Source organism: Aotus nancymaae, unplaced genomic scaffold (assembly GCF_030222135.1).
Source record: "Aotus nancymaae isolate 86718 unplaced genomic scaffold, 86718_ANA_hifiasm-v0.15.2.pri h1tg000124l, whole genome shotgun sequence".
Lineage (NCBI taxonomy): Eukaryota > Metazoa > Chordata > Mammalia > Primates > Aotidae > Aotus > Aotus nancymaae.
In genome coordinates this window covers 1-283,377 of record NW_026988539.1, presented here as the reverse complement: position 1 = coordinate 283,377, position 283,377 = coordinate 1, and the positions used below count along the sequence as shown (strand labels likewise).

Sequence of the window (283,377 nt, the reverse complement as noted above, 5' to 3'; positions counted from 1 at the left end):
CACACACGCCCTCCAGCCGGCATTCCCTTTGCGTTGACATCTTTAGCCACAGATCAAAGAGCAAAGCTAAGGCCTTAATACCTACACCAGTATTTCTGTTCTGCATTCCCATCCGGGATTCCACATTGCGTTTAGGAGCTGTGTTAATTTGAAATGATAAAACCCGTAAGTGACTGGGAGGTTATTTTTTTAATCTCTGCCTTTTTCTCTCTTTTCCTTGGTATCACTCACGTCGGTCCGCCTCTTCCCTCCCACACATGACTGACTCCTTTCTCTCCTCTGTGCACATTATAAAGCTAAAAGAACAGGACATCACTGCTGCAAATAGTTTTCTCACAAACACCTCTTCCCATGAAAACCTAACAAAAAGACCATAGATAAGATGAAAAAAAGAGAGAGACCAAGCTTATTAAATTTCCTGTAGGCTTGCTGAGTGATTTATTTCATGATGTTGGGGCGATGGAGGAGGGGAGGTTTTTCCAGCTAGATTCGGGCCTGAGGACGGGGAACGGGAAGAAATAGGAGAGGCCGCGGCGCAGACAACAGCTGCCTGTTCCATAAACGGGCTTTGGCTGCCGTGGGACCAAAGATGGGGAGTCTAATGGGATGGAGGTGTCTGAAAACTGTGCTCAGCTTGGATTAGGTGAAAAAACAAAAAAACTACACAGGCAGGTGGGCAAGACAGCCAAAGAGTGGAGACCAGGCTGGGGGTGTGATGGTGCAGGCTTGTCGTCCCAGCTAATTGGGAGGCTGAGGCAGGAGGATCACTTGAGCACAGGAGGTTGAGGCCAGCTGGGCAAGAGAGCAAGACCCCATCTGTACAAAAACTAAAAAGTTAGCCAGGCATGGTGGTGTGCAACTGTAGCCTCAGCTGCTCAGGAGACTGAGGTGGGAGGATCGCTTCGGCCCAGGAGTGGGAGGCTGCAGTGAGCTTTGGTCACACCATTGCACTCCAGCCTGGGTGAGGAGCGAAACCCTATATCAAAAAACAAACAGAAAAGTAGATAAATAAAAAAGAACACCAGACAGATAAGTCCTGGGACCTGCAGTCCTGTGTATTAGTTATTAATTACTGCATAACAAATCTCTCCCACATTTAGCCAATTAAAACAACAAAGGTTTATCACATGATAGTTTCTGTGGGCCACGGATTTGGGAGTGATTTATCGGGGTGGTCCTGGCCCAGGAGGTTGCAATTGCACTTAAGGTTACAGTGAAGACATTGGCCAGGGCTGCCTCATCTGAAAGCTCAACTGGGACTGGAGGAGCCACTCCCCCAAGCTGGTGCCCTCATGTGGCTGTTGATGGGAGGCCTCAGTTCCTCACCATGTGGGAATCTCCACGGTGCTGCTTGAGCATCCAGACAATATGGCTGCTTGCCCCTCCGGGGCTGGTGATTCAAGGGAGAGAAAGAACAAAGCCACTGCACTTCTACGACCTAACCTCAGAAGCCTTGCTCCATTGCTTCTGGTACATTCTATTCATTACAAGCGAGTCAGTAAGTCCAATGCACACTCAAAGGAAGGCAAATTAGGCTCTGCTAGGTGAGGAGAGCAAATAATTTTTGGACATACTTAAAAGCCACCACATCTGTAACCTTGGGCAGGCCACCTAACTTCTCTGTGCCTCCAATTCATCTTTGGTCAGCATAGAACCAGTCTCCCAGGAGAATTGGGGCAATAAATGAGATGTTGAGCATAAATACTGTTTAACGCGATGCTTGTCACACCGAAAATGCTTGTCTACTTTTTTTTTTTTTTTCCGAGATGGAGTCTTGCACTGTTGCCCAGGCTGGAGTGCAATGGCACAATCTCGGCTCACTGCAACCTCTCTCTCAGGTTCAAGCGATTTTCCTGCCTCAGCCTCCCACATAGCTGGGATTACAGGCATGCGCCACCACACCTGACTAATTTTCGTATTTTCAGTAGAGACGAGGTTTCACCATGTTGACCAGGCTGGTCTGGAACTCCTGACCTCAAGTGATCCACCTGCCTCGGCGTCCGAAAGTGCTGGGATGACAGGCGTGAGCCACCGCGCCCGGCCTTATCCACTGGTTTTTATTAAAGGCGTGTTTTCCAGTGTTACAGCTCTTGAGGAATGCTGTGGCAGCTACAGTTACCAAATTGTGACTCGGTTTGTAGGGCCGGAGGTGCAGGGGAAACAGCTTGCTCTGAGAGAAACATGGGGCTGTTTTTGCCTGGCTCCCCTTTTCCAGTGCTCGAGGGAAGATGAGTGGGAATCACACAGCTCCAGGCCGTGCGTGGTGGCAGAAGCTTCCTACCATCTACTCCCATGGCTGCAGCTTGCAAAATTCGACAGACGAAAAATAAAGCAGAGAATGTGAAGGGTACTGTAGGATGACTGGCAGGAGGATAGAGCTGAGGACGTCGGGCAGGAGACACAGCCCGTGCAAAGGCCCTGAGGCTGCACCGTGCTGTGTGCTTTTGGGGATCAGTGAGGAGGCCCCTGCAGCTGGGGCTGAGGGAGGGAGGGGTTGGAGGTGAGGACAGTTAGACTGCGTCACTGCGAGGGAGGTTTGCGCAGAGGCGGGATGCCATCTGATGCGGGTCTCAGCTGTCTCCCTGAGGCTCCCTGTTGAGAACAGACCCAGGGAGGGGAGGATGGAAGTGGCATTTCGTGAGCCTAGGTGATATGCTGCTTAGACCAGGCTAGACATGGTGTAGGGGCCCAATTCTAGGTCTGTCCTGCAGATGGTCTGACAGTGTTTTTGGATGGACTGGGTGGGGGAGTGCCAGGGCATCAAGGATAAACCTGGGTGTTTTTTGTTTTCTGGTTTTTTTTTTCTTGATACAGAGTCTTGATCTGTTGCCCAGGCTGGAGTGCAGTGGCGCGATCTCAGCTCGCTGCAACCTCCACCTCATAGGTTCAAGCTATTCTCCTGCCTCAGCCTCCCAAGTAGCTGGGATTACAGTCGCCCGCCGCCACGCCCTGCTGATTTTTGTAGTTTTAGTGGAGGCGGGGTTTCTCCGTGTTGGCCAGGCTGGTCTCGACCTCCTAACTTCAGGTGATCCACCCGCCTCGGCCTCCCAAAGTTCTGGAATTACAGGCGTGAGCCAACTTGCCCGGCCCAATCCAGGTTTCTAAAAAAAAAAGTTTTTTCATCTAAGTGACTATGAAAGTGGGTCTGCCGTCTGCGCTGGGGAAGACTGTGGGAGAAGCAGGCATTTCTGTGAAGAGCGAGAAGATTGAGGAGGGATATCAGAGCTCAATTTGGTCAGTGTCAAATTTAAGCCTGTTAATCATTGTATTCTTTTCTTTTTCTTTCTTTCTTTTTTCTTTGAGACGGAGTTTCGCTCTTCTTACCCAGGCTGGAGTGCAATGGCGCGATCTCGGCTCACTGCAACCTCCGCCTCCTGGGTTCAGGCAATTCTCCTGCCTCAGCCTCCTGAGTAGCTGGGATTACAGGCACACGCCACCGTGCCCTGCTAATTTTTTGTATTTTTAGTAGAGACGGGGTTTCACCATGTTAACCAGGATGGGCTCGATCTCTTGACCTTGTGATCCACCCGCCTCGGCCTCCCAAAGTGCTGGGATTACAGGCTTGAGCCACTGCGCCCGGCCTTCTCTTTCTCTTTCTTTCTTTCTCTCATAAAAAAAAAAAAGAGTTTGAGACCAGCCTGGCCAACATGGTAAAATCGCGTCTCTACTTAAAATATAAAAATTAGCTGGGCGTGGTGGTGCACACCTGTAATCCCAGCTACTTGGGAAACTGAGGCAGAAGAATCACACGAACCCAGGAGGCAGAGATTGCAGTGAGCCAAGATCGTGCCACTGCACTCTAGCTTGGGTGACAGAGAGACTTTGTCTCAAAAAATACATATATTGCCCAGACTGGAAACCAGCAAGACCCCATTTCTACAAAAATTAAAAAAAAAAAATTAACCTGGCGTGGTGGGATGCACTTGTAGTCCCACCTATTCACGAGGCTGAGCCCAGGAGTTGAAGGCTGTAGTGAGCTGAGATCGCACCACTGCACTCCAGCCTGGGTGATGGAGCCTTATTCTATCTCTTAAAGAAAAAAAATGTGTGACGATATTAGGATATTATGTATCTTGATGACTGAGGTTTTTGGAGCTTGCTTTAATTTTTCTCCCAAGGCCAATACCTCCCTCCCGTCACCCTGCTCCCTGGCCCCGGATGTCCTCTGCGAAGGCTCTGAGCCCATAGCGCACTCCTGTTTGAAAACAGACACTGGCAGTTCTCAGAGTGGCATTAAGGACACGCTGGCCCTGAGCCAAGACTCTCCCCGGCTGGCCTCATCTGGAGGCTGGAAACAGACGTTGCTCCTGCCTCATTCACAGTAGTCATGCCTCTGTTCGCCCAGTCCTTGCCTCGTCCTCCAGGGTGGCCCCACACGGCCCCAGATGGTTCCTGACAGATGAAGATGGAAGCGGGTAGGTTGGCTGGATGTCCCAGATTCCTGGTTAAAACTCGAATAGCTGCTGGGCGTGGTGGCTCACGCCTGCAATCCCAGCACTTTGGGAGGCCGAGGCGGGTGGATCACGAGGTCAGGAGTTCGAGACCAGCGTGGCCAACATAGTGAAACCCCGTCTCTACTAAAAATACAAAAATCAGCCAGGTGTGGCGGCGCGTGCCTGTAATCCCAGCTACTTGGGAGGCTGAGGCAGGAGAATCGCTCAAACCAGGGAGGTGGAGGTTGCAGTGAGCTGAGACCACCGCCGTTGCACTCCAGCCTGGGTGACAGAGTGAGACTCTGTCTTGAAAAAAAATTTTTTTTTAGCTGGATGTGGTGGCAGGTGAACCCGGGAGGCGGAGGTTGCAGAGAGCCCAGATTATGCCACTGCACTCCAGCCCGGGCCATGGAGCGAGACTCTGTCCTACAAACAATTTCAACAACAACGAAACACAGCTAGAATAGCCCTGAGCAAACCAGGACAACTGGTCACCCCAAAGTGAAAGCAGTCACTTGGTGACAGTCCCTGTCACCCCCTCACCACCATGTTGGGATGAGAGTCGGACCTCTTGCCTCCCGCCTGGGCCAGAGGATTCCTGGAAAGTGGTGTCTGTTGGGCTGGAGGCTGGTAGAGCCACAGGCTCAGTTTGGAGACATCAGTGCTGATGGTTCATGACTGTGGTGTGATCTCGGCTCACTGCAACCTCCACCTCCTGGGTTCAAGCGATTCTCCTGCCTCAGCCTCCCAAGTAGCTGGGATTACAGGCATGTGTCACAACGCCTGGCTAATTTTTGTATTTTTAGTAGAGAGAGGATTTCACCATGTTGGGCAGGCTGGTTTCAAACTCCTGACCTCAAGCGATCTGCCTACCTTGGCCTCCCAAAGTCCTGGGATTACAGGCATGAGCCACCATGCCCGGTCCCTTCTTTTTTCTTCCCTGTCTCTTGGTGCACAGTTCAGGCCTGAGATCACACGTCCATCCTTCTCAAAGCTTTTTCCTGTAACACGGGCGGGCGAGTCTCCTCCTACTGATCTCTCTGTTTTATTTATTTATTTATTTTTGAGACAGTCTCACGCTGTTGCCTAGGCTGGAGTATAATGGCGCGATCTCGGCTCACTGCAACCTTTGCTCCCGGATTCAAGCGATTCTCCTGCCTCAGCCTCCCGAGTAGCTGGGATTATAGGCACCCTCCACCATGCCGGGCTAATTTTTATATTTTTAGTAGAGACAGGGTTTCACCATGCGGGCCAGGCTGGTCTCGAACTCCTGACCTTGTGATCCGCCTGCCTCAGCCTCCCAAAGTGCTGAAATTACAGACGTGAGCCACCGCGCCGGGGGCGTCTCTTTGGCTTTATAGCTACGAATTTCTCTCTTTGGTTTGCCTGGGGCATTCTCACGTAGCTCTCAAACCCGGCAGGTAACTTACCCTCCTCCTACGTTGCTTTAAAAAATAAATAAATAAATGCTGCCTCCTCTTGTCCAGGGCTTTCTCCCGCCTCAGGGTCACCTGTGAACCCACTCTCGTTTCTCGGAATCAGCTATCTTCCCTCCTTCTACTTGTGTGTTTCATTCTCTCTCACCCCCAGTCTTTGCAAAGACAAAAAAAAAGATAATAAAACAAACTCTAGAAGATAATTTGTACTCTGAGATTAGCGGTGTGAAGGACCTTCCAGAACCTTCTGTCTGTGCCTGTCTCTGAATTAAAACGTCCGCTTGTCTGAGACCGACTGTCTCCATGGCATCTGAGTGATAAGAGGAAGATTCATCAAAACAGGCAGGTTTGATCGTTGGTCTGCCCAGTGCTGAATGATTTTGTTTTGGCTAACTTTTTATTTTAACCCCGAAATGGACTTTGCAGCTTGGTAAGAATTTATTTCAGTGTAGAAATATGGGTGTTCTAAACTTTTTTTTTTTAATTAAAAAAATTTGGCCAGACCAGCCTGGCCATCATGATGAAACCCCATCTTAATTAAAAAAAAAAAAAAATTATTTTTTCTTGAGGCACGGTCTTGCTCTGTCACGCAGGCTGGAGTGCAGTGGGTCAGTCACAGCTCAGTGCGGCTTTGACCTCCTGGGCGCAAATGATCCTCCTGCCTCAGCCTCCAAAGTAACTGGAACCACGGGTGTGCACCACCACGCCTGGCTAATTATTTTAATTTTTTGTGTAGATGGAGTCTTGCTGTGTTGCTCAGGCTGGTGTCAACTCCTGGCCTCAAGTGATCCTCCTGCCTTGGCCTCCCAAGCTGCTGGGATTACAGGTGTCAGCCACATGCCCAGCCAGAAACTTGGGTTTTAAATGGACCTTGCATTGTAATGAGATGGGTAAATCACCCAGGACGAATCCAGCCTCCAGCTTTTGCTTTTTTTCTTTTTTTTAATTCTTATGTATTTATTGATTTCTGAGACATAGCCTCTCTCTGTCACCAGGCTGGAGTGCAGTGAAGCAATCTCGGCTCACTGCAGCCTCCGCCTTCAGGTTCAAGTGATTCTCATGCCTCAGCCTCCCAAGTAGCTGGGATTATAGGTGCACCACCAGACCTGGCTAAATTTTTTTTTTTTTTTTTTTTTTTTTAGTAGAGATGGGGTTTTGCTATGTTGGCCAAGCTGGTCTCAAACGCTTGGCCTCAAGTGATCCGCCCACTTTGGCCTTCCAAAGTGCTAGGATTACAGGCGTGTGCCACCATGCCCAGCTAATTTTTGTATTTTTAGTTGAGATGGGGTTTCTCCATGTTTGCCAGGGTGGTCTCGAACTCCTGGCCTCAGGGGATCCACCCGCCTCAGCCACCCAAGGTGCTGGAAGCTAATACACACCGGGCTGATTTTTTTTTTTTTTTAGATGGAGTCTTGCTCTGTCACCAGGCTGGAGTGCAGTGGCGCAATCTTGCCGTGAGTGGCTCACGGCAACCTCCATCTCCTGGGTTAAAGTGAATCTTCCGCCTCAGCCTCCTGATTAGCTGGGACCACAGGCACGAGCCACCACGCCTGGCTAATTTTTTTGTATTTTTAGTAGAGACGGGGTTTCACCGTGTTGTCCAGGATGGTCTCGATCTCCTGACCTCGTGATCCGCCCGCCTCAGCCTCCCAAAGTGCTGGGATTACAGGTGTGAGCCACCGCGCCCGGCCTTTTGTTTTGTTTTGTTTTAACTATTAATAAGAAAGGCAGGGTAGGCCTGGCGCAGTGGCTTACACCTGTAATTCCAGCACTTTGGGAGGCCGAGGCGGGTGGATCACCTGAGGTCAGGAGTTCAAGACCAGCCTGACCAATCTGGTGAAATCTTTTCTCTATTAAAAATTCAAAAATTAGGGGCCGGTCGTGGTGGCTCACGCCTGTAATCTCAGTACTTTGGGAGGCTGAGGCGGACGGATCACCTGAGGTCAGGAGTTCAAGACCAGCCTGGCCAACATGGTGAAACCCTGTCTTTAAAAAAAAAAAAAAAAAAAAAAATTCAAAAATGAGCCAAGTGTGGTGGTGGGCTCCTGTAGTCCCAGCTACTTGGGAGGCTGAGGTGAGAGGATCGCTTGAACCCAGAAGGCAGAGGTTGCAGTGAGCCAAGATCGTACCACTGCACTCTAGCCTAGGCGACAGAGCGAGACTCTGTCTCAGAAAAAGAAAACAAAAAACCCTCAAAGACCCTGTTTGAGGCTGCTGGGTTGATCTGGTTGTCTCCGGGGAGCCCCTACCCAGGCTTGGAAGAAGTTCTTGGGGGAAGATTCCTCCTCTGGCCTCCGGCTGGTGCTTACCCCTTACCTGTGAGTCTCTAACAGCCTTAGTGGACTGGACCCCGAGTGCATACGGTGGATAAGCCTGATGGTGTGTTAACTCTATCATGTTCTCCTCTAGACAGCAACGGAAGAGGGGAAGAGCAGCATTTCCTTTAGTTTTTGTGGGTTTTTTTTTTTTTGACATGGAGTCTCGCTCTGTCACCCAGGCTGGAGTGCAGTGGCGTGATCTCGGCTTACAGCAACCTCCACCTCCTGGGTTCAAGCAATTCTCCTCCCTCAGCCTCCCGAGTAGCTGGGATTCTAGGTGTGCACCACCATGCCTGGCTAATTTTTTTTTTTTTTTTTTTGTATTTTTAGTAGAGATGGGGTTTCACCATGTTGGTCAGGCTGGTCTCGAACTCCTGACCTTGTAATCCACCCGCTTCAGCCTCCCAAAGTGCTGGGATTACAGGTGTCAGCCGCCGTGCCCAGCCCGAGCGTTTCCTTTAGCGACCTTCCTTGTAGAAGTTACTGCTCTCTGCTTTGCTTTGTTCACAAGCTACGTGTCCTGAAACCAGCTGGCACAGACCTTGGCTCCATGGCTAAACAGGTCCGGTGGAGGAACTGGTGCTGAGTGGGGCTGCACCTGACTCACTCTGGTGTCCTGAGGTCCTTCTCTGGTGGAGACTTCTGCCCTCCACCCTGTCCCTTTCTGATCTCTTCCTCCAAGGCTCTGACTTCATCCTTTCCTTCTGTTGCTCACCAAGATGGCGGCCAGTGCTCCTACACTTACATGTGGCAGTTTACGAGCCCCATCTTGGTGACCATGCCACACGTACGTCTCTACCAGAGAAGGACCTCCGCGAACACCAGAGTGAGTCAGGTGCAGCCCCACCCAGGGAGCCCCCCTGCCCAGAGGGGCTCGTAACTCTGCTTCTGTTAGTTGAACCATAGGAAACTAATCTTGTTCTATAGATCTTGGTCTTTTAAAAGTGGCAGTTTTGGCCGGGCACAGTGGCTCACGCCTGTAATCTCAGCACTTTGGGAGGCCGAGGTGGGTGGATCACGAGGTCAAGAGATCGAGACCATCCTGGCCAATATGGTGCAACCTCGTCTCTACTAAAAAAAATAGAAAAATTAGCTGGGCGTGGTGGCGCGTGCCTGTAGTCCCAGCTACTCGGGAGGCTGAGGCAGGAGAATTGCCTGAACCCAGGAGGCAGAAGTTGCAGGGAGCCGAGATCACACCATTGCACTCCAGCCTGGCGACAGAGCGAGACTCTGTCTCAAAAAAAAAAAAAAAAAGTGGCAGTTTTATAAAGTTGAAACTCAAGGATCTGTAAGAACTTGGTGGCCTGCTTGGGTCTTACGCACCCTCTTGGGTCCATCACTGATGGGAATGGAGGGGTGGGAACTGTGATTGGCAGGTCAGGGTCCAGTGTGGACCAATCACTGATGGGGATGAGGGGTGGGAACTGTGATTGGCAGGTTGTGGTCCAGTGTGGACCAATCACTGATGGGGATGGAGGGGTGGGAACTGTGATTGGCAGGTCAGGGTCCAGTGTGGACCAATCACTGATGGGGATGGAGGGGTGGGAACTGTGATTGGCAGGTCAGGGTCCAGTGTGGACCAATCACTGATGGGGATAAGGGGTGGGAACTGTGACTGGCAGGTCAGGATTCAGTGTGGACCAATCACTGGTGGAGATGGAGGGGGAGAGAGGGAGTAAACACTGTGATTGGCAGACTTGGTGGCCAGGTGGGTGGCACCGTGATGGAACCCCCCCCCCCAGGACATCAGGGATGAGGTGGACCTTCATGGAGGATGCTGGACAGACAGAAATGACATTGTCACCACAGACACCCTAGAGAATTAGAACTGAAGGGACAGAGCGGATCAACGACCTGGGGAAGCCTGGCCTGGGGAATGTCGTTGCCTGGCTGGGAGTCCTGGAAGTCTCAGGGTGAAGCGAGGATCTGGATATTATGGGTTGGGCAGCTCCGGTTTGCAGGGCGCGCCTCCTGTAAAGAGCCTGATGCCCAGCAAACCAGTCAGCTCTCTCCAAAGTCAGCACGGAGTAGCGCTGCCCAGGGAGCCTGTGCTAGCTTCCTGGTGCTGCTGGAACAAGGCGGGCCTCCCTGGGCTAACGTCAAAGTATGGTAGGGCTGGTCCCCCCTGGGGACTCCAGGTGAGACTCTGTTCCGCCCTTCCCAGCGTCGAGAGGCGCCCATATCCCTCACTCGGGTCCTGTCCTCTCCCTTCACAGCCACAGTGCAGCCTCTTCCAGAGTCTCTCTGACCTTCACTCTCCCACGTCCTCTTGTGAGGACACTGAGTGGGGGGCATCAGGCGCCCCCAGGTCATCAGGATTATCTCCCGTCTCCATTCCTTCACTCAGTCCCACCTGCAGAGACCCTTTGGCCATGGAAGGCACATGTTTACAGGTTCTGGGGATTAGGACATGGATGTTGGACCCACTCAAGGTGTCACATCTTTTTTTTTTTTTTTTTTAAGACAGGGTTTCACCATGTTGGTCAGGCTGATCTTGAACTCCTGACCTCAGGTGACCCTCCCACCTTGGCCTCCAAAGTGCTTGGATTACAGGTGTGAGCCACCACGCCCAGCCTCTTTTTTTCTTTTCGAGACAGGGTCTTGTTCTGTTGTCCAGGCTGGAGTGCAGTGGCGCGACCTTGGCTCACTGCAACCTCTATATCCCGGGTTCAAGTGGCTCTCCTCCTTCAGCCTCTCGAGTGGCTGGGATTACAGGAATACGCCACCACGTCTGGCTGATTTTTGTATTTTTAGGGGAGATGGGGTTTTGCAATGTTGGCCGGGCTGGTCCTGAACTGACCTCAAGTGATCCGCCCTCCTTGGCCTCTCAAAGTGCTGGGATTACAGGCGTGAGTCACTGTGCCCGGCCCCAAGATGCATTTCTAGGAACATACCCAGAGACACTGTCAGATTCCCTGGACCGAGGGGTCACGGCGCTTTCTGAGCTTTGCTTGGTTCAAGGGAAGATTCCGCCGCCTGATTGCTGCCCGCTCTCTGCCAGGCCTGCCAGCTGCCAGGATGCAATTTCTCTGGCATCCGAGGACGGCCAGGTGGGGTCACGCCGGGGCAGCGGTGCGCCAGTGCGTGTCTGGATGGGTGTGCCCAGAACCCGAGAAGCCGGAGTGGGCGCGGGTGGGCAGCCGCCTCACGCTGGCTTCTCCTGAGTTCCCTTTGCTTCACAGATTCCCCACTCCTGGCTGTCGGCATGCTGGTCATTTCTGCCTGGAGACGGTCCAGGTGTGTCCCACAGTGAAAGGCTGTCGTCCCGGGGGCTCTTGGCTCTGTCGTCACTGGCCAGCGGCTCTCATGGCTCACCTTCCAGTCTCCCGCATGTCAGTTCCTCACGCACGCTTTATTTTGTGTGTGTGTGTTTATTTATTTATTTGAGATGGGGTCTCACTATGTTGCCCAGGCTGGTCTCAACCTCCTAGGCTCAAGCAGTCCTGCCTCAGCCTCCCAAAGTGCTGCTATCACAGGGATGAGCCACCACACCTGGTCTTCCTTTTTTCCCTTCTTTCCTTCTTTCCCTCCCTCCTTCCCTCCTTCCCTCCCTCCCTCCCTGCCTTCCTTCTCTTCCTTCTCTTCCTTCCTTTCTTCTCTCTCTCCCCTCTCTTCCTTTCCTCTCTCTCTCTCTCTCTGGCTCAGGCCTGGAGTGCAGTAATATGATCATAGCTCACTGCAGCCTCGACCTCCCAGGCTCAAGCAATTCTCCTGCCTCAGCCTCCCGAGTAGCTGGGACTACAGACATGTGCCACCATGCCTGGCTAATTAAAAAAATTTTTTTTTGCAGAAAGGGGAGTGTCACTCTGCCACCGGGGCTGGCACAATCATAGCTCATTGCAGCCTCGATCTCCCAGGCTCGAGTGATTGATCCTCCCTCCTCAGCCTCCTGAGTAGCTGAGACTACCGGCATGCACCACCATGCAAGGCCAATTTTTAACTTTTACATTTTGTAGAGATGGGGGTCTCATTATGTTGCCCAGGCTGGCCTCAAACTCCTGGCCTCAAGCGAGCCTCTTGCCTCGGCCTCCCAAAGTGTTGGAATGACAGGTGTGAGCTGCCATGCCAGACCCACCTTTTCCTTCTAAATTACCCAGAGTCAGGTATTTCTTTGCACCAGGACAAAAGTGGACTCAGACGACCGTGTTTAGGTGTGATTTAGAGGGTGACAGCTGTGTGGTTTGATAGGAATTGAGTGGTTTGCTGAGACACGAGGCTTTCGGTGCTGAACAGGGACAGTCCTGGGCAAACCGGGAGAATTTGTCCCTGTAAGTGTTGGTGGGATACTGTGTCAGTTCATTCTCATGCCGCTAATAAAAACCCACCCGAGGCCGGGCGTGGAGGCTCACGCCTGTAATCCCAGCACTTTGGAAGGCCGAGGTGGGTGGATCGTGAGGTCAGGAGTTTGACCGCAGCCTGGCCAATCGGGTGAAACCCCGTCTCTACTGAAAATACAAAAATTAGCCAGGTGTGGTGGTGCATGCCTGTAGTTCCAGCTACTCGGGAGGCTGAGGCAGGAGAATCGATGGAACCCGGGAGGTGGAGGTTGCGGTGAGCCGAGATCGTGCCACTGCGCTCCAGCCTGGGCGGCAGACAGAGCGAGACTCCATTCCAAACAACGGTAACGACAGCAAAAGTCATACCTGTCATGGGTGATTTATAAAGGAAAGAGGCTTAATTGACTCACCGTTCAGCATGGCCGGGAGGTCTCAGGAAACTTGTAACCGTGGCGGACGGGGAAGCAACACGTCCTTCTCCACATGGCGGCGGGAGAGAGAAGGATGGGCGGCCAGCACAGGGGAAGCCCCTTAGGAAACCATCAGCTCTCGTGAGAACTCGCTCACTGTCCTGAGAACAGGATGGGGGACCCACCCCCATGATTCAGTGATCTGCACCTGGTCCCTCCCATGACATGTGGGGATCATGGGAGCTACAATTCAAGATGGGATTTGGGTGGGGATGTGGCCAAACCCGACCGGATGCCTGGAGGGAGAAGTCAGTGTCGATGGCAGAGCTTTCTAAATTTGCTGGATGTGGAACAGCCTCACCTCTCACAGGGCCCCACACCCTGCCCCACACTGGGCCCTGTCATTCCCTAAACACACTCTATTTCTCCCCCTCCCATCCCCTCCCCCCCTTCCCTCCCCCTCCCCTTCTCCTCCTTCCCTCTCCTTCCCCCTCCCCTCCTTCCCTCCTCCTTCTCTCCTCCTCCCCCTTCTCCCCTCCCCCTCTCTTTCCTTTCCTCCCATTCCCCTCCCCTCCCCTCCCCTCCCCTCCCCTCCCCTCCCCTCCCCTCCCCTCCCCTCCCCTCCCCTCCCCTCCCCTCCCCTCCCCTCCCCTCCCCTCCCTTTCCTTTCCTTTCCTTTCCTTTCCTTTCCTTTCCCTTCCCTTTCTGTTTTTGATTGGGTTTTGCTCTTGCCCATCTCAAGTGCAGTGGCACAATCACGGCTCACAGCAGCCTTGACCTCTTTGGTTCACCGATCCTCAGCTTCCTGAGTAGCTGGGACTACAGGTTCATGCTACCATGCCCAGCTAATTCTTCTCTTTTTTTGTAGAGTGGGATCTTACTATGTTGCCCAGACTGGTCTCGAACTCCCATAGTTCTCAGCCTCCCATAGTGCCGGGATTACAGGCATGAGCCACTGAACCTGGCCCATTGTAATTAACTTTAGTTTTAATAGCCACAGGAGTCCAGTGGCTACCATTTTGGACCTTGCTGGTATAGTTGTATGGCCATTTATGTTCCCAGCTCCCACTCAGTGGTCATGTAGGCTGTTCTCCATGGCTGAGCTTGATGTTCTCCATGGCTGAGCTCATGGTGGTCTCTGTGGCTGGCTGGACTTGTGATGCTCTCCGTAGCTGAGCTCGTGGTGTTTGTTCTCTGTGGCTGAGCTCATGATGTTCTTTGTGGCTGACCTTGTGAAGTTCTCCATGACTGAGCTTGTGGTCTTCTCTATGGCTGAGCTCGTGGTGTTCTCTGTGGCTGAGCTTGTGATCATCTCTGTGGCTGAGCTGTGCTCATGGCATTCTCCATGGCTGAGCTCGTGGCCTTCTCTGTGGCTGAGCTCATGGTCTTCTCCATGGCTGAGCTTGTGGCATTCTCTGTGGCTGAGCTTGTGGTATTCTCCGTGACTGAGCTTGTGGCCTTCACTGTGGCTAAGCTCATGGTATTTTCCATGGCTGAGTTTGTGGCATTCTCCATGGCTGAGCTTGTGGCCTTTGCCGTGGCTGAGCTCATGGTCTTCTCCATGGCTGAGTTTATGGCATTCTCTGTGGCTGAGCTCGTGGCATTCTCTGTGGCTGAGTTCATGGCATTCTCTGTGGCTGAGCTCGTGGCATTCTCTGTGGCTGAGCTTGTGATCTTCTCTGTGGCTGAGTTTGTGGCATTCTCCGTGGCTGAGCTCGTGGTATTCTCCGTGACTGAGCTTGTGGCCTTCGCTGTGGCTGAGCTCATGGTCTTCTCCATGGCTGAGCTTGTGGCATTCTCTGTGGCTGAGCTTGTGGTCTTCTCCATGACTGAGCTTGTGGCCTTTGCTGTGGCTGAGCTCATGGTCTTCTCCATGGCTGAGTTTATGGCATTCTCTGTGGCTGAGCTCGTGGTCTTCTCCATGGCTGAGTTTATGGCATTCTCTGTGGCTGAGCTCGTGGCATTCTCTGTGGCTGAGCTTGTGATCTTCTCTGTGGCTGAGCTCATGGTGTTCTCTGTAGCTGAGCCTGTGAACATATGTCCTGTGTTTCGCTGAGATGGTAAAGACTCTGCTTGTTCAGGCACCTGTTTATCTCACTCCCATCTCAGGCCACTCTGCCTCTTGATTTCTGTGGGAGACAGAACTCTAAGACCAAGGACTTCTGTGGACACCCACTCGTATAATCATCTCCTCCCCTGGAGTTGGGCAGAACCACTGAACTTGATGCCATAGCCCTTCCTTTGGTCAAGTCACATCCTGTGAGCAAGCTGACAAGTTGTGACTCTCACGATCACCTCATGTTCTGTGAGACTCTCCCTGAGTTCTGATGGATGCCCCCAGAGTCCACTGCTCTTCCTCTTCCCCTAAGTGGCCTGTGAGCTGTAAAAATGGTTTGCTAGTCACGTGACCCAGAAAATCCTGTCAGAATCCTGACCCGAGGAAATGAGGAGGTAATGAGTGCATGTTGTTTTAAGCTGCCACGTTTCTGCTGATAACATTACACAGCAGTAGCTGACTAATACACTCTGTCTACATTAGTCTTGACTTCCTCGCTCCTGCTGCAGGAATTCTAGATACTTTATTCCTGCCATGTAGAATCTGTTCCTTCCACGGGACACTTAACTCAGTTCCCATGCAAATCAAGGGGTTCAAATCTTTGTGTTAACTTTAAGAATACCTACGAAACTGCCCAGGCCACTGAAGATATGCCTGTAGGAAAAGCCACTGAGCATCTGAAAGCTGTCACTTGACGGAAACCATCTGAGCCATTCCCACATTACAAGGGTGGGGCCGGTGGACCTGCCCAGGCTAGACAGTGGGGATGGACACAGGGTTGGTGACCCAAAAGGGGTGCTGTGTTTTTGCTGCACATGCTTAAAAATGCAGAGTCATGAGGCTGAGGCAGGAGAGTCGTTTGAGCCCAAGAATGCACTCCAGCCTGGGTCACAGAGTGAAACCCTGTCTCAAAACAGGGCCAGGTGTGGTGGCTCATGCCTGTAATCCCAGGACTTTGGGAGGCCAAAGTGGGCGGATCATTTGAGGTCTGGATTTCAAGACCAGTCTGCCAACATGGCAAAACCCCGTCTCTACTAAAAATTAAAAATATTAGCCAGACGTGACGGTGGGTGCCTGTAATACCAGCTACTGGGGAGGCTGAGGCAGCAGAATGAGTTGAACCTGAGAGGTGGGGTTGCAGTGAGCCAAGATCGTGCCACTGCACTCCAGCCTGGGCAAGAGAGCAAGACTCCACCTCAAAAACCAACAAAAAAAAAGACAGTGGATTCTTTCCCAGTCCATCCTCAGATGGGAATGCAGCCCAGCTGACACCTTGGTTACAGAGCTAATGAGAGCATTTTTTTTTTTTTGAGGCGGAGTTTCGCTCTTGTTACCCAGGCTGGAGTGCAATGGCGCGATCTCGGCTCACCACAACCTCCTCCTCCTGGGTTCAAGCAATTCTCCTGCCTCAACCTCCTGAGTAGCTGGGATTACAGGCATGCGCCACCGTGCCCAGCTAATTTTTTGTATTTTTAGTAGAGACGGGGTTTCACCATGTTGACCAGGATGGTCTCGATCTCTTGACATCGTGATCCACCCGCCTCGGCCTCCCAAAGTGCTGGGGTTATAGGCGTGAGCCACCGTGCCCGGCCGAGCATTTTTTTTTTTAAGACAGAGTTTTGCTCTTGTTGCCCAGGCTGGAGTGCAATGGTGTGATCTCGGCTCACTGCAACCTCCACCTCCTGGATTCAAGCAATTCTCCTGCCTCAGCCTCCCAAGTAGCTGGGATTGCAGGCATGCATCACCATGCCCGGCTAATTTTTCTATTTTTAGTAGAGATGGGGTTTCACCATGTTGATCAGGCTGGATGGTCTTGAGTTCCTGACCTCGGGTGATCCACTTGCCTCGGCCTCCCAAAGTGCTGGGATTACAGGCATGAGCCACCGCACCCAGCCGAGTGCATGCTGTTTTAAGCTGCTAAGTTTGTGCTGATTTGTTACACAGTGATAGCTGACTAATACACTTTCTCTGCATTAGCGTTGACTTCCTCGCTCCTGCCACAGGGATTCTGAATACTGTATCCCTGCCATGTACAATCTGTTCCTTCCACTGGACGCTTCCTCAATTCCCGTTTATCCTTCTAAACTCAGATAACTCATCACTCCCTCAGAAAACCCTCCGCCGACCCCATGTCTAAATCAGAGACCCCCGTACACAGATTCAAAGTTCCTGGTTGGGCTTCTAGTTTTGAACTATCTTTGTAGCATCCCGTGAATGGATTTGGGCCTCTCCCACTCAGATTTAATCTCTCTGGGCTCAGAGAATCGTTTCTGTCTCATTCAGGGTGCAACGCAGCCAGGCCCGGCCCGTCGTAAAGGTTGGCTGGCTGGAGAGTGGAATCAATGGTGCTTCTATATTTGATGCTAAATAGCCGTGGAGTCCTTTCTGTGAACTAATGACGGTGATGAGAAGACAATTTAGAGAACACAGGAATCCTTAGAAAACCCGTGGGGTGGGGTCAGCAGAGGCAGCTGGGTTTGAATGACCACAGTGTGTGTGTGTCTTGGGGAGTATCCGTGAGCTCATGCTGCGATGTGCCTTTCCAGCTCTAATCACAGACGTCAATCTTATCTTGGTGTCTTTTGTTTCTAAACTATCCATCAAGTGATTCTTGGAGATTCTCTGGCTCCTCTAAAAGCAGTTGAGCTCAAGTGTAAGAGCAAAGGTAACTGTGGTACCCGCCGCCCTGGCTCCCTCCCTGCCGCGACCCCCAACCCCGCTCCCTCCCCGCCCCCCCCACCTCCCCGCCGCCCCCCGCCCCCGCTGCCTCCCTGCCACCCCCCGCCGCCTCCCTGCCGCCCCCGGCTCCCTCCCCACCACCCCAGACCCTCTCTCCTTTCTCATTGGCTCTAGATGGTGGCAGCTAGGCATGGAGTGGCCGTTCCTGGAGGGACACGCTCCCCCGAGGAGGGGCATTGTGGCTGGGTCCCAGCATGGGGTTGGCAGACTGGACAATAAAACATTCAGCATACTCGGAGACATCAGAACTTCAGATATTGATTTATTTATTTTGAGACTGAGTCTCGCTCTGTTGCCCAGGCTGGAGTGCGGTGGTGCGATCTCGGTTCACTGCAACCTCTACCTTCCGGGTTCAAGTGATTCTCCCGCCTCAGCCTCCCGAATAGCTGGGACTACAGCTGTGCACTATCATGCCCGGCTAGTTTTGTATTTTAGTAGAGACGGGTTTAACTGTGTTGGTCAGGCTGGTCTCGAACTCCTGACCTTGGGTGACCCACCCCCCTCGGCCTCCCAAAGTGCTGGGATTATAGGCGTGAGCCACCACTCCCGGCCCAAGTGTTGGGACTACAGGTGTGAGCCACAGCGCCTGACCAGAATTTCAGATAAACAACCAAAACTTTTTTTTTTTAAACGGGGTCTCACTCTGTGATGCCCAGGCTGGCGAGTTCACTGCAGCCTCCACCTTTGGGGTTCAAGTGATTTTCCTGCCTCAGCCCCTCAAGAAGCTGGAATGACAGGCCTGTGCCACCACACCTGGCTAATTTTTCTATTTTTGGTATAGACAGGTTTTACCATGTTGGCCAGGCTGGTCTCAAACTCCTGATGTCAGGGGATCCGCCCACTTCAGCCTCCCAAATTGTTGGGATTACAGGCGTGAGCGACCGCGTCCAGACAAAACATTCTTTTAGTATGAGAATGTCCCAAATATTGCACAAGAGAGACATACTCAAATACAGATTAGAGACAGAATACTCCAGAGAGACAGGACCAATTGAGTGGATGCACAGACACATACACACAGACCCACACATGCACACACAGGTGCACACATGCACATACAGGTGCACACATGCACACACACAGACATGTGCACACAGACCCACATATGCACACACAGACCCACACATGCACACACAGACGCACACATGCACACAGACCCACACATGCCCACACAGGTGCACAAATGCACACATTCACACAGGTGCACACATTCACACAGGTGCACACATTCACACACGCACACATTCACACACACAGACATGTGCAATGTACAGATACACACATGCACACACACAAATGCACACATGCCCACACATGCACACACAGAGGCACACATTCACACACAGGTGCACACATGCACACACAGATGCACACATGCACACACAGGTGCACACATGCACACACACATGCACACACAGATGCACACATGCACACACAGATGCACACATGCACACACAGAGGCACATATTCACACACAGGTGCACACATGCACACACAGATGCACACATGCACACACAGGTGCACACATGCACACACACATGCACACAGACCCACACATGCACACAGACCCACATACGCACACAGATGCACACATTCACACACACGCACACATTCACACACACAGACGTGCAATGTACAGATGCACACATGCACACATACAAACGCACACATGCCCACACATGCACACACAGAGGCACACATTCACACACAGGTGCACACATGCACACAGATGCACACATTCACACAGGTGCACACAGGCACACAGACGCACACATGCACACACAGACCCACACATCTACACACAGAAGCACATATTCACACACAGGTGCACACATGCACACACAGATGCACACATGCACACACAGGTGCACACATGCACACACATGCACACATTCACACAGACACATACATGCACACAGACCCACACATGCACACAGACCCACATATGCGCACAGATGCACACATTCACACACACACATTCACACACACAGACATGTGCAATGTACAGATGCACACATGCACACACACAAACACACACATGCCCACACATGCACACAGAGAGGCACACATTCACACACAGGTGCACACATGCACACAGATGCACACATTCACACAGGTGCACACAGGCACACAGACGCACACATGCACACACAGACCCACACATACACACACACAGACCCACACATGCACACACACAGCACACATTCACACAGTGCACACATGCACACACAGATGCACACATGCACACGCAGGTGCACACATGCACACACATGCACACATTCACACAGACACATACATGCACACAGACCCACACATGCACACAGACCCACATATGCGCACAGATGCACACATTCACACACACGCACACATTCACACACAGACGTGCAATGTACAGATGCACACAAACGCACACATGCCCACACATGCACACACAGAGGCACACATTCACACACAGGTGCACACATGCACACACAGATGCACACATTCACACAGGTGCACACAGGCACACAGACGCACACATGCACACACAGACCCACACATCTACACACAGAAGCACACATTCACACACAGGTGCACACATGCACACACAGATGCACACATGCACACACAGGTGCACACATGCACACACACATGCACACATTCACACAGACACATACATGCACACAGACCCACACATGCACACAGACCCACATATGCGCACAGATGCACACATTCACACACATGCACACATTCACACAGACATGTGCAATGTACAGATGCACACATGCACACAAACGCACACATGCCCACACATGCACACAGAGAGGTACACATTCACACACAGGTGCACACATGCACACAGATGCACACATTCACACAGGTGCACACAGGCACACAGACGCACACATGCACACACAGACCCACACATCTACACACAGAAGCACATATTCACACACAGGTGCACACATGCACACACAGATGCACACATGCACACACACATGCACATATTCACACAGACGCATACATGCACACAGACCCACACATGCACACAGACCCATATATGCGCACAGATGCACACATTCACACACACGCACACATTCACACACACACATGTGCAATGTACAGATGCACACATGCACACACACAAACGCACACATGCACACACAGAGGCACACATTCACACAGGTGCACACATGCACACACAGACATGCACACATGCACACAGACGCACACATGCACACACAGACCCACACGCACACACAGACCCACACATGCACACACACAGACCCACACATGCACACACACAGAACCACACATTCACACACAGGTGCACACATGCACACACATGCACACATTCACACAGATGCACACATGCACACAGACCCACACATGCACACAGATGCACAGATGCACACATTCACACACAGGTGCACACATGCACACACAGACATGCACACACGTGCACACAATGTACAGTTGCACACATGCACACACAAATACACATGCCCACACATACACACATGCACAGACTCATACACACACAGACGTGCACACATGTACAGATGCACAGATGCACACACAGACCCACACATGTGCACACACAAATGTACACACGCACACATATGCACACATGCCGACACACATGAACAGACCCACACATGCACACACACAAATGCACACATGCACACATAGATGCACACACATGCACACATAGATGCACACATGCACACAGACCCCCACACACAGACACACACATGCACACAGGTGCACACATGCACACAGACATGCACAGACACATGCACACAGATACAGATGCACACGTGCACACAGACCCACACATGAACACACACACATACATGTGCACACAGACGCCCCCACACAAATTCACACATGCACACACACAGACATACACACATAGATGCAAACACACACACAGACACAGATGCACACACAAACACGCATACACGGACATGCACACACAGAGATTTATTTAAGGACTTAGCTCACACCATTGTGGGGCTGAGGTCTGAAATCTGCCGGGCAGGCCAGAGGCCCAGGGAAGAGTCAGTGTAGCGGTCTGGAGCCCAAAGGCCGTCTAGAGGCGGCTCTCCCTCCTCCTGCGGGATCCTCAGCCTTTTAAGGCCTTCAGCTGATTGGGTGAGGCCCACCATGTCATAGAGCATCATCTGCTTTATTCGGTATCTACTGATTTAAGTGTTAAATGTGATCCCAGCACTTTGGGAGGCCGAGGCGGGCAGACCACCTGAGGTCAGGAGTTCGAGATCAGGCTGGCCAACATGGTGAAACCCCATCTCTACTGAAAGTACAAAAACTAGCTGGGCGTGGTGGCCCACACCTGTAATCCTAGCACTTTGGGAGGCTGAGACAGGCCTCGGATCACCTGAGGTCACCATGGCTACCTTGTCCCATCCACTGTTGGGAAGGGGTCAGAGCGGCCGTGTTGTCCCGTCCACTGTTGGGAAGGGGTCAGGGCGGCCGTGTTGTCCCGTCCACTGTCGGGAAGGGGTCAGGGCGGCCGTGTTGTCCCGTCCACTGTCGGGAAGGGGTCAGGGCGGCCGTGTTGTCCCGTCCGCTGTCGGGAAGGGGTGAGAGCGGCCGTGTTGTCCCATCCACTGTTGGGAAGGGGTCAGGGCGGCCGTGTTGTCCCGTCCGCTGTCGGGAAGGGGTCAGGGCGGCCGTGTTGTCCCGTCCACTGTTGGGACGGGGGTGAGAGCGGCCGTGTTGTCCTGTCCACTGTTGGGAAGGGGTCAGGGCGGCCGTGTTGTCCCGTCCACTGTTGGGACGGGGTGAGAGCGGCCGTGTTGTCCCATCCACTGTTGGGAAGGGGTCAGGGCGGCCGTGTTGTCCCGTCCACTGTTGGGACGGGGTGAGAGCGGCCGTGTTGTCCCATCCACTGTTGGGAAGGGGTCAGGGCGGCCGTGTTGTCCCGTCCGCTGTCGGGAAGGGGTCAGGGCGGCCGTGTTGTCCCGTCCACTGTTGGGAAGGGGTCAGGGCGGCCGTGTTGTCCCGTCCGCTGTCGGGAAGGGGTCAGGGCGGCCGTGTTGTCCCAGCCACTGTTGGGAAGGGGTCAGAGCGGCCGTGTTGTCCCATCCACTGTTGGGAAGGGGTCAGAGCGGCCGTGTTGTTCCGTCCACTGTCGGGAAGGGGTCAGGGCGGCCGTGTTGTCCCGTCCACTGTTGGGAAGGGGTCAGAGCGGCCGTGTTGTTCCGTCCACTGTTGGGAAGGGGTCAGGGCGGCCGTGTTGTCCCGTCCGCTGTCGGGAAGGGGTCAGGGCGGCCGTGTTGTCCCGTCCGCTGTCGGGAAGGGGTCAGGGCGGCCGTGTTGTCCCGTCCACTGTTGGGAAGGGGTCAGGGCGGCCGTGTTGTTCCGTCCACTGTCGGGAAGGGGTCAGGGCGGCCGTGTTGTTCCGTCCACTGTCGGGAAGGGGTCAGGGCGGCCGTGTTGTTCCGTCCACTGTCGGGAAGGGGTCAGGGCGGCCGTGTTGTCCCATCCACTGTTGGGAAGGGGTCAGAGCGGCCGTGTTGTTCCGTCCACTGTTGGGAAGGGGTCAGGGTGGCCGTGTTGTCCCATCCATTGTTGGGAAGGGGTCAGAGCTGCAGCTCACAGAGGGTGTGAATCGCGGGTGGTGGGATCCTGATGCTCCCAGTGGAATCTTCCTGCCCCCAGCGTCCAGTCACATCCCTCAGGGGCTGGCAGCTGCCCCGTTGTGCTTGGGGACCCACGTGACACAGAGGCAGTTTCTCGCGGGGACCCTGGGTGAATCTGATTCCCTACCCCAGCGAGACTGCGCAGGGGCATGGGTGAAGGCTGCAATGTCACCACGGCACACGGCTGCCACCTGGGCGTGTTGAGGACTCGTGTTTGTAAATCGTCTTCCATTTCTAAGCCTTAGTGATGACTCGGTGGGAGATCGCTGGGTTTGATCATAAACGGCCAGAGAGGTGGCCAGGTGCAGGCTCACGACTGGAGGCCGAGGCAGGAGGATCGCTTGAGGCCAGGAGTTCAAGGCCAGACTGGACAACATAATGAGAACCGCATCTCTAAAAAACATTTTAAAAAGGACCCAGGTGTGGTGGCGTGCCTGTGGTCCTAGCTACTCTGGAATCTAAGGCAGGAGGATCGCTTGAGCCTGGGAGGTCGAGGCCGCAGTGAGCTATGATCGCACTGCCGCACTCCAGCCTGGGTGACAGGGCAAGCTCTTGTCTCTGAAAAATAAAAGTGATGACATATCTATTCCAGAGGTCAGGAAACACAGCCTGTGGGCCAGAGCCACGTCAGGTCCATTCCCTGTTTTTATACAGCCGGAAATCCAAGAATGACTTTTGCATGCTGTTATTCTTACTAGCGACTGGGTCTCCCTGTCACCCAGGCTGGAGTGCACTGGTGCAATCACAGATCCCTGCAGCCTCAGCCTCCTGGGCTCAAGCAGTCCTCCCCACTCAGCCTCCTGAGTAACTGGGATCACAGATACGCACCCCACCATGCCTGGCTAATTTAATTTTGTTTTCTGTACACATGGGGTCTTGCTATGTTGCCCAGGCTGGTCTCAAATTCCTGCACTCAGCAGATTGTCCTGCCTTGGCCTCCCAAAGAGATGGCATTATAGGCGTTAGCCAGTGCACCCAGCCAGGATTTGTGTCCATAAATAAAGTGTCATGGAAACTCAGTTGTGTCTAATTCTTTTTTTTTTTTTTGAGATGGAGTCTCACTCTGTCACCCAGGCTGGAGTGCAATGTGTCGACCTCAGCTCACTGCAACCTCCGCCTCCTGGATTCAAGTGATTCTCCTACCTCAGACTCCCAAGTAGCTGGGACTACGGGCGCACGCCACCACTCCTGGCTAATTTTTATATTTTTGGTAGAGACGGGGTTTCACCATGCTAGCCAGGCTGGTCTTGAACTCCTGACCTCAGGTGATCCATCTGCCTCGGCCTCTCAGAGTGCTGGGATTACAGGCGTGAGCCACTGCGCCCAGCCAGATTGTGTCTAATTCTTTACCCGTGGTCCCATCCATTGGGTTAGTGTGAACGCAGTGTGTGTGTGAGTGTGATAATGGCACCGTTCAGGGCCACAGTACTGACTGGCTTGTGAACGTGAAAATATTTACTACCAGCGGGTGTGGTGGCTCATGCCTGTAACCCCAGCATTGTGGGAGGCCAAGGCAGGTGGGGCACTTGAGGCCAGGAGTTTGAGACCAGCCTGGCCAATATGGTGAAACCCCGTCTCTACTAAAAATACAAAAATTAGCTGAGTGTGATGGTACGCGCCTGTGGTCCCAGCTTCTTGGGAGACTGAGGCATGAGAATTACTTGAGAGGCAGAGGTTGCAGTGAGCTGAGATCGCACCACCACGTAACATGCCTGTGGTCCCAGCACTTTGGGAAGCCTAGGCTGGAAGATTGCCTGAAGCTGGGAGTTCAAAGCCAGCCTGGGCAATATAGCAAGATCCCGTCTCTACAAAAAATAGAAAACTGAACCTGGCGTGGTGATGCATGCCTGTGGTCCTAGGTATGGCAGGCTGAGGTGGGAGCATCGATTGAGCCTGGAAATTTGAAGTTGTAGTGAGCTGAGATCGCACCACTGCACTCCAGCCTGGACAACAGGGGGACACTCTCTCTCTGTTAAAAAAAAAAAAAAAAAAAAATCAGCCCAGGTGCAGTGGCTCACTCCTGTAATCCCAACACTTTGGGAGGCCGAGGCAAGCAGATCACCTGAGATCAGGAGTTCAAGACCAGCCTGGCCAACATGATGAAACCCCGGCTCTACTAAAAATACAAAGATTAGCCAGGTATGGTGGTGTGCTCCTGTAATCCCAGCTACTCAGGAGGCTGAGGCAGGAGAATCACTTGAACCCGGGAGGCGGAGTTTGCAGTGAGCCGAGGTCGTGCCACTGCACTCTAGCCTGGGGGACAGAGCGAGATACCATCTCAAAAATAAATAATAATAATCAGGGATCGGGTGTGAAGGTCAGGAGGAGAACTTTGTGTTTTAGAAGAACTGCTGGAGGTATTTTTGTGTGTGTGTCGCCAGGGATGACGTAATCTGATGAACATTTCAAAGGGACCCCCTAATTGCTATGAATGGCTCACAGAGGGGCCAGGGAGGGAGGAAAGAGACCAGTCCCTCTAGAGGGGATGCTGGTGGCCTGTCCAGAGCTGTAGCGGCACGCATGTGAAGAATGCCTGGTTTAGGAATCTGTTTTGAACACTGAGCCAGCAGGAATTGATGAGTGTGACAGAAAAACATTCTGTGGTCACAAATTCTTTCATGCACCTCCCTTCAAAAGATGTCACTCAGGCCTGGCGTGGTGGCTCATGCCTGTAATCTCAGCAGTTTGGGTGGTCGAGGTAGGAGGATTGCTTGAGGTCAGGAGTTCGAGACCAGCTTGGGCAACATAGCAAGACTCCCTCTGTACAAAAATAAAATAAAATAAAATAAATTAGCCGGGTGTGGTGGCGCATGCATGTGGTCCCAGCTACTCAGGAGGCTGAGATGGGAGGATTGCTGGAGCCCAGGAGGTGGAGGCTGCAGTGAGTTGTCATCAGACCACCGCACTCCAGCCTGGGCAACAAAGACCCTGTCTCCAAAAAAAGAAAAAAAACCAGAATCCTGAAATACCACAGGGGAAAAAAGAAAAAAAAGGAGGTGGGGGGTTGGGAGTCAGAGAGAGACTGGAGGAGGCTGCCTGCGGCTGTGAAGAGGAAGGGCCCCAAGCCTCCAGGTGGAAAGCGGGAAAACGGATTCTCCCCTGGAGCCCCCATGAGGGCCCCGTCCTGCGCACGGGTTGATGGGGAGCCCTGTAAGATGGATCTCAGACTTCCGACTTCCAGAACTGTGAGGCACTGAGTCAGTATTCCATTTCTTAATTTTTAGAGACAGGGTCTGGATCTGTCACCGAGGCTGCAGTGCGGTGGCACAATCACCGCTCACCACAGCCTCCACCTCCTGGGCTCGAGCGATCCTCCTGCCTCAGCCTCCTGACCTGCTAGGATTACAGGCATGAGCCGCCACACCCGGCTAGTTTTTGTGTATTTTTTGTGGAGATGGAGTCTCACTGTGTTGCCCAGGCTGGTCTCTAACTCCTGGGCTCAAATGATCCTCCCACTTCAGCCTCCCCAAATGCTGTGATTACAGGTGAGAGCCACCATGCCCAGCCAGTTACTCAGTGTTCCTCTAAGCCCACAAGTGTGGGGTCCTTTGTTACAGCAGCTGTGGGAACCTCAGACTTACTCTTTCTAGTGAGGGACCCCAGTAACCCACGGGAGACCTCACCCTCATGCAGCAGTCCAGCCAGCAGTCAGATTTTATCTTTTTTTTTTTTTTTTTTTGAGACGGAGTTTCGCTCGTTACCCAGGATGGAGTGCAATGGCGCAACATCTTTTTTTTTTTTTTGAGACGAAATCTCGCCCTGCTGCCCAGGCTGGAGTGCAGTGGCGCAGTCTCAGCTCACTGCAGCCTCCTGGGTTCAAGCGATTCTCCTGCCTCAGCTCCCTGAGTAGCTGGGATTACAGGTGCCCACCACCACGCCCGGCTAATTTTTTGTATTTTTAGTAGAGATGGGGTTTCACCATCTTGGCCAGGCTGGTTTTGAACTCCTGACCTCGTGATCCACCAGCCTTAGCCTCCCAAAGTGCTGGGATTACAGGTGTGAGCCACTGCGCTTGGCTTTTTTTTTTTTTTTTTTTTTTCTGAGGCAGAGTCTCACTGTGTCACCCAGGTTGGAGTGCAGTGGCGTGATCTCGGCTCACTACAACCTCCGCCTCCTGGGTTTAAGCGATTCTCCTGCCTCAGCCTCCTGAGTAGCTGGGACTACAGGTGCCTACCACCATGCCCAGATAATTTTTATATTTTTAGTAAAGACAGGGTTTCATCATGGTGGCCAGGCTGGTCTTGAACTCCTGACCTTGTGATCTGCCCGCCTCGGCCTCTCAAAGGGCTGGGATTACAGGTGTGAGCCACCGAACCGGGCCTTTTTTTTTTGAGACAGTCTGCCTCCGCTGCCCAGGCTGGAGTGCAGTGGCACAATCTCAGCTCGCCGAGTCCCCTACGTCGCAGTTTCAAGCGATTCTCCTGCCTCAGCCTCCCGAGTAGCTGGGATTACAGGTGCACATCAACAAAATTAGCTTGGCTAATTTTGTATTTTTAGTAGAGATGGGGTTTCACCATGTTGCCCAGGCTGGTCTGGAACTCCTGATCTCAAATGATCCGCCCACCTTGGCCTCTCAAAGTGCTGAGATTACAGGCGTGAGCCTCTGTGCCCACGGCCTTTTTTTTTTTTTTTTTTTGATGCAGAGTCTTGCTCTGTCACCCAGGCTGGAGTGCAATAGCGCGATCTCGGCTCACCGCAACCTTCGCCTCCTGGGTTCAGGCAATTCTCCTGCCTCAGCCTCCCTAGCAGCTGGGATTACAGGTCCCTGCCACCATGCCCAGCTAATTTTGTATTTTTGGTAGAGACGGGGTTTCGCCATGTTGGCCAGGATGGTCTCGATCTCTTGAGCTCGTGATCCACCCGCCTCGGCCTCCCAAAGTGCTGGGATTACAGGCGTGAGCCACTGTGCCCAGCCAGCCCAGCCAGCCCAGCCATTTTTTTTTTTTTTTGAGATGGAGTCTTGCTCTGTGGCCCAGGCTGGAGTGCAGTGGCGTGATCTCAGCTCACTGTAGCCTCCGCCTCCTGGGTTCAGGCAATTCTCCTGCCTCAGCCTCCTGAGTAGCTGGGATTACAGGCACAAGCCACCATACCCAGCTAATTTTTTGTATTTTTAGTAGAGATGGGGTTTCACCATGTTGATCAGGATGGTCTCGATCTCTTGACCTCGTGATCCACCCGCCTCGGCCTCCCAAAGTGCTGGGATTACAGGCGTGAGCCACCGCGCCCGGCCTAGCCTGACCATTTTTAAGGGCATAGTTGCAGCCCTTGCTTATGGGAAGAGAAGCGCCTGCAGCCTCTGACCCCGTGTTTCTGTCTCCTTGGGTGGCATCCAGATTGCTGTCTGCATGTGTCTGAGCCATGGAGTCCCCTGTGGCTGACGTACACCTCATGCCCAGGGCAACCAAGGAAGTCCCCGCTCCGGACGCCGCGTGCTGTCGAGTGGCCACCGTTGGCGTGGTGGCCACCAGCCTGGTCGTCCTCACCCTGGGAGTCGTTTTGGGTAAGTAGCTATGGGATTGGCTGGGTTTGCAAAACCGGGGCACGTGCACAAAGACACCAGGAAGCAACTTGATGGCGTCTCCGTGGTCATGAGTCGGAGGGCAGTGTCTGTGCGTGGAACAAAGGCTGCTCCGGGTCAGGCGTGTGGATGGGGCGCAGAGCGGGTGAGTTCCTGCCTGCGTCACTTTCCCAACTAAAGAAGCTCCCGAAGGAAGTTTTCACAGCTTGGGTGACAGAGAGAGAAACAGGGACAGGGAAATGACCTTGGTTTAAATTTTGGCAAATCAGAAAAGTACCCAAAAATATTTTTAAAAAACTGAGCAATTGCCAGGCGTAGTGGCTCCTGCCTGTAATCCCAGCACTTTGGGAGGCTGAAGCAGGCGGATCACCTGAGGTCGGGAGTTTCAAACCAGCCTGGCCAACATTGGAGAAACCCCGTCTCTACTAAAAATGCAAAATTAGGGCTGGGCACAGTGGCTCACCCTTGTAATCCTAGCACTTTGGGAGGCCGAGGCGGGCGGATCACGAGGTCAAGAGATCGAGACCATCCTGGTCAACATGGTGAAACCCCGTCTCTACTAAAAATACAAAAAAACTTAGCCGGGTGTGGTGGCACACGCCTGTAGTCCCAGCTACTCGGGAGGCTGAGGCGGAAGAATCGCTTGAACCCGGGAGGCGGAGGTTGCAGTGAGCCAAGATTGAGCCACTGCACTCCAGCCTGGAAACAGAGCAAGACTCCGTCTCAAAAAAAAAAAAAAAAAAAAAAGAAAAATCAGTGGCTCTTGTAGTTCCGTCTACTCAGGAGGCTGAGGCAGGAGAATTGCTTGAACTTAGGAGGTGGAGGTTGCAGTGAGCCGAGATTGTACCATACACTCCAGCCTGGTGAAAAAGCAAGACTTCGTCTCAAAAAAAAAAAATTAAAAAAAAAAAAAGCAAAAAATGAAAATTAGCCAGGCGTGGTAGCCCATGCCTGTAATCACAGGAGGCTGAGGTGGGAGAATCGCTGGAACCCGGGAGGTGGAGGTTACAGTGAGCCGAGATCCTGACTCTGCACCCCAGCCTGGACAACAGAGAAGACCGTGTCTCAGTGAATAAAGAAAATTCAATTCCTGAACCCCACCGGCCACATTCCAACTGCCCTGTGGCCACGTGTGACCCGTGGTTGCTGTAGTGAGCGGTGCAGATCTGGAAGATTCTATCATCGCAGAAAGATCTGTTGGGCAGTGGAGGTGTGAGACGAGCTCACGGTGCGGTCACTGGCTTCCCGCAGCATGTTAAAATCCCCTTTTTACATTTAAATGATGATGATGTTGACTTTATGGTGATAAATGTTAATTTTGGCCGGGCGCGGTGGCTCATGCCTGTAATCCCAACACTTTGGGAGGCCGAGGTGGGTGGATCACCTGAGGTCAGGAGTTCGAGACCAGTCTGGCCAACATGGTAAAACCCTGTCTCTACTAAAAATAGAAAAATTAGCCGGGTGTGGTGGTACCTGCCTGTAATCCCAGCTACTTGGGAGGCTGAGGCAGGAGAATTGCTTGAACCCAGGAGACGGAGGTTGTAGTGAGCTGAGATCGTGCCACTGCACTCCAGCCTGGGAGACAGAGTGAGACTCGTCTCAAAAAAAATGTTGATGTTAACATTTAAATGATGATAATTACCAGCAATTTAGGGGGTGAATGCTCTCGGGTGGCGGAACGGTAAGCTGGTGATCCTAAGAGAATCCTCTTGATTTTTTTTTTTGAGGTAGAGTCTTGCTCTGTTGCCCAGGCTGGAGTGCAATGGTGCGATCTCGGCTCACTGCAACCTCCGCATCCTGGGTTCAGGCAATTCTCCTGCCTCAGCCTCCTGAGTAGCTGCAATTACAGGCACGCGCCACCACGCCCAGCTAATTTTTTGTATTTTTAGTAGAGATGGGGTTTCACCATGTTGGCCAGGCTGAACTTCTGACCTTGTGATTCTCCTGCCTCAGTCTCCCAAAGTGCTGGGATTGCAGGCATGAACCACCGCAACCGGCTTTTTAAAAATTTTTATTATTTGTGAAACTTCTGGAAACTCCCAGTCAGACACGTTTGACTGAGGTCCTCTAGTGGCCATGGGTACTAAGTACAGGTACAATTTGGGTTCCTCGTGTATTTGTGTATGGTGCACACATGTTCATTTGTATGTGTTTGTGTGTGCATGTCTGCATGTGTGTGTGTGTGTTCGTCCTCACACTAGTGAGGCAGAGGTTCTCATCTGTATTCTAACAAATTCATTTTGGGAACAACAGATAAATACAATTCCCACCAGGACCCCCTGAAACCACAGAAAGTCTTTTAAGAAGCCCTTAAGACTGGGCGTGGTGGCCGGGCACGTTGGCTCACGCCTGTAATCCCAGCACTTTTGGAGGCCGAGGTGGGTGGATCACGAGGTCAAGAGATCGAGACCATCCTGGTCAACATGGTGAAACCCCGTCTCTACTAAAAATACAAAAATTAGCTGGGCATGGTGGCGCGTGCCTGTAATCCCAGCTACTCGGGAGGCTGAGGCAGGAGAATTGCTTGAACCCAGGAGGCGGAGGTTGCGGTGAGCTGAGATCGCGCCATTGCACTCCAGCCTGGGTAACAAGAGCGAAACTCCTTCTTCAAAAAAAAAAAAAAAAAAGACTGGACGTGGTAGCTCACGCCTGTAATCCCAGCACTCTGGAAGGCCGAGGCAGGAGGCTTGCTTGAACCCAGGAGTTCAAGACCGGCCTAGGCAACATAGTGAGACCCTGTCTCTACAAAAAATCAAATAATAAAAACAAGAAGCACTTAAACAATTTTAAATGTCTTAAATCAAAATGAGCGGTTGTGCGTGCCTCTAGTGCCCGCTACTGGGGAGTCTGAGGTGGAAGGATCACTGGAGCCCAGGAGTTTGAGCCTGCAGGGAGCCATGATCGCACCACCGCACTCCAGGCTGGGAGACAGAGTGACATCCTAATTTAAAAAAAAAAAAAAAAAAAGACACCAGGCACGGTGGCTCCCGCCTGTAATTCCAGCACTTTGGGAGGCCGAGGCAGGCGAAGCACAAGGTCAGGAGTTCGAGACCAGCCTGGCCAATATGGTGAAACCCAGTCTCTACTAAAAATACAAAAATTAGCTGAGTGTGGTAGCACATGCCTGTAATCCCAGCTACTCAGGAGGCTCAGGCAGGAGAATTGTTTGAACCCAGGAGGTGGAGGTTGCAGTGAGTCAAGATTGTGCCATTGCACTCCAGCCTGGGCAACAGAGTGAGACTCTGTCTCAAAAAAAAAAAAAAAAAAAGAGAAGATGCCGGGCGCAGTGGCTCACACCTGTAATATCGGCACTCTGGGAAGCTGAGACACGAGGATTGCTTGAGTCCAGGAGTTCTAGCTCACCCTGGGCAACATGGTGAAACCCTGTCTCTACAAAGAATTAGCCATAGTCGGGCGCAGTGGCTCACGCCTGTAATCCCAGCACTTTGGGAGACCGAGGTAGGTGGATCATGAGGTCAGGAGTTCGAGACCAGCCTGACGAATATGGTAAAAACCCATCTCTACCAAAAAAAAAAAAAAAAAAAAAAAAAAAATTCAGAAATTAGCTGGGCATGTTGGTGCACACCTGCAATTCCAGCTACTTGGGAGGCTGAGGCTGGAGAATTGCTTGAACCTGGGAAGTGGAAGTTGCAGTGAGCCAAGATCACACCACTGTACCGCAGCCTGGGTGACAAAGTGAAACTCTGTCTCCAAAAAAAAAAAAAAAAAAAAACAACATGGTGGCTCATGGCTATAATCCCAGCACTTGGGAGTCTGAGGTGGACAGATCAGGAGGTCAGGAGATCGAGACCATACTGGCCAAAGGGGTGAAACCCCATCTCTGCTAAAATACAAAAAAAATTAGGCGGGTGTGGTGGCACGCACCTGTAATCCCAGCTACTCAGGAGGCTGAGGCAGGAGAATCTGTTGAACATGGGAGGTAGAGGTTGCAGTGAGCCAAGATTGCTCCACTGCATTCCAGCCTGGGCGACAGAGTGAGACTCTGTCTCAAAACAAGAAAACATACAAGAAAAATACCTCATGTGGATGGTATTTTTGTAGACGTACAGGGGGATGGATGCGGCAAACCACCATGGCACGTGCACACCTATGTAGCAAACCTGCACGTTCTGCACATGTACCCCAGAACTTAAAGTGTAATACATAAAAAAAAAAGTAATAACAAAAATTTTTAAAAAGAGGAAAAAAGAAAGAAAAGCAGCCATGCGTGATGGCGGGTGCCTGTGGTCCCAGCTACTTGGGAGGCTAAGGAAAGAGGATCACCTGAGCCCAGGAGGTCGAGGCTGCAGTGAGCCGTGACCGCGCCACTGCTTTGAAGCCCAAACAATAGAGTCTGTCTCAAAAAAAATAAAAAATAAATAAAAATGAGAACTCAGCCCTTCCTGAACAGCTCACCATTTTAGCTGGAGATGCCAGGAGAGATTGGGTGGAGGGCGGGAGACGTTCTCAGCTATTTCTGCAACTTCCTGAATCTGCAGTTGTTTCAGAGTAAAAAGTTACGGAGTGAGGTTGGGATTCGGGCGGGCAATCCAGGCCACCACCAGCATGCTCGTTTTTCTTTATTTTTAGTTTCTTGAACGAGAAAAACATACTGTTTTTAGAATTGGTTTAGAATATTCTGTCTGCTGAATGTATCTATCCATTTAGAATCAACGGAATTGGGACCCAGCTTTTACGGTTTACGCGGCTGCTATTTTCATCGTTTAAATGTTGTTAACGATGACCATTTTCTGCTGGTGTGCACTTCTGGGAGTTTTAACGTATTCTTGACCAAAACTCGTGCTTCCATGATTTCTGTGGTTGCTCTTGTAGTTTTTATTTAGAATATTTTTCTTCTGCTGCTTGAATCAGCATAGGAATTTTTTATGACTATTATTTTTGCTGTACTTTGTAGTTTGGGAAAAACGTACCCAACAGCTAAAAACAAGGCTTTCTGCTTGGGGCAGTGGCTCACACCTGCAATCCCAGCACTTTGGGAGGCCGAGGTGGGCGGATCACTTGAGGTCAGGAGTTCGAGACCAGCCTGGCCAACATGGTGAAACTCCATCTCTACTAAAAATACAAAAAACTAGCCAGGTGTGGTGGTGTGTGCCTGTAATCCCAGCTCCTGGGGAGGCTGAGTCAGGAGAACCAGGAGGCAGAGGTTGCAGTGAGCTGAGATCATGCCACTGCACTCCAGCCTGGATGATAGAGCAAGACACTGTTTCAAAAACAAAACAACAAAAAATTAAGGCCAGGTGCAGTGGCTCCCGCCTGTAATCCCAGCACTTTCAGAAGCCAAGGAAGGCGGATCACCTGTGGTCGGGAGTTCGAGACCAGCCTGGCCAACATGGTGAAACACCGTCTCTACTAAAAATACAAAAAGCTAGCTAGATGTGGTGGTGCATGCCTGTAACCTCAGCTACTCGGGAGGCTGAGGAAGGAGGATCGCTTGATCCTGGGAGGCGGAGGTTGCAGTGAGCCAAGATTGCGCCACGGCACTCCAGCCTGGGCGACAGAGTGAGACCCCGTCTCAAAACCAACCAATCAACCAGTGCATTTTGAAGATGTCCTCATGGGACTGTGGCCGGAGAGCCCTGCTGGACTCTGGCTGTGCTCTCGTCCCTGCAGTAGGAGGTGGGGACAGTCATTTCACCGTCCCCCAATGTCATTGCAGCTGTTACTCCCTGTAGTCAGCTCAGGTCCTGGGCCAGACACCGCATGGGAGACAGGCATGAGCAGGACCTCTTCCTGCCTTGGAGGGAAACCCAGGGGCGTCTGGGGCTCACTGGGCGCCTCACATCCGCTTTGTGCTGTTATCTGGGGACCTCTGAGTGGGTGGCCATAGAATTCAGCTCCAAACCAGGATGCTTTTGGGAATGGAGGGAGAGCCCTGTGAGCAGCTATTCGGGACAACTAGAGGGGCGTCGGCCACCCCACTGTGTGTCAGGAGTGACCACCGGGCTGTGTGGGGGCAGGCAGGGCGGGGCCCGGGCGGCCGGCTCAGTGGAGCCCTGAGCCCCCAAAGCTGGGCTCTCTCATGGGCCCTGGTCTCGTCCCCAGCCTTCCTCTCTATGCAGGGCGTCCACGTGAACCACACGGCCGAGCTGCGGGGCATCCGATGGGCCAGCAGTTTGCGGCAGGACGCCTCAGACTATCACCGCACGCTGACGCCCACCCTGGAGGCGCTGGTGAGGGTGGTCTGCGTTTGGGGGCCAGGGAGGAAAAGCGAGTGGCGGGGGGCTCTGATCTAGAGCTGCTCTCCATGGGGGAGGGAGGTGCGATGGAGGCAGGGAGGCTGGGGTGGAGGCTGTGAGATTGGGAAGCCGGGTCATGGGACGGGGAGGGTGAGGCCGGGTGGCCGAGGCTGATGCCTGCAGGGCAGAGCAGTATCCACTGAGGACTGAGTCATGCGGGACTTCGGGCCACATTTACAGTTTTAAGTTTTGTTCTCGATGGGAATCAGAGCCGTCACGCACAGCTGGGGGAATGTATTTTATTTGTTTTGAGACAGGGTCTCACTCTCGTCCATGCTGGAGCACAATGGGGCGATCTCGGCTCACTGCAACACCTCCTGGGTTCAAGCGATTCTCCTGCCTCAGCCTCCCGAGTAGCTGGGATTACAGGTACCTGCCACCACGCCCGGCTAATTTTTGTATTTTTAGTAGAGATGGGGTTTCACCATGTTGGCCAGGCTGGTCTTGAACTCCTGACCTCAAGTGATCCACCCTCCTCAGCATCCCAAAGTGCTGGGATTACAGGCGTGAGCCACCGTGCCCAGCCTAGGGGAATGTAAAATTAGGCATTCCAGGAAAGCAGGAAAAGATAAAATAGAATACAGTGGTGCAGGCCGGGTGTGGTGGCTCACGCCTGTAATCCCTTGGGCACTGTGGGAGCCCAAGGCGGGTGGATCACCTGAGGTTGGGAGTTCGAGACCAGCCTGACCAACATGGCGACGCTCTGTCTCTAATAAAAATACTAAATTAGCTGGGTGTGATGGCACGTGCCTGTAATCCCAACTACTCAGGAGGCTGAGGTGGGAGGATTGCTTGAGCCCAGGAGGCAGAAGTTGCAGTGAGCTGAGATCATGCCATTGCACTCCAGCCTGGGTGACAGAGCAAGACACTATCTCAAAAAATAATAATAATTTTAAAATATACACTGGGCGTGGTGGCTCACGCCTGTAATCCCAGCACTGTGGGAGGCCAAGGTGGGCATATCACAAGATCAGGAGTTTAAGACCAGCCTGGTCAATATGGTGAACGCCCATCTCTACTAAAAAATACAAAAAGTAGCTGGGCCTGGTGGCGGGTGCCTGTAATCCCAGCTACTTGGGAGGCTCAGGCTGGAGAATCGATAGAACCCAGGAGGCGGAGGTTGCAGTGAGCCGAGATCGTGCCACTGTACTCCAGCCTGGGCAACAGAGGGAAACTGTTTCAATAAATAAATAATAAAAATAAAACATAAATAAAAGGAAATGCTTTCCCATGGAACCAACCCGCTCTCTAGCTCCCTCCAACACCTACCAGGCCTCGGCAGTGGCGGGGTGCCCATGCTGTGGGTCTCAACATTGACTGGTCTTGTTTCCGTTGCAGTTTGTAAGTAGTTTTCAGAAGACAGAGTTAGAGGCAAGCTGTGTGGGCTGCACGGTGCTGAATTACAGGTGAGTTGGAGCTTCCATTGGAAGCTCCACCAAGGAGACTTGGTGGACATCTGGGAGTTTCTGGAGGATTCCAGAAAAGTTTGGAAGATTCTAGATTCCAACAGGGAGGAACCCTCCTTCTCCAAGGGCCTCTCCTCCATACCTGTAGGGACGGGAACTCCAGCGTCCTGGTGCATTTCCAGCTGCACTTTCTGCTGCGACCCCTCCAGACGCTGAGCCTGGGCCTGGAGGAGGAGCTACTGCAGGAAGGGATCCGGGCAAGGCTGCGGGGGCGCGGCATCTCCCTGGCTGCCTACGGCACCATTGTGTCGGCTGAGCTCACAGGTGAGTGGGCAGTTGAGACTGAATCCACATCACGAGGAGGCTGGAGGCGGGCAGCTGTTGCCAGATACATTTTGATAATCACCCCTTCCCATAAAAAGAAAATGAAACGGTCAGCGCGGTGGCTCACGCCTGTGATCCCAGCACTTTGGGAGGCCGAGGTGGGTGGATCACCCGAGGTCAGGAGTTTGAGACCAGCCTGGTCAACATGGTGAAACCCCGTCTGTACTGAAAATACAAAAAATGAGCCATGCGTGGTGGCAGGTGCCTGCATCCCAGCTGCTCGGGAGGCTGAGGCGGGAGAACCGCTTGAACTCGGGAGGTGGAGGTTGCAGTGAGCCGAGATCGGGCCACCGCACTCCAGCCTGGGCAAAAAGAGTGAAGCTTCTTCTCAAAAACAAACGAAAAAACTGACATTGCCTTTGCCTTAATGGTGTAGACCAGAGTCGGCCACCTTTTTCTGTAAAGAGCCAGAGTGTAAATATTTTCTTTCGGTTTTTTGAGATGGAGTCTCTCTCTGTTGCCCAGGCCGGAGTGTAGTGGCGCGATCTCGGCTCACTGCAACCTCCACCTCCTGGGTTTAAGCAATTCTCCTGCCTCAGCCTCCCGAGTAGCTGGGACTACAACTGTGGGCCACCATGCCCGGCTAATTTTTGTATTTTTAGTAGAGACAGGGTTTCACCATGTGGGCCAGGCTGGTCCTTGAACTCCTGACCTCAAGTGACTTGCCTGCCTCGGCCTCCCAAAGTGCTGGGATTACACGTGTGAGCCACTGCGCCCAGCCAATATTTTCATCTTTGGGGACCGTTGCGTTTCTGTGACAACCACTCAACTCTGCTGTTTGTACAACAGAGGCAGCCACAGACCGTACATCAGTGAATGGGTGTGGCTGTGTACCAATAAAACTTTATTAACAATAGCAAGCAGTGGGCTGGATTTGGCCCATGGCTGCAGCTGGCCAACCTTGACTGTAGAATTAACAGTAAATGCTACAGTTTTAGTAAGATTGTGTGTGAGGCCAGGCACAGTGACTCACATTGTAATCCCAGCACTTTGGGAGGCCAAGGTGGGTGGATCATTTCAGGTCAGGAGTTCAAGACCAGCCTGGCCAACATGGCGAAACCCCATCTCTACTAAAAATACAAAAATGAGCTGGTGTGCTGGCACATGCCCGTAGTTCCAGCTACTCAGGAGGCTGAGGCAGAACTGCTGAAACCTGGGAGGCGGAGGTTGCAGTGAGCCGAGATCATACCACTGCACTCCGGCCTGGGCGACAGAATCACCCTCCGTCTCAAAATAATAACAATTTAAAAATAAAAAATAAAATTGTCCGGTGCGGCAGGTGAGATGCAAGCTCAGAGCGTTGTTAAAGATTTGTTGCCGGGAGCGCTGGCCCACACCTGTAATGTCAGCACTTTGGGAGGCCAAGGCGGGTGGATCATGAGGTCAGGAGTTCAAGACAATCTTGGCCAAGATGGTAAAACCCCGTCTCTACTAAAAATACAAAAATTGGCCGGGCGCGGTGGCTCACGCCTGTAATCCCAACACTTTGGGAGGCCGAGGCGGGTGGATCACGAGGTCAAGAGAGCGAGACCATCCTGGTCAACACGGTGAAACCCCGTCTCTACTGGTGGTGCGTGCCTGCAATCCCAGCTACTCAGGAGGCTGAGGCAGGAGAATTGCCTGAACCCAGGAGGCGGAGGTTGCGGTGAGCCGAGATCGTGCCATTGCACTTCCAGCCTGGGTAACAAGAGTGAAACTCCATCTCAAAAAAAAAAAAAAAAAAAAGAAAATACAAAAATTAGCCAGGCGCAGTGGCAAACACATGTAATCCCAGCTACTCGGGAAGCTGAGGCAGAAGAATCTCTTGAACCGGGGAGGCGGAGGTTGCAGTGAGCTGAGATTGCACCACTGCACTCCAGCCTGGGCGACAGAGTGACTCTGTCTCAAAAAAAAAAAAAACGACGAAATTTAGGCTGGTCACAGTGGCTCACTCTTGTAATCCAAGCACTTTGGGAGGCCAAGGCAGGTGGATCACCTGAGGTCGGGAGTTCAAGACTAGCCTGGCCAACACAGTGAAACCCTGTCTCTATTTAAAAAAAAAAAAAAAAAAAAAAAAAAAAAAAATTTCTCAGCTTGATCTTGATGAGCAGGACATTGGTGGTCCCCTCCCCACCAACCATGACATGCTGGTCCAGGTTAACAGAACTTTCCCAGGAGAGGGAGCGTCTCCAGGCCTGTGGGTGTGGTGGCTGCCTGAGCCCTGTGGCTAGTGAATGCTCTCCGTGCGGTGAGTGAGACTTCACAGCAGTGTGGACTGCGTTTCATCTTCACTGACGCATGTAAGTGACGCCCCAGGATGGACAGGACAGCTGCTCACCTCACTCCACCACCTGTCTGCAATAGGCAAGATGGGGTTTCACCATGATGGCCAGGCTGGTCTCGAACTCCTGACCTCAGGTGATCCACCCAACCTCGGCCTCCCAAAGTGTTAGGATTACAGGCATGAGCCACCACGCCCGGCCCCTTTTTTTTTTTTTTTTTTTTTTTTTTTTAAATTTGAGACAGAGTGTCGCTGTCGTTGCCCAGGCTGGAGTTCAGTGGCGCGATCTTGGCTCACAGCAACCTCCTCCTCCCGGGTTCAAGCGATTCTCCTGCTTCAGCCTCCCAGAGTGCTGGGATTACAGGCATGAGCCACCGTGCTCAGCCAATAGGATGTTTTCAAAGAGTTTTACTGCTTATTCGATGAGCTGTTTTGCTGTTTTGTTGCAGGAAGACATAAGGGACCCTTGGCAGAAAGAGACTTCAAATCAGGTACGTGTTTCTCCGACTGCAGTTACTACACGGGTTTCCTGAAGCTCCTCCTTCCAACTGAGTGAAAGAATTCCCGGAACAAGGCCGGGTGTGGTGGCTCACGCCTGTAATCCCAGCACTTTGGGAGGCCGAGATGGGCAGATCACCTGAGTTCAGGAGTTTGAGACCAGCTTGGCCAACATGGCGAAACCCCATCTCTACTAAAAATACAAAAGTTAGTTGGATGTGGTGGTGCATGCCTGTAATCCCAGCTACTTGGGAGGCTGAGGCAGGAGAATCACTTGAACCCCGGAGGTGGAGGTCGTGGTGAGCCGGGATTGCGCCACTGCACTCCAGCCTAGGTGACAGAGCAATACTCCATCTCAGAAAAGATAAAAAATAAAAATAAAATAAATATCCTAGCTTGGTGGTGGACACCTGTGGTCCCAGCTACTCGGGAGGCTGAGGCAGGAGGATCGCTTGAACCTGGAGTTAGAGGCTGCAGTGAGCTGTGATCGCACCACTGCACTGCAGCTTGGGAGACAGAACTAGTCTCAAAAAAAAAAAAAAGGAAGAAAAAGGCTGGGTGCGGTGGCTCATGCCTGTAATCCCAGCACTTTGGGAGGCTGAGGCGGGTGGATCACGAGGTCAAGAGATTGAGACCGTCCCGGTCAACACAGCGAAACCCTGTCTATACAAAAAATTAGCCAGGCGTGGTGGCGCGTGCCTGTAGTCCCAGCTACTCGGGAGGCTGAGGCAGGAGAATTGCCTGAACCCAGGGGGCGGAGGTTGCGGTGAGCCGAGATCGCGCCATTGCACTCCAGCCTGGGTAACAAGAGCGAAACTCCGTCTCAAAAAAAAAAGAAAAGGAAAAAGGAGAGACTTCCTGTGTGTCCATACGCTGGGGAAACCCTACTCCGTGCAGAGTGGTGCCTTCCTGCAACCAGGAGATGTAGCGTGAGGTCAGAAACTCCGTTCTTTTCTGTCCTCAGGCGGATGTCCAGGGAACTCCTTTTCCTGCCAGAACGGCCAGTGTGTGACCAAGCTGAACCCGGAGTGCGACGACCAGCAGGACTGCTCCGATGCATCCGACGAGGCGCTCTGCGGTCAGTCTGCCCGTCTGGCCTGGCCTCCGGGCCCCACCCCTTTTCCGGGGTCAGCTGTGGGCTCTGCTCTCTGTCACCGTGTTTATCTCACTCGGGCACACAGGCCTGGCGTTTATGGGGGCTGGGCAGAGAAAAGAAGGGGCCTCCATGGTATGGGGACCAACATGAGGAAGCAGAAAGGGGAAAAGCTCGGGTGTGTGACGGGGAGAGACCTCGGGAGAACGGGGAGAAGATGCCAGGCTGGAAACAGAAGCTTGGCCAAAGCCTGGAAAGCCTTCGGTGCCAGGAGCTGCAGCTCTGGCCTGTAAATCCAGGCGCGTGGCCACAGGGATTTGAGCAATGGAGAGACAAAGTGCTGGAAGAGATGAGCTGGGCATGGTGGCTCACGCCTGTAATCCCAGCACTTTGGGAGGCCAAGGTGGGTGGATCATGAGGTCAAGAGATCGAGACCATCCTGGCCAACGTGGTGAAACCCTGTCACTGTTTTTAATTAAAAAAAAAAAAAAAAAAAATCCTAGCACTTTGGGAGGCCAAGGCAGGAGGATCAGTTGAGGCCAGGAGTTTGAGACCAGCCTGGCCAACATAGTGAGTCCCCATCTCTACTAAAAATAAAAATAAAAAAATTTAGCCGGCATGGTGGTGTGTGGCTGTGGCCCCAGCTACTCAGGAGGCTGAGGTGGGAGGCTTGCTTGAGTCCAGGAGATTGAGGCTGCAGTGAGCTACGATTATACCACTGCACTGCCCAGGCTGGGTAATAGAGTGAGACCCTGTCTCAAAAAGAAAGTACAATGAAATAAATCGCTGGAAGAGTAGTTAACACTTTTCTAGCAATGTTAGCCCGTGCGATAAGGCAGGGATGCGGTTTACACATTGGAAAGGGAGGGGAAAGACCCTAATTCATGTGAAGTCACTGTCTATCTAAAATCAACCTTAGACGAGGAGAGAAGCGGAAAGAATGAAATGAATGAATGAAGAAACTGACTAAAAAGCTATTTAAAGTAAAGGCCAGGTGTGGTGGCTGATGCTGTAATCCCAGCACTTTGGGAGGTCGAGGTGGTCGGATCACCTGAGGTCAGGAGTTTGAGACCAGTCTGGCCAGCCTGGAAAAACCCTGTCTGTAAAAACACAAAAATTAGCCAGGCATGGTGGCAGGTGCCTGTAATCCAGCTGCTCAGGAGGCTGAGGTGGGAGAATCGCTTGAACCTTGAAAGTGGGGGTTGCAGTGAGCTGAGATCACGCCACTGCACTCCAGCCTGGGCTACAGAGCAAAACTCCATCTCAAAAAAAGAAAATTTTAAAAAGCTGTCATTGCCAGGTGCAGTGGCTCACGCCCATATTCCCAGCACTTTGGGAGGCTGAGGCAGGCGGATCACCTGAGGTCAGGAGTTCAACACCAGCCTGGCCAACACGGTGAAACCCTGTCTCTACTACAAATACAAGAAAAAATTAGCCGGGCATGGCGGTACATGCCTGTAATCCCAGATACTTGGGAGGCTGAGACAGGGGAATCGCTTGAACCCAGGAGGTGGAGGTTGCAGTGAGCCCAGATTACACCACTGCACTCCAGCCTGGGTGACAGAGTGAGGCCCTGTCTCAAAAAAAAAAAAAAAAAAAAAAAGCTATCATTTTGCTTTATACAATAATAATATGTTAGAAGACAGAAAGGAAAAAATCCCTTTCATGATCAATAGCTAGAAAACATGAAATATCAAAGACTAAGCTTAAAAACCTGTGTCATCCCTGTAATTACTGTAGAATTATAAAACCGCCGAAGGACATGGAAGTAGACTAATAGCACAGTATCCTACACACACCTGTACGTGCGGTCGTCGCCCTGACCCGCAGCTCTGTCCTGCAGAGAGAGACCTTTCTGTCACTCACTGGTGCACGTGAGCTTGGATGCTTGACCTACATGCCAGGATGCAGCAGCCAGAGGAGCTGAAGAGGGAGGGAGGGGACACCCCGGTGGAGTCAGGGACGCCAAGCAGGGGCCCCCGAGCATCTCTCTGAATCTGGAGGCTGTAGATGACAGAATCTGAGATGTTACGTTTTGGGAGTTCAGGGTGAGGTCCTGCCTTTGTGGGGTCCTGGCTGGTGACCTGCTGTCTTGCAGAGTGTGGCTTGCAGCCTGCCTGGAGGACGGCCGGCAGGATCGTGGGTGGCGTGGAAGCGTCCCCGGGGGAGTTTCCATGGCAAGCCAGCCTTCGAGAGAGAAAGGAGCACTTCTGTGGGGCCACCATCATCGGCACCAGGTGGCTGGTGTCTGCCGCGCACTGCTTCAATGAGTAAGCCCCCATCCCGAAGCACCAAACCCAAACCCTCTGTCTCTCTCCTGCCTTCCCTCACGCACTGAGGACACTTCTGGTTTCCTCGGAGCCCTTGGAAGGAATTTTTTCTATTCCTTCCTCGCTTTTGCTGTGGTTGAATCTGAGTGCATTATTTTTAGAGGCAGAGTCTCACTCTGTCACCCAGGCTGGAGTGCAGTGGTGCGATCTTGGCTCACCACGACCTCCGCGTCCTGGGTTCAAGCAATTCTCCTGCCTCAGCCTCCTGAGTAGCTGGGATTACAGACGCCCACTGCCACACCCGGCTAGTTTTTGTATTTTTTTCTTTTTTTTATTCTATGACTCGAGCCAAAGGAGTTTTTGTATTTTTAGCAGAGACGAGGTTTCACCATCTTGGTCAGGCTGGTCTCGAACTTCTGACCTCAGGCAATCCGCCCACCTCGGCCTCCCAAAGTGTTGAGATCACAGGTGTGAGGCACTGCATCTTGCCTTTTTTCTTTTAATTTTTATATTTTTGTGACAGTCTTGCTCTTTCACCCTGGCCGGAGTGCAGTGGTGTGATCTCAGCTCTCTGTAACTTCCACCTCCCAGGATCAAGCGATTCTCCTGCCCCAGCCTCCCAAGCAGCTGGGACTACAGGTGCGTACCACCACGCCCCGCTAATTTTTTTTTATTTTTGGTAGAGACAGAGTTTCGCCATGTTGGCCAGGCTGGTCTCGAACTCCTGACCTCAAGTGATCCACTTGCCTTGGCCTTCCATACTGCTGGGATGACAGGCGTGCTCAGCCTGGCTCTACCATTTCCCATCCCCAGCAGCAGCAGCGCACAAGGGTTGCAGTTTCTCCACATCCTCCAGTTTCTGTTCTTCCGGGAGTAGCCATCCCAGTGGGTGTGAAGGGGCATCTCCCTCTGGCTTTGACTTCTATTCCTCTGGTGACTAATGACATTTTCTTGATGTTTTGCTTATTGTGGACATTTTTTGCATTCGATTTTTTAAAAATACCATCTTGTGATATTATTTATCTTTTTGTGTGTATGAGATGGAGCCACACTCTGTCGCCCAGGCTGGAATTCAGTGGTGCGATCTCAGCTCACTGCAACCTCCGCCTCCCAGGATCAAGCGATTCTCCTGCCTCAGACTCCTGAGTAGCTGGGACCACAGGTGCCTGCACCACCTGGCTAATGTTTGTATTTTTGGTAGAGACGCGGTTTTGCCATGTTGGCCAGGCTGGCATTGAACTCCTGGCCTCAAGTGATCCGCCTGTCTGTACCTCCCAAAGTGCTGGGATTACAGGTGTGAGCCACTGCACCTGGCTCAGTATCATTTATCTTGATGGCTGAGGTGTTTGGCACCTCTTGAAATTTTGTGCCGGAGGCTCATGGCTGGCTCCCCTCACCCTAATACCAGCTCTGTCAGATCCTGTCTTTGTTTAAAATGTTGATACTTGGCTGGGCGTGGTGGCTCATGCCTGTAATCCCAACACTAGGAGGCTGAGGTGGGTGGATCACGAGGTCAGGAGTTCGAGACCAGCCTGGCCAATGTGGTGAAACCCCGTCTCTACTAAAAACACACAAAACATTTAGTAGTCAGAGGGGGAGCACACCTGTCATCCCAGTTACTTGGGAGGTTGAGGCACGAGAATCACTTGAACCTGGGAAGCAGAGGTTGCTGTGGGTTGAGATTGCGCCACTGCACTCCAGGCTCCAGCCTGGGCGACAGAGTGAGACTCCATCTTAAAAAAAAAAAATGTTGATACTTAATGCATCATGCATTCTTCTGCACCTGTGACTTTTTTTCTTTTTTTTTTAGACAGGTCTCACTCTGTTGCCCAGGCTGGAGTGCAGTGGCGCAATCTCAACTCACTGCAGCCTCAGCCTCCCAGGCTCCAGCGATCCTCCTACCTCAGCCTCCCGAGTAGCTGGGACTCCGGTGCACACCACGACACCCAGCTAATACTTCTATGTTTCTTTTCCTTTTAAACACTGAGCTTTGCTATGTTGCCCAGGCTGGTCTCAAACTCCTGGGCTCAAATGAACCTCCTGCCTCAGCCTCCAAAAGTGTGGGATTCAAGGCAGGACCCAGCATGCCCGGCCTGATATTTATAAATACTTTTTATTTTTTTTTATAAATAGAGAAGGGGTTTCACCATGTTGACCAGGATGGTCTTGATCTCTTGACCTCGTGATCCACCCACCTCGGCCTCCCACGGTGCTGGGATCACAGGCATGAGCCACCGCGCCCGGCCTGTATATACTATTAGTAAAATATTAATTTAGGTGGGACACCCCTTAAGTTTTGTATCCAAGGCGAGTGTCCCGTCTGCCTCCGCCGACGGCTCTGACCCCCGGTGGCCTCTGAGCTGGGGCGTTCTCTCTTGCAGATTCCAAGACCCGACGGAGTGGGTGGCCTACGTGGGTACGACCTACCTCAGCGGCTCGGAGGCCAGCACCGTGCGGGCCCGGGTGGCCCAGATCGTCAAGCATCCCCTGTACAACGCAGACACGGCCGACTTCGACGTGGCGGTGCTGGAGCTGACCAGCCCTCTGGCTTTCGGCCGACACATCCAGCCCGTGTGCCTCCCGGCCGCCACGCACATCTTCCCACCCGGCAAGAAGTGCCTGATCTCGGGCTGGGGCTACCTGAAGGAGGACTTCCGTAAGCATCGTCCTCGGCCTCAAGGGAGCTCGGGCGGGAGGGCGGGCAGGTAGCAGAGGAGAACACGTGGGGCGCGTCACTCTCCGATGCTGTATTCGTGAATTCCACTGCCTGCTAAAATGTATCTATCACCCCATCCTCGATTTTTTTTTTTTAGATGGAGTTTCACTCTCGTTAACCAGGCTGGCGTGCAATAGTGGGATCTCAGCTCACTGCAACCTACACCTCCTGGGTTCAAGCAATTCTGCTTCAGCCTCCCAAGTAGCTGGGATTACAGGCACCCTCCACCACGCCCAGCTAATTTTGTATTTTTAGTAGAGACGGGGTTTCATCATGTTGGTCAGGCTGGTCTCGAAGGCCTGACCTCAAGTGATCCACCTGCCTCAGCCTCCCAAAGTGCTGGGATTACAGGTGTGAGCCACCGCACCTGGCTTTTTTCTTTTTTTTTTTTTGAGATGGAGTTTCACTCTTGTTACCCAGGCTGGAGTACAATGGCGCGATCTCGGCTCACCGCACCCTCTGCTTCCTGGGTTCAAGCAATTCTCCTGCCTCAGCCTCCCGAGTAGCTGCGATTACAGGCATGTGCCACCACGACCAGCTAATTTTGTATTTTTAGTAAAGATGGGGTTTCATCATGTCGGCCAGGCTGGTCTCAAAATCCTGACCTCAAGTGATCCACCTGCCTCAGCCTCCCTAAGTATTGGGATTACAGGTGTGAGCCACCATGCCCAGCTTTTTTTTTTTTTTTTTTTTTTTTTTTAGACAGGCTCTCACTCTGTCACCCAGGAGGAGTGCAGTGGTGAGATCATAGCTCCCTGCAGTTGTGAACTACTGGGTTCAAGCAGTCCTCCCACTTCAGTCTCCAGAGTAGCTGGGATTACAGACATGAGCCACCATACCTGCCTAATTAAAAAAAAAAAAAAATTGTAGAGACGAGTCTCACTGTGTTGCCCAGGCTGGTCTTGAACTCCTGGACTAACGGGATCCTCCAGCTTTGGCCTCCCAGAGTGCTGGGATGATAGGCACGACCCATGGCCCCCGCCACTTGTGGGAATTTTAAGATCGTCTGCAAACAGGCACAGAATGATGAGAACGTTTGCCTCATGGGCTTGTCCGTAGCTGGGGCTGAACAGGACCACACTCTCCCGCCGTTTTTTTTTTTTTGAGATTGAGCCTTGCTCTGTCATCCAGGCTGGAGTGCAGTAGTGTGATATTGGCTCACTGCAAACTCCGCCTCCTGGGTTCAACTGATTCTCCCGCCTCAGCCTCCTGAGTAGCTGAGATTCCAGGCACCTGCCACTATGCCCGGCTACTTTTTGTATTTTTAGTAGAGACAGGGTTTCGCCATGTTGGTCAGGCTGGTTTCAAACTCCTGACTTCATGATCCGCCCACCTCGGCCTCGCAAAGTGCTGGGATTACAGGTGTGAGTCACCACAACTGGCCAAAAAAATTGATCTTAATGCACTTAAATGCACATCTGGCTGGGCGCAGTGGCTCACGCCTGTAATCCCCACACTTTGGGAGGCCTAGGCGGGCAGATCACGAGGTCAGGAGTTTGAAACCAGCCTGGCCAACGTGGCGAAACCCTGTTTCTACTAAAAATACAAAAAATTAGCTGGGCATGGTGGCACATGCCTGTAATCCCAGCTACTCTGAAGGCTGAGGCAGGAGAATCACTTAAACCGGGGAGGCGGAGGTTGTAGTGAGCGGAGATTGTGCCACTGCACTCTAGCCTGGGCGACAGAGCGAGACTTTGTCTCAAAAAAATAGTGCATCTAAATAGCTGCACGTGGCCAGTGGCTACTGTACTGCACGGTGTAGCTGCAGGGGCTGGTGTTCAGTCACCCACAAGATGTCTGACAGGAGGTGAATCCAGTGGAGAAAAATAAGGCGGGGGTGGGGGCAGCAGTTTTAAATAGGAGTTCAGGAGATGCCTTCTGGAGACAGGGGATGAAGGAGGAAGTCAGGCAGATTCTGCAGGAACAAGCATTTCAGGCAGCAGGAACAGCATATGCAAAGACCCTGGGGTGGGAAGGCTGGAGCTGATGAGACTTGATTTAATGTTTAGCAAGGGTGGCGGTGGCTGCTGGGATGGGAATGGATTTCGGTGGGGTGGGACCAGAGTAAAAGTGAGTAAGGACAGCTGTCAGGACCCAGGCAAGGATGGGCACGAGACAGGGTGATTCTGGGTGTATTTGGGGGCTGGCAATTTGAGGCCTGCGGGCCTGGAAGGAGGGACCTGAGATCCCTTAGATGTGGAATGCTGAGGGCGGACTGGGCTCGCGGCGGGGAGAGGAGGACCCTGGGCTGTGGGTGTTAAGTCTGACGCCTCTTCCCTGTCCAGGCGGAGAGTGTCACCAGGTGGGGTATTGACCTTCTGCAGTTTCAGAGCCAGGTGTTGTAGGCAGCCACACTTGCAGCTGGGAAGAGTGAGGGAGGCTGAGAGGAGATGTCCTTCAGCCTCCCAGCGCAAAGTGGCTGCCGGGGCTCCGGCACTCTCACCCTGCTTTTCTCTCCGCGTCGGGGCAGTGGTCAAGCCAGAGGTGCTACAGAAAGCCACTGTGGAGCTGCTGGACCAGGCACTGTGTGCCAGCCTGTACGGCAACTCGCTCACTGACAGGATGGTGTGCGCCGGCTACCTGGACGGGAAGGTAGACTCTTGCCAGGTGAGCCCCCAACACCCCAGACCCCAGAAAAACACAGAAATAGAACGAGCGTGTTCAAGTGCTGCGGGATTCAGATATCTGGATGCCCGTTCTTGAGGAATTTTAAAGCAATTGGGACTGAGGCAGATGCCGCTTAGAGGCTCTTCCAGAAGCTCTAACCTGACTACACGCCCTCCTCTACCCTCCATGGCTTCCTGCTCCCTCCCAAGGGGCCCCAGAGGCTGCCTGTGATGGGGTCCCTGTGTAAATCCCCCCAGCTGCCCTATAAGCTGGGACTTCTGTGGGGATACAGACGCTGTCCCTAGCACCTGCCCTGATACAACATGCCCCCCAAGAAACATCTCTCGTATGAATGATGCCAGCACATGCCCTGGGCATCAGTTTCTGTCCATCTGTATGGGAAAAGCTGGTCTGTGGGAAACCCGTGGACTCTTGCCCCTGGGTGGTCAGCTGGCCATTAGGGAGCTTCAGGCTCAACTCAAGCTTCCAGGACCAGGTACGGCAGCTCACGCCTGTCATCCCAGCACTTTGGAGGCCGAGACAGGTGGACCACGTGAGGTCAGGAGTTTGAGACCACCCTCAGCAACATGTTGAAACCCCATTTCTAGTAGAAACAGAAAAATTAGCCGGGCATGGTTTACGTGCGCCTGTAATCCCAGCTACTCGGGAGGCTGAGGCAGGAGAATCGCTTGAACCTCGGAGGCAGAGGTTGCAGTGAGCCGAGATCGCACCACTGCGCTCCAGCCTGGGCGACAGAGCGAGACTGTGTCTCAAAAAGAAAAGAAAAGAAAATTAGAGGTCATTCAAAGCTGCCTCTGCTGGATACCTGGAATCTGTTTTCTTTGTTTTTTGAGATGAAGTCTTGCTTTGTTGCCCAGGTAGGAGTGCAGTGGCATGATCTTGACTCACTGCAACCTCCACGTCCCAGGTTCAAGCGAGTCTCCTGCCTCATCCTCCGGAGTGGCTGGGATTACAAGCGCACGAAACCATGCCGAGCTAATTTCCTTATTTGAGACAGATTCTCACTCTGTCACCAGGCTGGAGTGCAGTGATGCGATCTCGGCTCACTGCAACCTCTGCCTTCCAGTTTCAAGTGATTCTCCTGCCTCGGCCTCCTGAGTAGCTGGGATTACAGGCACGTGCTACCACACCTGGCTAATTTTTTGTATATTTAGTAAAGATGAGGTTTCTCTATATTGGTCAGGCTGGTCTCAAACTCCCGACCTCAGGGGATCCGCCTGCCTCGGCCTCCCAAAGTGCTGGGATTACAGGCGTGATCCACTGCGCCTGGCCCAAAAACATGAAATTAACACTTTTTAAATGTTGCTCAATTCTAGATGTGAGCTCGTCTTTGCTGTTCATTTTCTCCGGGTCGGGACACGAGCAGCTTCTGTTCTTGCATTCTGTGTCCCCTTTGTGGTTGCCCAAACCCCCTCCCTTTTTTTTTCTGAGACAGAGTCTCACTCTGTCGCCAGGCGCCAGGCTGGAGTGCAGTGCTGCAATCTCGGCTCACTGCAACCTCTGTCTCCCGGGTTCAGGCAATTCTCCTGCCTCAGCCTCCTGCCCCAAGTAGCTGGGATTACAGGCGCGTGCCACCAGGCCCAGCTAATTTTTGTATTTTTAGTAGAGACAGGATTTCACCATGTTGGCCACGATGGTCTTGATCTCTTGACCTCGTGATCCGCCCGCCTCGGCCTCCCAAAGTGCTGGGATGACAGGCGTGAGCCACCGTGCATGGCCCCAAATCCCTTTTCTACCCCAGCCAAGCCAGGTCCTCTTGGGAAAGCTTTCCCCTCTCAAGCTTCTGCACACATGCCCTTCCCTCCGTCAGCCTCTCGTGATTTTCCGTGGTTTCTGGCCCGCCATCCAGACCTCCCTAATTTTTTAGCATGGCTGTGGATTCCTTTCCTTTCTTTCTTTTTTTGGGATGGAGTCTTAGTAGCCCAGGCTGGATGGAGTGCAGTGGCGTGATCTCGGCTCACTGCAACCTCCACCTCCCAGGTTCAAGCGATTCTCCTGCCTCATCTCCCACGTAGCTGGGACTACAGGCACACCACCACGCCTGGCTAATTTTTCATTTTAGTAGAGACGGGGTTTCACCATGTTGGCTGGGATGGTCTTGATCTCCTGACCTCATGATCCGCCCACCTCGGCCTCCCAACGTGCTGGGATTACAGGCGTGAGCCACCGCGCCCAGCCGGATTCCTTTGTGTTTTGTGTGTGCCTTTGCTCTTGTTTCTGAGGCCTGGTGAGGGTGGGGGACAGGTAGGGAGACTGCTATGTGTGCTGATTGCCATACCGAAACCAGAACCTGGAGAAAATGCTGGCAACTCTTAATAGAGCCGGCTCGTGTTTAAGAACGTAAGCGTTGGAGGCTGGGCGTGGTGGCTTATGCCTGTAATCCCAGCACTTTGGGAGGCTGAGTCGGGTGGATCACCTGAGGTCAGGAGTTCGAGACCGGCCTGGCTGACATGGTGAAACCCTGTCTCTACTAAAGACACAAAAAATTAGCTGGGCATGGTGGTGGGTGCCTGTAATCCCAGCTACTAGGGAGGCTGAGGCAGGAAAATCACTTGAACCTGGGAGGCAGAGGCTGCAGTGAGCCAAGATCATGCCATTGCACTCCAGCCTGGGCAACAGAGCAAAACTCTGTCTCCAAAAAAAAAAAAAAAAAAAAATCTAAGAGTCAGAGTGAGCTGGATATGGGAAGGTCAACACTGGTGAGGCCGGATGAGTGAGAGCAGATGAAGCACTTTGGGAGCAATGCTACAGCTACCAGTGAGATATCTGCAGGCGCCAGCATGGTAGCCATACTGTCAGCCTAGGCAAGTGGTGAGATTATCAAAGATCTACTGGGTTAAGAAGAGGAGGGGATGTTATTTATTTGGGTCATGTTTTAGCCTGTCCATGGTAGGACTGAAAGACATCTTAGACATCCTGTAGTCCAGCTGTCTCGGATGTTTTTCTTCCTCCACAGAAGAGGAAACTGAGGTTCTGAGACATGATCAGCCCACCAGTGCTCTGGGAGCGCGTGTGGAGAGAGGTCTTGGCGGTGCCAGCTCAGAGCTGCTGCTTGGACCTCACAGTGCTGGCTTTTGGACTGGCTGCTGCCGACCCACCCTGGGGTGTGTTGCTTTCCTAGGGCGACTCAGGAGGACCCCTGGTGTGTGAGGAACCCTCCGGCAGGTTCTTTCTGGCCGGCATTGTGAGCTGGGGAATCGGCTGTGCAGAAGCGCGGCGTCCCGGGGTCTACGCGCGAGTCACCAGGCTGCGTGACTGGATCCTGGAGGCCACCGCCACAACCAGCGTGACTCCAGCCCTCACGGCGGCTCCTGCCCCCGCTGCCCCCAGCACGGCCTGGCCCACCAGTCCCCAGAGCTCCGTGGTCAGCGGCCCCACCAAATCCACGCCGGCCCCCAGCACCGTGGCTCTCGACTGGGTCACCGTTCCGAAGCTACAAGGTATTCTCTGGGCGGAAAGGCGGGAGGTGACGTGGGCTCCTGTCTCGATTCAGGGAGCTCATGCCTTCATGGTATCTTCCTCATTTTGAGTCTTGCTGTTCAAGGAAAGTCCCGTTTATCCATTTTTCCCCATCTTACGTGGTATGGCCCCCTCATGGTATCTTTCAGTCCAGAGGTCTTGCCCGTGTCTTGTTAACTACGGCGATTTTTATCAATGGAATACTTTCACGTGCTTTTTTTTTTTTTTTTTTTGAGACGGAGTCTCACTCTGTTGCCCAGGTTGGAGTGCAGTGGTGCGATCTTGGCTCACTGCAACCTCCGCCTCCCAAGTTCAAGCGATTCTCCTGCCTCAGCCTCCCGAATAGCTGGGATTACAGGCACGCGCCACCACGCCCGGCTAATTTTGTATTTTTAGTAGAGATGGGGTTTCTCCATGTTGGTCAGGCTGCTCTCGAACTCCCGACCTCAGGTGATCCGCCTGCTTCAGCCTCCCAAAGTGCTGGGATTACAGGCATGAGCCACCACGCCCGGCCTATTGCATTTTCAAATAGTTTGCACCCAGACAACTTGTAGGATTGGCCGGGTGTGGTGGCTCACACCTATAATCTCAGCACTCTGGGAGGCAGAGGCAGGCAGATCACTTGAGGTCAGGAGTTCGAGACCAGTCTGGCCAACATGGCGAAACCCTGTTTCTGCAAAAAATTAGCTTGGCGTGGTGGTGGGCACCTGTAATCCCAGCTACTCAGGAGGCTCAGGAAGGAGAATCACTTGGACCTGGGAGGCGGAGGTTGCAGTGAGCCAACATCGTGCCATTGCACTCCAGCCTGGGTGACAAGGGCAAAACTCAGTCTCAAAAAGAAAGAAACCTCGTGGGATATCTCCTTGCTTCCCTATCTTTAAGCCTTTTCGTTCACTGGGCTTGTGTCCCGTGACACCTGCAGTCTGGTCAAAGTAGCAACACTGGAACTTTCTTCTCGTTCCAGACGTCAGGGTGGGGGCGTTGCTAGTGTTTCACTGTTATCAACAATGCTGGGATTTTTTGTTTTGTTTTTTGAAGAGGAGTTTCACTCTTGTTGCCCAGGCTGGAGTGCAATGGCATGACCCTGGCTCACTGCAATCTCCGCCTCCCGGGTTCAAGCGATTCTCCCACCTCAGCCTCCTGAATAGCTGGGATTACAGGCATCCGCCACCATGCCTGGCTAATTTTGTATTTTTAGTAGAGACAGGGTTTCTCCATGTTGGTCAGGCTGGTCTCGAACTGCCGACCACAGGTAATCTGCCGGCCTCGGCCTCCCAAAGTGCTGGGATTACAGGCGTGGGCTGTGGCACCCGGCCCTTTTTTTTTTTCTGAGATGGCGTTTCACTCGTCACCCACCTGGAGTACAGTGGTGGGATCTAAACTTACTGCAGACTCTGCCTCCTGGATTCAAGCAATTCTCCTGCCACAGCCTCCCAAGTAGCTGGGATTACAGGTGCCCACCATGCCTGGCTAATTTTTTTATTTTTAGTAGAGATGGAGCTTCGCCAGGTTGGCCAGGTTGGTCTCGAACTCCTGACCTCAGGTGATCCGCCCACCTCAGCCTCCCAAAGTACTGGGATTACAGGCGCGAGCCACCGCGCCCGGCCATGCTTCATTTCAGTTCACCTACGCCCCACACTCTCTTCCTAAACCCCGTAACGATCCTGCCCTTCCTTTTCTGAGCCACACCTTGGGTCTCCTGGAATGCCCGTGAAGCTGACTCTGTGGGCTGTGGGTCTGCTGCGGGAGTCCTGAGGCTGACTGGGCCACTGTGTGTTACCTTAACTTCTGTCCCCTGAGCTGGGCCATGTACCTCCCTCGAGACCCTGGGCAAGCTACAGATGCCCGGAAGCCTCCACGGCTTCATCTGTGGAGCGGGAGTGATTACCAGCACAGGCCTGGCTGCAGTCGGTGTCCTGGGACCCCCCACTCCCATGCTCCCGTCCGAGCAGGCCAGGATCCCCAGCCCTGGTCTTCTGTCCCCTTCCAGAATGCGGGGCCAGGCCTGCGATGGAGAAGCCCCCCCGGATCGTGGGCGGGTTCGCAGCGGCCTCCGGGGAGGTGCCCTGGCAGGTCAGCCTGAAGGAAGGGGCCCGGCACTTCTGCGGAGCAACCGTGGTGGGCGACCGCTGGCTGCTGTCTGCTGCCCACTGCTTCAACCAGTAAGGCCCGCCTCCTCCAGGAAGGCTGCCTGGCTTCCCCTCCCTGTCAGAAACCATCCTGCTGGGGCTGCCGCATGGACCAGGGCAGCTGGGAGACAGGAGAGAGCCGGTGCCAAGGCTTCAGAGGAGAAACGGGGCCCGCTCAGGGGAGGGAGGAGGGCACCTTCCCTACTGCTTGCTACCCAGGCCACATTTATCTTGGAGGTTTCCAGGCGTGGTGGCCAGCACCTGTGGTCCCAGCTACTAAGGTGGCTGAGGCAGGAGAACTGCTTGAGCACAGGGGGTGGAGGCTGCAGGGAGCCTGATCGTGTCACTGCACTCCAGCCAGGGTGACCGAGCGAGACCCTGGCTCAACCAAAAAGAGACAGACTCCTAAGCCGCAGGGACTGGGGGGCGGGGGGGCTTCGGCGCAGGGGCAGAAAATGAAGCCTGAGGCTCCCCTGACCTGCCCAAGGTCCCCACTCGGGATCCCTTTCAGGAGGAGCCTGGCAGCCCCTCTTCCCCTGGTCCTCCTCCTGGAGCCGAGCGCTGGAGGAATGGTCCTGGGGCCCAGGCAGCCCTGGTGTGGCTTCCCGGGGTTGGGGGCCCATCAGCCTCGGCCCTCCCCAGGAAGGCGGGTGTGATCTGGAGGGCGGGCACGCCTGAGCGCCCTGTCTCCACAGCACGAAGGTGGAGCAGGTCCGGGCCCACCTGGGCACTGCGTCCCTCCTGGGCCTAGGCGGGAGCCCGGCGAAGGTGGGGCTGCGGCGGGTGGTGCTGCACCCCCTCTACAACCCCGGCAGCCTGGACTTCGACCTGGCCGTCCTGGAGCTGGCCAGCCCCCTGGCCTTCAACAAGTACATCCAGCCTGTCTGCCTGCCCCTGGCCATCCAGAAGTTCCCGGTGGGCCGGAAGTGCATGATCTCCGGATGGGGAAACACGCAGGAGGGAAACGGTGAGCCTGTCCCGCTGAGGGGAGTGGCAGGTTCATTCTCTAGGACCCTAAACTCACTGCTCCGCACAGGGACCTCTGTGCCTCGTCCCTTTGTCTCTGGTCCCACTGCCCACACACCACTCACCTCTCCATTCCGTCTCGGGGGGAAAATCTGGCCGTTGCCTCTTTGTATAAAGTTTTATTGGAAAAAGGGCCACGTTCACATACCAACAGATTGTCTATGGCTGCTTCCCTGCAACAGCGCAGAGTGAAATAACCGAAACATTTAATTCTCTGGCCCTCTATAGAAAATGTTATTGGAGGCCAAGGCGGGCGGATTCCCTGAGCTTGGGAGTTGGAGACCAGCCTGGGCAACATGGTGAAACCCCGTCTCTACTAAACTACAAAAAATTGGCCAGACATGGCGGTGTGTGCCTGTAATTCTGGCTACCAAGCAGGCTGGGGCAGAAGAATCACTTGAACCCAGGAGGTGAAGGCTGTAGTGAGCTGAGATCGTGCCATTGCACTCCAGGCTGGGGACAGAGTGAGACTTCATCCCAGAAAAAAAAAAAAAATAGCGAGGCATGGTGGTGGGCGCCTGTAATCCCAGCTACTTGGGAGGCTGAGGCAGGAGAATCATTTGAACCCAGGAGGAGGAGGATGCAGTGAGCCGAGATTGCACTGCTGCACTCCAGCCTGGGCGACAGCAAGACTCTGTCTCAAAAACAAAAAAAGTAAATGTCTGCAGGCCAGGTGCGGTGGCTCACGCCTGTCACGCGCGCACTTTTTGGGAAGCTGGGGCAGGAGAATCACTTGAGCTCAGGAGTTGAAGACCAGGCTGCGCAATGTAGTGAGACCCAGTCTACTAAAAGCTTTTTTAAAAAAAAGGCTGGGCACGGTGGCTCACACCTGTAATCCCAGCACTTTGGCGGCTAAGGTGGGTGGGATCACTTGAGGCCAGGAGTTCGAGACCAGCCTGCCCAACATGGTGAAACCCCGACTGCACTAAAAGTACAAAAACCAGCCAGGTGGGGCGGCACACGCCTGTAGTCCCAGCTACTCAGGAGGCTGAGGCAGGAGAATCGCTTGAACCTGGGAGGCGGAGGTTGCAGTGAGCTAAGACTGTGCCACTGCACTCCAGTCTGGGCGACATAGCGAGACCCCATCTCAAAAGAAAAGAAAAATTAACAATTAGCTGGGTGTGGTGGCCCATGCCTGTAGTCCCAGCTACTCAGGAGGCTAAGGCAGGAGAATCGCTCAAGCCCGAGAGCTAGAGGCTGCAGCGAGCCATGATCGTGCCACCGCACTCCAGCCTGGGCAACGGCAAGACCCCATCTCAAGAAAAGAGAAAATGTTCACTGCCGATGTGCTGGTGTATCCCGAGACCCCTCCCGCCCCAAGTTACTGCTCCCCTCGACCTCAGATGGCCTCCTACACGTTACCCAGGTGCTAAGGCAGCAGACCTGTGGGGACCGTGGGCTCCGAGTGAGGCATCTGAGGTCCACCTCCTTCTTAATCTATGGCTTTGTGCAATTCCTGGAACTCTGTGAGCCTCCGTCTCTGTGGGGCGGGCATGCCGCATCTCGGGGCTGTTAGCAGAGCTGAACTGGAGCTGCTGTGGCGAGCACTCTGCATGTGGCCTTTCCGGGCTCTTTCCCTGGTAGCCACCAAGCCCGAGCTCCTGCAGAAGGCGTCGGTGGGGATTATAGACCAGAAGACCTGCAGCGTGCTCTACAACCTCTCCCTCACGGACCGCATGCTCTGCGCGGGCTTCCTGGAAGGCAGAGTCGACTCCTGCCAGGTAACCGTTCACAGGGGAAAGCCGGGTGGTATTTGTTAGTTTTGTTTCGTTTTGTTTTTGAGATGGAGTCTCGCTCTATCGCCAGGCTGGAGTGCAGTGGCGTGATCTCGGCTCACTGCAACTTCTGCCTCCCGGGTTCAAGGGATTCTCCTGCCTCAGCCTCCAGAGTAGCTGGGACTACAGGCACCCACCACCATGTCCAGCCGATTTTTTTTTTTTAGTAGAGACGGGGTTTCATTATATTGGCCAGGCTGGTCTTGAACTCCTGACCTCAGGTGAGCCGCCCACCTCAGCTTCCCAAAGTGCTGGGATTACAGGCGTGAGCCACTGCACCCTGCCTTTTTTTTTTTTTTGAGAAGGAGTCTTGCTCTGTCACCAGGCTGGAGTGCAGTGGCGTGATCTCAGCTCACTGCAACCTCTGCTTCTTGGGTTCAAGCAAGGCCCCTGCCTCAGCTTCCCGAGTAGCTGGGACTGCAGGCGCACGCCACCACGTAGGCCAGAATGGTCTTGATCTCCTGACCTCATGATCCACCTGCCTTGGACTCCCAAAGTGCTGGGATTACAGGTGTGAGCTACCCCACCCAGCCACGGGGCGGTATTCAGATGAAATACCCACACCCTTTCACTTGGCGGTTCTGTGTGTGAAGATCTAGATTTCTTTTTTTTTTTTCTTTTTGAGATGGAGTCTCGCTCTGTTGCCCAAGCTGGAGTGCAGTGGCGCAATCTCAGCTCACTGCAGCCTCCGCCTCCCAGGCTCAAGTGATTCTCCTGTCTCAGCCTCCCGAGTAGCTGGGACTACAGGCACGGGCCACCACTCCCAGCTAATTTTTGTATTTTTACTAGACACGGGTTTCACCATGTTGGTAAGCCTGGTCTTGAACTCCTGACCTCATGTGATCCACCCACCTTGGCCTCCCAAACTGCTGGGATTGCAGGCCTGAGCCACCATGCCTGGCCACAGCCACCATGCCAGGCCCATAATTCTCAAGGGCTCAACCGTGCATGCAGAGACAGAGGTTAATTTTCAGGCTGAGTGCGGTGACTCACGCCTGTAATCCCCGTGCTTCGGGAGGCTGAGGTGGGAGGATCAGCTGAGACCAGGACTGCAAGACCAGTGCGGGCAACATAGTGAGATCCCAACTCTACCAAAAAAAGAAAAAAAAACTTGCCAGGTGAGTGGCAGGCACCTGCAGTCCCGGCTCTTGGGCAGCTGAAGTGGGAGGATCTCTTTGAGTGCAGGAGTTCTAGGCTGCAGTAAATCGTGATCACACCACTGCACTCCATCCTGGGCAACAGAGCAAGACCCTGTCTCAAAAAAACAAGGGCTGGGCGCAGTGGCTCACACCTGTAATCCCAGCACTTTGGGAGACTGAGGTGGGCGGATCATCTGAAGTCAGGAGTTCGAGACCAGCCTGGTCAGCATGATGAAACCCTGTCTCTATTGAAAAAAAAAAAAAAAATCAGCTGGGCGTGGTGGCAGGCACCTGTAGTCCCAGCTACTCGGGAGGCGGAGGTTGTAGTGAGCTGAGATAATGTCACTGTACTCCAGCCTGGGCGACAGAGTCAGACTCTGTCTCAAAAAAAAAAAAAGGAACAAGCCTGGCAGCTAATGATCAGGGGCTACTTCTAGGTGGTGGAACTATTCGTGGCTTTTACTATTTAAGAGTTTTTTTCTGCCTTTTTTTATCGCCCCAAAACAAAAGCAAGGATGATGGAAACTCAGAAGTGACTCACTCCAGGTCACACAGCCAGGCGTGGGGCTGCAGCCAGGTCTCCAGACCAATGCTGTGCCCTCCGGTCCCCCGATGAGTCCCACCGACTGTAGGAACACAGGAGGATCTGGCAGTGCCAGGAAGAGAGGGTCCTTGGAGGATCAACCAGCGCTCTTTCCCTCCTTTCCAGGGTGACTCTGGGGGCCCCCTGGCCTGCGAGGAGACCCCCGGCGTGTTTTATCTGGCAGGGATCGTGAGCTGGGGGATTGGCTGCGCTCAAGTTAAGAAGCCCGGCGTGTACACGCGCATCACAAGGCTGAAGGGCTGGATTCTGGAGACTATGGCCTCCCAGCCCGTTCCCGTGTCTCCACCCTCGACCACAAGGACGCTGGCCACCACCAGCCATCCCCCCAGGATGACGGCTGGCCTCACAGTCCTGGGGGCCACCCTCAGCCAACCCACCCCCGCGGCCACCAGCAGGGTGACAGGCCAACCTGCCAACTCAACCTTATCTGCCATGAGCACCACCTCTGGGGGACAGACGTCACTTCCAGACACCTCAGAGGCCACCACCCACTCCCAGCTACCAGGTACTGTGAGAGACGGAGGGACCTCGGGAGTGGAGGGTACCATGATGATCAGCTCGGGCTACCTAACAAGACATAACGTCCCCTGGGCGCGGTGGCTCACGCCTGTCATCCCAGCACTTTGGGAGGCCGAGGCCGGTGGATCACCTGAGGTCAGGAGTTTGAGACCAGCCTGGCCAACATGGTGAAACCCCGTGTCTACAAAAAACACAAAAATTAGCTGGGCGTGGTGGGGTGCACCTGTGGTCCCAGCTACTTGAGAGGCTGGGGCAGGAGAATTGCTTGAACGCAGGAGGCAGAGGTTGCAGTGAGCCGAGATGGTGCCACTGCACTCCAGCCTGGGCCACAAGACACTATGTTGGGGAAAAAAAAGGCAAGCAGGGGCTTCGGTGGCTCACAGTCGCGCCATGTCCCTGGGCGGGTGCTTCCCGGGTCTGTCCCTGCAGCCTGGGGCTCTCGCTGTCTCAGTCTGAGCTGCTTTTCACTTTTCAGTAGCCATGGCCTGGGAGCTCTTAACTTTGGGTGCAAAAGAGGTAGAGAAGGCCCCCTTGAAATGGAGGCGGGCTCTGTGTGGAGACAGCTGGCGTGCCCAAGGACAGGGGCTGCGGCCACCCTGGTCTTGGGTCAGGGCCGGACGGTGCCAGGGCTGGCGGGGAAGTGGAACTTCTCTTCCATGCTGGCCTTCGCGTCTGCTTCGGATGAGACTGTGGGAAGCACCCAGGGAAGCCAGCTGGGCGGTGACAGGGTGGGGAGGGGGCTAGCCCCTGAGGAGGAAAACGGCCCTCTGGAGACATCAGGTGGGTACGGGCCCCCTCCATGGGTGGTAACGGGGTCCCTGGAAACCACCCACGCATTCTTCCACAGCTGAGTTCTGAGGGAGGCCTCTGCTCGGCACGGCCTGGGAGAGCTCAGCCTGCAGGGAATGTCAAGGAAGGGGATGGGGCAATCAGGGACCCAGGCAGAGCGCGCCAAGGCAGGGCGGGGGCTCGGGGGGAGGGCCCTGGTGTCTGCCAAGGCCTGGGGGTGGGATGGAAGTCCTGGAGGCCTGAGGTGTGGCAGGCTCCCACCTGGCCCCCAGCAGGGGCGGTGTGGCCTGAAGCTGAGTCATAGGGAACACACGCATTCCCACTGTTATCTGGGAAAAGCCCAAACACCACGCATCAGACCCAGCGTCCTTTCCTGCCGAGTTTTCCGGGGCAGGTTCTCCCTCGCACACCCCTCCCCAGGGCTCCCACGGGATTCACGGAGGGGTGCGCCCGAGGGGCTGAGCGGGGGAGGCGCCCTAGACCCACCTACCCATGCACCTGGCTGCCCTGCAGACTGTGGCCTGGCGCCGGCGGCGCTCACCAGAATTGTGGGGGGCAGCGCGGCAGGCCGCGGAGAGTGGCCGTGGCAGGTGAGCCTGTGGCTGCGGCGCCGGGAGCACCGCTGTGGGGCCGTGCTGGTGGCAGAGAGGTGGCTGCTGTCCGCGGCGCACTGCTTCGACGTGTGAGTCTGAAACACCCCTGCATGTGTCTGTAGCTCACCCGGAACCGAACTGTTCCGACCCGGCTCCCACTGCTCCCCCCACCGCCCACTCCCATCCCAGCTCCCTGGGCCCTCCCCAGCCCACCCCCTACCCCTAGCCTGACCACCCAGGCTGGGGCTGCGAAGGCGGAGTCTTACCCCGCGGTCCCCCCTAACCCGGGGGCTGCGGCCTCTCCCAGCTCGGGCCAAGCCGACGGGGACACTGAGGTCACATCTCTCCCTAGCCCTCACCCCTCGGACTTGTCTCCAACCTCCCAAAGCCCACCCGGTAGTAAGCTCCCCTCCCCTGGCAGGCGCGGGGTCACCCAGCTCCGGCCCCGCGGGGCTCGAGGTCAGATGGGGAGGGTGGGCCCCTCACGGCTACCAGACCCCCTTTCAGAGGCTACCATTAGGCGGGGATGGCTGCATTTCTTGGTGCCGCCTTGGTGCCTGGTAGCTGGGCTTAGTGGGAGCCACTAAGCCCTTTCCCAGACCAGCAGCCAGAGGCCAAGAACCCCACCCAGGGTCCCAGCCGGCGGCTGGGGGCACCAAAAGGGCGGGGGCCGCAGGGACTCGGGCCCACGCTTGTCCTCGTGCACCCTGCAGCTATGGGGACCCCAAGCAGTGGGCGGCCTTCCTGGGCACGCCGTTCCTGAGCCGCGCGGAGGGGCAGCTGGAGCGCGTGGCGCGCATCTATAAGCACCCGTTCTACAACCTCTACACCCTCGACTACGACGTGGCGCTGCTGGAGCTGGCGGGCCCGGTGCGCCGCAGCCGCCTGGTGCGCCCCATCTGCCTGCCCGAGCCCGCTCCAAGACCCCCGGACGGCGCGCGCTGTGTCATCACCGGCTGGGGCTCGGTGCGCGAGGGAGGTAGGCGCGTCCTGGGCCTCGGGAGTGCGGGGCGCGGGGGGCCTGACGGGGTCCACACCTGCCCCGTCTTGCCCGCCCGCAGGCTCCATGGCGCGGCAGCTGCAGAAGGCGGCCGTGCGCCTCCTCAGCGAGCAGACCTGCCGCCGCTTCTACCCGGTGCAGATCAGCAGCCGCATGCTGTGCGCCGGCTTCCCGCAGGGAGGCGTGGACAGCTGCTCGGTGAGCCCCAGGTCCTGCCCGGCCGCCGGGGAGCCCACCAGCTCGGCGCTGCCCTCTGGTGCGGACCTCTCCAGCGGATCAAGCAGGGGCCTTTCGGGCTCTGGGGGAACGTCCACTTCACAACCGTTTATTGGGCACCCACCACATCCCACCCCTGGGCTTCGGCAGCAGCAGGTGGCCCCATTCCACTTCGGGACCACGTGGCGGGTGTCCACAAATGTCAGCCACCTTTGCACTGAGCCCATTTTCCAGACAGTGAAAGTGAGGGTTCCAGGGGAAGTCACTCACCCAGGGGCCAGTGACCCAGGGGCTGCTGTAAGGGAGGTACCAGCCTCTTAACCCCCTTTCTTCTCTCCCCAACAGGGCGACGCTGGGGGACCCCTGGCCTGCAGGGAGCCCTCCGGACGGTGGGTGCTAACTGGGGTCACCAGCTGGGGCTATGGCTGTGGCCGGCCCCACTTCCCAGGTGTCTACACCCGGGTGGCAGCTGTGAGAGGCTGGATAGGACAGCACATCCAGGAGTGAGCGCCACGTGGCCGCCTAGGCCAGGACTCTAGGTGAAAGCAGCAGGGCGAGCAGGCACCCCACACCCCACCCCACCTCATTGTACCCTACCCAAGGACAGGCGTGGGGGGTCGAGCTGTGGGTCACCGGGAGGCACTTGGGTTGCACATTTTGTTACAATGAACACAGCCCCTGCACCCTGGCTCACCGGCTGAGCACCTCAGTGTCGCAGCGAGGACCACTGACCTGCCTCGTGCTCCACCAGGACCTCGGATGGAAGGAAGTGGGGTCTGCAAGGTTCTCTGAACTGGCCACACAGGCGACCCGTGACGCACACGTACGCCTCCAGAGGAACTCCCAGAGCCAGAAAAGTCTAGTCCAACCTTGTGACACCACCCACCTGCAAAAAAGTCACCCTGAACTGTAACCTTCCACTGCCTACCCCAAACCTGTAAGACCAACTCCTACCAGGTCACCCTCCACTGACTCTTCCGAGTCAGCCCACCAGCACCAGAGTGAATAAACAAACAAAAACAGCCTCGTGGCTCACACAAAGCCTGTTGAGGTGGTCTCTTCATACACGGCGCGATTAACATTTGGTGCTGAAACCTGGGTACCCCGTGTGACTTCTCCCCCAATCAACAACTACAACCACTCTGCCCCACACAATTGCACGTCTCCTATTATTTCCAATTAGCTCTACAAAACTCACTCAACCCATTCTTTGCTAAACCAATCCAACCCAACCCTAACAAAAGGTTGCTGGCCTGGGATCTCTCTATTGGCTACAACTTAGACTGCCACTTCTGTCCCCGCAAAGACTTGGGTTCTTACACGCCTAAGTTGTTACCCTCAGTAAGAAGGAAAAAGGCCCTTTCAGCTCTTAAATATGCCGTCACCCATCCGTAACAAGATCGGACATACCCTGACAGGATGTGCGCTACAGCTTCTGCACTCCTGCATTTCCAGCCTCGCTCCGTATACTGGTAATAACAAACCCATACCAGCTTCTGTAACCACAAATACTGTTTTTTTTTTTTTTTTTTTTTTTTTTTTTGAGACAGAGTCTTGCTCTGTCACCCAGGCTATACTGCAGTGGCACGATCTCGGCTCACTGCAATCTCTGCCTCCTGGGTTCAAGCGATTCCCCTGGCCCAGCTTCCCTAGTAGCTGGGATTACAGGCATGCGCCATCGCGCCTGGCCCACAAATACTGTTTTAACTCTTCAGGCCCCTTTACGCTTCCAACACAATCTATCGTCAGGCCTGCCTCTTAGCCACCTCCTACCCTATCAATGCCACTTTACAACTCCAAGCCCCAACGGACTATCATCAAAACTTTCTAGGCACCCAAACCGCTTCATGTAGCCGAGGTGTCTGCTTTACAGGACCCCAGAAGTCAGCACCACCTCTCTGCTTAACAATCAGGGTTTTGTAACGCTTTCAGACATCACGAAAACAAGACCTCTCCTTCCACACAATTACTCTATCAAACCGCACTACAACCTTTAAAAGTCGCAGCCCGTGCTGGTTCCGTTGGTATCTGGGGACAAGACCCCAGCCCCCCAGAATGCTGTCTCACCTTTTCAGTCGACGCTTCCAGTTCTGCCTGAGCCAAGGATGTTTGTTTCTTCCTCTGTGGCTCTTCCACCTACCTCTGCCTTCTTACCAACTAGACAGGCACCTGTACCTTAATTTTCCTTACTCCCAAAATCCAGTTTGCCAACAAAAATGACCATTTCCCTGTCCCCCTTGTAACTCCCACATGACAAGTCATTCCATTAATCCCCTTCCTCGTAGGACTGGGGTATCCACTGCTGCAACTGGAACAGGTGTAGCAGGCCTTACTACTTCCATCACCACATTCCGGGGTCTCGCAAATAATGTTTCCGCCAGTATTTCAGACATACTCAAACACTATTCTCCAAGCCCAGGTTAATTCTCTGGCTGCAGGTGTCCTGCAAGACCGCCAAGTCCTCAATCTACTAACTGCTAAAATTAAAAAAAAAAAAAAAAAAAAAAAGGACCCTGTCTATTCCCAAATAAAGAACGCTGCTTTTATATAAACCAATCTGGACCTGTATATAACGCCATCAAAAGGCTTAAAGACAGGGCCCAGAAGCTTGCTCATCAGGCAAATAATTATTCTGGACCTAGCTGGCCTCTCTCCAACTGGGCATCATGGCTCCTTCCATTAGCTGGCCCTCATACCTATCTTTCTCCTCCTCTTATGCGGACTAGTCTCTCAATCCGTACAAAACCGTATCCAGGGTATAACCAGTCAGTCAATACAGCAAATGCCTCCTAACGACCGCAGATCATCGACCTTTGCTTCAAAACCTCTCGGCAGTCTGAATTCCCTCCCATTTTTAGGTTTTCACGCCGCTCCCGCTCCCACTCCCACTCGAAGAAGAAACATCGTCCATAGTCCCCGTGTACCACCCTCAAAATATTCACTGCCCCCTTTTTCTAGCTGTTACTTTTATGTTGTTAACATACAAAAGGCAGGAATGCAACGTTCTTTGAACTGGCTGTACCATGGTGACACCTGAGACCCACAGGTACACCTCCAGATGCACTCCCGGAGCCAAAAAGTCTAACCCAACCTTGTGACACTGGACCTTGCGACAGCTCCCACCCCCACCCCCGGCTCGCAAAAACCACCCTGACTGTGACTTGGGTTAACTTTCCACTGCCCACCCCAAACCCGTAAGACCAACTCCTCTTCCACCGCCCTCTGCGGACTCGGGCGCGCCGGGGTGAATAAGCAGCCTTGGTACTCACACAAAGCCTGTTTAGGGGATTCTGTCATTCAGAGCGCACTTTTAACAGCGTGAAAGCAAGCCCTGCCCTGGGGAGAGCCGTCCCCCTTAGCCTTTGGGACGGGGTGGCGCCAGCAACACATTCCTCGTGACTCAGCAGCCCAGGGGCACTAAGGGAAAAGATGGGGCTGGGTGCGGTGGCTCACACCTGTAATCCCAGCACTTTGGGAGGCCAAGGTGGGCGGATCACGAGGTCAGGAGATAGAGACTATCCACGCTAACATGGTGAAACTCTGTCTCTACTAAAAATACAAAAAAATTAGCCGGGTGTGGTGGCGCACACCTGAAGTCTCAGCTACTCGAGAGGCTGAGGCAGGAGAATCTCTTGAACCCGGGAAGCGAAGGTTGCAGTGAGCCAAGATTGCACCACTGCACTCCAGCCTGGGCAACAGAGCCAGACTCCATCTCAAACAAACAAACAATACAAAAAGATGGACTTTCCCCAACCCAGAGGAGGCTGAGATCCTCCGAGCCGGGGTTCCAGGGGCAAGCCTCATCTTCTCCCAGAGACCCCCTCAGGATGGAAATAAACAGGTTTCTCTCCGCCCTCCCCCAACAATTTATTTGCCCATCCGCAGGAGGTGACAGCTCAGGTGGGGTCTGACCCCTGCCAACTCCAAACTCCAAACAACAGTTCTCCACCCAGAATATGAGGCTGACCTGGGCTCACCAGGGGAATACCCCAAAGCCTGAAAGAGGTGCCTCTGGGCTGGCAGCACTTTGGGAAGGCACAGGGCCGCTCACCCCGAGATGCAGGCTGCACTGGCTGGCAGAGGGCAGGGCGGGGGAGTGGTGAGAACACAGTCCCATCTGTCCCAGCACCAGTGCCACCCCCTAAGCCCCTGGCAGGCAGTACGCACATGAGGGCCCCACCTCTCAAAGCACGTTTATGGAAATAAACAGGGTGGGGTGGCCACGGGCCCGCCGGTCACATGTTGGCTCGTTCCCGCTGCAGCCGCGAGTTGTAGGCGCGAGACACGGTGTTCCAGGCGTCCATGTAGCGGTCCATGCACATGGCGATGCACTTCTGCGGGAGGGGAGGGGCGCACGGCTCAGCCCCGGCGCTCGCGTCCCCGGAGGTCCGCCCGCACTCTGGCTCCAGGCCGCCCGGGCTGCAGGCTGCGCACGTGCAGTGGCCGCTCCGCCGCGCTGCCCCGTTAGTCCGCGCACGCGCAGACGCCTCCCCGCCCAAATGCAGACCCTGGTGACCCTCGCCTCGAACCTCCGCGGGTCTCACCTGCTCGGAGTTGTCCAGGGAGCCCCCAGGTTTCCCGATACACTTCCGGAAACACTTGTCCGTCATCCTCTGTGGAGACAGGCCAGGCTTCAGCCGCGACGCCCGTCCTCAGGGGAGACCCTGTCGCCCCCAGCCCCCGCCCCCGGCCAGCCCCGCACCTGCAGCAACTCCTGCGCGTTGGCCACGGCAATCTGCACCTTCACCTGCTCCATGATAAGCCCTGGGTCTAGCTTCCCGCTGCCGGAGCCCCCGAAATCCGAGCCGAAGCCGCCCTCCATGGCTCCGCAAAGTCAACTGGACCGACGCCGCGTGCGCCGACGCGTAGCCGCGCCGGAAACGGGCCGCCCAGGGCACCACGGGAATCAAAGCCCGCGCGGGCGAGGACTGAGGACTACAACTCCCACAAGGCCGCGCGCACCCGGGTTGCGCAGGGGCTCTCCTCGCATGCGCAGGCCTGGACTGACCGTTACCGACGGGAGCTGCCCGTGCTTGCGATTCCGCAGGGAGATAGGCCTTGACTAGGCCCGGGGAGGGCGGGCGCCCACTGCATGAGGCCGAGGCCGATTACTTGGTACTCAAACTCCGCCTCCGGCTTGTCCCGCGGTCTGTTGCGCATGCGCACCAGGCACCCAGAGCGTCTAATCACGTGCTGCCGCCGGGGCGGAGCCCGGAGGAACTCAGTCGCATCAGGTGACGAAGAGTCCGTACAACAGCGTCGGAGACTCACTAGGAAAAAAAACGGACTGGGGCCTGTCTACACTCGCCAGCGACCTTTTTCTTTCGGGGTGGAGGGGACTTAGACATCCGCTTCATTAGGGACAAAGGCCCCGGCTCGAGCTTCCCTGCGCTAGAATACACTCAGAGGCAGAACTTAAAATCAAAATGTTTATTGGAGTGTTGTACAAAAAAGTTTCCAGTCATAAAATGTATATTACAAATCATTGGAAAAGAAAACCCCACACATTTGGCATGCATCTTCTTAAAAACCGAATCTCTAAAATGAAAGCCCACACCAGCCCGAGGCTTGCAACCCAGCTCCGTTTGCAAGTTGTGCTGTGACGCTCGCTCGATGCAGGGCTAGGAAGAGGCGGCAGGCGGCGGCGCCCCAGGACTGAGACCCTCAGCTCTTTAACAGAAAGAACTGCCACGTGCTGGCCTCAGGCCAATCCCAGCCAAAGCCGCTGGCATGAGGATAGGTGCATGATCGAATTCTGGGTCAGCCCGCAGGCCCCGGCTCCTGGGCTCAACGGGGCAGGCTTTAGCGTTAACCTGGGGCTGTGCACCCCAGAACCCGGTTGGTCCAGCAGCCGTGGGCCTCTCCCCCAGGGCTGGGCGGCGTCTGATGCTTCGCAGGGAGGGTGCTAGGCTTAGAGTCACACGGCATGAGCTTACATAGAGGGACGGTTTCGCATCTTCTAAGCAGCACACAGCTAAGCGTATTTGGGGACAAATGCAAATTGTTTCCCAGGCCATAAGTAACTTTTAAAGTTTTGATTTTCTTAGTGTTTCCAAAGACTCATTTATCAATGAACCTCCAATCACCCACAGGCCACCCAGTCCACGTCTCTCGCCACCCCCTTCAGCTAAGGGCACCCACAGTGCTACAGCCGCCAACAGCTCCACTCAAGGCAAATGCAGGGTGAGGGGTCCTGGACAGGGCTGGGCAGCCTCTGGACATCAGGACCTGCGAGTTTTGGGGGAACTTCTTTGTCCGTGAGCCCAGCCTGCAAGGCTGTCAGCAAATCACAGACCAACTCCAGGATACAGCTTTGCTCCCCCAGGCCCAAAATACATAGGATGTGGCTGAGACCACCGCAGACTCCCACAAGCCAAAACCACCAAGACCCACCCCAGAACCCTCACGGCATGAAGCCTGGCCGGTGTGGTCCGGGTGATTCCTGCCGTGAGGGTGGGGAAGAGGACACAGCCTGGCGTCCCCATTCCCACTTCCAGAGGCCGGCAGAAGGTGTCCTGAGGCAGGCAAAGCTCCCCACTAGCCGACCTTCCAGGAGGAAATGCTTTGGTAAGACACGCCCCCTCTACATGGGCGGGGACTTCTGAGAGCGCGGACAGTGATGGGGACACATCGGGCAGCGGGTGTTTCTGCTCTGTTGGCCGCTGGCTCCTTCCTGGCCTGGGGCTCTGGCCTCCCATACCCTCCTCCCACCAGCAAGTCCCCAAGGAAGTGGACACTCAGTCCAGGGGAGCGGCGCTACTCCCACCCTGCGGTGAACGCCACAGCCCAGAGACGGCGCGTGCCCATGGCTCAGTATTGGCGTCTTTGACTCGAGCTGCACTTTCTGAAAGAGGCTTTGCCGTCGGAGAGCCCGCCAGCCCCATGCCACCCGAGGAGGGTCAGCCTGTCCTCAAGGCCCCGGCGTGAACCCCTGATCTGCGTACTGACCAATGTAAAAAAATAAATATCCATTAAAAAAATAACTTCTGTGTATCTATGAAGGAGGGTGTAAACGGTGAGCTATTGCCAAAGTGGGGTGCCAGGCATCGGGAAGCTGGACTGGGGCTTGGGAGCGTCGAGACAGGAGTCAGGTGGCCTCGGCCTGAGAAACATGGTTTCAGCGAGAAAGTCACAGATAAAGCTACGGCATGGAAATGCACGTGTATATACAGGCGCAGGGCAGACGGAGCCGCGACAGGGAGGGGTCCGCATTGCTCTCCTCCAGAGGGTCAGGCATGGTGGCGTTTCCTGCAGACGGCTGCTCTGAAATTCACAGCCTCTGTGTCTGAGGCAACCAGATGTCCCCTCCACACTATGGTCATGACAGGTCTTACAACAGGACGGTCCTCATTCTTCCTTCTCTGGGTCCTCCCCTTCCCTGCCCTGTCAGCCCTGCAGTCAGGAACTGAACTTCGAAAAAACTCCAGCAAATAAAGTTGACGGTCAGAAAAACCTGGGAATCTGGAAGCCCAGGCAGCAGAGTGAAAACCCACCTGGGGACCCTACGCTGGTCCACGCCCGCTGTGTGGCTGAGGGGTTCCCACTGTCCGAAGCTGAGCAGCCAGAATCTGCAGGCCTGGCCTCCAGCCACACCAGGTTGAAGCCTGAACTCTGAATTCGGTTTTGTAGAAAGCCTTCAAAAACAAAACCCGGCTGGGCGTGGTGGCTCAAGCCTGTAATCCCAACACTTTGGGAGGCCGAGGTAGGTGGATCACGAGGTCAGGAGTTCAATGCCAGCCTGGCCAATTTGGTGAAACCCCGTCTCTACTAAAAATACAAAAATTAGCTGGATGTGGTGGCTCACACCTGTAATCTCAGCTGCTCAGTAGGCTGAGGCAGGAGAATCACGAACTCAGGAGGCGGAGGCTGCAGTGAGACAAGATCGCACCACTGCACTCCAGCCTGGGCGACAGAGCAAGACTCTGTCTCAAAGAAAAAAAAAAGCAAAACCCACCACCACTGAATTCCTCCATGGTCTCTGCGCTCGGGCCGCATGAAGACCGCCTCCTGTCCCCTCCCTAGCCTGCCGGCCCTCCTCCCTGCAAGCCCGAGCATCTTCTAAACCTCGGGGTCCTGGCCCTGGGCTTCCAACTGGACCAAATGGTGAGATGGGGAGTGGGGTGGATTGGAAAGAGTCTCCGGACCATGGTGAAGTGGCGATGAAGCGGAGCTGGAGGAAACCCACCGAGAGGGAGGGCTGGGGAGACCCACCCACATGTCATGGCAGTTTGCTTAGAAATTCTCTAAAAATGTATCAAGAACTAAATAAAGCCAATGATATAAAAATAGTTTTCAGTGGCTCTGGGTAAAGAAAGGTGTGTGGATGAGGAGTGTGGGTTCACATCACGCAGCAGCCTCGTGAGGTGGTCCTCGGGTCCCCCTGCAGGAAGGAAGGAAGGAAGGACGGCCACGGTCAGGAAGCAGGCCACCTGGAGGCGGCCGGCCGGCAGGTAGCCAGCTTGCTGTCCCCACCTTCCCCACCAGGGAGAGGCTGGACAGGCCAGGGTGGAGCAACAGCGTCTATTTCTAGAGCCTTCCATTCCATTTCCCCACGAGCCCGACTGTGAGCTACACGTTCTGTTTTTGGGTTCCAGAAAGAACCACAGGAATCTTGTGATGTGCATTTGATGTGGCTTCTGCACTCACCTCCCCAAAAGCCAGCACTGAAGGGGCCCGTGTCTTGGACGGAGGAAGCCTGGTTGACCAGAAAGCATCTGGGGAGCTGTTCAACACCCACCTCCCAGGGGACCCCCAGGCCAGCTACCCTGAGGGCTGTGATGTCACACAACCACAAGACGGGCACGACCCAGGAGGCAAGAGCAGGTCTCTGCCATGCCTGTGACAGCCAAGGCTGGCTTCACCCCGAGCCACGGGAGCTCCCAGCGGGGATGCGGCAAGCACGTGTGTATGTGTGTGTGTGCGTGCGCGCGTGCGCATGCGTGTACAGGGACATGTGTGTACGTGCATGAGCTCACACTGCCCCAGAGGCTGCTCCTCAGCCACAAGTGGCCACAGGTGCCCTACCTGTTGGTGGAAAAGATCCTCCTCGCCGAACTCGGCTTCCTCCTCCTCTTCCTCCCCATTCTCATTCTCCCGCACCACTGAGGACTGCTTCACGGTCCTCATGGCCACCTCCTGTGTGGGACGGGACACAGCAGCATGTCCGGGATCAGGCCCAGAGCTGCTGTGTCGGCCCCAAGGTCCCAAGACCCCACCCAGAACTCCAGCCGAGTACCCGTCGTCAGGCACCCACCTCGCCATCTGCGTTGACCAGGACGGTGCGGAAGCTCTCGCCCGTGCCCCAGCTGCTCTGGCCCTTCCACACCAGCGTTGAGGGGGGGCTGTGGGCCACCCCCGCCCCAGCTGCCCACACCTGGGGACCCAAGAACAAGGACCCCCGTCAGAGTCACCTCTGGTTCCTGGGACGTGGGCCAGCCACTGGCCCCTACTAGGCAGCCCCCTTCAATGCCCTGGGCATTCAGTCCTTCCAGCCCGACGCAGGCTTGTCCAAGGTGATGGTCCCCAGGATACAGAAGGGAAAACAGTGGCCAAAGGCTCCTGGCTCTCGCCCCCAGGCTCCACAGTCCATGCCCCTGACTGCTACATCTCACGGGATGCCTGCCAGCCCCGACGGCCTGGACTCAGACCCTGGGCACGCTCCTCAGGCTCAGGGAGGCCCAGTGGGGCCACACGGGTGCATGGAGTTTCCAGGACTGCGGCAGTTCCTCTGAGACGGCGCCTGCTGCCACTGCCATCCCCACCCCCTGCCGAGTCCCGCACCTCCAGCCCTGCAGGCCCCACCTCACACCCTGTCTGTGGCCACTCTTGCCCTCCTGCCCCACCACCTACCGTGACCATCTGGCCGGCCCGCAGGACATATTTGGGCGTGAACTTGTAGGCGATCTCCTCCCCCTCCAAGATCTGCCTCTTGATTCTCCAGTTCCCCAGAGACTGATCCTGGAAGACACGGCACAAGCACGACCCTCAGTCGCCAGGACTGAGACGCCTCCCCCTCGCCCTCGCCCGCGGCCCCGTCAGCCTGACCCTGGCCACCCCCCATCCGCTGGGTCACGCCCATTACCCCTGTGCCCCAGTCATTCCAGTCACCCCTGTGCCCCGGTCATTCCAGTCACCCCCATCCGCTGGGTCACTCATGTTACCCCTGTGCCCCGGTCCTTCCAGTCAACCCCTCCGCTGGGTCACGCCCATTACCCCTGTGCCCCAGTCATTCCAGTCACCCCCATCTGCTGGGTCACCCCCGTTCCCCTGTGCCCCAGTCATTCCAGTCACCCCTGTGCCCCGGTCATTCCAGTCACCCCCATCTGCTGGGTCACCCCCGTTCCCCTGGTCATTCCTGTCACCCCCATCCACTGGGTCACCCCCATTCCCTTGTGCCCCGGTTATTCCTGTCACCTTGTCCGAGTTGTTCTTCAGCTGCACGAACTTCCCCTCCAGGTCGATCTCCTCTATGCTAACGCTGCCCGAGGCCGAGGCCTGCTGGGCCAGGTGGAAGCTGCCGCCACCACCCGTGCCCATGCCCGTGCCCAGGACGCTGGGGCCGCTGCCCAAGGGTTCCTCCACCTCCAGCCGCTTCCGCTTACTGCGGCCCAGGCGCCCGGTGGCCGGCGTGCTGCTGCCGCTGCCGCTGCCGCTCAAGGTAGCTCGAGAGACGGTGATGCGCGAGGATGGGCTAGGGGACAGCTTCAGCCTGTGGGGAAGGCAAGGAGGGCGGGACTGGCGGTGGGAGCCCCAGACAGCCCAGGGCACATGGAGCGGTTGCTGCAGCCCTGCCCCGCCTCTGCCCCTGCCCAGCACTCCCAGCAGCCCCACCCCCTCGCCCAGCGCCTCTTCGCCGCCCCACCTCTCCTCCTCGCCCTCCAGCAGCTTGCGGTAGGCGCTGATCTCCATGTCCAGGGCCAGCTTGACGTCCAGCAGCTCCTGGTACTCGGCCAGCTGCTGCTGCATCATGTCCCGCATCTCCGTCATCTCCTGCTCCTTGGCGTCCAGCATCTTCCGGAACTTGTCTCGCTCCCCGGCCATGGCCTCCTCCAGCTCCCGGATGCGATCCTCAGCCGCGCTGGCCTGGGGAGGGGGCAGGCAGCCGAGGTCAGGGCAGCCGTGGGTGACAAAGGCCCGGGTGATCCTGGGACTGCGGGAGATGGGTGTGACCACCGCGGACCGGGCAGAGACCGGCCCCGGGCGTGGGGTGCACAGGAGGGGAGGGAAGGGGCATTGCCGGGCGCCCCAGGGCTGCGTCCACTGCAGAAAGGCTGGACCCCGACCCTCGCACATCCGGGAAAGGGCCCAGAGCTCCGGCCAGGGGGACGGCGGTGGTGGCGCTGTGCCTGTCACCTGCTTCTGGAGGCCAGAGAGCTGGAAGCTGAGGGACTCCAGGCGCATGCGGGCCTCCTTCAGCTCCTCGCGGGCCGCGCTGGCCGCCTTGTCGTTCTGGTCGGAGCTCAGCTTGGCGCTGTCCAGCTGCGGGGACACGGGCGGGTGAGGGCGCGCGCGAGGCGGGGGTCCCCCCGGCCGCCCCGCCCGCTGGCCACACCTTGGCCTGGTAGGTCTGCTCCAGCTCCAGCTTGTAGAGCCGCACTTGCTCGTCGTGCTGGCTCCGCAGCTCCTCCAGCGCCTGCGCCATCTTGAAGTCGTACTCCTGCTGCCGGCTGCTGTCCACCTCCACCAGGCGCCGCTCGTGCCGCCGCCGCGTCTCACGAACCTCCTGCGGACCAGCCTCCGTGACCCTCTGACCCGCCGGGCCCCAAGCCCCAGGCCCGAGGGAGGGCTCCAAAATGTGCCAAGAGGCACCTCCAGGCAATTCCTGGTTCCTTGTGCACGAGTTACGAACCGATGCACGTGCAGGGGAGGGGCGACCCAGGGGCCATCCACGCACCAGAACGTGACTCAGCCACGAAAAGGAACAGGGCTCTGACGCTGGCCTCAGCGTGGATGCACCTTGAGGACGTCACGCTCAGTGAGAAATGCCAGGCACAAAAGGCTGCAGAAGGCGTGACCCCATTCCCACGGAAATGTCCAGGACGGGCCCAGCCACAGAGGCGGGACGGGGACGCGTGGGTGCCGGGGTTGGGGGGATGATGGAGATGGGGTTGTTTTTGGGTAATGCAATGTTCTAGAATTAGAGGTGGTGGTTGCACAACCCTGTGGAGGTCCTACCAGTGCTGAACTGTACACTTCAGAAAGGTGGACTTAAAATAGCTGGGCATGGGGCGCGGGTATGGTGGCTCACGCCTGTAATCCCAGCACTTTGGGAGGCCGAGGCGGGTGGATCACCTGAAGTCAGTTCGAGACTAGCCTGACCAATATGGTGAAACTCCATTTAAAAAAAAGCTGGCGTGGTGGTGGGCGCCAGTAGTCCCAGCTACTCAGGAGGCTGAGACAAGAGAATCGCTTGAAGCTGGGAGGTTGCAGTGAGCCAAGATCACACCACTGCACTCCAACCTGGACAAAAGAGTGAGACTCCAAAAAGAAAAAACCAAAAAAGGTGAACTCTTTCATAAAAGCTATTATTTAAGAAAGCGGGCCGGGCGCAGTGGCTCATGCTGTAATCCCAGCACTTTGGGAGGCCGAGGCAGCCTGATCACCTGAGGTCAGGAGTTTAAAACCAGCCTGGCCAACGTCGCAAAACCCAGTTTCTACTAAAAATACACAAATTAGCTGGGTGTGGTGGCGTACGCCTACAATCCCAGCCACTCTGGAGGCTGAGGCAGGAGAACTGCTGGAACCCGGGAGGTGGAGGTTGCAGGGAGCCGAGATCACGCCGCTGCCCTCCAGCCAGGGCAACAGAGCAAGACTCCATCTCAAAAAACAAAAACAAAAAAACCAGCGGAAACGCTTCTGAAGGAAGCAGGCCACCTTTGCGGTGAGTGAGGCAGGTGGCCCAGTGGAGCTCTGTGAGCCACGCCCCCACCTTCACGGCCGCCCTCTCCGGGGTTCCACATCCTGTGGGCTACACGGGCCTGAGCCAGGCTCCCCACGGCAGCTCCCTCTGAGGGCCCCTCAGTGGTGTCTTCCCGGGGCCCCACACAACCTTCGTGGGTCTCTTCACAGGGGCCCTCGTGGGTTCCACCAGGGGTGTGTTCCTGGACCCCCACACAGCCCTGCTGAGTCTCTTCATGGGCTCTCTCACAGGGTCCCCCACAGGCCCCCTCACAACGGCCCCGGCGGCCTCCTCTCCGGCTTCCGTGGGGGCCCGCGCGCTCTCTGGGCCTGGCCGGAGCAGGGCGTGAGTCCCGGGCTGCCCCAACATCCCTCTGCCAGCAGCTCTCCCTGGGGAGTGAGCATGGGCCTGGCCAGCCCCGGCATTCCACCTTGCACTGTGACATCACAGCAGGTCCTGCGGGACAGGGGTGATGGCCCCTCCGAGCCCTTGTGAGGCTCCAGGTGAGGGGCTCTGCAGGTCGGGGAAGGAGGCTGGGTGGGGAGTGCAGGCCTCACCCCTGCTGTGGACAGGGAGGCCTGTGGGAGGCTGCACAGTGGCCCCCAGAAGATGCACCTGACCCCTGCCTCAGGGTCTAGCGGTTAGGACCCAGGCGGCCACAGCTCAGCTCCCAGGGTGCGAATGCCAAGCTTTAAGAAAGGCAAGAAATCAATGTAGACCTTCCTTGACACACAAGAGATGTGTTGTGACCGGGCAGTGGCTCACGCCTGTAATCCCAGCACTTTGGGAGGCTGAGGCGTGTGGATCACGTGAGGTCAGAAGTTAAGAGAGCAGCCTGGCCAACACGGTGAAACCCCGTCTCTACTGAAAATACAAAAATTCCCTGGGCATGGTGGTGCGTGCCTGAATCCCAGCTACTTGGGAGGCTGAGGCAGGAGAATCGCTTGAACCTGAGAGGCGGAGGTTGCAGTGAGCCGAGATTGCACCTTTGCGCTCCAACATGGGCAACAGAGTGAGACTCTGTCTCAAAAAACAGAAAAAAGATGTGCCCATGTCCCGATGCCCAGCAGCTGCGAATGCCCCTTATTTGCAAACGGGGTCTCTGCAGCGTCGTTAAGTCACTCTGGATGGTCCAGGAGGACCCTGAATCCAATGACACATGTCCTTGTCAGATACACAGAGCATGGGCGCAGAGAGGAGGGAGCTGAGGGAAGATGGAGGCAGACACGAAGCCAAGGCCGCCCTGGGTGCAGGAGGAGTCTCCCTGCAGCCGCAGGAGGGGCCCGGCGTGGCCCGGCCTATCGGTGCCCTCGGACTTCTGCCCTCCACAGCCGTGAGGGTGGATTCTGTTTTCGCCATGCCAGGCTGGAGGCCGGGCCGCTGCTCACCTCCTCGAACACGCTCTTCCTGAAGTCCAGCTCCTCCTGCAGGCTCTGGCAGCGGTTCTCCAGGTCCACGCGCATCAGCGTCTCCTTCTCCAGCTGCTTTTTGGCCACTGAATGACCGTCCTCGGCCTGGGAGGCACAGGACAGCGTGCCAGCGTGACAGTCTGCTGCACGCGCCCTGTGGGGGCGTCCCACGGCCCCTACCACCTACCTTGGCCAGCTGGGCCCGCAGCTCAGCCACGTCACTCTCCAGGCCACGCTTGTCGCTGAGGGCGGCTGCTAGCTCCGCCTCGCTCCGGTGGAACAGGGACTCCAGGTCCTTCACTCGGCCCTGGGCCACCGTGAGCTCGCCCTCCCTCTTCTTGGCGCTGAAAGTCAAGAGGGCAAGTGAGCGGGGAGGGGCAAGGCCCACCGGGCCACAGGGAGCACCCCAGGGGGCGTCGCACAAGCCCAAGGACAAGGTCACCAGGGCCTCCGAGCCCTGGACCTTCCCGTGCCACAGACGACACAGCCCCAGGCGCCCAGGCAAAGCCACCTGTGCCCTCCTGACTGATCCATCCTGCACTGTCAGAAGTCCAGCAAGTGACAAGACACCAGCGCTTGGGACCACCCGGAGCCTTGGGCTTTCCCAGCCTCTCCTGCCCCTTCTGGACCCCGCAGGACGGGCTGAGAAGAAATTAATGCATCCTCTATGAATGTTACAAAGGAAGACCCTGGCCTTTCAAGAGTCAGCCTTGTTTGTAAACTTAAGCTGTCTGAAGCAGGCTCACCTGCCAACATGAGCTAATTAAGACAGCAAATACTCAGACTTTTTAAACACACAAATACTGTCAGTGTGGATTTTAGACACTTAAGCATTTTTTTTTGAGACAGGGGTTCACTTGTTTGCCGAGGCTGGTCCAAGCAATCCTCCTGTGTTAGCCTCCCAAAGTGCTGGGATTACAGATGTGAGCCATCAAGCCAGGTGACTCTTAAACGTTTTTAAGCATAATTCTAAATCTTTTTTTGTTTTGAGACAGAGATTCGCTCTGTAGCCAGGCTGGAGTACAGTGGCGCAATCTTACCTCACTGCAACCTTGCCTCCTGGGTTCAAGTGATTCTCCTGCCTCAGCCTCCTGAGTAGCTGGGACTTACAGGCGCGTGCCACCAAGCCCAGCTAATTTTTGTGTTTTCAGTAGAGACAGGGTTTCACCATGTTGGCCAGGATGGTCTTGATCTCTTGATCTCGTGATCCACCTGCCTCAGCCTCCCAAAGTGCTGGGATTACAGGTGTGAGCCACCGTGCCCAGCCCACATAATTCTAAATCTTGGAGCTGAATTTTGCCCCCTCCCACCAGGGAACTAACTATATCCCCCCAAGCAACAGTGGGGACACCCAGTGTCTCAGCGTCACAACTGCTGACATTCGGGGCCGTCCTGGCACTGCAGGTGCTGAGCACTGTCACTGGCCTCCACTCACTGCAGACCAGGAGCCCCCTGCTGCCCAGTTCTGACAACCATAAATGTCCCCAGGAATCATCCAGTGTCCCCTGGGGACAGAACTGCCCCAGGATGAGGACAACTGGGTGTATCAGGAACAACACAGCAAAGGTTGCTGCCCGGGCATTAAAAGAACCCCACATCCAGGCGGCTCGAGCCCAAGCAGAGGTAAGAAGTGACGGAGATGTCTCTTGCCTAGCGGAATGCTCTTCCCCCCTTGCTCAGCGCCTTTCAAAACACCACCCAGGCATTTGTCCACAAACTGAAAGTGACCCACTGTTCCCCTGTCTGTTCCCCTCTGTCTGTCTGTCTAACCATATCTCTATCGACAACTGTATCTATCTACATAATCTATGTCCACATGTACCAACCTACAGACAGCTATATCCACTGCCCTATCACTGTCTATCCATCTATCTATAATCCATCCACCCATCCATTCATCCATCTACCAATCATCCATCCATCCATCATCCATCCATCATCTATCCATCATCCATCCATCTATTCATCATCCATCATCCATCCATCATCCATCCGTCATCCATCATCTATCCATCCCTCATCCATCTATCATCTATGCATCATCCATCATCCATCCATCATCCACCATCTATCTATCCATCATCCATCCATCATCCATCCATCATCTATCATCCATCCATCATCTATCCATCATCCATCCATCATCCATCCATCATCCACCATCTATCTATCCATCATCCATCAATCATCTATCCATCCATCATCCATCCATCATCTATCATCCATCCATCATCTATCCATCATCCATCCATCATCTATCCATCCGTCATCTATCCGTCATCCATCCGTCATCCATCATCCATCCATCATCTATCCATCCATCATCCATCCATCATCTATCCATCCATCATCCATCCATCATCTATCCATCCATCATCCATCCATCATCTATCCATCCATCATCCATCTATCATCTATCCATCATCCATCCATCATCCATCCATCCATCTATCCATCATCCATCCATCATCCATCCATCCATCATCCATTCGTCATCCATCATCCACCCATCCATCATCCATCCATCATCCATCCATCCGTCATCCATCCGTCATCCATCATCCATCCATCCATCATCCATCCATCATCCATCCATCCGTCATCTATCCGTCATCCATCCGTCATCCATCTTCCATCCATCCATCATCCATCCATCATCTATCCATCCATCCATCATCTATCCATCCATCATCCATCCATCATCCATCCATCCGTCATCTATCCGTCATCCATCTGTCATCCATCATCCATCCATCATCCATCCATCATCTATCCATCATCCATCCATCATCTATCCATCATCCATCCATCCATCATCCATCATCCATCCATCCATCATCCATCCATCATCCATCCGTCATCTATCCGTCATCCATCCGTCATCCATCATCCATCCATCCATCATCCATCCATCCATCATCCATCCATCATCTATCCATCCATCCATCATCCATCCATCATCTATCCATCCATCCATCATCCATCCATCATCTATCCATCCATCATGCATCCATCCACCATCCATCTATCCATCATCCATCCACCATCCATCATCCATCCATCCATCCATCATGCATCCATCCACCATCCATCCATCATCCATCCATCATCCATCCATCCATCCATCATGCATCCATCCACCATCCATCCATCCATCCATCATGCATCCATCCACCATCCATCCATCCACCATCCACCCACCCACCCATCATCTATGCATCATCTACCCATCTCTCTCTCCTGCTAGCTGCCAAGCTGTCACTCTCTGTGGGACTCTTCCTTCCTTTCTTGTGTGGCCCAGAAAGGGAGGACTGCCCTCGTAGCTCATGGTGCCCTCCCTGCCTGGGATCTGTAATAAATCTTCAAACTGGTTTCCTATCACTGTGCTGAATTTGCCTCTTCTGTCAGAAGAACCAGGAGCTGCCTCAGGCAGGGCTCCCAGTGCCAGAGTGATGGTCAGGCAGGCATACGCCAGACATGGGTCAGATACGAGCCCCAGGGCAGCTGCTGCGTAAACACATCTCTCATGTGAGGGGTCCCTGGTGAGAGGTCAGACAATCAAGTATAAGGCATCTGCCAGGCACTGGACCTGGTGTAGCTGGGGCTCTCCATACACTGGAGGTGTGGCATCTGCTTGCTCTTGAGAGGTGTGAAGACCAGAAACTTCAGCCACAAAGTTGACGTGCCCCCGTCAGCAGCCCTGAGAGACACTAAACTCCACTTCTAGGCATGGAGTGGATCTCCAGCAGGGTCTGGGGTGCAGACCCCACATCTCTGAACTCATGCCACACAGGCCTGATCCTTCCGCTCAGAGGGCTGCGAGCCCCGCGGCCCTGCAGGGGATTTTTCCAGGGGTTTGGGGGAAGCTGGAATCTGTGGGGCAGATCCTGGCTGAGTGCCCGCTGCGTGGAAGGCACCGTTCTCACATCAGAGGCGCGTCTAGAACCCTGGCCTCGCCATGCAGGATGTCCTTGCAGGTGAGGCTGCCCACTAGACGGGAGGCTGCCTGCGGGCAGGGCCGGAGGGGGCTGGGAGGCAACGCTGGGGCCAGAGACCTGAAGGTGCAGCGCTGGAGAAGGAGCCAGGCCCACCACAGCTGAAAGGGCCTTCCAGGCAGGCGAACAGCAGTGCAAAGGCCCAGGAATGAGGAGAAATAGGCAGGCTGCAGGCCAGCTCAGAGGACTGGAGCGGAGATCAGGGAAGCTGGGCAGCTCCTCAGCAACTCAGTCTGAACCACAGGGCTCCGGAGGACTGCAGGGCAGGCCCGGAAGGCAGGGTGCTGGCTCGCAGGGCTCACAGCCATTTTCTAAGAGCCTCGGCGCTGAGTTCGATTCCCTAGCTGTGCACCCAGGGGTTCGTGGCAGGCTCTGGCTTTTGAGGTCCTGCACGCTGCTCCCATGTTTCTCTCATCATGCGGTCTTGGAGATAAATTTGTTAAAAAAAGAAAAACATTAGGCTGGGCGCAGTGGCTCACACCTGTAATCCCAGCACTTCAGGAGGCCGAGGCGGGTGGATCACTTAAGCCAAGGAGTTTGAGACCCACCTGGCCAACATGGCAAAAAAATTAGCTGGGCGTGGTGGCATGGGCCTATAATCCCAGCAACTCAGGAGGCTGATGCAGGAGAATTGCTTGATTCAGGAGGTGGAGGTTGCAGAGAACCGAGATCACACCACTGCACTCCAGCCTAGGTGACAGAACAAGACTGTCTCAAAAATAAATAAATAAAAAGTTAAAACATTAGCTGGGTGTATAGTGCGTGTCTGTGGTCCCAGCTACTCGGGGCGGGGCTGAAGCAGGAGGATCACCTGAGCCTGGGAGGTCGAGGCTTCCGTGAGCTATGACTGTGCCACTGAACTCCAGCCCGGGCAACACAGGAGACCGTTTCTCAAAGAAAAGGGAAAGACAGGCTTCTGTAGATGTCACGCACTGCTGAGGAGGTCCTGAACTGGGAATTCCTCAACACCTAGGGCAGGCGCTACCGAGCGTTTTCTTTTTTTAACGTTTTAATTCGACGTGAAATTCACATCATGTAAATTTCAACGTTGTAAAGGGAACGGTCCAGAGGCGCCTGGTACGGGGCCCACAGCAGCTCTGTCCCCTCTGCACAGTGCAGTTCTGACTTCACAGAAGCTCCGAACACCCCGTCCATGCTCTAATCCTGCCAGGGCCTGCTCGGCTCCACAGAGGATCCTGCTTATTAAGCACGGTGGGCCCTGGAGGCAGACAGCCCAGAGCCACGGCCTGCACAGGTCCCGCCGTGCACCTGTGCTGTGTGGGATGTGCTGAGAGGGCAGCCTGTCCCCGCTCCTGCCTGGCCCCAGGGTCCCCAGCTCATGGCCACCATCAGGGCACAAATGGTCCCTCGTGGAGCCCTGGGCCCCAGGGAGGTGGGCAGTGGTCCCTGGGCTGGCCTGGAGGGCCTCCTGTTGAAGGGAAGCCAGCTCTCTCCACGGGTACAGTGCCAGCCTAGGCAGGAGGGCATCAGAGGGAAAGCTCCCCAGCCACCACGCATGCTGGCCCCGACACTGCTGGACACGGGGTCCCTGTGGCCACACTCCAACTCAGGGACAACATGGATTCTCAAGCCACTGGCTGCTGTCACCCCCGTACCGAGGTGCCACCCCTCCTACCAGCGGGTCCCTCCAGGCTGAGCCAGGCCTGGGGTGCAGGCGTGCATGGCTCTGGAAGAACAAGCAGTGTGGGAAGACCCTGGCCCACCCCCGGCCTGAGGGAATCCAAGGCACCTGCAGATGCCTGAACACTGGCGGCCGGAGACCTAGTGCCAGCTTGAGCCTCAAATCAAGAAAGGCCTTGAGCTCGGTGTTTCGCTGGCCTCCCGGCGCCTCTGAATAAATCCTCCTTTTACTATCATCACTGTTTAAACTGCTGCCCACAACACCACGCCAAAAATCAGGCAAGACTCGCTGCAAGGCGGACGGGGCTGATCGTTTCTGCCGATGGGGGCAGTTGTCACCCAGATGGTGACACCCGATAGACAGCTGTCACCCAGAGGCACTCTGCAGCCAACGACGGTGCAGCCCAACAACCCATGACCACGCTGGTCACACACCACACGCCGGAGCGTCCCGGAAGCTGGAACAAAACCCCGGCGCGAGGAAGAGCCGACCACAGGGAAACGCCCACAATGGGCCCGGAGGTGGGAAGCGTCTCATGCCTGTGCATGGGAGTGGCCCGTGGTCTAGTTGCGCGGGAGCAGGCGCGGGTGCAGGTGAGGGAGGCGGGCCAGGCTGTCCGGGCAACCCTCTTTGGGAGGCTGGCAGGAGATTTTGCTTTTCAGCCTAAGCTGCCCTGCATCTCCCGCTGTCCCACGTGAGCATCTGTGACTTTCCTCAGCACAGAAAAGTGATGTGGCAGCCACTGGTGGGGACAGAGGACAGGAGCTGTGAGCTCCAGGCTGTGCCCGTATCGGGGTGCCCCGCATGAGCCCCAGCGCCCACCCTCCCCTGTCCGTGGTGCGAGGATCAGGGTGACATCATGCCCAGCCACAGACGCTCACCTCTTGTTGACCTCGTCCAGCTCTGCCCTCAGCTTCCCTATCTCTATCTGCAGCCGGGCGCGTTCTCGCGCTGTCTCATCCAGGACTCTCCGGGCATCAGCCAGCTCCGACTCGTACAGCGCCTTGATGCCACTCACCTGGGAAGACACGGCCAGGGTGAGGTGAGGACAGAAGCTTCCCCTTGGACTGAGGCAGCCTGGGGGCCTGGCCACTGGCCCCGCTCAGATTCCTGAGGACTGGCACGCAGAGCAAGAGGATGACAGCTGGGGACACCGGGACAGCCTGTGCTGCCCGCCTCACAGACACAGCAGAGGGAGTCCCTGTCGGAGAGGGGCAGGTCCGAGCCATCCCAGGAGCCCCCTCCTCTGCCGCGGCCCCTCTGGAACGATCGTCTCCCACAAGCTCCAGCTTCTGGCACAGCAGCACCCAGTGCCGGAGACCAAGGGCCGTGGGTTCAGCCAGAACCTGGAGCAGCACAGCAGCTGGATGGAGCCTGTCCCCTTCCCCGGAGGATCCGCCACACCCGGACACGCAGGCCCTTAGCCGCTGTCATAGCGGCACGATGCCTGGCAATTAGGTACATCGTTCATACTCCCAGTTTTGGAACCAGAAAACTGGTGGAGATGTTTCATTGAGGATCTCTCCCGCAGGGCAGCGTGGACATCGGGTGATCATCCTCGGACAATTGGTGATGACAGCAAACCGGGGACCCCCTCCTAGACCCCACTGGGCTCCTGAGACTACCCCAGTGCCTCTGTAACTCGGGGTCCCCTTCCCAGATCCCACAGGGCCTGAGATCCACCTCCACCAGCCTCTGCAACCTGGGGCCCCCTCCCAGGCCCTGCTGGGCCCAAGATCCCCCACTTCTGCAAACTGGGGCCAGCCTGTGCCCCTCTGTGCCCAGATCCCACACACAGGCCCATGGCCCACAAGCAGGCTGGGCTGCGCCCCGGGATGGAGGGAGGGGCGGCTGGCCTCCCCTGCCGTGTCCCCCCGACAGGCCAGCTGCCAATGTGGCAGCTCAGAGGTTCCAGGACAGAAGCTCCCACCCCTCGCTCACAGGGGCCTGAGGTTGGAGTCCCCAGTTTCCCACCCCACCCATCAGCTGCCGCCACCTTTCCCCAGGGAGACCCAGCCCAGCCAGCAAGGATGTGGGGAGAGGCTAGAGAGCCAGGGGTCGCCAGGGTGGGCAGAAGCGACCAGAACACCCTCTGGGCTGCCTGGCTGAAGAAAGCCCCTCCCTGACCCTCACACAAAGCCCGGCTGGTATGGAGAGCCAGGCCCCTAAACCCACCCTCTTGAGGGCCTCTGGGCCAACTGGAGGCACACGCAGTGCCTGGGAAGGCGACCTCTCTGGTTCCTACTAATCCTGCTGCAACCGCAGCCGCCACCTGCCCGGCCTCTGCACGCGCCAGCTGGGGGCACAGCTCAGGCTTCGTGTGGCCTTCCTGCCTCCCCTCTTCCCACGGGGCCACGCACTTGACTTTAAAAATATGTTGGAGCAAACCGCAGCGAGATGCCGCTTCATACCCACTAGGGCGTCCATCAGGAAGACAGGCAGCCGCAGGTGCGGGCGAGGACGCAGAGAAATCGGAAGCTCACAGGCAGCGGCGGGAAGCTGAGCAGAGGCAGCCCTGCAGAAAACAGCCCAGGAGCTCCCCCAAGAGCCACAGAGCCGGCCCAGGACCCAGTAAGTCCACTCTCAGGTGTGGACCCAGGAGAAATGAAACTCACGTTCGTACCTGTTTGAAAACTACACACAGATGTCCATGGCACCATCATCCCTAACAGCCGACGAGTGCCAACACCCAAGCGCCCATCAAAGAGCGAACAGATAAAAGCAGTGCAGGGCCGGGCGCAGGGGCTCACACTTGTCATCCGAGCCCTTTGGGAGGCAGAGGCAGGCGGATCACATGAGGTCAGGAGTTCGAGACTGGCCTGGCCACCATGGAGAAACCCCGCCTCTACTAAAAATACAAAAATTAGCCGGGTGTGGTGGCGCATGCCTATAAGTCCCAGCTACTCAGGAGGCTGAGGCATGAGAATCGCTTGAACCTGGGAGGCGGAGGTTGCAATGAGCTGATATCAGGCCACTGCACTCCAGCTTGGCAACAGAGTGAGACTGTCTCCAAAAAGGAAGGAAAAAAAGAAAAAAAAAAAAAAAAACAGCCGGGCGCGGTGGCTCACGCCTGTAATCCCAGCACTTTGGGAGGCCGAGGCGGGTGGATCACGAGGTCAAGAGATCGAGACCAGCCTGGCCAACATAGTGAAACCCCGTCTCTATTAAAAATACAAAAAATTAGCTGGGCATGGTGGCGCGTGCCTGTAGTCCCAGCTACTCAGGAGGCTGAGGCAGGAGAATTGCCTGAACCCACGAGGCGGAGGTTGCGGTGATCCGAGATCGCGCCATTGCACTCCAGCCTGGGTAACAACAGCGAAACTCCGTCTCAAAAAAAAAAACCAAAAAACAGAAAAGGCACCACACATACACCACATTTTAGAAATGAAAAGTGAACATAACTACAAGTATAGCAGAAATTTAAAATATGGAATATTGGGTGCGTGCAGTGGCTCATGCCTCTAATCCCAGCACTTTGGGGGGCCATGGTGGACGGATCGGTTGAGGTCAGGAGCTCAAGACCAGCCTGGCCAACGTGACAAAACGCCACCTCTACTAAAAACACAAAAATTAGCTGAGCGTGGTTGTGCGCCCCTGTAATTCCAGTTATTTGGAAAGCCGAGGCATGAGAATCACTTGAACCCAGAGGGCAGAGGTTGCAGTGAACCAAGATCACTCCATTGCACTCCAGCCTGGGCGACAGAGTGAGGTACTCTCTCAAAAATAATAACAATAATAAAGTAAAATATGAAATATTGTAGAGCCTTAAATGAAATGCAAAATATATTTGGAAACTTAGGTTAAATGCACAGCTTCTTTTTTTGCTTACCAAAAAGCAGAAAGAAACCAAGATTTTCATCAGTGCATGCGATGGCTCACGCCTGTAATCTATCTCAGCACTTTGGGAGGCTGAGGCGGGCAGATCACCTGAGGTCAGGAGTTCGAGACCAGCCTGGCCAACATGGTAAAAGCTGATCTCTACCAAAAATATAAAAATTGCACCATTGCTCTCCAGCCTGAATGAGCACAGTGTGAGACTGTCTCAAAAAAAAAAAAAAAAAGTATGTTTTGCTTAAAAAAATTTTTCTGAGACAGGATTTCACTGTTGCCCAGGCTGAATTCCAACTACTGAGCCTGATAAATCCTCCCACGTGGGCCAGGCACAGGGGCTCGAGCTGTAACCCCAACCCTTTGGGAGGCCAAGATGGGAGGATCACTTGAGCCCAGGAGTTCAAAAACAGCCTGGGCAACAAAATGAGACCCTGTTTCTACAAGGAAAAAAAAAATGAGCCAGGCATAGTGGAGTGTACTTGCAGTCCCAGCTACTCCCGAGGCTGAGATGGGAGGATCACTTGAGCCCAGGAGAGTGGGCTCAAGGCTGCAGTGAGCTGTGATTACGCCACTGCACTCCAGCCTGGGTGAGAGTGAGACGCTGTCTCCGAAAAAAAAAGATGGATGTATGTTGGTGAATAATATTGCTTGGTTTTAATAAAGCAGTAATCCATAGCCAGGTCTGCAAACTCCGGCCCCGGGCGAGGTCCACCTAGCAGACTACAAGCCTGTCCAGACTGAAAGCCCACAGTTTTTATATTTTAAATGGCTAGGGGTGGCCAGGCGAGGTGGCTCACACCCGGCTCACGCCCGTAATCTCAGCACTTTAAGAGGCCGAGGCTGGTGGATCACCTGAGGTCAGGAGTTTGAGACCAGCCTCACCAACATGGTAAAATCCCATCTATGCTAAAAACACAAAACTTAGCTGGCTGTGGTGGTCCAAATCTGTGATCCCAGCTACTTGCGAGGCTGAGGCACGAGAACGTCTTGAGCACGGGAGGCGGAGGTTGCAGTGAGCTGAGATGGGACCACTGCACTCCAGCCTGGGTGACAGAGTGAGACTCCATCTCAAAAACACAAACAAAAAAAGTCGAGGAGAAAAACATGAAGATAATCCGTGACACGGGCAGATTCCATGCACCCCACAGTTCCATGTGGCGTAATAAACAAAGTTTTATTGGCACACACCCGTGCCCATTTCTTTCCCTGTGGTCTAAGGCAGCTTTCATGCTATGGCAGAGCTGAGTGGTTCAGACGGACACAGTCCGGCCTGTTTCAGAAAGAGGCTGCCGAGCGCGCCTGGTCTGCGGCACTCTCATAACGAGGCGAGTTCTTGTACTGAGGCGGGGGCGCCTCACAAAGACCCTTTCAGCCTGCGGAACAGGTGTGCCATGGCGGAACCGCCCGGTGCTTAGAGGCGCTGCGGGGGCTGGGGACGGGCTGGGGACGGGCTGGGCCTCCTGTTTCATCTTTTGTGGCATCCAGCAAGTGCCGGGCGTGAGGGATCCCAACAAATGTGTCGGCAGGCGAGGGCCTGGCAGCGGTTTGGGTGACCCGAGATGGCCTTTGCCTGGGGTCCCCTGGACACAGAGAGTGGCACACTCAGCTGGGAGAGGTCACGGGGGGACAAAACTGCCCAGCTGAGAACTACGGTTCCGAGGGGCAAATGCAAACACTGGCTTGGGGTCGCTTCCAAAGCAGATTCCAGCCTCCAAGCTCGCCCGGCCCCGCGCCTGCTGGAGCTTCCTGGGCCACCTCCGAGGCCCCCCCACCCCCTGCAGCACCGAGCAGCCAGGGGACACTGGTGCGGGGGAAGGCAGAAGACCCGAAGCCAAGTCTCCTCCCTCTGGAACACGACGCCTGGCAGGGAGTACCTGGAGTACCTGCCTCTCCCACACCTGGACACAGGCCACGGGGCCACCTCCCTGCACCCACCCCCGCCAGCAGCACGCACTGATCCTTATCCTTCTTCAACAAACACCCATCTGGCCGGCCCCCACCCCACCCTGCCCCAAGCCCTCCAGCGACAAGTACGTGGCAATTCATCCATGCCGCCAAAAGACACCTCGCTGCGTCACACGGGAATGTGGAGCCCATGCTCGGCCCTGGCTGTGTACAAGTGTGAAAGGGAACGCCTGTGCCAGCAGGACAGAAGTGAGCAAGACGTGTGTGGGGACCTCGGGGGCCGCCACGCACCTGGATGCTTTGCGTTGTGTTATGAGCCTGAAAAATCTGAAGCCAGTCCCTCCTGCCGCCCAGCAGGCTGCTTGGCCTGGCCACAGATGCCATGGAGGCAAGTCATCCTCCTGGGGGCCGGGTCATCCTCCTGGGGGCCGGGTCATCTTCCTGGGGGCTGGGTCATCCTCATGGGGGCGGGTCATCCTCCTGGGGGTGGGTCATCCTCCTGGGGGCCGGGTCGTCCTCCTGGGGGCCAGGTCATCCTCCTGGGGGCCGGGTCGTCCTCCTGGGGGCTGGGTCGTCCTCCTGGGGGCCGGGTCATCCTCCTGGGGGCTGGGTCATTCTCATAGGGGTAGGGTAGTCCTCATGAGGGCCAGGGACCAGGTCATTCTCTTTTCGGGGCGCTGAGCAGCACTCCAGCCTCCACCCACTCTACACCAATGATGTGTCTCTCCCAGTGTGACAACCAGAGGCATCTCCAGCCTTGGCCAAGCACCCCCCAGGGCAGAACCTGGCCAGGTAAGAGAGCCCCCCTGTCCAGGTGACCTGAACACTCTGAGGCATGACAGTCAATGTCTCTTCTCATCAGAGCTCCCTCCCCCGCCCCCATCCTGCCAGCCTGAGCCTGAGCCTGCTCTCTGAACCCCACCTGGCCCACCTGTGTTCAGAAAGCCCCCAGCTATTCCAGCTCACCCCCTCCGTGAGGGCCCACATAATGCCCCCCTACCAGCGGCCCCTCGCCCAGCAGGTTTCCCGTTCAGTTCCCCACTAGCCGGGTTCCTGGACCACTAGTCCCAGGTGGAGCTCCCAGCTGTCCCCTGCCCCGTGCCCTGCAGACACGGCTCATGGGGCGGGGAGGGGGCAATGTGTCACCTGCTGAGTGGCTGTCTTCACCAGAGTCAGACCTGCATTTCACCCAGCCTGAGTGAACTGGGCTGGAAAGGACGCTGCCGGGGCCCCGATGTGGCTGGGCCGGGCTCCCTCTAGGGCACCGGCCGTCCAACAGGGTGTCCCTCCCCAGCACTCACCAGGCCCTGCACCCCCGAAGCTCCCAGCAGCTGTCCGTCCCATTAGCAGGTGGGACAACAGAGACCCGAAGACAAGAAACCAGCTCTAAGCCTGCACACCGCGGTCCGCAGGCGGCCTCTGAGTTGGGACAATTCTATCCCCACTTGACAGATGACAAGATGGAGGCTCCAAGAGACACAGGGGCCTGCCCAAAGCCACACTGATTGAAAAGCAGGAAACCAGCCAGGTGCTGCAGCTTACGCTTGTAATCACTGCACTTTGGGAGGCTGAGACAGGCGGACCACCTGAGGCCAGGAGTTTGACACCAGCCTGGCCAACATGGCGAAACTTGTCTCTACTAAAAATATAAAAATTAGCTGGGTGTGGTGATGAATGCCTGTAATCCCAGCTACTCAGGAGGCTGAGGCAGGAGACTTGCTTGAACCCGGGAGGCGGGGATTACAGTGAGCCGAGACTGCACCACTGCACTACAGCCTGGATGACAGAGAGAGATTCCATCTCAAAAACCAGAAAACCACAGCAGGGGACCCCACCAAGCACTGATATTCCCTCTACCTCCCTGAAGGCACCGGCTACATTCTTTCAGGTTTCCTGTCCCCAGGGCACTGTGACAACAGAACCCACAGGGAGCCACTAGACCAAAGTTTAGCCTCTGTGGCCCCACACACAAGCAACAGGCGGGTATTACAATCACGCCCATTCCAAAGTCAGGGGCACTGAGACCCACAGAGGGTAAGTGACTAACCCAAGGTCACACAGATGGTAAGTGGCTCCCAGAAAGGACCCGACCTCCTCAACAAGCAGCTCTTCTCCCAGAAGCCACCACGTCCTCTGATCTCCAGACAGGCAGCTGGGGGCTGAGAGCCGCATGTCCCAACTTCAGCACCTGGCTCTCCCAACAGGACGCTGGGACCTGGGGACCTCAAGACCCCAACCCATGGGAGGAACCAAGCGGGTGCTCCTGGCTGCCCCCCATCTAGAGTCCTGGCATTGGATTGGGCATGGCCAGTGGGAGGGACAAAGAGCCTCCCCAGGGTTAGGCACGTGGCCAGGACAGACTGCACCCAGACCCCACGGCACCCGCCCTCATGTCCCCTTGGCGGGCCGGACTTGCCAGCCCCTTCAGTCCGTACCGAAGCCTCCAGGCCCATGCAGAACCTGCACACTTTCCACTGCACCCAAGACCTCCAGTCTCTCCTTCCTTTATATTCCCTTGAGGGCAGAACCTGCCAGGCCGCCGGTGACCCCAGGGCACAATTAAGGGCCTCCCAAATTTCCCGTGGGACCCCAAGGCCCCAGAACCTCTCCCTCGGCCCCCTACCCACCCCTGGCCCTGGTGAGAGATGAGGAGCCTGACTCCAACCCCAGTCACCAACCTCTCCTGGATTCATCAGCCAACTCCCCACAGTTCCAGGGAGAACTGAGACCACATGACTTGCCCCAGAGACTCCAGAAATACCCCCCACCTATTCCCACCGCATCGTGGGGCTTCTCAGAGGGCCTGGGCCCCCAGTCTCCCTGGAGCCCAGAGACCACCCCCATTCCCCCAGATTTACCCCAGAGACTTCCACTCACACCCCCTCAAGTTAGGGGGGGTCCACCAACTCTCCTTGGAATCCTCTGACGGTTGAGGCACATGGAGGCTGCTACCCAATACCCAGGGAGCCCTCAAATCCCTGGGACCTCTCTTTGGTGGGGAACCCTAGTCGGCACCCCTCATGGCCCCAGTAAGCACCTCCCACGGAAGGGTCCCCAGAGCTAGCTGGAGACCCCTCTGCAGCCCTCACTCAGGAGACCCCCTCCATAGGTGGGCCATTCCTGGTCTACACTCCTCACTCAGAGCCCTAGAAACCCTCTGGGAGCCCCTGAGAGAATGGGCCATTCCCGTCCGTAACCCCTAAGGGGCCCCCCAAGATCTCGGAAACTGTGGCGGGCAGAGCCTGCCTAGCCGGCACTTCTCACACAGGCTCCCCCACCCCGCCCCATCTCCATGGACCCGTAACCATCCCTGCTCAGAGTATCCCGCGATCGCGCACCCCGCGGTGGGCAGGACCAACCCGGCCTACAGCCCTCATTCAGGGCCCCCTCTCAAATCCCTGGAGACCCCGAGCCGGGAATCGTCCAGGGTCCCCCGCGATCGCGCACCCCGCGGTGGGCGGAGCCTGGCCGAGTTGCATCCTTCACTCAGGGACTCTCCGAATCCCAGCGGAGAACCCCGAGGCCGGACCCTCTCCGTCTGCTCAGGATTCCCCACGACTGCGAGCCCCGCGGTGGGCTAGGCCTAGCCCAGCTGCACCCGTCACTCAGGGGCCCCCAAACCTCCGGAAGACTCCTGAGCCGTGGCCCGTCCCCGTCTGCACCTCCGCCCAGGGTCCCTGCGATCGCGCACCCGCGGTGGGCGGGGCCTGGCTGAACTGAACCGCTCACTCAGGGGCCCTCGAAACCCCCTGGAGACTCTGGAGACCCGGGCCCGTCCCTGTCTGCACCCAGGGTGCCCGCGATCGCGAACTCCGCGATGGGCGGGGCCGGACCGAGCTGCACCCCTCACTCAGGGGCCCCCCAAGAACCCCGCGAAGACCCCCGAGGCCGGGGCCCGTCCCCGTCTGCACCCCCGCCCAGGGTCCCCGCGATCTCGCGCCCCGCGGTGGGCGGGGCCTGCCGGTTGCACCCCCGCCCGGCCCCTAAGCCCTGGCGCCCACCTCGCGCGTGGTCACCTCCTCCTTCTCTGAGATCTTGAGCAGGAGCCGATCGTTCTCCAGCTCTAGCGCGCGGACGCGGTCGATGTAGTGCGCCAGGCGGTCGTTCAGCTCGCGCAGCTCCTCCTTCTCCTGCAGCCGCGACAAGCGCGTGGGCGACAGCGGCGTGGCGGGCCCGCCCGCGCGACCGGTCAGCGGCGTGGCCATGGTGGCGGCGGCTCGCGGCCTGCGCTGCTCCCGACGGCGGCCGGGGCTCGGCGGGCTCATTCAATCCGCGCCGCCGGCTGCAAGATGGCGCCGCGCCGCGCCGCGCCCGCCGCCCGCCACCGCGGGGCGGCCTGGGACTTGTAGTCCGGCCGCTGGGCGCGCGCGGGGCACGCCGGAAGTTGAAGTCTCCGGCCGGCTCCCGCTTCCTAGAGCCTCGTACTCCAGAAACAGACCGCCTGGCTGCAAACTCCCAGCTCCGCAACGAGGCAACAGCATTGGGTTGCTGTCTAGTGCCTCAGTTTCCCCACTCATGGAACCTAAAAACGTGCTCAAAGAGCCAGACACAAAAGGCATATAGGGCCGGGCGTGATGGCTCACTCCTGTAATCCCAGCACTTTGGGAGGCCAAGGCCAGGGAATCACTTGAGGTCAGAAGTTCGAGACCAGTCTTGGCCACATAGGGAGTTCTCACCATCTCTACTAAAAATAGAAAAATTAGCCGGGCACGGAGGCACGCGCCGGTAATCCCAGCTACTGGGAGGCTGCAGCAGGAGAGTCGCTTGAACCTCAGAGGCAGAGGTTGCGGTGAGCCAAGATGGTGGCACTGCACTCCAGCCTGGGCGACAATGGGAAACTGTCTCAAAAAAAAAAAAAAAAAAAAGCCATATACTGTACAATGCCACTGATATAAACTGTGCAGAAGAAGCTGTCAGGGAATATAATTTCAACAAATTGAGTTTAATGAGATCATTGGTTCTTATTAGCAATTCATGAATCGGACAGCATTCAATCTATGAAACAGACACTGTAACGAGCAGAGCAGAAAGGAGGGGCATTCTGCCTTATAGGCAGAAAAGGCTGAAGAAAGGAGAAATAAGAAATAAAATAAAAGCCAGGCCAGGTACAGTAGTTTGCTTACACCCACAATGGCAGCACTTTGGGAGGCCAAGGCGGGAGGATTGCTTGAGCCCAGGAGTTTGAGACCAGCCTGGGCAACACAGCAAGGCCTCATTTGTTAAAAAAAAAAAAAAAAGAAAAGAAAGAAAGAAAGAAAAAAAAAAAAAAAAAAGAAAAATTAGCCAGGTGCCTATAGTCCTAGGTATTTGTGAGGCTAAGGTGGGAGGATCGCTTGAGCGAGTTGCAAGTCATGATCATATCACTGCATTCCAGCCTGGGTGACAGAACCACTTTCTCTCAAAAAAAGTAAAAATAAGGCCGGGTGCAGTGGATCACCCGCACTCTGGGAGGCTGAGGCAGGTGGATCACAAGAGGTTGGGAGTTTGAGACCAGCCTGACCAACATGGAGAAACCCCATCTCTACTAAAAATATAAAAATTAGCCGGACGTGGTGGCACACACCTGTAATCCCAGCTACTTGGGAGGCTGTGGCAGGCAGGAGAACCTCTTGAACCCAGGTGGTGGAGGTTGCACTGAGCTGAGATTGCGCCACTGCATTCCAGCCTGGGCAACACAGTGGAACTCCGTCTCAAAAAAAAGAAAGAAAGAGGCCGGGCGCGGTGGCTCAAGCCTGTAATCCCAGCACTTTGGGAGGCCGAGGCGGGTGGATCACGAGGTCAAGAGATCGAGACCATCCTGGTCAACATGGTGAAACCCCGTCTCTACTAATACAAAAAAAATTAGCTGGGCACGGTGGCGCGTGCCTGTAATCCCAGCTACTCAGGAGGCTGAGGCAGGAGAATTGCCTGAACCCAGGAGGCGGAGATTGCGGTGAGCCGAGATCGCGCCATTGCGCTCCAGCCTGGGTATCAAGAGCGAAACTCCGTCTCAAAAAAAAAAAAAAAAAAAAAAAAAGAAAGAAAGAAAGAAAAAGAAAAGAAAACCTACATTCTTTAAAGTTCAGTTTGATGCCAGGTACGGCAGCTCTTACCTGTAATCTCACTACTGTGGGAGGCCGAGATGAGGGATTGCTTTCGCCCAGGAGTTTGAGAACATCCTAAGGAACATAGTGAGACTCCGTCTCCACAAAAAAATTTTACTAATTAGCCACGTGTGCTGGCATGCACCTGTAGTCCCAGCTACTCGGGAGGCTGAGGCAAGAGGATCGCTTGCATCCAGGAGTTCTAGTCTGCAGTCAGCCATGATTGCACCAATGCACTCCAGTCCGGGCGATAGAGTGAGACCCTGTCTCAAAAAATAGTAATAAAAAAAAAAGTTCGGTTTGATTACTTTACCTAGCACTAGTGACTCCATTCCAATTTTATCTGGTCTGCTGGGGAATAAGATCCTAGTCTAAAACAATGGCCTGCCATACATTTTTTTAACAAGGCCGGGTGCAGTGGCTCACACCTGTAATCTCAGCCTTTGGAAAGCCGAGGCGGGCAGACCACCTGAGGCCAGGAGTTCGAGACCAGTCTTGCCAACGTGGCAAAACCCTGTCTCTACAAAAAATACAAAAATTAGCCAGGTGTGGTGTGGTGCGCCTGTAATCCCAGCTACTTGAGAGGCCGAGGCACGAGAATCACTTGAACCCAGGAGGCAGAGGTTGCAGTGAGCCGACATCGTACCACTGCATTTCAGCCTGGACAACAGGGCCAGACTCTGTCTCCAAAAGAACAAACAGAAAAAAATGTAATGTAACAAGACAACCTATGCGGCACCGTTTCTCCAAGTCTGCACTAGATACCTGGGGCCAGATCAGTCTCTGTTGCAGGCGGCTAGAGTCGGGGGTGCTGTCCATTACAGGGTGTTGAGCAGCATCCCTGGTCTCCACCCACTCCACGCCACAAGCATCCCAGACCGCTAATTTATTTTATATTCATTTGAGGCAGAGTCTCGTTCTGTCACCCAGGCTGGAGTGCAATGGCACAATCTCAGCTCACCACAACCTCCACCTCCCAGGTTCTAGCGATTCTCCTGCCTCAGCCTCCCGAGGAACTGGGACTACAGGGGCACACCACCATGCTCGGCTTTTTTTTTTTTTTTTTTTTGAAATGGAGTCTCGCTCTGTCACCATGCTGGAGTGCTGTGGTGCAATCTCTGCTCACTGCAAACTCAACCTCCTGGGTTCAAGCAATTCTCCTGCCTCAGCCTCTCCAATAGCTGGGATTACAGGTGCCCGCCACCATGCCCAGCTAATTTTTGCATTTTTATTTATTTATTTATTTATTTTTTGAGAAGGAGTTTCGCTCTTGTTACCCAGGCTGGAGTGCAATGGCGCGATCTCGGCTCACCGCAACCTCCGCCTCCTGGGTTCAGGCAATTCTCCTGCCTCAGCCTCCCGAGTAGCTGGGATTACAGGCACATGCCACCATGCCCAGCTAATTTTTTGTATTTTTAGTAGAGACAGGGTTTCACCATGTTGACCAGGATGGTCTCGATCTCTTAACCTCGTGATCCACCCGCCTCGGCCTCCCAAAGTGCTGGGATTACAGGTGTGAGCCACCGCGCCCGGCCAGTTTTCGTATTTTTAGTAGATACAGGGTTTTGTCACATTGGTCAGGCTGGTCTCAAACTCCTGACCTCAGGTGAACTCCCTGCCTTGGCTTCCCAAAGTGCTGGCATTACAGGTGTGAGCCACAGTGCCCAGCCCTAGCCCCCAACTTGTGACAATCAAATATGTCGCTAGACATTGCCACATGTCATCCGAGGGGCAAAATTGCCCCAATTGCAGAACAACTTCCTCTTGGCCTAGAACTGGCCGGGTGTTCCTTCTGCCTGGGGAACTCCTCACATATCTCACCTTGGGGGGCTTGGCTCAGCCTCCACCAGGGACCCCAGTAAGTCACACACTGAAAATCTAATGCCCTTTCCAGCCTACTGAGGGCACCGGGGGAAAGTGCCAGCTTGTCTCCAATGCCAGTATTCTCTTGCTAACGTTCCCCTCTCACCAGACAGACCCCAGCCTTAGAGCCCAGGCAGGAAGCCTGGCACTGTGGCTCACACCTGCAATCCCAGCATTCTGGGAGGCTGAGACAGGAAAGGCTTGAGCCCATGAGTTCAAGACCAGCCTGGGCAACATAGCGAGACCTGTCTCTAAAATAGGTTTTTTGTTTTTTTTTTTTTGAGACAGAATCTCTCTGTCCCCCAGGCTGGAGTTCAGTGGCCCAATCTCGGTTCACTACAACTTCCATCTCCTGAGTTCAAGAGATTCTCCTGCCTCAGCCACCCGACTAGCTAGGATGACAGGCGTGCGCCACCATGCCTGGCTAATTTTTGGGTTTTTGTAGAGTCATAGTTTCATCATGTTGGCCAAGCTGGTCTTGAACTCGTGATATCAAGTGATCTGCTCGCCTCGGTTTCAAAAAGGGCTGGGATTACAGGAGGGAGCCACCATGCCTGGCCCCTACAAAAACTTCAAAAAAATTAGTTGGTGGTGGCGGCGTGCACCTGTATTCCCAGCTACTTGTGATGCCGAGTCAAGAAGACTGCTTGAGTCCAGGAGGTGGAGGCTGCAGTGAGCTATAATTGCACCTTTTCATTCCAGCCTGGGTGACTCTTTCTCTCTTTTTCTTTTTCTTTTTTTTTTTTTTGAGACAGGGTCTCACGCTGTCACCCAGGCTGAAATGCAGTGGTGAGATCTCGGCTCACTGCAACTTCCACCTCCCAGGATCAAGCGATTCTCCTGCCTCAGACTCCCAAGTAGCTGGGATTACAGGCTTCCACCACTATTGCCCGGCTAATTTTTGTATTTTCAGTAGAGATGGGGTTTCATCATGTTAGCCAGGTTGGTCTCGAACTCCACCTCTGCCCCACAAAGTGCTGGGATTACAGGTGTGAGCCACCGCACCCGGCTACAAGACTATCTCAAAACACACAATAAATAACCCAGCCAGGCAGGAAGGGCTAGGCTGCGACTGTGTATTTAGGGACCTGATACTGTTTTTGTTTCTCATAAAGGCAGGAATATAAAATATAAAGACAGATGGGAAAGCACAATGGGAGGCGGGGCCAGAGGAGAGAAGGATGACTGAGCTTTGGGCGGGACATGGGGTCACTTTTTTTTTTTTGAGACAGTCTCACTCTGTCTCTCAGGCTACAGTGCAGTGGTGCGATCTCAGCTCACTGCCACCTCCCTCTCCCAGGTTCGAGTGGTTCTCCTGCCTCAGCCTCATGAATAGCTGGGATTACAAGCATGTGCCACCTCCTCGCCCAGATAATTTTTTGTATTTTTAGTAGAGAAGAGGTTTCACCATGTTGGTCAGGCTGGTCTCACTCCTGACCTCAGGTGATTCGCCTGCCTCGGCCTCCTAAACTGCTGAGATTACAGGCGTGAGCCACTGCGCCCGGTCTAATTTTTGTATTTTTAGTAGAGACAGGGTTTCACCATGTTGGCCAGGCTGGTCTCAAACTCTTGATCTCAGGTGACCCTTCTGCCTCCTCTCAAAGTGCTGGGATTACAGGTGTCAGCCACCGAGCCTGGCCGGGTCAGTTTTCCTACCCTCCACCCCCAGACTGATCTGCAACCTCCTCCCCATGAAGTTGTCACTCACCACCGGCCTTAGCCACTGGCCGACCTGATCCCCCACTAGCCCATCACTGGAGGCCCTGCGGGGTCCCGCCCCTGCCCCATCGCGCTGCCCCTCTGGGCACTTCCATCCCATCGCCCTCCATCCACCTCCCAGCCTTTGCCTGTGCTGTTCCAGCCGCCAGGAGCGCCGCTTCCTGCCTGACTGCGCGGGCCTCGGCCTCAGTCTCGCACTCTGCAAACCCGGGTCTCGAGCCTACCCGCCGCCTTCCTCTTTGGGCGCCGGGGAGGGGCTCAGGGTGCCCGGAGCCATCCACGCGGGACCCCCAGGGACTGGACTGCAAGTCCCAGAATGCCCCGCGCTTCCCGTGGGTGGGGCCCAGGGCTTTCCCCCACCCAGCGCGCAGTTTGGGAGGCGCTGGGCAATTTTCAAATTTTGGCGCTGACCGGGAGGGGCGGTGACAGCTGCGACTGTGGTTCCCCGCCCCCCGCCCCCACCCACAGGCTGCTGCTGGCGGCCGCACCCGGAGCCCGAGGTCGGGGCACCCCGCAAAGCTGCCCCGTACACTCCATGGGGCCTCCCCAGGCGGCACGACTCGCAGTGGGGGGCTCCGGGCCCATTTCCACGATGGGAAATTGAGGCACAGGGAGGTTAGGGACCGGTCGGGGGATTCGCACCAAGGGCGTGGCAGAGGCGGGATTCGAACCAGAGACCCAGAGAGGGCGCTAGAAAGTTAGTGACCAATTGGCCGGGCGCGGTGGTTCACGCTTGTAATCCCAGCACTTTGGGAGGCGGAGGCTGGCGGATCATCGGAGGTCAGGAGTTCGAGACCAGCCTAGTCAACCTGGTGAAACCCTGTCTCTACTAAAAAATACAAAATAAGCGGGCGTGGTGGCGGGCGCCTGTAACCCCCGCTTCTCAGGAGGCTGAGGCAGGAGAACCGCTTGAACCCGGAAGGAGGAGGTTGCAGGGAGCCGAGATCGCGCCACAGCACTCCAGCCTGGGTGACAAGAGTTGGCCTCTGTTTCAAAAAAAAAAAAAAAGGAAAGTTAGTGACCAATTGCTCTCTGCTTTGGGGTAGGGGCTGCGGGGCCGCTAGCGAGAAATACCGGACCCTGGGACCATGCAGCCCGGGAGGCCCCAGCCCCCACCTGTCCCCTCCACTGACCCCCACCGGGCGCTGCCACTCCCACCCGAGGAGTGGATTTTGGCGCCAGATTTTAAAAATCTCAGCTCAACGCCTGTGGTTGGCTCCTGGCCCGGAATATGAGCCTGGAGCCAGGATTTCCGGAGCCTGGATCTGAGGGACCCCGGATTCCGGAACATGGATCTAGATGAGCCCGGATTCCGGAGCACGGATCTGGCTGAGCCCGGATTCCGGAGCCTGGATCTCGGGGACCTCGGATTCCGGAGTCTGGATCTGGCTGAGCCCGGATTCCGGAGCCTGGATCTGAGGGACCTCGGATTCCGGAGTCTGGATCTGGATGAGCCCGGATTCCGGAGCCTGGATCTGAGGGATCCCCGGATTCTGGAGCCTGAATCTGGATGAGCCGGGATTCCGGAGCCTGGATATGGATAAGCCCGGATTCCGGAGCCTGGATCTGAGGGAACCCGGATTCCGGAGCCTGGATCTGGATGAGCCCGGATTCCGGAACGTGGATCTCAGGGACCCTGGATTCCGGAGTCTGGAGCCTGGATTCTGGGGTCTGGGTGTTGGAAGCCGGATTATGAAGCGGGTTCCAGAACCTGGAGGCCAAACCTGGTATCTAAGATCAGAATTCAGAACCCTGGAGTTGGAACCCTGTGATCCCAACAGAAATCTGACTGCGACTGTGGATTTTGAGCTCTGGGGCTGCGGCTGGCAGCTGCCTGTTAAATGAGTGAATGTTGCAGTGAAATCGACACATATTGGGGGGCCTCTACTTTGTGGCAGGCACTGGGGGGACGGAAGGGAAGCAAGTACACAGTATAAATAAGTGAATAAGGCGGGGTGCAGTGGCTCACACCTGCAATCCCAGCATTGAGAGAGGCTGAGGCAGAATTGCTTGAGGCCAGGAGTTCCAGACCAGCCTGGGCAATACAGGGAAACCCCACCTCTACAAAATATACAAAAATTAGCCAGGTGTGGTGGCTCATACCTGCAGTCCCAGCTATTTGGGAGGTTCAGGTGGGAGGATCATTTGATCCCAGAAGGTGGAGGCTGCAGTGAACTGAGATTGCACCACTACACTCCAATCTGGGTGACAAGAATAGGACCCTGTCTCAAAAATAAATAAATAAGGCTGGGTGTGGTGGCTAATGCCTATAATCCCAGCACTTTGGGAGGCCGAAGCAGGCAGATCACCTGAGGTCAGGAGCTCGAGACTAGCCTGGTCAACACGACGAAAACCCATGTCTACTGAAAATACAACAGTTAGCCAGGTGTAGTGGCTCACAACTGTAATCCCAGCAATTTGGGAGGCTGAGAAGGGTGGATCACCTGAGGTCAGGAGTTTGAGACCAGCCCAGCCAGCGTGATGAAACCCCGTCTCTATTAAAAATACAATAATTAGCTGGGCATGAGGGAGAGGGTTTGTAATTTGCAGTTCCAGCTACTCAGGAGGCTGAGGCGTGAGAATCTGTTGAACCCAGGAGGCTGAGGTTGCAGTGAGCCAAGATTGTGCCACTGTAGTCCAGCCTGGGCGACAGAGTGAGAATGCATCTCAAAAATAAATAAGTGAATTGCATGGCATGCTATAAGATGGTGAGCATGGGGAAAGAAGGAATTGGGGTAAACGCTGGTGCAGGTGTGGAGTAGGGGTAGAGACAGGCCTCTTAGGAAAGGGTGGAAAAGAGGCTGAGCGTGGAGGCTCACACCTGCAATCTCAGCACTTTGGGAGGCCGAGGTGGGCAAATCACAAGGTCAGGAGTTCGAGACCAGCCTGGCCAACATAGTGAAACCCTATCTCTACTAAAAATACAAAAATTACCCAGGTGTGGTGGCAGGCACCTGTAGTCCCAGCTACTTGGGAGGCTGAGGCAGGAGAATCTCTTGAACCTGGGAGGCAGAGCTTGCAGTGAGCTAAGACCATGCCACTGCACTCCAGACTGGGTGACAGAGTGAGACTCCGTCTCAAAAAAAAAAAAAAAAAAAGGGTGGAAAAGCATTCAAGGAACAGGGAACAGCCAGTGCAAAGTCTGTGTCCTGGGCACAGTAGATACAGCAATGAATGAGAACTCCCAGAGGGTAGAGGCAGATATAAAAGAAAGAAAGACAGTCATGTAACATGAGTGTATCAGTTAGCTACTGCTGTGTTACAAATAGCCCCAAGATATAGCAGGAGTAGATTCACTTTTCACTCTTTCATTCTCTTTCTCCCTCCCTCCGTCCTTCTCTCCTTCTCTCTCTTTCCTTCCTCCCTCCCTCTCTCTTTCCTTCCTTCTTTCTTTCTCTCTTTTTCTTTCTCCCGCCTCTCTCTCTCTTTCTTTCTTCTTTCCGTCTTTCTTTCTTTTTTTCTTGCTTACAGGTTCTCACTCTGCTGCACAGGCTAGAATGCAGTGACGCAGTCATGGCTCACTGCAGCCTTGACCTCACAGGCTCAAAGGACCCTCCCACCTCAGCCTCCAGAGTAGCTGGGACTACAGGGTCGTGCCACCACACCTGGCTAAGTTTTGTATTTTTTGTAGAGACAGGGTCTCGCTATGTTGCCCAGGCTGGTCTCAAACTGCTTGGCTCAAGTCATCTGCCTGCCTTGGCCTCCCAGAGTGCTGGAATGGCCGGCATGAGCCACGGGGCCCGGCCGATAGTGACCTTCCTTATCTCACAGTTTCTGTGGGTCAGGAACCCAGATGTGGCTTACCTTTGGCATCCAGTGGCTCAGGGCTCTGAGAGGCGGCAAGCAACGTGTCACTGGGGCAGGGTCCACTTCCAGACTCACTCACACACGTGGCCGGAAGGATTCTGCTCCTTGCAGACTGCGGGACCAAGAGCCTCAAGTCTGGCCGACTGCTTTCCAGGACCTGCCTCCGCTCATCAGGAATGGCTGGGGATGAATGAGTCAGGGTTCTTCAGAGAAACAGAACCAGCAGAAGGGAGAGAGAAAAAGAGATTTATTACTAGCCATTGACACACAGGCTTATAGGAGCTGCCAAGTCACAACATCTGAAGTCTGCAAGCCGGAGACCCAAGAGAGCTGATGTCCCTTACGGAACCGATGTTCCCTTTTTTTTTTTTTTTTTTTGAGATGGAGTCTCGCTCTGTTGCCCAGGCTGGAGTGCAGTGGCGTGATCTCAGTTCACTGCAACCTCTGCCTCCTGGGCCCAAGTTATCCTCCCACCTCGGCCTCCCAAGTAGCTGGGATTACAGGCACACGCCACTATGCCCAGCTAATTTTTGTATTTTTAGTAGAGACTGGGTTTCACCATGTTGGCCAGGCTGGTCTTAAACTCCTGACCTCAAGTGATCTGCCTGCCTCCGTCTCCCAAAGTGCTGGGATTTATAGGCATCAGATACCATGCCCGCCCGAGAGCTGACGTTTCTGTTCAAATCTGGAGACAGGAAAAAGCCGAAGTTCCAGTCTGAAGGCCTTCAGGTGGGAGGAATTCTCTCCTACCCACAGCTGTGGCAGCTTCTGTGTTCCGTTCAGGCCTTCAATGAATTGGGCAAGGCCCACCCGTGTTAGAGAGGGCAGGAGGGCAGTGAGCTGAGTGATTCTGAGTCTACTGATGCAAGGGTTCAAAGGCTCATCTCATCCGATAATCCCCTTACCGGCATGCGCAGAGTAATGTTTCACCAAATATGGCTGGGCTCAGCCATGCTGGCATACAAAATTAACCATCGGGCTGGGCTCAGTGGCTCATGCCTATAATCCCAGCACTTTGGGAGGCCGAGGCAGGTGGATCACTTGAGGCCAGGAGTTCGAGACCAGCTTTCAACTCCATCTCTAGCAAAAATACAAAAATTAGCCAGGCATGGTGGCGCATGCCTGTAGTCCCAAATACTTGGGAGGCTGAGGCATGAGAATCGCTTGTACCCGGGAGGCGGAGGTTGCAGTGAACAGAGATTGTGCCACTGCACTCCAGCCTGGGTAACAGAACGAGACGCCACCCAAAAAAAAAAAAAAAAAACGTGGGTTCCCCCAATTACTGCTGCAAATAACATCATTCTTGTAGATTGGCCTTTTGAGAATGCGCTCTAGTTTTTCTCGTCTGACACCCGTGGCTCCATCTGGACTGACAAGCCTGCTCCTGAGGTTCCACCCACAAGTGATGTGGCCAGTGGGAGGGCAGCTGCAACCCTGTGATGCCATCTCTGCCCCCAGCCAATCAGCAGCAAGCACCTGTTTACCTGGCCACTCCCACCCCTTCCCCAAAAACCGCCTTGGAAAAACTCCTAACCTAGGCCAGGCACGGTGGCTCCTGCCCGGAATCTCAGCACTTTGGGAGGCCGAGGCGAACGGATCACCTGAGGTTAAGAGTTCGAGACCAGCCCGGCCAATATGGTGAAACTCGTCTCTACCAAAAAATACAAAATAAAAAAAATTAGCCGGACGTGGTGGCACGAGCTTGCAATCCCAGCTACTCAGGAGGGTGAGGCAGGAGAATTGCCTGAATCCAGCAGGCAGAGTTTACAAATCGCTTGAACCCAGGAGGCAGAGGTTGCAGTAAGCCAAGATGGTGCCACTGCACTCCAGCCTGGGTGACAGAGTGAAACTCCTTGCAATAAAGAAAAACCTCTAACCTATGAGGTTTCTTTTATTTTTATTTATTTTTATTGTTTTCAAGATGGGGTTTCACCATGATGGCCAGGCTGGTCTTGAACTCCTGACCTCCGGTGATCCACCCACCTTGGCCTCCCAAGGTGCTAGGATTACAGGCGTGAGCTGCCGCACCTGGCCAACCTATGAGGTTTCAACGAGTTGATTTGAGTAATGAATTTCATCTCCCAGGTGGGGCAGCCAGCTTCGTGTCTATTAAAGTCTTTCTCTGCTCAATGCCATAGACTCTTTCTCTTCTGTTCTTTCCTTTCTTTCTCTGTCTCTATATTTTTAATTAAAATACTGTTTTAGATGGGGGTCTTCCTAGGTTGCCCAGGCTGGTCTCAAACTCCTGGAATCGAGGGATCCTCCCACCTTGGCCTCCCAAAGTTCTAGGATTATAGGCATGAGCCACCACGCCCAGTCACGTGGTCTTTCTTTACGCAGTAGGCAGGAAGAAGTCCTGCTTAGCTGGGGTGGCGGCCCCTGCCTGTAATCCCAGCTATTTGGGAGGCTGAGGTGGGAGGATTGCTTAAACCAGGAGTTCAAGGCTGCAGTGAGCTGTGATGGCATCACTGCATTCCAGCCTGGGCAACAGAGTGAAACCCATTTCTTTTTTTTTTTTTTTTTTTTTTGAGACGGAGTTTCGCTCGTTACCCAGGCTGGAGTGCAATGGCGCGATCTCGGCTCACCGCAACCTCCGCCTCCTGGGTTCAGGCAATTCTCCTGCCTCAGCCTCCTGAGTAGCTGGGATTACAGGCACACGCCACCATGCCCAGCTAATTTTTTGTATTAGTAGAGACGGGGTTTCACCATGTTGACCAGGATGGTCTCGATCTCTTGACCTCGTGATCCACCCGCCTCGGCCTCCCAAAGTGCTGGGATTACAGGCTCGAGCCACCGCGCCCAGCCGTGAAACCCATTTCTGAAAAAAAAAAAAAAACTTAACCACCCTGGGGGATGACTGGCACAGGGGGAAGCTGCCTGGCATGCCAGTGGTGTCTGCAGTGTCAGACGCTGGGGTTCCAGCCGTTCCATTGTCTGTGAGCTTTTTTTTTTTTTTTTGAGACAGAGTTTCGCTGTTGTTACCCAGACTAGAGTGCAATGGCGCAATCTCGGCTCACCGCAACCTCCGCCTCCTGGGTTCAAGCAATTCTCCTGCCTCGGCCTCCCGAGCAGCTGGGATTACAGGTGCGCACCACCATGCCCAGCTAATTTTTGTATTTTTAGTAGAGACGGGGTTTCACCTTGTTGACCAGGATGGTCTTGATCTCTTGATCTCGTGATCCACCCACCTCGGCCTCCCAAAGTGCTGGGATTACAGGCGTGAGCCACCGCGCCCAGCCCACTTTTTTTTTTTTTGAGACAGAGTTTCGCTCTTGTTGCCCAGGCTGGAGTGAAATGGCACGATCTTGGCTCACCACTACCTCCGCTTCCCGGGTTCAAGCGATTCTCCAGCCTCTGCCTTCTGAGTAGCTGGGATTACAGGTGCACACCACCACACCTGGCCTCCGGGATATACCTTTCTTTGCCTGGAGACTTTGACCTCTGCACAGGCCAGTCTAACAACAGGTTGTCTGACTGGGGCTTGGAGCCATGCAGGCGGTATGTGACCCAACCCCACTAGAAATGCTACACACCAAAAGCTCAGGTAAGTGTCCCTGCTTGGACACGGACTGTGCACATGGTCACACGTAGCACCTGGGACTCCCGACTGGAACCTTGGCCTCTGAGCCCGTCCTGAACTTTTTTTTTTTTTTTTTTTAAAGATGGGGTTTTCACCATGATGGCCAGGCTGGTCTTGAACTCCTGACCTCAGGTGATCCACCCACCTCGGCCTCCCAAAGTGCTTTTTTGTTTTGAGATAGAGTTTTGCTCTTTCGCTCAGGCTGGATGGAGTGCAATGGCGCAATCTGAGCTCAAGGCTCACTTCAAACTCCACCTGCCTGCCGGGTTCAAGCGATTCTCCTGCCCTCAGCCTCTCAAGCAGCTGGAATCACAGGCCCCCACCACCACACCTGGTTAATTTTGTATTTTTAGTAGATATGGAATTTCACCATGTTGGCCAGGCTGGTCTCGAACTCCTGACCTCATGTGATCCACCCGTCTCGGCCTCCCAAAGTGCTGTGATGCCAGTGTATGAGCTGCCGTGCCCAGCCTCTAGTGGCTTTCAAGGTCACTATAGGGGAGGCGTACGGAGCACACTGTTTTGCTAAACCTTTCCACAACCTGACTTTCCCATGAAAAGAGGGCCAGGTGCTGTCATCCCAGCACTTTGGGAGGCGGAGGCGGGTGGATCACAAGGTCAGGAGTTCAAGACCAGCCTGGTCAAGATGATGAAACCCCGTCTCTAGTAAAAATACACAAATTAGCTGCGCGTGGTGGTGGTGCATGCCTGTAATCCCAGCTACTCGGGAGGCTGAGGCAGGAGAATCGCTTGAACTGGGACCGAGACTCTATCAGAAAAAAAAAAAAAAAAAAAAGGAGGGGAGGCTAAGTCACCAACCCAAGGACACACGGCTGATGACGGCTGCAGGTGGGATTTGAACCAGGCAAATGTGACCTCAGACAGAGCTTCTCCTCCTACCTCCCTCTGTGAGGCACAGTCCCAGACCGGCCAGCCTCTGGCTGTGCCCCGTTCCGCCCCCTCCCCTGCCGCTGTCCTGAGTTTCCCCAGTGCGCCTCAGCCTTCCCGCACGACTTCGCTGTAGCCTCCGCGGCCACCTGGCGCGGGGATCCCACCTCCTCCCAGCCAGGGCTGTCTTACAAACGTCTCTAAGTTCAAACGATGACTCAGCTCCATCCTGAAACCTCTCCTTGGGGACAGGAGTCATGCCTTGTTCGTCTTGGTCATCTCTGCAGAAAAACATGATGTCAGAGCCCAGCCACTGCCAACTGCCAATCACTTCCTGGCCACATCCGGAGTGAAGCGCAGACCCCTCCCCGCAGCCCCCAAGCCCGTCTCCGAGTGCCTCTTCCCAGCTCTCACCGTCTCAGGACCTTCTCACGAGCTGCGCCTGCTGCTGGGGACCTCTGCCCACAGAGCCCTTCAAGCCTGGCTTTTTACTTTTTTTCCTTTCTGAGACAGAGTCTCACTCTGCTGCCCAGGTGGAGTGCAGCGGCGTGAACCTCTGCCTCCCGGGTTGTTTTTTTTTTTTTTTTTTTTTGAGACGAAGTCACACTGTTGTCCAGGCTGGATTGCACTGGCGCAATCTCAGCTCACTGCAACCTCTGGCTACAGGGTTCAAGCAGTTCTCCTGCCTCAGCCTCCCAAGTACCTGGGATTACAAGCGTGATGAGCCACCATGCCCAGCCGCTTCCCAGGTTGAAGCTATTTTCCTGACTCAGCCTCCTGAGTAGCTGGGATTACAGGCATGCGCCACCATGCCTGGCCAACTTTTGTATTTTTTTTTTTTTTTGAGATAGGGTGTCACTCTGTCACCCAAGCTGGAGTGCAATGGCATGATCTTGGCTCACTGCAACCTCCCCCTCCTGGATTCAAGCGATTCTCCTGCCTCAGACTTCCAAGTAGCTGGGATTACAGGCCCCCGCCGCCACGGCCAGATTTATCTTTTTTTTTTTTTTTTTGTATCTTTAGTAGAGATGAGGTTTCACCATGTTGGTCAGGCTGGTCTCGAACTCCTGACCTCATGATCCGCCTGCCTCAGCCTTCCAAAGTGCTGGATTACAGGTGTGAGCCACCGCACCTGGCACTTTTCATATTTTTAGTAGAGATGGGGTTTGGCCATGATGGTCAGGCTGGTCTCGAACTCCTGATCTCAGGTGATCCACCTGCCTTGGCCTCCTATGGTGCTGGGATTACAGGTGTGATCCAGTGTGACTAGGCTTTTTTATTTTTATTTTTATTTTTTGTGAGATAGGGCCTTGTTCTGTTGCCCAGGCTGGAGTGCAGTGGTACAATCATAGCTCACTGAATCCTCAAACTCCTGGGCTCAAGTGATCCTCCTGCCTCAGCCTCCCAAAGAGCTGGGACTATAGGTGTGCCCATCATACCTGGCTAATTTTTTTTTAAGATGGGGTTTCACCATGTTGCTCAGGCTGGCCTCAAACTCCTGACCTTGTGATCTGCCTGCCTCTGCCTCCCAAAGTGCTGAAATTACAGGCGTGAGTCATTGCATCCAGCCGCCTGGCTAATTTTTTAAAAAATTATTTGTATAGATGGGAGTCTTACCAGGTTGCCCAGGGTGGCCTCGAACTCCTGGGCTCAAGTGATCCTCCCGCCTTGGCCTCCCAAAGTGCTGAGATTACAAGTGTGAGTCTTAAAGGCAGAGGCTGCAGTGAGTCACGATCACACCACTGCACTCACCCTGGGTGGTATAGGGAGACCCTGTCTCAAAAAAGGAGAAAGAAACTGATCTCATTAGAGGACCCCACCTTCATGAGCTCCTCTAACCCCAACATCTGCAAGGTTAAGCCCCCTCCAAATCCCATCCCACTGGGGGTTAGGGCTTCCACATACGAATTCTGGAGGACACACATTTAGTCCACAGCACCTCCGATAGTGTCAGAGAGCCTCCTGCTCTGCCCCCACCTCTTCCAAACATCCCTCCCCACCCCCAGGACTCCTAATTCTGCAGTGTTCCAGCCACCACACCAGGAGGGAACCCTGGCTCCAGCCCCTCGAGGCAGATCAAGCCCTGTTTCCGTATGTCCACGTGCGCTGTGGTGGGCGAGGAGGGAGGGTGTTAGGGGCAGGGGCTGGCCAGGCGCGGTGGCTCACGCCTGTAATCCCAGCACTTTGGGAGGCCGAGGCGGGTGGATCATGAGGTCAAGAGATCAAGACCATCCTGGCCAACATGGTGAAAACCTGTCTCTACTAAAAATACAAAATAAATTAGCCGGGCGTGGTGGGGCGTGCCAGTAATCCCAGCTACTTGGGAGGCTGAGGCAGGAGAATTGCTTGAAACCAGAAAACGGAAGTGGAAGTGAGCCGGGATCGCGCCACTGCACTCCAGCCTGTCCACAGAGCAAGACTCCATCTCAAAAAAGAAGGCAGGGGCTGAGAGTCACGGAGGTAAAATGCCCAAATGTGAAGGTGGCCCCACAAAACACACATGATGATAAATAACATATGCATTATGTATTATGTATTAATATTATATTATATAATTATATTTTATACATATATATTTTTGAGACAGAGTCTGGCTCTTACTGCAATGGCATGATCTCCACTTACTGCAGCCTCTGCCTTCCAGGTTCAAGAGATTCTCCTGCCTCAGCCTCCCGAGTAGCTGGGATTACAAGTGCACACCACCATGCCTGGCTAATTGTTGTATTTTTAGTAGAGATGGGTTTTCACCATGTTGGCCAGGTTGGTCTCGAACTCCTGACCTCAGGTGATCCGCCCGCTCACTTCAGCATTGCCAAAATGTGCAATACATTTTTTACAAAAAGCTAAATGAATGCAAAAATGCCTATGTTATATAGATTTTTAAATTTTTATTTTGTTTAAGGCCATGTGTGGTGGCTCATGCCTGTAATCCCAGCCCTTTGGGAGGCCAAGGCGGGCAGATCACTTGGGTTCAGCAATTTGAGACCAGCCTGGCCAATATGGCGAAACCCCGGCTCTAGTAAAAATGCAAAAATTGGCCGGGCTCAGTGGCTCACGCCTGTAATCCTAGCACTTTGGGAGGCCGAGGTGGGTGGATCACCTGAGGTCAGGAGTTCAAGACCAGTCTGGCCATCATGGTGAAACCCCATCTTTAAAAAAAAAAAAAAATGCAAAAATTAGTTGGATGTGGTGGCGGGTGCCTGTAATCCCAGCTACTGAGGAAGCTGAGGCAGGAGAATCGCTTGAACCTGGGAGGCGGAGGTTGCAGTGAGCAGAGATCTCGCCACTGCACTCCAGCCTGGGTGCAGAACGTGACTCCATCTCAAAAAAAAAGAAGGAAAAAAACAGGACAGGATTACTCACACCGATTATTCCTTTCACCTCAGGCTCCAAGGTGGCCTGGCTGACACTGTTATTGATCCTATCTTTTACTTTGTTTTATTTTATTTATATTTATTTATTTATTTTTGAGACAGAGTCTTGCTCTGTCGCCCAGGCTGGAGTGCAGTGGTGGGATCTCGGCTCACTGCAACCTCAGCTTCCGAGGCTCAAGCAATTCTCCTGCCTCAGCATCTGGAGTAGCTGGGACTACAGGCATGCCCCACCATGCCCGGCTAATTTTTGTGTTTTAGTAGAGATGGGGTTTCACCATGTTGGCCAGGATGGTCTTGACCTCTTGACCTCGTGATCCACCTGCCTCAGCCTCCCAAAGCGCTGGGATGACAGGTGTGAGCCACCATTCCTGGCCACTTTAGTTTTAGACACAGGGTTTCTCTCTGTTGCCCAGGCTGGAGTGCAGTTGACACGATCATAGCTCACTGCAGTCTTAAACTCCAGGGCTCAATGATCCCCCTCTCAGCCTCTCATTAGTTGGGACTACAGGTGCACACCACCATGGTCTGATAATTTTTTTTTTTTTTTTTGAGATGGAGTCTCGCCCTGTCACCCAAGCTGGACTGCAGTGGGTCACTGCAACCTCCAACTCCCGGGTTCTAGTGATTTTCCTGCCCCAGCCTCCTGAGTAGATGAGAATACAGGCACCCACCATCACGCCCAGCCAATTTTTGTATTTTTAGTACAGATGGGGTTTCACCATGTTGGCCAGGCTGGTCTTGAACTCCTGACCTCAGGTGATCCACCTGCCTCAGCCTCCCAAGGCGCTGGGATTACAGGCTTGAGCTACCGTGCCTGGCCAGTCTGCTAATTTTTAAAATTTTTGTAGAGACGAGGTCTCCCTATGTTGCCCTGCCTGGTCTCAAACTCCTGGGCTCAAGCAATCCTCCTGCCTCGGCCTCCCAAAGTGCTGGGATTCCGGAAATGAGCTCCAGCGCCTGCCCAAAGATAAGGGCACGAATTTCCTGAGCGCTTACTTGGTGCTGGCCACTTCCTCCTTCGGTGCCTCCAACGAAGCCCTGTCATGACGGCTTCCATCTTACAGATAAAGAAACTGAGGCTTGAGCTCATTTTCTGAGCTCAAAGGCACAGAGCTCAGAGTCTCCTGAGGATATTCCAAGATACTCCACATATTCCAAGATGCCAGGAGCCAGGGCTGGGAAAAGGAGGCACAGGAGGGCCTGGAGTCTGGAAAGAGAAGGCTGGAGGGTGGGGGGCCGTGGCGGTCCAGGCAGTGGGTCTGGGAGAAGACAAGGCCAAGTCAGTGTCGACGGAGGAGTAGGGTTTTCCTGGTGAAGATCAGAGGGAACCACATCCCAGGCAGAGGAAACACCTGGACCGGGCCGGGTCTCTCAGAGAGGAGGTTGTTATGGCTGGCATGGTGGACGCACGGAGGAAGGACCTGGACCGGGCCGGGCCTCTCAGAGAGGAGGTTGTTATGGCTGGCATGGTGGACGCACAGAGGAAGGACCTGGACCGGGCCGGGCCTCTCAGAGAGGAGGTTGTTATGGCTGGCATGGTGGACGCACGGAGGAAGGACCTGGACCATAGTCTCCGACGCCCTGCTTTGCTCGCTTTACTTTAATTTATTTGAGACGGGCTCTCCCTCTGTCTCCAAGGGTGGAGTGCAATGGCACAATCCTGGCTCACTGCAGCCTGGAACTCCTGGGCTCAAGTGATCCTCCTGCCTCAGCCTCCGGAGTAGCTGCGATTTCAAGTGCACACACCACACCCCATTCTTTTTTTCTTTTTTTTTTTTTTTAACGGAATCTTGCTCTGTCTCCCAGGCTGGAGTGCAATGGCCCAATCTCGGCTTACTGCAACCTCTGCCTCCCGGGTTCAAGCGATTCTCCTGCCTCAGCCTCCCAAGTAGCTGGGATTACAGGTGCCTGCCACCATGCCCAGCTAATTTTTGTATTTTTAGTAGAGACAGGGTTTCGCCATGTTGACCAGGCTAGTCTCAAACTCCTGACCTCAGGTGATCCACCTGCCTCAGCCTCCCAAAGTGCTGGGACGACAGGCATGAGCCACCACGCCCAGTCTTTTTTTTTTTTTTTTAAGTCGGAGTCTCACTCTGTCACCCAGGCTGAAGTGCAGTGGCATGATCTCTGCTCACTGCAACCTCTGCCTCCTGGGTTCAAGAGATTCTCCCGCTTTGGCCTCCCAAAGTGCTGGGATGACAAATAGAAGCCCCGTTACCCAGCTAATGCAATACTTTTTAAAAATCAAAATCAGCCGGGCAGGGTGGCTCATACCTGTAATCCCAGCTGTAACTTGCAGTGAGCCAAGATCGCGCCATTGCACTCCAGCCTGGGCAACAAGAGGGAAACTCCATGTCAAAAAAATAAAAATAAAAATAAAAATCAATGCCCCAGTATCCATGAGGAACAAAATATCAAAATTGTAAATAAAGACAGAATCTGATTTTGCACTTATCCCAGTCACCTCCCTGACATTCCCTATCTCCACCTCATGTTGGCCATGTTGGTCAGGCTGGTCTCGAACTCCTGACCTCAGGTGATCCACCTGCCTCGGCCTCCCAAAGTGCTGGCATTACAGGCGTGAGCCACCGCGCCCTGCCGATTTCATTTTTAAATTGAAATTCTAAGATATAAAGATACACGTTGCCAGCGTAAAACATTGTATGTATAAAATTATACAAAACGTTGTAACTGCCACCCTCCCCTTAGCCCCTCCAGCCCAGTGCCCCGCCCGTCCCTCCCTCTCTTCCGGCGCTAAGGACGCAGGGACCACGCGCGGCCACCAGATGGCGCCGCCGCGCCTCTCAGCCCCGCGACGTTTCGCGCCCCACCGGTGGGCGGCGAGGAGGAGGCGCGATGCGTCATCCGGACCCGCGGGCCCGGGGGCCAGGGAGCCGGGGAAACCGAGCCGCGGGACTGAGGCCAGACCCCAGGCTGGCGGGGGAGGGGACGCAGATGTGAGTCACCCTGGAGCCCCCGGTCGACCGTGGGAGACGTTGTCACGCGGGGCCTGCCCGCCTCGCTCTCGAACAGTCTTCCCGGGGCGGCGGAGTCCTGCAGGCGGCCGTGCCTGGCGCACACGCGTGGCTCCAACACGAACTCGCTGGTGGCCTCGCCAAGCCTCTGTTTCTCCTTTTGCATAATGCACAGAAGCACCACCCCTGCTTCCCAGGTCTTGAATTGAATCATCCATGAACAGGGAGGGGTGGGGTGGGGGTGCCAGGTCCGCGCCACGCGCTCCACGCAGGTCAGCGCCCACCCGGGAGTGAGAAATAAAAGTGGCCGCCACCCTTGCACGTGGGCCCGAAGCGGCGGCGTGCAGCCGGAGCCTGCACCATTCTCTCTCCCACCCCGGCTTTCTCCCGGGCCCGGAGGCCTCCGCACCGGCAAAGGCTGGAACGCTAGGCCGCCGGCGGGGGCGGGGCCGCGCCACCTGCACCTCCCACGCGCGCCCCACCCTGAAACTCGCAGGGGGCGACGAGGGGGCGCCCGGTTTCTTCCCCAGAGCACCCCGGGCTTTGCAACCCCTCCACTTTTGGGGACCTCGAGGAAGCCCCCCGCGACCCCCAGGTGACAGCTGATGTTTATTGGGCGCTGACTGTCAGCCTTATTTGAGGTGACGCTCTGCAAACCAGAGAGGCCGGCGCTGCAGCCCCATTACTCAGACCGGAACGTAGAGGCCGGGAGAAGCCAGATCACCCGGGGGCTGGGGTCGCAGCAGCCAGGAGAGACTCCGGCCATCACCACCACCTGCGCGAGATCAGGCTGCAACCCGGGCTCCTTCCCCGTGCAGCCCCTCTAGCCCCAGCAGAACTTGGGAAAGGCGCGGGTCTGGGACTCTCCGAGGACCGGGAGGGGATTCCAGGCCCCCCTCCCCCGAAAGTCCGGGCCGCCTCGCGCTCTGGAAATCCCGCGCGCGCCCCGAACCGCGGCTCGGCTGCCGGGAAATCAGGAGAAAAAAAAAACTTCTGCTTTTTTTTTTTTTGTTTCTGGCATTCGCGGTCACCTACCCGTCCCCCGCACACCCCCCTCCTGGCGCTCGCCCCCACGTGGGGCGCCCCCACACGGCGCTCCGCCCCCTCCCCGCCGTCGGCCAACCGCAGAGCTCAGAGCGCTCGCCCTTGTTTCTCTGCCAATAGGAGGGGGCGAATGATCACCGAGGCCACGCCCCTTTCCCACCCCCCCACCCCCTACCCCCGCCCGAGTCCATAAAAGTCGGTGCCGGAGGCTCCCGGCTCAGATCGCCGAAGCGTCGGACTGACTCCGGTTCATTTTTGCAACTTCCTGGATTATTCTCGCCGAGGACTTTGCAATTTTTTTTTTCCGCCTTTTCTGGAAGGATTTCGCTGCTTCCCGAAGGTCTTGGACTGGCGCTCCGGCTCCGTGGGAAGGTTTGGGGCTCTCTGGCTCGGATTTTGCAGTTTCTCCCTGGGGACTGCCGGGGAGCCGCGTCCACTGTGGATTATAATTGCAACATGACCCTGGAAGAGCTCGTGGCGTGCGACAACGCGGCGCAGAAGTAAGTAGCCGCTGCCGTCGCAGCCTGAGGTCGGCCGGGACGGGATGGGTCGGGTCAGGCCGGGCCGGGAGCGGAACGCAGCACCCGGTGGTCCCCCGTCACTGACTCCCCTCCCTTGACCCCAGAATGCAGACGGTGACCGCCGCGGTGGAGGAGCTGCTAGTGGCCGCCCAGCGCCAGGACCGCCTCACAGTGGGGGTGTACGAGTCGGCCAAGTTGATGAATGTGTGAGTCAGACCCCCTCCCCGGGCTGGGCGCGGGTGGGACGGGGGACCCCCTCCCCTCCGCTCTGGACGCTTTCCACAATTCTGTGTCGCACGGGGCTGGGACTTTCCCAGTGCCCCCCGCTGTGGATGCGGGGCTCCTCTGCTGGTTTGTGGATTGGGGGCTGCAGGAGCCTGATGCATCTGTCTGCCGGCGCCCCTCCCGCTGTGGGCCTGTCTCCCCCCGACCCTGTGCTTTGAACCCTGTGCCCTCCCCTCCCCCCACCATCCTCAGCTAGCAGAGGCCGTCACCCCCTGCACCCCTGCAGTTTCTCTTTTGCTCCTGCACGCTCCTTGTTTTGCAAACTCCTCCCTGCACGGCGGCCTCTCCCCGGTCCCCGGCTGACCCACCCCTTCCTTTTGGCCCCCCTCAGAGACCCGGACAGCGTGGTCCTGTGCCTCTTGGCCATTGACGAGGAGGAGGAGGGTGACATCGCCCTGCAAATCCACTTCACGCTCATCCAGTCCTTCTGCTGCGACAACGACATCAACATCGTGCGGGTGTCAGGCATGCAGCGCCTGGCACAGCTCCTGGGCGAGCCGGCCGAGACCCAGGGCACTACCGAGGCCCGGGACCTGCACTGCCTCCTGGTCACGGTGAGTCGGGCCTCTGCCCTACCCCGCCCTGCCGGGGCACCTGGGCCGGTGTTTGTCAACAAAGCCGGGCTGGCGGGTCCTGCACAGCTCAGCACTCAGCCACGCTTGGCATGTCCCGTGGGCAGCCGGGCTGGGCCTCCTCACCCAGGGAGCTATTTTGAGCCTGCCTGTTTTCCACAAACAGGGGCCCCGGGAGAGGGAGGCTCCCGCTGAACCCTTTCTGTCCCCCTCCTGCAGAACCCTCACACGGACGCCTGGAAGAGCCACGGCTTGGTGGAGGTGGCCAGCTACTGCGAAGAGAGCCGGGGCAACAACCAGTGGGTCCCCTACATCTCGCTCCAGGAACGCTGAGGCCCTTCCCAGCAACAGCACCTGTGGAGTCGCTGCCAAAAACACAAAATAAAATAAATATTTGAACTCCCTCCCCCCCAGCACAACCCCCCCAAAACAACCCAACCCACGAGACCATCGGGGGCAGAGTCGTTGGAGACTGAAGAGGAGGAGAAGGGGAGTGAGCGGCCGCCCCCAGGGCGGAGACCCGGAAGCTGTGCCAGGGGCCGCGGCGGAGGAGAAGGGGGGACCCAGGCCAGCAGGAGATGGGACCCCGGAGCTCAGGCCTTGGGACGGAGCAGAGGCCGGAGTGGCAGGGCGCGCTGCCGCCTTCCCCGTCGCGGAGGGTCCAGACTCCACTCGGGGGTGGGGTGAGACTGGCTGCACCCTCCTTGGGACTGGAGCTGGCGTCCGAGGACGAGAGAGTTGGCTGAACGAGGGTGCGCACCCTCGGCAGGACCACACTTTGGGACTTGGGAGCTGGGGCTGCAGTGGCTCCGTACCCACGCACTCCCAGTTTGCAGATGACAGAGACAATCTATTTTGTTACTTGCACTTGTTACGGAACCACTGCGAGCGAGACGGGAAGCACAGATATCTATATTTTTATTTCTACTATGATGGCCTTGTAATAAATGTCTAAAGCCTCTGCGTGCTTGTATGCTTTCGGCTTCCGAGAACAACTCGGACTCCCGCCCCCCTCCCCGGGAGTGCCCCGGGGACGCCCTTCACCCCCTCCCCCGCCAGCCCCCGCCAGCCCACCAGGAAGTGTTACTTAAGCCCCTGGTAGCAGCTCCGGGCTCCCGTGCAACAACAGAACCTCCTCTCTGCAGCAGGCGCCGACTCCAACAAATCTATGCCCCTTTTTTTTTCTTCTCCTCCTACCCTTGTAGCAATTAACAGACCGGTTTATTACGAAACCTGGTGCCGTGCCACCGCTGTTACTGGCTGTGCAGGAGCCAACCTCAAGCTCCGGGCACAGATGGACGCATTTCGGCGGGAGGGGTGCTGGCTGCAGCCCCTGCCTGCCCCGGCCGCCACCCGCAGCGGTCAAGGGGGCACCTGGGACCACACAGCGCGGTGAGCTCAGGCCTTGCAGGAAGAGCGCCCTCCGAGGACTCCCCGCACCCACTACGCGCCTTCTCCGTCTCGGGATAGGCCTCTCTTTTGCACTAAAGACAAAAACCTATTTTTTTTTTTTTCCTGCAAACTAAAATCAACAAGCAGAAAAATACCCCAGGAAGTCGGCCTCCGGGCCAGCTGGGCTTGGCACAGTGCTGCGTTCTGCCTCTAAACCGAAACTGCGGGCCCTGGCCAGCCACCTCCTACTTCTCTCGAAGTTGCAGGCGAGGTGGTGACTCCCCCTGCCCCGGGCTGGGAGCGTGGCCCAGCCCTTCCCTGCCCGGCCTCAGTCTTCCCGCCGCGGGTCTGCAGGGTGGGCGCGCCCCGGCCCGGCGCCTGGACGACCATGGCTCCCTGCAGCCCTGCAGCCCCAGGCCTGGGAACTAGGGGGAGACGGGGTGGGGTGGTCCTGCCCGCGGGCCGCGACCTTTCCACGGAGCCTCACGTGGGCGCCGGAGGAAAACCCCAGCTGCTCCCTGGGAGTCACGGGGATGGGGGAGCCCCAGCGGGGGAGGGAGGGGGAGAAGGAGGGGGAAGTCCCAGAGGGAGAAGGGGGGAGGGGTGGGGATCCCACCTGGGGCTGGGAGAACTGAAGTGGGGAGAGGGGGTCCCAAGAAGGCAAGGGGGAGTCCCCCACAGCCCTGAATGAGCAGGGAAACCCCGGAGGTGGGGGAGAGGTGAGGGGGGGCAGGCCGAAGGAGTCCTGAAGGCATTGGGGGAGGGGAGAATAGAGGTGAAGAGGCCAGAATCCTGGGCGCCAGGGGGCCTGGAGGGTGAGTTCTGGGGGATATGAGTTGTTGGGAGGAGGTGGGAGGGGAACCCTCAGGATTTAGTGCACATAGAGGGGAGGGGCGACGGGCGAGGGGGCCCCCCCTCCGTAGGGGTTGGGGGAGGGGAGAATGGAGGTGAAGAGGTGGGGGAGAGTAGGGAGTGATGGGGTGGGGATCCTTGACATGCAGCCCAAGAGGGGAGGACACCTGGGGAGGGGGCAGAGGGTGAGGGGCTCTCGAGGGACTGGGATGCTGGAGAACATGGGGGGCAAAACAAGGGGGCTCCAGGTGGGGAAGGACCAGATGGGGCAAGGGTCGGCCTAGGCCCTTGAAGGCGCTCCGACTTTTCTTTTTTTCTTTTTTTCGAGACAGTCTCACTCCATTGCCCAGGCTGCAGTGCAGTGACCGGATCTCGGCTCTCTGCAGCCTCTGCCTCCCAGGTTCAAGAGATTCTCCTGAGTAGCTGGGACTACAAGCACCCACCACCACGGCCAGCTAATTTTTTAAAAATTTTTATTAGAGTTGGCGTTTCGGTGTGTTGGCCAAGGTGGTCTGGAACTCCTGACCTCAGGACTCCTGACCACCTGTGGGGCCGCCCCGCCTCCCTACCTTAGGAGCTTCACCAACATGCAGTGGCTCACGCCTGCACTTTGCAGGCCCAGCTGGGCAGATCACCTGAGGTCAGGAGTTCGAGACCAGCCTGACCAACATGGAGAAACCTCGTCTCTACTAAAAATACAAAAAATTAGCCGGGTGGGGTGGCACGCACCTGTAATCCCAGCTACTCGGGAGGCTGAGACAGGAGAATCTCTTGAACCCGGGAGGCAGAGGTTGCAGTGAGCCGAGATCACACCACTGCACTCCAGGCTGGGCGACAGCGCAAGACTGTCTCAAAAAATTAAAAAATTATATTTAGGGGGTACATGTGCAGGTGTGTTATGGGATGTATGTGTCAGAGTGACATTTGGGCTTCAATTATAGCCATCGCCTGAATAACAAACAGTATACCCACTAGGTAATTTTGTCAACCCTCCAACATCATCTTTAATCCCCTCCTGCCTGAGCAGGGGCCAGCGAACCACGCCTTCTGTGCAAAATGAAACGCTCAGCTACTTGAGAGGCTGAGGCAGGAGAATCGCCTGAGTCTGGAAGGTAGAAGCTGCAGTGAGCCAAGATCACACCACTGCACGCCAGCCTGGGCAACAGTGAGACCCTTTCTCAAAAAAAAAATAGAAAGAAAGAAAGAGAGGAAAACTTGGAGACACGAAGAATATTTTCAAGCACTATTTAAAAAACTCCAATAAGCCAGGCGCGGTGGCTCACGCCTGTAATCCCAGCACTTTGGGAGGCCGAGGCGGGCGGATCATGAGGTCAAGAGATCAAGACCATCCTGGCCAACATAGTGAAACCCTGTCTCTACTAAAATATAAAAAAACTAGCCGGGCGTGGTGGCGGGCGCCTGTAGTCCCAGCTACTCCGGAGGCTGAGGCAGGAGAATTGCTTGAACCTGGGAGGTGGAGGTTGCAGTGAGCAGAGATCGCGCCACTGCACTCCAGCCTGGCGCCTGGCGACAGAACGAGACTCTGTCTCAAGTTAAAAAAAAAATTAAAAAAGAAAAAGAAAAGAAAAGCAGCAGGGTCCTGCTCTGTTGCCCAGGCTGGAGTACGGTGGCGTGACCAGGACTCACTGCAACCTCGACATCCGGGGCTCAAGCCATCCTCCAGCCTCAGCCTCCTGAGCAGCTGGGACTAAAGCTGCACGCCACCATGCCTGGCTAATTGTTACATTTTTTGGAGAAATGGGGTCTCGCTATGTTGCCCAAGCTGGTCTCAAATTCCTGGCCTTAAGTGATCCTCCAGCCTTGGCCTCCCAAAGTGTTGGGATTACAGGCGTGAGCCACCATACCCGGCCTTCTATTTTTATTACTACTGCAGTTCTCATTGTTGTGTCATTTATGAAAGCGTTCCATGGTATCCCTGACCAAACCCTAGGATGTACAGGAACTGGCTTCAAAGGCTGCTGTTTCATAGAATTAATAACAGCAGCTAGGGCTGGGCGTGGCGGCTCATACCTGCAATCCCAGCACTTTGGGAGGCCGAGGCGGGCAGATCATGAGGTCAGGAGTTCGAGACCAGCCTGGCCAACATGGTGAAACCCCATCTCTACTATAAAATACAAAAATTAGCCAGGTGTGGTGGCGCATGCCTGTAATCTCAGCTACTGGGGAGGCTGAGGCAGGAGAATCTTCTTGAACCCAGGAGGCAGAGGTTGCAGTGAGCCGAGACAGTGCCACTGCACTCCAGCCTGGGTGACAGAGTGAGACTCTGTCTCAAAAAAAAAAAAAGAAAAGAAAACAAGAAAGAAAGAAAAGAAAAGAAATGCACCCCTGCCCCTGCCCCAAGTCTCATCAGTTCATGGTGTTCTGATTCTCTGACTCCTCCCTCTCTGGGGAAGGAGCAGGGCCTTGGGAATGTCATGAGGCCCACAATGGATCTCTGCCCTGGAGGGACAGGCTTAGGGCCGGGAAGTGACACAGCAAAGAGGAATCATACGGCAGGTGCCAGCTCCTCACCTCTGTCATTTCTTCCAATCCTGGTCACAACTGTGTTTTTTTTTATTATTATTATTATTATTACTATTTTGAGATGGAGTCTCGCTCTGTAGCCCAGGCTGGAGTGCAGTGGCGTGATCTCGGCTCACAGCAACCTCCACCTCCCGGGTCCCGGTTCAAGCAATTGTCCTGCCTCAGCCTCCCGAGTAGCTGGGATTACAGGCAAGAGCCACCATGCCCAGCTTATTTTTGTATTTTTTAGTAGAGACGGGGTTTCACCATATTGGCCACTCTAGTCTTGAACTCTTAACCTCGTGATCGGCCCACCTCGGCCTCCCAAAGTGCTGGGATTACAGGCGTGAGCCACCGCACCTGACCTTGTTTTTAATTTTTTTCTCTAAGACAAAGTCTCACTCCATCCTGCAGGCTGGAGTCCAGTGGTGCAATCTCAGCTCACTGCAACCTCTGCCTCCCTAGCTCAAGCAATCCTCTCACCTCAGCCTCCGGAGTAGCTAGGATTACAGATGTGTGCCACCGTGCCCAGCCACTGCTGTTTTTTGAGACAGGGTCTCTCTCTGTCATCCAGGCTGAAGTGTAGTGATGTGATCATAGCAAGCTTGCTGCAGCCTCAACCTCCTGGGCTCAAGTGATCCTCCTGCCTTGGCCTCCCGAAATGCTGGGATTACAGGTGTAAGCCACTGTGCCCAGCCACTATCTGCTTTTTATAGAAAGAGAATGTGGAGTTGAGACAGCTGCAGTGACTTTGCCCAAAGTCACAAGGGACAAGGCAGAGTCAGGAAACAAACCAAGGCCAGTGTGGCTCAAAGTACTGTTTTTCCATACAGACACACACACACACACACACACACACACAGATACACACACAGATACACAGACACAAACACAGACACAGATACACAGACACACACACAGATACACAAAGACACACACACACACACAGATACACAGACACAAACACAGACACACACACACACAGATACACAGACACACACACAGATGACACACACACAGACACATAGACACACACAGATGACACACACGACACACAGACATACACACAGATACAGACACACACAGATAACACAGATACACACAGATGACACACAGAGACACACAGACACAATGACACACACACAGACAGATACACAGACACACAGATGACACACAGACACAATGACACAGACACACACAGACACAGATACACAGACACACACAGATAGACACACACAGACACAGATACACAGACACACAGACACACACATATGACACACAGACACACACACAGACACACACATGACACACAACACACAGACATACAGATACACAGACACACAGATACACACATACACAGACATAGACACACAGACACAGATACACACACAGACACACACAGATGACATACAGACACACACAGATGACACACACAGACACAAAGACACACACAATGACACACATGCAGACACAGATACACAGACACACACACACAGACACAGATGACACACACGATACACACAGACACACACAGATACAGACACACACATACACACATACACACACAGACACAGACACACACACAGACACAGATACACACATAGATACACAGAGACACACACACAGATGACACAGACATACACACACACAGATATACAGACACACAGACACACAGACATACACGCAGACAGACACACAGACGACACACACACGACACACACAGATACACAAACACACAGACACACACAGATACACAAAGACACACAGACACACAGACACACAAACACACAGACACACACACACACAGATACACACACACACAGCATATATACTGTATATATATACACATATAGTATATACACACCCACAGTATATATATAAAAACAGTGATATGTATTATTGAGATATAGTTCATATATTGTAACATTCACCCCTTTAAAGTGTTTAACTCAGGGGTTTTTAGTATATTCGCAAAGTTGTGCAACCATCACCACTACTGAATTCCAGAACAGCCGGGCGCGGTGGCTCACGCCTGTAATCCCAGCACTTTGAGAGGCCAAGATGGGTGGATCACGAGGTCAAGACACCAAGACCAGCCTGGCCAACATGGTGAAACCCCACCTCTACTAAAAATATAAAAATTAGCTGGGTGTGGTGGCAGGCTCCTGTAATCCCAGCACTTTGGGAGGCCAAGGCGGGTGGTTCACCTGAGGTCAGGAGTTTGAGATCAACCTAAGATGGGGATATCCCATCTCTAAAAAAAAAAAAGAAGAAAAAAAATAAGAAAATTAAGGCAGGTGTGGCGGCGTGTACCTGTCATCTCAGCTACTGGGGAGGCTCACTGGGGAGGGTTGCTTAAGCCAGGGAGGATGGCTTACGCTGCAGTGAGCCATGACTGCACCACTGCACTCCAGCCTGGGCAACAGAGTGAGACCCTGTCTCAAAACACAAAAGATGAGAACTTGTGCGGGCTGCCCTGTGCCTCTGCCCCCAGAGCGTGTGCCTGGGAACCCCAGCATACGAGCACCCTCACGTGTGGACGGCCAGCCCTGAGACGGCACCCAGAGTCATGCACACAATTCATATTTGGTGACCAGCCACGATGTGCGGGCCTTGCACACGCAAATCCCAACCCACATGTTGTGTACACACCTGGCTCTCTAACGTCCAGCCAGGGCCGCTGCTGATGTGCCCGGCGGGAACACCCTTCCCTCACCTCTCCCTAGTTAATACCTACTCACCTTTTGCTCATATCTCAGAGAGCTGTCCAGACAAGACCGGGAATAATCTGGAATAATCTCCGGACCGTCTCTGCCTACCCGTCCTTCTTGGTACTTGCGCTATATACATCTATTTTTTGATGGAGTCTCACTCCAGGCTGGAGTGCAATGGCACAATCTCAGCTCACTGCGGCCTCCGCCTCCCGGGTTCAAGCGATTCTCCTGCCTCAGCCTCCCGAGTAGCTGGGATTACAGGCACCCACCATCATGCCATACATTTTTGTATTTTTAGCAGAGATGGGGTTTCACCATGTTGGCCAGGCTGGTCTTGAACTCCCGATCTCAGGTGATCCACCCGCCTCAGCCGCCCAAAGTGCTGGGCTGACAGGAACGAGTCACCGCGCCCGGCCCCTGCACCCATGTGTAATGACATATTTAGAATCCTGTTATTTGCTTCTTGTCTACCTTCCATGTGACACTGCGGACGCCCAGAAGGCTGAGAAGGTCTGTTTTTCTTACCCCCAGATCCCACCCCCAGTGGCTCTTCTAACGTGTGAGCTGCGTGTGGGGCTGTGAGGACCGGTGCTGCTACACGGGAACACAGCAATACACGCACACGTGTGGGTGCTGCAAGAATTCCTGGCATCCTTGGAGTGAGCCCCGGACACCCAGAACTCCTGATCAGCTGGGGACCCGTGATTGCACCTCCCTCCTCACCCCAGAGCCTGGGACACAGGTGGTACTTCATAAATGCCTCTGGCATAAAGACTCCATCAAAAGCTGGGCGCGATGGCTCACGCCTGTAATCCCAGCACTTTGGGAGGCCAAGGTGGGTGGATCACGAGGTCAAGAGATCGAGACCATCCTGGTCAACATGGTGAAACCCCGTCTCTACTAAAAATACAAAAATCATTCTATCATACACTGAGCATTTCTCAATTAAAAAAAAAAGAAAAAAAAATACAAAAATCATCCAGGTATGGTGACTAGTGTCTGAAATCCCAGCTACTCTGGAGGCTGAGGCAGAATAGCTTGAACCCAGGAGGCGGCGGTTGCGGTGAGCCGAGATAGTGCCACTGCACTCCAGCCTGGGCAACACAGCAAGACTCCGTCTCCTTTTTTTTTTAAATAACAGATGGGGTTTCACTATCTTGGCCAGGCTGGTCTTGAACTCCTGACCTTGTGATCCACCTGCCTCGGCCTCCCGAAGTGCTAGGATTACAGGCATGGGCCACTGCGCCCGGCTAAGACTCTGTCTCAAAAAAAAAAAAAAAAAAAAGACTCCATCAAGTCTGTATGACCCAAGGTTGAACTACTGATGACCTTCTGTGTCCACGCTCCAGGACAGATTGTTTTGTCCCCAAGGGACACACGTTGGCCTGCCAAGTGCTGGGTCTCGGCCAGGTACAGTGACACCACTCAGCTCAGGAAGGCAGGAACCTGGCTCTGTGGAGGCAGCCAGCCATGTGGCTGTGGCCTGGGGCAAGTTGCTTCATCTCTTTGCTCTCCGTTTTCTTTTCTTTTTCTTTCTTTTTTTTTTTGAGACGGAGTTTCGCTCTTGTTACCCAGGCTGGAGTGCAATGGAGCGACCTCGGCTCACCGCAACCTCCGCCTCCTGGGTTTGGGCAATTCTCCTGCCTCAGCCTCCTGAGTAGCTGGGATTACAGGCACGCACCACCATGCCCAGCTAATTTTTTGTATTTTTAGTAGAGACGGGGTTTTACCATGTTGACCAGGATAGTCTCGATCTCTTGACCTCATGATCCACCCGCCTTGGCCTCCCAAAGTGCTGGGATTGCAGGCATGAGCCACCGTGCCCGGCCTTCTTTTTTCTTTTTTTAGTAGAGATGGGGTTTCACTGTGTTGGCCAGGCTGGTCTCGAACCCCCAACCTCTGGTAATCTGACCGCCTCAGTCTCCCAATATGCTGGGCTTACAGGCATGAGCCACTGTGCCCGACTTATTTATTATTACTATTCTTATTCTTTGTATTATGCTCAGTTTTCTTTTTTTGAGACAAAGTTTGACTCTTGTTGTCCAGGCTGGAGTGCAGTGGCACAATCTCGGCTCACCGCAACCTCCACCTCCCGGATTCAAGAGATTCTTCTGCCTCAGCCTCCTGAGTAGCTGGGATGACAGGCATGCGCCACCACGCCTGGTTGATTTTGTATTTTTAGTAGAGATGGGGTTTCTCCATGTTGGTCAGGCTGGTCTTGAACTCCCGACCTCAGGTGACCCACCTGACTCGGCCTCCCAAAGTGATGGGGTTGCAGGCATGAGCCACCACACCCGGCTCATTTTTTTTCTTAGTTTTTCTAAGAGATGGGGTCTCCCTCTGTCACCCAGGCTGGAGTGCAGTGTTGCTGTCACAGCTCACTGCAGCCTCGACCTCCCAGACTCAGCAATCCTCCCACCTCAGCCTCCCTAGCCCCCAAGTAGCGGGAACTATCAGCATGTCCCACCATGACTGGCTAATTTTTAATTTGTTTTTGTAGAGACAGGGTTTCACTATGTTGCCCAGGCTGGTCTTGAACTCCTGGCCTCAAGTGATGCCCCCACTTCAGCCTCCCGAAGTGCTGGGTTTACAGGCCTGAGCTACCGCACCCTGACTGAATTTCAATATTTATTGACCCCCTACTGTGTGCAAGGGCCTGTGTTAGTCTTAGAAAAACAAGAGAGAACAAGATAAAGAGAGGTCCCTGTGTGTATGGGCATGTGCCTGAGTGTGAATTCTCATTCAAGTGTCTGCACGAATGGCCGGAAATTCACGGCTGGGTGTTTTTGTGTGAGGATGTTACGGTTTGAATTGTGTCCGCCGCAAAAGATACTGGGCATGTAGCTCACGCTTGTAATCTCAACACTTTGGGAGGCCAAGGCAGGAGGATCTCTTGAGGCCAGAAGTCGGAGACCAGCCTGCAACAGAGAGAGAGAGAGACCTCAACTCTACAAAAAATTAAAAAAGGTATTAGCCTGGTATGGTGGCAAGTCTCAAAAAGCACTGAATGAATTCAAGCGCGCACCGGGGCCACCTGGTCTCAGACACACAGATGTGCGTATTTGCATAGAGACACCGCTACCCATGGGTGACCGTGTACCTTCAGCGAAGCAGTCCAGAGGGCAGACAGGAAAGAGACAGTACCTCCGTGAAGAGGCCCCCGCTGTGAGGATCTAGGGCTGAGTCCCAGGGCAATGGTGAGAGATGATGTCACAACGGGGCAAGAGAGCGAGTGGGGGCCGGGTGCGGAGGCTCAGGCCTGTAATCCCAGCACTTCGGGAGGCTGAGGCAGGTGGCTCACTTGAGGTCAGGAGTTCGAGACCAGCCTGGCCAACATGGTGGAAACTTGTCTCAGCCAGGCACGGTGGCTCACGCCTGCAATCCAGCACTTTGGGAGGCTGAGGTGGGCAGATCATGAGGTCAGGAGTTCAAGACCAGCCTGGCCAAGATGGTGAAACGCTGTCTCTACTGAAAATGCAAAAAAAAAAAAAAAAAAAAAATTAGGTAGGCGGGGTGGTGTAGGCCTGTAATCCCAGCTATTTGGGAGGCTGAGGCAGGATAATGGCTTGAACCTGGGTGGCAGAGGTTGCAGTGACCCGAGATCACACCATTGCGTTCCAGCCTGGGCGACAGAATGAGACTCCATCTCAATAACAACAACAGGCCGGGCGCGGTGGCTCACGCCTGTAATCCCAGCACTTTGGGAGGCCGAGGTGGGTGGATCACGAGGTCGAGAGATCGAGACCATCCTCGTCAACATGGTGAAACCTCGTCTCTACTAAAAATACAAAAAATTAGCTGGGCATGGTGGCGCGTGCCTGTAATCCCAGCTACTCAGGAGGCTGAGGCAGGAGAATTGCCTGAACCCAGGAGGTGGAGGTTGCGGTGAGCCGAGATCGCGCCATTGCACTCCAGCCTGGGTAACAAGAGCGAAACTCCGTCTCAAAATAAATAAATAAATAACAACAACAACAACAAAAAAACCTTGTCTCTACTAAAAATACAAAAGATTAGCCAGGCGTGGTAGCACGTGCCTGTAGTCCCAACTACTGAGGAGGCTGAGGCAGGAGGATCACTTGAACCAGGGAGGTGGAAGCTGCAGTGAGCTGAGATCGCACCACTGCACTCTAGCCTGGGAGACAGAATGAGAACGTGTCTCAAAAAAAAAAAAAAAAAGGCCGGGCACGGTGGCTCAAGCCTGTAATCCCAGCACTTTGGGAGGCCGAGGCGGGTGGATCACAAGGTCAAGAGATCGAGACCATCCTGGTCAACATGGTGAAACCCCGTCTCTACTAATACAAAAAATTAGCTGGGCATGGTGGCGTGTGCCTGTAATCCCAGCTACTCAGGAGGCTGAGGCAGGAGAATTGCCTGAACCCAGGAGGCGGAGGTTGCGGTGAGCCGAGATCGCGCCATTGCACTCCAGCCTGGGTAACAAGAGCGAAACTCCGCCTCAAAAAAAAAAAAAAAAAAAAAAGCTAGTGGGGGCATCTACTCATTAGCCAACTCCATCCCCCGTTTGAGGGGTGCTCTGTGTGTTGACTCCCTGGTGCTTTCTGCCTACCCAGAGGGGGCTCTCGGTGGGTGTGTGCATGCAGGTGGGTGCCTGTTCACAGTAGGTGCTGCGTGTCTCTGCATGTCTGCACACAGTAGGCATGGCACACAGGTGGGCTCTGCACACAGTAGGGCTTGCCTGCAGTAAAGACACTGCACACAGCAGGTGTTTGCACCCGTTAGAGGAGACCCCAGGCAAAGAGACACGGGAGGCTGATGGGGTGTCGGGAACTGTCAGCAGCCAGCCCCCAGGTGGCCAAGGGGACGGGGCGCGTCTGCCCCACCCTCTGTGCACTTTGAACAGTGGTTCTCAGACTTCAGGGTGCATTGGCAACCCCTGGGTATTCTTATTTGTTGTTGTTGAGGTGGAATTTTATTCTTGTTGCCCAGGCTGGAGTGTAATGGTGCGATCTTGGCTCACCATAACCTCCGCTTCCTGGGTTCAAGTGAGTCTCCTGCCTCAGCTTCCTGAGTTAACTGGGATTACAGGCGTGAGCCACCATGCCTGGCTACTTTTGTATTTTTAGTAGAGACGGGGTTTATCCTTGTTGGTCAGGTTGGTCTCGAACTTCCAACCTCCGGTGATCCACCCACCTCGGCCTCCCAATGTGCTGGGATTACAGGCGTGAGGCACCATGCCTCACTTTTTTTTTTTTTTTTTTTTAAAGTAGAGACAGGGTCTCCCTATATTCCCCAGGCTGCGCTCAAGGGATCCTCCTGCCTCGACCTCCTAAAATGCTAAGATTACAGGCGTGAGCCACCATGCCCAGCCCCTGGGTTGACTTCAGTGTGGTGGGTTGGAGGTCGTGGCAGGGGACCCTACACCAGGTCTCTCGTTTTCTAGGACACAGCGGAAGGAACGCAGAGGCTTCCTTTTTCCCCAGGGGCCCCTCCTCTCTGCAGACCACGATCAAGAGTCCGGCCCTCAGAGCCTCAGAACTCCCTGCGGCTTCCCAGCTTAGGACTTGGCCCCTGTGATCTCCACCTGATGGCCGGGGCAGTGCCCAGCCAGGGCTCTGGGGAGGCCAGGGAGGAACCAGGGTGAGTCTCCTTGGAGGAAGCAGAGAGTCACGGAGCCCTGCACGTCACCCTCTCCAGCCCCCACCCCAGAGCCAGATTCATGTTCCCCCCGGACATGTAGGCCACGCGACCCACAGCTTTACAGATTCCCCAGGACCCAGGATGGACCCCAGAGACCCAGGGCGCCCCATAGCCACACAGTCCGAAGGCCGAGGACCTCCTCCCCAGCGCGGGACCGCCTCTGATTCTGGAGAGCTGCATCTGGAGAAGGGGTGGGGGGTTTCCTCTCTCGGCTCCTCCCTATTTTTTCCCTACATTGTTCCGTTCCGGGCTCCCAGTTCCCACCCCACCCCCTCCACCCGGACGCCGCGGTTCCCAGGCCCTGGGGTGGGGGTGGAGTGGGGTGGGGTGGGGTGGGGTAGACTGTGGGGCCTGGTGAAGAGCGCGGTGGGCAAAGACCCTCCTGCTCGTGTGGCGAGAGCTCCGGCCTGCGCTCGCACACGTGCGCGCGTGGGGAAGCGTTTGTGCCACCGTGTACACAGCAGGCGCGCCATAAGTGCCTCTTGGGTGGCTTCATGCCAGGGAAAGGAGGGAGGGCGGAGTTCAGGCCCTACAGGGAGGGGAGGGGCGGAGGCCTGGCTTTCGGTTTGAATCTCCGTGGCTCACTAGTTCCAGCAGCTCAGCAAGATCCTGACTCAGTTTCCCCCGTCCATAAAAGGGAAAGCCGAATTGTGCTCCCACGTGTGGAGGTGAAACTAGACGGCGCTTAGCAAAACGCGCTGCCTTGAGAACCCTTATTACGCCTTCCTTCCACCCCACCCTCTCGCCAGACACTCTGGGGGTGGAGAGGGGCGCTGACCCAGGCCCCAGACGCCCCTCCCGTCCGCCCTCCCCAGCAGGCAGGAGTCCCGGCTTTCCCGTTCCTTAAATTGGATAATTGCAGACAGAGGCGGGTGCTCGAGACGGAGAAATCCCCAGGTGGGCGAGAGGCAGGGGCCTGTCCTCCCCGTTTCCGCGCGCTGGGGGCCCCCCGACCCTCGCCAGCGCTCCCTCCGGTGCGCCCTGGGCGCGTGGCCTGTGCGCTCCGGAGCCCCCAGCGCCGGCCGCCGACCCCCTCCAGAGCCCGGCGGTGCCAGCCTCCCTCTGCTGCCCGCCAGGCGCGGTGTCTGCGGCCGCCCGGGCAGGAGGGGTGGGGGGGTCCGCGCCGGCGGCAGCTCCGGCGGCGTCTCCCTCCCCCAAGGCCCTGGCGGCGGCCGGCCGGGCCGAGGGCGGGGCGTCTGCACAGACCCTCCTTTTGTCAGCGGCGCCTTCCCCGGGCGGCCTGGCGCGCAGGGCTCGGGCACTGCGCCAGCGCCCGGAATAGCCTCCCTGACCGCCCGCCCCACGCCCCGACTGAGCCGCCTGACCTGCCTGGACGGGCGCGGAGGAGCCTGAGGCCGCGGTGGCGCAGGAACCGGGTGCGTGCTCAGCCGCACGGGGCTGCGGCTGCTACTCTCTGCTGGGCACGCCCCGGCCGCGTGCAGCTGCGTGGGCCTACTGTGCGCAGCCCCTCCCCTGGGTGCAAACGCCCGCTGCGTGCAGATCATCGTCTTGGTGCAGGCCCTCCTGTGCGCCTTGCCTCTCTTCCATGCAAAGCCTACTGTGTGTAGAGCCGCACCTGCCTGCAATGCCTACTGTGTGCAGCCCCTCTCCTGCGTGCAGGCGCCTACTGTGTGCAGATCCCTGTCTTTGTGCTGGGCTTACTGTATGAGCACCTCTCTTCCATGCAAAGCCCACTGTGCGCAGAGCCCCACCTGACTGCAATGCCTACTGCGTGCAGACACCCAGATACGTACAAAACCGACTGTGTGCAGGCATCCACTTACATGCAAACACCTGCATCCGCACTCGTGCAGACATCTGCTGTGCACAGGCACACACTGACACACGTTCTGTGAGGAACTCCCACGCAGCCTTGTCTGTCTTTTGAGATGGAATCTCATTCTGTCTCCCAGGCTGGAGCGCAGTGTCGAGATCTCAACTCACTGCATCCTCCCGCTCCCAGGTTCAAGCAATTCTCCTGCCTCAGCCTCTTGAGTAGCTGGGATTACAGGTGTGCACCACCACCACCACCTGTTTTGTATTTTTAGTAGAGATGGGGTTTCACTATGTTGGCCAGGCTGGTCTTCAACCCCTGACCTCAAGTGATCCACCTGCCTCGGCCTCCCAAAGTACTGAGATTACAGGCATGAGCCACTGTGTCCTGCCTAGTTTTTGTTTTTTTAGTAGAGACGGGGTTTCGCCGTGTTGGCTAGGCTGGTCTTGAACTCCTGACCTCAGGTGATCTGCCCAACTCGGCCTTCCAAAGTGCTGGGATTACAGGCGTGTAAGCCACAGTGCCTGGCACAAACAGCCTTGTCCGTGCACGCACAAGCACCCACCCGTGTGTAAGGCCCTGGCGTGCACACCTGCACTCTGACCTGCACTGCGTGTAGCCACCAGGGAAATGCAAATACTTCTAAGCTCCACTGCTCCCTCTACACAGCCCTGACGCCTGCGAACCCCCGCGGTATGCAGAGATCCGTGAGGTGCCAGCCCTCAAGCTGTGGAAGCCGGCACGTGCTGATTTGGGGTGGGAGAAGAGTGTGCAGCCCCTTTCTAAGGGCCCTTTGTGTGTGCCTCAATTTATCCCACCTGGGTAAGAGATTCTACCCTGCTGGAGTGTCTTCCGGTTCTGACTTTGAAGGGTTCCAAGGTGTTGGGGGGAAGAGGGCTGCATTCCCTCTCTGCTGCGTGCCTCTGGGTGGTGGATTCAGGCTAGCACGGTTGGGGGCTGGGCCTCCAGGGCCTTCCAGGAAGCCCGGGAGGCAGGTGCAAGGGCAGGCAGTCTCCGTGGGCAGGGTGCCAGACTGTGGCTTCCCTGAAACTGGGCACAGCAGCTGGGAGAGGTTTCCGGGCCCGCCTGGCCCCACCTGGCCCCGGGCACTTTCGGAGGATGGGCGGGGCAGGGAGGCCATGCCAAGGACGGGCCAGGCCCAGCCTGCACATGCCTGCACAGGAGTAGCCGGTGAACCTGTGCACGCACACGTGTGTGCATGTATGTGTGTGCACACTCGCATGGGCCGTGCTGCTGTGAGATCTGTAACCCGCTCAGGCTCACCTTTGCACGTGAACCATGCAGCACAGGCAGTGGCCCGGGGGGAATTCACCCATAGGGACGGCAGGATGGAGATGCTCGTCTGCTGCGCTCACTGTGCGTCTCCAGCGCCCCACAGCTGGTTGGCACTTGGCAAATATTTGCTGAGTGGACAAATGAGGCAGTAAATGAACACATCACTTTGCAAATATGTCCTGAATGTTTCTACTCTGCATACCAGGCATTTGCACATCTTCAAACAACAAGAAGATTCTGGGAACCGACATTCTAGACACATCCACGGGGCTGGGAATAAGCCCACACCTGTGCGCACCTGCGGGTACACACATGCGTCCAGGAGACACCTGAGTCCGCTTTGATGTGTTCACCTCCAGGAGCCACAGCCCAGCGCTCACACAGCCCCTCATGCAGAGACACGCATTTTGTTTCTTTTGTTTCTTTTTTTTTTTTTTGAGACAGAGTCTCGCTCTGTCACCCAGGCTGGAGTGCAATGGCATGATCTCGGCTCACTGCAACCTCCGCCTCCTGGGTTCAAGCGATTCTCCTGCCTCAGCCTCCCGAGTAGCTGGGATTATAGGCATGCACCACCATATCCAGCTAATTTTTGTATTTTTAGTAGATACGGGGTTTCACCATGTTGGCCAGGCTGGTCTTGAACTCCTGACCTCAAGTGATCTGCCTGGCTCAGCCTCCCAAAGTACTGGGATAACAGGCGTCAGCCACGGCGCCTGGCCAGCATTTTGGACACACAAATTTCTCCTCTCTACCCCTGCAAGCCCACCTGTGCTGCCCACCCCAGCCACTCCCTTCCGAGGTGTCCGTCCTTCCAGCCTGGAGGGGTTCACGGGAGTGTGGGGAGTCCTCACCCCACCCCTCCTAGGGCTTAGGCCATGGGCTGCAGGAAGCTCCAGAAACAGCCTGGGTTGGTGGGATCAGAACTGCACAGGATTGGGGGGCCTGGGGAGGTGATGCCCGTGTACCCTAAGAAACCATCCTTCCATTTCACAGCTGGAGAAACCAAGGCCCGGGGACAGGAGGGTCTTCCTGCTGAGCTAAGGGGAGAGATGATAAGAAACAGATGCCCCGGCTGGGCCCCCTCCACCATCTCCTCCTCTTGCAGCCAGAAACAGTAGTTTCCCACGGCCAGCCAGGGTGGGGACAGGAAGGTGGGGGACCCGGCTGGGAGGAGGAGGTGGGAGGGAGGCCCTGGGGGGAGGAGCAGCTGGTGTTCTGGAGACAGACAGAGAGGTGGGCGGTCCAGAGACACCCACCTCAGACAGGCACGGGCTCCGGCAGCTGGTGACAGAGACACAATCTGGGTCACATGGGCACCGCCTGCCCCTCCTGCCACAAATCCTCCTCCTCGGCCTCCGACGGGGATGCTGGGGACTGCGGGGGCCCTGCATGTGTTTTGGCATGAGTGTGCATGCCTGGGTGTGTGTGCTGGGTGCACACGCATTTTATTTTATTTTATTTATTGTTATTTTTTAAAGACGGGGTTTCACCATATCGGCCAGGCTCCTCTCAAACTCCTGACCTCAAGTGATCTGCCTGCCTCAGCCTCCCAAAGTGCTGAGATTACAGGCGTGAGCCACTGCGCCCGGCCATATTTTGTTTTATTTTACTTTATTTTTTGAGACCAAGTCTTGTTCTGTCTCCCACGCTGGAGTGCAGTGGCACGATCTTGGCTCACTGCAACCCTCACCTCCTGGGTTCAAGGATTCTCCTGCCTCAGCGCCCCGAGTAGCTGGGATTACAGGTGTCCGTCAGCATGGCCAGCTGATTTTTGTGTTTTTAGAAGAGACAGAGTTTCACTGTGTTGGCCAGGCTGGTCTCGAACCCCTGACCTCAGGTGATCTGCCTACCTCGGCCCCCTAAGTGTTGGGATTACAGGCGTGAGCCACCACACAGGGCCTTGCTAAGTTTGAAAAACCTACACATTATACTGTGGTGTAACCTTCACACAGCCAAGACTAAGAAAGGTATTGCCACCCTCCCCAGAGCCCCCCCTCGCCCCTCTGGCGGTGAGTGTCAGCCCCCAGCAGGCAGCCGCTGACGTGTTCTCTGCCCCTACAGTGCTGCCTTCTCCAGCAAGTTCTGCAGATAAAGTCACAAGGCAGGAGCCTTTGGAGTCTGTTTCTTCCACGCACACAATGCATTTCAAACTCCACTGTGTTGTATCCGTAGTTAATTTTATTGATTGATTGATTTTCTTGTTGAGGCAGAGTCTGGCTCTGTTGCCGAGGCTGGAGTGCAGTGGTGCGATCTTGGCTCACTGCAACCTCTGCCTCCCGGGTTCAAGTGATTCTCCAGCCTCAGCCTCCCGATCTTGTGATCCGCCCGACTCCGGCTTCCACAGTGCCAGGACGACGGGTGTGAGCCGCCGAGCCCGGCCTCACTGAGCATGTTTTGAAGGCGAGTGCGTTCCTCTTGACTGCCGAACTTTCATTCTATGAACGGGTCTCAGTTTACCTGTTTACCTATGAGTGGATGGATATTTGAGTTGTTCCCAGTTTTGGGCGATGAGGTGTAAAGCCGCTGTGTATATTTACCTTCTGGGCTCTGTGTGGTTCTAAGTGTTCATTTCTTTTAGGTAATAGCAAGAGAAGTGAAGTTGCTGGGTTCCCATAACCTTAGAGAGTAACTAGTATCATTACATCCACGTTATTAATCGGGAGAACAGACGCTGCCAGGACTCCTGTCTCTCCCTTTCACACAAAGGCACACAGGCAGACACGGACCTCCACCACTCAGCCACCACTCACCCATCACTCACCGCACACCCGCCAGGACCCACGCAGAAACCCAGGGCTCCCCCACGGCACACGCAGCACCCAGGCTGCCCGCCCTCCACCCAGGGCCGCTTCACGCCCCACACCCCCGGAACAGACGCGGATGAGGCCTGCAGCTCCAGACCGGCTGCAGACACACAGCAATGTGTTCATCTTTCCAGCCACTCCGTCTGGTCCTGACAGTAATTAGCTCCCAGACTGCTGGGGAGACGGTGAACAGGCTGAGAGTCATCGCTGAGGCTCCACGCCCACAGGCCACCGGCACCGGGAGAGAGAAAGAGGAGAGACAGAGAGAGAGAGAGTGTGTGTGTGTGAGAGAGAGAGAGAGGATGTGTGTGTGTGTCCAGAATCTGGACTCTCCAGCTAGGGCTTACCATCCTCCTGCAGAGGGCCAGTGCGTACCCAGCGCTATGCACGGGTGCCCACCGCGCCTTCCACGTGGGATCGTGCACACGCACGACCACCGTGCATTTTACGCGGGATCGTGCACACCCATGCCCACCGCGCACTCCACGGGGGATCGTGCACACTCATGCCCACCGTGCATTCCAAGCGGGATCGTGCACACCGATGCCCACCGTGCATTCCACGCGGGATCGTGCACACCGATGCCCACCGTGCATTCCACGCGGGATCGTGCACACTCATGCCCACCGTGCATTCCACGCGGGATCGTGCACACTAATGCCCACCGTGCACTCCACGCGGGATCGTGCACACTCATGCCCATTATGCACTCCACGCGGGATCGTGCACACTCATGCCCATTATGCACTCCACGAGGGATCGTGCACACTCATGCCCATTATGCATTTCACGCGGGATCGTGCACGCGCATGTCCACGAACTCGTGCGCACCTACACCCACCAGGCCTGCCCGTGCGTCCTTGCAGACCCAGTGTGGACGCCTGCTTCTCAGCGCCCTGCGCATCCTGTGTCGGTGGAGTGTGCACGCGTGGGTGCGGGGCAAGCGCATGCGCACTGGGCTCGCGGAGGGTGGCGAGAGGCCATGCGCGCTCCCGGGGCCGGCGCGGGGGTGGGAGCAGCCGCGCGGGAGAACGCCCCGCCCCGCCCCGCCCCGCCCCGCCCCGCCCCGCCGCCTGCCCGGAAGACCTGCTGCTGCGGACGCTGGCGTCACGGGTTTCCACTGGGGCCGGCGCGGGGGCCGGGATTCCCTGGCGCAGAAACGCCCGTGACGGCGGCGCCTGCCTGCGTTGGCCGCCCTGGGAGGCTGGACCCGGTTTGGGGATGACATCAGCCCTTGCGTTTCTGGCGCTGGCCGGGGCGGGAGGGGGGGCCTTGGAGAAAGAACCGTGACTCCCACTTTCACTAAGAAAGGAAATTAAATAATAGCGATAATAGTAAAAACAAAACCTTGTAATTTTGTAGATGCGCTATAATAAAACAAATGTTGCTGTGTTGTGTGCTGTTTCGTATAAAACCTAACCCCCAGCTCTGCTTAAAATTAACTAACTCTTGCAGGGCGCAGTGGCTCACGCCTGTAATCCCAGCACTTTGGGAGGCCGAGATGGGTAGATCACGAGGTCAGGAGTTCAAGACCAGCCTGGCCAAGATGGTGAAACTCCCATCTCTAAAAATCAAAAAAAAAAAAAAAAAAAAAATTAACTAACTCCCTATAAAACCTACCTTATCTGTTCGCCCCACTTTTGCAGCAAAGTCCCCAGGCATCTTTTTTATTTTTTATTTTTTTATTTTTATTTTAAAGACGGAGTTTCACCATGTTGCTCAGGCTGGTTTTGAACTCCCAACCTCAAATGATCCGCCCGCCTTGGCCTCCAAAGTGCTTGGATTACAGGCGTGAGCCACCACGCCCCGCCGTCCCCAGGCATCTTAAAACTCCTTTTTTGGCCGGGCGCGGTGGCTCACGCCTGTCATCCCAGCACTTTGGGAGGCTGAGGCAGGCGGATCACGAGGTCAAGAGATCGAGGCCATCCCGGTCAACATGGTGAAACCCCGTCTCTACTAAATAATACAAAAAATTAGCTGGGCACGGTGGCGCGTGCCTGTAATCCCAGCTACTCAGGAGGCTGAGGCAGGAGAATCGCCTGAACCCAGGAGGCGGAGGTTGCAGTGAGCCGAGATCGCGCCATCGCACTCCAGCTTGGGCAACAAGAGCGAAACTCCGTCTCAAAAAAAAAAAAAAAAAAAAACTTTTTTTTTTTTTTCCTAACCAGCTGCAAGGTCACAGGGCAAAATAACACCCCAAAAAGGTACATCACAAACCAGGTAGCAAATTAATTAATTGTTCTTTGTTCTAACTTCTGCAAACCTGTTAGCTGCTATGTTCCCCTAAACGCCTAAAAGTATCCCCTTATCTGTCTCCGAGGCTCAAACTTAAAATGCTAATCCGACTGGCCTGTGGCCACCTCAATAAAATCCTCCTGTTTCACCCATTCGTCTCTCTGGTCTCCTAGATATTCTGTAACAGCAGCCCGTGCAGAGCTCTTAGTACGTGTCCCACCGGGGGCTGAACGCTGTGATGCAGGTGCTGTAATGCCCCCATTGCACAGATGGGGAAACTGAGGCCGGCACACTGCCCTGCCCCGCCAGGCCCCCAGATTGAGGGCTCGGGACTGGGAGCAGCCTTTTTCCAGCGCCCTCGGCAGTGTAGACCCCTACCCTGCACAAGCCGGCTCAGAGAGGGGCTGCAGGAGTCCTGGCGCCACCCAGCAAGTTGGGCGCTGCAGCCAGCTCTGTCACGCACTTGGTCTCTGCCCAGCTCTGGTCTCTGCGGTAACCAGGGCGGTGCCCGAGCCAGGGCGCCCGGGCTGCCCGGCGGGGTGTGCCCAGCCGCTGCCTTCCTGCTGACGCCGGGCAAGGATCTAAATTTAGCTCGGGAGGAGGCAAGGGCTATTTTTAGCGCAAGTAGCTCTTGGGCCCTCCCGGTTCTCGGTCAGGAGCCCTTTGGTCGAGGATTTTAGGGAGGGGTGAGGGCGAGAGGGCTCCCCTTTTTCCAGGACCCCACACCGTCTGGGCCTGACCCTATGCCCACAGCTGGCCCTGGGGGACTCTAGGGTGGGAAGGGCTGTACAGGGAGAGCCGGCGTGGGGGCTGCTGTCTGGAAGATGGGGGGGGTGGCCCCAGGTCACCTTTCCTAAACCCCACCCCCTCTTAGCTGCCGACCCGCCCTGGCCTTTTGTTGGGCTGAGAGACGGCTTTCTATTTTGGGAAGGTGTTGGAATAATTTCCCGGGCTATTTTCAGCTGGTCCGGGGATTCCTCCACCCAGGCTGGCCGCCCTGCCTCTCCTCCTGCTCCTCCTCCTCCTTCTCCTCCTGGTCCCCTTTGTCCTCCCCGCTGACCCAAGGCTGGCCTCCTTCATCGAGGGCAGTCAGGGACACGCAGCCCCTGGGCCTGACCCAGAATGGGGAGACCCCTATGTTTCCTGGGTGGGGGAGGGAAGGGAGCTCCCAAGGGCATTCCCACGTTCCAGGTGAGCAGGACATTCAGACCTCCAGGAATCCATGACACCACATACCTGAATTCTCTCTCCAGGGCAGGGTGGGGCGACCCAGCCTCCGACCTTTCACCTCCTTTCACGGCTGTCATGAGAGCCTGTCCTGCTGAGAATGAGCTTGACTCCACATCTCTACACTGGGGACTTCCATGTTCCCAAAAGGAAGATCAGCGTGCTGAGGGTAAACTGAGGCACACAGGACAATGGGATGGGACACATCTTGGGCTCATTCCCTGATGGTTTCATTTCCTTCCACATTCCACCCCCGTTTTTATTTATTTATTTGTTGTTATGTTTGAGACGGAGTCTCGCACTGTCGCCCAGGCTGGAGTGCGGTGGCGCGATCTCAGCTCACTGCAACCTCCACCTCCCGGGTTCAAGAAATTCTCCTGCCTCAGCCTCCCTAGTAGCTGGGATTACAGCCAACCACTACGCCCAGCTAATTTTTGTATTTTTAGTACAGATGGGGGTTTCAGTATGTTGGCCAGGCTGGTCTTGAACTCCGGACCTCAGGTGATCCGCCTACCTTGCCTTCCAGAGTGCCGGGATTACAGGCGTGAGCCACCGCGACCCGCCCTCGTTCTGCCCTTTTACAGCTGAGCTACCTTGGGGCAATTACTTCGCCTCTCTGTGCCTCTTTCAGGAAAGGGGGTGACTTTCCCGAAAGCACAGAGAGGGGAGGTAATTGCCCCAGGTCACATGGACTCATGGTGAGTAGGTGAGTGACTATATGAAACATCTCAGAACAAGCTCCTGGCAGGACGGAGCGGAGGGTCTTGGAAGGGACACTGGGATATTCCTGGCTGCAGCAGAGAGGAGCGTCCTGGGTGCTGGCAGGCTCCACACTTGGAGAGGCCCCACCCCCTTACTCCTCCCGGTCCGTGACGCTGGCGAGAGTGACCCCCGTATTCCAGATCAGGAAACGGAGGACCTGGGATAATGTCCCAGGCCCAGGGTCTCATGACAGGTGACACACAGGAGGCCAGCACAGTCCCCTGGCTCCTGCGCCATATTCCACAGCTGCTCAGGATTCTTTCACCCTGGCCCTCACTCACGCGGCAAGCATTTGCGGCACCGTGTGAGTTTACTCCTGCTGCCCTAACAGATCGCTGCAAACCTAGAGGCTGAAAACAACGCAGAGGCTTTTTTTTTTTTTTTTTTTTTTTCAGATGCAGTTTCGCTCTTGTTGCCCAGGCTGGAGTGCCATGGCGCGATCTCGGCTCACCACAGCCTCCACCTCCTGGGTTCAAGTGATTCCCCTGCCTCAGACTCCTCAGTAGCTGGGACTACAGGCGTGCACCACCACGCCCAGTTAATTTTTGCATTTTTAGTAGAGACGGGGTTTCACCATATTGGTCAGGCTGGTTTTGAACTCCTGACCTCGTGATCTGCCCGCCTTGGCCTCCCAAAGTGCTGGGATTACAGGCGTGAGCCACCGCGCCCAGCCGTTTTTTTTTTTTTGTTTTGTTTTTTTTTGAGACGGAGTTTCGCTCTTGTTACCCAGGCTGGAGTGCAATGGCGCGATCTCGGCTCACCGCAACCTCCGCCTCCTGGGTTCAGGCAATTCTCCTGCCTCAGCCTCCTGAGTAGCTGGGATTACAGGCACGCACCACCACGCCCAGCTAATTTTTGTATTTTTTAGTAGAGACGGGGTTTCACCATGTTGGCCAGGATGGTCTCGATCTCTTGACCTCGTGATCCGCCTGCCTCGGCCTCCCAAAGTGCTGGGATGACAGGCGTGAGCCACCGCGCCCGGCCCCCAACACATCTTTTACTTTTAGCCATTCAAGTGGATGTCGGGTAAGGCTTTTGTTTTTGCTTTTATGGTAAAATACGCAAGTGTGAAATTAACCCTTGAAATACCCATCAGTGAACAAGTGGATAAAAAAACTGTGGTATATACGCGCCATGGAATACTACTCAGCCATAAAAAGGAATGAAATAATGGCATTCAGCCAGGCGCTGTGGCTCATGCCTGTAATCCCAGCTCTTAGGGAGGCAGAGGCGGGAGGATAGCTTGAGCCCAGGAGTTCGAGAACTGCCTGGGCAATACAGCGAGACCCTGTTCTCCACAAAAAGGAAAAAAAAAAAAAGAAAAAGAAAAAAAAAGAAATAATAGCATTCACAGCAACCTGGACTGGATTAGAGACTATTATTATTATTTCGAGACAGAGTCTCGCTCTGTCACCCAGGCTGGAGTGCAGTGGTATGATCTCGGCTCACCGCAACCTCCACCTCCAAGGTTCAGGCAATTCTCCTGCCTCAGCCTCCTAAGTAGCTGAGATTACAGGCGAGCGCCACCACGCCCAGCTAATTTTTTTGTATTTTTAGTAGAGACAGTGTTTCACATCTTGGCCAGGCTGGTCTTGAACTCCTGACCTTGTCACCCACCTGCTTCGGCCTCCTAAAGTGCTGGGATGACAGACGTGAGCCACTGAGCCCGGCCTATTATTATTATTATTTCTGAGATGGAGTCTCACTCTGTTGCCCAGGCTGGAGTGCAGTGGCACAATCTTGGCTCATGGCAACCTCAGCTTCCCAGGTTCAAACAGATTCTCCTGCCTCAGCCTCCTGAGTAGCTGAGATCACAGGTGCTCACGACCATGCCGCCTGGCTAATTTTTGTATTTTTAGTAGAGACAGGCTTTCACCATGTTAGCCCGCCTAGTCTCAGAGTCCTGACCTCAGGTGATCCGCCCCTTCGGCCTCCCGAAGTGCTGAGATTACAGGCGTGAGCCACTGTGGCCGGCCTTGGAGAATAGTATCCTAAGTGAAGTAACTCAGGAGCGGAGAAGCAAACATTGTATTTTCTCACTCCTAAGTCGGAGCTGAGCTATGAGGACGAAAAGCCATAAGAATGACAATGGGAACTCCGGGGAAAGGGCGGGGTGGGGGGGCGAGGGGTAAAGGACTCCACATTGGGTGCAGGGTACACTGCTCGGGTGACGGGGGCACCAGAAACTCAGAAATCACCACTGAAGAACTTGTTCATGTAACTAAACGCTGCCTGCCCCCAAGAACCTATTAAAATAAAAAATTAGGCTGGGCTCGGTGGCTCACGCCTGTAATCCTGGCACTTTGGGAGGCTGAGGTGGGCAGATCCCCCGAGATCAGGAGTTCAAGACCAGCCTGACCAACATGGAGAAACCTCATCTCTACTAAAAATACAAAAATTAGCTGGGCATGGTGGCGCGCACCTGTAATCCCAGCTACTCAGGAGGCTGAGGCAGGAGAATCGCTTGAACCCAGGAGGCGGAGGTTGCAGTGAGCCGAGATGGTGCCATTGCAGTGAGCTGAGATGTGTCATTGCGCGCTAGCCTGGGTGACAAAACAAAACTCAGTCTCAAAAAAACAATTAATTACCATTTTTTTTTTTTAAGATGGGGTTTCACCATGATGGCCAGGCTGGTCTTGAACTCCTGACCTCAGGTGATCCACCCACCTCAGCCTCCCAAAGTGCTAGGATTACAGGCGTGAGCCACTGCGCCGGGCTTAGTTACCAATTTTTAAGTGCACAGCTCAGCGGCATTAAGCATATTCACATGGTTGTGTAACCATCACCACCGTCCTCTCCAGAACTTTCTCCTCTTCCCAGACTGAAACTCCCTCCCGTGAAATCCTCACTCCCTGTCCCTCCCCAGCCCCTGGCAGTCACCCTTCTCCTTTCTGTCTCTGTGAATCTGAAGACTCTAGGGGCCTCATAGAAGGGTACGTTTTTACGATTTTTAATTGTTATTATTTATTTTCTTTCTTTCTTTTTTTTTTTTTTGAGAAGGAGTTTCACTCTTGTTGCCCAGGCTGGAGTGCAATGGCGTGATCTGTGCTCACTGCAGCCTCCACCTCCCGGGTTCAGGCAATTCTCCTGCCTCAGCCTCTCGAGTAGCTGGGATTACAGGCATGTGCCACCACGCCTGGCTAATTTTGTATTTGTAGTAGAGATGGAGTTTCTCCATGTTGGCCAGGCTGGTCTCGAACTCCTGACCTCAGGTGATCCACCTGCTTTGGCCTCCCAGAGCGCTGGGATTGCATGTCACCCTTAGGCAGGGGCAATGCCAATCTCTGCATCCCTCCACCTTTTTGTATATGTGCTGCCAAAGTGAACGTGTTATAAGGGTAAGGTTTTATTTATTTACTATTATTATTTTTTGAGACACAGTTTTCCTCTTGTTGCCCAGGCTGGAGTGCAATGGCACATCTCAGCTCACAGCAACCTCCACCTCCCAGGTTCAAGGAATTCTCCTGCCTCAGTCTCCTGAATAGCTGGGTTTATTAAAAAAAGGAGCCACCAAGCCTGGCTAATCTTGCATTTTTAGTAGAGACGAGTTTCTCCACATTGGTCAGGCTGGTCTCAAACTCCTGACTTCATGATCTACCTGCCTCAGCCTCCCAAAGTGCTGGGATTACAGGCATGAGCCACCAAGCCCACCTAATTTTGTATTTTTAGTAGGGATGGAGTTTCTGCACATTTGTTAGGCTGGTCTCGAACTCCTGACCTCCTGATCTGCCCCCCCCTTGACCTCCCAAAGTACTAGGATTACAGGTATGAGCCACTGTGCCTGGCCTTTTTTTTTTTTTTTTGAGATGGAGTTTTACTGTCGTTGCCCAGGCTGGAGTGCAATGGCGTGATCTCGCCTCACCGCAACCTCCACCTCCCGGGTTCAAGCGATTCTCCTGCCTCAGCCTCCCGAGTAGCTGGGATCGCAGGCATGTGCCACCATGCCCTGCTAATTTTGTATTTCTAGTAGAGACAGGGTTTTGCCATGTTGGCCTGGCTGGTCTTGAACTCCTGACCTCAGGTGATCTGCCAACCTCTGCCTTCCGAAGTGCTGGGATTTGAGGTGTGAGCCACCGCTCCCAGTGGGGTAAGTTTTGAATGTTTAATGATTTCAATCAGTTTTGACTATTTTTCTTTCCTAAGAGCTTAAGCAAACCCTTTTAGAATATGTGAAAAATATTTTGGTGGGTGTGTGAGACGGGGCCAACTTCATGGGTGTGTGGCTTGTGAGTCACCCGGGGCCCCGTGATTGGAGGGACCCTGTGGTCGAAGGACCCCACACTTGGTTTAATATTGGCTCATTGCCTTGAAATCCTTAAACATTTTTGAAAAAGGGCTCGGTGTTTTAATTGTGTTATTATTATTTTTATTTTCTGAGGCGGAGTCTCACTCTGTTGCCCAGGCTGGAGTATAGTGATGCGATCTCGGCTCGCTGCAACCTCCGCCTCCTGGATTCAAGCCATTCTCCTGCCTCAGCCTCCCGAGTAGCTGGGACTACAGGCGCTGGCCACCACGCCTGACTAATTTTTGCATTTTTAGTAGAGACGGGGTTTTTCCATGTTGGCCAGGCTGGTCTCGAACTTCTGACCTATGGTGATCCAGCTTCTTCGGCCTCCCAAAGTGATGACATTACAGTGTGAGCCACTGCGGCTGGCCCGTGTTTTCATTTTCAACCAAGCCCTGAAAATTATGTGGTGGGTCCTGGTATGAGACCCTCTCATGGCCCCTGCAGAGCCTCTCGACCTCACCCAATTGAGGGCTAGCTCCGTCGGGTGTGGCCGGATGTCGCACAGGTGTGGACGGATGTCGCACAGGTCTGAGCTGTGCACCTGGGCTCCCCTCCCCGACCCCGCACACGGGCAGCCACAACCCGGCAGTGCAGACGTGAGCCTGTGGCCAGTGAGGAGCCAGTGGGTCAGCCTCCTCCTGCCTACTGGGCCCTGAGACACCGCCTCCGTGAGCGTGCAGGGACAGGGACACCTATATGAAGCCCAGGCTGAGGCAGACGGGGACACATCCTCTTATGGGCCTGCAATCACTCCCTGCCTCACTGATCTTTTTTTTTTTGAGATGGAGTCTCTGCAGGAATTGGGTAAAAGAGAATTATTACAAAGAAAAAAGAGATGGAGTCACACTCTTGCCAGGCTGGAGTGCAGTGGTGTGATCTCGGCTCACTGCAACCTCCGACTCCCAGGTTCAAGCAATTCTCATCTCAGCCTCCCGAGTAGCTGGGATTACAGGCGACCACCATCATGCCCAGCTAATTTTTAATTTACTTTTTATTTTTATTTTTTTATTATTTATTTATTTTTGAGGCGGAGTTTCGCTCTTGTTACCCAGGCTGGAGTGCAATGGCGCAATCTCGGCTCACCGCAACCTCCACCTCCTGGGTTTAGGCAATTCTCCTGCCTCAGCCTCCTGAGTAGCTGGGATTACAGGCACGCGCCACCATGCCCAGCTAATTTTTGTATTTTTAGTAGAGACGGTGTTTCACCATGTTGACCAGGATGGTCTCGATCTCTTGACCTCGTGATCTGCCCGCCTCGGCCTCCCAAAGTGCTGGGATTACAGGCGTGAGCCACCGTGCCCGGCCTATTTTTTTTTTTTATTTTTAGTAGAGACAGGGTTTCCCCATGTTGGCCAGGCTGGTCTTGAACTCCTGACCTCAGGTGATCCTCCTGCCTCTGCCACCCAAAGTGCTGGGATTGTAGGTGTGAGCCACCGTGCCCTAGTAACTATATAAATTAAATTACTCAGCCAGGTGCAGTGGCTCACACCTGTAATCCCAGCACTTTTGGAGGCCGAGGCGGGTGGATCACCTGAGGTCGGGAGTTCAAGACCAGCTTGACCAACAGGGAGAAACCCCATCTCTATTAAAATTACAAAATTATCCAGGCGTTTTTGCACATGCCTGTAATCCCAGCTACTTGGCAGGGTGAGGTAGGAGAATCACTTGAACCTGGTAGGCAGAGGTTGCGGTGAGCCGAGATCGTGCCACTGCACTCCAGCCTGGGCAACAAGAGCAAAACTCCATCTCAAAAAAACCCAAAATTATTCTGGAGTTGTTAAAATGCACTGATTTTTTAAAAAACATTATTTTTATATCTTGTTTTCCTTCATAAAAACACATTGACTTAGCAAGCTGTGGGTCACAGGAACTTAAGTGAAAAAAAAAAAAAGCGAAGCCAGAATCAGAGCAATCTGTGTCGAGCGGGTCCAGTTTTGGAAAAGAAATTGCAGGTGGGGGTAGGAAGTAGCGCCGATCTCCAGGAGAGAAGACGGTCTGGGGCACGTGTGCCGGAGCCCTGCGGCGTGGCTGAAAATTCTGGCCAGTCCTGGCCGCACCACTTTCTAGCTGTGGACCCGAGGGAGTCGTTTACCCTCTCTGAACCCGCGATTGTCCGTCTGCACAATCAGTGCGTATGACCATAGCACTTACCTCACAGCGTTTCCGGGATGCTCAGATGACACAAACCAAGGAAATGAACCATTAATGTTACTGTCACTGCTTTCTTCCGATGCCAGCATTTGCATGTGCCTAGACGTTTGGAGGATTGCCTCAGCTGCGAATGAATGCTGGCTACGAGAATGGGCCTGAGGAAGGAGCAGGGAGGGACCTTTTCTTTTCTCTTTCCCTCCCCTCCCCTCCCCTCCCCTCCCCTCCCCTCCCCTCCCCTCCCCACCCCTCCCCACCCCTCCCCTCCCCTCCCCTCCACACCCCTCCACACCCCTCCCCTCCCCTCCCCTCCCCTCCCCTCCGCACCCCTCCCCTCCTCGTCCCTCCCCGCCTTTCTCTTTTTCTTTTTCTTTTCTTTTTGAGATGGAGTTTCGCTCTTGTCACCCAGGCAGGAGTGCAAGGGTGTGATCTCAGCTCTCTGCAACCTCCATTTCCTGAGTTCAAGCAATTCTCCTGCCTCAGTCTCTGGAGTAGCTGGGATTACAGGTGCACACCACCACGCCCAGCTAATTTTATTTTTTTGGAGACAGTCTTGCTCTGTCGCAGGCTGGAGTGCAATGACACGATCTCGGCTCACTGCAACCTCCGCGTCCCAGGTTGAAGCAATTCTCCTGCCTCCGCCTCCCGAGTAGCTGGGATTACAGGCAAACGCCACCAGTCCCGGCTAATTTTTGTATTTTTAGTAGAGACGGGGTTTCACCATGTTGGCCAGGATGGTCTCGATCTCTTGACCTTGTGATCTGCCCACCTCAGCCTCCCAAAGTGCTGGGATTACAGGCGTGAGCCACCATGCTCGGCCCCTAATTTTTGTATTTTTATAGACAGAAGCTTTCTCCATGTTGGCCAGGCTGGTCTTGAACTCCTGACCTCAAGTGATCCACCTGCCTTGGCCTTCCAAAGTGCTGGGATGGCAGGCATGACCCACCATGCATGGTTAGAGATGCTCATTTTTTTTTAATTGCAAAGAAAAAAGAGGTGAAAATGAAAACAAGGATTACTTTTTTTTTTGAGATGAAGTTTTGCTCTTGTTACCCAGGCTGGAGTGCAGTGGCGAGATCTCAGCTCACCACAACCTCCGCTTCCCAGGTTCAAGTGATTCTCCTGCCTCAGCCTTCTGAGTACTTAGGATCACAGGTGCCTGCCATCATGTCCTGCTAATTGTTCTATTTTTAGTGGAAATGGGGTTTCACTGTGTTGGCCAGACTGGTCTCAAACTCCTGACCTCAGGTGATCCGCCCACCGTGGCCTGCCAAAGTGCTGGGATAACAGGCGTGAGCCCCGGGCCTGGCCCGGATGACTTTTGAATACTGTATTGTTTCATGTAACTTCTCTAGTTTTCATATTTTGTTTTGGGAACCAGGAAAGTGGTAAACCTTTTTGGCTTATTTCCCATGTCTTTTTTCTGTGCATTAAAAAAACACAAAAAAACAAAAAATGGGCCAGGCACGGTGGCTCACGCCTGTAATCCCAGCTCTTAGGGAGGCAGAGGCGGGAGGATAGCTTGAGCCCAGGAGTTCGAGACCTGCCTGGGCAATAGAGTGAGACCCCGTTCTCCACAAAAAGGAAAAAAAATTTATCATAAAAAATGTGTAGGTTGGGTGCAGTGGCTCACACCTGTAATCGCAGCACTTTAGGAGCTGAGGCGGGTGGATCACAAGGTCAGGAGTTCGAGGCCAGCCTGGCCAATATGGTGAAAACCCGTCTCTAGTAAAATACAAAAACAATTAGCCAGGCGTGTGGTGGTGCATGCCTGTAATCTCAGCTACTCTGGAGGCTGAGGCAGGAGAACTGCTTGAACCTAGGAGGCAGAGGTTGCAGTGAGCCGAGATCATGCCACTGCACTCCAGCCTGTTGAAGACACAGTGAGACTCTGTCTCAAAAAAAAAAAAAAAACCTGTTAAAAAAAAACCCAAAAAACCAGGTGCTAGTAATGGGTATGATTTTGCTCGTAGGTTTTTCAATGACTATATTATTAGGTTGGTGCAAAAGTGATTTCGGTTTTGCTATTAAAAAGGTGAAAACTCAAGCCTGTAATCCCAGCACTTTGGGAGGCCGAGGCGGGTGGATCACGAGGTCAAGAGATCGAGACCATCCTGGACAACATGGTGAAACCCCGTCTCTACTAAAAATACAAAAAATTAGCTGGGCATGGTGGCGTGTGCCTGTTATCCCAGCTACTCAGGAGGCTGAGGCAGGAGAATTGCCTGAACCCAGGAGGCAGAGGTTGCGGTGAGCCGAGATCGCGCCATTGCGCTCCAGCCTGGGTAACGAGAGCGAAACTCCGTCTCAAAAAATAAATAAATAAATAAATAAATAAATAAAAAGGTGAAAACTGGGCCGGGCGTGGTGGCTCACACCTGCAATCCCAGCGCTTTTGGAGCCTGAGGCGGGCGGATCAGGAGTTCAAGATCAGCCTGGCCAACATGGTGAAATCCCGTCTCTACTAAAAATACAAAAAATTAGCCGGGTGTGGTGGCGGGCGTCTGTAGTCCCAGCTACTCGGGAGGCTGAGGCAGGAGAATCACTTGAACCTGGGAGGTGGAGATTGCAGCGAGCGGAGATTGCAGCACTGCACTCCAGCCTGGGCAACAAGAGTGAAACTCCTTCTCAAAAAAAGAAAAAAAAGGTGAAAACCGCAATTACTTTTGCACCAACCTCATATTTAAGCATCTTCCATGTCTTCAAAAACCAGTCATGATGGGTAACTACAAGGTGGTCTGTCTGGGAAAAGGACTATTGCTTGGCCATGAAAAGGAATGAGGCTCTGACCGGCCACAACCTGGATGAACCCTGAGGACCTCACGGCCAGGGAGAGACGCCAGACATAAAAGGCCACACGGTGCATGCTCCCATTTCTGTGAACCGCGAGGGACAGGCTAATCCACAGACAGGAAAGGGATTCGTGGTGGCCTGTGGCTGGGGAGGGGCGGGGAGTGACTCCTGATGGGGATGGGACTTCTTTGGGGTGATGACTGTTCTGGAACTACCTAGAGGGGATGGTTGCACAACTCCTAAATTTTACATGTTATTTTATTTTATTCTGAGATGGAGTCTTGCTCTGTCGCCCAGGCTGGAGTGCAGTGGCGCAATCTCGGCTCACTGCAAACTCCGCCTTCCAGGTTCAAGTGATTCTCCGGCTCAGCCTCCTGAGTACCTGGGACTACAGGTGTGTGCCACCATGCCCGGCTAATTTTTATATTTTTGAGATCAAGTTTCACCATGTTGGCCAGGCTGGTCTTGAATTCCTGACCTCAGGTGATCTGCCTGCCTCGGCCTCCCAAAGTGCTGGGATTACAAGCATGAGCCACCCCATCTGACCTAAATTTTACTATTTATTTATTTAGAGACGGAGTCTCGCTCTGTGGCCCAGGCTGGAGTGCATGGCTCAATCTCGGCTCACTGCAACCTCCGCCTCCCAGGTTCAAGCAACTCTCCTGCCTCAGCCTCCCAAATAGCTGGGACTACAGGCATGCGCCACCACGCCCGGCTAATTTTTGTATTTTTAGTAGAGACGGGGTTTCACCATGTTGGCCAGGTTGGTCTTGAACTCCTGACCTTGTGATCTGCCCGCCTCAGCCTCCCACAGTGCTGGGACTTCAGGCGTGAGCCACTGTGCCCAGCCTAAATTTTACATTCTACAGGGCAACTTTTATGGTATGTGAATTACACCTCACCTTTAAAAATCATAAATATTGTGAAGGCTACAAATATGTAAGTGTGTGACTGTATCGTAACAAGGAATTAAGCCACTGTGGTTAGATATAACCTGTAGATTATCCGAAACGAATACACCCTTGGGAGACATTGCCAAAGCATTTCTTTTTTTTTCTTTTCTTTTTCTGTTTTTATTTTTATTTTTTTGAGATGGAGTCTCACTCTGTCACCCAGGCTGGAGTGCAGTAGCGCAATTTTGGCTCACTGCAACCTCCGCCTCCTGGGTTCAAGCAATTCTCCTGCCTCAGCCTCCCGAGTAGCTGGGATTACAGGCACGCGCCACTACGCCCGGCTAATTTTTTGTGTTTTTAGTAGAGATGGGGTTTCACCATACTGGCCAGGCTGGTCTCAAACTCCTGACCTTGTGATCCGCCTGCCTTGGACTCTCAGAGTGCTGGGATTACAGGCGTGAGCCACCGCGTCCGGCCTTTCTTTCTTTTTTATTAGAGACAGGGTCTTGCTCTGCTGGCCACACTGGAGTGCAGTGGTGCGATCACGGCTCACCGCAGCCTGGACCCCTGGGCTCAAGCAATCATCCCGCCTCAGTCTCTCTAGTAGCTGGGACTACAGGTGCTCACCGCCACGCCCGGCTAATTTGAAAAGTTTTGTAGATACAGGGTCTCGCTGCGTTGCCACTTATCTCAAACTCCTGGGTCCAAGCAATCCTCTTGTCTTGACCTTCCAAAGTGCTGGGATAGCTGGCACGAGCCACCATGCCCAGCTGCCAACGCACCTTCTAGGAAGGTTGTGCCCGCTTAGAGGTCCTCTGGCAGTGTGTAACAGCTTGGATCCTCTGTGTTCCTGCCAGCAGAGAGCCCAAAAGCATTTCTAAATTTTTTGTTTGTTGAGACAGAGTTTCTCTCTTGTCACCCAGGCTGGAGTGCAGTGGCGTGATCTCGGCTCACTGCAACCTCCGCCTCCCGGGTTCAAGCGATTCTCCTGCCGCAGCCTCCCAAGCAGCTGGAAGGCCACAAGCACACCCGGCTAATTTTTGTATTTTTAATAGAGACAGGGTTTTGCGATGTTGGTCAGGCTGCTCTCGAGCTGTTGACCTCAGGTGATCCACCAGCCTTGGTCTCCCAAAGTGCTGGGACTACAGGCGGGAGCCACCTCGCCTAACCAGCTTTTCTTAATCTTGATGAATCTGAGGCAAATGGAGAAATGTGGTCATCGGGATGAATCATCAGTAAACACCTTTTCCTGTATTCCCTGTGCATACCCCGGGTCCGTTTGTTTATTGGGGTGTGAGTGTTTTCCATTTATTTATTTTTATTTATTTATTTGAGGCGGAGTCTTGATCTGTTGCCCAGGCTGGGGTGCAGTGGTGTGATCTTGACTCACTGCAGCCTCTGCCTCCTGAGTTCAAGCGATTCTCCTGCCTTAGCCTCCTGAGTGCTGGGACTACAGGCGCGTGCCGCTACGCCTGGCTAATTTTTGTATTTTTAGTAGAGATGGGGTTTCTCCATGTTGGCCAGGATGGTCTCAATCTCTTGACCTCATGATCTGCCCGCCTCGGCCTCCCCAAGTGCTGGGATGACAGGCCTGAGCCACCTTGCCCGGCCCCTCCTAGATTTTCTAACTAAAAACCTGAAAGTCCGTGGGGCCTGAGCAGTCCTGGTCGGTGGTGCGGCCCCCGGGGGTTCCCTCCTGTTCCCTCTTCCCGGGACTGCTGGAGGGAGGGTGGACGGGATGGTGTGGGGCCGCGGTGGGTCATCATGACTGGAGCTGAGCCCGGGGCATCTGCTCGCAAGCTGGGAGCTCCCACCCGGCAAGCCCCCGGCCACGGGGAGAAGGAGCAGTCCAGAGCCAGGAGCAAAGGGCAAGGGAGGCTTTTTATTGTGTATGAATTCACGTTGTATCAACAGCTCCACACGATATTCAAACACTGTGAGAAAGTGGGTGCGGCACGCCTGGAGTTTTAAAAAAGTTCAGAAATAAAAACAACCAGACATCCCAGTGCAGACGGCATAGAACCTGCTGGAACCACAGGCGGCGGGGAAACAGACGGGTCTTTACAAAGGTCAGATCGGCCGGCGTATGGCTTCTGTGCGGAGGGCCGGCCTCAGGTCGCGCGTGGACGTTTTAATAAGTGGCCCCCGGAGGAAGGGCGTGGTGGCTCCGCCTCGGCCGGGAAGCCTCTTCCCAGGTCACTCACGCACAGGCAGGGCTGTGATGGCCCTCTCCTGCCTGTCCCAGAGCTGGGGCAGGACAGGGGCTGTTAACTTGGAGATGGTTGCGTGGCTGGAGGCCCCGCATTGCGGCCCCGGACACGGTGGCTGGCCCGTGGAAGGGACCACGGAGAAAGGCGGAAAGAGGAGCACCTTCCACCCTGACCCAGCCACGCCGTTTATGCGCCAGAGGCCCGAGGTCACAGCTGAGCCATCTGTGCTTGGCCTGGGGTTACTCCTGGGGACAGTGGTCTGGCTCCTTCCTGGAGAGAGGAGGGCAGGGGAGGCTGAGCTGGTCCAGGAAGGACGGGCTGAGCTTAGCATCCCTGGAAGGCCAGGTGGGTCACGATCGAGTGGGGGCCCGGCCAGGTGTGGCCCTTTACCTGGCACCTGGTGTCTCGCTCAGGGCAGGGGAAGGCTGGTGGGAGACCCAGGCTGCAGAAGAAGGAGAAACGTCCTCCTGTCTCCCACCGACCCTGCCTTGCGTGCATGTGCGTGCGTGTGTGTGTGAGCGCACGCGTGCAGGTGGGGGTGAGTGCCTTAACTCTCTTCTCTCCCGGCGTGGCTGAGGGCCGCTGGTCTCCCCAAGGCTAGAGCGGCTGCTGCCACCCCCGCCCACCAGCCCCCCGTCTGGAGGGGCATCCACACTCCTGGAAATGCCTGTAAAACACACGTTCACCCCAGGCGTTCCCGGCGGAAAAGCCCACGCAACGGTTGGTGTGTGCACTTGGGTGTCGCGCCTGCAAAGGTATTTTCCACAGTATGGTCACTGAGATTTACTCAAAAATAAAATAAGAAAAAAGTGGAGAATTTTTTTTCCCCCAAGCTAGAAAGAAACCCACAGGCTTCTGGCCATGGCGGCCTCCCTGGGGTCCGGGAGACGGTGTGCCTGGACAGCTCAGGGAAGCCAAGGCCCCGTGGACAGTGAAGGAGAGGCCAGCCTGTCCTTCCCCTCCCTGAGCCTCAGTTTACCTGGAATGCTCGGACCCCAGGCTCTCTGACTTCTGTGCAGGGGCCTGTCTGTGGGGTGGGAGGACGTGGCTTTAGGGCTTTTGGAGCTGAGCTCCCCGGAAGCTGGGGTTTAACCCCACCGCCTCCAGCAGCCTAGGAGGTTGTATCTCTGCAGCAGCCTCTATCCCCTGCTGGCATTTCTGGGGTCACATCGTGAGGATACGCAAGTGGGGCCGGGCTTGGCACAGCTGTGCCCCCTCCTCCCTCTGCCCTGTCGGGGAGCGGGGCTCAGGGATTAAGGCCTCTTTTAAGGAAAAACGGGGTGGGGTGCATTTCTTCCCAGGTAGCAAGATGGCTTGTTGGAAAGGGTGGAGGCGGCTGAGGTCTCCCTCCCTGCCTGGGGTCCTTCCCAGGGTTTCTGGAATAGGCTTTTGTCTCTTCCTGCCATTCCTGCTAGGGTGGTGGGGACACCCACACCCCGAGCCCCACCGGCTCCCAGCCCGACCCCAGGAGGCCGCAGTCTCCCAGGAGCCTCTGCAGCTCTCCTGGGCCAACTCGCAGGTTTGCCCAGGGAGGGATCCCCGAAGCCCCAGCCCTCCCGGACCGGCCGTAGAGAGCTGGGTGCCGGGCAGGGGAAGCCCGGCCGTGGCCTGTGGGGGCCGCCTGAGGTTGGGGAGTGGAGGTCACTCTCCCCACACCTGCACACACATGGAGCCCTCGAGCCTTGGCGAGGTGGGCACCCTGGCGGTGAGCAGGGAACCCCTGCCCCACGGGCCTGCACAGAGGACCCGGGCGGCCGTCCAGGAACCCTCTGGGCACGGAGGGACAGAAGCAGACTAGTTTTCTCTACCACCTGCCTCTGGGCCAGCCCCGTGGAGGGGGTCGGGGTGGCTGGGGCTCCTGCGATCAGGGCTGCTTGGGTTCTGGCCGCTCAGGATCCAGCTCAGATGTGGCTGCCCCTGCTCCCGTCTGTCCGTGCCGCTGAAGAGGACACAGTCACCTTTCAGAAGCCCCCCGCCCCCTGCCCTCACCCCATGACATCTTCCATTTCCACTGGCCGCTGGGAGGGGCCACCGGTCCCGCACCTGACGCGTCTCCCGGCCTCGGACAGCTGTTCCGGGTTGCAGGGGTGGAAAAGCAGAAAGACTGGGTTCCAGCGACAGGGGAACGTTTTGAGCCGATGTTTCCATCTCCGGGACGAAAGTCTCACCTCCCAGAGTCCTTCAAAGTCACTTCAAGGTCATGTCACAACTCTGTACACACAGCAGCACAGGGTAGCTCCCCATTCCGACCCGCTGCGGCTCCCCGGGCTGCATTTCTGTTTGAAAAATGTCCACAGTGGATGCCAGAAGGTGGGACAAACCAGGAGAGCCAAGGACAGTGGAAGCCTCTCCTGGCCACACGGGTGCCTCATGCTTAAAACAAGCCCGGCGCGGGAGGCTCACGCCGGTCATCCCAGCACTTTGGGAGGCCGAGGCGGGTGGATCACGAGGTCAGCGGTTCGAGACCATCCTGGCCCACGTGGTGAAACCCCGTCTCTACTAAAAATAGAAAAAGTAGCCAGATGAGGTGGTGGACACCTGTAATCCCAGCTGCTCGGGAGGCTGAGGCAGGAGAATCACTTGAACCCGGGAGGCGGAGGTTGCAGAGAGCCGAGATCGCACCACTGCACTCCAGCCTGGGTGACAGAGCAAGAATCCATCTCAAAAAAGGAAAAAAAACCAAAAAACAAAAAACAGACAGGCCAGGCCGGTGACCACTCTCCTGGGGCAAGTCCCGAAAACCCATTTCTGGCACAGAGGGGACCCTGCAGAAAGGACCCATGGCGAACGCCACGCGGGGGAGTGACGCTTGGCAACTTTTCATGGACAAAGCCCCTCCCGACCGCGTTCGTGCATTCATTACATGACGGTATCATGGTTAAGTGACAGGTTCCACCATCACCATCCCAGTTTAGCCGTATGGGTAACGATGTTTTAAACGGAGAGGTGTTTCCAAAACAGTTCACGATGTCACGTTCCCCCCAACCTCAATGTCACCTCTACTTAAAAACAATAAAAGGCATGCCAGGGACCCGGTGAAGTCCTTTTACAAATGGCCAATTGCCTCGGAGTGATTGCCGCCTGGCGAACTCACCCCCCTTCTCCCCTCGGCGTCTCCTCCACAATCAAAACGGCCATTGAGAGTTTTACGGGAAGTGGCCGTAAAGCCTCCATCCCCTTGTGGCCGGGCCCAAACTGAGAGGGCCACGGGGTTGGAGCTGAAAATCCATCTACACCTAGAAGGTACATCCTACCCCATCCCGGCAGCGGGAATGCCTTTTTTTTTTTTTTTTTTGTGGTGGGCGAATTTGTTATGGAATTAAACGTTTTGGGGACTCTAGATGTTTCGTTTCAGCTAAGTATTGAATAATGCCCTGCCTGAGAGAATGAGCGAGAGAGAGAGAGAGAGAGAGAGAGAGAGGGAGAGAGAGAGAGAGAGCACGTATGAGAACACAGCTATAAAATAATACAAGGTTTCTTGTCCTTAAAGGGGTTCTCAGAGGCAGGGACTCCGACCAGCAAGGGGTCGTTCCGGGCGTGTTGCTCACAGTAGCTCATGAGGTCAGATGCTGCTTTAGAGACCTGTGATCGGGCACAAGGAAGAAAGAGAGAGATAAGAAGAGGCCGCACACCTGGGTTCACAGCAGCGCCATCCCGGACAGCCACAGGCAGAAACAGCCGAGGAGCCCACGGACGGGGGTGTGGGCAAAACGTGTGGCCCGGCCACACCCTGGAATATTACTCAGCCATGAAAAGGGGCGAGGCTCTGACACAGGCCACAGTGTGGATGCATCTTAAGGACCCCATGCTCAGTGAGAGACGCCAGACACAGAAGGCCATGAAGTGTGTGATCCATCCATCCATCCATCCATCCATCCTTTTTTCCTTCCTTCCCTCCCTCCTTCCTTCCTTCCCTCCTTCCTTCCTTCTTCCTTTCTTCCCTCCTTCCTTCCTTCTTTCTTTCTTTCAGATGGAGTTTTGCTTTTGTTGCCCAGGCAGAAGTGCAATAGTGCAATCTCGGCTCACCGCAAACTCCACTTCCCAGGTTCAAGCGATTCTCCTACCTCAGCACCCCAAGTAGCTGAGATTACACTCATGCGCCACCACGCCCAGCTAATTTTTTGTATTTCCAGTAGAGACGGGGTTTCACCATGTTGGTCAGGCTGGTCTCGAACTCCCAACCTCAGGCGATCCGCCCGCCTCGGCCTCCCACAGTGCTGGGATTACAGGCGTGACCCACCACGCCCGGCCCATCTATTTGTTTTTGAGACAGGCTCTCGCTCTGTCCCCTGGCTGGAGTGCCGTGGTGTGATCATAGTTGCCTGCAGCCTCCACCTCCTGGGTTCAAGTGATTCTCCCTCCTTAGCCTCCCAAGTAGCTGGGACTACAGGAGTGAGCCACTACATCTGGCTGTAATTTTTATTTTTTATTTAGTTTTTTGAGATGCAGTCTTGCTCTGTCCCCCAGGTTGGAGTGCAATGGCATGATCTTGACTCACTGCAACTTCTGCCCCTCGGATTCAAGTGATTCTCCCGCCTCAGCCTCCCAAGTAGCTGGGTTTATAGGTGCATGCTGCCACCACGCCCAGCTAATTTTGTATTTTTAGTAGAGACGGGGTTTCTGTTACCACCATGCCAGGGTAATTGCTGTATTTTCAGTAGAGATGGGGTTTCACCATGTTGGCCAGGCTGGTCTCGAACCCCTGACCTCAGGTGACCCGCCGGCCGGGGCCTCCCAAAGTGCTGGGATTACAGGCGTGACCCATGGCACTCGGCCTGGTCAGAATTTTTAGATAATTTTCTTGTACAGAGGAGGGTCTCACTATGTTGCCCAGGCTGGTCTCAGACTCCTGGGCTCAGGCGATCCTTCCTCGAAGGACTCCGAATGTGCTGAGGTTACAGGCGTGAGCCGCCTCGCCCGGCCGGTACCTCTGCATCCCACATCCTCCATCCTCCTTTGGACCCCAAGGATGCCTGGGCCCTGGGCCCCTCAAACGGCCAGGAACCTGTGGGACAGCTTCGGGGTCTTGCCCAGCTGGGCAGCCGGGGGAAACGCATATCCATGAAGCGAGCCCGCCGGCTGCGGCCTGTGATGACTCGGGTCTGGCCGGCTTTCTAGACTTCTGTTTGGGAAGCGGCCCTCCTGGATGACAGAAATAGCCTCCAGACCGTGAAAATAGCCGGCATGGTGGCTCCAGCACTCGGCCCCCTCGGCTCCGCGCCCCGTGCCCGCCGCGGTGGGCTGCTGAGCCCCGAGATCCTGGCTGCTGAGGCTCTGTGGCTCTGGTTGCTGAGCTGGAGCTGGGGATGTAAAACCTCAGGCGGGATTGGGAGTGGGGAAGGGTCAAATCCTGGCTCTCCTGAGGCCCAACTTTCAAAGGGGTGGTGGGGGCCCCTCCTCGACATCAAATGGGGTGGGCTGAATCACCGCCCTCCTCGGGGCTGGGGGTTGGCACCGACTCATAAAAGGGAAACCACTTCAACCAGGGCTTTCTCTTTCTTCAGCCCGAAAGAATGCTTTGAATGCTCAGGTCTGTCCTCAGCAGTCAGCTTTCTGGAACGTTCAGACACCTCGTGGGGGGCAGACCCCTCCCCTCCTGGCTGGATCTCGGAGCTGCGCTGGAGGGAGGCTCACCGGCCGATCAGAACCATTTCGCCTCCCGCACCACCTGGGCAGCAGGGACGAGTCTGTCTGCCCCAGGGGCCGGGCACCCCTTCCCGTGGCCAGTGATGACAAGCTGGTGACGGGTGCTGGAGAACTGCGGTGTGAATGGACATGTGGGTGATGGCTGAGTTTATGGTGCACTAGGGCGGACCATGGTGCCCCAGTGTTTGGTTAAATGTTTTTCTAGATGTTGCTGTGAAGGTTGTTTTTTCTTTCCTGGTATTATTATTATTTTTTTTTGAGATAGATTCTCACTTTGTCCCCAGGCTGGAGTGCAGTGGCGCGATCTCGGCTCACGGCAACCTCCATCTCCCAGGTTCAAGTGATTCTCCTGCCTCAGCCTCCCAAAGTGCTGGGATTATAGGTGTGAGCCGCTGTGCCTGGCATGCAAAAAAATTTGTTTTTTAGATGTGATTAACATAATCCATAGACTTCAAGCATAGCAGGTGACCCTCTGTAATGCAGGGGGGCCTCATCTAATCACTAGAAGGCCTTAAGAGAAGAAGGCTGGGGTCCTTCCAGGAGGAGGGAACTCTGCCTCCAGGTGGCCTTGGGGTTTAAGCCTCAGCACCAGCTCTTCCTTGGGTCTCCAGCCTGCTGGTCTGCCGGGCAGATTTAAGAACTTGCCTTAAAATAAATCTCTCTGGGTCAGGCGTGGTGGCTCACACCTGTAATCCCAGCACCTTGAGAGGCAGGCAGATGACTTGAAGTCAGGAGACCAGACTGGGCACCATGGTGAAACACCGTCTCAACTAAAAATACAAAAAATGACCCGGGCATGGGGAGTGATCCCCGCTACTGGGGAGGCTGAGGCAGGAGAATCGCTTGAACCGGGGAGGTGGAGGTTGCAATTAGCCCAGATCGCGCAACTGCACTCCCGCCTCAAAGAAAAAAAAGCAACTCTCCACACAGAGACACACACACACACACACACACACACACACACACACACACAGTCTCTCTCTCTCTCTCTTTTGGGTCTGTTTTCCTAACTAACACACATGTCGCTGGAGCAAAGCCAATCCAGAAGCTTAGTAAAACCACCCGGGTCTTCCACGATGAGACGCCCAGGTCCGTGTGTGGTGACCTGCCAGCTGTGTTCCGGGCAGGAAACAGCCCCTCGGGGGAGCCCTGAGGTCCCTGCAAAGTGGACCCAGGCCTGGGGAGCAGGCGCCTTTGAAAACTGCCAGTTATTGTTCTCCTGTACAAGGCCTCGGGGGCCTATCCTTCCAGAGTCGCCACCTGAGAGGGGGACACCCGGGAGCCCTGGGTGTCACGAGCGTGGACTTAAAATGGACCAGCATAAACACAGCGCGGAGGCACCCTGAGGATGTCACCCTGCCTGAGGGAAGCCAGACACAGGAGGCCACACGGGGTGTCATCCCATTTCTTTTTTTTTTTTTGAGGCGGAGTCTCACTCTGTCACCCAGGCTGGAGTGCAGTGGTGCGATCTCGGCTCACGGCAACCTCCGCCTCCCAGGTTCAAGTGATTCTCCCGCCTCAGCCTCCTGAGTAGCTGGGATTACAGGCGCACGCCACCACGCCCAGCTAATTTTTGTGTTTTTAGTAGAGACGGGGTTTCACCATGGCCTCGAACTCCTGACCTCAGGTGATGCACCTACCTCGGCCCCCCAAAGTGCTGGGATTACAGGCGTGCGCCACCGCGCCCGGCCTCAAGTGTGATCTTTGTCAAAAACTCCAAACGACCCAGAAGGGAAACAAGCAGAGAGCACCGTGTCCCCTCCCGCCTGGGACTGTGTCTCTGTTTCATCCTCGTCCGTCATAGCCGAGGATCTGGACAGAGCGACGCTGACGAGGGCGACAAAGCGCTCCTCTCCACGGGGCGCAGCGCGTTTACAAAGCACGTTACATTGCTGCACGAACCCACGGGATTGGCCGCCTCTTTCTGCACAGGAAACGGAGGCTCAGAGAGGTCGAGGGACGGCCCCAAGGTCACACAGCAAGAGGCACAGCCGTGGTGCAAACCTGTGCCCTCCCGCCGAGCCTCCTGCCCACCATTTGCTGGGCACCCACGGCTGCTCCCCGCCTCCTCCTGGCGCGCGCCGGGCTCACCTTGATGCGCTCGATCCCGGCTTCGATACGCAGCTGTTCCACCAGCTTCCGGGCCTGGGCTATGTTGTTAGTGGCTGACATTGTCTGCCATCAGCTCCGGGCCCCCGGCGTCCAGAGAGCTGTGGGGGGGAAGCAGAGGAGTGTGGGTCAAAGCCCCGCTCCGGCCTCTTTTTTGTTTTTGGTACATAAAGAAGTGTAACTGGCCGGGTGCGGTGGCTCACGCCTGCAATCCCAGCACTGTGGGAGGCCGAGGTAGGTGGATCACGAGGTCCAGAGATCGAGACCACCCCGGTCAACATGGTGAAACCCCGTCTCTACTAAAAATACAAAAATTAGCCGGGCGTTTGGCACGCGCCTGTGGTCTCAGCTACTTGGGAGGCTGAGGCGGAAGAATCGCTTGAACACAGGAGGGGGAGGTTGCAGTGAGCCGAGATCGCGCCACTGTGCTCCAGCCTGAGCGACAGAGCAAGACTCCATCTCAAAAAAAAAAAAAAGTATTACCTTCCATGTTGCAAAAATTTTAAAACCTATTTCAGTATAAAACTTATAAGCAACCACTGTTGAGAAAATTAGTAAAATATAGAAAAGGCAAAAAGCGTCTCTCATAATTTCTCTACTTAATATAACCACTGTTGACATGATGGCTATTTCTACCAGAATATATTTTTTTTTCTTTTTCTTTTCTTTCTTCTTTCTTTTTTTTTTTTATTTTAAATATGGGGTTTCACCATGATGGCCAGGCTGGTCTTGAACTCCTGACCTCAGATGATCCACCCACCTCGGCCTCCCAAAGTGCTAGGATCACAGGCCTGGGCCACAGCGCCCGGCCTTTTTTTTTTTTTTTAGATGGAGTCTCACTCTGTCGCCAGGTCCAAGTGCAGTGGTGTAATCTTGGCTCACTGCAACCTCTGCCTCCTGGGTTCAAGCGATTCTCCTGCCTCAGCCTCCCGGGTAGCTGGGATTACAGGCACCCGCCACCACGCCTGGCTCTTTTTTTGTATTTTTAGTAGAGATGGGGTTTCACTGTGTTGGTCAGGCTGGTCTCAAACTCCCGACTTCAGGTGATCCGCCCGCCTTGGCCTCCCAAAGTACTGGGATTAGAGGCGTGAGCCCCCGTGCCGGCCTATCCTCTACGTCCTCCAGACTCAGCCCGTCAGGAGCCTATGCTGTGGTTCTTGAATTCTCCTGGAACAACCCAGGACCTCAACAGGGCAGGTGATGACGGGACACAGAGTCTCTTGGGGGGTCTGTGGAATCCCCTAAGACCTCATGTAGGGGTGACTCTGCCCCCCATGGAGCACTGGGTGGTGTCTGGGACATTTGTGGCTGTCATGACTCGGGGGTGTCCCTGGCATGGGATGGGTGGAGGCCAGGAATGCCGCTCAGCACGCTGCAGTGCCCGGGACAGCCCCACCCCAGGGAACAATCCCACCCCACGTGTCGGCAGTGTCCGGGTTAGAGAAACCTGCTCAGTAGGACCCAGCGAGGGGGTCGGTGCTGATGGGGGGCAGGGGCAGGGGCCAGGTTCAAGAGTCCTGGGCAGCCGCAGTCCCAGCCGGGCCACTGTGAGTAGTCAATGAAGCCGCGCCCTGTGTCACGGCGCCGCCGTCTGTTCTGCAGAGCCAGGCAGCCGCAGAAAAGCCACGGCAGATTCCAGAGTTTTCAAAAAATGCCTCCTCAGTGATAAGAAGGAAGGGACTGTCCACGCATTCCACGCCGCAGGGGAATAACTCTCCAGGGCCTGGGATGTGTGGCGCAGTTCTGCTTCTGTGACATGTTTAAGAGGACTTTAAAAAAAAAAAAAAATTTTTATTTATTGTTGCTCAGGCTGGAGTGCAATGGCGCGGTCTCAGATCACTGCAACCTCCGCCTTGAGGGTTCAAGCGACTCTCCTACTTCAGCTTCCAGAGTAGCTGGGACTACAGCCATGCGCCACCACGCACAGCTAATTTTTTGCATTTTTGGTAGAGATGGGGTTTCACTGTATTGGCCAGGCTGGTCTTGAACTCCTGACCTCGTGATCAGCCCACCTCGGCCTCCCAAAGTGCTGGGATTACAGGCATAAGCCACCATGCCCAGCCAACATCAACATTTTCTTTTTTTTGAGACAGGGTCTCGCTCTGTCACCCAGGCTGGAGTGCAGTGATCTCAGCTCCCTGCAACGGTGCTTCTGCGGCTTGAGTGATACGCCCACTTTGTCCTCCCGAGTAGCTGGGATTACAGGTGCACACGCCACCACGCCCAGCTAATCTCTGTATTTTTGGTAGAGACGGGGTTTCACCATGTTGGCTGGGCTGGTCTCGAACTCCTGGTCTCAAGTGATCTGCCTGCCTCGGCCTCTCAAGGTGCTGGGATTACAGGCATCAGCCACTGCGTGTGGCGAGGTGGCTGTTGCCTGTAATCCTAGCACTTTGGGAGGCTGGACATGAGTCCAGGAGTTTGAGACCAGCCTGGGCAACACAGCAAGACCCCTCTCTCTATAAAAAGTTTGAAAATTAGCTGGGTGTGGGTGGCGTGCTCCTGTGGTCCCAGCTACTTGGGAGGCTGAGGTGGGAAGTTGAGGCCAGACTGGGCGACTCAGTGAGACCCCATCTCTGAATAAATAAGTAAATAAAAGAGCAACCGAGCTCTGTTAATGCCTCAGCGACGGTGATGAAGCCACAGGCCTACACGGTGATAAACTCACAGACAGCCTCACACACTCACACACCAGTGAGTAGAACACTGAACACTGCGGATCCTGAGTGAAGCCCGGAACGTGTGACTGTCTGGCGTGATCCTGCCCACAGCTTTACCAAATGTGACCACCAGGGACGGCCGGGGAATGACACAGAACTCCTCTACACGCTTTGTTAGCACTGGATGGGACTCCACCGCAATCTCAATAAAAGGGTCAATTAAAAAAAATCCCTTTGACACCGCCCAGCCGCCTTGGTTTCCAGCAGACGTCCCGCCCCCACTTTTTGGGGGCAGAGAAGGCCCAATCTGTCTGCTCCAGAGGCAGAGCCCACGTGTGGCCGCCCAGAGGGCTCCCATTCCCGAAAGTTTCAAAACAGCCACAAAACGTCCAGCTCAGGGAAAACCGCCCTTGGTTCAGCTTAAAAATACCTAAATTACTCAGTGCTAAAAACATGAGCACACAGAGAACAGACGGGTTGGCCCCACCTCCTGTTTTCCTTGGAAGGCCAGGGGGTCCTATTTCACATCCACAGTCAGGAACGTCCACACACACCCCGTGCACCCACTGCCCCGGGCCGCCCCCCCGCCCCCCGACATTTCCACGTGAGCATCAGGGCCTGAGTCTTGCTGGCTTTTCTGTTTTGGACAAAATTCCCTGAGAGAGGCTCCCTTTGGACTGGGGAATAACTCCGGCCTGCCAGAAAGGCGACAGAGGACTGCGCTGTGTGTGTGTGTGCGTGTGTGTGTGTGAACATGTGTTCCTATGTTTTTGTATTTTCGTGTACGTCAGTGTGCACATGACTGTACATGTATGCGTGGCTGTGTATGTACACGTGGTGTGCATGGCACTGTGTCCATATGTATCTGTATGTGCATGCACAAGTGTTTGTATGTGTACCTTGTGGGTTCATGTGTGCATACACATGCTAGCACACACAAGTGTGCATATATGTGTACACACATACCTGTGCATGTGTGCACATGTACACGTGTATGCATGTCAGCATGCATATGAGTCTGTGTGCATCTGTGTACAGGAACATATGTGCACACGTCTGTGTCTATGTGTACGTGTCTGCATATGAATGTGTGCATAGATGCGTATGTGGGCATGCACATCAGTGTGCCCATGTATGTGCACAGGTGTGGGAACATGTCACTGCATGTGTGTGCATGCACCTGCATGGGTATGTCACTATACATATGTGTGTGTGCATGTGTCACTATGGGTGTGTGCACGTGTGGGGGCACATGTACATGTCACTGTGTGTGCATATGTGCGTGCATGGGTGTGTACATGTGTCTGCGTGTGTACGTGCATGTATGTGTGCATGGCATGTTACCGTGCACATGTGTGCATGCACGTGTGTGGGCACGTATGTTGCTATGGGTGTGTGCGTGCGCACGTGTGTGGGCATGTGTAAGTCACTGGGGTGAGTACATATGTGCAGGTGTGGGCGTGTACATGTGTGTCTGCATGTGTGCACGTGTGAGCATGTCACTGGGTGTATACATATATGCGTGCATGGGTGTGTGCATGTCTGCATGTGTCTGCACATGTGTACGTGTGTGTACCTTGCATGTGCATGTGTGCATATGTGCATGCTAGCATCCAAGAGTGTGCATATGAGTCTGTGTGCATCTGTGTACAGGAACATATGTGCACACGTCTGTGTCTATGTGTACGTGTTTGCATATGAATGTGTGCATAGATGCATATGTGGGCATGCACATCAGTGTGCCCATGTATGTGCACAGGTGTGGGAGCATGTCACTGCATGTGTGTGTGCATGTGTCACTATGGGTGTGTGCACGTGTGTGTGCATGTGTGAGCACATGTACATGTCACTGTGGGTGTGTGCATATGTGTGTGCATGGGTGTGTACATGTGTGTCTGCAAATGTGTGTGTGCAGGCGCACGTGCATGTGTATGCCTGCACTGAGAAGCCGAGACTCAGACACAGATTGCATCACCCATGCAGCCGCCTCCCCAAGTCCTCGTCTCGGTGGGTGTCACCAGCCCACAGTGACTCAGGAGCAGCCATGCCCCAGCTGAGGACTCAGCCAACACCAGCAGAGCTGGCCACGCGCTGAGTCAGCCAGGAACGCCCCTGCCAGCGGCCTCCCTACAGAGGCACGGTGTGCCGGGCACCCCCACCTGAGCGCACTTGCCTGGGGGCCCGGGCAGCTGTGGGAGGTGGTCAGAGCTGCACACAGTCCTTGCAGCCCCGTCCTGAGGGTCAGCCCTGCCTCGGTGCACAGGCCCTTCAGGGAGGCAAGGCTCGAGGCATGACTCCAGGCGAGGTTCTCCAAAAATAAAACTGAGGAGGGTTGCTGCTGGGCCATGAGCTGGCCTCCCAGCAAAAGGCTCACAGCCACACCCGAGTCTAAGCCCGCCTCGTGCAGAAAAATCCCACTCGTGCCTGAGCGTCAAGAAGGATGACGGTGCCCCACTCCAGGGCACAGTGGGAATCTGTGGTTGCTCAAGGGAGGGGGAGCAGACCTGGGCTTCTGAGACCCAAGGCTCCAGTGCATGTAGGGTGAGCGAAACCACGGGAGAGGAGCTGGCAGCAGGGCAGGGAGGGCGGTGGGGACACAGGAGTCACCGCGGAGCCGCGGCCCTTAACCCCTACAGCCGGCAGGTATCCCCAGGGAAAAAAAACGAAAAGAAATAAAAAGCTACATATAGAAAGGTGTTTATAACTGTGTTATGTGTAAGAGTTAAAAGTTAGAATAAAACCGAATGCTCTGATTTTTTTACTCTGTCACCCAGGCTGGAGTGCACTGGCGTGATCTCGGCTCACCGCAACCTCCGCCTCCCGGGTTCAAGCAGTTCTCCTGCCTCAGCCTCCTGAGTAGCTGGGACTACGGGTGCCGACCATCACGCCCATTTAATTTTTATATTTTTAGTAGAGACAGGGTTTTGCCATGTTGCCTAGGCTGGTCTCGAACTCCTGACCTCAGGTGATCCACCTGCCTCGACCTCCCAAAGTGCTGGCATTACAGGCACGAGCCACTGTGCCCGGCCTACTATTAGTTTATAATATAAACTTATGCTACATTATATTAAAATATGATAAATGTATTACATATTTGTATATATTGTCATTATATATTTATGTGTTTACTCATATACTCACATTTATACTCATATATTTCTATTTGTCATTCATCATGCATTTATTACATTACTTGAAGATTCATTCAGTATATATTCAGTCATGTATTATCAATCATATAGTTTCATTAGTATTTATAGCCTTTATATTACACACTGCATATTTGTGTATTTATTCACCATTTATATAATTTATGCAGCATTAATTAGTTTGATTTCTATTTTGACATTTATATTGTTTGCCATTAATTTTATATTTGTATTTATATTTAGTTGCTATTTTATATCTGTGTACATGCATTCGTTATACAGGTATATAATCTGTTATAAGTTCATTGATTATCATTTATCTTAACCTTTTTTTTTGAGACAGTGTCACACTCTGTCGCCTAGGCTGGAGTGCAGTGGCCCGATCTCGGCTCACTGCAACCTCTGCCTCCCGGGTTTAAGCAATTCTCCTGCCTCAGCCTCCTGAGTAGCTGGGATTACAGGCATGCACCACCATGCCCAGCGAATTTTGTATTTTTAGTAGAAATGGGGTTTCTCCATGTTGGTCAGGCTGGTCTCGAACTCCGACCTCAGGTGATCCACCCACCTCGGCCTCTCAAAGTGCTGGGATGACAGGCATGAGCTACCGCACCCAGCCAGGGGCTTAATTTTATTAGCATCCCAGAATGCTTTGTGACTAGGAGAGGCCTCACAGGGCTGGAGCCTTCCCCCAAGACTCAAGCCCCATCACATTTGAAGGGAGTGAGACCACAGCTCCCACAGAGGAGGGAACCCTGAAAGATGGTCGACCAGAAATCTGCCCTGGCTCTACCAAGCTGTGTGGCCTTGGGAAAGTTGCCTTCCCTCTCTGAGCCCCAGTGACCTCTGTTGGAATGCACAGAGGGACACTCTCATCCCTGCACCAGGCCTGGCCCCCGGGTTCCTGTGCCAGCAAACGGGGGTCCCAGAGTCTGGTAGCCAAGGAGAGGGCCCTCTTCTAGGGACCTGTGGCAAATGCCAAGTATAAACACAGCTGCTGGGAAGACAAGGTGGTGGGGACATCCTGCACCCAGCGAATGTGGAAGGGCTGGTTTGCCGGGAGCCCTTGAGAAATCTCAGCCCCCGTGGACTTGCACCCTGCTGCCACTCCCCTGCCCTGCCCTGAGGCTGGGGTGCAGCTGGGAACTGCAACAGACCCGCTGGCCATGTTCGTGTCTTGATCTCAGCTCACCGAAACCTCCGCCTCCTGGGTTCAAGTGATTCTCCTGCCTCAGACTCCCAAGTAGCTGAGATCACAGGCATGTGTCCCCATGCCGGCTCATTTTTGTATGTTTAGTAGAGATGGGTTTTTCCATGTTGGTGAGGCTGGTCTTGAACTCCCGACCCCAAGTGAGCCGCCGGCCACAGCCTCCCAAAGTGCTGGGATCACAGGCGAGAGCCACTGTGCCCAGGTCATTTTTGTATGTGTTGCTGAACCGAAAGCAGCAGCTTGGGCAAAGCCCTTCTTCTTTTGAGACTTAAAGGCCAGAAGAGAGTCTTGTAAACTCCGTGATTACTTCCAAAAGTCTCAGGTGGCCAGTCATGCTTAGATCACTTCCGTGTCATTTATGGACTTGAGGGACGAAAGGGCCTCTGGGGACTGTGAATTGCATCAGCCTCTTGCTGAATTGACAGAACTTTCAGGTTTCAGGGAGAGGTGACGTCATTTCCAGGGATCTCATTCAAGGGATACAGGCGGACAGCTGTCCCTGAAGAAGGAACACAGAGCACGTGCCTGGAAATGGAAAGCCTGGGACTCGAATCCCGCCTCTGCTGCTGGTTTGGGGCTTGGCTTCCTCAAGCGGAAAATCAGAGGGCTCCTCTCAGAGCTGAGGATGGGTCCTCATTTGTCACCCTGCAGCTCTGACATCAAGATGACCTAGAATATCCATGACCTGCTTCTAAACGACGTGGACTTTGGGTTAAAATCTCTCTTGGTAGATTTCGGCTTGCACAATAGTGGGTTAGCTACTAAAGACAAACGCAGTCTCCTGCTGAGGTCAACTAGAAAAGCTGGCTAGGGCCAGGGGCAGTGGCTCACGCCTGTAATCCCAGCACTTTGGGAGGCTGAGGTGGGAGGATCACTTGAGGTCAGGAGTTTGAGATCAGCTTGGCCAATATGGTGAAAACCCAACTCTACTAAAAATACAAAAATTGGCTGGGCGTGGTGGCGCCTGCCTGTAATCCCAGCTACTCAGGAGTCTGAGGCAGAAGAATCCTTTAAACCCGGGAGGCAGAGGTTGTATGTAGTGAACTGAGATTGTGCCACTGCACTCCAGCCTGGGTGACAGAGCAAGATCCTGTCTCACAAAAGAAAGAAAATCTGGGCTGGGCGCGGTGGCTCACGCCTGTAATCCCAGCACTTTGGGAGGCCGAGGTGGGCGGATCATGAGGTCAAGAGATCGAGACCATCTTGGCCAACATGGTGAAACCCCATCTCTACTAAAAATACAAAAATTAGCTGGGCATGGTGGCATGCGCCTGTAGTCCCAGCTACTCAGGAGACTGAGGCAGGAGAATTGCTTGAACCCAGGAGGCGGAGGTTGCAGTGAGCTGAGATTGTGCCACTGCAGTCCAGCCTGGCGCCTGGCGACAGAATGAGACTCTGTCTCAAAAAAAAAAAAAAAAAATTAAGAAAGAAAATCTGGACAGAATGTCAAAGCATCTGCTCAAGTGTCTGCAGAGTTATTAAGAGAGTGGAGAATTTCCAGCCAGGATTTAGGGGAGGATGGAAGCCCAGAAGGAGAGCCTGGGTTTGGAGTTACTTTTTCCTGGGATGGGAGGGGGGTTTGCTGAGAGGTTGAGTGATATTTGTTATCAGCTTCACAAGGCCAAGGGTGCAGAGATTGAGGTCCAGGGCTTGCTGAGGGGAGAAGGCTCGGTAAACTCCCCCTCGGTGTGAGTTGGGACAATTTAACATTGCACTATTAGAGTAATGATCACGGCTGGGCACGGTGGCTCAGGCTTGTAATCTCAGCACTTTGGGAGGCAGAGACGGGTGGATCACGAGGTCGGGAGTTTGAGAACAGCTTGGCAAACATGGCAAAACTACTAAAATACAAATAAAATATACAAAAATACTAAAAAATACAACATTACAAAATATCACTAAAAACATAAAAATTAGGTGGCTGCTGTGGGGCACGCCTGTAATCCCAGCTACTTGGGATTCTGAGACGGGAGAATTGCTTGAACCCGGGACACAGTGGTTGCAGTGAGCTGAGATTGCGCCACTGCACTCCAGCCTGGGTGGCTGAGCAAGACTTTGTCCCCTCACCACCAAAAAAGTAACAATCAGGCGGGGCGCGGTGGCTCACGCCTGTAATCCTAGCACTTTGGGAGGCCAAGGTGGGTGGATCACCTGAGGTCAGGAGTTCAAGACCAGCCTGGCCATCATGGTGACACCCCATCTTTAAAATTAAAAAAAAAAAAAAAGAAACAATCAAGAGGAAGCAGGGAAGCCCTTAGAGCAACAGCAGCTGAATTTTGAATCATCTCAATCCCTGGTACTGGATTAAGGTGATCCTCTATTGCTGGTGGCCCCAGGTGCCTGGAAGAAGTGCCATAAATCCTCTCTGGAGGAAGACAATATCATCCCAGGCCTCAAATTATTTCTACACACAAATCCACAAATACAATGTCGCAAGTAAAAATAACCACACATACAAGGAGCCAGGGCCACATAAACACAAATCAGCAGAAATAACCAGCACTACAAACAGACCCACAGAGTTTCCATATACTGGAATTGACGGAAGCTTTAAAATAACTGTGTTAATTATGTTCGAGGAGATAAAAAGATAAGATTGGAATTTTAGCAGCAAATTGGAACAATAGGGAAAAAAAAAAGGAACCAGTGGATATGGAGAAAATGACAATATCTGAAAAATAAGAAGTCAGTGGGAGAAATAACAATTAGTGAACTGGAAGACAGAACAGAGAAAAATCACCAGAAAGAAGCAAGAAGATAGAAAGGGAAAGAAACTACAGAAGAAAGGGCAAAAGATGCAGAAGATGCAGTGAAGTATAACGTACATGTCCTTGGAACACCAGAAGGAGAAGAGAATAATGCAGGAAAAATCTTTGAAGAGATAATGACCGATAGCTTTCTAAAACTGATAAAAAACACCTCAAGCCATAGCTGTAAGAATCTGTGGGCCGGGCGCGGCGGCTCATGCCTGTAATCCCAGCACTTTGGGAGGCCAAGGTGGGTGGATCACCTGAGGTCAAGAGTTCAAGACCAGTCTGGCCATCATGGTGAAACCCCATCTTAAAAAAAAAAAAAAAAAAAAAAAGAATCTGTGAACCCCAGGCAAAATAAACGCCCTAAACAGTGGCAGAGAAATGGCCAATAAGCACATGAAATGGTGTCTAATGATTAGTCATCAGGGAAATAGGAATTCGAGCCATCATGAGAGACTGCCTCTCATCCACTAGAGTGGCAAAAATTAAAAAGACTGACAACACTAAATATTTGGGAGGATGCAGAACTGGATGCATCACACATCACTGATGGGAACGTGAAACCGTACAACCACCACGGAAAACGGCTTAGCAGTTTCTTATAAGGCTGAACACATACCTCACCTATGACCCAGCAATTCCGCTCCTAGGGATTTACTCAAGATAAATAAAAACAGATCTCCATACAAGGACTTGTACAAGATGTTCTTTACTCATAGCAGCAAAAACTGGAAACGACCCAGATGCCTGTCAACAAGAGAACGGATAAACAAGCCACAGCATTTCATACAATGAAACACAGCTGCACAACAGAAAACAATCAACCGTGGAGAGATGAAGCAACATGTATGATTTGGCAAGCAACAGGAGCCGGATATTAGAGGTGCATAGGCTACAATTCCATTTATATAAAGTTCAAGAATAGGCAAAACTATGGTGATGGAAATCAGAACAGAGGTTGCTGCCTCTGGCCAGGGTGTTGACTAGATAGGGCCATGAAAGGCCAGGCACCACCGGGGGCGGTGGCTCATGCCTGTAAGCCCAGCACTTCAGGAGGCTAAGGCAGGCAGATCACAAGGTCAGGAGTTCGAGACCAGCCTGGCCAACATACTGAAACCCCCATCTCTACTAAAAATACAGAAAATTAGCCGGACATGGTGGTGCACACCTGTAGTCCCAGCTACTCAGGAGGCTGAGGCAGGAGAATTGCTTGAATCCAGGAGGTGGAAGTTGTGGTGAGCTCAGATCACACTACTGCTCCACTCCAGTCTGGGCAACAGTGTGCAACAGTGTGAGAGACTCTGTCTAAAAAAAAAAAGAAAAGGCCAGGGAAGAACTTCTAAGGTGATGGAAATGTTCTGTATGTTGGTTGAGTTGCCGGCGTACACAGGTGTTCACAATTGCTAAAATCTGTCAAACTGTATATCTGAGGTCTGTTCATGTTACTGCATTTGAATTGTTCTTTGATAAAATCAGTTAATTACAAACAAAAATAAACAAACAAAAGTTGCCAGAGGGAAAAATAGCAGCAATTAGGTGGACCCAGTGAAAATATCCTTCAAGAATTAAGGGGAAATAAGGGCATTTTCAGGCAGACAAAACCAGACTTTCTCATCAACAGACTTGCCTTTTAGAAGGTAAAACTAGAGAAAAATAATTCCAGATGAACGGCAGATCCAGGAAGGAGTGAAAAAGAACAAAAATGTTGCATAGAAGAGTTTGATAAAAGAATTCTAAAGTTTGGCCGGGTGCAGTGGCTCATGCCTGTAATCCCAGCACTTTGGGAGGCCAAGGTGGGTGGATCACCTGAGGTCGGGAGTTCGAGACCAGCCTGACCAACATGGAGAAACCCCATCTCTACTAAAAATACAAAATTAGCCAAGTGTGGTAGTGTAGGCCTGTAGTCCCAGCTACTCAGGAGGCTGAGGCAGGAGAATCACTTGAACCCAGGAGGCAGAGGTTGCAGTGAGTTGAGATTGCACCACTGCACTCCAGCCTGGACAAAAAGAGCAAAACTCCACCTCAAAGTAATAATAATAATAATAATAATAATTCTAAAGTTGCGGTGGAAGGATCCACAGGAAGTGAAAAACTCTGTAAAAGCCTTAGAACATCCATGAATCATAACAGCCATCAGCTCAGTCCTCACAATCCACAACACAAGATGTCCTATGCTTCTACAGTTACATTTTTATTACATTATTTTGGTTATTGGATTCCAGTGATAGGAGTTATAAATATTACTTCAGGAGTTTACTAGTGGTACATTAATTTTGCAATTTCACCTGCACACAAAATGAAGCCAGCATCTGAAAATATATATACATCCCCATCTGCTGTGACTGGTCCAAGGTCAGAGTGACAAGACTCAAGGCCAGTTGTCGCCGGAGACTTTTCTTCAGTGTGGACAGCCCCTCCCTGGACGTCTACTTCAGCAGCACTCTACGGCCTCAGGCAGATCAGTGGCCTCTGCTCCACCCCCAACTCCCTCCATCTCCTCCTAACAGTTAAGAGTGTGCTTCTGAAAATACAGTTGAATCTGTTCCTCCGCCACTCAGAAACCACCAACAGCTTCTAATCCTTTACAAAATCAACTGCAAAAATCAAGGCTTATTGTTCAATTCCCACTGCCAAAAATTCTTCCTCCAGCTCCGATTCTGTCAAAGAACTGCATCCTCTGATACATGGCTCCATGATCATCTCCTCTCTCACCCTGTGGCCTCATGAGCTCAGCATTTTCCAGATTCTGAAACCCTGGAGGGGGCCATGAGGGAGATGGCCGTCCCTGGGAAACTAAGACTCAGAGAAGGTAGATGGCTTGCCCAGAAGATACTTATTATAAGAAATTGGCTCTCATAATTATGGAGGTTGAGAAGTCCTAAGATGTATAATTGGTGGCTTTTCGGGTAAAGATGGTGGAGCGTGGGTACAGCTTTTCGCTGACGACATGCAGCCCATCTGGTAAACTTGTCCAGATCGAATATGCTTTGGCCGCTGCAGCTGGAGGAGCCCCGTCAGCGGGAATTAAAGCTGCAAATGGTGTGGCATTAGCAACTGAGAAAAAACAGAAATCCATTCTGTACGATGAGCCAAGTGTGCTCAGAGTGGAACCGATCACTGCATATAGGTCTGGTATACGGTGGCACGGGCCCAGATTACAGAGTGCTTGTGCGCAGAGCTCGAAAGTTAGCTCAACAGTACCATGTCGGGTACCAAGAAGCCATTCCCACAGCTCAGCTGGTACAGAGAGTAGCTTCTGTGACGCAAGAATATACTCAGTCGGGTGCTGTTCGTCCATTTGGAGTTTCTTATGTGCTTGGAATGAGGGGCGACCATGTTTATTTCAGTCGGGTCCATCTGGAGCTTACTCTGCCTGGAAAGCTACAGCAGTGGAAAAGAACTTTGTAAGCGGGAAAAGTTTCCTTGAGAAAAGAGATAATGAAGATCTGGAACGTGAAGATGCCATTCCTACAGCCATCTTAACCCTAAAGGAAAGCTTTGAAGGGCAAGTGACGGAGGGTAACATAGAAGCTGGAATCTGCAGTGAAGCTCCAGCTGAAGTCAAGGATGACTGGCTGCTAGACCGTAACAGTGAAGTGACCAAAAAATCCAGAATTTCACATAATCTATCTACTTAAACATGTTTAAAGTATGTTTTGTTTTGCAGACTTTTTGCACACTTATTTCTACTTGGCTTAAATTGACTGCTTTTAAAATGATTTATAAATCCTAATAAACTGTTAAACCCACCTCCCTCTCGCAAAAAAACAAAAAACAAAAAACAGCTGGGCACGGTGGCTCATGCCTGTAATCCTAGCACTTTGGGAGGCCGAGGTGGGTGGATCACCTGAGGCCAGGAGTTCAAGACCAGCCTGGCCATCAGTGTGAAACCCCATCTTTAAAAAAAAAAAAAAAAAAAGTTAGCCGGGCGCGGTGGCTCACGCCTGTAATCCCAGCACTTTGGGAGGCCGAGGCGGGTGGATCACGAGGTCAAGAGATCGAGACCATCCTAGTCAACATGGCGAAACCCCGTCTCTACTAAAAATACAAAAAATTAGCTGGGCATGGTGGTGCGTGCCTGTAATCCCAGCTACTCAGGAGGCTGAGGCAGGAGAATTGACTGAACCCAGGAGGCGGAGGTTGCAGTGAGCCGAGATCGCGCCATTGCACTCCAGCCTGGGTAACAAGAGTGAAACTCCGTCTCAAAAAAAAAAAAAAAAAGTTTAAAAAACAAAACAAAACAAACAAAAATGATGTACGATTGGCAAGCTAGAGAACACATGAGAGCGGATAGTTTTTGTCTGAAAGCCAGCAGGCTTGAGACCCAAGAGCAGATGTTTCATTTGGAGTCCAAAGGCTGGGAAGAATACCTCTCTGCCAGCTTGAAGCCTGCCAGGCAGGAGGAATTTTTCTCTTACTCAGCATTTTTGTTCTATTCCAGACTTCAGCTGATTAGATGAGGCCCCACATTGGAGACGGGGAGCAATGTGCTTTACCCAGCCAGTGGTTCATTTCATTCAGAGGAATCCTCCCAGACACAGGCAGAATAACATTTAAACAGCTATCTGGTGCCGGGCGCGGTGGCTCACAGCTGTAATCCTAGCACTTTGGGAGGCTGAGGCGGGCGGATCACCTGAGGTCTGGAGTTCGAGACCAGGCTCACCAATATGGTGAAACCCCATCTTTAAAAATAAATAAATTAAAAAAATTTAAAAAAAATTAAAATAAAATAAACAGCTACGTGGGCACCCCGTGGACCAGTCAACACATAAAATTAACAATTGCAACAACCTTGGAGCCAATCATTCAGCCCACCACATCATTCTCTCATGACTCTCTGTCTCTTTTCTTATAGTACTTATAATTATTTTTTTCAGATGGAGCCTCACTTTGTTGCCAGGCTGGAGTGCAGTGGCGCAATCTCCACTCACTGCAACCTCCACCTCCCGGGTTCAAGCGATCCTCCTGCCTCAGCGTCCTGAGTAGCTGAGACTACAGGCGTGTGCCACCACGCCTGGCTAATTTCTGTATTTTTAGTAAGACAGGGTTTCACCGTCTTAGCCAGGATGGTCTTCATCTCTTGACCTTGTGATCCACCCCTCAGCCTCCCAAAGTGCTGGGCTTACAGGCGTCAGCCACCGCTCCCAGCCACAGTACTTATAATTTAATGTTTTAGTTGTCTGCCTACTGGACTGTAAGCCTCATGATGCCAAAGATTTGTGGTCTGGGCGCAGTGGCTCATGCTGATAGTCCCAGCACTTTGGGAGGCTGAGGCAGGAGGAGCACTTGAGCCCAAGAGTTCGAGACCAGCCTGAGTGACATGGTAAAACCCTGACTCTATTAAAAAAAAAAAAAAACCAACAAAACTAGCTGGGTGTGGTGGTCCTGGCTGAGGTGGGATGATCGCTTGAGCCCAGGAAGTAGAGGCTGCAGTGAGCCAAGATCATGCCACTGCACTCCAGCCTGGGCAACAGAGTAAGACCCTGTCTCAAAAAAAAAAAAAAAAAAAAAGATCTGAGTTGTTCTCCCTAGAACCTGGCACACATAGCTGCTTAAAGACACTTGGTTGAGGCATGAAGTGGGGGCTGTGGCTGTCTTTGCAGATGTCAGCCTTTTTTTTTTTTTTTTTTTTTTTTTTTTAAAGACGGGGTGGTTTCACCATGTTGGTCAGACTGGTCTTAAACTCCCGACCTCAGGTGATCCACCCGCCTTGGCCTCCAAAGTGCTTGGATTACAGGCGTGAGCCACTACGCCCGGCCATCAACCTTTTTTTTTTTGAGAGGGGGTCTCGCTGTGTTGCCCAGGCTGGAGTGCACTGGCTATTCACAGGCGCGATCCCACTGCTGATCAGCACGGGAGTTTTGACCTGCTCCGTTTCCGACCTGGGCCGGTTCACCCCTCCTTAGGCAACCTGGTGGTCCCCACTCCCGGGAGGTCACCATATTGATGCCGAACTTATTGGCATCAATATATATGTATATACACATAGTATATATATACATATATATACACATATATATACTACGTATATATAATATACATACATATATACACACATACATATGTATATTATATGTATATACACATATATTTATGTATATATTTGACATATATAGTATATATAATACATATTTTACATATTTTTTATATAGTATATAATATATAATTTGTTTGTTTATTTATTTATTTTTTTTGGAGACGGAGTTTTGCTCTTGTTACCCAGGCTGAAGTGCAATGGCGCGATCTCGGCTCACCGCAACCTCCGCCTCCTGGGTTCAGTCAATTCTCCTGCCTCAGCCTCCTGAGTAGCTGGGATTACAGGCACGCGCCACCATACCCAGCTAATTTTTTGTATTTTTAGTAGAGATGGGGTTTCACCATGTTGACCAGGATGGTCTCGATCTCTTGACCTCGTGATCCACCCGCCTCGGCCTCCCAAAGTGCTGGGATTACAGGCGTGAGCCACCGCGCCCGGCCCAATATATAATTTATAATATAATGGATGTTATCTAATATTTTACATATATTATGTATTATATTTTATATATATATATATATATTACATTTTACATGTATCTGTAATATATATTATACACACACACGCACACACAAATGGAATCTGGCCAAGAACCCAGACTGCACCCCAAGGCCAGGAGCACCCCTCCTGAGAAGCCAGGGCATCTCAGCCTCCGCACAGAGCTCCGAGGGTGCCATGGAGCCGTGGGAAACCGCTCTCTGGTTCTGAATTTTGCAGCTGAGAAAGCCGAGGCTCAGGGAAGTCAGGGGACGTGCTCAGAACCAGGTCTCCGGTTCAGGGCCTCGCCCCAGGCCCCCTGTGCTCCGTCACACGCACGCCCGCACGCTTCAGGCTGTGGTGGGTGCTGTCGTCTGCAGCACGCCAGAAACACAGAGCTTATATGTCTTACTCCAAGACAAACAAAACAGCGATTGTTTTAATCTTTCACTTTAGTTCTGATTAGGAAAAAAACATGTGGCTTTGGTTTCAAAAACAGCAGGCCGAGGTTCTTTTTATTTCTTTTCTTTTTCTTTTTTTTTTTGAGACGGAGTCTCACTCTGTTACCCAGGCTGGAGTGCACTGGCTCAATCTCCGCTCACTGCAACCTCCGCCTCCCACGTTCTAGCAATTCTCCTGCCTCAGCCTCCTGAGCAGCTGGGACCCCAGGCACACAGCTCAACGCCGCCACGCCTGGCAAATTTTTTCTGTATTTTAGTAGAGATGGGGTTTTGCCATTTTGCCCAGGCTGGTTTCAAACTCCTGATCTCAGGCAATCCACCCGCCTCGGTATCCCAAAGTGCTAGAATTATAGCGTGAGCCACCACACCCAGCCTTTTGTTCTTGTTTTTTTCTTTTCTTTTTGATATACGGTCTCACTCTGTTGCCCAGGCTGAAGTGCAGTGGCGTGATCCTAACTTACTGCAGCCTCCACGCCCTGGGCTCAAGCGATCCTCCTGCCTCAGTCACCCAAGTAGCTGAGACTATAGCACGCACCACCACACCCAGCTAATTTTCTTACTTTTATACAGGTGAGGTTTCACTCTGTTGCTCAGGCTGGTCTCAAACTCCTGGGCTCAAGTGTTCCACCCCTCTCGGCCTCCCAAAGCCCTGGGATTACAGGCATGAGCCACCACACCTGGCCCAGGATTTCAACATATGAACTTGGTGAGGTCAGAGAACACAAACATTTAGTCTGCAACAAACAGCCCAGTGAGTTTCCCAGTGTGCCGTGTTCTGGGAACTCTGAGTCAAGGTCATCTGGTGCTAGAAGCCATTTTAATGTTCCAAAAGGAACTCACATTGGAACGCCACATCATAAAGGAGGAACATGTCACGGAGCAAAGTGATCCTCCAGAGTTAAAGTTGACATCTATAGCCGATGTCTACAGGGCGCGATGGCGCGTGCCTGTAGTCCCAGCTACTCAGGAGGCTGAGGCTGGAGGTTTGTTTGAGCCCAGGAGTTCTGGGCTGTAGTGCGCTATGCCGATTGGGTGTCTGCACTAAGTTTGGCATCAATATGGTGTATACACACACACACACACACACACACACACACACACATATGTATATTTGAGACAAAGCCTTGCTCTGTTGCCAGGCTGGAGTGCAATGGCGCGATCTCGGCTCACCGCAACCTCCGCCTCCTGGGTTCAAGCAATCCTCCTGCCTCAGCCTCCTGAGTAGCTGGGACTACAAACACGAGCCACCACACCCGGCTAATTTTTTATATTTTTAGTAGAGACGAGGTTTCACCATGTTGACCAGGATGGTCTCGAACTCCTGACCTTGTGATCCACTCACCTCAGCCTCCCAAAGTGCTGGGATTACAGGCGTGAGTGACTGCACCCAGCTGTATGTGTATGTTTTATGATACATATAATTAAAATATATACCTATAATAAAATATATATACATACATATTTTTAGAGACGAGTTCTTGCTCTGTTGCCCAGGCCGGAGTGCAGTGGTGCAACCATAGCTCACTGCAGCCTCCAATTCTTGGGGCTCAAGCGATCCTCCCGCCTGGGCCTCCTGAGTCCTGGGGTACAGGTGCATGCTACTCCTGAGTGCATGCCTGGCGGATCTTTTATTTTTTCGTAGGGATGAAGTCTCTACAACTATGTTGCTCAGGGTGGTGTCAAACTCCTGGCCTCAATCGATCCTCCTGCCTCAGTCTCCCAAATCACTGGGACTGCAAGTGTGAGCCATGGCACCTAGACCATAATCAAATAAATATGGCATAGGATATAGAATAGCTTCATAATATATAAATGTAATCAACATGTAATACACGGAGCATGCTCAAAGCGCACACGTCTGATGGGCAGGAAGCTGGAAGCGGGAAAGTGGCCCGGGAGGGGGGCTGCGGTATTAGGCGGGGACCTGGTTACAGTGACCTCAGGGCTGAGGAGAAACTACCACAGTTCTTGGGGAAGAGACGCAGAATTTTGTAAGAACATAATGAATGCCCTTTGGGAGGCCGAGGCAGGCGGATCACCTGAGGTCAGGAGTTCGAGACCAGCCTGGCCAACAGGGTGAAATCCCTTCTCTACCAAAAATACAAAAATCAGCTGGGTGTGGTGGCACGCGCCTGTAGTCCCAGCTACTTAGGAGGCTCAGGTGGGAGAACTGCTTGAACCTAGAAGGTGGAGGCTGCAGTGAGCAATGATTGCGCCACTGCCCTCCAGCCTCGGCTACAGAGCAAGACTCTGTCTCAAACAAAACCGAACAAAACAACAATGAACGGAGAGGAGAAAACCTGTGTTGGCTGCGGAGGCCCTGAGGCCATGGATGGTAAACTGACATCTTCTGATGACAATTTTATTGTTTGTTTGTTTGTTTATTTATTTTTTGAGATGATGGAGTCTCATTCTGTCGCCCAGGCGGGAGTGCAATGGTGCGATCTCGGCTCACTGCAACCTCCACCTCCAGGGTTCAAGTGATTCTCCTGCCTCAGCCTCCCCAGCAGCTGGGACTACAGGTGTGCACCACCACGCCCGGCTGACTTTTTTGTATTTTTAGTAGAGACGGGGTTTCACCGTGTTAGCCAGGATGGTTTCATTCTCCTGACCTCAGGCAATTGATCCTCCCATCTCCACCTCCCAAAGTGCTGGGATTACAGGTGTGAACCTCCGCACCCAGCCTGTGCTCTAAGGCCGATCCTTGCCTGGACTCAGCATGACGGTGTGCCCAGCCTGCGTCGAGGGTGGGGGCGTGGGACCCTGCTCGGGGGCGGGTGGGCTGAATCCAGGTATTCTGGGCTGCAAAGCCGAGAAGCAGACAGCAGGCCTGGGGTGGTTGCAGACTTTGAGGGGACCCAGGGGGCGCTGAGGATGGAGCATCCTGGTGAGCTCAAACCTGCCTGGCGAGTCTCTGCAGAGCAGACAGCCAGCCCCACCGGGCAGCAAGGCAGCCTGGCTTCCCCCCTCCCGCTGAGACCCGCCTGAGCAAACCCAGTCCTTTTTTAGGCCTGTGATGCCACGGCCGCTCTTGGAGGTGTTTTCCAGCTGTACAGGAAGCTGGGACAGAGACCCAGAGAGGCTGGAGGTGGCTCTGAATTCCAAGCATAGTTCTCATAGTTGGGAAAGTGCCACTCCCAGCTCCATACGCCGACCGGGAGCTGCCGCCAGGGCCATCTTCTCACCAGCGGGCAGAGAGCCTGCAGCCGGTGGAGGCTTCTGAGACTTGGCCAGGCGGCCTGCGTAAACGGACAAGAATGTCAAGAACGCGCCCGGCCAGGCAGAGACAGGGACTTTACAGAGCAGCTCCTGGGCCTGGTGGCCAGAGGGCTGAGGGGGCAGGAGCTCCTGAGGGTCCCTCCACGAGCAGGGAGGGTCCTGCATCCCCCAGACTCTGTTAAAAGAGGCTGATCGGGTTGGGCATGGTGGCTTACGCCTGTAATCCCAGCACTTTGGGAGGTCGAGGAAAGAGAATTGCTTGAGGCCAGGAGTTCAAGACCAGCCTGGGCAACACAGCGAGACCTTGTCTCTAAAATAAAATTAAAAAAAAGTTCAAGGGCTGGATGTGGTGGCTCATGCCTGTAATCCCACCACTTTGGGAGGCCGAGGCAGGTGGATCACGAGGTCAAGAGATCAAGACCATCCTGGCCAACACTATGAAACCCCAACTCCACTAAAAATACAAAAATTAGCCGGGCATGGTGGCGCACGCGCTCATAGTCCCAGCTGCTCGGGAGGCTGAGGCAGGAGAATCACTTGAACCTGGGAGTCGGAGGTTGCAGTGAGCCAAGATCACGCCACTGCATTCCAGCCTGGTGATAGAGTGAGACTCCCGTCTAAAAAAAAATTTAAAAGATTAGCTGAGTGTGGTGGCACATGCCTGTCACCTCAGTTACTCCGGGAGGCTGAGGCCGGAGGATCTCTTGAGGCCAGGATTGCATCACTGCACCCCAGCCTAGGTGACAAAGTGAGACTCTGTCTCAAGAAAATAAAAATAAAAATAAAATAAGAAAGGCTGATCAGGGCCAAGGGCTGGGCTGGGAAGAAGAGGTCCTTCTGGGCGCAGCGCTGCTGGCCTCCTGTGTGAAGCCGGCTGCAAGGCGGCCCTTCCAAAGAGCTGAGGCGCACAGCGGGCCTTGGTGAGGCTCACAGAAGGCAGCAATGTTTTTTTTTTTTCAGACAGAATCTTGCTGTGCCTCGCGGGCTGGAGTGCAATGGTGCGATCTCAGCTCACTGCAACCTCCGTCTCCCGGGTTCAAGGGATTCTCCTGCCTCAGTCTCCTGAGTAGCTGGGATTACAGGCGTCCACTACCATGCCAGGCTGATTTTTTATCTTTTTTGTAGACACAGGGTTTGACTATGTTGGCCAGGCTGGTCTCGAACTCCTGACCTCAAGTGACCTACCTGCCTTGGCCTCCCAAAATGCTGAGAGTGAGCCACCATGCCCGGCCTCCTTTTTTTTTTTTTTTCTTGAGACAGGGTCTTGCTCTGTCACCCAGGCAGGAGTGCAGTAGCGCGATCACAGCTCGCTGCAGCCTCGACCTCCCGGCCTCAAGAGATCCTCCCACCTCAGCCTCCTGAGTAGCTGGGACTACAGCCATCGCCACCATGCCTGGCTAATTTTGTATTTTTGGTAGAGACAGGATTTCTTCATGTTGGTCAGGCTGGTCTCGAAACCCCGACCTCAGGTGATCTGCCTGCCTCGGCGTCCCAAAGTGCTGGGATTACAGGCGTGAGCCACCTCGCCCGGCCCTGGCTAATTTTTAATTTTTTTTTTTCATTTAGAACTGGGGCCTGGCTATATTGCCCAGGCTGGTCTCAAACTCCCGGGCTCAAGCGATCCCTCTGCCTCGACCTCCCAGAGCGCTAGGATCCCAAGCACGCACCCTGCGTGCGCCCGGCCTGCGATTTTGCTTTTACCAGCCCTGAGATGGATGCAGCACTTATAAGACCCCTGCAGACTCAGGTGGCTTCTCCTTGAGCCGAGCAAACAGTCCCCCACCGCTGCTTCCTGGAAACCGAAACCGGCTCCTGAGTGCGGGAGCCTTTCTCTCCTGATGGCTCAGAAAGTCAAGCTCAGCGAATCCCAGCTCGGCGCAGGCTCCGGCGGCTTCCAGGCAGCTCCACAATGAGGCCGCTGCGCCTTTCCAGTCTGCTCATCAAAGCTGGCGCGGCGGCGAGCCGGGGTGAGTCAGCCCCGGGGGAAGGTGGCCTTGAGGGCGTCAGGGAGGGGTGGCTGGCCTGCAGCAGCGACGCCTGGTCTTGGGGGAGAACAGAAGCCGCCTTGATCTGGCTTTAAAACATCCAGAACTAGTAGCTCTGTAGCTCACAGAGCTCCTGCACTCCTTCCTCCTGGGGGCCTGGCGATCCCGCCGCCCACCGCCCCGCCAAACCTCTGCCTGCCACAAACAAGGGAAGAAAAATAAAGCCAGATTTTGCAGGAGGGGGAGAAAAAGCTCAGCTCGTCCCGCGGAGGGGTGTCTGCTGCTGAGAACACGGTGTTCAGAGACGGGGAGAGACAGGCTGTTATGTTCAGAGAGGAAGACATCCAAACCCAAACAGAACGGAATGGTAGTTTGCGAGAGAAGAGAAGGCTCCCAGGCGCTGGGAAGCAAGTTGCCCCTGTCCTGCGGCGGGGGGAGCTGGGTGTGCAGAGCTGCGCCCCCGGGCACCTGTGCCCATGTGCGTGCCCGGTGTGAGCACGGGAGCCTCGGCCATGCGCAGCCCTGGGAGCCATGAGGACCTCAGAGCATCTCATGGCAGCCCCTGAAAACAGCGTGCAGTGGCGCGACCTAGGCTCACGGCAACCTCCACCTCCCGGGTTCAAGGATTCTCCTGCTTCAGCCTCCCGAATAGCTGGGATTACAGGCACCCGCCACCACATCCGGCTAATTTTTTTGTATTTTTAGTAGAGACGGGGTTTCACCATGTTGGTCAGGCTGGTCTCGAACTCCTGACCTCGTGATCCGCCTGCCTCGGCCTCCCAAAGTGCTGGGATTACAGGTGTGAGCCACCGCAACTGGCCCATTTTTACTAGAGACGGGGTTTCACCACGTTGGCCAGGCTGGTCTCAAACTCCTGACTTCAGGTGATCTGCCCGCCTCGGCCTCCCTAAGTGCTGCGATTACAGGTGTGAGTCACCGCACTGGGCCAACAGCCGCTCTTAATAGGGGGTGATTCAGCCCCATCAGGAAGCCCTGGGCAATGCCTGGGACATCTGTGGTTGTCTGGGTTCTCCTGGCAGGGAGTGGGCGTGGGTGGAGGCAGGACTCTGCTCAGCACCTGTCAGTGTCCAGCACGGCCCCACCCCAGAGGAGGATCCCATCCCACTGTCCACAGTGCTGAAGGAGGAGACCCTGAATTAATCATTTGGGGAAAATGGGATTCAATCCCTGCCCACAGTAGACACCAGAGTAAGCTCCTGATGGGGCGGACGGTGTGAAGCGGCGGGTCCTCAGCTCCTGGGACTCACCTCCTCTCTCCCTCCCCACTCAGGGTGTGGATTTCAATGTGTGTAGCCTCCCGGGACCTCAGCAGGGCAGAGGATCATGGGACACAGAGTCTTTTGAGGGTCTGTGGAATCCCCTTTCCCTGAGGCTTCACCTGGGGGTGATTCTGCCCCCCCCAGGGGGCCCTGGGCAACATCTAGGGACATCTGTGGTTGTCATAACTGGGGGGAGCTCCTGGCATGGAGCGGGTGGAGGCCAGGAACGCTGCTGAGCACCCTGCAGTGCTGAGGATGGTCTCACCCCGGAGAACAATCTGGCTTCTGTGTCTACAGCGCCTGGGGGACCCTGGTTTGACCACAGAAAGGGGCACACACACCTGTCATGCCAGCACTTTGGGAGACCGAGGCGCGTGGATCACTTGACGTTAGGAATTTGAGACCAGCCTGGCCAACACAGTGAAAGCCCAGCTCTACTGAAAAAAAATGCAAAATTATCCAGGCATGGTAGTTCATTCCTGTAATCCCAGCTCCTCGGGAGGCTGAGGCAGGAGAATCACCTGAACCTGGGAGGCGGAGGCTGCAGTGAGCTGAGATCGCACCGCCATATTCCAGCCTGGGCAACAAGAGTGAAACTTTGTCCCAAAAAAGAAAGAAAGAAAAAAAAAAGGGCTGGGCGAGGTGGCTCACACCTGTAACTCTGGGAGACTGAGGCGTGTGGATCACCTGAGGTCAGGAGTTCAAGACCAGTGTGGCCAACATGGCGAAACCCCGTCTCTACTAAAAATACAAAAAAATCAGCCGGGCTTAATGGTGGGTGCCTGTAATCCCAGCTACTCAGGAGGCTGAGGCAAGAGAATTGCTTGAACCCAGGAGGTGGAGTTTGCGGTGAGCCGAGCTGGCGCCACTGCACTGCAGCCTGGGCGACAAAGTGAGACTCTGCCTCAAAAACAAAACAGACAAACGAAGGTGCACGCAGGGCATCAGGATGAGAAGCGGCAGGGCGAGGCTCAGGTCTCAGTGTGTCCCCTGGCAGCTGGGATGCAGACCCCCTACTCCCCACCCTCTGGCCCTGAGAAGGCGAAGCCTCATACATCCTCACCAGGACACCAAAGGGGACCACGCAGAATCCCGGGTGACAGATTGACACGGAAACTTCCATACGAGAGACGCATCTGAGGGCGGCCACACCTGCTTCCCGATCCACAGAACCCCTAGCCCGCATCAGCAACCAGGGTCTGCATGCTGAGAACCCCGCACCCAGGGCGGGCCACCCCTGCCCCGCACCTGCAGCCCCTCCAGAGCCAGGTCACCCCAGCAGGGCCTGGGAGGGTGGCTGTGTTTGGGGCCTTCCGTGCCAGCTCTGACCGTTGGTGACTCCGTGACCTCGAGGCCGGGCTGTGGGGCCCAGGGCTGCAGTGGCGGGACAGCGGCTCTGCCACATGGAAGGGAGGGCCATGCCTTGGCTGGAAAACAGCGTCTTGTGACTGTCCGTGTCAGCGCGGGCCCTTTGCTCCCAGGCTAAATCGGTCCTCGGGGCAGCTATATTTAGAAGGGGCTAAAGAGAGGGAATGAATGAGGTGCCTGCGAGAAAGTGAAAAATAGACCAGCGGGGCAGGAGCTCGGAGCCCAAGAATGAGCCGGCTTGTTCGGACAAAGGGGCCGGGATGACAGAGGGTGACGGCTGCCGGCGTGGGTTTGGTCACCGCGGTGATGGGAGCAGGAGGAAAGAAAAGCTGCTCTCTGTCCCGCCAGCGGTGGGGTCGGCGGGGGCAGGGGATGACCACGGTCATGTGAGGATTTGCAAGCCCAGGAACTGGAGCCGGGCCAGGACACTGAGCCCTGTGGCTGCTGTCACTCCAGTCCTGGGCTTCCCGGCCGAGGAAATGTAGTCACCCTGGCCCCGGGCCAGGGTAAGGGGCAGCGCCAGCCTCGTGACGGTGGCCCTCGGGAGCTGAAGGGCAGGAGGGGTGAGAAGAGACCAGAGGGCAGCACCAGGCCTTCCCACCCAGGCACAGGTGGGTCTTTCTCCACCCAGGCCCCCCAGCAAACTCCTACACATCCTGCAAAGACCCTTCTGAAAAGCCCCTGATCACAACCATCAATGCCCAGCCAGCCTGCACTAAAACCCCTTCCACGCACACTGGCAGCTCCCTGAACATTCCTTGTGACATTGTGGCTGCCACCCACGACACACGTTTCTCATCTCACAGCTCTGGGCTCAGAGTCCAATATGGGCCTCACCAGCTGTGCCCACCCCTCTGGGCTCTGAAGCAGGGGCTGGGTCGTCCAGACACACACATTGCCAAAGGCAGACCTCGGGCCTGGGCTTCTCTGCTGTGGCCCGTGGGTTCCAGGTCGCGTCATCAGAATGGCTGGATGTCACCAGCATCGTGGGTGACAGCTCCGGGACCACCCCCCTCCAGCCCTGGTGTTGTTACAAAGTCCCGGAAAACCAGCTGGATGCGGTGGCTCATGCCTGTAACCCCAGCACTTTGGGAGGCTGAGGCGGGCGAATCAGGAGGTCAGGAGTTTGAGACCAGCCTGGCCAATATGGAGAAACCTCATATGTACTAAAAATACAAAATCACCCTGGTGTGGTGGTGGGCGCCTGTAATCCCAGCTACTCGGGAGGCCGAGGCAGGAGAATCGTTTGAACCTGGGAGGTAGAGGTTGTGGTGAGCCGAGGTCACGCCACTGCACTCCGGCCTGGGCAACAGAGCGAGACTCTGTCTCAAAAAATAAAATAAAATAAAATAAAAAGACGATCTATTTTGAGGAGAATCTGACCCTAACGTCAGTGATGCTGAGGCTGCCCTGACACTGAGACACCCGGCTGGGCAGACTGAGGCCACCAGAGGGTTTCCTGGGACCCCGTTCCAGACACACACCTTGAATCCTCAATGCCAAGGCAGCTCCAAACCCAAGGGACTCCGTGGGGGCACAAGGTCTGGACATCAAGGTTTGGCAGGAAAGCATCAGGACCCTGGAGAGAACCCTGACTCTGGTGCCGACCCCATTGTGTCTGACTCAATGCTCAACACCCAGACACGGCAAAGGGCAAGAAAGCAAGTTTCTTTTCTTTTTTTTTTCTATTTTCTGAGATGGAGTTTCACTCTTGTTGTCCAGGCTGGAGTCCAGTGGTACGATCTCAGCTCACCGAAACCTTCACCTCTTGGGTTCAAGCGATTCTCCTGCCTCAGTCTCCTGAGTAGCTTACAGGCATGTGCCACCAAGCCCGGCTAATTTTGTATCTTTAGTAGAGACGGGGTTTCTCCACGTTGGTCAGGCTGGTCTCAAACCCCTGACCTCAGGTGATCCACCCACCAAGGCCTCCCAAAGTGCTGGGATTACAGGTGTGAGCCACCGCGCTCGGCCTAAGATGCAGAGGAGGATGTGGAGGGAGGGCTTCAAGGGGGCTGCGTTTTCTTTCTTTTTCTTTTTTCTGTATTTTATTTTTTTTGGGAGGGAGTCCCACACTGTTGCCCAGGCTGGAGTGCAGTGGTGCAATCTTGGCTCAATGCAGCCTCCGCCTCCCGGGTTCAAGTGATTCTCCTGCTTCAGCCTCCCGGGTAGCTGGGATTACAGGTGCCCGCCACCACGCCCGGCTAATTTTTTGTATTTTTGGTAGAGACGGGGTTTCGCTGTGTTAGCCAGGATGGTCTCGATCTCCTGACCTAATGATTCGCCCGAATCAGCCTCCCAAAGTGCTGGGATGACAGGCGTGAGTCACTGCGCCCACTGGGGCTGTGCTGCCTTCCGGAGGTTCACACGGGGATTTGTGACGCTAAGCAGGGAATTCCAGTCTCTCCTGCAGAACCTTCTGGCACCACTGCAGCTACGACAGCCGCAGCTACCAGGCACCAGGCAGGAGGCACCAGCTGACCAGGAGGGAGGACCCGCAGGGCCGTGTGTTCGGGGTCAGCCGGCAGGCCTGGGGTGAGGGCGGGGTGCCGGGACGGGCACGCTTGGTGCACAAAACTCCTTGTGACAGTGAGTTCGTCTTGGCCTCTGTCCCAAGATGAGGTTTTGATGACATGCATGGAATTTCTAACAATGAGATGGAGTGTGTGGTTTTGCTCACGCTTACATCCCCTTTTCTCGTCTATCCAAATTCCATTACGCCTTTTCTTGCTAATGCAGAAACTCGGCCAAGTCCTGGGCTGCCCCAGGAAGTGCTGAGGTCTCCTGCAGCCCTCGGTGGAAAGGGGAAACGTGGCTGCCTCGGGGCTGGGCGCCCTGACTCTCAGGATCCCTGCAGGACGGGGAAAGAGGGGTCGGGTCGAAACCGGCTCAGAGGAAGTGGGTAGAATGCAGAAGGCGCCATGGCAGCTGCTGGGAGTCACCGTCCCATCCAGCCCCCCAGTGACCCTTCTTGCTGGCTTCTTTTGAGATGGAGTCTTGCTCTGTCACTGAGAGCACAGTGGTGAGATCTCGGCTCACTGCAACCTCCGCCTCCTGGGTTCAAGCGATTCTCGTGCCTCAGCCTCCTGAGTAGCTGGGACTACAGGCACGCATCACTACGCCTGGCTAATTTTTTGTATTTTTAGTTGAGACGGGGTTTCATCATGTTGGCCAGGCTGGTCTCGAACTCCTGACCTCATGATCCACCGTGCCCGGGCTCCCCATCCTAAACTGTCTGTGAATCTCAGGGCTCTAGGGACCTCCCAGGAGTGGAATCACACAGGGTGTGTCCTTCTGTGCCTGGCGTCTGTCACTGAGCCTGAGCTCGAAGTGCATCCACACGGCGGCTGGTGTCAGAGCCGCCGCTCCCGGTCGTGGCTGAATCGGGTTCTGGTGCGTGGAGGGACACTGGAGTTGTTTTTGGCCGTTTGGAATCTCACTGCTGTGAACACAGGTGTGCAAATCCTACTTTGTTTTGTAAACTCCGCCTTCTCCTCTGCCTACCTTCTTCTTCTTCTTCTTTTTTTTTTTTTTTGAGATGGAGTTTCGCTCTTGTTACCCAGGCTGGAGCGCAATGGCGCGATCTTGGCTCACCGCAACCTCCGCCTCCTGGGTTCAGGCAATTCTCCTGCCTCAGCCTCCTGAGTAGCTGGGATTACAGGCACGCGCCACCGTGCCCAGCTAATTTTTTGTATTAGTAGAGACGGGGTTTCACCATGTTGACCAGGATGGTCTCGATCTCTTGACCTCGTGATCCACCCGCCTCGGCCTCCCAAAGTGCTGGGATTACAGGCTTGAGCCACCGCGCCCGGCCCTTCTTCTTCTTTTTTTGAGATGAAGTTCGCTCTTGCTGCCCAGGCAATGTGCAGTGGCGCAATCTCGGCTGACTGGACCCTCTGCCTCGGGGGTTCAAGTGATTCTCCTGCCTCAGCCTCCCGAGTAGCTGAGATTACAGGCAGGAGCCAGTGTGCCCGGCCTCCTCTGCTCACATTCTCACCAGGCCCCAGCTGCTAAGACTGTCCCCCAGGGAGCGTGACCGTGGCCCTGCTGGGCTCTGAGGGGCCTGTGCAGATGAGCAGGTGGCCCGCATGGCCTGAGAGGCCAGCAGCTGCTCTGTGGCCGGAGTCTCGTGACTCCAATCCTTCTCCGCCTCTGACCTGCCCCCGGGCCTTGAGCATCTTTTGGCTGCCGAGCCTCAGTCTCCCCATCTATAAAATGCGGACAATGAGCCCTGCTCCTCCCCAGGGGTCCTGGGAGAACTGAAGGACTTGGAGCAGTGGGCCTGGCCTGCAGGGGGCATGGGAGAGGTGTCCGCTGAGTCGCTGAGTCACTGAGTCGGGGGATGCCGAGGACCGGGGAGGCGTCCGTGGTGGGGATGGCCGGGCGGCTGGGAACAGGGCCAGTGGGCTTAGCCAGGGCCCCACAAGAACTGCCTGATGTCATCACTGGATGCTCCTGTCATTCCTCCCAGCAGATGCTGCCGTGTAGGGACGTAATCCCGCAGCACGTGGCCACGTGGCTGGCGGCTTGAGCCTGCCGCCCGGAGACACCGGAGCCCAGACCAGGCAGCTCTGTGCCACCTGCCATCCAGCCAGCACCTGCGTGTCCCAGGGGACTGGGCTCAGGGCAGGCTCCAGGGACCTCACACTGGTAGTCTGACCTCCAGCAGAGGAGTTGTGGTCTCCCGGTCAGGAAAACAGGAGGGAGGGCAGGGACCCCTGCTTCGTTCATGGAGGAGGACGTGAAAGGGTCGCTCAAGACGCCACGGGCACATGGCCACCCCTCAGCAGTCGTCAGTCTGTTCGTCACTGTCCTGAGTGTCAGGTGTGTGGGGCCCAGACTAGAGTGAGGCCATGAGGCACTCACTTCAGGGGCAAAACTGAGGGGACGCCGAAAAGCCCGGCCATGCTGCTCAGTCACGTTGTCACGCAACCTTTCACTACTTACATGTAAATATAAATAAATTCATGTATTTTCCATAAATATTTCTAAAAATTACTTTTATAATATTTATGAATTTATACATATTAATTTTTATATATTTATAAATATATATATTTGCAAATAAATACAAATATATAGACTGATAAATAAACAAACAAATATATAATTTTTTTTTTTTCTTTTTTTTGAGACAGAGTTTCGCTCTTGTTACCCAGGCTGGAGTGCAATGGTGCGATCTCGGCTCACCGCAACCTCCGCCTCCTGGGTTCAGTCAATTCTCCTGCCTCAGCCTCCTGAGTAGCTGGGATTACAGGCGTGCACCACCATGCCCAGCTAATTTTTTGTATTTTTAGTAGAGACGGGGTTTCACCATGTTGACCAGGATGGTCTCGATCTCTTGACCTCGTGATCCACCTGCCTCGGCCTCCCAAAGTGCTGGGATTACAGGTGTGAGCCACCGCGCCCAGCAAATATGTTTTTATAAATATATAAACATATATTCTTAAAGAAATATATAAACATAAAGTTTATATGGAGTCTCGCTCTGGCCCCCAGGCATGACCTCGGCTCACTGCAACCTCTACCTCCTGGGCCCAAGTGAGTCTCCTGCCTCAGCCTCCCAAGTTGCTGGGATTGCAGGCACCCACCACCACGCTCAGTTAACTTTTTCATATGTAGTAGAGATGGGGGTTTTGCCATGTTGGCCAGGCTGGCCTTGAACTCCTGACCTCAAATGATCCACCCACCTCGGCCCCACCAAAGTGCTGGGATTATAGGCGTGAGCCACCGCACCCAGTCTATTTATTTTATATTTTTACGAGACAGGGTCTTGCTCTGTGTCCTAGGCTGGAGTGCAGTGATGCGATCATAGCTGACCACAGCCTTGAACCCCTGGGCTCAAGCAATTCTCTTACCTCAGCCTCCTGAGTGGCTGGGACTGCAGGCGCCCGCCACTGGCCCCACGCAGGGGACGCTGCCGTCAGATTGTTGGTTCTAGAATCCGGGGTAAAGTCCCCCACCCCAAAGCAGCCCTGCCTCCCCCTCACCATAAAGCCCCTAAAGGGTCCTGAGATCGGGGCTAGAAGCCCATTCCCAACCGAAATCGCTTTCTTTTTTCTCCTTCTTTTTTTTTTTTTTGGTGAGATGGAGTTTTGCTCTTGTTGTCCAGGCTGGAGTGCAGTGGCGTGATCTCGGCTCACCGCAACCTCCGCCTCCCGGGTTCAAACAATTTTCCCGCCTCAGCCCCCCGAGAAGCTGGGATTACAAGTGTGAGCCACCACACCAGGCTAATTTTGTATTTTTAGTAGGGACGAGTTTCACTGTGTTGACCAGGCTGGTCTCGAACTCCCGACCTCAGGTGATCTGCCTCGGCCTCCCAAAGCGCTGGGATTGCAGGTGTGAGCCACCGTGCCCGGCCACGAGAGTTGCTTTCTGACTGCTTTCCTTCCCGAGTAGATCATGGGATATGTGCAAATTACGATACTCTCCACCTGCCAATGGGCCCAGGACGGAACCACGAGGGAAATTAGAAATTACCCTGACGCGAAGGACGACAGAAACGCAACCTAACCACGACGTGTGGATACGGCGCAGGCAGTGCTGAGAGCAGCCACTGCCTGTGATCAGCTGCAGGGCAAAGGGAGAAAGATCTCAACGCCACAACCTTACACCTTAAGGCAGGGGTCCGAAACCCCTGGGCCACAGACCCGTACCTCCAGTCTGTGGCCTGTTAGGAACCGGGTTGGACAGCAGCAGGTGAGAGCTGGGCGAGTAAACCTAGGTTCTTCTGCATTATTTTTTCTTTTTGAAACGGAGTCTCACTCTGCCATCCAAGCTGGAGTGCAGTGGCGCAATCCCGGCTCACTGCAACCTCCACCTCCCGGGTTCAAGCGATTCTCCCGACTCAGCCTCCCAAGTAGCTGGAACTACAGGCGCTCACTACCACGCCTGGCCAGCTGTTGTATTTTCAGTAGAGATGGGGTTTCATCATGTTGGCCAGGCTGGTCTCGAACTCCTGACCTCGTGATCCGCCCGCCTCAGCCTCCCAAAGTGCTGGGATTACAGGCATGAGCCACCGCGCCCAGCCCAGGGACCGTCTAGTTGTGGGAAACCAGCTCCCGGCTCCCACTGATCCCACATTAGAGTGAGCTGTGGAATTACTTTATCAGACATCACAGTGTAATAATAACAGAAATAAAGTGCACAATAAAACTTATGCCCTGGAATCATCCCCACACCGCCTCCCCAGGGGAAAAGCTGTCTTCCACGAAACCACTCCCCGCTGCCAAAACGTTTGAGGATGGCTTGCCTTGAGGATCCAGCAAAGTTAGAACAAAGGCAGCCCCACGCCAGCAGGAGGAAGGAAATTGTAAAGATCCGAGCAGCGATAACGAGACGAGAAAAACTGTTGAATCCACGAAACGAAAAGTTGGTTCTTTGAAAAGAGCTGTGAGATCGACAGACTCTTAGCGGGGCTGACCAAAAGCAAAACCAAAAAAAAAAAAAAAAAAAAAGGGAAGTAAGATGCAAATAATCCAAGCAGAAACGGAAGGGGGACGTTACTACCAACCTTATGGAAATAAAGCGCGTGAGCAGAGAACGCCGTACTATTACGAACAGGGAGGACACCCAGTGAGGTCGCCCACGTGAAATGGACAGATTCCTAGAAAAACAGGAATGAAATAGATGGGCTGTGGTTTCGGGTTCCACTCCTATCTCTTAGATACTGATTCAGACGCCAGGATGGTGCTCGGCATTTATATATATATATCTTTCTTTATTTTAGAGACCTGGTCTCACTCTTTGCCCAGCCTGGAGTGCAGAGGTGCGATCACAGCTCACTGCAGCCTCCACCTCCTGGGCTCAAGCGGTCCTTCCGCCTCAGCCTCCCAAAATGCTAGGATCACAGGCATGTGCCACCACACCGGGCACATATATATATATGTATATATATTTTAAGAGACCAGGTTTTCTTGCTCTGTCACCTAGGCTGGAGTGCAGTGGTGCAATTATAGCTCACTGCAGCCTCAAACTCCTGGGCTCAAGCAATCCTCTTGCCTCAGCCTCCTGTGTAGCTGGGACTACAGGTGTGCGCCACTGTGTATACGTCTATATATGTGTGTGGGTGTGTATAAAATATATATAATATATATGCATATATTTTATACACACTGCCCCCTCCAGCTCCAACGCAGCCTCCTATTTTGTGGACACGGAGGCCCGAGGCAGGCAGAGGCTCCTGCCTTGCTGAGCGTCTACACTGGCCGAGGTCATGGAGCCAGGACTTGCACACATATAAAATATATTATGTATATATATATACACACACACATATACATTTAAATTCTTTTTATTTTTAATAAAAAAAAAATAGAGATGGGGTTTCACCATGTTGGCCAGGCTGGTCTTAAACTCCTGACCTCAGGTGATCCACCCGCCTCAGCCTCCCCAAGTGTTGGGATTACAGGCGTGAGCCACTGCATCCAGCCTATATTATATATATTTTATGCACACACATGTATATGTATATATATATATAATGCTTTTTGTTTTGAGACAGAGTCTGGCTCTATCCCCCAGGCTGGAGTGCAGCGGTGCGATCTCGGCTAACTGCGGTCTCCGCCTCCCAGGTTCAAGCGATTCTCCTGCCTCATCCTCCCGACTAGCTAGAATTACAGGCGCCTGCCACCACACCCTGCTAATTTTTGTATTTTTAGTAGAGATGGGGTTTCGCCCTGTTGGCCACGCTGGTCTCAAATGCCCGACCTCAGGTGACCCGCCTGCCTGGGCTTACAGGCGTGAGCCACCGCACCCGGCCGCTTTTATATTTTGGCATCTATAAACCTGCGTAATCTTTGCAACCTTCCTGCAGAATGGAGAACGTCATCTGCACTGCAGACAGCTGACAGGAACCCACCCAAACGGGGCAGGGCTGCTGGAACGGGATCTGGGATTTGAACTCAGGTTTCCTGGCTCTGAGCCCGAGCCCTTTTATGGAATGATCAGCCTCCCGATGTGTCAGGCACACATAAAAGACTGAGGGTTGTTTGTTCCTTTTTGTAAAAAACAAGAGATTCCAAGCCCGTGAGGTAAGAGAAAATGCCACATACCTTTTTCAGTTTCCCCAGGAATCACCGCGTGCTGCACGCCCTGTTTAAAAAAGGAGAGAGAGAGAGAAAAGCGTGGTGACATATTTTTTACTTACAAGGACCTCACAGAGCTGCCTCCAGCTGTTCCTGGAGACTCATGCTGCTGGCACCAAAAAACGAAGCACGGTAATTCCAAACGTCCGTGCCCTCCGGAGGAAGCGGGGGCAGGATCGGCTTTATTCTTTACCAGCGATCCGTTCGGAAAACACACGGAAGTTTCTCTTGCAGGAAAACGGGGCAAATGATCTTCTAGAAACTTGTGTTAATACACTGCAGAACAAGGGGGCCCCAACCCCACCGTCAGAGTCCGGTCCGTCAGACACACCAGTGCAAGAGAAACAAAACGCCCTGCAGCGGAGCCTTCCCGTGGAATAATTGGGTGTTTTTCCATCTCTGATTTCTAGTTTCATGGAAGCCACGTGCCAGGCAAAGGGAGAGGTGGGAAATGGAAACTGGGGGGCAAACCGATTAACCCCGAATGGCGGAAGTGACAGGTATACTGGGGGCAGGGGGGCTGTGGGTCTGACGTGTCCCGGGGGGGCCAGGAGGTCCACGGGAAGGGAAGGACGGCTCCATGGGCCTGTGATGGGTCTTGGGGGTGGGGTGGGCTCCGGGGTGTGGGGTGGGCCTGGGCCCTGTGGAGCTGCTGTTTTCCACAGAACGGAATCCTCTGCTCCAAGCCGGACCCAGGATCGAGCCAGGAGCCACATCCGTCTCTGCTGCAGGGGGCACGGATTGTGAGGAGGCCATGGGGAGCACTCTGATGGTCTTTCCTGACTCCCACCAAGCCCTGGAGGGAGAGGCAGGCAGCAATCTGCCCCCTTCAGCGCCAATGCAGCCTCCTATTTTGTGGACAGGGAGGCCCGAGGCAGGCAGAGCCTCTTGCCTTGCTGAGCGTCTACACCGGCCAAGGTCAGGGAGCCAGGACTTGCACACAGCGAGGCCAGACGCCTGGTTCTGTGCCTCCGGTTAGGTCACTACTGCTTTGCCGCTGAGCCGCCGGCCCCACTTTGAGAAGCCAGGAGCTGGCTAGGCGTGGTGGCTCACGCCTGTAATCCCAGCACTTTGGGAGGCCAAGGTGAGTGGATCACTTGAGGTCATGAGTTCGAGACCAGCCTGGCCAGCATGGTGAAACCCTAGCTCTATCAAAAATATAAAAATTAGCAGGGTGTGGTGGCACACGCCTGTAATTCCAGCTATCTGGGGGGCTGAGGCAGGAGAATCACTTGAACCTGGGAGGCAGAGACTGAAGTGAGCCAAGATCGTGCCACTGCACTCCAGCCAGAATGACACACTGAGACTCTGTCTCAAAAAAAAGAAAAAAAAAGGAGAAGCCAGGACCTGCACCACTCTCAGCTCTAGGGGAGCCCTGTCCAGCGTAGCGGGCCTCACCCTGCAGTGGGTTTGCCCAGGGAGGTCAGCAGATGCCCCGGGCCCAACCCAGGCCCAGCTTCCTGAGCTGCTCGAGGCCGGGCTGGGCCAGGTTCACGTGGCCGAGGCTGTTTCCCTCCTGCCCCGAAGGTCCCCTGTGGTCCCCGAAGCCGGCCCAGCCCCTCTTCCTTCACAAACATTTGCCGTTTCCACAAACCAATGGGGTTTTTTCCACTGACACAAAGAAGATCCACACGGCCGACGCTCCTGGGCTGGAGTCGGCTGGAGTCGGGGCCACGCACACATCACACTTTCTCAGCCGCCCTGCGCCCCAGGGGCTGCGACGGAAGCCAAGGACGCTGAGGTCGGCGGGAGGCCTCCCACCCTGCAGCCCAGCTGGGGAGGCTGAGTCCCGCCTCTCCGAGAGCCTCCAGGGTCTCAGCTGCAGGGAGGAGGTGGCTGCACACACCCATTCTCTTTTGTTTTTGTTTTTGTTTTTTTTCAGACGGAGTTTCACTCTTGCTACCCAGGCTGGAGTACAATGGCACGATCTCGGCTCATCGCAACCTCCGCTGCCTGGGTTCAGGCAATTCTCCTGCCTCAGCCTCCTGAGTAGCTGGGATTACAGGCACGCGCCACCACGCCCAGCTAATTTTTTGTATTTTTAGTAGAGACGGGGTTTCACCATGTTGACCAGGATGGTCTCGATCTCTTGACCTCGTGATCCACCCGCCTCGGCCTCCCAAAGTGCTGGGATTACAGGCGTGAGCCACTGCGCCTGGTACGCCCGTTCTCTTAAGCTAGGGTCTCTCCCCGCACCCAGCATCAGGGACACCAGGGCCAGATGGTTCTCTAGGGTGGGGCCATCCTGGGCTCTGCAGGGTGCTGAGCAGCATTCCTGGCCTCCGCCTGCTCCATGCCAGGAGAACCCCCAGATAGGATGGCCACAATGTCTCTAGACACTGCCCAGGGTCGCCTGGGCGGGGGGCAGAATCACTCTGTGTGAGAGCCTTGACCTCTTAGTGACCTATAAACATCCAGGGTGCTGCCTCCCCTCCCAACTCTACACACAGACGCACATGCGCACACACGCACACACATAGACACACAAACATGCACACATGCACACAGACATGTACACACATTCACACACACATGTGCACACAAACACATGTGTACACACATTCACACGCACAGACACATGCACAGACAAGTGCCCACATGTGCACAAGCAGACACACAAACATGCACACTCGCACATAGACACGTGCACACACATCCACATGCACAGACATGCACACAGACAAGTGCACATGCACAGACAGGCACACACACAAGCATGCACACAGATGTGCACACACGTGCATACATAGATGCACACACATGCACGCACACACGCAGACACACACACACAAACAGGCACACATGCACACACAGACACACGTGCACACATAGACATGCACACACACATGCACACGCGCAGGAGCGAGAGCCTCCACCCAGTCCTGCCTCTAAAGCAGGGCCCCGCTAGTGAACACGCACAGACTCAGGAAACGAGCGACTTCAGGATTTTCCTCCCTCCTGCCCAAAGGCGCCTGCACCACAGAAGACTCAGAGAGGCCCTGGCTGGCCGGGTCAGTGAAGGGCTCGTCGCACCGTGCCACCGGAGAGAAAGAAGGGAAATTAGACTTCTGACCCGTCACAAACTGCGAGTAAGAGCCGTGTCCCCAGGCCAACCCGGTGTGACCTCAGCTCCTGATCCATAGAATCAGGACAGTGACTGAGGATGCTGGAGCCACCTCACCTGCACCCCCTGGGTCAGCTGCAGAACCCACAGGACTTTGACCCCGCCCCAGGCCATGGCCCTTCTAGGGAACCACAGCTCCTCATTCTGTTGGGGTGACTCGGTGTGCTTCTCTCTCAGGCTTGCTTTTAGGTGGCTGGAAATAATCGCTTTTCATCAGCACGCTATATTTTTTTTTTGAGACGGAGTTTCGCTCTTGTTACCCAGGCTGGAGTGCAATGGCGCGATCTCGGCTCACCGCAACCTCCGCCTCCTGGGTTCAGGCAATTCTCCTGCCTCAGCCTCCTGAGTAGCTGGGATTACAGGCACGCACCACCATGCCCAGCTAATTTTTTGTATTTTTAGTAGAGACGAGGTTTCACCATGTTGACCAGGATGGTCTTGATCTCTTGACCTCGTGATCCACCCGCCTCGGCCTCCTAAAGTGCTGGGATTACAGGCGTGAGCCACCACGCCCGGCCATCAGCACGCTATATAATTTTCATCATCCTTGCCATCGATGGGCGCCGTCTCTCTCTTTTTTTCTTTGAGACAGGGTCTGTCACCCAGGCCGCAGTGCAGTGGTGTGATCACAGCTCACTGCAGCCTCAACCTCCTGGGCTCAAGCGATCCCCCCTCCTCAGCCTCCTGAGTAGCTGAGACCACAGGTGCATGCCACCACACTCAGCTAATTTTTATTCTTGTAGAGATGAGGTTTTGCCATGTTGCCCAGGCTGGTCTCAAACTCCTGGGCTCAAGCGACTCTCCCACCTTGGCCTCCCAAAGTGCTGGAATGACAGGTGTGCGTCACTGCACCTGGCCAGCAAAGAGGTTTTAAAGGCAGAGGATCAAACTACATATAGAAACTCAATTTTTAAAAATAAGAGGGTGTGTGAGGAAAGGATGGAGTGCCGGATGGGGATGTTCCTTTCCTTACGTGATTTTCAGAGTTTGTAAAATTAAGTTACATAGTTTTCTTTCTTTCTTTCCTTCCTTCCTTCTGTCCTTTTTCTTTCTCTGTCTCCTTCTCTCTCTTTCTTTCCTCTCCCTCTCTCTTCTCTCTCTCTTTGACAGACTGTTGCTCTGTCGCCCACGCAGGAGCGCAATGGCGAGACCTCCACTCACTGCAACCTCGCCCTCCCGGGCTCAAGCAATTCTCCTGCCTCAGCCTCCCGAGTAGCTGGGATTACAGACACCCACCACCACGCCTGGCTAATTTTTGTATTTTCGGTAGAGACGAGCTTTCACCACATTGGCCAGGCTGGTCTCAAACTCCTGACCTCACGTGATCCCCCCACCTTGGCCTCCCAAAGTGCTGGGATTACAGGTGTGAGCCCCGCACCCAGTCAGTTACTAGTCACAAAGAAGATATATATATATATGTATGTATATATAGACACACACACTTACGCACATAGACATATACACAGTCATTTGATTCTCATTATTTGTGCTGGTTTTGTTCTGTGAAGTCATCACAATAGCTGAGTTTGCGAATTCCGAATCACGACACCTAGAGAATATTCTTGCAGGGTTAGTTTCCTTTGAGTTTCAGGAAAGTTTCCTTTGCTTTATCTGATCAATACATGACCTTGTTCTGTGTGTTTTCTTTTTTTTTTTTTTTGAGACAGGGTCTCACTCTGTCGCCCAGGCTGGAGTGCAACAGTGCAATCTTGGCTCACTGCAGCCTCAATCTCCTAAACTCAAGTGATTCTCCTGCCTTGGCCTCCAGAGTAGCTGGGATTACAGGTGCCCGCCACCACGCCCAGATTTTGTATTTTAGTAGAGACGGGGTTTCTCCATGTTGGGCAGGCTGGTCTCAAACTCCTGACCTCTCAAAGTGCTGGGATCACAATGCACCTAGCCTAATTTTTGTATTTTTTTGTAGAGACGAGGTCTCTCTATGTGGGATTCCAGGCAGGAGCCCTCATGCCCAGCCTGGTGTTTCCTTTTAAAGGCGGCTTCTTGAGTGCCCATTGAAGACGGGGCGTGTAGAACAGGAGACAGCTGCTCTCCCCTCCTGCCTGAGCGAAGCTTCTCCCTCCTATCAGTTCCTCCATGAGGTCCCGAGGGACACAAGATGGGACCTCAGCTCGATGCGTGGGGCCACTGCAAACAGCAGAACCGCCAAGGGCACGAAAGCTCAAACCCCAAGGCTCTCGCTCGACAGTGGTAGGACGAGGTCCAGCTGGGGCGAGGGGAACGGGAAGGCGGAGCGCGGCCTCCGCTCTAATTTCTCATTCTTTTTCTTTTTGAGACGGAGTCTGGCTCTGTTACCCAGGCTGGAGTGCAATGGTGCAACCTCGGCTCACTGCAACCTCTGCCTCCTGGGTTCAAGCACTTCTCCTGTCTCAGCCTCCCGAGTAGCCGGGATTATAGGCCTGTGCCACCACTGCCAGCTAATTTTTGTATTTTTAGTAGAAACGAGGTTTCTCTATGTTGGCCAGGCTGGTCTTGAACATCTGACCTCAGGTGATCTGCCTGCCTCAGCCTCCCAAAGTGCTGGGATAACAGGTGTGAGCCACCGCGCCCGGCCACGATTCTAATTTCTATCCGGCTGCGCATGTCCCAGGATCAGGGAACGTGCCCCAGGCGTTGATTTGGGGTTCACAAATAAACACCATCAAGCAGGCGAATCTGCAAATACGGACTCCATGAATGATGAGGGGGACTAGAGAACAGACCCAGTCTGTCCCTTGCATTCCCTCAGTGTGCGCAGGGCCTGGCAATGGCAGGAAGGAGGGGACCGCCTGGGACCCTACATCACCCCACCCCACAGGTCTGTCTCACACCGGCCCTCAGGGCTGATCCTCAGGACAGGAGGTCTGGCCCTCTTTAGGGGGCCCAGAAAGGACCCCTGTACCCCCCATCATTTTTGTTTTTTATTTTTACTTATTTATTTTTAAGAGATGGGGTCTCGCTATGTTGCCCAGGCTGGAGTGCAGTGGCTGTTCACAGGTTCGATCCCACTACTGATCAGCACGGGAGTTTTGACCTGCTCCATTTCCGACCTGGGCCGAGTCACCCCTCCTTAGGCAACCTGGTGGTCCCCGGCTCCCGGGAGGTCACCATATTGATGCCGAACTGAGTGCAGACACCCGATCGGCATAGCGCACTACAGCCCAGAACTCCTGGGCTCAAGCGATCCTCCAGCCTCAGCCTCCCGAGTAGCTGGGACTACATGCACACGCCACCCACCCAGCATATTTTTTATTTTTTATAAATTTTTTTTTTTTGAGATGGAGTCTTGCTCTGTCACCCAGGCTGGAGTGCAGTGGCAAGATCTCGGCTCACTGGAACGCCCACCTCCCGGGTTCAAGCAATTCTCCTGTCTCAGCCTCCCGAGTAGCTGGGATTACAGGCACCTGCCACCATGTCCAGCTAATTTTTTGCATTCTTAGTAGAGACGGGGTTTCACCATGTTGTCCAGGCTGGTCTTGAACTCCTGACCTCACACGATCCATCGACCTTGGCCTCCCAAAGTGCTGGGATTACAGGCATGAGCCACCGCACCCGGCCTGTACCCCCATCTTATTTCTGTGTCCTACCCAGCCCTTCCCTTGAGGCAGTGATTCTCATCTGAGGGTGGCCCTGCCCCCAGGGGACCCTGGGTGGTGGCTGAGGACATTGTGGTTTTTACGACTTGGGGGTGCTCCTAGCATGGAGGGTGGAGACCTGGGATGCTTTGGTGCCCAGAAGGTCCTATACCCAGCCCTGATGTGCACAGGGCCCACGGGGGACCCTAAATTCATTATTTGGGAAAAGGCCAGGCGTGGTGGCTCACCTGTCATCCCAGCACTTTGGAAGGCTGACGCAGGCGGATCACCTGAGGCAGGAGTTCGAAACCAGCCTGGCCAACATGGTGAAACCCCATCTCTACTAAAAACAAAAATTCTCCAGGAATGGTGGTGAGCGCCTGTAATCCCAGCTACTCGGGATGCTGAGGCAGGAGAATCACTTGAACCCGGGAGGCGGAGGTTGCAGTGAGCAGAGATGGCGCCACTGCACTCCAGCCTGGGCGACAGAGTGAGACTCCGTCTCAAAAGAGAAAATTATTTGAAGGCCGGGCGCGGTGGCTCATGCCTGTAATCCCAGCACTTTGGGAGGCCAAGGCGGGCGGATCACGAGGTCAAGAGATCGAGACCATCCTGGCCAACATGGTGAAACCCCATCTCTACTAAAAACAGAAAAAACAAAAATTAGCCAGGTGTGGTAGCATGCGCCTATGGTCCCAGCTACCCGGGAGGCTGAGGCGGAAGAATCGCTTGAACCCAGGAGGCGGAGGTTGCAGTGAGCCGAGATTGCGCCACTGCACTCCAGCCTGGGCAACAGAGCGAGACTCCGTCTCAACAAAGAAAATTATTTGAGGAAACAATTGAGCACCATTTCTGCTCACAGTGGGCACCAGAATAAGCTCCTGATGGGGCAGACGGTGTAAACCAGGGGGACCCCAGCTTCTGGAACTCACCTCCTCTCTCCCTCCCCACTCAGGGTGTGGATTTCAATGTGTGCAGCCTCCTGGGACCTCAGCAGGGCAGAGGATCATGGGATGCAGAGTCTCTTGGGGGGTCTGTGGAATCCCCTGACCCAGAGGGGGTCTCAACCAGGTCGATTCTACTACCTGGGGACACTGGGCGATGTCTGTGGACATCTGTGGTTGTCACGACTGGGGGATGCCCCTGGCATGGAGTGGGTGGAAGCCAGGGACCGCTCAGCACCCTGCAGTGCCCAGAGAGTGATCCGCGCCCCCGTGTCCACGGCGCGCCGGGGAGACCCTGGTTAAGGGTGTCACAGTTGTGGTTCCATCAGCACCACTGCCCTTCTGTGCCCGGAAGGTGCCCTGCCCTCCCCTTGCCCCTTCCTCTCTGCACCCCGGCCTGGGTCCTTGACCCTTCCCGATCTCAGCGCTCTTTTATTTTTTTGAGGCAGAGTTTGACTCTTGACACCCAGGCTAGAGTGCAATGACATGATATCAGCTGACTGCAACCTCCACCTCCCAGGTTCAACCGATTCTCCTGCCTCACTCAGCCTCCCGAGTAGCCAGAATTACAGGCATCTGCCACCATGCCCAGCTGACTTTGTATTTTTAGTAGAGACGGGTTTCTCCATGTCGGTCAGGCTGGTCTCGAACTTCTGAATCTGGTGGTCCGCCCATCTTGGCCTCCCAAAGTGTTGGGATTACAGGCGTGAGCCACCATGCCCGGCCCTCTCAGTGATCTGGGACACACAGTGCCCACAAGAGCTTCTCTCAGAAGGACAGAAATTACATTGGCTTCTTTCTCTTCTTTGCACTCTGAGAGCAAAGTGCCCAGCAGAGGCAGCTTCCCCGGGGCGGCCCGAGAAACAGGAAGCCCTGCTTCTGAGTTTCGCCGGCTCTTCTGGGAGACCCTCGGGGAATCCCCTTCCTCCAACCTTTCTCCGAGAAGTTTCTCTGCATTCTGCTTCTCAGAAAGAAACTGGAGTCCGAAGCAGGCATTCACACCCTCCGCCCACTCAGGGGTTCACAGTGACACCCTTGGGATCCACAGGTTCACACAGGGGCCGGGCCCTGAGTCACTGCAGCCCCAGGCTGCCGGGGTCCCCACCTGCTCAGCCCCAGGAACACACATCTACAGAGGGTTCCTTTTTCTTTTCTTTCTTCTTTCTTTCTCTTTCTCTTTCTCTCTCTCTCCCTTTCTTTTTCTTTCTTCTTTCTTTCCTTTCTTTCTCTCTCTTTCTCTCTCTCTGCCTTTCTTTCTTTTTTCTTTTTTTGCCACAAGTTAATTCCACTATTTTTAAAATTTTTATTTTCTCCCCCCGCTCCCCCCTCCACTTTCTTCCTGACAGAGTCTTGCTCTGTGGCCAGGCTGGAGTGCATTGACATGATCTCAGCTCACTGCAACCTCTGCCTCCCGGGTTCCAGCGATTCTCCTGCCTCAGCCTCCCAAGTAGCTGGGATTACAGGTGCCCACTGCCACGCTTGGCTAATTTTTGTATTTTTAGTAGCGACGGGGTTTCCCCATGTTGGTCAGGCTGGTGTTGAACTCCTGACCTCAGGTGATCCACCTGCCTTGGCCTCCCAAAGTGCTGGATGACAGGTGTGAGCCACCGTGCCCCTCCCCTTTTCCTTTTCCTTTAAATGATGAACACTCACGATTTCTGTTCAGCTGAAAGCTACACTCACTTTCAACACCTACAACAGGGTTTTTCCCACCCCGGGCACTGTGGACATTGGGGCTGGATGCTTCTCTGGGGTGGGGCCGTCCTGGGCACTGCAGGGTGCTGAGCAGCATCCCTGCCTCCACCCACTCAGTGCCAGGAGCCGATGCTCCCAGACATTACCAAGTATACCCTGGTCGGGGGCAGAATCGCTCCCAGGGTACACTGGAATCTTAGGGGATTCCACAGACCCCCAAGAGACTCTGAGTCCCACGATCCCCTGCCCTGCTGAGGTCCCAGGAGGCTGCACACATTGAAATCCACACCTGAGTGGGGAGAGAGAGGAGGAGAGTCCCAGGAGCTGGGGGGTCCCCCTGATATACACCGTCTGCCCCTTCGGGAGTTTATTCTGGTGTCCAATGTGAGCAAGGGACGGATTGAATTTCTTTTTTTTGAGATGGAGTCTTATTCTGTCACCCAGGCTGGAGTGCAGTGGCACGATCTCAGCTCACTGTAATCTCCGCCTCCCGGGTCCAAGTGATTCTCCTGCCTCAGTCTCCCAAGTAGCTGGAATCATAGGCGCCCGTCACCGCGCCCGGCTAATATTTGTACTTTTAGTAGAGATGGGGTTTCACCATCCTGGCCAGGCTGGTCTCGAACTCCTGACCTCGTGATCCACCTGCCTCAGCCTCCTAAAGTGATGGGATTATAGGCGTGAGCCACCGCGCCAGGCCAGATTCAGTATTTTTTCCAATAATGAAGACAGGTCTCTCCAGCTCTGCACTCTGGACACTGGGGCTGGACTGTTCTCTGGGGTGGGGCCGTCCTCGGCACTGCAGCGTGCTGAGCAGCGTCCCTGGCCTCCACCTGCTGCATGCCGGGACCACCCCCCAGTCATGAAATGTCCCCACATTCCACTCAGGATCCCAAGAGAAGCACTCCGAAGCATTATTGAGGTCACACTTTTTTTTTTTGTTTTGTTTTGAGATAGGGTTTCATTTCTGTCGCCCAGGCTGGAGTGCAGTGGTGCAATCTCAGCTCACTGCAACCTCTGACTCCCGGGTCCAAGTGATTCTCCTGCCTCAGTCTCCCCAGTAGCTTCGACTACAGGCATGCACCACCACGCCTGGCTAATTTTTGTATTTTTAGTAGAGACGGGGTTTCACCATGTTGGCCAGGCTGGTCTTGAACCCTTGACCTCAAGTGATCCCACCAGCCTCGGCCTCCCAAAGTGCTGGGATGACAGGCATGAGCCACCGTGCCCAGCCTAGTCATACTTTTGAACCCTTCAGTGGGCTCATTTTAAATGTGAATTTTTAGCCTGTCAATGGTCAAGTTATTTAAACGTTCCCACCCAGGCTTCCTTGGTCCAGAGAGGATTTGAAGCTCATATGTGTGCAGAGAACACAGCAACACGGCAAATCAAGGAATGGAGGAAACGGGGGAGGTGGGATTTGGGGGTGGGGTGGGGTGGGGGAAACAGCAGGGAAAACCCAGAGGATGGTTAGCTAGTGGGAACGGCGATCGCGTGCGTAAGGGCTGGCTCCTGTTCATTCTAAGCATAGGGAATTTTCAACTCAAGAAAAAGAAGGCCAGGCGCCGTGGCTTATGCCTGTCATCCCAGCACTTTGGGAGGCTGAGGCAGGCAGATCACCTGAGACCAGGGGTTCAAGATGAGCCTGACCAACATGGTGAACCCCCGTCTCTACTAAAAATACAAAAATTAGCTGGGCATGGTGGTGGGCGTCTATAATCCCAGCTACTCCGGAGGCTGAGGCAGGAGAATGGCTGGAACTGGGGAGGCAGAAGTTGCAGTGAACCAAGATCACGCCATTGCACTCCAGCCTGGGCAACAAGAGTGAAACTCTGACCAGACAAGGTGGCTCATGCCTGTAATCCCAGCACTTTGGGAGGCAGAGGCAGGTGGATCATGAGGTCAGGAGTTCGAGACCAGCCTGGCCAACATAGTGAAACCCCATCTCAAAAGAAAAAAAAAATCAGGCCAGATGCTCATGCCTATAATTCCAGCACTTTGGGAGGCCGAGGTGGGCGGATCACGAGGTCAAGAGATCGAGACCATCCTGGCCAACATAGTGAAACCCCGTCTCTCCTAAAAATACAAAAATTAGCTGGGCATATTGGGGTGAGCCTGTAGTCCCAGCTTCTTGGGAGGCTGAGGCAGGAGAATCGCTTGAAACTGGGAGGCGGAGTTTGCGGTGAGCCGAGATCACGCCACTGCACTCCAGCCTGGCGACAGAGCGAGACTCCGTCTCAAACAAAACAAAACAAAAATAAATAAATAAATAAATAAATGATAATAGAAAACAACAATTTAAAAGTCAAAAGATCAAATTCCACCATTACGGAGCTTTCTGTGCAGAGTGTGAGGGGAAAGGAAGCATTCTTTTTATTTATTTATATTTTACTTTCAAGGAGAGATTCTTTCTTTCTTTTTTGAGATGGAGTCTCACACTGTTGCCCGGGCTGGAGTGCAGTGGCTCGATCTCAGTTCACTGCAACCTCTGCTCCCGGGTTCAAGCGATTCTCCTGCCTCAGCCTCCCAAGTAGCTGGGACTACAGGCACCTGCTACCACGCCCAGCTAATTTTTTGTATTTTTAGTAGAGACGGGGTTTCACCATCTTGGCCAGGCTGGTCTCGAACTCCTGACCTCGTGATCTGCCCGCCTCGGCCTCCCAAAATGTTGGGATTACAGGCGTGAGCCACCACACCCAGCCCAAGGAGGGATTCTTAAGACCCACAAATAGTCAATCACCTTGCATGTCACAGGTGGTAGATCATGAGCACACTTTTCTGTAAAGGATCAGAGTAGACACTTTGAATCTGCGGGCTGGAAGGCCTCTGTGGACACTGTTTACCTCTGCCCAAGTAGTGAGAAAGCGGCTGTCAATTATATGTAAATAAGTGGGTGGGGCCGTGTGCCAATAAAACTTTATTTGTAAAAACAGGCAGAGGGCCAGATTGGACGCGTGCACAGGGGCTGTGTCTGCAGAACCCTGAGCTGCAGGGATGAACAGCCTCTAAAGCTAAGAAGTGGCAGTTGCTCAAATGATTAAACATTACTGTGAGTAGACGAGGGATTAAAACAAACAAACAAAAAGGGTTAAACTTAGTTTCTATGTGACCCACCAATTCCAGTCCTAGGTATCTGCCCAAGAGAACTGAAAGTTACGTCTACACAGAAGCACGTATAGGAAAGTTCACAGACACATGAGTCATAACAGGCAAAAGTGGAAATAGCCCAAATGCCCGTCAACAGATGAACGGATAAGCACGACGTGGTCCATCCGTTCAATGGAATAGTATTCAGCCATCAAAGGAACGAAGCTCGGCCACGGGACACGGCAGGGACGCACCTTGAGGACGTCACGCCTGGTGAGAGAAGCCAGACACGAGAGACCATGCATTTCTTTTTCTTTTTGAGTGAGAAAAGTCTTACTCAATCACCCAGGCCGTCCACCAGAGCCCTAGCTGGCTGACCCCCTTTTTTTTTGAGATGGAGTCCCACTCAATCGTCCTGGCATCCACCAGGGACCTAGCTGGTTGACCCCCTTTTTTTTTGAGATGGAGTCTCACCCAATCGCCCAGGCGTCCACCAGGGCCCTAGCTGGCTGACCCCTTTTTTTTTTTGAGATGGAGTCTCACTCAATCGCCCAGGCGTCCACCAGGGGCCCTAGCTGGCTGACCCCCTTTTTTTTTGAGATGGAGTCTCACCCAATCGCCCAGGCCATCCACCAGGGCCCTAGCTGGCTGACCCCCTTTTGTTTTGAGATGGAGTCTCACCCAATCGCCCAGGCCGTCCACCAGGGCCCTAGCTGGCTGACCCCCTTTTGTTTTGAGATGGAGTCTCACCCAATTGCCCAGGCATCCACCAGGGCCCTAGCTGGCTGACCCCCTTTTGTTTTGAGATGGAGTCTCACCCAATCGCCCAGGCGTCCACCAGGGGCCCTAGCTGGCTGACCCTGCGCCTCAAGCTCCTTAACTTCGTTTGAGTCCTTGGGTTGGCCGTGATTGTTTCTGTGGTGATGCTTCCAAAACACACCGTTTCCATCTGCAGGTTTATTTCTTCTTTGTTGTCCTTATTTATTTATTTATTTATTTAGAGACAGGGTCTCACACTGTTGCCCAGGCTGGAGTGCCGTGATGCAGTCATAGCTCACTGCAGCCTTGACCTCCCGGGCTCAAGCGACCCTCCTGCCCCAGCCTCCTGAGTAGCTGGGACTACAGGTGCACACCATCACACCAGCTAATGTTTTGCATTTTTTGTAGAGATGGGGTTTTGCCATGTTGCCCAGGCTGGTCTTGAACTCCTGAACTCAAGCGACCCTCCCGCCTCGACCTCCCAAAGTGCTGGGATTGCAGGCATGAGCTGCCACGCCAGGCCGGTGTCCTCTGCCATATCCTACATAGGCACTGGCTCGGAGGCTCCTGTGCTACAGTGGTGGAGCTGAGTGCTTGAGACAGACTTCTGGCCTCAGAGCCAAACACGGCGTCGCTCTGGCCCGTTACAGGAGAAGCTCGCTGCCTTGTGGTTTAGGATGAGGCACAGGTGACCTGAAAGGTCACGAGTCTCCCGTTCAGAGCACGAGACTCCAGTAGGGGGCAGGGCTAGTCAAGTGGGCAACGGGGAAGTCACCCATCTGTTCCCAGGCAGGATGCACTCAGGCATGGAAGGGAGAGAAGGGCGTTGCCATTGGGCAGGAACTCAGGAAGCAGGGCGTTCACAAAGCCTTCCTGGAAAATGCACCTCACCATGCACGCCAGCCACCCAAAGACGGATTTGCATGCATGCGAGCACACACACAAACACGTGCACATATACACGCAGCTAGACATACCTACACATACATACACGAACACACACATACACACATGCACACACATACACACAGGCACACATATCCACACACATATAGACATACACACACCAATATATACACATGTACACTCACGTGCACATATACACACAGACATGCCTACACATACATACATGAACACACACACATATACACATGCACACACATACACGCACACATATTCACACACATATAGACATACACCAATATATACACATGTGCACACACGTGCACATGTACACACATATCTAGACACCCACACACATACATATACGAACATACACACATATACACACATACACACACGTACACATATACAGAGATATACATACACACAAATATATACACATATACACACGTACACACACGTGCGCACACACACACATAGACATACATACGCATACGTACGTGAACATACACATATATACACATGCACACATATACACACACATACACCTATATACACACATATATACATATACACAGATACATAAATATATGCATACATACACATATACACACACAAATATACATATACACTCAATGTACATATACATACACACATGCATACACACATATATACACATATGCAAATATACACAAACATACACACAAGCGCACACACATACACTCTTGTGCCCACACATATCCACATATACAAATATACAAATAGACACAAATATACACATGCAGATATATGCTCAAAAACAGTATACACATATGCATGTTTACATAGGTATACACACAAGCACACACGCCCAAGCACACACACACACAAATGCACACATGCATATATACACACAGGTGCACATACACACAACTTAGTGATGGGAGAGGCTCCAGCATGAGGCGCTGCTGGGTCCAGTGTAACTGCTGGAGCAGAAACGGCTAAAAAACATGTCGGTCATCTCCATTCTTAAACAAAACGTGCAAGAAACAATCATCTGTTGATATTATACTAAATAGGGTCTCTCCTCTTAGCTCTGTGGACACCGTGGCCAGACTGTTCTCTGGGGTGGGGCCGTCCTGGGCACTGCAGGGTGCTGAACAGAGTCCCCAGCCCCCACCCACTCCATGCCAGGAGCACCCCCGTCGGGACAACCACCGATGTCCCCAGACATCACCCACCCCCTAGACACAGAAACCACAAATGTTACCAGACATCTCCCTCGTACCCTAAGGAGCAGGATCAGTCCCAGCTGAGAACCACCACATGAGAACCACAACGAAAATAAACACAAAACCCCAGAATCTGGCAGCACGGGATTGGGCAAGATCAGTGACATGGGGCCGACGTGCACGCCTCTGGATCTCACGCTGAAAGGTGACCCCCAGTGCTGGAGGTGAGGCTGGCGGGTGGCTTTGGGTTGTGGGGGTGCGATCACAGCTCAATGCAGCCTTGACCTTCCCGGCTCCAGATCCTCCCACCTCAGCCTCTCAAGTAGCTAGGACCACAGGTATGCACCAGCAAACCTGGCTAATTCTTTTCTTTTATTTTTTTAGAGATGGTGGTCTCGCTATGTTACTCAGGCTGGTCTCAAACTCCTGGGCTCAAGCGATCCTCCCACCTCAGCCTCCCAAAGTGCTGGGATGACAGGAGTGAGCCATCCCACCCAGCCATGCACTTCTCTTATTCAGCATCATGACATCATAGAGGCTTCCGATATGAGACTCTGAGGGTCTCTGAGGGCTTTGAGGCTCAGAAATCCTCTGAGACTCAGCACAGGCAGAGCAGGGACCAACCCCTCTCTAGAACCGGGGACCCGCAGAGGACCCAATACAGGACCCAGAGGACCGAGGGTAGCCTGGTGCTGACTCTGGCCCTGCTCTCCATGTTAGGAAGCTATTTGCGTTTTTCTATCTGAGTGACTCTCTTCCTGAATGCTTGCTCCGATTCTTTGTGGAATGAGGCATAATATAAATACATCAACAGAAAACGGTGCTGCAGCCGTGAGCAAGGAAGACTGCCCCGTCCCGCAGGGCGAAGGGAATTTACGAGCAACGTCCGCCCAGGGGCTGGCTCAGTGGCCGGTAGCCACCGGTTCCATCGTTAACCAGGCTGGAGAAGCTGGGCAGAAAGCACCTGTTTGCAGTCACCGTTCAGCAGGGTCTCTGCCCACAAGCCCGGGGACACTGTAGCGGGGCTGTCCTGGGCACTGCAGAGTGCTGAGCAGCGTCCCTGGCCTCCACCCACTCCATGCCAGGAACCCCCTGATATCCCAAGACCAAGAATCATCAGCTTCCAACGTTAACATGCCCAAGTAGGGAGGAAAACCCATGCGAAAGGATTTTAAGGTCACAGAGCTGGGAAGGGGCGGATCGGGGCCTCGAACCCCTGACTCCTGGCTCCCCCGGGGGGCTGAGCTGTGGGGATGTGCATCCCAGACTGACCCCCGGCATGGAAAACCACCCGCGTGGCCCGGCGCCAGAGCCACTCGTCTGTCGCTTGTCTGCGCGAGGCCAGGAAACGGCTGGGAGTGGGAGAGACGGTTAAACGAAAAAACATCCCAAGAATGCAAATTGCTCCTCTCGGGCTCCAGCAGCCACCCCGCCTGCAGCAGAGGGCCGCATGATTCCCGGCTCCGCCTCAGCATCTGTGTGCGGGATGGGTGCCCCTGGCCGGGCAGGTCCAGAAGCCAGGGTCCGGACGGGGGTCACCCGGACACACCTGACACGGACCACGTGGCTCAGTTTGTTTTGAAATTTCCCTGCCCGGGCGTCACCCAGAGCCGAGGCCACTCCCAGCGCCGCTGGCTCCCGTCCTGGTCACTGTGTCCCGAAGCTCAGGGTGGCCGGGGCGGGTGGCAGGGCAGGCACCTGGTACCGATCCAGACCTGCACCCTGGCCATCAGGCTGCCCCAGGGAGCCGGGTGGCCCGGAAGATAAACGGCCAAGTGAACGGGGTGGGTGCAGGGAAGAGCGCTCCCTCTGCATGGTTCTGAAGCCCCGAGCACACAGCGGTGTCGTCGGTTGGGGGTCGTTGAGTGTTTGCCTCTGAGGTCTGCAAGTGTTTATGGTAACAGGAGGAGGAAGGAGGGCGCGGGAGGGACGCCGCTGGGCAGCAGCTCCGCCTGCTGGTCACCTTCCTCGGGGACACGCAAGGACAGGCCACCGATCAAACGGGCTTTGGCAGAAATGTGAGGAGCAGGGGACGCACCCCCATGGGCAGGTGCTATTCTGATCTCCAAACCTGCAGATCCCCAAGCTTGCCCTGACATGCCCCATTTCCCAGGAACTCTGCAGATGGGTGTCCTGGGGCTGCCGTAAGAAAGCGCCACAGATGGGGGGCGGGGAGCAGGGCCTTCATACCTGTGACAGACGTGGCCGGGCGCGGTGGCTCACACCTGCAATCCCAGCACTTTGGTAGGTCAAGGCGGGTGGATCACGAGGTCAGGGGTTCGAGACCAGCCTGGCCAACATGGCGAAACCCCATCTCTACTAAAAATATAAAAAATTAGCTGGGTGTGGTGGGGCGCACCTATAATCCTAGCTACTCAGGAGGCTGAGGCAGGAGAATTGCTTGAACCCATGAGACGGAGGTTGCAGTGAGCCAAGATGGCGCCACTGCCCTCCAGCCTGGGCGACAGAGCAAGACTGTCTGAACACACACACACACACACAGACACGTACCCTCTCCCAGTTCTGGAGGCCAGAGGTCCAAAATCACGGGGTCTGCAACCTGCTGCTCCCTCCAGAGGCTGCAGGGGTGGATTCCTCCTGCCTCTTCCAGCTCTGGGGGCACAGGTGTCTCTCAGCTTGCGTCCTCCTCCTCAGGACACTTGACCAGACACCACTGGGACTTTAAAAAAAAAACCTTTGCACCCCACAGTGCCCGTCGCAGAGCATGCACTCAATATACACTGGAGGAACTCCCGGGGCAGTGGGATTCAGCTGTGCCCAGTGGTCAGGGCCCAAACGCGCAGGTGAGGGAGCCCTGCCGACCCTACCAGCCACAGCCCCCGCCCCGGACATTGGCCCCGGCCCCACCTGCTCGCCCCTTCATGCCGCCCATCTAAGAGGCGGCAATAGGAGGAGGCCCTGCTGCTCTCCGCCTGGTTCTTTTTTTCCTTTTTTGAGATGGAGTCTCACTCTGTCGCCCAGGCTGGAGTGCAGCGGTGCGATCTCGGCTCACTGCAACCTCTGCCTCCCAGGTTCAAGCGATTCTTCTACCTCAACCTCCCGAATAGCTGGGACTACAGGTGCACACCACCATGCTCGGCTAGTTTTTGTATTTTTAACAGAGACGAGGTTTTGCCATGCTGGCCAGGCTGGTCTCCAACTCCTGACCTCAGGTGATCTGCCTGCCTCGGCCGCCCAAAGTGCTGGGATTGCAGGCGGGAGGCACCGCACCCAACCCTCTGCCCGACTCTATTATTTTAGAGAAAAAGTTTTGCTGTCACCTGGGCTGGAGTGCAGTGGTGCAATCACAGCTCACTGCAGCCTCAAAAGGGATCTCCCCACTCAGCCTCCCACGTAGCTGGGACTACAGGTACCATCAAGCCCAGTTAATTTTTCCTTTTTTTTTTTTTTAAGAGGCAAGAGTCTCGCTATGTGCCCAGGCTGGTCTGGAAGTCCTGGGCTCAAACGATCCTCCTACTTCAGCCTCCCAAACTGCCGGGAGTGCAGGCATGGGCCACTGTGCCTGGCCTCTGCCTGGTTGTTGAGGTAGAGGCTGGTGTCTTCCTCCCTCATCTTCCGCCCATATCAGGCACTAAGAAAGACTTGACATGAACCTCATAGGAAAATGCACCATGATGTCCCTCACCAGAAGCGCCTTCGCTGCAGGCCCAGCCTGAAAGTGACGAATCTGTGCGTCCGCCTCTCTCCTCCCCCAACAGAGTTTGTCTAAAAGCGCCCAGTGGCCTGGGTGACAGACTGATGGGGGAGTCCCTCGGGTGGCCTGGAGCGCCACTGTCAATTCCCTCACTTGTAAATTACCCAGGAGGGGTCAGCAGAAACACTGAGTTCCCAGACCGCAGGGGGGTGAGAACAGGTCTGAGGCTGTCGGGTGGGACGTGGGGCGGGGGGGCCCTCGCTGGTCCCGAACACAGCAGCAAAGCTGTGTCTGCAGCCAGGACACCTGCAGCCCAGCTCCCGGCCGCACTCCCAATGCCCACTTCTGCAGGGGTTTGTGCCCTGCCCTGCAGGGATGGGACACCTCCCCTTCTCCTCGAGGGTGGGGACACTGTGACATGAAGCATTATAAATGTTTGCTACGAAAAATTTCAAGCTCTCCAGTAAGAAAAAAGATTATAGATCATACAATGAGATGTTGCATTCAGCCTTTAAATGACAATTTTTTTTTGAGACAGGGTCTCATTCTGTTGCCCAGGCTGGAGTCCAGTGGTGCAATCATGCCTCACTCAGCCTTGACATCCTGGGCTCAAGGGATCCTCCCAAGTAGCTGGGACTACGGGTGCATGCCACCATGTCTGGCTAATTGTTACATTTCTTTGTAGAGATGGGGTCTTGCTATGTTGCCCAGCTTGGTCTCAAACTCCTGGGCTAAAGCAGTCCTCCTGCCTCAGCCTCCCAAAGTGCTGGGATGACAGAAATGGGCCACCACACCTGGTCTAACTGGAAAGTATTTTTAAAAAACAGATAATAACCAGGGATGGTCAAGGTGTGATAAATCGTGGAGTGGGTGGAGGACACTGGAATAACTGTCCTTGTCAGCAAGTCTCCTCTGGAAAACTGTCCTGAGGTTACATTCATAGGACTGAGCAGAGGTGCACACAAGCACTTTACCTGAAGTATTATGGATAAAGTTTAACAAATAATAAACAACTTGGATGCCTCGCTTGAGCCCAGGAGTTCCAGGCTGCAGCGAGCCCTGATGGCGGCACCACACTCCTACTTAATTCAGGAATTAGCTCCGGTATAACCGTAAGATAAAACACTTAACACTCACTAAAAAAGATGTCGCAAATCTGTATTTGATGACGTGGAAAGATTCCCATAATCTATTGCTAAAATAAAAAAAAATGGTTAAGGAACAGTATCAATAGACAATTCTATTATTATTCGGAAAAGTGCGTATATGTGTGGGCGTAGTGCAGTTTTTTTTCGAAACAGAGTTTCACTCTTGGTGCCCCGGCTGGAGTGCAATGTAGCGATCTCAGCTCACCACAACCTCCGCCTCCTGCATTCAAGTGAGTCTCCTGCCTCAGTCTCCTAAGTAGCTGGGATTACAGGCACCCACAACCACACCCAGCTAATTTCTGTATTTTTAGTAGAGACAGGGTTTCATCATGTTGGCCAGACTGGTCTTGAACTCCTGACCTCAAGTGATCCACCTGCCTTGGCCTCCCAAAGTGCTGGGATTACAGGTGTGAGCCATCACATCCGGCCTTAATTTTGTATTAGTAGAGATGGGGTTTCTCCATGTTGGTCAGGCTGGTCTTGAACTCCCGACCTCAGATGAGCTGCCCGCCTTGGCCTCCCAAAGTGTTGGGATTACAGGCGTGAGCTGCTGTGCCCAGCCAGTATATTTTTTTAACAGTACATATGTTTGGAAGAACTAAAAGTCATCAGGACTGCTTAGAGAAGGTTGGCTCCAGGATTGGGGCAGAAAAAAATATTATATTTCTGGAGCATCTTTTTGTGCCAGAAAGTAAGGGCACTCTAAGAATTATGGCCATGTCTCAGAAAGACATGCACCAGCTTGGCTGGGTGCCCGTGAGTATTCACGCCCATAATCCTAGCACTTCGGGAGGCTGTGGTGGAAGGATGGCTTAAGGTCAGGAGTTCAAGACTAGCCTGGGCAACACAGGGAGACCCTCTCTCTGAAAATAAAAAACAAAAACAAAAACAAAAATGGTGGCATGTGATTGTAGTTCCAGCTACTTGGGACGCTGAGGTGGGACGATTGCTAGAGCCCAGAAGTTTGAGGCTGCAGGTGAGCTGTGATCACATCACTGTACTCCAGCCTAGGTGACAGGCAAGACCTTGTCTCTAAAAAAATAAAAGAATTAGGCCGGGCGCGGTGGCTTACGCCTGTAATCCCAGCACTTTGGGAGGTCAAGGTGGGCGGATCACGAGGTCAAGAGATCGAGACCATCCTGGCCAACATGGTTAAACCCCATCTCTACTAAAAATACAAAAATTAGCTGGGCGTGGTGGCTCGTGCCTGTGGTCTCAGCTACTCGGGAGGCTGAGGCAGAAGAATTGCTTGAACCCAGGAGGCGGAGGTTGCAGTGAGCTGAGATTGCGCCATTGCACTCCAGCCTGGCAACACAGCAAGACTCCGTCTCAAAAATAAATAAATAAATAAATAAAGTATTAGCCAGGCATAGTGGTGTGTCCCAGCTACTTGGGAGGCTGAGGTGGAAGGATCACTTGAGCCCAGGAGGTGGAGGCTGCAGTGAGGCATGATTGCACCACTGCACTCCAGCCCGGGTGACAGGACAGACCCTGTCTCAAAAAAAGAAAGAGTCAGGGAAGGAAGGAAGAAAAGAAGGAAGGGAGGGAGGTAGGGAGGTGGGGGGAGGGAGGGGGGGAGGGAGGGAGGTGGGGGAGGGCTTTGGTCTTCAAAAATGCCCAGAGGTCTTTAGGGTTAACAGGGCGTAATGCTTCAACTTAATTTCAAACAGATGGAAATAAATCAGTATATATACACGTACAGCCACGTACATATAATTCTGTGTATCTATAACTGCATAACAATATATACAGTATATATGTCATATAAGTAACTGTCTTTCTGCATATACATAGATAATATACACACATATCCACATGTAATTGATACATAAACACATAGACACACATAAATGTGTAGACACACACACACAGCCAACGACGGAGAGAGGCAAGAGAGAGAAGAATAAAAGAAAAAATAGGAGGCCGGGCGTGGTGGCTCATGCCTGTAATCCAAGCACTTTGGAGGCCAAGGCGGGCGGATCACCTGAGGTCAGGAGTTCAAGACCAGCCTGGGCAACATAGTGAAACCCTGTATCTACTAAAAATATGAAAATTAGCTGGGCGTGGTGGCAGGTGCCTGTAATCCCAGCTACTCAGGAGGCTGAGGCAGGAGAATCACTTGAACCTGGAAGGCGGAGGTTGCAGTGAGCTGAGATCACACCACTGCACTCCAGCCTGGGTGACAGAGCGAGACTCTGTCTCAAAAAAAACAAAAAACAAAACAAAAATCAAAAAACACGCAGGTTGGAAGATATTTTAACAGTCTTTGTCTCCAGATTGGGATTACTGGGGGAGATTTTCCTTTAAAAAAAATTGGAGACACCATCATAGACCATAAACTTCACCCTCAGAAACTGTAAAATTCAGTGATTTGTCAGTGTCCTTCTTTCTTTAAACCTTTGTGTGTTTTCATAAAAAAAGTTTTTAGCAATGAGGGAGTGTTACTTTTGTAAACAGAAGGTCGTGCTATCTTGATGATGAGAAACGGGCCTTTGCCGGCTGTGGCACCAGGGCTGGCTCAGCGCAGTCTCGCAGGTGTCACGATGGCGTGAGAGCTGGGAGGACAGACAGCCCGCGTCTTCCACTGCCCCACCCTCCAGCTGCGCCCGCTCCGGCCCAAATTGTGTGGCAGGACCCCTTGTTGGTGCAGGTGCTGGGGGCTGGCAGCTGCTGGCATTCCCACCTTCTAGAGTGACTTTCACACTCCCTGATGAGTTTCCCATTCTGCTCAGCTGGCCCATAAATCCAAAGAGACGGCACGTCTGGCTGGGGGAGCTGGGAGCCGGCGGGGCCAGACAAGGCGCCGGTGACCTCGGTCCCCCAAGAGCTCAGCTGAGGCTGAAAGGGAAGGACCGGGAGGGAAGGACGCTCGAAGGCTTTGGAAATGAGCCAGCTCGGGTGCAAATCCCAGCTCTGACATCCAACAGCCAAGGGTTCAAGTGAAAAAGGAGGCAAAATTCACACACACACACACACACCCAAGCATCCCTCAATGGGAACTCAGAGTCAATAGAATGTCATCTTGGGCCGGGTGCAGTGGCTCACGTCTGTAATCCCAGCACTCTGGGAGGCGAGGCAGGCGGATCATTTGACGTCAGGAGTTCGAAACCAGCCTGGCCAACATGGTGAAAGCCTGTCTCTACTAAAAATACAAAAATTAGCCGGGTGTGGTGGTGGGAGGTCTGTAACTCAGGAGGCTGAGGGAGGAGAATCACTTGAGCCTGGGGGGCAGAGGTTGCAGTGAGCAGAGATCGCACCACTGCACTCCAGCCTGGGTGACAGAGCAAAACTCCATCTCAAAAAAAAAAAAGGAAAAAGAATGTCACCTTGAAACCATAATGACAGTGGAGAAACCTGGTATACACTCCTGTGCCAGGTGATCAAGCTCATCAGCAGTGAGAAGTCATGCGGGTATCGTGTGTCCTTGATGGGATGTGATGAGAACGCCCTCACATCTGAGGTCTTTCTGCCTAGAACCCATCACTTCAGTATGACCATGAGAAAAAACCCTGGACAAATTTAATCAAGGGACAACCTACGAAACACCTGACCAGACCTCCTCACGACTGTTCAGGGCGTCAGAAATAAGAACGTCTAAGAAACTATCTCAGCCCAGAGGAGCCTGAAAGACAGAAAGACTTCTTAGGCTAGCTGGATGGACAACGGATGGGTGGTCAGATGGATGGGTGGGTGGATAGGTGGGTGGGTGGATAGGCAGATGGGCAGGTGGATGGGTGGGTGACTGGGTAGATGAGTAGATGGGTGGATGGGTAGATAGATAGGTGGATGGGTGGGTGGAAGGATGGATAAGTGGATGCATGGCTGGGTGGATGGGTGAATGGATGGATGTATGGATGGACGGATGGACAGATAGATGGATGACTAGGTGCGTTGGTGCCTGGGTGGATGGATGGATGGATGGATGGACGGATGTACAGATGGATGGATGGGTAGGTGGGTGGATGGATGGATAAATGAATGGCTGGATAGATGGGTGGGTGGATGGATGGTTGGATGGGTAGATGAGTAGATGGGTGGATGGGTGGGTGGAAGGCTGGATGGGTGGATGGATGGATGGATGGAAGGATGGATGAGTGGATGCATGATTGGGTGGATGGGTGGGTGGATGGGTGGATGCGTGGGTGGATGGGTGGATAGGTGGGTGGATGGATGGATGGATGGATGGATGATGGATGGATGGATGGATGATGGATAGATGGATGGATGGATGGTGGATGGTAGATGGAAGGTAGATGGATGGATGGGTGGGCGGATGGGTGGATAGGTGGGTGGATGGATGGATGGATAGATGGATGGATGGATGGATGACTACGTGGATTGGTGCCTGGGTGGGTGGGTGGATGGATGGATGGATGGGTGGATGGATGGACAGATGTATAGATGGATGGATAGGTGAGTGGATGGGTAGATAAATGAATGGCTGGATAGATGGGTGGGTAAATGGACAGATGGACGATGGATGGATAGATGGATGGATGGGTGGAATGATGGGTAGGTGAATGTATGGATGGTAAATGGCTGGGTGGTTTGATGATTGCATGGATGGCTGGATGAATGTTGTACGATGGATGGATGGATGGTGGATGGATGGATGGATAGTGGAAGGATGGATGGATGGTGGATGGATGGATGATGGATGGATGGATGGATGGTGGATGGATGGACGGTGGATGGACAGATGGAGGATGGATGGATGGTTGGGATGGATGGATGATGGATGGATGGTGGATGGATAGATGGTGGATGGATGGATGATGATGGATGGATGGAGGATGGATAGATGGATGGATGGATGGATGATGGATAGATGGATGGATGGATGGTGGATGGTAGATGGAAGGTAGATGGATGGATGGGTGGGCGGATGGATGGATAATGGATGGATGGTGGATGGATGGTTGGATGGATGGATGGTGGATGGATGGATGGATGGATTGTGGATGGATGGTGGATGGATGGATGGATGGTAGATGGATGGATGGATGGTAGATGGATGGATGGATGGATGGTAGATGGAGTTGGATGGTGGATGGATGGATGGTGGATGGATGGATGGGTGGGTGGATGGATGGATGGGTGGGTGGATGGATGGATGGTAGATGGATGGATGGGTGGATGGATGGATGGATAGATGGTGGATGGACGGATGGATGGATGGAGGATGGGTAGATATAGACAGATAAGCTAGAAAGGCAGATGTCGGATGAAACAGCTATAGAGGCACACACTCATCTTCACGTATACGTGCATGTACACACATGTATTCCCATTCATATCTTCCACACAAACGCACGTGTTTTCAAGCATGTATTTCCTAGGACTTTCCTAAATTTCAGTTTTCTGAGACATTCCAATCTGAGCTTCCTCCTGCTTCCTCCCTCACCCATTCCTCTCTGTCCACAGACATCCAGTCACTAAATTCTGCCAGTCCGGCTTGCACAAGGGGGTCAGTTATTGCTTTCTCTTTACCAACCCCACCCCCTTGACGGGCATGGTCTTGCTGGCATCCTTAAGTATCAGGAGGGGTGTCAGCCTCTTCTTTGGGTCTGGCCCCTCTGTGTCCTCACCACGAGGCCACCCTTTTCCTGACGCATAAGCCTAACCCCCTAAGTCCTTGACATAATCCTGGCTTTCCCCACCAGGCCCTGTGGACACGGGAGCCAGTGGTTCTCTGGGGTGGGGCTGTCCTGAGCACTGCAGGGTGCTGAGCAGCGTCCCTGGCCTCCACCCACTCCATGCCAGGAGCTCCTCCTCCAAGTTGTGACAACCACAGATGTCCCAAGATGTCGCCCAGTGTCCCCCAGGGGCCAGGATCAGCCCAGGTGAGGACCACTGGCTTGGAGGCTTCGCCACGGAAAGTTGCAGTGGTAAGAAGACACCAGGAGGGGCCGGGTGCGGTGGCTCACGCCTGTAACCCCAGCACTGTGGGAGGCCGAGGCGGGCGGATCACGAGGTCAAGAGATCGAGACTGGCCTGGCCAACATGGTGAAAGCCTATCTCTACAATAACACAAAAATTAGCTGGGCATAGCGGTGCATACCTGTAGTCCCAGCTACTCGGGAGGCTGAGGCAGGAGAATTGCTTGAACCCAGGAGGCGGAGGTTGCAGTGAACCAAGACTGCACCACTGCACTCCAACCTGGAAGATAGAGCAAGACTTTGTCTTTAAAAAAAAAAAAAGGCCGGGCGCGGTGGCTCACGCCTATAATCCCAGCACTTTGGGAGGCCGAGCCGGGTGGATCACGAGGTCAAGAGATCGAGACCATCCTGGTCAACATGGTGAAACCCCGTCTCTACTAAAAATACAAAAATTAGCCTGGCACGATGTTGGGTGCCTGTAGTCCCAGCTACTCAGGAGGCTGAGGCAGGAGAATTGCTTGAATCCAGGAGGCGGAGGTTGCGGTGAGCCGAGATCGTGCCATTGCACTCCAGCCTGGGTAACAAGAGCGAAACTCCGTCTCAGAAAAAAAAAAAAAAAAAGACACCAGGAGGTTCAGGAGGATGTGACCTGCACAGACACACCGATCGTCCCTGAGCATTCGGCTTTAGACTCTCTGCCTGGACAGACCATTCCCAGGCGCAGGCCAGGGGCCTCTCCCACCTCTCCGGCCTCACCTGCGTGCCCCATGTGGCTTCCTCTGCTGGGGAAGCTCACCCACGCTCTCAGGCCCTGGACTGAAGGACGGAGAGCTTCCCCGGGCACAACGCCTTCTGATGAGAATCACAGCTGCTGAGATGCAGCTGCGGGGGGCTGGGAAAGTTCCTGGGACCCACCGGAGCTGTGAGATCTAGCACCTGGGATGGCAGAGGCTCCGGCCAGCGATGACAACAGCCGGCGGCCCGCACGGGGGTCGTGACGCAGGCGGCCACCCGTAATGGCCACAGACAGGCAGCTGAGGGGAGACGGGGCCGGGCTGCTGAGTCACCGGGACCTCATGCAGTTTGCAAAAAGCTGTAACTCAAGGCGGCATGACACCCACCATGGAAGCATGGTAGGCAAGGGGACGCAGTCTCAGCCTCCAGGAGCTCTGGGGGAGCCCCTGGTTAACGCTTATGACCCCGAGGTCCTAAAGACGTGGAGTGGCCTTTGTGACCAGCCACGCAACCCATGCACGCCTTCTCAATAGAGGTTTCACTTTAGCTGGGGCTTCTCTCCAGGCCCTGTGGACGTCGGGGCCAATGGTTCCCCAGGGTGGGGCCGTCCTGGGCACTGTGGGGTGCTGAGCAGCGTCCCTGGCCTCCACTCACTCCATGCCAGGGGCACCCCTGTCCGTGACAACCACAGATGTCCCCAGACATCGCCCAGTGTCCCCTTGAGGACAGAATCATCCCTGGGTGAGACCCCTCTGGGTTAGGGGATTCCACGGATCCCCAAGAGACTCTGTGTCCCGTGATCCTCTGCCCTGCTGAGGTCCCAGGAGGCTGCACACACTGAAATCCACGCCCTGAGTGGGGAGGGAGAGAAGAGGTGAGTCCCAGAAGCTGGGGGTCCCCCTGCTTTAAACAGTCTGCCCCGTCGCAAATGTCGAGCGTGAGCAGGGAGCAGATGCAACATTTTTCCAAGAATGAACGCAGGTCTCTCCCGCTCTGCGCTCTGGACATTGAGGCCGCCTCGTTCTCTGGGGCGGGGCCATCCTGGGCACGGCAGGGTGCTGAGCAGCATCTCTGACCTCCGCCCACCCCATGCCAGGGGCACCACCCCAGTCGTGACAACCACAAATGTCCCCAGACATCCCCCAGTGTCCCCTGGGGCAGGATCACCTGGTAGAGAACCACTGCTAGGTGACTGCTGTCCTCACCGAGGCCCTGGGAATAGGGTGGCTGTCACGGTTAGACCAGCAGGAGCGGAGGCTGCGGGAGGTGGTGACCCCTGGGCCGAGGGAGGGAGGGAGCAGGGCTGATCTGACCAGGCTCCGGCTGACTCATCTCTGGGGTGAACGCTTTTCTTCCCAGAGAACTCTGAGGTGCTTAGGTATTGATGGAGGTTTATTTTGTTTTTTCGGTTTGTTTTTGGAGACAGGGTCTCACTCTGTCACCTAGGCTGGAGTGGAGTGGTGCGATCTCAGCTCACTGCAGCCTTGACCTCCCAGATTCAAGCCTCCTCCCACCTCAGCCTCCCGAGTAGCTGGGACCACTACAGGCACGCATCACAACGTCCGGCTAATTTTTGTATTTTTAGTAGAGATGAGGTCTCTCCACGTTGCCCAGGCTGCTCTTGAACTCCTGGGTTCAAGCGATTCTTCCACCTCAGCCTCCCAGAGTGCGAGGGTTACAGGCGTGAGCCACCGTGCCTGGCCCTTGCAGGAGGATTTGAACTCCTCAACGTGGAAGAATTAGAAACAATTTAAAGGGAAAATACAGAAAGCCTTGATTCAGCCTGGAGAGGACCAAGAAGTGGCTTTAGAATGGAGAAACACGGTTAGGCAGTGTAGAGGTTGACGGAGTGAGCTGGGATGGAATTAGTCTAGAAACTCATTTTTACATTTTTTTTTTTTTTTGAGATGGAGTTTTGCTCTTGTTGCCCAGGCTGGAGTGCAATGGCGTGGTCTCAGCTCGTCGCAACCTCCGCCTCCTGGTCCAAGCGATTCTCTTGCCTCAGCCTCCCGAGTAGCTGGGATCGCAGGTATGCACCACCACGCCCGGTTAATTTTGTATTTTTAGTAGAGACGGGGTTTCTCCATGTTGGTCAGGCTGGTCTCGAGCTCCCAAGCTCAGGTGATTTGCTGCCTCGGCCTCCCAGAGTGCTGGTTTACAGGCGTGAGCCACCATGCCCAGCGTTTTTTTTTTAAGACAGGGTCTCGCTCTGCTGGAGTGCAGTGGTGTGATCACAGCTCAACGCAGCCTTCACCTCGTGGGCTCAACCGATCCTCCTGCTTCAGCCTCCTGAGTAGCTGGGACTACAGGCACGTGCCACCACATCCGGCTAATTTTTGTATTTTGTATTTTTTTGTAGAGACAGGGAGTTGGGATTCCAGGCAGGAGTCACCACACTCAGCCTACATGATCATTTTAATAGATGCAGACCGAAATTCCACACCCTCCATGACAAAAACACCCAACAAATTAGGGACAGAAGAGAATTTACGGCTGTTGCTGCCGCCGAGACCAAGATGGCCGCGAGACTTAAAGAATGAGCCTGGCGTGGTGGCTCACGCCTGTAATCCTAGCACTTTGGGAGGCCGAGGTGGGTGGATCACCTGAGGTCAGGAGTTCAAGACCAGCCTGGCCATGATGGAGAAAACCCATCTTTTAAAAAAAAAAAAAAAAAAAAAAGAATGCCTGGGCCGAGGGGCCAGCGCTGGTCACCTCCTTTGTCATCCGTAGCCTCACCGTGATGGAGCTCCCAATCAGCCCTGACTTCGAGTGCTCTGTCACGATCAATGAGGCCACACCCTACAACTACCCAGTGCCCGTCTGCGATGATGGGAACGTGCCCAACGTGCCCAGCCACCCCCAGGACCCCCAGGACCCCCAGGGCCCCAGCCTGGAGTGGCTGAAGAATCTGTGAGCATTTCTACTGAGGAGGCCTCTCCCCTGACTCCCAATAAAAATGTGAAAAACAAAAAAACAAAAAAAGAAAGAAAGAAAATTTCCTCCACGTGATTAAGAGAATGAAGGACAGACGCACATCTGCCAGGCTGCCACCATACTCAATGGCGAGAGACCGGGTGCTTTCCCCCAAGCCGAGAACAAGGCAGGGAGCCGTGGCTCACGCCTGTAATCCCAGCACTTTGGGAAGCCACGGAGGGAGGACGGCTTGAGCCCAGAAGTTCAAGATCAGCCTGGGAAAGATGGTGAGCCTCCATCTGTAGGAAAAAAAGGAAAAAACAAGTGAGCCAACCGTGGTGGTGCTCACCTGTGGTCCCAGCTCCTCGGGAGGCCGAGGCGGGAGGATGGCTGGAGCCTGGGAGTTGGAGGTTGTAGTGAGCCACGATTGCACCACTGCACTCCAGCCCGGGGCAAGAGAGTAAGACCCTGCCTCAAAAAATCAAAACTAAGTCAGGGCCAGGCTCGGTGGCTCATGCCTGTAACCCCAGCACTTTGGGAGCCCAAGGCAGGAGAATGGCTTGAGTCCAGGAGTTCCAAATCCTATTTCTGCAAAAAATTAAAAAATCAGCCAGGCACAGTGGTGCATAGCTGTAGTCCCAGCTACCTGGGAGGCTGAGGTGGGAGGATCACTTGAGTCCAGGAGTTCCAGGCTGCAAGTGAGCTGTGATCGTGCCACTGCACTCCAGCCTGGGTGGCAGAGTGAGACCCTGTCTGTTAAAAAAAAAAAAAAAAAAACATTAAGGCTGGGCATAGTGGCTCAAGCCTGTATTCCCAGCACTTTGGGAGGCTGAGGCGGGTGAATCATTTGAGAGGTCAGGAGTTCGAGACCAGCCTGGGCAACATGGTGAAATCTTGTCTCTACTAAATAAAAAAAGTCAGCCGGGCCTGGTGGCGGGTACCTGTAATCCCAGCTACTCGGGAGGCTGAGGCAGGAGAATCGCTTGAACCTGGGAGGCGGAGGTTGCAGTGAGCCGAGATCGCGCCACTGCACTCCAGCCTGGGGGACACAGCCAGACCCTCATCTCAAGAAAATAAATAAAGCACAGGGACAAGATAAGGGCCGCTGCTCTCGCTGCTTCTACTCATTACTGCAAGTTCAAGCCAGGGCGACGGGATGTGAAAAGGAAATAAAAAACATCCAGATTGGAGCCAGAGAAGAAAAACCGTCTCATTTACAAACGGCCTGATGTGATGTAAGAGGTTCTCGGGTACAGTTTGTACAGCAGAAACACGGCGCTTTGCAGGCTGCTTAGCGGGTCTCTGCGGCACGAACTATCTCCCTGAGCTTGGTGAGGGCGTGAGAGGGTGGCCGGGGACTGGTGACACTGTTGTTTGTCCACTGGGGGAGTCTGGCTGAATTACAACCGGCCTTTACATCCTCATCAGCTCCCTGGGGACGGCCCGAAAGACATCAGATTAAAAAGTCACACTGAGATAAACCATCCCGATGCGGCTCTCCGCAAAGCGACAGGTAGTAAACACAGACCTAAAAGCACGTCACGAGGTTTGTTTTTCTTTTAAAAGTCAACAGCTGGTGAATTGCACAGGGCCGGGCAGGGCGGTCAGAGGGCCGGTTCCCCCGGCTGGGAAAAGGGCAGGAGCCACGGACGCCGGCCCCGCGGAACTCTCTCCCGTCAGTCGGGCCGTATTTCTTCTCCATCCTCCTCTGACCTTCATTTCGAACCGCCTGCTGACGCATAGAACCTTGGCCCGCTCCGTGGGAACTCCGTACTCAGGGTGACCAGCCCGACCTGGGTTGCCCGGGGGGGTTGTCCTGGTTTGAGCGGGCCAAGACCTCAGACCCAGCACACCGGGGCTTGCTGATCGCGCTGCGGACCCCACCAGGGGGTCATCTTTCTGGGGAAACCGGCTTCTTTTCCTCCCTGACCTCCTTGCTTTGACTTGGGGGTGGCTTCTCTCTTCCCAGGTACTCAGGTGTGACATCCGCCATCCCTTGCTGGTCCTGGTGCTAATTGACCCCCAAGTGTAATTCCTTTTCTTCCTTTTATGACAAGTCTCCCTCTCTGCCCCAGGCTGGAGTGCAGTGGCACAATCTCGGCTCACTGCAACCTCTGCCTCCTGGGTTCAAGCGACTCTCCTGCCTCAGCTTCCCAAGTAGCTGGGACCACAGGCACGTGCCACCACGCCTGGCTAATTTTTGTTTTGCTTTGTTTTTGTTTTTTTGAGATGGAGTCTTGCTCTGTCACCCAGGCTGGAGTGCAATGGCACAATCTTGGTTCACTGCAACCTCTGCCTCTGGGTTCAAGAGACTCTCCTGCCTCAGCCTCCTGAGTAGCTGGGATTACAGGCATACGCCAGTATGCCAGGCTAACTTTTGTATTTTTAGTGGAGATGGGGTTTCACTGCATTGGCCAGGCTGGTCTCAAACTCCTGACCTCAAGTGATCCGCCCACCTTGGCCTCCCAAAGTGCTGGGATTACAGGTGTGAGCCACTGCACCCAGCCTAATTTTCTGTATTTTTATCAGAGACAGTGTTTCGCCATGTTGACCAGGCTGGTCTTGAGCTCCTGACTTCAAGTGATCTGCCCACCTCGGCCTCCCAGAGTGCTGGGATCACACGTGCGGGTGTCCCAGCCTCCCAGGTCTCACTTCTTGCAGATCTGGGAGTCTTCCGCGTGTCTCTGGATCTTCCCACATCATTCCCACCTCCGTTTGACTCTGGTCCCCTCCTCCCACGTCAGATGATGGCAGTGTAAAGAAAGAATGCCTCGATTTAGTTCCTCTAGGCCCTGCACACAGCGGGTTGTGCTAAGTCTGGGAGCATTTCAAACCTTACTGCAGGCCGGGCACGGTGGCTCAGGCCTGTCATCCCTGCACTTTGGGAGGCTGAGGCAGGATGATCACGAGGTCAGGAGATCAAGACCATCCTGACTAACATGGCGAAATCCCGTCTCTACTAAAAATACAAAAATTAGCTGGGCGTGGTGGTGTGCGCCTGTACTCCCAGCTACTAGGGAGGCTGAGGCAGCAGAATCACTTGAACGAGGGAGTTAGAGTTTGCAGTGAGCCCAGATGGCACCGTGGCACTCCAGCCTGGTGACAGAGTGAGACTCCGTCTCAAAAAAAAAAAAAAAAAACACCTCACTGCATACACGCTACAACATGGATGAGCCCCCCAAAATCACACTCAGTGAGAGAAGCCAGAAAAAAGGCCACACACAGCATGTGATCCCATTTATATGAAATGTTCAGAACAGGCCAGTCTCACTCTGTCACTCAGGCTGGAGCACAGTGGCATGATCTCAGCTCACTGCAACCTTCGCCTCCTGGGTTCAAATGATTCTCCCGCTTCAGCCTCCCAAGTAGCTTGAATTACAGACATGCACCACCACACTAGGCTAATTCTTGTATTTGTAGTAGAGACAGGGTTTCATCATGTTGGCCAGGCTGGTCTCGAACTCCTGACCTCAAGTGATCCGCCTGTTTCAGCCTCCCACAGTGCTGGGATTAGACCCACCGCTCCTGGCCTTTGTAGCATATAATTTTATCTTAATAAAGCTATTAGGAAATCAACTATAGGTAACGATATCATCAAGAGCTTGCGCCTTTTATCCAGGTGGAGTTTTCAAATGAATCAGTTTTTAAAAGCACCATTAAAAAACACGATCATAAGTGGTATGGAAAAAAAAATAGAACAGGTAAGGAGAATGGGTCAGTCTTCATTTTTTCTCTATCGGGCATATAATAATTTTCCGTTTTATAGATAAAACTGAGGCTTAGGGATGGTAGAACTGTGTGAATTATATCTTGATAAAGCTGTTGTCTACATCTACGTCTCTATCTGTTCATTTATCTACCCATCTATTCACTCAACCATCCATCTATCCACCATTCTAGCCATCCATATACCCATCCATTAATCCATCCATCCATCCAACCAACCACCCACCCAACCATCCACCCATCCACCCACCCACCCACCCATCCATCCATCCAACAATCCACCCATCCATCTATTTATCCTCCCATCCATCCATCCATCTATTTATCCTCCCATCCATCTGTCCATCCATCTATTTATCCTCCCATCCATCTGTCCATCCATCTATTTATCCTCTCATCCATCCATCCATCCAACCATCGATCCCCCCATGCATCCATCTATCAATCCACTCATTCATCTATCCATTCATGTATCCATCTATCCATTCATCAATCCAACCATCCATCCACCCATCCATCCATTCATCCACTCACTCATCTATCCACCCAACCATCCATCCATCCACCCATCCATCCATCCACCCAACCATCCATCCATCCATCCATCCGTCCATCCATCCATCCATCCACTCATCCACCCAACCATCCATCCATCCATCCATCTACCCATTCATTCATCCACCCATCCATCCATCCATCCATCCACTCATCCACCCAACCATCCATCCATCCATCCATCCATTCATCCACCCAACCATCCATTCATCTACCCAACCATCCATCCATCCATCCATTAATCCACCCAACCATCCATCCATCCATCCATCCATCCATCCATCCATTCATCCACCCAACCATCCATCCATCCACTCCTCCATCCATCCATTTATGCATCCTTCCATCCATCTACCCATTCATCCATCCACTCATCCATCTACCCAACCATCCATCCATCCATCCATCCATCCACCCAACCATCCATCCATCCATCCATCCATCCATCCATCCACTCATCCACCCAACCATCCATCCATCCATCCATCCACCCATCCATCCATCCATCCATCCATCCACTCATCCACCCAACCATCCATCCATCCATCCATCCATTCATCCACCCAACCATCCATCCATCCATCCATTCATCCACCCAACCATCCATCCATCCACTCCTCCATCCATCCATTTATGCATCCTTCCATCCATCTACCCATTCATCCATCCACTCATCCATCTACCCAACCATCCATCCATCCATCCATCTGCTCATCCATCCATCCACCCATCCATCCATTCATCCACCCAACTATCCATCCATCCACTCCTCCATCCATCCATTTATGCATCCTTCCATCCATCTACCCATTCATCCATCCACTCATCCATCTACCCAACCATCCAGCCATCCATCCATCTGCTCATTCATCCATCCACCCATCCATCCACCCACCCATCCATTCACCCACCCATCCATTCACCCATCCATCTATCCATCAATCCATCCATCCACTCATCCACCCAACCATTCATCCATCCATCCATCCATTCATCCACCCAACCATCCATCCATCCATCCATCCATCCATTCATCCACCCAACCATCCATCCATCCACTCCTCCATCCATCCATTTATGCATCCTTCCATCCATCTACCCATTCATCCATCCACTCATCCATCTACCCAACCATCCAGCCATCCATCCATCTGCTCATCCATCCATCCACCCATCCATCCGTTCATCCACCCAACCATCCATCCATCCACTCCTCCATCCATCCATTTATGCATCCTTCCATCCATCTACCCATTCATCCATCCACTCATCCATCTACCCAACCATCCAGCCATCCATCCATCTGCTCATTCATCCACCCACCCATCCATCCACCCACCCATCCATTCACCCACCCATCCATTCACCCATCCATCTATCCATCAATCCATCCATCCATCCACCCACCCATCCATTCACCCATCCATCTATCCATCAATCCATCCATCCACCCATCCATCCATTCATCCATCCACCCATCTATCCACATACATACATACTAGAAATGGCAGAATTGCAAGTAGAATTCAAGACTTGCAAATCCTCGTGCAATAAATATTATTCTTACTCATTTTTAAATGTCAATGTCTAATAATTGTTCAAAGTTGAGCACGATATAAGCATGCTGTTCCCTGGATTCCTGATGCTCTCAGTAACCTAGCAACTCAGCACCTCACAGAGAACACAGAAGAATCTCTCAGTAGGTTTGACTTGCGAACAAGCCGTTCGATGCTGGAAGGCTGTGTGAACCGACGATGCGGAAGTGAAGAATAACATCCCTCCTTGCTGTTTCTTATGAGATTTGTAAGGCCTACTCCTACTTGCAGATACTATTTGCCAACAAACTCTTCCTCCTCCTGTTTCCTCTCTTGTAAGATGCCAACAACGTATGCAGGGGGATTTCTGTCTCTTTCTTTAAACCTTTTGGTATTTTAAAGATTTTCTTTTATGTCATTGTTTTCACCATTTGAAAATGAAAGGTTGTTTTTTTTTTTTTAAGGGAGAGATTATGGGGGACTGAGTATGTGGCCTTGAGTTTGTCTGTTTCCAAAATCCCTGTTGAGGCTGTTCAACCAAAGAACCAATGTTGGGGGAAAGTCAATCCCAAGGCTGCAGCCTAAAGGAAGCTCTTTTCTACACTGGGTGTGTTAGGATGGGCGAGAGCCACAAAGCCAATAAAAAGGCACTACCTGGAAGAAAATAGTAATATGTAACACAGGTAGCATATGTAACAAAGTGTTAGTGCCTGTCATATGTAAAGAGCACTTACAAATCAATAAGAAAAAAAAATAGCAAAATAGAGGATATACAGAGGTACAACAATCAGAAAAGAAAGGAATAGGAGACTGATCTGATTGATGGCCAAATAAATGATTATTACAACATCAAAGAGACACTATTTTCACATAACTGGCTGGCAAAACTTTTTAAATTTAGTTGATAACCATTAGGGCAAGGCTGTGGGGGAACTGACATTTTCACTCACTGTTGACAGGAGTTCAGGTTGCTATAAACTTTGTGGAAGGTTATTTGTCAATGATTAACAGAATTGTAAATGCCAGTATCTTCCAAAGCCGCATTTCTGCTTTTAGGAATTTCCCTCCCGAGATATTCAGACAAGGTCATAAAGTTACATACACAATGATGCTTCTGCCGCAACGTTATTTGGTTGTAAGGAAAACTGGAAAGGTCAGTAATGTATTCTTCCAGTCACTTTGGTATATCCATACACAAGAATACACTAACTAAAAAGAATGAAGCTGACTAATCACACCGACAAAAATGACAACCAAAAATAACTCTCAACATTTTTTAAAAGGCTGAAAAGTAGAGGTGCCACATTAAAAAAAAATTCATCTTTCATTCACAGCATTTTTATTTCTAGCAAAATGACAGACGACATCACTTTAAATCGCTCCTCCTGTAAAACCCAAGCAAGACTGGGTGAAAGAAATGAACAAAAGCCAGGAGCGGCGGCTGACGCCTGTGATCCCAGCACTGTGGGAGGCCGAGGCGGGAAGATCGCTGGAGCCCGGGAGTTCAGGACCAGCCTGGACAACAGAGCAAGATCTCATCTCTACAAAAAAGTTTCTAAAAGTATCCAGGTGTGCTGGCATGTGCCCATAGTCCCAGCTACTCGGGAGGCTGAGGCAGGAGAATTGCTTGAACCCAGGAGGTGGAGGTTACAGTGAGCCCAGATGGCACCATTGCACTCCAGCCTGGGCAACAGAGTGAGACTCCCTCTAAAAAAACAAAAGAAAAGAAACTGCAAATTAAAAAATTACATATAGTGGAAAATTTCAAACACAGCCCGAATACGGAGGCCAGGAGGAGTCTCTCTCAGTGCCACCGTCTCCTGCAATGGCAGTTAGCATCCTGCCCTTCCTCTGCGCTGACTTCCTCTCTCCAGTTTTGCACGGGGATTTCACACAAATCCAACACATCATATGAGTTTGCCTGTAGACGCTGGGAATGTTCTCCAATCACTGAAGCCTTCTGATTTCCCAACACAGAACCTCCCAAACCAACGAGCAATAATGTCTTGTCATCATTTGGCTATACACGATTATCATCAATAATTTCCTGTTACCAATAACCAGTCCGTGACCCATTGTCCGCAACGATCTAAAACGTCATTTTACAGCCCGGCCTGGTGGCTCGCGTCTGTAATCCCAGCCCTTTGGGAGGCTGAGGCGGGAGGACTGCTTCAGGACGGGAGTTGGAGACCACTCTGGCCAACTTGGTGAAACCCCGTCTCTACTAAAATTACGAAAATTAGCCAGGCGTGGTGGTGGATGCCTGTAAATTTCAGCCACTTGGGAGGCCGAGGCAGGATAATCGCTTGAATCCAGGAGGCAGAGATTGCAGTGAGCTGAGATTGCGCCACTGCACTCCAGCCTGGGTGACAGAGCCAGACTCAAAACAAACAAACAAAAATATTAAAAATTAAAAACAAAATTAAATTTCAAAAAGGCCAGACATGGTGGCTTACGCCTATAATCCCAGCACTTTGGGAGGCTGAGGTGGGAGGATCACTTGAGCTGAGGAGCTGGAGGCCAGCCTGGGCAACATAGTGAGACCCCAATCTTTACGAAAAAAAAAGAAAATTAAAAATTAGCTGGGTGTAGTGGCTCACACCTATGGTCCCAGCTACTTGGGAGGCTGAGGCGGGAGGATCGCTCGAGCCCAGGTGGTTATGGTTGCAGTGAACCGTGATGGCACCACTGCACCCCAGCCTGACAGAGCAAGACCCTGTCTCGAAAAGAAATAATTTAAGAGCCAGATGCTCATGCTTGTAATCCTAGCACTTTGTATGGCTGAGGAGGGTGGACTGCCTGAGCTCAGGAGTTCCAGACCAGCCTGGGCAACACAGTGAAACCCCATCTCTACTAAAAATACAAAAATCAGTCGGGCGTGGTGGTGCCTGCCTGTAATCCCAGCTACTTGGAAGCCTGAGGCAGGAGAATCATTTGAACCCGGAAGGCGGAGGTTGCAGTGAGTTGAGATGGCGCCACTGCACTCCAGCCTGGGCGACAGACTGAGGCTCTGTCTCAAAAATCCCAGCTACTTGGGAGGCTGAGGCAGGAGAATCATTTGAACCCAGGAGGCGGAGGTTGCAGTGAGCCGAGATCGTGCCATGGCACTCCAGCCTGGGTGACAGAGCAAAAACTCTGTCTCCAAAAAAAAAAAAGGAATTAAATTTAAAAAAGTAAAAATTAGCTCAGGACCTCCAATTTACGATGTGCTCCATATCAATGTACGTATCTTTTTTTTTTTTTTTCAAGATGGAGTTTCACCATATTGGTCAGGCTGGTCTCGAACTCCTAACCTCAGGTGATCCACCCGCCTCAGTCTCCCAAAGTGCTGGGATTACAGGCGTGAGCCACTGTGCCCAGCTATCGATGTACGTATCTATGTGAGTATGCATACACAGGAAAATTCCAGAGAGTTTCAGAGGACTCAGAGGTTAGACACCTAGGGTGACTGTGACAGCTGTCTAAGCAGCACCTGTGTGACACTCAGTCATTCCACGCCCTCCACTCAGCTCTGTCCATCCGCGATCGGATCCAGCACTCACAGCAACTCCGCAATACATGCTTGTCACTCTAGTACAAAGGAGAAAGCGAAACTTATGAAAACCCAGGAACCTGCCCAGAAAATCCCAATCAAAACTAGCGGGCTGCCGTGGGCCGGGCTAACGACTGTCATCCCAGCACTTCGGGAGGCCGAGGCGGGCGGATTGCCTGAGGTCAGGAGTTCGAGACCAGCCTGGCTAATGTGGTGAAACCCCCATCTCTACTAAAAATACAAAAATTAGCCGGGTGTGGTGGTGCACGCCTGTAATCCCAGCTACTCCGGAGGCTGAGGCAGGAGAATTGCTCGAACCTGGGAGGCGGAGGTTGCAGTGAGCCGAGATCGCGCCATTGCACTCCAGCCTGGGCAACAAGAGTGAAACTCCGTCTCAATAAATAAATACATAAATAAAATTTTTTAAGAATATAAAAATTAGCCAGGCATGGGAATCCCTTGAACCTGGGAGGTGGAGGCTGCAGTGAGCTGAGATCGCGCCACTGCACTCCAGCCAGGGCAACAGAGTAAGTAAGACTATGTCTTAAAAAAAAAGAAAACTATCAGGCGGCCGGGTGCAGAGGCTCACACCTGTAATCCCAGCACTCTGAAAGGCTGAAGCAGGAGAATCACTTGAGCCCAGGAGTTTCAGACCAGCCTGGGCAACATAGTGAGAGCCCATCACTACTAAAATTAAAAAAAAAAAAAATCAGCCAGGCATGGTGCTATGCACCTGTAATTCTAGCTACTCAGGAGGCTGAGGTAAGAGGATCACTTGAGCCCAGGAGGTCGAGGCTGCAGTGAGCCATGATCACACCCCTGCACTCCAGCCTGGGTGACAGAGCAACACCTTTTCTCAAAAAAAACAAAAAAAAAGTGGGCAGATACAGACCCCAATTCTTATCCTTTCATCTTCTGCACTGACGAGCAGTCCCCCCCTGCCCCACACGGTTAACAGCGGTTAATTCTGGGGAAGGAGATTTGAGGATAAAGATTTCCCTATTTTCACTCCCGTGGTACGAGACTTCTTTACAAATATGTTCTCAACAGGGTGGAAATCAATTCTTGGGAAGGTGAAAACAAATTATGCTCTTTTTATGCATAAAGACCAGAAAACAGGACATAAACAGATACACAGCATGTCTGTGGTACTGAAGTTTCACAGGTACAGGAAGGGTGCCGTGGCTCATGCCTATAATCCCAGCACTTTGGGAGGCTGAGGTGGGAAGATCACTTGAAGCCAGGAGTTCGAGACCAGCCTGCACAACACAGCAAGACCCAATCTCTAGAAAGAATAAAAATTTAAAAATTATCCAGGCATGGCGGTGTGCAGCTGTAATCCCAGCTTTGGTGGCTGAGGCAGGAGGATTGCTTGATCCTGGGAGTTGGAAGCTGGAGTGAGCTGAGATGGCGCTACTGCACTCCAGCTTGAATGACAGAGCAAGAAGATCCTGTCTCTAAGATAAAAACAAACGAAAACTCCATTATATAATAATGCTACTTGAGGCCGGGTGCACTGGCTCACGCCTGGAATCCCAGCACTTTGGGAGGCTGAGGCAGACAGTCTCCTAAGGTCAGAAGTTCAAGACCAGCCTGGCCAACATGGTGAAATCCCGTCTCTACTAAAAATACAAAACTAGCCAGGCATGGGGGTGCATGCCTGTAATCCCAGCTACTCGGGAGGCTGAGGCAGGAGGATCGCTTGAACCCGGGAGGCGGAGGTTGTGGTGAGCGAAGACTGTGCCATTGCACTCCAGCCTGGGTGACAGAGTGAGACTCCATCTCAGAAAAAAATTATTAATAATAAAATGCTACTGGGGCATCACTGGTCAAAGCAGTCAGACCTCAGATGTATCTAAATCTATTGCCGCCATTATTCTGTCTAAGGAGCAAGTAGGTAAAGAACGTCTAAAATGAAGACGATCACGGAAAAAGAAATGTCATGAAATGCTGACTTCTGCCATCACTCTTTTAGGGGCAAGAAATGGAAGCTGATCTAACTTCTAGCTTCTTCAAGCTGGAAAGAAGTCAAGTTTCTAGAAGCATCTCCGAAAATGGGAAGTGGAAGTTTCTAGCACACAGTGCCACCGAGGGCCGACGATGGAGAGGGAAAGAGGCCGGCAGGAGGGGAAGCGGGTGTCCCCCGCTCAGCTGGAAAAAGCCAGTGTCACCCGGCTCTGCTATTTGCTTGTGGGAGGGGCGCCCGGGGTGGGGGAAGAAGGGGGTGTGTGCTGCTCGTCGCTCGGCTGGCTGCAGACACCACGTGGTGTTCAGTGAGCGGGTCAGAGCTCCCGCCTGCCTGCTTTGCCGTCCTGGGCTGACCTCCGAAAACAGCACTGTCCCTCGCTGACTGGGTGAATTTCTGTCTGCTTGAACAACTCAAAATCTGAGGTTTCGATTCCAGCAGAATAAATACTACCAGGGCTCATGCCTTCCTCCTCCCTGCTGAGGATGGATTAATCCAAATAAACCCGGCTGGTGGGGAAGAGCCTTTCCAGGACTTGGGAGGGAGAACGCGCCGCCCGCCCAGGAGGGTTTCCAGGAGGTGGAGGTGTGACCTGCCTGCAGCTCTGCCGAGGGCCCCGGGCTGCCCTGCCTTGCAGGCCTGTCACTCCTCCCGCCTGATGTCACAGAGGCTGGGGAGTCTCAGCATTTCGTGAAGCTGCCATTATCGTGGCAGCCCAGCTTTGGTTTCTGACACCCGAAGTTCAGACAGAGCCTAAAGGCAACAGCAAAGCCGGTGCATGAAAAGAAGGGTTTGGGCGGGGCACGGCGGCTCACGCCTGTCGTGCCTGCAGCGTGGGAGGCCCAGGAGGGAGAAGCATTTGAGCTCAGGAGTTCAAGCCCAGGCTGCGCGATGTAGCGAGACCCTGTCTACTAAAAATGGTTTTTAAAAAAAGGCCGGGTGCATTGGCTTATGCCTGTAATCCCAGCACTTTAGGAGGGAGAGGCAGGCAGATCAACTGAGCTCAGGAGTTCGAGACCAGCCTGGCCAACATGGTGAAACCCCATCTCTACTAAAAACACAAAAATTAGCTGGGCGTGGGTGTGCACCTGTGATCCCAGCTACTCTGGAGGCTGAGGAAGGAGAATGGCTTGAACCCGGGAGGTGGAGGTTGCAGTGAGCCGAGATCGCGCCACTGCACTCCAGCCTGGGTGATGGAGTGAGACTCTGTCTCAAAAAAAAAAAAAAAAATTAAGAAAATTAGATTGTGGTAATGCTACACAACTCCATATATTCTAAAAACCACCGAATTGTACCCTTAAAAAAGTAAATTCTGTGGCATGTAAAAATCTCAATAAAGCTGTCATATAAAATACATAAATATACATAAATATGATGCCAAAATATATACATAAATATGGTGATAAAAAGTTATTAAGGACCTCAAACAACTTGTGTTATGTACATTTTAGCCACAATCCTGTTAAACGTTAACATAATGCCATATGTATGTATGTGTATATATGTATATATATATATATATATATATATTTTAAGATGGGGTTTCACCATGATGGCTTGGCTGGTCCTGAACTCCTGACCTCAAGTGATCCACCCACCTCGGCCTCCCAAAGTGCTAAGATTACAGGTGTGAGCCACAGCACCCGGCTCATTAAATATTTTTTAAACCATATATTTTATGATAGGAACATGATAGTTTTCAGTGAAAAGTATTTTTGAAAAAAAACCATTGAGGGAGAATAGTGGCCTTGTTTGACATTTTTGCAAATTTCTTTCATGTCTGGTTTAATAGAAGACAGCTGGATTCTCATACATAAGCCTCTGCATTCAATCCACGGTGATACCAGACGTCATGCAACCTCTGAAAACCCCACCATCTGTGTGGGAGAGACTGACAAGAAGGCCCAGAGTATCTTGGAATTTTTTTTTTTTTGAGACGGAGTCCCGCTCTGTCACCCAGGCTGGAGTGCAGTGGCTCGATCTCAGCTCACTGCAGCCTCCACCTCCTGGGTTCTAGTGATTCTCCCACCTCAGCCTCCTGAGTAGCTGGGATTATAGGCGCCGCCGCTACCACACCAGGCTAATTTTTTGTATTTTTAGTAGAGATGGGGTTTCACTATGTTGGCCAGGTTGGTCTTGAACTCCTGAGCTTGGGTGATCCGCCTGCCTCCGCCTCCCAAAGTGCTGGGATTTCAGGCATGAGCCACCGCCCCGGTCCACTGTCTTAGCATTCTCATGGTAGCAGTTTTGAGATAGTGGTCTCCCCAGACAGGGTCTCAGGGACCAACCCCTCGGTATCCCTGGACCACACTTTGAGAACTCCGCTACACAGATATTCTCTACACTTTACAGAAGAGAAAATGAGATCCCAGGCGGTAATAATCCTGGCTGAGTCCGCAGAGGTGAAAGCACAGCTGAGGTGTAACAGAAAACAGACAGAAACCAGGCGATGTGGTGGGTGCCGGGGGTCCCAGCTACTTGGGAGGCGGAGGCGTGAGCACCGCTTGCGTCCAGGAGTTTCATGCCGCAGTGAGCTACAGTCAGGCCACTGCACTCCAGCCTGGGTGACAAGGAGAGACCCCTGCCATCTCCAAGAACAAATAATTCCTTAATTAAAGAATAGAACCAGGGAAGGTCTGCTTGACTCCAAAGCTGTGTTCTTTTCATCCGTTCTAGTTCCATCCAGACGGCCCGGGGTACATCTGACTTCTGTTATCATTTTTCTAGGTGCAAGAAATGGAAACTGACCTAACTTCCAGCTTCTTCAAGCTGGAAAGAGGTCGAGTTTCTAGAAGCATCTCCGAAAATGGAAAGTGTAAGCTTCCGGCACACAGTGCCACCAAGGGCCGACGACGAAGAGGGAGGGAGGCCGGCAGGAGGGGAAGCGGGTGCCCCACTCTCAGCTGGAAAAAGCCAGTGTCACCGGGCTCTGCCATTTGCTTGTGGGAGGGGAGCCCGGGACGGGGGCGGAAGGGGGGTGTGCTCCTCCTGTTATCCCTAAAATCCGTGGGACACCACAGTAGGTAACTCCTCAACTCAGCTCAACTGCTAACGACGGCCCTCGAGTTACCAGGGAGCATTTCCCTCCCCATGTGGACTCCTGCCATGCCAGGGCTCTGGCTGACTGCAGATACACACGCATGCCTGCAATATATCTGTCTGTCTCTCCTCCTCTACGATCAGCTCCCGGGGACAAGGACCGGACACTTATTTCTGGCTCCCTGTCCCCACTGCTTGGCAGCAGGAAAAGAGAGGCGCCCGCAGAAATGGCAACACAGCAATGTAGCCCCCCGATGGGAGATTTTTACTGAGGAAAAGAAAGGCAGTGAAGGCCGGGCATGGTGGCTCACGCCTGTAATCCCAAGCATGCTGGGAGGCCGGGGCAGGAGAATCTCTTGAGCCCAGGAGTTCAAGACCAGCCGGAGCAACATAGCGAGATCCTGCCTCTACAAAAAATAAAACAAGTAAAAAATTAGCCAAGCATGGTGGTGTGAGCCTGTAGTCCCAGCTACTTGGGAGGCTGAGGTGGGAGGCTCACTTGAGGAGGCTGAGGTTGCAGTGGGTTATGATTGCATCCCTGCACTCTAGCCTGGGCCACAGAGCAAGCTCCTGTCTCAGAAAGAAGAAAAGAAAAGGGGTGGGGGCGCGGAGGGGAGGGGAGGGGAGGGGGGGAGGGGAGGGGAGGGGAGGGGAGTCCCAGATGATCCTTACTGCTCGTTTCCGAATCTGCAGGCAGCACTTTGGAGGCACCCTAGGGAAGAAAGCCTGCCAGGTTCTGGAAAAGAAGCACGAGCCGGGCGCGGTGGCTCACGCCTGTAATCCCAGCACTTTGGGAGGCCGAGGTGGGCGGATCACCTGAGGTCAGGAGTTCAAGACCAGCCTGGCCCACATGGCGAAACCCCATCTCTACTAAAAATACAAACATTAGCTGGGCCTGGTGGTGGGCGCCTGTGATCCCAGCTACTCGGGTGGCTGAGGAGGGAGAATCGCTTGAACCCGGGAGGCGGAGGTTGCAGTGAGCCGAGGTTGCACCCCTGCCCTCCAGCCTGGGCGAAGGAGCAAGACTCCGCCTCAAAACAACAACAGCAGAGAAACAAGCCCTCGGGACTGGGCTGCGGGCTGCGTCCTCTGCAGGCCCCGGCTGCCCTCTACCCACCCCTGCGCGCTTTCAGACAGATGCAGCACCTCCTTCAGGGCGGCGGGGAGCAGCTGCCCGCAGACAGGAACGGGCGTGCAGGAGCAGCAGGGTCTGTGGCCGCTCCTGAGCCTGCGGGGAAATGCTCGCAGACCTGCGGCCTCGCACGGACGGACGGACGGACGGACAGATGGGCAGCAGGGCCCGCAGGCCGGGCCCCGGAGCACCAGCCACCACGCAATCATCACAGCGTAGTGACGATTCTGGGAGTCTAAATCAATCCCATACGCCGGACGGCAAGCCAGAAGCAGATGCCAGTCCCGGGCTGGGCAGAGGGCCACGCGGCCCCCCTCGCCACCGCCCCTCCCTTTGCCTTCAGTCAGAATCACCTTTTATAGGCACGTTGATGGTCAGCAGCCGGAGGGGGTCAAAGGACTAGAGGACGAAGCAGCAGAAGCGCTGGGTGCAGGGGGGGACGATGCGGGCTGGGGTCAAAACCCCGGGCTCTGGGGCAGGTGCTCAGCTCAGGGAAGTCCAGAGGCGGGGCCGGGCCGGGGCTTTGCAAGGGTAGGAGGGGGCCGGGCCGGGCACCCGAGCCTGCGAGGCTCACGGTGCTCTGCAAGGGAGGAGGCACTGCCCAGCCTGCTCTCTCTTTCCCTCTTTCTGTCTTTTCTTTCTCTTTCTTTTTTTGAGACGGAGTTTCGCTCTTGTTACCCAGGCTGGAGTGCAATGGCGCGATCTCGGCTCACCGCAACCTCCGCCTCCTGGGTTCAAGCGATTCTCCCTCCTCAGCCACCTGAGTAGCTGGGATCACAGGTGCCTGCCACCATGCCTGGCTCATTTTTTGAATTTTTAGTGGAGACTAAAAATTTTAGGATATCATCATGTTGGCCAGGCTGGTCTCGAACTCCTGACCTCAGGTGATCCACCTGCCTCAGCCTCCCGAAGTGCTGGGCTTACAGGCATGAGCCACCATGCCCGGCCTTCTTTCTTTCTTTCTTTCTTTTTTTGAGACAGGGTCCTGCTCTGTTGCCCAGGCTGGAGTGTGGTGGTGCAGTCACAGCTCACTGCAGCCTCAACCTCCTGGGCTCAAGTGATCCTCCCACCTCAGCTTCTTGACTAGCGGGACTACAGACACACATCACCACCATCAGCTAATTTTTAATTTTTTCATAGAGACAGGGTCTCACTATGTTGCCCAGGCTGGTCTCAAACTCCTGGGCTCAAGTGATCCTCCTGCCTCAGCCTCCCAAGCTGCTGGGATTACAGGCATGAGCCACAGTGCCACACCCTTGTTTACTGTTCAAAAGTTGGCCACTCTATGGCGTTAATTACATGCACACCACATGCAAACATCAGCACCATCTATCTAGTTCCAGAAATTTTTCATCACCGGGAATGGGACCCTTCCCAGTTTAGTTTTGAGAAGTCTTCCGAACAGACTGCACCACCCCAGCACGTGGCTGCTCTTCCTCGCCTCGGCTGCCTTCCCACGTCCTGACTTTTTAGCTTTGAGACAGGGTCTCACTCTGTCACGCAGGCTGGAGTGCAGTGGTGCCATCTCAGCTCACTGCAGCCTCCAACTCCTGCGCTCAAGCAATCCTCCCACCTCCGCCCCCCAAGGAGCTGGGACTGCAGGCACGCCCCACCACACCCAGTTATATTTTTGTTTTTTTTTTCTTTTTTTTTTGTAGAGAAAGGGTCTCCCTATATTGCCCAGGCTGGTCTCAAACTCCTGGGCTCAAGCTATAGAGTTGCCAACTTTTGAATATGCCTGGAGTCTGATGACAGAATCTGTTCATCCCAGGATTTCAGTGGCTTTCTTGGGCCTGATACGTCTAAGAGAGGGGAAATCACACCTGGATTTGGTCCTTCCCACCACTGCCCTGTATCTCTGTCTGGGAAAAGCATTCACACAAACCACCCTTCGCTCTTGAACTTGGGCTGTGAGAAAATCACTCTAGGGCAGCAAGCTTTCTCTTTTCCACCCCTCCCTTCCTCTGCCCCTTCCCGCTCCCTCCCCTCTTCCTCCCTCCCCTCCCCTTCCTTTCCCCTCCCTCCCTCCCCACCTTCCTTCCTTCCTTCCTTCCTTCCTTCCTTTCATTCATTCTTTTTTTTTTTGAGACAGGGTTTCGCTGTTGCTCAGGCTGGTGTACAGTGGTGTGATCTGGGCTCACTGCAACCTCAAGTGATTCTCCCACCTTCGACTCCCAAGCAGCTGAGACTATAGGCATGAGCCACCATGCCGGGCTAATTTTTGGATTTTCAGTAGAGATGGGGTTTTACCATGTTGGCCAGGCTGGTCTCGAACTCCTGACCTTGTGATCTGCCCACCTTGGCCTCCTAAAGTGCTGGGATTATAAGCATGAGACACTGAACCCAGCCTCTTTTTTTTTTTGAAGCAGGGTCTTGCTCTGTTGCCCAGGCTGGAGTGCAGTGGTGCAATCGTAGCCTGCTGCAGCCTCCACCTCCTGGCTCAAGCAATCCTCCTGCTTCAGCCTCCAGAGTAGCTGGGATGACAGGCATATGCCACCACATCCGGCTAATTTATTTTTATGTTTTGTAGTGATGGGGTCTTGCTATGTTGCCCAGGTTGATCTCAAACTCCTGGCGTCAAGCGATCCTCCTGCCTTGGCCTCACAATGTGCTGGAATACAGGCGTGTTACACTGCACCTGGCTAAGAAAACTTTTCAGTGTGTCAAAACAGGCACACCTCCCTTAAAGGCTCAGTTCCTGCATCTGTCAAATAAATAGGTGAGTTCACAAACTCTGAAATCCTTTCCAGCTTGAACACGCAACAAAAAACTGGGAAATCTGTGAACAGTGAATAAAATGAGCCGAGATGATCCTCGTAGCTGCAGGGCTGCCCCAATGCCTGCATTCTCCAGATGGCTTGTCGCCTAAATTTAGCCACCGCCCCACAAGGGGAGCCCCACAGATTTTTGGTTGGTCTCCAGCCCAGGCGGTGAACACACAGCCCTGCTTTGCATTTCTGAACCCTCGGGGGTGGCTGGATTCCTTGGGCTCCTCTGCTTGGAATTTCCATCTGCAGTTCCACCGGCTGGCGGTCCCACCGAAGCCAGAAGCTCCAGGGTTTCCCCTTCGTTCTGGCATCAGCTCTCTCTCTGCCGACGATGGAACAGAAAAAACACAGCTTTAGAGCTGGGAGACTCACTGCTGGACCCCGGCTCTGCCGTGAGCCGCAGGACACCAGGCGAAGCATTTAACCCCCCTCTTTTTTTTTTTTTGAGATGGAGTCTTACTCTTTCACCAGGCTGGAGTGCGGTGGCACGATCTTGGCTCACTGCAATCTCTGTCTCCCGAATTCAAGCGATTCCCCTGCCTCAGCCTCCTGAGTTGCTGGGACTACAGGTACCTGTCACCACGCCCAGCTAATTTTTTTTTTTTTTTTTGTATTTTAGTAGAGACGGGGTTTCACCATGGCCAGGATGGTCTCAATCTCCTGACCTCATGATCTGCCCTCCTCGGCCTCCCAAAGTGCTGGGATTACAGGCATGAGCCACTGCACCCAGCCTAACCTGCATCTTTAAAAATAAGAAAAGGGCCGGGCGCGGTGCCTCATGCCTGTAATCCCAGCACTTTGGGAGGCTGAGGCGGGTAGATCACCTGAGGTCGGGAGTTCAAAACCAGCCTGACTAATGTGGAGAAACCCCGTCTCTATTAAAAATACAAAATCAGCCGAATAAAATAAAATAAGAAGAGAGCAGGCAGTCAGATGTGGTGGCTCAGGCCTGTGATTCCAGCACTTTGGGAGGCTGAGGAGGGCGGATCACTTGCACACAAAGTTCAAGACCAGCTTGGGCAACATGGCAAGACTTTGTCTCTACAGATTTAAAAAAAAAATTGGCCAGACGTGGTGGCTCGTGTCTGAAATCCCAGCACTTTGGGAGGCCAAGGCAGATGGATCAAGAGGTCAGGAGTTCGAGATCATCCTGGCCAAAATGGTGAAACCTCGTCTCCACTAAAGATACAAAAGATTAGCTGGGCGTGGTGGCGGGCACCTGTGATCCCAGCTACTTGGGAGGGTAAGGCAGGAGAATCAGTTGAACCCGGGAGGCGGAGGTTGCAGTGAGCCGAGATCGTGCCACTGCACTCCAGCCTGGGGGACAGGGCGAGACTCTGTCTCAAAAAACAAAAAAATAGCCAGGCATGGTGGCATGTGCCTATGTTCCCAGATACTCAGGAGGCTGAGGCAGGAGGATCGCTTGAGCCCAGGAATTGGAGGCTGCAGTGATCTGTGATTGTGCCACTGCACTCCAGCCTGGGTGGCAGAGCCAGATCCTATCCCAAAATAATAATAATAATAATAAATTATGAAGAAGAAAAAGGTGGGCAGCCTGGCACAGTGGCTCATGCCTGTAATCCCACCACTTTGGGAGGCCGAGGTGGGAGGATTGCTTGAGCCCAAGAGGTTGAGACCAACGTGGACAATGCAGCGAGCCCCTCACCACCCCCGCTGTCTCTGTAGAAATAAAAAACATGGCCGGGCTTAGTGGTGGGTATCTGTCATCCCAGCTACTTGGGAAGCTGAGGTGGGAAGATTGCATGAACCCAGGAGATCAAGACTGCAGTGAGCTATGATGGCACCACTGCACTCCAGCCTGGGCGACAGAGCAAGACCTTGTCTCTTAAAAGAAAGAAAGAGGCCAGGTGCGGTGGCTCACGCCTGTAATCCCAGCACCTTGGGAGGCTGAGGCGGCAGATCACCTGAGGTCGGGAGTTCAAGACCAGCCTGGCCAACATGGTTAAACCCCGTCTCTACTAAAAATACAAAAATTAGCCAGGCGTGGTGGCATGTGCCTGTAATCCAAGCTACTCGGGAGGGTGAGGCAGGAGAATTGCTTGAACCCAGGAGGCGGAGGCTGCAGTAAGCCGAGATCGCGCCACTGCACTCCAGCCTGGGCAATAGAGTGAGACTCCATCTCAAAAAAAAAAAAAAGAAAGAAAAGAAAGAAATACATATTAGGATGGAGCAAGCTAAACTACATTGTTACGTATTTAACAACATATAAAGCCCACTTGGGGCCAGTCTGCGAGATCCTCCCACGCAAGGCTCAGCCTGGCACTGGCACTCGCCCCACCCGGCCCCCCGCCAAAGTGGTCTGTGGTGTCAGCTTGGGCCAGCGGCGCTCACCCACCTCGTGGCACACAGAGGCTTTCTAGGGAGCAGTTCCCCCCAGGACAGCAATACTTTCAGGTGACAGTGACATGAGACGGCAAAACCGGTTCCCTCCTGGCAGGCAGCCAGACGCAGGCAAACCACGCCGTTCAGAAAGTTCACCTGCGACCTGAGACGCAGCTCTTAGAGGAAGATCACAAGATCAGATGGTATTTTGAGGAAAAAAAAAAAGGTTAAGCAAAGTGAGAGGGAAGGTGGAGCGGGAGAAAAAAAACCCATAAAGGTTAGCCCTACCACCCATGACACAGAAATGTGCCACGTCGGTTTCAACAGCTAAAAGTCAGAGCCACTCGCAGTGGCAAAGAGTAGGCGGAGGAGAGGAGCGGGTGGGGGCGTCTCAGGACCAGAAAAGCCGAAACGAACAGTAAGATCTGATGCCGCAGGGGTTCCGCCCACGTGGGCTCTGCCCCTGGGAAAAATGAAACCCCCAGAGCCCGGGCACAGCGAGGCCTGCGGGCTGGAGGGACGGACTTTTCACACCCTCAGGATGACAGAGGTCGTCTGTACAGGTGGGCGACCCCACAGGCACGCAGATGGCCTCGGTGCAGCTCCCCAGCACCTGCAAATGACGCAGGTCAGTAATCCAGAGACGGGGCAGGCTCACGTGTCCCCAGATGCTGGCACACCTGTGCCGCTTGAGTCACCTGCAGAGTCATGGGACCAGGAACCTGGAGGAGCTCCCCTGGCGGCCACCAGACACCCCGGGGCATGGTGCCGGGTGCCTCCCAGGCAGTCTCCCCTCTGCAGCAGAGGATGCGGATGGGAAAGCCTCAAAGGCCTTCCTTCCTTCCCCGCGTGGGGCAGACAAGGAGGACACACTCCCCCAGGGCCTGCACTGAGTCTGCCAGGGTGCCTTCCAGATTCCCCACTCTGGTTTTCGGGGAACCCCGTCTGCTGGCAACGAGGCCCCATCACACCCCTGCACGCCTGTGACCACAGCCGGAATTGGCGTGCCTTCTCCAAAGCCACCTTCTCACCCGCTTTTCTTTGCTTTCTTTTTTGAGACGGAGTTTTGCTCTTGTCACCCAGGCTGGAGTGCAATGGCGCGATCTCGGCTCACCGCAACCTCTGCCTCCTGGGTTCAAGCAATTCTCCTGCCTCAGTCTCCTGAGTAGCTGGGATTACAGGCACACGCCACCACGCCCAGCTAATTTTTTGTATTCTTAGTAGAGACAGGGTTTCACTATGTTGGCCAGGCTGGTCTCGATCTCTTGACCTTGTGATCCACCCACCTCGGCCTCCCAAAGTGCTGGGATTACAGGCGTGAGCCACCGTGCCCGGCTTTTTTTTTTTTTTTTTGGAGGGGGGGACGGGCCTTTTTACTTCTCAAAGGCCCCTTGCCACTTAGTCTGGTGATTTTTGAGTTTTCATACATGGGAAGTTTCATATTGTCAGCCTTCCTGTGACAAAGATATTAAATGTGACTTGAGTAAAAAAGAATAAATATGTATCCACATATGTAAACTATATTAAAAAAAAGAGCGAGTGAGCGAGTGAGTGCGTGTGTTTTGGGGGGACTCGGCCTGCTGTTGTCGGTGACTGCCCCCTCCCCTCCACCCCTTCCCCGCCAGCGGGCTCCCTGGGCCGTAGGAAATGAGCCGTAACGATGATGACATGGAGTTGGGGAGTGAGGAAGAGTTTTCGGTCTTTGGCTGACAAACGGGCTCATCATAAAGCATTGGAACGAAAACGCAGGGGACCACATCAGAGACAGCTTTCACGGTCTGTGGGACTCAGTCCCATCACTCCAAGGAGAGAAGGCATCCCGGCCCGAACGCTAGACACAGCCACAGAGGATACCCAGTACATGCGAAGGGAAGACCGCACACACCAGCAGGATACTGACGGCCTCCAGCGGCGGATGCTCTGCAGCAGCAAGTCCGTGCTGAGAAGGCGAGGCCGAGCGCCCGGCTGCACGCCAACTGCCCCTCCGCAGACGACAGCCCCTACCCCAGCGCCCAGGGCAGCACCATCTCTGCCTTCCATGGGGGCTCAGAGCCAGCTCAGTCTGAGCCTGAAGAGCCCCAGAGCGGAAGCAGCTCCGGACGGAGGCCAGCTAAGCCTCTCGGGGCAGGCCAGCCATGAAACCGTCTCCAGCGTCCCACCCTCCTTTCAGCCCCTCGGTAGAACCCTCAGAATCATTTAAGAGACTATTTCTCTCTTTCTTCCTTTTTTAAAAAAAAAATTTATTTTTACGCAGAAGCTCTTGAACAACAGCTCTCGTTCTCCTTCCCCATTTCCACTGTGTATTTTTTTAAATGTATTCCCTTCAAGGATTCTCTGTCCCCACCAGGAATTTTTAAACCAAAACACACCAACCTGGCAGCTTTTTCTGTGGAGGACAGACAGCCGGCCGCAGCTCTGAGCACACAGCATCCTGCCCACCCTACCAGCTCCTCCAGCCCTGCCGGGCACATGCCCGGAGGACGCCTGCCCCGCCCAGGTGGCCTCTTGGTCCGCCCTCACCTCCGTTTGATAGACTTTGTGAATCTGTGAACTGCTCTACTTTGAGAAGGTGAGCAGCTTGGAGTCATCAAAATTAACCCTCCTCCTTTTTAAGTTTTTTTTTTTCCTTTTTCTAAAAAGCTATGTATTGCTCCAAGTGAAAGACCAGATCCTTAGAGCAGTGTGAAAAGAAAGTGGGGACAGAACCCCAGCAAACCATCACGCTGGGCTAAGGGAGCGGGTCCCCAGAGCTCAGAGCTGCAGATCGGCCACTGCAGGACTATCCAGAGGGAACTAGGGGTGCCTCTGGACTATTGGGGACCCTCGGTGAGCCAGTGAACTCGAAGCATTTCTGGAGCTCCTTGACCACGAGTGAGGAAGTTGAACACTACAGGAAAAGCAGGTGAGCGTGCACATTACACCAACAGCCAAGGCCTGCCGCCACCACCGGGCACCTGCCTGGCTCCCCGCCCAGTGCTCCCCAAAACAGAGCCCCCCTCCCTTAGCGCCTAGGAAGTTAATGTCACCAGGTCAAGATGATGACAGCATGGGGAAGTCTCTCGCAAGGGTCTTGCCCCAGGGGACGGCCCACGTGGCCTCAAATAACATGACAAAGAGCTTCCTCATTACTTATTATTATTTGAGACAGGGTCTTGCTCGCTCCGTCGCCCAGGCTGGAGTGCATGGCGTGATTGTGGCTCACTGCAGCCTCAACCTCCTGGGCTCAAGAGATCCTCCTGCCTCAGCCTCCTGAGCAGCCTGGACACCTGGCTATTTCTTTTATTTTCATTTATTATTATTATTATTTTTGAGACAGAGTCTCGCTCTGTCACCCAGGCTGGAGGGCAGTGGTGCAGTCCTGGCTCATTGCAACTTCCACCTCCCAGGTTCAAGCGATTCTCCAGCCTCAGCCTCCTGAGTAGCTGGGATTACAGGCACCTACCACCATGCTCAGCTAACATTTGTATTTTTAGTAGAGACGCGGTTTCACCATATTGGCCAGGCTGGTCTCGAACTCCTGACCTCAGGTGATGCATCCGCCTCCCAAAGTGCTAGGATTATAGACATGATCCACCACACCTGGCCGCTAATTTTTTTATTTTTTAGTAGAGATGGGGTCTTGCTATCTTGCCCAGGCTGGTCTCAAACTCCTGGGCTCAAGCAATCCTTCCACCTCAGTTTTCCAAATAGCTTGGACTTACAGGTGTGCACTGCCATACCTGGCTAATTTGTATTTATTTATTTATTATTTGAGACAGAGTCTTGCTGTGTCACCCAGGCTGGAGTGTAGTGGCACGATCCTGGCTCACTGCAACCTCTGCCTCCCAGGTTCAAGCGATTCTCCTGCTTCAGCCTCATGAGTAGCTGGGATTATAGGCACCTGCCACCACACCTGGCTAATTTTTATGTTTTTAGTAGAGACGGGGTTTCACCATGTTGGCCAGGATGGTCTCGAACTCCTGACCTCATGATCTGCCTGCCTTGGCCTCCCAAAGTGCTGGGATTACAGGCATGAGCCACCGTGCCCAGCCAATTTTTGTATTTTTAGTAGAGATGGGGTTTCACCATGTTGGCAAGGCTGATCTCGAACTCCTGACCTCAGGTGATCCACCCGCCTCGGCCTCCCAAAGTGCTGGGATTACAAGCACAAAAGAACATCTTTCATTTTTGCAATATGCTGACAGATTTCAGAAGAGGTTTGAACCAAACTGGCCTCCAGGATACGTTTCTCCCAGGCCAGGTTTGGTTTCAGTCAGCCTGAGCGCTCAGACACCTGTCTGCTGGGCACTAAACTGGACACTCTCAGTTCCAGTCAAGCAGTGGGGGCTGGGAGGGACCCAGCTCACGTGCCAAGCTCCGGGGAAGCGTCCTAAACATTCTCAGAAATGACCGCACCCGGCACTGGCGCTGGGTGGCTTCCGTCTCCCCATCTGCTTTCTGGGAAGCAGGGACCCTCCCCCACACTTGCCCCTGGGTGTGGCGCCCAGGGTTCCCCGCCACCCAGACCCTTACTAAGCCGCTCAGCCCAGGCATTCAGGGCCTGGCGAGACAGCCTGGGAGACGCAGAGTGGGAACTGATGACTTGGGATCGGGCATCGCGAATGTCTACGCGCAGACTGACTTCAGGGGCGAGGAATTCCGCCTGGCGAGCGTCTGGACTGCGGTGTTTCTGGGAGGCTGGAAGCTGGAGCCAGCACAGGTCTCCTGGGAGCTGGGCTGTGCTGCCACCTGCTGGTCATGGCCCGAGAGGCGGCCTCACTGTCACCATGGAGGGGGCTGGAGATGCCCCGTCCCACCACGGCGGCAGGAGGGGGTCCCGTCCTGCGTAGGGCTTGCTGGCAGGTGCGCAAGACGGTGCGCAGCCTGAATCTATTTAATGATTTATTTAAAAATGCAATTTAAAGGCCCACCGCGGTGGCTCACGCCTGTAATTCCAGCACTCTAGGAGGCCAAGGCGAGTGGAACTTGAGGTCAGGAGATCAAACCAGCCTGGCCAAGATGGTGAGACCCCCATCTCTACTAAAACTACAGAAATTAGCTGGGCATGGTGACGGCTGCCTGTAATCCCAGCTACTCAGGAGACTGGCAGGAGAATCGCTTGAACCCAGGAGGTGGAGGCTGCAGTGAGCCTTGATCACGCCACTGTGCTCCAGCTTGGGCAATAGAGTGAGATTCTGTTTCTAAAAAAATAAAAAGTAGGCTGGGAGCGGTGCCTCACACCTGTAATCCCAGCACTTTGGGAGACCGAGGCAGGTGGATTCTCCTGCCTCAGTCTCCTGAGTAGCTGGGATTACAGGCTCCTGCCACCACACTGGGCTAATTTTGTATTTTTAGTAGAGAGGGTTTTCCCTGTCTCTGCTAAAAATGTTGCCCAGGCTGGTCTCGAACTCCTGACCTCAGGTGATCTGCCCGTCTCGGCTTCCCAAAGCGCTCAGATTACAGGTGTGAGCCACCTCGCCCAGCCAACTTCAGATGTTTTTTTGAGTGGAGGAGGTGCCCCAGGCCCTGAACGTCCTAACACGGCCCTGTAGCCGGGTAGGACCAGCCAGGGAAAAGGATGGGGTGTAAAGGCCGTGACGAAGGAATTCAGACAAAGAACTTCTGGTGAGAAGTCAGCCCCGCTGGTGGCTGTGGCCTCCTTGTGGCACAGCCCACATGCTGTGTCCTGTTGAATCAGCGCCTACATCGAACTAGGTGAATTCACTGAATTACGTTGAATTGGGTGTCGACTTAACACGTAGGGTGGCTTTGGGCTGTCAGGCCCTCACCTGAAGTCCATTGTCTGAAGCCACTGCCTCACGGGACGAGCAGGTGTCTACACTGCCCGGAGTGGGGGAGATCCTGTGTTAATTACTTGGAAAAAATGCAGTCTGTTCCCTGCTCACAGTAGTCTTGAGAATAAACTCCAGATGGGGCAGACGGCAAAAACCAGGGGGACCCCCCAGCTCCTGGGACTCACCTCCTCTCCCTCCCCACTCAGGGTGGGATTTCAATGCGTGCAGCCTCCTGGGAACTCAGTGGAGCAGAGGATCATGGGATAAAGCGTCTCTTGGGGGTCTGTAGATTCCCCTAGCCTGGGGGGGTCTCAATCAGGGGTGACCCTGCCCCCAGGGAACACTGGGCAATGTCTGGGGACATCTGTCATTGTCAGAACTGGGGGTGCTCCTGCCAGGGAGTGGGTGGAGGCTGGGGACGCCACTTAGCACCATGCAATGCCCAGGACAGCCCCACCCCAGAGAACGATCCGGCCCCAAATGTCCACAGTCCTGAGCAGAAGAGATCCTGATTTAAATATTTGGAAAAAAAGATCAAGGGACCCTGGCTATGCCAATAAACCCAGACTCCAGCAGTGGGTGAAACCCGAATGAACAAGGCATGAATGAGAAACTCTTAACAGCTTTGAGTCGCGCTCCAGTGTGTGGAGGGCCGAGCCGTGTTTCTCTGTTGACCCACTGATGGACATTTGGGTCACTTCCACCTTTTTGACATTGTGAGTCATTCTGTGTGAACACTGCTGGCAAGGTTCTATTTGAAGGCCTGCTTCCAGCGCCTCTGGACACACGACTAGGAGTGGAATTACTGGGTGATGTGACGACTCCGTGTTCAGCCTTTTGAGGAAGCTCCAGACTGGCTTCCACGGCGGCGACCCCATATCACGTCACACATCAATAACAGAAAATCCTTTTTTTTTTTCTTTCAGACAGAGTCTCACTCTGTCACCAGGCTGGAGTGCAGTGGCACGATCTCGGCTCACTGCAACCTCCGCCTCCCTGGTTCAAACAATTCTCCTACCTCAGCCTTCCGAGTAGCTGGGATTACAGGCCCCCACCACCACGCCCAGCTAATTTTTGTATTTTTAGTAGAGACGGGGTTTCACCATGTTGGCCAGGCTGGTCTCGATCTCCTGACCCTGTGATCTGCCCACCTCTGCCTCCCAAATTGCTGGGATTACAGGTGTGAGTCACTGCACCAGCCAGTAACAGAAATTCTTAACAGCTTAAGGCTGGCAAAGGTCACCGCCACAGCGACACCTAAAGGCCGGGCAAGTGCAATTCAGAATCCACTCAGGGAGCCTGGGCCCCGCGCCCACCCCCAGGGCTCCTTGCTAAAGGGAGCTGGCCTTGTACAGGTGGGTGCGTGGCAGGCGTCTGTTCCGACACTACATCCTCACCACCCAGTGAACCACGCTGGGATCAGACACCAAGGCTCGAGAGGTCCCAGCAGGGCGGGAAGAGAGCTCCTCCAGCTGCAGCCTGAGCATGGTCACCAGAAAGCAGGTGAGACTTTCCCTGCCACCTTCTCCTTGCCCTCCGCGTACCTGCTGGGGGTCCCTGCACGTCGGGTCTCATGCACATGTATGGTGAAATGCACGCAGCATGTGGGCCAGACACGGTGGCTCACGCCTGTAATCCCAGCACTTTGGGAGCCAAGGCGGGCGGATCACAAGGTCAGGAGATCGAGACCAGCCTGACCAACACGGTGAAACTCCGTCTCTACTAAAACAAACAAACAAACAAACAAAAAATTAGCCAGGCATGGCAGCGGGCACCTGCAGTCCCAGCTACTCGGGAGGCTGAGGCAGGAGAATGGCTTGAACCTGGGAGGTGGAGGCTGCAGTGAGCCGAGGTTGCACCACTGCACTCGAGCCTGGGTGACAGAGACACTGTCTCAAAAAAAAAAAAAAAAGAAAAAGAAATGAAAACAACATCAAAACTCCCTTTCCAGACATTCCGTGCAGTATGACACAGTGGCATTCACGCAGCCATCATCTCTATCTAGTTCTAGAACATTCTTAGCACCCCCAAAAGACACCCCATCCCCATCGGCTGTCACTTCCCATCTCCCTTTCCAGCCCCCTGCACCCACACATCCCGTTCCTGCCTCTCTGGACCGGCCTGTCCCGGACATTTCATAGAAATGGGACCACACACTGCTTGGTCCTTTGCATCTGGCCGTCTCTCACTGAGTGTGACGTCCCCAAGCTGCATCTGCACTGCGGCCTGGGTCAGAGCCTCGTTCACAGCTGAGCCATGTTCCAGTGTGTGGAGGGCTGCGCTGTGTTTATTCACCCACAGACGGAGACTCAGGTCACTTACACCTTTTCGCCATTGTGAGTCATAGGAACTGTGTGAACATGTGTGGCAAGGTTCTATTTGAACACGTGCTTCCAGCTCCTCCGGGCACATAACTAGGAGCGGAATTGCTGGGTCACGTGATGACTCCATGTTCAGCCTTTTGAGGAACCACCAGACTGGCTTCCACGGCGGCGGCCCCATCTCGCACCGCACGTCAGTTCTCAACGCTGTGAGTTCCTCCTCTTTTAAACAAGGCGCTGAGGCAGGAGGCAGGCAGCGGCCGGTTCAAGGCCACCCTGGAGCCGTCAGCAGAGCCAGAACTTGCAGCCGTGATCTGTGCCGCGGCTCCAGCCCAAGGCCCCCTTCCCTGGCTTCAGTGCTGGGCTGGGCAAAGAGTGTGGAACAGCCCAGCTTTCTGGGCCACTTTTGGGCACTTGGCAGCCACTGCCTCCCAGGTCATGCAGGTGACTGCGAATGAAAGCGTCTTGGAACCAGAAGGACCCTTCCACAAGCGCTGCCTAGCACAGGACTCTGAGAAAAGCTTCAGCTTATTCCAGCCTCGTTACATTCCGTTAACCCAAGGCCTCTGAAGTCTGGGGCTGGAGTGTTCTCTGGGTTGGGGCCGTCCTGGGGACTGCAGGGTGCTGAGCAGCGTCCCTGACTCCCACCCAACTGCTGGCCTTTCAGAGGGGCAGAGCTCACCAGCTGTCCAGACACGGAACCCGGCCCGGCCCTGCAGCTCTGACCCTGCCTCGGGCTGTGAGTCCTGAGGACCCCATCAGTCTGGTTAAGAAGCCACACTAGGTCACCTCAGACCAAGGACATTCAACAGGACACAGGTCCACAGTGCTTCATGACTGTCCTCCTCCCTGTCCTCCTCTCTGCCTCTAGCCCCGAAAGGCCTGGCCTGGGCCTCTGCCGTGACTCCCAGACCTCCGCCTCCAGAGAGCCCTCCAGAATGCCCTTCCTTCTGCCTTCAATGCTCCTCCCCATCCTGCAGCGGTCGGCAGTCGGCAGGGATTTCCCCTCCTTCGAGACCTTCCCGGACACCACGTGGCACAGTCTCTCTCTCCTCATGGTGCCACCTCATCCTATTTTTTTTCTTTTCCTTTTTTTTTTTTATTTTTGAGACAGGGTCTTGCTCTGTTGCCCATGCTGGAGTGCAATGGTGCAATCACAGCTCCCTGCAGCCTCAGCCTCCTGGGTTCAAGCCATCCTCCTGCCTCAGCCTCCTGAGTCACTGGAACTACAGGTGTGCACCACCATGCCTGGCTAATTTTATTAATTTTTTGTAGAGATGGGGTCTTGCTACGTTGCCCAGACTGGTCTCAAACTCCTGGCCTCAAGCGATCCTCCCGCCTCAGCCTCTCAAAGTGCTGGGATGATAGGCGTGAACATTTTGTTATCTTCTAAGACCTTCTGTTTGGTTTGTCTGTGTGTCTGGGCGTGTGTCTATCTGAGGACAGGAACTGATTTCACCTGCCTCGGGCTGGACCCCAGGCACCCAGGCTATCCCTGGCACAGTGAGTGTCAGGTCAGTATCTGCTGACCGACTGATGGGCTGGCCTCTCATCCATCCTTCCGCCCACCGGCTTCTCCATCTTCCCCGAATCCTTGCTGACCCCAGCACACTGAGGCCATGGTCACTTTTACCCCGGCGTTGCAAAGCTCTCAGCCATGTTTTTATTCGTTCTACCTGTGTGTGTGTATGTTGAGGGCAGGATCTCGCTCTGTCGCCCAGGCTGGAGTGCAGTGGCATGACCTCAGCACTGCAACCTCCGCCTCCTGGGTTCAAGTGATTCTCCTGCCTCAGCCTCTGGTGTAGCTGGAATTACAGGCGTGCGACACCACACCCACTCATTTTTTGAATTTTTAGTAGAGAGGGGTTTTGGACATGTTGGCCAGGCTGGTCTTGAACTCCTGACCTCAAATGATCCGCCCGCCTCAGCCTCCCAAAGTCCTGGAATGACAGACGTGAGCCGCCATCCCTGCCTGTTTTTTTTTTTTTTTTAATAAACAATTTTATTTGGAGTAATTTTAGATTTACAGGAAAGGTGCAAAGAGAGCGCCCCGCCCACACCTCACCAGCTTCCTCTTACGGGGCCGTCCTCCCCAACCACAGGGCACTGCTCACGGCTGCGTAACGCTGGCACCTTCCTAGTCACCAAAGGGCACATTCGACTCAGGTTCCCCCAGTTTTCCCCTCATGGCCTTTCCCGCCCCATCCTGACCCCGTGCAGGAGCCCACGTGGCGTTTGACCGTCACATCTGTCCGGGTTCCTCCAGCTCTGACGGTTTCTTGGTCTGTCTTTGGAATTTCCACGAACTTTTTTGTCTGTTTAGAAAAATGGTTACTATCCATGAAAAACAAAACAATGTCATTCTGGCTACCCTGAGAGTTTATTATTGCTATTTTATTTTATTTTATTTTATTATTTTTGAGATGCAGTTTCGCTCTTGTTGCAGAGGCTGGAGTGCAGTGGGGTGATCTCGGCTCACCGCAACCTCCGCCTCCCGGATTCAAGCGATTCTTCTAACTCAGCCTCCTGGGTAGCTGGGATTACAGGTGCAGGCCGCCATGCCCGGCTAATTTTTGCATTTTTAGTAGAGATGGGATTTTACCACATTGGCCAGGTTGGTCTCGAACGCCTGACCTCAGGCAACCTGCCCGACTCAACCTCCCAAAGTGCTGGGATTACACGTGTGAGTCACCACGCCCGGCCAAGTTGCACATTTTCAAAGCGTGAATTTTATGGTGTATAAATTATATCTCAATAAAGCTATTTAAAAAAAACTGTAGAATGAGAGAAAGGCGGAGCCCCCTGCACTCCAGATACAGGACGCTGCCCCACCTCCCCTCTCTGCAGGCAGGTCACTGCCCCCTCGCAAACCTCTGCCCCAATCCCCCAACTTACACCCCAGAGCTGGGCCAAAGTGCTAGGAAACCTGCCATGCCAGGGGCCGCTCCAGCCTCAGACCAACAGGATACAAAAATAGACGAAGCCTCAGAACTGTTTTCTATAGAAACAAATTAGAAAGCACTTGGGGGGCCGGGCGAGGTGCCTCACACCTCTAATCCCAGCACATTGGGAGGCCAAGGCGGGCGGATCACAAGGTCGGGAGTTCGAGACCAGCCTGGCCAATATGGTGAAACCTCATCTCTACTAAAAATACAAAAATTAGCCGGGCATGGTGGTGCACGCCTGTAATCCTAGCTACTTGGGAGGCTGAGGCAGAACAGCTTGAACCCGGGAGGTGGAGGTTGCAGTGAGCCCAGATTGCGCCACTGCACTCCAGCCTGGGTGACAGAGTGAGACTCTGTCTCAAAAAAAAAAAAGAAAGCGCTCGGGTAGGAGTCCAACATTTTCAAGCAATTAAAGGCAAAAGGAGATTTTCAAGCAAATGTACCAGCTGGGGGTGGGCTTCATAGGGTCCCCTCTTGGCCACCCTGGAGGGACCCGGGGGTGCACCTGTGCCGTCAGCACCCCCGGCCGAGGTGCACAGAACAGACTCCGGCGGCAGAAACGCTGGCTCCCTTCCAGGCTGAGCTGTGATCTTGGGGGGGCCTCCCAGCCTGAGCTTCCAGTTTCATTTATTTTTAATTTAATTTAATTAATTTATTTATTTTTTGAGACAGAGTCCCACTCTGTTGCCCAGGCTAGAGCTCGATGGCACAATCTCGGCTCACTGCAACCTCTGCCTCACGGGTTTAAGCAGTTCTCTTGCCTCAGCCTCCCGAGTAGTGGGGACTACAGGCTCGTGCCACCATGCCCAGCTAACTTTTTTGCATCTTTAGTAGAGACGGGCTTTTACCATCTTGGCCAGGCTTGTCTCGAACTCCTGACCTTGTGATCCACCCACCTCCGCCTCCCAAAGTGCTGAGATTATAGGCGTGAGCCACCGTGCCAGGCCCCAATTTCATCTATAAAAGGGGTGATGTGGCCCCTTCCCACAGGCGCTGGGAGGTTGCAGCTTACACAGAGGTGGTGTGACTCGTGCAGGCTTCCGCTAACAGGGGCCTCACCAACAGTCACCTTTTCTTACCACAGCGCCTTCCTCCTGGGGCGGCCTCTCCCCCTCTGCACACCCCAGTGGCTTACTGAGACCAGAGTAATGCTCACTTCCCTTGCAAAGGATGTAATGGTGTCCCCTCAAAATTCTTGTCCACCAGGAACCTCAGAAGATGATTGTTACCGACTAATTGCATTTGCTTAAAACTCTTATGCTGAGGCCGGGCGAGGTGGCTCACGCCTGTCATTCCAACACTTTGGGAGGCTGAGGCAAGCGGATCACCTGAGGTCAGGAATTCGACACCAACCTGACCAACGTGGAGAAACTCTGTCTCTGCTAAAAATACAAAATTAGCGGGGCATGGTGGCGCATGCCTGTAATCCCAGCTGCTTGGGAGGCTGAGGGAGGAGAATCGCTTGAACCCGGGAGGCGGAGGTTGCAGCGAGCTGAGATTGCGCCATTACACTCCAGCCTGGGCAACAAGAGCAAAACTCTGTCTCAAAAACATAAAACAAAAAACAACTCTTATGTTGAAGCTGAATGTGGTGGTGTACACCTATGGTCCAGCTACTGGGGAGGCTGAGGCGGGAGGATCGATTCAGCCCTAGGCTTTCAAGGCTGCAGTGAGCTATGAGGGCGCCACTGCACTCCAGCCTGGGCAACAGAGCAAGACTCCAGATACAAAAACAGTAATTGAAAAAGAATTCCTGGCTGGGGGCCGTGGCTCACGCCTGTAATCCCAACACTTTCGGAGGCCAAGGTGGGCCGATCACCTGAGGTCAGGAGTTCGAGACCAGCCTGGCCAACATGGTGAAACCCCATTTCTATTAAAAATACAAAAATCAGCTGGGCGTGGTGGCAGGTGCCTGTAATCCCAGCTACTTGAGAGGCTGAGGCACAATTGCTTGAGCCTGGGAGGCAGAGATTGCAGTGAGCTGAGATCGCATCACTGCACTCCAGCCTGGGCGACAGAGCAAGAATCCGTCTCAAAAATATAAACAAACAAAAAGGAGACACAGAGCAGAAAACGGAAGCAGAGACTGGAGCAGTTGAACTATAAGTACAAGCCGAGGTTTGCCGGAGCCCCCAGAAGCCAGAGGACGCCGTAAGTATCCTCTCCTGGAGCCCCCAGAGGGAGCACGGCCCTGTGGACACCTTGATTCAGAACTTCTGCCCTCCAGCATCGTGAGAGGATACGTGTCTGGGGACTGACGCCTCCGGGTCTGTGGTCCTCTGTTACGGCAGCCACGGACTCACCTGCCCCCTTCCCTCACGCCGATCGCTACAGAGGAGTGAGTTCCATTCCCTCCGCCCACCCGAAACCCCCACCAACTATTTAAAGGCCGCTTCCTCCTCACCTTTGCCCCCACAGGCATTCAAGCTGCCCTGATGTGACCACCACCTGGCACCTTTTCCCAACTGTTTCTTCTTCTTTTTTTTTTTTTTTCTTTCCCTGGGGTAGATTATTAAACACCGGCTGTGTCTCAGGCAGGCTGCCAGGCACGTGGAACGGGGCTGACCACAGCACCCTCAGGCCAGCTCGCCCGAGCCTCTGCCCTCCTTGGAGCCAAGTCTTCTTGGTGGTTTTTTGTTTGTTTTGTTTTTTGAGACGGAGTGTGTCACTCTTGTCACCCAGGCTGGAGTGCAATGGCACGATCTCAGCTCACCGCAACCTCCGCCTCCCGGGTTCAAGCGATTCTCCTGCGTCAGCCCCCCGAGTAGCTGGGACTACAGGCACCTGCCACCACGCCCGGCTAATTTTGTATTTTTAGTAGAGACGGGGTTTCTCCGTGTTGGCCAGGCTGTTCTCGAACTCCCGACCTCAGGTGATCTGCCCGCCTCGGCCTCCCAAGGTGCTGGGATTACAGGCGTGAGTCACCACGCCCGGCTCCTGGTGGTTTTTAAGCTTGCAAAGGGTGCAGGGTGAGTCCTGCAGAAGTCAGTAGTCAGTAACGAGGGCTGGGGTTCAGCCTATGTCCAGGGAAAGCCCCCGAAACTGACAACACCAGTTGCTTCCAGGAAGGCGAGCCCAACGCCAGGAACGCGGCATAGAGGGGGGCTTTGTTTTCACCGTGGACTATTCATATCCCTACAGTTCTGACACCCCGGGCAGAGTCACTGACGCAAAACATTTGTCCTTCTCCCTGGGGGTGTGTGTCCAAGTGAGGGTGGGTGGTGGAGAAGACACTCCCTGCCGAAGGTCCCCAGTACCCAGGCTCAGTCTGAGTGTATCCCAGGAGGCAAAAAGGTGACCGTAGCTTGGGCTGTGATACCAACACCGGGATGAAAGTGTGTTCCAAGCCTGGGCAACTTAGCAAGACCCCATCTCCACAAAAAAATTTGAAAAATATTAGCCAGGTGTGGTGGCACACCTGTAGTCCCAGCGACTCCGGAGGCTGAGAGGGGAGGATCGCTTGAAGCCAGGAGGTGGAGGTTGCAGTGAGCCGAGATCGCAGCACTGCGTTCCAGCCTGGGAGACAGAGACTGCGTCTCAAAAAAACAGACGAACGAACAAATCTTGTGTGACTGCACGGCTAGGAGGTCCCTAGAGCTGAGAGATTCACAGAGCCAGGAAGCAGGACGGGGGCAGTGCTAGGGGCTGGGGAGGGGACGGGGAGTGACTGTTTCTTGGGGACAGAGATTCGCTTTGGGAAGATGGAAAGTTCTGGAGATGATGGTGGTGGCGGCTGCAGCACCGTGTGAATGGCTTAACGCCGCTGAGCTGTGCGCTTAGAAACCGCCTAGATGGTAAATACTATGCTACATATATTTTTACCACAATTGAAAAAAGAAAAGAGGCTGGGCAAGGCAGCTCACGCCTGTAATCCCAGCACTTTGGGAGGCTGAGGCGGACGGATCACCTGAGGTCGGGAGTTCAAGACCAGGCTGACCAACATGGAGAAACCCCGTCTCTACTAAAAAAAAAAAAAAAAAAAAAAAAGCCGGGTGTGGTGCTGTGCACCTGTAATCCCAGCTACTCGGGAGGTTGAGGCAGGAGAATCGCTTGAACCCAGGAGGCGGACGTTGCAGTGAGCTGAGATCGCGCCACTGCACTCCAGCTTGAGTGACAGAGCGAGACTTCATAGAGAGGGAGGAAGGAGCTGCAGCAGCTGTCAGGCAGAGCTCCACCTCTGTCTGCTCACCCAGGTACCACAGCACAGCAGGCCCCTCCTCCCCGGAGCGAAGCGGTGACCGTGACCTGGCTGCCACCCCAGCAGCGGTTCCCAGCAGCTGAGCCCAGCAGCGCCTTCTGGGAAGGAAAGAGCCTTTCTGATAACTCCCCCCAGGCAGAGGGCAGGCGGGAATGGGGGCTGAGCACCTCCAGCTCGTCCCACAGGCTCCAGGGTGTTTACTGAGCTTGGAGAATTCCACACTGTGGGCTGGGCCACTCCTGCCTTGAGACAGGAAGGGAAGGTCAGCTCAGGGCACAGAAGCCACGGCCTGGCTGTCACCCTTCCCTATGGACGTAGAGCCGGGACCCCCGGGCAGGGGTGGACGCCTGTGGTTTACCTCCCTGGGGGCTGGGGCTGTGCCAAGGGTGCATGTGCTGTCCCCTGGGGTCCCTAGACTTCTCTCTCTCTCTCTCTCTCTCTCCTCTCTTTCTTTCTTTCTTTCCTGACAAGATCTTGCTCTGTCTCACCCAGGCTGGAATGCGGTGGTGCCATCTCGGCTCACTGCAGTCTCCACCTCCCAGGTTCAAAGCGATCCTCCTGCCTCAGCCTCCCGAGTTGCTGGGACCACAGGTGCATACCGCTGCACCCAGCTAATTAAAAAAATTTTTTTGTAGACACGGGGGTCTCACTTTTTTACCTAGGCTGGTCCCGAACTCCTGGCCTGAAGTAGTCCTCCCACTTCAGCGCCTCAAATCACTGGGATTACAGTGCTTAGGGGCACTGAAGTGAGCCCAGCCAGGTATTTTATTTTATTATTTTATTTACTTTGAGATGGAATCTCACCCTGTCATCGCCCAGGCTGGAGTGCAGTGGCGCGATCTCAGCTCACTCCAACCTCCGCCTCCGGAATTAAAGCAATTCTCCTGCCTCAGCCTCCTGAGTAGCTGGGACTACAGGCACGCCCTGCCACACGCAGCTAATTTTTGCATTTTTAGTAGAGACGGGGTTTCACCATGTTGGTTGGGCTGGTCTTGAACTCCTGACCTTGAGATCCACCCACCTCAGCCTCTCAGAGTGCTGGGATTACAGGCATGAGCCACTGCGCCTGGCCTGTTTGTTTTTTGAGATGAAGGCTCACTCTGTCACCCAGGCTGGACTGCTCACTGCTACTCACTGAACCCTCTGCCTCCTGGGTTCAAGAGATTCTCCTGCCTCAGCCTCCCGAGTAGCTGGGACTACAGGCACCCACCATCACGCCAGGCTAAATTTTGTATTTTTAGTAGAGACGGCATTTCACCACATCGGCCAGGCTGGTCTCGAACTCCTGAGCTCAGGTGATACTCCCTCCTCGGCCTCCCAAAGTGCTGGATGACAGGTGTGAGCCTCTGCACCCAGCCTGATTATTTCATTTACTCCCTGCAACCACCCCGGACAGCAGGGGTGGTGATCATTCGCCATTTCGCCAAACAGAAGCGGAGGGTGACCGCGGGTGCCCACCTGACCCGGCGTCTCCAGTGGGCATGTGAAGTCAATGCTGCTTCCGCCCCAGGCCTGAAGCCGGCCCCCTGCCCCAAACCAGCGTGACCGGCGGCACCATGGAAACCCACCAGGACCTCTGCCCACCACAGGAGGCTGGGGGGTCTCTCACCCGCTCTGTGCCTCAGTTTCCTAATCTGTCGGACAAGGAGGTTGGACCCAAACCAGCTGAATGTTGTCATGGGTAGACCCGGAACCTGCTATGACTCCCTCCTGCCTTCAGGATAAAATACCACCTCTGCCATGCGGCCTCCTCACTCTCTCTCCCTCAGCTTTTCAAGGTCCTGGAACCTCCTCTGCACCTGTGTCCCCAACTCCACCTGACACCTTCAAGGCACTAGCAACACTTAACCCACATCACTTCCTCCAGGAAGCCCTCCCTGATTTCCCGAATAAAGCTCCTGATGTGGGTACCTGCTTTCACTCTTGGGTGTTATTGTCTTAATCGGTTCATTCAATCAAGGTCTCAACTAGTGTCATTCTGCCCCCTTAAGGGACACTGGATCGTGTCTGGGGGCATCTGCGGTTGTCATGACTGAGGGTGCTCCTGGCGTGGAGTGGGTGGAGCCCAGGGACGCTGCTCAGCGCCCTGCAGTGCCCAGGATGGCCCCGCCCCAGAGAACTGCTCAGTGTCGGTGTCCACGGTGCCCGGGGGAGAAACCTGCTTTAATTATTTGGGAAGAAACCGACGCTTCTCCCTGCTCATAGCAGACGCTGGAATAAATTCCAGATGGAGCCCATGGCATAACCGGGCGCCCCAGCTCCTGGGACTCACCCCTCTCTCCTTTCCCACTCAGGGCGTGGATTTCCACGTGTGCAGCCTCCTGGGACCTCTGCAGGGCAGAGGAGCATGGCACGCAGGGTCTCTTGGAGGTCTGTGAAATCCCCTATCCCAGGGGGTCTCAACCAAGGTGATTCTGTCCCAGGGGATGCTGGGCAATGTCTGGGGATATTTGTGGTGGTCACGGATGGCTGGGGGTGCTCCTGGCAGGGAGTGGGTGGAGGCCAGGGACGCTGTCAGCACCCTGCAGTGCCCAAGATGTCCCATCCCAGAGAACGGTGGGCCTTGTGTGTTAACTGCAGTGAGGGGGTGAGCCCACCCACTGCGTGGCTCTGGGAGCAGGAGTTGTGGTTAACGGTTTGCCAGGAGCACCCAGAGTGGGGCCTCAGCCCCGCGGCCGCCTCTCCTCCCGCCTCATCCGGGCGCCTGTCCTCTGCACCTGCGTCCTCCGCCTCTGGCTCCCTTTGAGGCTGGTCACAGCTGGCAGCGCTCGTGCCGTAAACACCCGCCCAGGCACGCCAGGCAGACCTGGCTTTCTGTCACTCCTGGCTGCTTCTGAATTCCCAGTCTCACATGGGCCAGAGGGTGACTGGCTGGAGACTTGCCTGTCATTACCAGCAAAGCTCTGATTCAGCCGGAACATGAGTCAGGGAGCCGGGGAACGGCGTGTCACATTCCAGGAGGCTGATCGGCTCCAACCTCAGCGCCGGCAGCTGACTCAGCATGGGGAGCTGCGTGCGATGACTCCCCCTTCCGAGGCTCACAGTCACGTTCTCGAGGTTTCACTCAGTGTCCCGTGGTGTCACCGGTCCTGGTCGCAGATACAGACTCACCTCTGTGCGGCAAGTCAGGTGAGGAGTGGTCCCAGCGCCTTCATTCCTTCTTTCACTCACTCACTAAACATCTGGCGAAGGCTTGGACCAGATCCCTGATCTTAACGGAGGAGCTGACGGTCTGGCCCGGTGACAGGCACAGTTAATGTGATGACCACAGCACAGCCGCCATGTGGCCCTGGGCACGTGAGCCCCTCATCGCTACTGTTTTCTCCTCTGTGAAATGGAGATCATTATCTCAATTCCAAGCTGGCAAGTGTATGCGTCAGCTACCGCTGCGTACCAACAGCAATAGAAACACCACGTGCCGTCTCACAATTTCTGTGTGTCAGGAGTGTGGCTTAACTGGGTCCTCGGCTCAGAGCCTTGCGGGCCTGAAATCAAGGTATGGGCTGGGCCAAGTTGTCATCTGGAATTCAGCAGAATCTGTTTCTAGAAATGAGGTCCCTGGTTTTTGGGGGTTTTTTTGTTTTGTTTTGTTTTTGTTTTTGAGATGGAGTCTCACTTGTTCACCAGGCTGGAGTGCAGTGGCGTGATCTTGGCTCACTGCAGCCTCTGCCTCCTGGGTTCAAACAATTCTCCTGCCTTAGCCTCCCAAGTAGCTGGGACTACAGGTGTGCGCCACTATGCCCAGCTGATTTTCGTATTTTTTTTTCTTTCTTTTTTTTTTTTTTTTGCAGACGGAGTTTCGCTCTTGTTACCCAGGCTGGAGTGCAATGGCACGATCTCGGCTCACTGCAACCTCCGCCTCCTGGGTTCAGGCAATTCTCCTGCCTCAGCCTCCTGAGTAGCTGGGATTACAGGCACGTGCCACCATGCCCAGCTAATTTTTTGTATATTTTTAGTAGAGATGGGGTTTCACCATGTTGGCCAGGCTAGTCTTGAACTCCTGACCTCATGATCCACCTGCCTTGGCCTCCCAAAGTGCTGGGATTACAGGTGTGAGCCACCGCACCCAGCCAATGTCATCTTTTTTGATGAGCTCAAGTCAACAGACTAGGAATCTTCATCGCATCTGCAAAATCCCTTCACAGAACACATGACCTAATGGTATTGACCTAACCACCGGAGTGACGCCCCATCGTATTCACAGGTGCAGCCCATCCTCAAGGGCAGGGGATTAGATAAGACTCGGGCACCAGGTGGAGCGGGGGTCTTGGGTGCCATCTTGGAATTCTGCCTACGACTGTGGTTGTCAAAGAGATGGTGGCCATTGCAACGGCAGGTGCCGTTAGTATGAAACACACACAGACCGGGTACGGTGGCTCAGGACTGTAATCCCAGCACTTTGGGAGGCCGAGGCAGGCAGATAATCTGATATCAGGAGTTCAAGACCAGCCTGACCAACATGGAGAAATCCCCGTCTCTACTAAAAACACAAAAATTAGCCAGGGGTGGTGGTTCCGGTCTGTAATCCCAGCACTTTGGAAGGCCGAGACAGGCGGATCACCTGAGGTCAGGAGTTTGAGACCAGCCTGACCAACATGGAGAAACCCTGTCTCTACTAAAAACACAAAAATTAGCCAGGTGCGGTGGCTCACACCTGTAATCCCAGCACTTTGGGAGGCCCAGCCGGGTGGATCACTTGAAGTCAGGAGTTCAAGGCAAGCCTGACCAACATGGTGAAACCCCATCTCTACTAAAAATAGGAAAATTAGCCGGATGTGGTGGCACAGACCCCTGTAATACCAGCCACTCGGGAGGCTGAGGCAGGAGAATTGCTTTAACCTGGGAGGCAGAGGTTGCGGTGAGCCAAGATCATGCCACTGCACTTCAGCCTGGGTGACAAGAGTGAAACTCCATCTCAAAAAACAAACAAAAAAACCCAACCTGCTATAAACAAAACTAAAAGAAACACACACACACACACACACACACACACACACACACACACAAACACACACACCCCAGACTGGGAATTGTAAAAACAGCTGACAGAGACTTTCCACTCTACAGAGAAGTTTCTCCCACTCAACACTGTGGACATTGGGACTGGATCCATCTCTGGGGTGGGGCCGTCCGTCCTGGGCACTGCTGGGTGCTGAGCAGCATCCCTGGCCTCCACCCACTCCCCGCCAGGAGCTGCCCCCAGTTACACTAAGCTTTGATCACCCCACTGCACTCCAGCCTGGGCAACACTGCGTGACTCTAACTCTAAAATAACAATATTAACAAGAATATAAGAATCACAATTCAGGGCCGGGTGCAGTGGCTCATGCCTGTAATCCCAGCACTGTGGGGGGCCGAGGCGGGCGGATCATGAGGTCAGAAGTTCAAAACCAGCCTGGCCAACATGGTGAAACCCCGTCTCCACTAAAAATACAAAAATTAGCTGGGCATGGTGGTGCGTGCCTGTAATCCCAGCTACTAGGGAGGCTGAGGCAAGAGAATTACTTGAACCCGGGAGGTGGAGGTTGCAGTGAGTCGAGATCGCGCCACTGCACTCCAGCCTGGGTAACAGCGTGAGACTACATCTCAAAAAAAAAAAAAAAAAAAAAGGAGGAGAAGAATTCAGATCCATGTCCAGTACAAATAACACGTAAGTAAAGCTGCGGCTCTAACATGAAGCTTTTCGAGGCTGTCAGAACGAGGCTCACCCAGCCTCAGCCGGCTCTGCACTGGGACACCCGCCGGGGCCTCTGCCTGTCCCACATCCACTCGGGAGCCCTCAGCCCCTCAAACCCTGCTTGTGAGACTGGGGGCCCCTCTACCAGGCCCCTAACTTCCAAGCAGACCCCACCTTGGGCCTCCCCAGGCTGCTCCTTAGCCGTCTATGACACGCGTCCCCACGCGGCTCCGGGAGCGTCTGCGCACAGATCCGAGGGTGTTAGCCCGGCGGGGGCCCTGGCTCACAAAAACGATGAAGCAGACGGAGGAACATCAGCATCCGAGGGCCCACATCGTCGCTGTCCTGTGCAATGACCCCTGCTACAGAAGGTCATGGAGGGTCGAGGTCAAGCCGCAGATTGGCAGAGGCGTCCTCTCTGGCCTCCACTTGGCTCCACCATGTCCCCTGCCCCCCGGTGTCTTATCATATGTGACCGTCCCCGCCGTGGGTGCTTTGAGTCAAAGGTGGCCAAGGCTTGATGAATCTGCCGATGACCGAGCTGGTGCCTCATCTCCCGCTCTGTGGGAGGCTGACTGTTCAAGCGGTTGCTTAGCAACGGGCAGGCGCGCACGCACACACACACACACACACCCCAAGCGGTTGCTTAGCAACAGGCAGGCGCGCACACACACACACATGCACACACAGGCACACACACGCACACATGCACACACACACACACACACACACACCCCCCAAGCGGTTGCTTAGCAACGGGCAGGCGCGAGCACACACACACATGCACACATACGCACACACACACGCACACATGCACACACACGCACACACACACACACGAGGCAGTTTCGGGCCGCAAACCGGGCCAGGGTGCCCAGATCCCCACGGCCCCACCAACGGATTCCCGGCCTCAGCGATGGTGGACATCAGCCTCTCTGGGTAAGGAGCCTCCAATCATCAGGGGGGTCACAGTAACATCAGGAGGTCGCAGTAACATCAGAAGGTCTCAGTAACGTCAGGGGGTCGCAGTAACGTCAGGGTCGCAGTAACATGAGGGGGTCGCAGTAACGTCAGGGGGTCGCAGTAACGTCAGGGGGTCGCAGTAACATGAGGGGGTCGCAGTAACGTCAGGGGGTCGCAGTAACGTCAGGGGGTCGCAGTAACATGAGGGGGTCGCAGTAACGTCAGGGGGTCGCAGTAACGTCAGGGGGTCGCAGTAACGTCAGGGGGTCGCAGTAACCTCAGGGGGTCGCAGTAACGTCAGGGGGTCGCAGTAACATGAGGGGGTCGCAGTAACATGAGGGGGTCGCAGTAACGTCAGGGTCGCAGTAACATGAGGGGGTCGCAGTAACGTCAGGGGGTCGCAGTAACATGAGGGGGTCGCAGTAACATGAGGGGGTCGCAGTAACGTCAGGGGGTCGCAGTAACATGAGGGGGTCGCAGTAACATGAGGGGGTCGCAGTAACATGAGGGGGTCGCAGTAACGTCAGGGGGTCGCAGTAACGTCAGGGGGTCGTAGTAACATCAGGAGGTCGCAGTAACATGAGGGGGTCACAGTAACCTCAGGGAGTCCCAGTAACGTCAGGGTCGCAGTAACATGAGCGGGTCGCAGTAACGTCAGGGGGTCGCAGTAACGTCAGGGGGTCGCAGTAACCTCAGGGGGTCGCAGTAACATGAGGGGGTCACAGTAACAGATTTGAAACCGGAACTCATTGAGAGAACATCTGTGGGTGTGAAAACGTGGGTCTGGGTACCGGGGCCTGAGTGGGGCCCGTAGCGATTCTGTCGAGCAGAGAGCACGAGCCTGCTCTTAACTCTCCGGGGAGGCAGCTTCTGCACCCAGGCTTCTCCCGCTCGCCACTGAGGGCATTTGGGGTTGGATCCTCCTTGGTTGTGGGGCTGCCCTGGGCGCTGCAGGGTGCTGAGTGGCACCCTTCGCCTCTGCCCCACGGCATCCACCAATCAAGGCAGCCACGACTGCCCCCTGGGTACAGAATCGCCCCAGGCTGAGACCCCCCCAACCCCAGGATAGGCGATTCCACGGACCCCCGAGAGACTCTTCGTCCCATGATCCTCTGCCCTGCTGAGGTCTCAGGTGGCTGCACACGTTGAAATCCACACCCTGCGTGGGGAGGGAGAGAGGAGAGTCCCAGGAGCTGGGGGCCCCCTGGTTTACGCCGTCTGCCCCGTCAGGAGTTTATCCTGGTGCCCAGCGTGAGCAGGAAGAAAACTCGTTTTTTTTTCCTCAACATAATGAGCCCAGAGTTTCTCCCGCTAGCAGTGTGGACATCTGAGGCCTGATCGTTCTCTGGAGTGGGGCCGTTCTGGGCAATGTGGGGTGCTGAGCAGCGTCCCTGGCCTCCACCCACTCCGTGCCAGGAGCACCCCCAAGTCATGAAAACCACAAGTGTCCCAGAAATTGCTCAGTGTTCCTGGGCGTGGGGGGCAGGATCACCCCAGGTGACCCCTGCTGTAGAGGGTCAAGGTCACATCCAAGCCCCTCTGTCCCCAGGAAGACTGCCTTGTCCTGGGCTACTGACGCGTAGGCTGCAGGGTTCACGGAGAGGCTTCCGGGCCCTGGGGGCTGGGGCAGAGCCCCTGATATCAGCACAGCGCCCCGTGGTTACTTGCGGGCTGCACGAGCTTTCTAGGGGGAGAGTGGCAGCGGTGGGATGGGTGACCTTCCGTGAGCAGAACGTTTTCACGTTCTGGCGGTATATCTTCGCAGTTCTTCCAAGGGAACAACTTGTCCATGAAAAGAACCGATAATAATGTGAATTTCAACACGCCCGGGACACGCTGAAAGCTGGTGAGCAACCAGAGGAGAGAAACCCGCCCTGACTGGCAGCGGGGACTGGAGTCTGCTCCGCACACAAGAGCCATTCTTGAGATAAAAGGCTCCGGGAAAGCTCTCAGCAGCAAGGTGACCGAACACACTCCCCGGGAGAACAAGGAGCGATCAGAAAGACACGTGCTGCACTCTGGGGGTCACGGAGTTCTTTTGTGCTCAGCGTGGCAAGAAGCAAAAAGGCTGCAGAAACGCTCGTCCTGGAACAGGAGCTCCCACCGGCTTCTGTGGATGTGGGAGCTGGATGGTTCTCTGGGGTGGGGCCGTCCTGGGCGCTGCGGGGTGCTGAGCAGCGTCCCTGGCCTCCACCCACTCCACGGCAGGGGCACCCCCTGGTTGTGTAACCACAAATGTCCCCAGACATGCCCCAGACCAGTGAGGATAGAGGTGGAGATGGGTGCAGGTGGGCGCAGGTACCCCTGAACCCATCCCCACCACCTGCCTCTCCAACCCCAACCCCCAGCTCCTGTGTCTCCTAAGGGGATAGAAAGTCTGAACATGAGAAACCCTGCCCTAATTTGAGAAGAAGAAAAAAAAATAGGCTGGGCGCTGTGTCTCACACCTATCATCCCAGCACTCTGGGAGGCTGAGGCGGGTGGATCACCTGAGGTCAGCAGTTCGAGACCAGCCTCACCAATAGGGTGAAACCCTGTCTCTCCTAAAAATAGAAAAATTAGCTGGGCATGGTGGTGCGTGCCTGTAATCCCAGCTACTCGGGAGACTGAGGCAGGAGAATCGCTTGAACCGGGCAGCAGAGGTTGCAGTGAGCTGAGATCGTGTCACTGCACTCCAGCCTGATTGACAGAGTAAGACCCTGTCTCAATAATAATAATAATAATAGCCAGGCACCGTGGCTCACACCTGTAATCCCAGCACTTTGGGAGGCCAAGGCGTGCGGATCACCTGAGGTCGGGAGTTCCAACACCAGCCTGACCAACATGGAGAAACCTGTCTCTACCGATAATACAAAAATTACCTAGGCGTGGTGGCACATGCCTGTAATCCCAGCTATTTGAGAGGCTGAGGCATGAGAATCACTTGAACCTGGGAGGCGGAGGTTGTGGTGAGCTGAGATCGTGCCATTGCACTCCAGCCTGGGCAAGAAGAGCAAAACTCCATCTCAAAAAAAAAAAAAAAAATCAAGTCTGTCCCCTGTTCACATCAGACGCCATGATAAACCCCCAATGGGGCAGACAGTGTAAACCAGGGGGACCCCAGCTCATGGGATTCACCTCCTCTCTCCCTCCTCACTCAGTGTGTGGATTTCAATGTGTGCAGCCTCCTGGGACCTCAGAGGTCCATATACTCATGGGACACGGAGTCTTTTGATGGTCCCTGGAATCCCCTAACCCAGGGGGTTCTCAACTTGGGGTGATTTTTTTTTGAGAGAGAATCACTATGTCGCCCAGGCCATAGTGCAATGGCACAATCTCAGCTCACTGCAACCTCCACCTCCAGGGTTTAAGTGATTCTCCTGCCTCAGCCTCCCAAGTAGCTGGGATTACAGGTACCCGCCACCACACCCGGCTAATTTTGGTATTTTTAGTAGAGATGGGGTTTCACCATGTTGTCCAAGCTGGTCTCGAACTCCTGACCTTAAGTGATCCACCCACCTCAGTCTCCCAAAGTGAGCCACTGAACCCAGCCAACTTGGGGTGATTCTGTCCCCTAAGGGACACTGAGTGATATTTGAGGACATTTGTGATTGTCACAACTGGGGCAAGCTCCCACTATGGGGTGGGTGGAGGCCAGGGACGCTGCTCAGACCCTGCAGTGCCCAGAACGGCCCCAACCCAGAGAACCATGTGGCCCCGATGTCGCAGAGTGGTGCGGGGGACAGCCCCTGTGTTATTTGGGAAAAAGATGGAGTCTGCTCCCTGCTCACAGCGGACACCAGAATAAACTCCCAGTGGGGCAGACAGCATAAACCAGGGGACCCAGCTCCCGGGATTCGCCTCCTCTGTCCCTTCCGCTCAGTGGGTGGATGGGACTCTCCTCTGGCCAAAGTGATCAAGCTCTTGCTTGCCGCCACCCAGGAAAGGGGTGCCCAAGTCTTTAACTCACAGGCGGGGATCCAGGCCCTCTGCCCGCCAGGACAACGACCCCTTCCAGAGCTGGGGAGCGGTCACCCCATGTCCCAGCCGGCCCTCACCCCAAGGAGTGGGACATCTGGGAGGGGTGATGACAGGCACCCCAGGGCCTGATGGTGGGGACAGAGAAGGGTCTGATTCCCATGGCAGGGTGACCTGTGCTCCCCCAGGGCCACCTATCCCTGCGCGGATGCTGTATGCCTTCCATTCTCCGGTCCAAGCTCTGTTCTGGTGACACCTCTATGGCTGGGAGCTGGGATGCGTTCTGGGGATGCAGTTCCCTGACTGCCTCGAGGCCACTCCTGGGGAGCAGAGCCAGTGTCTGCTGCCTCCTGCCACACACAGTGCCCAGGGACCGCCTCTGGTTCTGGGCAGAGAGGCTCTGGGTGTGCGCACAGGGGTCCCCAGGGCAGGGCCAACAACCTGGGTTCGCCTGGGGCTCAGGGCTGTCAGTGTTGAACCATCAAGTAAACTGTGGTAGGGGCAGCAGCAGACTCAGAGAGGGCTCGGGATAGACTGAAGACATCCGGATGAAGTCAGTATGCACCCCTGCACCTCTGCCCCCACTGCACCCACCTGCACCTCTGCCCCCACTGCCCCCACCTGCACCTCCGTCCCCACTGCACCCACCTCAACCCACCTGAACCTACCTGCACCCAGCTGCACCTCTGTCCCCATCTGCATCTCCATCCCCACCTGTCCCCACCTGCACTCACCTGCATCCCCCGGCCCCCCCCCATCTCCAGCCCCCACCGGCTCCAGGCCCAGGCCAAGGAGACTCCGTGTGCCTCCTCTGCCCCCTGGTGGCCGCCAGCGGTAACAACAGCCCTCTGCAAACCGAGCACCCGAAGCCCCAGGAACAGGCTCCCCGGGCCACAGCGGTCTTTGCTGCTCTGGCTGTTGGTGTTTTGCCCTGGGGGACCACGGTGCTGGTTTTGTCACCAAGACAGGTGCCCACACCTTGATTTTAGCCCAGTGAGGCCTGTGTTAGATTTCTTTCTTTCTTTTTTTTGTGTGTGTGAGACGGAGTCTTCGACCCAGGCCCTGGGGGCTTAGAGGGCAGCCCCACCAGCCTACAGGCTGCCTGCCAGACAGCTGTTTGCACAGACCCCCATCATGGGATCCTTGTTGCTGGGACAGGTCATGGAGAACGATGACCCCCATCACGGGCAGTCTTTCCAAAGGCGTCCACAGAAGACCAGAAATTACAACATTTCCTGCTGAGAACGGCCTATCCTAGCTTGCAAACACTGTTAGCTCCGCAGCTGCTAGCGTTTCCCTGTTGAAATGAACGGGGTCATGTGTTTCTGTTTTTTGAGAGACAGGATCTAGCTCTGTTGCCGAGGTTGGAGTGCAGTGGTGTAATCATAGCTCACTGCAGCCTCGACCTCCCAGGCTGAAGCGATCCTCCTGCCTCAGCCTCTTAAGTAGCTGGGATTTCCGGTGTGCACCACCACGCCTGGCCAATTTTTGTATTTTTTGTAGAGATGGGGTTTCATCATGTATCCCGTACTGGTCTCGAACTCTTGGGTTCGAGCGATCCGCCCACTTCGGCCTCCCAAATAGCAGGGACTACAGGTGCGTACCACTGTAGCTGGCTCATTTTCTATAGAGAAGGGTGTATCGCTCTGTTGCCCAGGCTGATCTCAAACTCCTGGGCTCAAGTAATCCTCCTGCCTTGGCCTCCCAAAGTGCTGGGATTACAGGTGTGAGCCATGGCACCCGCCCAGAGCTGAATGTTTCAAGAAGCCCAACACCAAACTTGTGGCCGCCCCAGCAAGTGCCGGGAATGCAACGTCTGAGCCCTCTCTGGGCTCCGCGCACCTTCCCACCCTGCACCACCTGCACTGGGAATGCAACGTCCGAGCCCTCTCTGGGCTCCGCGCACCTTCCCACCCTGCACCGCCAGAGCCGGGAATGCAACGTCCGAGCCCTCTCTGGGCTCCGCACACCTTTCACCCTGCACCGCCAGAGCCGGGAATGCAACGTCTGAGCCCTCTCTGGGCTCCGCACACCTTTCACCCTGCACCGTCCTGTGCCTCCTTTTTCGGGCTGAGCTTTTCTGTCTGTGTCACAGTCTCACTGGGGTGTGATTACACACCCTGAGATGTACACAGGTCATGCTCCTCTTAAAGTGTACGTGGTTCTAAGAGTGGCCATTCATTTCTACAGCTGTGCAACCATCAGCATAATCCCAGAGGGACACTGTCATCCGCCCCCAGAGCTGCCCTGATCCCACCCCTCGGCCTCCAGGCAACCTCTGATCTCTGTCACCTTTTCTAGAATTTTCCTGTAAGTGGAATTGTACAACGGGAAATCTTTTCTATTTCTATCTTTGGCTTCATAAACAAATAAACATTATGTATATGTGGGAAGTAATTAAGTTCCTCTTTAAAGTGTTGTTTCTTGTTAAAGAATAAATCATAAGTGTGCCAATAACTTTGTTAAGCCCTATCCTGTGTAGCTGTTAGAAATACGCATTTTCTAGGTAGACATTACATGCCATAAAATTCAAGGGAAGTATACCGCTCAAAGATACTTCAGGCCCGGGGCCGGGGGCCGTGGCTCACCCCGGTAATCCTGGCACTTTGGGAGGCTGAGGCGCCTGGGCAAGAAAACAAGCCCTAACTCCTCTCTCTTTCTTTCTGTCTCCCCTTCCTTCCTTCCTTTCTCTCTTTTTCTTTCTTTCTTTCCCTCCCTCCCTCCCTTCCTTCCTTCTTTTCAAGACAGAGTCTTGCTCTGTCACCCAGGCTGGAGTGCAGTGGCACCATCTCAGCTCGTTGCAAACTCCTCCTCCCAAGCTCAAGCGATTCTCCTGCCTCAGCTTCCTGAGTAGCTGGGATTACAGGTGCCCACCACCATGTCCAGCTAATTTTTATATTTTTTAGTAGAGATGGGGTTTCACCATGTTGGCCAGGCTGGTCTCAAACTCCTGAGCCTGTTAGGTGATCCACCCTCCTCGGCCTCCCAAAGTGCTGGGATTACAGGCGTAAGCCACCATACCCAGCCAAGACCCTAACTCTTAAAAATAAAATAAAACATTTTTTTCGAGATTTTTTAGTAAGTTCAGCAGGTTTGCGGCCACCCCCACCTGACCATCGGGTCCGTTTCCATGTCCCCGGCCAGGTCCCCGGCGCGCATTCCCGTCCCCTGCCTCCGGCCACTACGAGGCCCTTTCTGTCCCTGTGCCTTTGCCTTTTCTGGACATTTCTGCCTTCCTTTCGACTTATTTTTTTTTTTTTTTTTTTTTTTTGAGACGGAGTTTCGCTCTTGATACCCAGGCTGGAGCGCAATGGCGCGATCTCGGCTCACCGCAATCTCCGCTTCCTGGGTTCAGGCAATTCTCCTGCCTCAGCCTCCTGAGTAGCTGGGATTACAGGCACGCGCCACTGTGCCCAGCTAATTTTTTGTATTAGTAGAGACGGGGTTTCACCATGTTGACCAGGATGGTCTCGATCTCTTGACCTCGTGATCCACCAGCCTTCGACTTATTTTTAAATGATTTCCTCTTCCTACATTTTAAAAGCCACTCATGATTCTTTAGGGAGAAAAACGAGGTATAGACCGACAGAGGAGACCCAAAGGGCCAGTGACGGGTCGCCCTCCAGGTGCGTGGGAGGCGGGGCAAAGGCTGAGGCGCCGTCCTTAACACTCCCCACCACGCGCGGGACACAGGGAAGGCAGGCAGCACCCCCGCGGGCTTCCCATGCTGACCCTGTCGGGACACTCCCACCAGTAGGAGCAGCGGGCACCACGTCCCCTGCCTCGTGGGCGGGAAACTCTCCCAGGAGCCAGCGGCTGCTCCCTCAACACGCTCCCCATCACACTTGGCGGATACACAAAGCCCACAGACCCAAAGCCACAGGTCAAGACCAAGACGCCGCCGACGGCAACCCCACAGCTTACATCCAAGGTTCAAAACAGCCAAAGGAGCCTCAGAACAAAGAAATGCATCACAGCACCGACCTGTATGGAAGGTCCTGCCGTCCACAGCACCGAGATTCCAGAACCGAGCTCCCGAAACCAAGCTCCACTCCCTAGAAAAGAAACAGAGCATTAGTTTGGCGTTGCTTGGCCGGAGGTGCCATGGCAGTGGCGATGGGGTCAGCGCTGGAGAATGACCTCGGGCTCATGATTGGACAAGGACAGAAATCACATTGGCAACCGGACTGCGATGGCTCACGCCTGTGATCCCACCATTGTGGGAGGCCGAGGAGGGTGGATCACCTAAGGTCAGGAGTTTGAGACCAGCCTGGCCAACATGGTGAAACTCCACCTCTACTAAAAATACAAAAATTAGGTGAGCATGTTGGCAGGTGCCTGTAATCCCAGTTACTCTGGAGGCTGAGGCAGGAGAATCGTTTGAACCCGGGAGGTGGAGGTTGCAGGGAGCTGAGATTGTGCCACTGCACTCCAGCCTGGGTGACAGAATGAGACTCCATCTCAAAAAAATAAAAAATAAAAAAGCCACGTGGGGTCCAGAATAGGACCCCAGAGCAGAAAAAGGACATTAGGAGAAAAAATAGTGAAACCGTGATAAAGAGTGACATCCAGCAGAAATGTACCCACATGAGCTTCTTGTTAGTTACAAGTACATGGTCCAGCCTGGGCAACATAGCAAGACCCCAACCCTACAAAAACAATGTAAAAAGTAGCTGGGCGTGGTGGTGCAAACCTGTAGTCACAGCTACTTGGGAGGCTGAGGCAGGAGGATCTCTTGAGTCCCGGAGGTTGAGGCTGCAGTGATCTGTGATTGTACCACTGCACTCCAGCCTGGACAACAGAGTAGGACACTGCCTCAAAAACAAACCAACCCTGGCTGGGCACGGTGGCTCACGCCTGTAATCCCAGCACTTTGGGAGGCCGAGGCGGGTGGGTTACCTGAGGTCGGGAGTTCGAGACCAGCCTGACCAACATGGAGAAACTCCGTCTCTACAAAAGTACAAAATTAGCCGGGCGTGGTGGCATGCGCCTGTAATCCCAGCTCCTTGGGAGGCTAAGGCAGGAGAATCGCTTGAACCTGGGAGGCGGAGGTTGCAGTGAGCTGAGACTGCGCCATTGCACCACAGCCTGGGCAACGAGTGAGATTCCATCTCAAAAACAAAAAACAAAAAATATAAAAAACCCCAACCCAAATGATTTCCTAAGATGCTAACATAAGGGGGAACTGGTGAGAGGTAGAGACAGGAAATCTCTGGATTTCTCTGTGACGCTTCTGAAAATCTAAAATTATTCTAAAATTAAAAGTCCATTCAAAAAAAAAAAAACGTTTTAAAATGCTAGTTTCTGTTCTATGAGCTCAGGGTAATTTACCACCGATAAAAGGCGGGGATGAGACCTGCAATCCCTGCTGTGACCTGCAGGTGGTGCCATTGCCACAGGAATGCCCTGGCGCCTTTGGGCTCTGGGAGCAGCTGGAATCTTGGAGGAAATGCTGCACCTGGGCCTGTCACTCAGGACAGCCGCTGCTCAGGGCAGCAGGGATGAGCGATGAAAGGGCTGGAGCAGCACGCCCGTGGGGCTACAGGAGGCCCAGACTCCTCTCCTCCAGCTTGCAAGGCATCTATGCACATAATCCTTCAACTTTGAATCATGGTTTTCCGTTCGTTTGTTCGTTTCTTTTTGAGACAGGGTCTCACTCTCTCCCAGGCTGGAGTGCAGTGGTGCAATCACAGCGCACTGCAGCCTCGACCTCCTGGGCTCAAGCGATCCTCCTTTCTCAGCCTCCTGAGGAGCTGGGGCTATAGGCAAGTGTCACTGCTATAGTTTTTATGGACTGGGAAGGGGAAGGAATATGTTTAGTTTGTGGGCTAATCTCTCTCTCTCTCTCTCTCTTTCTTTCTTTTCTTTCTTTTTCTCAGAGACAGGGTCTTTCTATGCCCAGGCTGGTCTTGAACTCAAGTAATCTTCCCATCTACCTTGTCCTCTAGAAGGGCTGGGATTACAGATGCAGCCATTGCACCTGGACGAGCTTACATTATTTAATGAATCTGAAGCAGTCCTGTGCCCCTCTCAACCCACTACCCTGGCAGCGACACTGCACACAACTAGGGCGCATCTTATCAAAACCACGATACTGAGAGGGGCGGGTCCTTCAGGCCAGATACCCCTAGGAATCATTGTTTTTAAACAGCCTTGTTGAGAAATAACGCCTATACCATACAACTCGCCCACTTACAAAAGTTTATAAATCAGTGTTTTCAGTACATTTGCAAAACTGGGTAACCATCACCTCTGTGTAGTTCCAGAACATTCTCATCGCCCTACAAAGAAGCCCCCTCCCATCAGCCCCAGACCCCCAGCCCCAGCACCCACGCAACCCCTTCCTGTCTCTGTGGCTGGGCCTGTTCTGGACATTTCATAGAGACGGGATCGCACAGCACATGGCCTTTTCTGTCTGGCGTCTCTCCCTGAGCGTGACGTCCTCAAGGTGCATCTCGGCTGGGACCTGGGTCAGAGCCTCGCTATTTCCACGGCTGAGTCTTACTCCTGAGTATGGAAGGACATGTGTTTTGTTTTGTTTTCTGAGATGGAGTTTCACTATCGCTGCCCAGGCTGGAGTGCAGTGGTTCGATCTCAGCTCACCGCAACCTCCACCTCCCGGTTCAAGCAATTCTCCTGCCTCAGCCTCCCGAGTAGCTGGGATTACAGGCGCCCACCACCACACCCGGCTAACTTTTTCATATTTTTAGTAGAGACAGGGTTTCTCCATGTTGGTCAGGCTGGTCTCGAACTCCCCACCTCAGGTGATTCACCTGCCTCAGTCTCCCAAAGTGCTGGGATTACAGGTGTGAGCCACCGCGCCCAGCTTAGGATTTTTTTTTTTTTTTAAAGATGGGGTTTCACCATGATGGCCAGGCTGGTCTTGAACTCCTGACCTCAGGTGATCCACCCACCTCGGCCTCCCAAAGTGCTAGGGTTACAGGCGTGAGCCACCACGCCCGGCCGATGTTTTTTAAATCCATTCACTCAAGGATGGGCAATCCGCTTGTTCCTACTTTTTGGCAACTGCAAATCTGTTGCTGTGAATATTTGTGTCATAGTAATCTTTTTTTTTTTTTTTTTTTGAGACAGAGTCTCGTTGTATTCCCCAAGCAGGAGTGCAGTGGTGTGATCTCAGCTCACAGTAACCTCCGCCTCCCGAGTTCAAGCGATTCTCCTGCCTCAGCCTCCCAAGTAGCTGGGATTACAGGCACCCACCACCAAGCCTGGCTATTTTTTTTTTTTGTATTTTTAGTAGAGATGAGATTTCACCATGTTGGCTAGGCTGGTCTTGAACTCTGGACCTCAGGTGATTCGCCCGCCTCAGCCTCCCAAAGTGCTGGGATTACCTGCGTGAGCCACCGTGCCCGGCCCTAGGAATCATGTTTTGTTGTTTGTCTGTTTATTTGTTTGTTTTTGAGATGGAGTCTCACTCTGTCACCCAGGCTGGAGTGCAGTGGTGCGATCTCGGCTCACGGCAACCTGTGTCTCCTGGATTCAAACAATTCTCCTGCCTCAGCCTCCCAAGTACCTGGGATTACAGGTGCCCGCCACCACGCCCAGCTAATTTTTGCATTTTTAGTAGAGACGGGGTTTTACCACATTGGCCAGGCTGGTCTCGAACTCCTGACCTCAGGTGATCCACCTGCCTCAGCCTCCCAAAATGCTGGGATTACAGGCGTGAGCCACTGCACCTGGCCAATTTTTGTATTTTTTTAGTAGAGACGGGGTTTTACCATGTTGGCCAGCCTGGTCTTGAACTCCTGACATCAGGTGATCCACCTGTCTGAGTCTCCCAAAGTGCTGGGATTACAGGCGTCAGGCACGGGCACAGCCCTCGGACTCATGTTTAAGATGGTTTCTCACTCTCTGCCTTCACTGCTAACCTCCCTGTTCCCAGCCCTTCGACCCCAGCCCACGGGTGTTCTCAAGGCCTTGGACTCGGCAGTGAGGCGACAGCTGCGGACCCCCCGGTCTGCACTCGACCCGGAGCGGCTGGGTTCAGAGGGGAGCACAGCGTGGGTGAAGCCGCACCCCAGCCGCCGTGTCCTCAGGCCGCGAGCCGTGCCAGCTGGCGCCAGGCTGTCCCCCAGAGACCTTCAGAGGCTCGATCACCCCAAAAGAAACACTGGGCTTTGCGTTCCCTGCAGCCTGCCGCGGAGCCAAGGAGGACAGAGATCTCTTCTCAGGGGTCGGGGCCCCTCAGAAACTGCCGAGCCACGGGCAAAACCAAACCCAGCCGCGGGGACCACCTGCTCGTAAATGAGTATGGATTTCAAGGCGTCCAGAGCCTGGCTTTCGACCCAGCTCAGGGCCTGGGCACCTGTGTGCTGGCACTGCCACCAGCAGCAGTCAGGTCTCAGACACAGGCAAGAGACACTCCAGGTGGCAGGTGCCAGGGCCAGCAGGGAGAGATCAGTCCCCTCGGGACACAGAGGCCACAGACAGGGGTGGTGGTCAGGGGGCTCGTGTAGGAAGGGCTGCCCCTGACTCTCAGTGCTCCCCACCATGTCCCGGAGGCGCTTCTCCAGATCTCCAACCCCGTTGATCCATTAGCTTCAATTTCTTCCCTCCCTCCCTCCCTCCTTCCTTCCTCACTCCCTCCCTCTCTCTTTCTCTCTTTCAATTTCTTTCCTTCCCTCCCACCCTTTCTCTTTCAATTTCTTTCCTTCCCTCCCTCTCCCTCCCTCTCCATCCCTCCTTCCCTCTTTCAATTTCTTCCCTCCCTCCCTCTCTCCCTCCTTCCTTCCTCACTCCTTCCCTCCCTCCCTTCTTTCCTTCCTTCCTCCCTTTCTCTCTTTTCTTTTACTCTCCTTTTTTCTTTCCTTCTTCTTTCTCTTTCTTCTCTCTCTGTCTCTCTCCCTCTCTCCTTTCTCTTTCTTTTTTCTGAGACAGAGTCTCACTCTGTCACCCAGGCTGCAGTGCAGTGGCACAATCTCGGCTCACTGCAACCTCCACCTCCGAGTTCAAACGATCCTCCTGCCTCAGCCTCCCGAGTAGCGGGGATTACAGGTGCCCACCACCATGCCCAGCTAACTTTTGTATTTTTTGTAGAGATGATGTTATGCCATGTTGCCCAGGCTGGTCCCAAATTCCTAGGCTCAAGCAATCCACCTGCCTCGGCCTCCCAAAGTGCTGGGATGACAGGCATAAGCCACTGTGCCTGACCAATTTCTTTTTAAAAAAAATTTAAAATATTCACATGCCGTAAAATTCCCCCTTGTAGAACCTGGAGAACATAACGCCAAAGTGAAATAAGCCAGACACTGAGCGCGAAAAATACAGCATAATCCCACCTACTATGGAGTCCAAACATAAAACAAGCAAAGAACCCCAAATACGGCCGGGCACAGTGGCTCACTCCTGTAATCCCAGCACATTGAGAGGCCGAGGCAGGCAGATCACCTGAGGTCAGGGGTTCGAGACTAGCCTGGCCAACATGGTGAAACCCTGTCTCTACTAAAAATACAAAAATCAGCCGGGCGAGGTGGCACGCCCCTGTAGTCCCAGCTACTCGGGAGGCTGAGGCAGGAGAATCCCTTGAACCCGGGAGGCGCAGGTTGTGGTGAGCTGAGATGGCACCGCTGTGCTCCAGCCTGGGTGACAAGAGTGAAACTCTGTCTCAAAAAGAAGGAAAAAAGAAAGAAAAAAATCCACACCCTGAGTGGGGTGGAAGGAGGAGGCAAATACCAGGAGCTCCGGATCCCCCTGGTTTATACCGTCAGCCCCATGGGGAGTTCATCCTGGTGTCTGGAGTCAATTCAAGTCTATTTTTTTTCCGAATATTGAATGCAGGGTCTCTCCGCCTCGACACTGTGGACATTGGGGCCGGATCGTTCTCTGGGGTGGGGCCGTCCTGGCACTGTGGGTTGCTGAGCAGCGTCCCTGCCCCCACCCACCCCATGCGGGGGACTCCCCCTTCTAGAATTGGTCTGTCTCCTTGAATTTCTGCCTCTGACCTGCTCTCCACCTCATCCTTATGGGATCTTCGGAGGGCACCCTTGAGGCCCAGGGCCCGTGTCCCCCGCTCAGTCAGCCCTGCGACCACAGGTGACTCACAGTCTCCTTGGCACCACCTGGGCGCTGTCCCCCGGCCTCGCCCACGGCTGACCTCAGCAGGCATCGCCGACAGAGGCCGGGGACAGCTCTCGCCTGCCTGGGGAGCCCGGGCTCCGGGACACAGAAGCTCTCTCGTTTCCAAACCTTCCACTCAGACCCTCACTGCGGCGGCGGGGGCGCAGCTGCGTCTTTCTGCAGGCACGAGGGGGTGAGTTTGAGCGAGGCAGTCTCCATGGAGAGGAAGGTCTTTATTTAGGAAGCCAGGTGGGGGTGGGGCCGGCTGGGGAGGGGAGGGGAGAGGAAAGAGGAGGCTCTGCAGATTTCAAAGCTGTCATTTCTTTTGGGACACACACCCTCCCCTCCCGCCTCAAGACAAGCTCTGTCCCCACCTTCCCCAGTTTCCCAGAGCGGCCTCCTAGACACGATCCGAGACAGCAGGGGTCCGCCCCAACCCTCCAGGTACTGTGGACATTAGGACCGGGTCACTCTCTGGGGCGCGGCCACCCCGGGTACCGCAGGATGTGCTACGCAGTGTCCCTGCTCTGCACCCGCTCCATGCCAGGACCCCCCCCCCGTCAAGACAGTCACAGATGTCCCCAGACATGCCTGATGTCCCCTGGGGAACAGAATCATCCCCAGCAAGACCTCCTCATTTGGGGGGTTCCACGGACCCCCAAGAGGCTGTGTCCTATGATCCTCTGCTCTGCCGCAGTCCCAGGAGGCTGCACACATTGAAATCCACACCCTGGACTGGGCACGTTGGCGCGCGCCTGTAGTCCCAGCTACTCGGGAGGCTGAGGCAGGAGAACTGCTTGAACCCGGGAGGCAGAGGTTGCAGTGAGCCGAGATCGTGCCACTGCAGTCCAGCCTGGGCGACAGAGTGAGACTCCGTCTCGAAAAAAAAAACAATTGAATGCAGGGTCTCCTCTTCTGCACTGCGGACACTGGGGCTGGACCATTCTCTGGGCTGGGGCCGTCCTGGGCACTGCAGGGTGCTAAGCAACCTCCCTGGCCTCCACCCACTCCATGCCAGAAGCACCCCCAAGTTGTGACAATCCTAGATGTCCCCAGACATTCCCCAGAGTTCCCTGGGAGGGGGAGGCAGGAGGATCAATTGAGCTCAGGAGTTCAAGACCAGCTTGGACTATATAGCACGATCCCATCTTTACAAAAAAATTAAAAAACTTAGCCGGGTGCGGTGATGTGCACCTGTGATCCCAGCTACTCAGGAGGCTGAGATGGGAGGATTGCTGAGTCCGGAAGGTCGAGGCTACAGTGAGCTGAGATCACATCACTGCACTCCAGCCTGGGCAACAGAGCAAGGCTCTGCCTTAAAAAAAAAAAAAGAAGAGCGAGAAGAGAGAGACCCCGTATCAAAAACAAGAGGGGGTTAATAATCCGACTAGATGGCTCCCACGTAAAGACATACAGGCGGCCCACAGAAACACGAAAAAATGCCGGAGATCACTCATCATCAGGGAAATGCAAATTAGAACCATAATGAGATACCTGTTAGAATGGCTAAGATCCAAAAGACGGAAGATAAGAAACGCTGGTGGGAATGTGGAGAGAGGGAGCCTGTGTGCTGCTGGTGGGAACGTGAATGAGCTCAGCCACTCTGGCGAGCATACATTCTGGTATGGAGTTCCTCAAAAAATTAAAGATAGAACCACCATATGATCCGGTAATCCCACTTCTGGGTCTACACCCAATGGGAGTGAAACCAGAATCTGTCAGCCTCATTCACAACGGCCGAGACAGGAACTCAGCCTACGTGTCCGTCAACTGGATGAAATGGATAAAGGAAATGTGGCAGGCCGGGCCCGTGGCTCAGGCCTGTCATCCCAGCACTCCGGGAGGCCGAGGCGGGCAAATCACTTGAGGCCAGGAGTTCGAGATCAGCCTGGCCAACATGACAAAACCCTGTCTCCACTAAAAATACAACAATTAACTGGGCGTGGTGGCACACACCTGTAGTCCCAGCTATTCCAGAGGCTGAGGCAGGAGAATCTCTTGAACCCAGGAGGTGGAGGTTGCAGTGAGCTGAGATTGCACCACTGCACTACAGCCTTGGTGATAGAGTGAGACTCTGTCAAAAAAAAGAAAGATGAACTAGACCAGGGGTTGGCAAACTCTGGCCCATGGGCCAAATACGGCCCACTGCTTGCTTTTGTAAATAAAGTTTTATTGGCACACAGCCATGCCTGTTCGCTTGCATGTCGTCCACAGCTGCTTCCGAGCTCCTGCAGCACAGCACAGCTGGAGGCCTCTACAGAGAGAGCGCATGGCCTGCAACGCCAAAAATTTATACTCCAGCCCTTTAGGAACGGTTGATCATCCTCGCACTAGAGTTAGATCTCGGAGGACCTCGAATGCCAGGAATAAGTGAGTCCCTAATGTTTTTTAGCAAGGAGTAACCTGCAAAACCAAATGTTGATGGATTTCCTTGCCGGAATCCTCTGGGGGCTGGGAGCGGGGAGGCTGTAACACACAAAACCGTCAGATCAATTTTAATGACCGTCTTCAAACTTAAAACTGGCCCGGCGCCGTGGCTCACGCCTGTCACCCCCAGCACTTTGCGGGGCCGAAAGGTCAGGAGTTCGAGACCAGCCTGGCCAACATAGTGAAACCCTGTCTCTACTAAAATTACAAAAAACATTAGCTGGCTGTGGTGGCTCATGCCGGTAATCCCAGCACTTTGGGAGGCGGCCCAGGCGGGCGGATTTCTTGAGCCCAGGATTTGGAGGCCAGCCTTGGCAACATGGTGAAATCTGGTCTCTACTAAGAATACAAAACTTAGCCAGGCATGGTGGTGCACGCCTGTAGGCCCAGCTACTCAGGAGGCTGAGGCAGGAGGATCTCTGGAGCCCAGGAATTCGAGACTGCAGTGAGCTGAAATGGTGCCACTACACTTAACCCTGGGTGACAAAGTGAACCCCTGTCTCAAATGTGTATGTGTATATATATTTCTAGGATAAATGTTATTAGTATATCAATTGTGTATATACGTATTTGATAATGGACATATAGGATACATGGATAAATGTCATTAGTCTCTCTATATATAGACAGAAGATAGATAGATAGATAGATACAGAGACTGATAACATTTATCCTAGAAAAAGCACCAGCACAGAGACACTCAGAGCTGGAAGCCCAGGTCCTCTGTCAGTCTCTAACTCCGGACTTCCTGGTTTCACGCCTTGCTGTAGAGGACTTTCTGATGCTGCCCCAATTCTGCTTGTCAAAACTCTTCTGTTTCAGCCAGGCACAGGCGCTCGTGCCTGCAATCCCAGCTACCGGAGAGGCCAAGGCGGGAGGATCGTTTGGGGCCGGGAGCTGGAGGCCGCAGCCTGGGCAACATAGCGAGACACCAGCTTTTTGCAAAGTTTTGTTTCTGTTTGGAATAAAGTTAGATTTACAGAAAAGTTGCAAAGCTAGTACACAGGTTCCCACACGCCCCTCGCCCGGCTTCCCCTCAGGTCGGTATCTTACGTCAGGGGTCTGCATCTGCAAAGGGACAGACGGTAAGAATTTCGGGCTCCGTGGGCTGAAGGGTCTCTGTTGCACAGTCCTGTTTGTTATTTGTTGTTTTACAACCGTTGTAATATGTAAAAGGCCTTTTAGCCCCGAGCTTTATAAAAATAGGCCACGTATAAACAAAACATGGTACATCCCCCAAAAACCAAAGTGAACACCTGTGTTCACAGCGGCACAATTCACCGACCACCCGGGGGACCACCGAGAGATGAACGGATAAACAGTGTCCGTTCATACAGCAGAATATGATTCAGCCTTAAGAAGGAGGGAAACTGGGCCGGGCGCGGTGGCTCACTCCTGTAATCCCCAGCACCACGGGAGGCCGAGGTGGGTGGATCACCTGAGGTCAGGAGTTCGAGAGGAGCCTGGCCAACATGGTGAAACCCCGTCTCTACTAAAAATACAAAAATTAGCCGGGCGTGGTGGCGGGCACCTGTAATCCCAGCTCCTTGGGAGTGAGGGAGGCAGGAGAATCGCTTGAACTCAGGAGGCGGAGGTTGCAGTGAGCCAAGATCACACCACTGCACTCCAGCCTGGATGACAGAGTGGGACCCTGTCTCAAAAAACAAAAAAGGAGAGGAGGGAGGAACAAAGGAAGAGAGGGAGGGAAGGGGAGAGAGAGAACGGGAGGGAGAGAGAAAGAGAGAGGAAGGGAAGGAGAATGAGTGTGAGTGAGGGGGGGAACGAAGAAATGAAGGAAGGGAGGGAGGGAAGAAGGGAGGGGAGGAAGGGAGGGATGGATGGAGGGAAGGGAAGGGAGAGAGGGACGAAACGGAGGGAGGGAGAAGGGGAAAAAAGAGAGGGAGGGAAGAAGGAAGGAATGAAGGAAGGGAGGGAGGAAGGGAGGGAGGGGAAGAGGGAAGGAAGGAAGAAAGGAAGGGAAGGAGGGGAAGGGAAGGAGGGGAAGGGAAGGGATGGGGAGGGAGGGAGGGAAGGAAGGAAAGAAGGAATGAAGGAAGGGAGGGAGGAAGGGAGGGAGGGGAAGAGGGAAGGAAGGAAGAAAGGAAGGGGAAGGAGGGGAAGGGAAGGAGGGAAAGGGAAGGGATGGGAGGGAGGGAGGGAAGGAAGGAAAGAAGGAAGGAAGGGAGGGAGAGAGGAGGGAGGGAGGGGAAGAGGGAGGAAGGAAAGAAAGGAAGGGGAAGGAGGGGAAGGGAAGGGATGGGAGGGAGGGAGGGAAGGAAGGAAGGAAGGAAGGAAGGGAGGGAGGGGAAGAGGAAGGAAGGAAGAAAGGAAGGGAAGGAGGGGAAGGGAAGGGAAGGAAGGAAGGAAGGGAGGCAGGAAGGGAGGCAGGGAGAAGGGAAAGAAGGGAGGGAGAGAGGGAGAAATGAGGGAAGGAGGAGAGGCACCCACTTTAGACAGCGTGATCTCTAAGTGCTGACATATATGAGCTGATCCCTCCCCTCAGCTGTTCTGAACAAGCCTCGGAGAGAGGAGCCCGGTCAGGCTCAGCCAAACCGATCTTCTGCTCTCCCCCAGCCCCTGTGAGGATCATCACCATGTAATCCCATGAGGTTCAAAATCTCCTAGTCGCTTAAGCCTGGATTGACCCGCATCAGGGCCATCCTGCACACCCAGGGGCCACGGCGGCCGCGTGAGCGGATCACACAGCGGTCCTGACGGAATCCGTCCCCCATTCGCCTCTGTCGGATTACTCCCAGAACCCGCCACCAGTGGAAGGCAGATTAGCCTGGGATTCGTGTGCAAATCCCATTGGGCAAACGAAAGCATATTCTGGAGATGATTAGCTTATTTCTGCAAGACGGCAGCAAGCCGGAGACAAGCATCTTCATCCCCGTCACATCCACGAGGCCCTGTGTAATTCTCCCTGAGGCCCCATCCCGTTCCAATCCCGATGCCCTGTGGGAGGAACACAATTCCTTCCACTGAAGGGTTGACGCTGTGGGCAAGACCTTCTCATCCTCCTGCTCCAAAACCACATGGGAGAAACTGGACAGACATTTTTCTTGTTTTGTTTTGAGATGGAGTCTCGTTCTGTCACCAGGCTGCAGTGCAGTGGCACGATCTCAGCTCACTGCAACCTCCGCCTCCCGGGTTCAAGCGATTCTCCTGCCTCAGCCTCCCGAGTAGCTGGGACTACAGGTGAGACCACCAAGCCAGCGAATTTTTGTATTATTAGTAGAGACGGGGTTTCCCCATGTTGGCAGGATGGTCTCGATCTCTTGACCTTGTGATCACCGCCTCGGCCTCCCCAAAGTGCTGAGCTTACCGGCATGAGCCACCGCGCCGGCCTGGATGTACTATTTTTCATAGTCTACCTGTTCCTGTGCTCAAGGTATAAGGGACAAGCTGGAAAGTAGATGAAGCCAGGTGTGCGCTAAAAATACAAAAATTAGCCAGGCGTGGTGGTGCACACCTGTAATCCCAGCTACTTGGGGGGCTGAGGAGGAGAATCACTTGAACCCGGGAGGTAGAGGTTGCAGTGAGCAGAGATTGTGCCACTGCACTCCAGCCTGGGTGACAAAAGTGAAACCCCATCTCAAAAAAAAAAAAATAATATTTCTGCGAGCAAAGGTGGGGAGGAGGGGTTTCCCACACACAGCTGGGTGCTCCCCTAATTCGATTCAGTTCCACTTCAGTTCAGATTTGATCTACCGGAGACAGCGTGGACCCCCACAGCCTGAGGGCCGAGTCCACAAAGGCTGCCCCAACCTCTTCAGATACCAGTAGCAAGTTTGGGCCTCCCAGAGTTTCCAAAGGACCGCTTCACGTTGGGGTTC

At 54.3% G+C, this 283,377-nt stretch overlaps 5 protein-coding genes and 2 pseudogenes across 10 annotated transcripts; 4 read left to right on the top strand and 3 right to left on the bottom strand.

The window, feature by feature from the left end:
* The first annotated feature begins 23,307 nt into the window (after positions 1 to 23,307).
* TMPRSS9 (transmembrane serine protease 9) lies at positions 23,308 to 62,312 on the top strand. Of its 2 annotated transcripts, none has more exons than XM_064371210.1 (18): positions 23,308 to 23,533; positions 28,651 to 28,817; positions 34,899 to 35,026; positions 36,681 to 36,822; positions 39,592 to 39,633; positions 40,605 to 40,718; positions 42,832 to 43,003; positions 45,385 to 45,659; positions 48,190 to 48,326; positions 51,469 to 51,787; positions 53,797 to 53,968; positions 54,631 to 54,902; positions 56,546 to 56,682; positions 58,585 to 58,984; positions 60,301 to 60,469; positions 61,094 to 61,359; positions 61,442 to 61,578; positions 61,942 to 62,312. In XM_064371210.1, exons 2-18 carry the CDS (start codon positions 28,676 to 28,678, stop codon positions 62,101 to 62,103), a joined length of 3,186 nt encoding a protein of 1,061 aa, XP_064227280.1. In that variant the 5' UTR covers positions 23,308 to 23,533; positions 28,651 to 28,675; the 3' UTR covers positions 62,104 to 62,312. The 2 variants fall into 2 exon arrangements, with proteins under 2 accessions (XP_064227280.1, XP_064227279.1); XM_064371209.1 differs by lacking the exon at positions 23,308 to 23,533 and adding an exon at positions 36,431 to 36,498 and having other exon boundaries at positions 28,676 to 28,817; positions 36,647 to 36,822; positions 61,942 to 62,103.
* A 2,558-nt stretch (positions 62,313 to 64,870) lies between these two features.
* TIMM13 (translocase of inner mitochondrial membrane 13) lies at positions 64,871 to 66,456 on the bottom strand. Its single transcript, XM_012435856.3, has 3 exons — positions 66,299 to 66,456; positions 66,141 to 66,209; positions 64,871 to 65,930 (listed from the first exon to the last, which is right to left on the bottom strand). Exons 1-3 carry the CDS (start codon positions 66,416 to 66,418, stop codon positions 65,832 to 65,834), a joined length of 288 nt encoding a protein of 95 aa, XP_012291279.1. The 5' UTR covers positions 66,419 to 66,456; the 3' UTR covers positions 64,871 to 65,831.
* Positions 66,457 to 67,011: 555 nt separating this feature from the next.
* LMNB2 (lamin B2) lies at positions 67,012 to 91,541 on the bottom strand. Of its 2 annotated transcripts, none has more exons than XM_012435838.2 (12): positions 91,278 to 91,541; positions 82,422 to 82,558; positions 76,091 to 76,247; positions 75,883 to 76,008; positions 73,148 to 73,318; positions 72,949 to 73,074; positions 72,458 to 72,678; positions 72,010 to 72,304; positions 71,446 to 71,553; positions 70,850 to 70,969; positions 70,621 to 70,731; positions 67,012 to 69,976 (listed from the first exon to the last, which is right to left on the bottom strand). In XM_012435838.2, exons 1-12 carry the CDS (start codon positions 91,539 to 91,541, stop codon positions 69,935 to 69,937), a joined length of 1,878 nt encoding a protein of 625 aa, XP_012291261.2. In that variant the 3' UTR covers positions 67,012 to 69,934. The 2 variants fall into 2 exon arrangements, with proteins under 2 accessions (XP_012291261.2, XP_064227310.1); XM_064371240.1 differs by lacking the exon at positions 91,278 to 91,541 and adding an exon at positions 87,568 to 88,163.
* A 21,287-nt stretch (positions 91,542 to 112,828) lies between these two features.
* GADD45B (growth arrest and DNA damage inducible beta) lies at positions 112,829 to 114,948 on the top strand. The gene is made up of 4 exons (XM_012436386.3): positions 112,829 to 113,109; positions 113,235 to 113,336; positions 113,747 to 113,969; positions 114,207 to 114,948. Exons 1-4 carry the CDS (start codon positions 113,066 to 113,068, stop codon positions 114,318 to 114,320), a joined length of 483 nt encoding a protein of 160 aa, XP_012291809.1. The 5' UTR covers positions 112,829 to 113,065; the 3' UTR covers positions 114,321 to 114,948.
* A 35,902-nt stretch (positions 114,949 to 150,850) lies between these two features.
* On the bottom strand, positions 150,851 to 277,178 carry GNG7 (G protein subunit gamma 7). 4 transcript variants are annotated; one of them, XM_064371168.1, is made up of 6 exons: positions 277,000 to 277,020; positions 271,025 to 271,095; positions 190,955 to 190,994; positions 189,415 to 189,507; positions 157,291 to 157,409; positions 150,851 to 153,135 (listed from the first exon to the last, which is right to left on the bottom strand). In XM_064371168.1, exons 5-6 carry the CDS (start codon positions 157,369 to 157,371, stop codon positions 153,010 to 153,012), a joined length of 207 nt encoding a protein of 68 aa, XP_064227238.1. In that variant the 5' UTR covers positions 157,372 to 157,409; positions 189,415 to 189,507; positions 190,955 to 190,994; positions 271,025 to 271,095; positions 277,000 to 277,020; the 3' UTR covers positions 150,851 to 153,009. The 4 variants fall into 4 exon arrangements, with proteins under 4 accessions (XP_064227238.1, XP_064227237.1, XP_064227239.1 ...); XM_064371167.1 differs by lacking the exon at positions 189,415 to 189,507; XM_064371169.1 differs by lacking the exons at positions 189,415 to 189,507; positions 190,955 to 190,994 and having other exon boundaries at positions 277,000 to 277,029.
* Positions 169,990 to 170,715, top strand: LOC105706196 (proteasome subunit alpha type-2-like; annotated as a pseudogene).
* Positions 242,853 to 243,319, top strand: LOC135272689 (protein max-like; annotated as a pseudogene).
* Positions 277,179 to 283,377: the final 6,199 nt, after the last annotated feature.

Coding starts and splice junctions, on each gene's coding strand:
- GNG7 (XM_064371166.1), bottom strand. CDS start 277,163: ATGCCTGCTGAGGTCAGCCGTGGGCGAGGCCGGGGGACAGCGCCCAGG. Junction 271,096..277,099: donor CAGGTGGTGCCAAGGAGACT/GTGAGTCACCTG, acceptor TTTCTTTTCTAG/GGAGTGGAGCTTGGTTTCGG. Junction 189,508..190,954: donor TCCTGGGGAAACTGAAAAAG/GTATGTGGCATT, acceptor CTGTTTTTCTAG/GAATCTGTCCATTTCACGTG.
- TIMM13 (XM_012435856.3), bottom strand. CDS start 66,418: ATGGAGGGCGGCTTCGGCTCGGATTTCGGGGGCTCCGGCAGCGGGAAG. Junction 66,210..66,298: donor ACGCGCAGGAGTTGCTGCAG/GTGCGGGGCTGG, acceptor CTGTCTCCACAG/AGGATGACGGACAAGTGTTT. Junction 65,931..66,140: donor CCCTGGACAACTCCGAGCAG/GTGAGACCCGCG, acceptor CCCCTCCCGCAG/AAGTGCATCGCCATGTGCAT.
- GADD45B (XM_012436386.3), top strand. CDS start 113,066: ATGACCCTGGAAGAGCTCGTGGCGTGCGACAACGCGGCGCAGAA. Junction 113,110..113,234: donor TGCGACAACGCGGCGCAGAA/GTAAGTAGCCGC, acceptor CCTTGACCCCAG/AATGCAGACGGTGACCGCCG. Junction 113,337..113,746: donor TCGGCCAAGTTGATGAATGT/GTGAGTCAGACC, acceptor GGCCCCCCTCAG/AGACCCGGACAGCGTGGTCC.
- LMNB2 (XM_012435838.2), bottom strand. CDS start 91,541: ATGAGCCCGCCGAGCCCCGGCCGCCGTCGGGAGCAGCGCAGGCCGCGA. Junction 73,075..73,147: donor AGCAGACCTACCAGGCCAAG/GTGTGGCCAGCG, acceptor GTGTCCCCGCAG/CTGGACAGCGCCAAGCTGAG. Junction 69,977..70,620: donor AGGATCTTTTCCACCAACAG/GTAGGGCACCTG, acceptor TCCTTCCTGCAG/GGGGACCCGAGGACCACCTC.
- TMPRSS9 (XM_064371209.1), top strand. CDS start 28,676: ATGGAGTCCCCTGTGGCTGACGTACACCTCATGCCCAGGGCAACCAAG. Junction 56,683..58,584: donor GCAGAGTCGACTCCTGCCAG/GTAACCGTTCAC, acceptor CCTCCTTTCCAG/GGTGACTCTGGGGGCCCCCT. Junction 61,360..61,441: donor GGGCTCGGTGCGCGAGGGAG/GTAGGCGCGTCC, acceptor GCCCGCCCGCAG/GCTCCATGGCGCGGCAGCTG.